The 247,622-nt window shown below is 35.6% G+C and overlaps 1 protein-coding gene and 1 non-coding gene across 2 annotated transcripts; both read right to left on the bottom strand.

The window, feature by feature from the left end:
• Window positions 1-4,686: 4,686 nt before the first annotated feature.
• On the bottom strand, window positions 4,687-135,173 carry LOC150099265 (proto-oncogene tyrosine-protein kinase receptor Ret-like). Its single transcript, XM_090403731.1, has 22 exons — window positions 135,005-135,173; window positions 82,144-82,386; window positions 68,402-68,662; window positions 43,323-43,579; window positions 37,741-37,897; window positions 37,512-37,609; window positions 37,307-37,411; window positions 35,680-35,905; window positions 34,050-34,070; window positions 33,406-33,633; window positions 29,062-29,355; window positions 28,718-28,974; window positions 26,957-27,104; window positions 25,033-25,140; window positions 24,583-24,824; window positions 24,346-24,468; window positions 23,335-23,405; window positions 22,512-22,552; window positions 17,371-17,467; window positions 17,178-17,277; window positions 15,574-15,661; window positions 4,687-7,891 (listed from the first exon to the last, which is right to left on the bottom strand). Exons 1-22 carry the CDS (start codon window positions 135,075-135,077, stop codon window positions 7,722-7,724), a joined length of 3,408 nt encoding a protein of 1,135 aa, XP_090259857.1. The 5' UTR covers window positions 135,078-135,173; the 3' UTR covers window positions 4,687-7,721.
• A 45,076-nt stretch (window positions 135,174-180,249) lies between these two features.
• On the bottom strand, window positions 180,250-180,366 carry TRNAL-CAA (transfer RNA leucine (anticodon CAA)). Its single transcript has 2 exons — window positions 180,329-180,366; window positions 180,250-180,295 (listed from the first exon to the last, which is right to left on the bottom strand). It is a non-coding gene; the product is annotated as a tRNA-Leu (tRNA).
• Between the last annotated feature and the right edge of the window lie 67,256 nt (window positions 180,367-247,622).

Genomic DNA, 247,622 nt, shown 5'->3' with positions numbered 1-247,622 from the left:
CAACTGGCGCACACTGTTTGATCACATCAAAGCTTTTGTGGCCAAGCTCAAACTTTAGGAGGTACAACTCCCAAATAAAAAGACTTAACTCATTTTCAGCTTCTCGCTGAGTCCAACTGTTCGTCTCTTGACGAATACGCTACAAAATTAGCCATGTTGCGAAGTGAGTTCGAAGAGAGATTTAGTGATTTTCGTAACCAACAATCTTCTTTAGATTTATTTTCAATGCCATTCAGTGTCAATGCTGCCGAAATGCCAGGCTCAGTACAAAAGGAGCTGCTTGAACTCCAAAACAATTCTTCTTTGAGATAAAAAGTATTCAATGTGCCCTTGCTTACATTTTACAAAGACTACATTCTGAGGACGCATTCCCTAATCTACGCCGGCATGCTTTGGAGATGTGCGCTTTGTTAGGAGGCACATACTTATGTGAGCAGCAGTGACGGCCGATGGAATTTAATGTGGGGGTACTGCCAATGCAAAATTAAAAAAGTAATAAAAAATTCTTTTTTTCCTAATTAGTAACCAAGTTATTGATAAATAAATCTATAGATTTATTTTGTTAATAAATTGGTTCTGATTAGGAAAAAAAATTTTTTTTTTTATTTTGTATAGGCAGCACCCCCACTTCAAATTTCACCGGCCACCACTGGACTGAGCAGTTCTTCTCCAGAATGAAGCATGTGAAGTCCAAGACAAGAACTCAGATTACGGGTCAATATCTCGAGAATACTCTGCGCATAGTGACTTCCAACATTGATGCCAACATCGACAAGGTGAAGGAAAAACATTTCCAAGTTGTCCATTGACATTGTAAAAAATGAATGTTTTCTTCATTAAATTATCTTTTTTCAAGTATTGATTGTATTTACTTATCATGAACCCGACTCTATCTACGCTCTTAAAGCTGAGTTTGTTTATTTTTATAGGATTTTATGTAAACTATCAAATTCACAGCGTTCCTTGTGAATCCGGAAAGCATCTTACAATTCTAAATACCGAAGTATAGCTTAGTGGCCCGCGGGCTTCATTGAAATTTTTAATGCGACCCACACTATCTGAAAGGTTGAAAACCCCTGTCTTAGAACAATGGCGGCCAAGATGTCTTTGTTCGGGTGAGGTGAAATTATTCGGTGCAATATATATGATATGCACTCTTCGCGAAAGTTTGAAAGATTTGTAAGGATTTGTAGAAGTAAAGCGAGATGGTGAGCGAACAGAAGTCTAGAAAATGTTAGTGAATACTAAATAGTTTTAATGGAACGTGTTCACCAGACATATTTAAATAACTTTCACAACTTACGCGTACCAAATATTATATAGACTTTTATTCAAAAACTCCAATATATTTCACCCAACGTTACATAGACATCGTCAAGGAGACAGACCGTTAACTACATTCAAAACACGAATCACAATAATATTAGAGTACATTAGCTCATGTCTCGGTTATAGCTGATGGATATGATTACACTATTAGAGTTCTAAGGAACAATTGTGAACGTTGCGTAGATAAAAAATAATTTTAAATAATTATTAATTAAAAAACCTTATGAAGAATTAATGGTGATCGCTTCCCAAAACTTGGAGATTGATACTAGGCACAGAGTTCTTTGGAATCAGACAAAACTTATTCATTCAAGCAAGTTCAAATATAATTCTCTTTTCCTTGAAACATGTGAAATGTTTACGAAATGGTCCGAACCTCAACCGATCCGACTGTTTTTTTTTTGTTTTTTTTTTGCAATTGTTCCTTTGAATTGTAATAGTGTAATATAATGTGCTTTAAGCTATAAACGAGACACGAGCTAATATACGCATGATCTCTGACTATTTATTGTGATTCGTGTTTTGAATGCAGTTAACGGTCTGCCTCCCTGATGATGTCCACGCAACGTTGGATTAAATATTGGACTTTTTGAATAAATTTCTATATCATTTTTGTTACATGTGTAAACCGTGGAGGTCATTTAAATATGCTAGTGAATAACATTGAAAGTTTAGTGATGGAAGGCCAGGAGAACAATGATAACCTAATGAAAGAAACAGCGCGCTTCGGACAAAGCACGGGATTGAAAGATTGCAGAAATGTGAAGAGATTAACTACTGGACTTGAGAATAAAACAAGCAAGAGGTGCGAGTGAAAAAAATAAAGATTTTACCTTTTTAGGTGGCCCTAATTATTTGAACTGTAAAAATATTGTATAAGAGAAGATATGAAAGAGTTATTGGAGGAAGCAAAACAGAAGAGCGAGAGGATGACGACTGTAAGACTTCTGTCACGGTATTGTAGAAAGGAGGCAATGATCACAAACGAATCAATGTGCAGGTTATACAGAATAAATAGTGTGGAGTTTGTAGACCTATGAATGGAATTTGAGAGATGGAAGGACTTATATACTGTTCATGAACAGCACTTAAAGGGATTCGGAGTTAGATGTGTAGAGAAAGCTTTGCGAAGTGAGAGTTGGAAGAGCAAGGTCGAGAAACTTAGCTCTGAGGGTGGATGCAGGTGTGTGCAGGCAGTAGGCAGTCAGGAATACAGGCGTGTGGCTGGTAGTTCATTTAAGCAATATGATGTGAGGTAGAGGCTAACAGGGCGAAATATACCAGTTGTTATATGTCGTCCAGTATTTCGTTGGTATATTTATGCAGAAATACAAGGAATGATATGGAAGATATGCATCAGCAAATTAGCAGAATGAGTACAGGTCGAATTAATTATTATGCGGATCTTCAACTATAGAGACATTGATTGGAAGGAGGAGAAAATCACATGGAAGGAAGAAAATGAAATTTATACTAAGACATAATTACTTGAAACAACATTTGATGGGGGGGGGGAATCGGGCATAAGCTTGTTGGATCTGGTCATAGAATCAGAAGAGCTGTATATACTCAAGGTGGCAACATTGCTTCCGACTGTGGACAGTGATCATGTCATCTTGACTTGGGAGGTTGTGAAACGTAGAATTTTCAGTTGTAAGAAAAGTGTATATGGGACTACACAATACGGGTGATTAGCTTAGGAGGCAGCTTGATGCAGCGTCGTGGCAGAACAATTTGCAAAGAAAGAATGTTAGCAGTGCATGGGAAATAGTCAAGGGATATCAGAAAGAAGCAATATCAGACTGTATACATAACGTCAGAAGTTATGAACGAATAGTATCATTAAGAAGGATCTGCAAAAAAGGCAAATGTTCTTGAGGGTATATAAGGAGAAAGGTGATCAGCAAGCTCACGAGTAGTACAAGGCTCAGGCAAGAAAGGGGACTAGCATGGTAAGGAAGGAAAATTCAGATTACGAGAAGAAATTAGTCCAGCAGGCTAGAAGAAATCCCAAAGTTACCGAGTGACCACTTTGTAAGGATCTGTCATCCAGATGAAGATACTGCTGTGACAGATGAGACAGGAAGTGATATCAGAATAGAGGTTATAAACTGAAAGCATTGTACTTAGAATACTGCAGAATTTTAATGCCAACATGACAGTGTGATTAGATAGAATATCAGCTTGCGTGTTACGAGAATATGCACAGGAATTGGTATTGCCTCTGATTATGCTGTTTAACTAAATCAGCTCAAATTATAATCCAAAGGAAAGTGGTGTAAGGTGTGCTTAAAATAAAAGAGCCAATATGCTTCACTTCGTCCATGTAACATTATTTAAATTAAGGGGATATTAAATCCCACATTAATTTTTTTGAGTTATGAAATTTTTGCAACTATCTTTGAGTTTCTTATTCGGCTGTGAAATAATGTGGGATTTAATATCCCCTTAATTTAAATAAAGTGGTTTAAGGAGTGTAAAATAGTTCAGTGGCTGAAAGGAGTCTCCAAGACTGTGGTAGCAAATTATAGACCAGTCACTGTCTCAGGAGTGATGGTAAAAGGTTTGAGTATTGGAAACGTTGGTCAAAGAGAGAATTCAAGAAAGATAAGAATATGATACTTTATAGTGAAAGCCTGGCTTTGTGAAGGGTCGATCGTGCTAATTTTTTAATAAAGTGTCAGCTGGGTTTGATGAAAGTAATGGTTACACGATGATATTGTTGGACTATGCAAAGGCGTTTGATTGAATATTGCATGGAATTCTGATACATAAATTGCAGCAAATGAGGATGGATATGAAGTTGGTAGTGTGGATAAGGTGGTTGTTAGAAAGATACCAAAAACGATAATGCAGTAGTTAATTAAGTCTATATAATGATTTCAATAGGCTGAAAGTATCAGCAAAAAATAATGAGTATCAGTTTAATGTGAAAACGTGTAAACTTATAATAATAATAATAATAATAATAATAATAATAATAATAATAATAATACGTTTTGCAAATTTCAGCTAAGTATTATCATCAGATTTTATTTATTCAAGCAAAATAACAGCCAGTTATTTTAGTTAATAAACTCTAAGAAGCATAAGAATGAAAAGGAAAGTCCAGATCTTATTATTATATTATACAGTATTATATTTTATTTTTCAGTTTTCAGTTGCAAAAGTACCTACACAAGATGTCGCTATGTCAGCTCTTCGCATATCAGATATACGAAATTAAAAGAGTAGAAATGCGTATTGAATAAGATCACTTTATGCAATGAAATTTTTTGTTTTAATTTAATAGGCCAACACATTTTCAGGTAACAAAATTTATTAATAATGTAATTTGTACATCTGTTTGTACGTAGACGTAAAATACCATTTTAAGACATCTCAGACACAACCACAAAATACGAAATCTCAAAATGAGTTACACCAATTTACAATAGAAATCTGTCACTTAATTGAACTAATTGTCAGACAGTATTAGCGAGGAGATAGCATATGAATACAATACAAAACATATTCTGAAAGGAAGACAGCAGCACACACACATATATACATTTGGACGGCTGCCCCATAAGCGGCACGGTTAATATCACTTGGCAAATTAAATAAATTTGCTTTCTTTCACTCCAGGAACTGTGACGTTATGAGTGATGCGAAAATGGTAAATATTTACAACTAGATAAATATTTATGCGATAGTATGCTAATGAGTTTTGAAATATAGAAAGAACGCTGATTGCAAAAACGACATTGATAAGTATATTTCCTCCATCTGATTTAAAACGTTTTTAAGGACTTAAAGGACTAAATAAATTTCTGAAAAGTCATTCAATACATACTTATCTCTACAATAAATATTCGTGTAAGTACGAGTACAAAAGATAAATTTAGATAAGATTAAGAATTTAGTTCTTTGTAAAATAATATTTTTTCAGAATACAAAAGGTCAAATAATAATATATTATACAATAAATAAATAAGAGGTTTCTATGCTTTTATTTACTTCTGTTAATTTGACTGGAATTACATCTGAAGTACGTACCTATTTTTTTAAATGATGCAAGAAAGAACAGGTGAAATGCTAATATACAGCTTATTTCGATGAACTGATATTGGTCCATGTAAATTGTCATTTAATTAAGCACTTTTAGTTATCGAAAATGCATATTTACAAATTGCCAACCTAACATTATTTAAAGGTTTCGAAATGTTAAATGCGAAACTAAAACACTGACACAATGACTAGTAAAATTGACATTTTTTTTTATGTGTAAACAAAATCTCTGAGTTTCATGACAGTTACTGCCACCTAATGAGTTTATTAAGAAATATCGCACTCACATAAAATATTACCGTATAAGTTAGGTCACTGTAATAAAATAGATTTATTTCTCAAATAAATGGCCGGATTGTGAAGAGATCGTATGAATATGATCGTTTTATGTCGTCATCAAGGCATGTCGGATAATTTTGTACGCCTAATAGACAGATATTGTTATTTTTAATAGTGCACTTGGTGTTTTTTTTTTTATTATTGGGATGGATTATGTAGTTTAATATATCGATATCATACTTCAATGAACTATGAATAATTATATTATATAGGTTAAGTAAAAATTAAGTACCATATTTTCCAGTAGATAACCTGCACATTATGTATACAAAAAATAATATTTGAAATCGAATATTTTTTAAATGACAGTATGCGTTGTACATAGAAAAAAAAGTGAATACTGTAAAAAATTAGAGGCAAATCAAGAAGAAAATGTAATTTATTTTAGATAATATCACTTCAGAGGTTTTTTTTTTTTAATAATGAAATATGGTGAAGAAAATAAGTCCATCTTATTTCAGATGAAAAAAAAAACTATTCCATTAATCGCAAATATTTTTAAACCCATGTATTCAATTTAAGTGTGATGGATGTCCTACAGATTGTACATGAAGTACATTTTACTTGCTTTCTCGCATTTATTTCTGTTTATTTATCTAAATAAACAGAAATAAATTTTTGGCTAAGTAGATACCGTCTCTACTCTCTCAATAGCAGACTGTGGGTTCGAATCGTAGTGTGTCCAATAGTTATTATTTATTTATTTTTAGTCACATTGCCCTCTCTTTGGACACCATATGATCACTCCAGTGGGATCGTAATTCCCTTTTCACACAGAATTAGTAAAACAGTTGTAATACTCACGGCGGAATCGAACTAGTAACATGTTGGTTTGAAAGCAGGTACGCTAATCGCTCAGCCAGATAGGCAGGCAGTCTATTTCCATATACTAATGTATTATGGGTTTTCAATCCTTCGTAAACGGAAATCATTGTGTGTGTGTGTTAAGTTTTAGAATTTTCTAACAATAACAACTTGTTCCAATAGAATGGATTTCTTTTTTTTTCACAGAATTAGAATGTAAATTAATTAAGGTTTGTTTTAAAAGAATTTTAGAAGAATATATAGTAGTACATCTTTTAAATGGTTCATTCATATAAGAGTAGGAAGTCATTCTTCTTATTCCCTTTAAAAAGTATGGAATAATATCTCCTTCATGTTATCTATATACGTTTTAACGGGCTTGTTGATGTGCGTCCTACTTACTCAAAATAATAATATGCGCTTTACTTACCAGGTGCATGTTATTAACTGGAAAATACGATACGCCTTGTGTAGCACAGAATGCATGTGCGAAACGTTCAGTTTGCTCTAATATTTGAATTTCTTAAAATAGTTTTCTATTTTTGAAAGATTCTTATATATTACAATCTTATATATATATTAGAAAGTTTTCTAAATATGTGATATATATATATATATATATATATATTGGTGACGAAATCAGACACGTGTTAAGTGATCGTTCAAAATAATCTTTGAGATAGTTTCCTTTGGGAAATGAAGAGATATGTCTGCGAAATTGAGAAAGATGAACATGTCTCCTGATTCATTACAAAATATTATAGTATTATCGGCGGATATTCTAAAATCTAGAACAGGCAACATGAATATGTTCAAGCACAAAAAATTTACTCGAAAAAGAACAAAGAAAAAAGGTGACCTATGCTTCGTTCAACGTTAGCGATAGGTCGGTTGATAATTGTAGCTGCCTACGGCTGTATGTAAAACTGATGGACGAAAATTGAGGTCGCTGATATGACTCGGGTGTGTCGCTGGACGACACAAGTGGCGCCATCTGTTTCTTCCCGTTTCGATCGGAATAAACGACTTCCCCCATCTTCGTAGTGCCAGCGACATTGAGGTACCTTTGTATACCTAATATAGGCACGTAATAGGCCTGGTGCAGAGATGCCCTCTGACTGCACCATTTTGGGATTTCTTGAAGGCTTTCCAAGGCAGAAAAATTACAGATTGCGTTCGACAAACCCTCAAAAAAATCTCTAAGCAACTGCCTCCCTCACATCCATGTGGATTCGGGAATTTTCTTGTCCATATCTTGTGATAGCAACCATTCTGATGCTTTCAGGTGGATTGAAAGAGCATTTCGGGAGGGTATTGTCTCCATCTTGGTGTCGCAAAATGCTTCCATATTCTGATTGGCTGTCAGAATCTGAAATAGAATAATCACATTACTTTTAAAATAAAAATAGCATTTTAACTATACGTAAAATATAATTTAGAATATAAAACTTAAGTGGATATTAAATCCAGCATTATTTCAAAGCCGAATACAGAAAGTATAAAAGTTTCGTATGACATTTGACCAGAGAACTTACGGGAATAGAGTCGCCGGTGTTTACGAGTTGCCCTAGTCGGACCTTATAGGAGACATGTCCGCTATGACAGCGTCCATATATTCATCTCCTATTGGTCCATTTTGATTTTCACTGGTCTGACAGCTGTTTCAAGCTCTCTGGTCAAACTTTATACGAAACTTTTATAGTTTCTGCATTCGGCTTTGAAATAATGCTCGATTTAATATCCACTTAATTTTTATCATTTGCATCGCCGAAGTAAAGCCTTTTGGCTCTTTATTTTAGTAAATAATTTAGAATATTTTTAAACTTTAATTTAAATTTTTGAATTTTAAAATAAACTTTTAATTGGACATAAATATTGTTTAAACCAAAGTACTTCGAAACAACTATTAGTAATTGGTTCCAATGGACAAGAAAGGATAAAAATAAAACACGCATGAACACTTACATGTAAAACACTACGTGTAGTTGTTACATGTACAAATAAAAACACGGAAATAACTGAGAAAAGATGCATATTTTAAAAAAAAAAAATTATACATCACATTCCACTTCGCCAGCTGCTATACTTAACCCATTTGGAATGAAGTAAGTAAACGATAATTCGATCTCTAGTGAGTCAAGTACAACATAGCATTTAAACACATTCACATCATTAGTCATGAAAAGCAGAATATATTTCCAGGGTCTCACATACTGCGCGTGCCAATCGTACGTTTCAAATTAACATGATTAACAGATTTTCATCTTCACACTAAGATTTATCGGCAGAACTCTTTGACACTACAGAAATGCGAAACCCTACAATATGCTATTTCGACAAGATATGAGAAGAATCAAAAAATTCAGATCTTTCATAAAGTTTTTGCATGTCTGGAATACACAAACCAACCCGCTGTCTAACAAAAGGCTAGACAGTCGATTTTTTTTTTTTTTTTTGTATTCTAAAAGATTTTTTTTTTTTTTAATTTTAATAAAACAATGGCATAGAAAAAGTTCCTGTAGTCTGCGACTACAATCTCATGCAACTTTGTCAAACCATTTCTGATCTTCCTCGATCATGTTGGTACGACCAATTTTGTTCTTACGAATCGTACCATTTTTATGACCATTTTCTCATGGATATTCGGAGTATACCATTTTTCAAGGAAAATGTAATCGTACTGTTTGTTTTTGCAGACATTTTTCATTCACTGTTGTTTGCTAAAAGTCTTATTTTACTAGCTGCATCGTTAGTCTTTGTGCCATAATTAAGTTGCACAGTAAATTTGCTAGCAAGTATTTTTTTTATTTAAAAAAAAGTTCGCTATCCATAAATACGACTAGCGAAGGAACTCTTTGCGCATGCTCTTGTACTGTTACGCAATGTTCTGCGCATTATCTACTATCTGCAGGATGTCATACATCGGCCGTTTGTGCAGTGTCGTTTGCTATCAGTAAGTCGGACATTACAGAAACGATAATTTCAAGTTATAAAATCTAGATATGTAAAACTGGCACAGAGAAAACTTAACCGTATATTGCGAAAAATATACTGTAACTTTCGTGACCGAACAAGCAATACAAAAAACACCCGACGCATATAACAACATATCCATCTGCAGCTTGATATTAAAACAATGTGTCAACGTATTTACAATTTTTTTTAATTTTTTGCATTTAAAAAAACTTGTAATAAAAATGTGTCTACTATATAAATTTTATTCTTTTAAATTTGCTTCTTAAAATATAGAAAAAAGCCTGCATAAGAAATTGTGTGTGTAACTGCTACTTAGTCTTGGGTTCAGATGGTCATATGTAAGGTAATTCAAACGTTAATCTCATATAATAAATGTGATTTCAATTTTGACTTTTTACTAAAATAACTTGTTACTCTTCTTTCTTATAAAAAAAGAAATGATTCTGAATATTTATTCATACACCTTTTACTTTTTAAGATAAATTCTTTTAAGAGTAAAATATAAAAGAATCATAAAAATAAAAAAATATTTTTTTATGAATTTTATGAATGTCGATGGGTGTGATTATTACACAAAAGTGCAAATTCCTCGAATGCAAAAAGTAATCCTAATGAAAGGAGAGGAAATTTGCAATAGTAAAAAATGAGGAATATTTGAACAAGCAATATTTAATTATTTCTTCCAGGCCCAGTTTTTCTCTAAAATTAAACCAAATGAAATAAGTTTTACTTCGATCACTTTTATGGTTTTGTCAAAAAAGGTCAGTTATTTATACAACCGGATTAATACATAAGACGAGTGGATGTGCTGAAGGTCGAGAAACCAAAATTTTAGATTTAGATTGAATTAGATTTTAATACTGTAAAACAATTTTCCAAAAATATGCGATGGACGGTTGTTCAAAACATAGAAGTAGAACACAAGAATGAAATAAGTACTTCGGTGAATTTCTATTTGGAGCTTGGAGTGATGAAGCAGCTCCATAACATAATTGGAAGAATGACAGGACATAGGGCCTTTCGACTGGATATAGCTTGAAAAGAAGTCAACAGACACCATAGTGTGAGGGACAAAAAGCATGGCGTCCACCTTAATAAGATGTAGGACCTCCTTTCGCTGCGATGACTGCAGCAATCCTACGGAGCATACTTTCCACAAGCGTACGAGAGCGATTAATGGGAATTTTGGAGGATTCTTCCCGTAGCCATGTAATGAGTTCCTGGACTGCTGAGAGGCGGATGATCTTTCACCTCACCCGACGCTCCAAGGTGTGATGACGTTCATGTCCACAAACCACGCGGATACAGCAGTAACCTTATGACACGGTGCGTTGTTTTGATGAAAGAGACAATGACAGTTCCGAAGAAACACCACAAAGTTGAAGCATTGCATTGTCCAGAATGTTCAGATACATCTCGGAGTTCAATGTTCCTGGTACCACAAAGATATACGTCTGATGCCAATCCAGGAAAAGGACCATGCCCATCACACCTTGACCTCCGAATTTCATAGTTGGGGTTACGCACTCTGGTAAGGGACGTTCACTGGACATCGGCCACACCCGTCCATCTGCTCAGTAGAGGGTGGAGCGTGATTCGTCGCTCCATAACACATGGCTTTTCAAGCTACCGTCCCACTGTAGACGCTCTTTGCACTACTGAACTAATGCTGCGTGTTGGTTTCGGCAATGTGAGGCTTACATATTGTGGTCCTACCATGGAAGCCCATGTTATGAGTTTTGTTCTGGACGTTTTCATTCAGATAAATGTTCCAGTCGATGATCTGAACTCCGCATTCAACATATTGGCCGACAAATGGCAGATTTTACATGTTATCCTTCGTAACACCCGACAGTCACATTCGGTGAATCGTCCACTGTGGGTAGCACTTGCTGTTGACTCCCTGTGCTTCTATCTCAGTATGGTATCACTGATTATTGACCTGGGATGGCCCAAGTTTTCAACTATTTGCCGAACTGATAGGCCTGCAACATGCCATCATATTGTAACGCCTCTTTCAAACTCCATCAGTTCCCTTCTCACAGCCATTTTCACCGGACACAGTTGCACTGACTTGGAAACGGCACATTTCTCCAATTTATACCAGCTATAAACATGTGACTCGTTACATGGCACGATGCATCTTGCCCATGGGGGTGTCCGGTAAATTCTTTCTAAGCAGTGTATATGTACACACAGCTAAATAGTTTAATATGAAAATGTCACTTGTGTATAAAAAATGGCTTTCTGAATTGAAGATGAGTTAGCCTATCCCATATGGGATCGGCTAACTCACTGATTTTTTTCTCCAGGAAACTCTGGTTTTTCATTCTGCATGCAAGCAATTCGGCCACAGAAAACTCACCCAAAAAATACTAGTGATGGTCGGTAGATGGCGTTATATGCTGACAGTGGTTAGATGGAAGATTATATAGTTGAGACCGTGGTTGTATGGAGTGGCATACCATCTCACAAAGAGTCATTGGACTCCTTAAAGGAGTGTCGTAATAATAACAACGGATGGATGAATGTACACAGATAAACAGAGTGACAAAAGATATCACAGATACTGCTAGAGAAAGCATAAAAAACTGAGCGACTGCAATAAAGTGTAAAATAAATCATACTTTCTTTCGCATATTGCTTTATCAGTAAAGTACTCTTTTGAAGAAAGCTTTAGGAAAACTACTCAAATGTTATAATAGGATTTTGTAAGAACAGATTTGGCATTTGTAGTAAGTAAGTAGCTCTTCGAAAACTGAATCATTTCGCGAGTAGGAGTTTTCAAATGATGGTTCACGGGCAATTTATGACTCTTCGGGGGGGGGGTTGTTTGAATTGGTCCACCAATTAGTATCTGAAGAGTATAGAAACTGCAAAAAAATCAGTACAAATGTAATATGAATTCGTTTTCATGGGTGTTATTTTCAGTTTGTCGCCAATCCAAGATCAGCTGATGTTATTACTAACAGAGAGCAGTCTCTCTCTCTCTCTCTCTCTCTCTCTCTCTGTCATAATGGAATTGAAGACCTGGTATTTACATGATTACTAATATAGGCATTTTATAATTGACTATAAATATATGAAATCCAACTATTTTTCAACACTAAAGCAACTTAAAGATAGAAAATTTGTTTTGTGATTCTTGAATTTATGGCATTTGCACGGTAGTTGAAAAAATAATTGTTCATATAAATAAACAATACCAACAGAAGTGTCTTTTTTATCAGATGGTAACACTGTGTTGTTGACCGAGTTCACTTGAACTATATTATAATGATTTTATTTCCGATTAGGTGCGCAATTTAATTACATACATCTATCTGGTTCGTTTCAAATTAATTTGTATCTGAAAGTATCAATTACTTGAGGCAAGAAAATCGACCGTAGAACCGACTATTTAAGATGAATACATTTCGTTAGGGTTAGTGACAACAAAGATGGCGACAATTGTCTGCCATACTCTTTTCCCGAGATGGCGTTTAATATTATTCATAGTTTATGCCAAACAGCTATCTCCGATTGGAAATTGGTAGAAATTTCCTGCTTCTCATTCTCCTAAAGTTAAAGGGCTAAAACGACATCGTCTATTCCCTTTGAGGAACAAAAGGCGCAAGCGGATTTATTTATTTGTATCAGTTCCGTACTTCTTTTAGTGTTTTTTTCGTTATTTTTTTATTAATTTTTAATTTTTATTCGAAAGTGTCACTTCTCCCACTGACTGGCGATTGACTCACCAGAGATTCAACAGGCAAGGTTATTTGGCTATTGGCTCGTTATTAAATTCAACTAGGAAGCCTCTGAGTTACAGGAATTTACTGGGTTAGAGAGAAATATAATTTGATCTAGTTTTATAAATTGTGAAGATAGCAAGATTATCTTTCAATTTGTAGAATTAACCTTAATATATGAGGATTAAGAGGGAAAATCTTAGGTCGAACAGGGGAAAATCTTAGTTTTCTGTATATTATGCAATTTGGGCGATATTTTGAATATAGCAAGATAAGAAATTTTCTAGATTTTAGTTCTTCAAGTAGCTGGAAGAAAAGCGAGATACTAATGACAGTTTATTTTATTAGTAACAATTTTATTAGAGTGACTATTTAAGGACCCAATAAGTACGATTAATGTAGACATCTCAAGCAATTTGATGAATTTTGCATTCCCTGCACTTTGTTTTTGTTTACACCTTTGGGGTAGTCATTACCCCCCCCCTCGAGCTATTTAAAAACTTTCGAAACTTCAAGTCATATATTCAACTGCTAATATTTTGCTGACTTTATACTCAATATCTTCAGAAAGCAAATAGCGTCCCAGTACGCAAATACTAGCAATTAATTAGTGGCATGATTGAAAATTATAAGAGACAAAATAAAGTTTTGTAAAAAAGAAAATAACTGTCTCCAAAATTTTTTAAAAATTAATAAAATTTTGGAAAAAAATTAATGACTCTAAAAATAGTCTCTTCAACTTTTGTTTCGATTGAGGACTGTGGTTTTCTTCCATCTTATCATGTGTGATGTGATATCTAAAGCATGGGCTGCAGGACCTGACTTGACGTGCCAATGAATATATTTCTTACGTTCTCCGAGGCATATATTAAACAGATCTTCATGTCTGTCCATAGTAAGCTACTTCAAGGTGCAAGCACTTCTTATAATTCGAGATGTGTTACAGGATGAAGTAAGGCCCTAGGGAGTATTGTTACTTTGATATGTGTTTTGAATGTGGTGTCATTTATTAAACATCCGGCTGTCTTTTCAGATTTGTGTCGGATATATAATATGACGATAGTTTTGTTTGCCTTTTTGCATATTAAGAGAGATAACATTGGAAGCATTTGCAATTTTATCCATTTTGCAGAAGGTATAACTGTTGGTTAAAAATGTATGGCTAAGTAGGGGAGTTCTCTGTGTATTTTTGCGTTTTATGGATATACCATATTTTTGGGCTGTGCAGCTCAAAAAAAATGCGTGTGTGTGTGTTTATGAGCAGAAATAATAATAAAAGATTCATTTATCCATTTCTATATTTTATATAGAAATTGATAAATGGTAAGTGAGGGCTCAATGAAGGCCTCCAATTATTATATTTTTTGTTTTTCCACATAAAATCATCTTTACATCTAATGGTGTGATGTCTGAATTTTAAAGATATCAAATTTAGTATAGTATTCAAATTAATAGATTTTTTAAGGTGGGGGTGTCCTGCAACTTGGGAATGTGACTTTTCGGAAGTGGCAAGTTTATACGTAAGCCTAACTACAATCACTTTTTGGACATACGGAGAGGGATTAAGTTTGTGAGAGAGAGATCCTAAACCCACTAGAAGATACATCAATAATCACACCATCATTCATCCTAACATTGTAAAATCCTCAAAACACTAACTCAGAGAGCCGGGGCTATTTGTTCAAGTGATGCTGCTCTTTGCCATGGAACTCGTTTTAGCTAACAGCTATAACCTCTATAAAATAGATAAACTATTACATTCTTCCAATCTCCCCTTCTAATACACAAAACCGAAGCGAACCTATCATCCCATCGTTCACCTAAGGACGAACTCTCCTTTGTTATCCAGGAGTGTAAGAGATACCTTGGAACTTTGAGTGTGGATATATATAGAAGTTATGTTGATATCAGCCTCGGAAAAAACATGAATTACATTCACTACCATCATTATAGCAAGGCTGGACTGTCAGAGCCTGCGTTGGACACTTTCTTCACACAGGATTAGATGGATTTGGTTTGGTCGATTGGTTGGTTTGGATTTAGGCCAAAGCAACTAACGCTACGTGTTCAGTGTATTATGTATGTATTACTGCTAATGTTTTTCTGCCATATATAAATGCTATTGAGTTACGACTCGATTCTCCAGCCTGTTTTGGTTGGGCAGCGTTTCCAGATGAAACATGAAAAGCTATATACAAGATGTATGTGGCGAATAGTGTAAATAACGTTCGAGAAACGGATTTTCAACCTTTGAAAGTAAAATGAGTTGCCATAAAAATATTCTTAACAGACATGAAATGCATCCAATATTCCTCTTTCTAAATTCTACTCAGTTGAGACTTACCATCTTTGTCATCTTCCGGTAAACATGAAAGGCCAAGGGAATGATTCATATCTTCAGGAGACAGTCCAGGACTTAAATCGAGATATCTCTAAAGAAACAAACAATAAATATCGTAGGTCAACTCACATGCATAGGTTCATTTATTTTTCCTTTGTATTTTATTATTTAATGAATATTTCTTATGTTGAAAACTCACTCTTGTTATGTTTAATAAAAAATTATCATATTTAATCTAAATTATAATTTACTACTTAATGTATCAATAATTATTGTCGTATTCGTATTTATTCCGTTATATATGCTGCTGAAATAATTTAATGTATCAATACGCGATTTAAATGCTTTAAATTTGAATTGTTAACATAAGGAAATTTCTACTGTGGTGCATTATATATTAGTAAATGCTGCGTGTTCTGTACTTAATTCATGTCGTTTTTGCGCACTAGGGGCTATGAATTTAAGTTAAAATATTACACGTATTTTAATGAGAATCTTTGAGGTAGAACCTTTTCATATTACAATGACAATTCTCGTTTGATTTACAGTCAAATAATCATTTATCTCGTAACCATTTGAGATTTTTCTTGGAAGTAGTTCCAACATTTAGTGAAATCGATACGATGGGAAATACAAAATTACTTCTTAACCCATCTTGGGTTAAGAACAGTTTCGTTCCATTCAAAACAGTAGCGAGCAGAGTCAGACGAAAAAGAAATTGGCAAAATATATCAAAACGACAGAACTACTTTTGCCATCTCTGTTACCATAGCAACAGACCGACAAGTAATACTTCACTAGCAAACAAAACGTCCATTTTTGAAAAAAAAGTATTTCTGCAGATACGCTTCCTTTTTTGTGTAATAGAAGGGACATCGTAGATGAACGATATATCATCAAGCCATTAGATTTCCAAGCGGTTCGTTTTATAAGGACGATTCCTTCACTTTATTTTTTATCCTGAAGTAAAAATTATAAATTCCTTAGTTGATTTTTCTATAAATAAAATGTTTAATGCATTACATTACTTATTTTTTATAAATATAAATCAACTTAATTGTTTCAATTAAACAAGACATTTATTCTGAATATAATTGTAAGTTAACGGGAAAATAAATTCATTGTACAATACGATAAATAACGCAAAGCAATAATTAAAGTTAAGAAAATGACGCAGACAAAAATACTGTATATTGGATTTCGAAATACTGTACACTAAAAGAAGAAATTGGTTTTGCTGTCACTCATTGTTACCATAGCGACAGTCTTGTCGATTGGTTGCTATGGTAACGTCCATATCCTGAAATAAAGTGTTAGGCTTTTCAAAACTAATAAATATAAATATAAATACATAATTACAACTATTATAATAATATTTTTTGTTTGTTTCGAGTGTGATGCGAGGAATTACCGGAATGCTTTTCCAGAGTGGGATCCCTGAATTAATAATAACAATAATAATATATTTATAAAAGAATAAATGAACGTTTAATGAATAACACTATTACTTAATAATAAATAAATATGATTCCATTCATTATTAAATAGTCAAGAATTATTGACCACTTATTATGATTCTATAATGGTAATTCATCCTTTCAGCTTACCACAGTGTCTTGTAGTAATCCATCAAACTTCTGAATCAATTCCTTGAACGAGGGGCGATCATGTGGACTCTCCCTCCAACAACTTTTCATAAGCTGATACCTAAAAATAGTAAAATAGTAAATCATGTAACTGAATATCATTTAAAACATTTTTAAAGATGTTTTGTTTTAAATGACAAAGTAAGGTATTTACATTTCGTCTGAACAGTTCTCTGGTTTCTCCATCCTATAGCCTGCCTTCAATAGATGAAATAACCTCTCAGGAGTGATCCCCGGATAAGGAGTTGCTCCTATAACAGAAAGCCGGTAGGTATGGAAAAAATTAAATAGCTTATAATAATAAAAACTGAACAATTTAATTGTAATAGAGATTAGTATAATTTATTATTATTTTTGTTTAATTTAATTATATAAATATGCCGGCCTGGTTGTCATGAAAATACTAGTGGAGGTGGTGGTCGGTAGATGGCGTTGGTGTGGTTGCATATGCCACGATTACTTATCTTATCTTGATCTTGTTCAAAGAGTCCCACCAATCACGACACGAATCCTTATCTGTAATCATTACCCATGATTCCATACGCGAACAAAACAAACAACCTGACGTCACACACAGATGGTCCCCAGAAAAATTCCTAACATTCCAAACTCATGACACACACAATGACGTCATCATCTCAACAACGAATCACGTCACGATTCCTTATCTTATCTTGATCTTGTCAGAAGTGGCACCCATACTACTATTGTCACATGACAAGCTGGTAATTAAATTGCAACTGATTGAGTTAAACAGTTTATTAGTTCGCTGGATTGGAGATTGGCTGTCTGATAGGTATCAGCGAGTTGTCTATGGAGGAGCGACAGCCCAGAAGAGGAAAGTTATTAGTGGTGAATCCCAAGGGTTTGTTTTGGGTCCATTGCTATTTACGTTGTATGTAAATGACACTAGAAGAGGTGTGAATGGTGATATGCAGTTGTTTGCAGATGATGCTGTGGTTATGCAATACGACTTGAATACACTGGCCTAATGGGTAAATGAGTAGGGATATCAATTCAATGTTGCAATGTGTAGGGTTGTGAAGTTTGGGAAGCAGCGATGGGATGTAGAGTGCAGGTAGAGTAGATAAGAAATCTGGGAGTGATTGTGAACAAGGACCTAAAATTTCGGGGTAATGTTTCTAGAATTGTGAGGACAGCACAGCGGAAAATGGGAATGATGAGGACTTGTAGAAGTAAGGATATTATTATTCCCTTCTATAAAGCTTTAATCAGGCCACATATGGACTATTGTCCAGATGTTTGGTTACCTGATTTTTAAAAATATGAAGATGTATTGGTAAATGTAGATTCAGAGACGATTGATTAAGGTGAGTATGAAAACAGATTGAGAAAATGCAATTTGCAGAAATTGGTGGGTAGAGAATATGATCGAGACATATAAGCCGTTAAGGGGTTATTATCAGATTGCGAGGGAGGTTTTTCGTAGAATGGGTGAAGATATGGAGAGTACAAGAGGACATCCCTGGAAGCTGTATAAGGAGAGCGTGAGCAAGCGGGTGAAGAGCAGATTGTTTGCATGGAGAGTGGTGAGTGATTGCAATGCATTGTCCGAGAGTGTGGTGTGCGCACAGACAGTGAACATATTTATGGCGTGGTATGATAAACTGTATGTGTGTGTAACAGTGGGACCTCCCGCGATGAGTCTTTGTGTCTATGGAGGTTTAATAATAGTAAGAAGAAGAAGAAGAAAGTACACAATTATCACTTTAAATTCACCCGCCGTATGGTTGAATGAGAACTAGCACATCATGCGCATTGCGAGGTTGCCGTAGCAACTTGGCCATAGGTCGCTGAAGGACAAAAAACAAAATAGTGGAAAATTCTCTAAATGCTGTCGTTCGTAAGGAATTTTCCGTTTTTGTTTCTCTATAATTTTTTTTCTTTTTAATATTTAAATATTTTCCCATTAAAACTCAACCAACATTATTCTAAAGCAGCCTAAATAGGCGCTGTAAACAGATTCTCCCTGTGTAGTAGGATATGCAGCTTATTCGCAAATTTCACTTTTTTTTTTTTTTTTTGCTTGCTCACGTGCAGTCATCACGAGTTCCTACGTCACTATTACAGGAGAGAACGAACCAATAGTCGTTCGGCTGACTGTAAACAATATTGTGTTTCTCAATCTTGCATAACATTATATACGGTTAAATAAATGTGCAAAATTTTAGTTAGAATTAACGAATAAAATGCGCTTGATTTCTAACACTCGGACACCAATTAAATTACATAACACCTTCAAAATAAGTAAGTTTGGTTTATCCACAGAAACAGTTATTCAAGAAAGTAAAGTATAAGTATTTACTTCATATTTAAATTATGTGTAAACCGTGTTTTTAGCCAAACACGTCGGTTTTGCTGGGATTTGCTGGGATAAAATGCCAGTTTCCAAAAGGAACCCTTCTACCTCTGTGTGAGACTGACTAACTCATCTTTAGTTTAACAGCCCTTATAACCGTTCCTCATATCCCAGAAAGAAAAAAAAGGAGAACAAAATCATTCTGTAATTACAGTGTTGTAGATAAACACTGAAGAAACCATTATTAAATTGATAAAATAAAATTTATAAAAAAAATAAATTTATAAAATTTAAAAAATAAATTTATAAAATTACTAAATTTTATTTAACTGATGACTCACAGTGTGAGGTGGAGAATTTTGTTTAACGTGTGTTATGCCAGCCTAGTTTAGCCAGGTGGTAGTGAGAGCATTTACGCTCTCCAACAACAGGGTTCAAATCCCGCCATGAACGTAAATGATTGGAATCATGTATAGGTGGAAGAGTAGGGTTTCGGGACTACGTATAAAATGCAAAACATATATAAAAATAATGGAAATAAAAAACAATCCTTAGCCCGCCCATAGTACTAATATACTGTAGGTTTACAACCTTTTGTAGGCGTGAGCAACATTAAAAAAAAAAAAAAAAAAAAAAAAAAAACATGGATATGAAGGAATCATGGTCACAATTATTGGATAACGTAGAATAACTTTCTTATACCATCTGTACATGATACTTCACGTGACTGAAAATTTGCCCCAATTTATTACATCGATACCTGTATGACTTAAGCTAAATATTGACAGTGTTAAATATAAACACTGCAGATGACTGGAGAGAAATTCAAATATTTTAGAGAAGTTTTTGATGCACCACCCTAAATGGAATAAAAATATTTCTAAGTCTGATCAGATTTGGGATTTATAGTTAAACAGGATAGAGAGAGAGATCAGCAGAAAAGCTTACCACGATTTTAGAGGTTGAAGATGCGATCATTGGCTTGTGCCTGCGAAGGTCAAAGGTGTCTAAGAAACGAAATTGCCGATCCACTTGCAAAGGATTCAAGTTATACCATAAGATGATTGATTGATAAGAAGATCTTCATGTGTCAAGTACGACCAAATGCTCTGGAAATATTCCGAGAGATCACGTGATTTTGTCTAACCCTTTCCATCGTTTAGACACAAAACTTGGCAAGCAAGGTTATCTCGGAGAAATGCCGAGGATTAAGAGAGAATGGCGAAATTCGTATGGATGGTCAGTAAGTGTAAATAGCAGGCCTCCAGGAAGAAGCCAAGTTGGCCATTGTATCTCCATATCGTTAGCAATATCAGACTTTCAAATAGCTAAGTTACTTGGCTGTTACTGATCATTATGTCTGGTACGAGAGGGAATATTTGTATATTAAATATGATTATTATTGCGTGACACTCCAAGGGAGTCCAAAGACTCATCGAGGGAGGGTACCTACTCTACAACTCTCTCTCCACATCACTCAATCCAACTACAACCACACACATGTAATGAAAATAAGAGAATTAAGTAGGATTGTTGATGATAAAATTAAATTTTTATATAATAAATTTTTATATAATACTTTCATGGCTGAATGCATGTTGTCGTGTACTTGGTTTAACCATTAAAGAATGCATGTCGTAGTGTCCAATCTAATCCCCCTATAAAATAGTTGGGAGTTTTATCATTCGTGTTTTCCCGTGATATTTAATGCCAACAGCGCAGTTTTCTCCACCTAGTGTACTGTTCTGAATGCATAATACAATCATTTGTTATTCGTAATCCAATACCATACACGGAATTCGTATCCTTTTGCATCACGTCCAGTAATCTTATCTGTGTTTATATATCTTGAGAATTTAGTAGCATTAAGATATAAAGACTTAATGCCCAACATTCTTCAATTTATGGTCGCATTCTTGGAACAATAAATAACGCCTATGGAAATATGCTTACAAATTAAATGTTTTATTTCACGCTACATTAAAATAACCCAGACGTGTTTTGCATTCAATATTCGACTTTATATTCTGTCTCTGACGCATAAAATTGATCATAAAACTGCTTTTAGCCGATAGGTTTAAATTCGCTACTCGTTTTAAACTAGAATGAATTTAAAAGTCTTTAAACTGGATCGTCTAGGCTTCGATTTGAGCGGAAGCTAAAAAAAAAGTGGGTATTGGGTGGTGTCGAATAAACCAAAGAAAAAAATATATCACTGTATGTATACTTGAATGTAATTCTACGAATTACAATGTGGCGTCATCTATCGGAGGAATTAAATCAAACTGTCGTTTTCATTCAGGATTTGCATTTTTTCCTCCCATCAAAGCAAATTATTAAATGGATGATGTTACGTATATTATTAATCCATTGTTGTTATAGCCAGAGAGAACAGAAACTAAAGAAGTTTCAAAATGACATCTACGTCTTGCGAATTAATATATTCCCGAGAAGTAGATGCCATACTATAATTACGTGAGATGTTTTGAAGTTAAACAGATGAGTTTAATCTCTCACCTAAAGATAAACGACAGACCTTAGATACTATCTTCACCTAAGTACTTCCACCGGTAGTGTGATTGGTAACCATGGAAACAAATTAAATTTGCCTAAAAGCATAGAATGAGAATGTCACCAGGCAAAGCAAATGTTCTCAGAAAGCAAGTAGAGTAAAAAGTTTTAAAAAATGGCTGATGTTTTCAACCATTAGCAACCTCTTTTTACTAAGATTTGCACTTTTTAGCCATAAACGTATTCCTCAATCAGGAATCAATTTTCTACAAAATACGCCAACTATTCTCAACTTGTCAGTACGAATGATCTACTCACTGGCCTGAACTAACTTCAAGATTTTATGAAAACATGACGGGAAAATTTAAGTACTGTACCATATAAAGCAACTCATCACCATATTTCTAAATATTTGTTCTTTGATATCGAATCATTTTATTATTAGTAGATCAGCGGATACTTACCTAATGTGAGGATTTCCCAAAGAACCACGCCAAAAGACCATCTGCAAAGAGAACAAATAGGAAATATATACAATTGCTACAATCAACACAACGCAAATGTAAAAAAATAATAGAATACAGTATGTTGCATGAAGTACTAAAAATTAGTTTCTACATTGTTGAAGATTCGAATGTTACAATTAAGAAATACAGTATATACAGTATACATGTATACTGGAACATCACAATATTTCAAATAAATCCGCTGAATATATGCAGTATACATGTATACATCATTTCCAATAAATCCGCTAGTGCCTTTTATTCCTCGAATCACAGATAGCCGGCCCAAGACTATCAATGATTTTAATCGGGATCTGGGGAAGGGAATACAGCACACAACTGACACGATCTTGTGGTCCCTGACCCAAACAAATTCCACGCGTAAATATCAGAACCTAAATATCACATGGCACTTGCCATATCGAATCTGGGGTGATACGATTGAGTGGTCATCATATCGGAATAATCGAGATAATCGTACCAGTCCGTGAGTGTTCCGCTACCATCCATCGTTCAAAATCATGAAGACCTTTTTCCATTATCACACTGTTGAGCGCAACGAAGATACGCGCAAATACACACTTAAAGAAGTTTTGTGTTTACGGCGAGTATGTAGCATTAGGACCAATAACAAAAAATGAAATAAATAAAGGATTACTTTACTAGTTAATACTGAAATGATGAACAATTTATCTCTATTGAGAATTCTAACAATTTATTTTATAAGTAGCTGAACTTATTAGTAATTTAGCTGAATATAAATATTTATTTGATAACTTACACATCTGTTCTTGTAGTATAAATGTGATCCTCCAAAGATTCAATCGCCATCCATTTAACAGGGACTCTCGACTATAAAAACAAAATATTAAGTCATAACAATGAACACTGTAATGACACGCGCGCGCGCGCGCGCACACACACACATAAATGAGTCGAAACCAATATTGAGATTCTACGAAAATTCGCCGCAAGCATTTTCGTCGTAAGACATTTTGCATTAATTTTTGTAAATAATTATTTACACATTTTTTTCATCCACTTTATCATCCATTGATTTTAATCAATGGATGATAAAGGGTATTATAAGTTAATTAAAAAAGGCAAATCTTTATTAAGGTGAATCAGTGATACATAACATAATGAAATCATTTAAAAATTGCGGAAATTAAAAGAGATGCTGCGTAAATAAGTAACTTTTTGCTGCCGATCGTCAATTCAACAAATCCATCAGTAACATCACTCATCGGAAAAAATGCTAATGCTGCGAAGCATTAGCATTTTTATTTTCGTGTTGAATTCAGCATCTGTTTGATAGCGTAACTTCAAACCAATGGCAACAATTTTGCGATAAAGATTTTGTGCCATAGGAAATAAACAACCTGTTATAGTTGTTGATGTAAAGTTAGAAAAAGCGTTGATGGTTGCTTTCTCCAAGCCAACCATTAATGTTTCGGGATCTATTGATGAACGTAAGCCCTTTAAAGCCCTGAATAATCTAAAAAAAGTTTTAGCGATAACAATATCTGTTATTGCTAAAACGTATTATACTTATCGTTGTGTTATGAGTATAGAGAATTCCACTTTCAAAAAAGTGGCGCTACAGTCGATGACGTCTGAATGACGTCATAACAATCAGCTATGGCAGATTAACGTAATGGTATTTTGAAAATGAGATAATAAAAATGGGTTCAAATTGGTTATCATCTATCCTAGTTTTTTAAACAACTTAATCAATAATCAAAATCGCTTTAATTAATTGTATCTTAGCCTGTTTTGGATGATTTCTTACTTTGCTTTTCTTCAAATAGGTATCTCCTTCGTACACATCTCGACTGAGTCCAAAATCGGAAATTTTTAGCACCTTCCCAGCGGCCACCAATACATTCCTGGCAGCAAGATCTCGGTGAACCAGCTGTAAAACAAGTAAACGAAAGAAGATCGTGTGTGATGAGGAGGAAAAACATTGGTGACTTAATTCCATATACAAGATTTTAATATATAGAAATGCTCCAGCCAGTAAACTTACTTTCATGTCGCTAAGATAGGCCATCCCTTTAGCAATCTGCCATGCGAAAGACAACATATCTTTCTTAGAAATAGATCCAGCCGCATTCTGCCAAAAGTCAACACTATGAGGCACGTAGGTGGGGTTATCTATACATCGTATATTGGGGACCTTCACACTTAATTCAGGATCCCGACTCTTCCTGAGGTAGTTTCGTAGCGAACCATGTTCGGCGTATTCCACGATGATATAAAACGGACCACCTGGAGAAAGAATGTCAAGTAGTATCATCCTTTTTTTGTCCCCCAAGAATTATCGGTATTTACATTAATTTAAAAGCGCCACCTAACGGAGAAATACTGAAACACGAGTAATATGATGCTGGCTCATACTGAATGTTTATTTTGTCGTGGTTATTTTTAAAATAATGGATATTACACGCGTGGGTAATAAGATTCCACTTATGCTCACCTTTCTGAGTGCACGCCCCTAATAGCCTCACAACATTTGGATGCCAAACTTCTTTCAGCATTTGAAACTCAGAAAATAAGTCTTGTTGTTCCTCTATTGTCCCATTACCTGAAAAAAATAGTTATATTTAGACTTAGTAGGGTTATAGAGAAATACAAAGAGCCTAATTCATCGTTAACTGCATTATACTGCGTTATTCTGTTTCAGATTATTGTTTTTTCTATGTGACTCCCACCCAGAAAAGTTGTCAAGTTGTACCGTAGGCGAGCTAAGATTTTCTTTTATTCTTGTATTTTTTTAAATATTTTATTTATTTATTTATATAATCTAGAAACACTCTAAAGACGAAATATGGATCAAACGGTGGGATTCAAACCCACAGCTTGTTGGTTGGAAGGTAAATACGATGGTTACTAAGTCAACCTGGACGGTATTGTGTTGTTTTGCTTGGCATTTCTTTATATGTATTTTGTTTCTTCTGGTAATATGCTATTTTGAATCTTGAACATATAGGTTAACCTAATTACAATCTTATATTGTCCTGATTTCTAATGTTTTCTGGTTTTAATTATACTCCTCATATTTGTTTGGCATCTAATGCCTATAAGTCTCTTTGGTTGGAAAGGCCTGGGTTGGAAAAATTTTTCCAATCATTTTAGGTCTCCAATAAAAGAACATTGATCTCGAATTGCATGATCAGGGGCAGCTCGTGCATAGGCACTAAGGAACTTCAGCAGCCCCAATTTTTCTCGATATATAAATATATTTATTAATTTATTTATATTTGCTTGTAATATTTAATTTTATCATCCACAATCGTATACAATTCTCTTATTTTGTATAAAAAATAATAAAAATCCATCTTGTAGCACTTAGGAGGGCGAAGGACGCTGGCAGCACTGTGTTTACCACAGTGTCATATTGCTACGCGCGCAAGCATATGCACGTCATAGTGAGATACGAGCTATTAGCATAATGCGGCACTGTCCGTCGCGCAGTTCCACTGTTGTTTATATGCAGTTTGTGCCAGTAGTAGAGTATTCGTAGTGCTTATCGTGTTTACTCCATGTCTTTAAATATTTGAACATTATAATTAAAGGATTTAAGTGTAATGTCCAAAAATTGTACATTTTGGACTTTAATTGTAATTAAAGGAATGGATTTTATTTTTAAGTAATTTTGAATTATACCAAACTGTATAATTTTATCGATAATAAACAATATTTTTTCACGTTTAATTTTTTTTTTAATTTTTACCATAATTTTGATATTTTATCCAAACACGTCGAAAGTTACAGCACCCCCACGATTTCAAGCCACGAGTCGCCACTGTACATGATGAAATTCTCTAGCTCCTAAGGACAATTACAAACATCACTGTTCCAGGCGAGATTCGAATCACCGGTCTGTTGGTTTGAGAGCGAACATGTTAACTAACCAGGCTGGCTTATAATAGCTTCCATGTGAAGGGAAGTTTAATACGGATTTTATACGGATATAGAAGGCATTTTTTCTCCCAGAAACTTGGGTGTTTTATTCCACAAAACAGGCAGACTGGCCAAAGGACACACCCAGTTGCTATAGATAATACACTTGCCTCTACTCTATCAATGCACCTAGATCTTGATCTTCGTCTGGCGATTTGGGATTTACCTGCCCAAATTCTGTACTGAAAAATGATGGTACATTGTGACCAATAAGATGGTGAGGCTCTAATCTCTTTCATCTCGCAGTTACTATCCTATATTTGTAGATATGTGTGTACGCGGCTGGTTTGTCTGTTCTGAGGGATGAAAAACCGTCCACCTCCGCATGAAACCGCCGATCTCACCTTTTTGACTGAGTAACCATGATCAAGGCCCGATTTTCGGTTTAGAACTTTTAGGAAATCTTTAAATATAGTGATAATTCATATTCCTCTCACCTTTCAGCATCTTCACAGCCACCGTGTGATATCCTTGTGTCCCGTTGATGCCCCAGGCTTGAGCTCTCATCACTTTTCCAAATTCTCCTTCTCCTAAAGCTTCGTGTAAGATGAGATGCTCACGAGGAAATTCCCATTTCGCATCACACTGAAATAAAAGTCAATACCAAGCATAAAGAAAACGTATAGTAGCCAATACTTAAAAGTAATTTTAAAATGAATATTATTTATATCGATTTTGTTCGCAAAAATATTCAGGCGACTTAGTGTAAGTGAGAAAGACGTACGCTTCTGTAAATAAGCTCATCGAATCATTTAAGTCCTTAAGTCCTTAAAAGGACTGGCTTAAAGGGGCGAAGCAAGAATGCTTTTCATCTTCCCCGTTATCTGTAGAGGACCGTGTAGGGATAAGGTGTTATTGAGCTATATAAAGCTCTGATCATGGCAAGAGGGTAACAGTAATAGCCGAGCCTCAGTTAGAACTTCATTGGCTACAGCATTGCCATCCATTACCCTCCCTGGATTTTTCCTCTTTCCTCAACTCTCGAATCATTTATAATGTAAATAATCATTTACAATAAATATATACTAAATTAAAAGCTGTAAGAACAAAGCAAAAAAATAGTTCTAAAGGACTGTATTATTCAAACTTTTGTTAGTTATTTAATTAATATTAATATTTTTAAATATATCATTTAGAATATAAATTTCTTTTGTGTCCTATATTGAAATATATAAATTTCTAATTTGATATAGGTGTTACATGTAATTTTGGATTTCTTTACAATCATGACAAGTTCTATCATGGCGCCATCTTACGTCCGATTATTATATAGTTTTTTTTTTTATTTATTTATGCTAGAAAAGTTCTATTAATAAACAAATTTTTATTATAAAATCTGTTTTTAGATGTTTATAATTATTTATGAGAGAGAGAGATTTCTGTAAGTAAAAAAAAAAAAAAAAAAAAAAAAAAAAAACGGGTGGGGGGATCTTTTCAAAATATAGAACAATGTTTCCAACACAAACTATACTGCTATACTGCACACCAGTAAAATATCTGACAGTTTGATAAAAGCATATTAACATAAAATGTACTTCTCAATATCTTTGTTTCTCAATACATTTATTTATCAATATTTTGTTTAGAAATAAGTTAATTTTTTTTATTTGAGATTCTCACCCATGTGGATGCTATGCCTTTTTTTTCCCCTTTGATAATCATTTCTTTAAATATTTTTATTAATTTTTATCCTTCCTTTTGTGGTGGAAGTATTATAAAATATTAAAAAAAAAATAAAACAATAATGCAAAAAAAAAAGGTTTAAATGAAATGAACATTACCATAGCAACATTTATACCATGAGATATAAACAAGTCAGTTGCTGAATTTAATTTTATTCAGAAACTGACTTGTTTTTAAAAAATCAAAGGAAAAATTTTAAATATTAAAATAAATTATTAATATAATAAAATTCAATAATTTTCTAATTAAATATATTGGTACATTTGAGTATGCAATACTTGTATATTAAGTATACTAAAGTGAAAGAGAAGTACTAAGCACTAAAAATAGTACATCGAAACGTTTCATAATTCATTGTAATTATTTAATATTAGCAATAAGAAAGTAATAATAGTAAAGTAATCTAACTGTGTCTTAATCAGATATATTTATGACTTTTAAATGAAAATTTGCAGTAGCCTATGAATATAAAATTAATATAGTAAATATTGAAACCGATAGATGGCGAGACCTACCATTCCTTTGGTAACTGACGCAGTCTCACTAAAAGCTTGAGAATCTGGCACGGACAATGACCTATCGTCAACGTAGTCTGAAGGCACGGCTGATAATGACATTCTGCTGCCGATATACTTGTGTTTATCGTGTCTTTTCTTGTGCGATTTGAGACGTCGAAAGAACAGAATGATGCCACAAATAATTAGACTGCACGAGACGGCCAAAAATATGAAGGCCACACATCCTCGTCCACATGCAGTGGTACTGGTTAGTCCTAAACGAAAAAAAATTTCTATTAGCGATCTACAACAAAACAGGAAAAGTGTACTTAGTACGAAACTAACTCGGTTAAACAACTCACCTGCTTTATAGAAAATCTCGTATCCCTCTAGTTTTGATTTGTTTTCGCTATCATTTTGAGGTTCGTGTGTGGAGGACACTGTTGGCGAAAGGCTAAACTTGCGAATGCTGTTGTTTACCTGCGGCCTATCAAAACTGGTGATCCGATCACGTGTTTCGATATTCCTGGTGTCGTTTTTGACGTGATCTCTTGGTCTCTCACAGGTACAACATTTTTCGTGACATACACAGGGTCCCTTGGCGGATTGTATACCTATTCCTGAAGATTGTTTAGATGCTTCGCCTATAATCTCCGCTATGAAAAAAAAAAAAAAATATATATATATATATATATAATTAAAAAATTATATATATGTAATAAAAAATAATTAAAAAGATATTTATCATTAAAAAGAAATGAATCATTAACTTCGACTTAAAAGAATGGAGCAGAAGGGTTATTTTCTGAATTACAGAAATGCTTCGCTAATATATTGATTTTATATTCATTCTATGCAATCATTTTATATTGAGACTTTCGAAGGCATGGGGAGATGAATTCCGCAAAAAAAAAAAAAAAAAAAAGTACCAAAAGTCGCCGACAGGGGAAGTTTTGGCCCTGGCGGAGCCTAAAGCAATCAAAGATTTGCAATAAACGCAGGTAAAAAGGATTATGCGAATTTTATTGTGCGTACGTGACAGTAGCGCCACCAATTAAAAAGGATTGGAAACATTCGAATAACTGACTATTTGTGCTCAATATGCGTCCTACCTTGTCTCAGTGTGCTTTACTTGTTAAGTTGTTTTACCTTAAACAGTGCAATGCAAAACATTATTTCCTGTGAGTTCAATCACTACATTAATTTCTGTGTCTCTCGCAAGTAGTTGTTTTAGTTAAATTATTATTATTCTTATTATCATTGTAACGCTCCACATATCCGGCTGGAATGAGTGATGCGGCTGTCGCTTACGCCGTCGAAATGTTATTATTCCATTTTATCTTCGTTTAATGTAATCATCAGCTTGTTTTCGGCTCCGCCAGCGCCAAAATTTCCCTTATCGGAGACTTTTGGTACTAAATCTTTTTTTTTTTTTTTTCGTGGAAATCATCTCAATTTTAAATTTGGTCTGATTCCGTTTATTGGTTTTAGCTACAGATGCCTCCAAAGAAGGAAAGTTATTTTATGGCCACTCTGAATATCAGATATTAATTCAAAATAATCAATGATTTTAAAAAAAAAAGATCGATTTTTTACCGAAATGAGTGTCCTAATTACTTAGAAATTATATAAAAATAATGCGATTAAATTTTAATATATACAAACGTATATATTAACGTATTAAAACGTATTTCTTCTGGTCGTTCATTATATCATGATGGATGGTTGCCTCTCATCAGATTTCTCTGCCAATTTCGGGCTACCCAAGGGTATTAGTAGCCTCATCGTTTATAAATCGGTGTCCTCTTTCATTCAAAACGTCATACTTGTACAACTCCTCTAAATCCAAATATCAAGTCGACCTTAGAATACTGTTCTCACATTTAGGGTGGTGCTGACGTCTCCTCTTCCATTCCATCTACCTCTGTTCTTTGGAACAGCTTCTCAATACCGTTTTGCCCAATGAATCTAATCTTCGTTTCTTCAAGAAATTTAACAGCATTCTTTCTTTCTCTGGTTGCGTGTTTTACACAGCACTACCTTATAGGTTTTGCAACCTTTGTTGCGTGGGACTGACATTAATATTTTTCTAATTACAATAATATAACTGCAAAATTTATTTAAGTTGATTAATGTTGAATGTACACAAAGCTTAATGAATAACACAATTGAGTTAACACAAAAGATACTTGAACGTACATAATATTTTTTTAAAATAATAATAACGATAATAATAATTGTTTACAACGTATATTATTATATTAACAATGATTATTATTACAGGGTGTTTTTGCATTTTTACACTCTATATATACAGTAGCAATAGATATAATTTCTCTATATAATTTTTTTAAATAATATTTTTTTCTATTATCATCGTACAGAATATTTACATATGTACAATTAAAATATATTACTTTCTCTGCTCTGTACAAAATTCTGTATACAATTTAAAGTACTTTATTTCTTTTTAATATTTTTTCTTTGAATATAAATACTGTACACATAATTTTTTTTCATATCAGTATCATCAGTTATTAATATGCACGGTATTGACATATATACATTACAATAATTTGCAGTCTATGATTATCAGGATTAGCTGAATGAGGAGAGGTAATCCCTCCTACTTCGAAGCTAGGATTAGCTTTTATGAAGAGAGTAGGATTAGCCTTCACTATTTATGTTGTGCGGTACTGTTTATGGATGGAATGTAGGCGTTGGATGCTGGTGATTTGTGAGGTGTACATAAGTGTTAATGCTATATTAACTGTGTTGGTATAGTTTTCAAAGTTCATGTTTGAATATTCTGTAGTTGTCTACGTGTTTTAAATTTCTTGATAGGTTTAATAATAATAAATATATAATAAGAATAAATAAGAATAATCCAAATGGAATTTGGTTTAGATAAATGTGCAATTTTATCTATTAAACGAGGAAACATTAAAGACACTAGCAATTTTAATTTTGATCAAGAGAAATACATACGAGCAATTTCAGCTGACGAACACTATAAATGCTTAGGAATATTAGAACTCAATGAGATTCTCCACTCGAAAGTTAAACAACAGGCAGCATCAGAATACATCAAAAAAGTTAGAAATATTCTGAAAACAAAACTAAATGGATTAAACACAATTAGAGCAATGAATTATTGGGCTATGCCAGTGATCCGATACACAGCTGGCATAATAGATTGGACAAAAGAAGACTTGGACAAACTGGACCTCAAAACGAGAAAATTAATGACTATGCATCATTCATTACATCCACGAAGTGATGTTGACCGGTTGTACCTACCGAGGAGAATAGGTGGACGGGGTCTGCTGCAAGTAGGACAGACTGTGAAAGAAGAAGAAATTGGTTTAAGAAGTTACATCGACAATAGCGCTCTGAATCAATACTTCAAGCAATTACTCAAGAGGGCTTTCGAAAAGCAACAGGTTTACAAAAAGATTACAAAAAGGAACAACAAAATATCCAATATGTGCGCTGGAAAAATAAACCTTTGCATGACGAATTTCTTCGAGATACTGAAGACAAAATTGACGTGAACAAGAAGTGGCAATGGCTGCAATATGGATATATTAAAAAGAAACAGACGGATTTATTCTATCAGCTCAAGAACAGGCATTACAAACTAATGCAATGAAAGCAAAAAATGTGAACATCAATAATAACAGAAAATGCAGATTATTCGATCAGAAAGATGAGCCTGAAGAACATCTAATCAATGCCTGCAGCAAAATAACTCAAACTGACTATAAATGACACCGCCATGATCAAGTTGCCAAAATAGTTCATTGGCATGTATGCAAAAAATATGGCTTTCCTACTTCTGATAACTGGTGGATGGCAGCATAAAATAGAGATAGTATTGGAAAACGAAACAGCAAAAATTCTCTGGGACATTAGAATACAAACTGATCGGTATTTGGAACACAATAGACCCGACATCACTAATTATCGAACGTCGACAGGTTTGGATTATTGATATCGGAGTAACTAGTGATAATAACATTAACAACAAAGAACTGGAAAAAATTGACTAAATATCGAGATCTGGCAATCGAAGTTGGCCGACTGTGGCTTAAACACACCAAATCATCCCAATAGTTATCGGTGCACTTGGTGCAACTTCAAAGAAGCTATCCAACTATTTTCAGCAATTAAACATCAACGATGTAACCCCATTATGCTCTACAAAAAAACAGCATTACTTGGAACAGTCCATATTTTACGACGCTACCTTTCAGACTATTCTCAGATTCTTGGGTAGAATTGAATTGTTCTGCACCACCAGTCAAACTGTTGTTTAAATGATATCTTGTTTTGACTGTGTATCAATTATGTGAATAAAATGATAATAATAATAATAATAATAATAATGGCAGAGGCCATTATTATTATTATTATTATTCAATGATTTCTTTGGTTGGAAAAACCTGAGTTCAAATCCCGTCTAATATGCGAAGAACCCATTAGCATGTTTATCAACTGGAGGTGAGTTAACCAATCTGGTGAGTAGACAGAGATAGGAACTCGGTATTATTAGCATTAAGTAATATTGAGCGGAACTAATCTGAGGTGAGATGGTCACTTGACAGAATGGTATACGGTTATTATTTTGCCAGGTGTAATAGACAAAATATTGAAGTGCACGATGCTAAACTTGGTAAAAACAGAGAACAGATATATCTCCTTACCTACGCAATCTTGAGGACATAGTTTCCTATCCAAACTCTCGAGCTCATCACAAATACCATCAGGACACGTGTTTATATCGGGTGTGCAGGTGGCAAAGATTGTATTGAGAACTTTTAGATGGTTGGTCTCCTTAGATTCTCCTCTCCACCAACACCTTCCATTACTAACTCCTCGTCCACAGTAAGATTTACAATCATCCTCGTTATCTGTTGAAGCACACAGACCATCTGTAAATGAAGAAGATCTTATGTAAAATTGATTCGGGATGAAATATTTCAGATTCATCCTACAAAATGAAAAAGATCATTATAATATAACTAAAATATGATAAATAAAAAATTATATTGTTGGTTTATTTTTTTTTTATCATTTCTAACTTTATGATCGAGAGTATTTTAATAACATGTTAATACACCATTTTGTTACTTGTATATGAAAAATATTTGAAATCTCCACGAAGGAATTTTGGTATTGGTATTTTCCAGTGTTCTAACCCAATTATGTATTAATATTAATATTACTCCTTCCATAAATAATGCATCTCAGCTATTTAGTGCAAATTTAAATGTCGCTCTGATTAACCACTAGTGTTAAATGCATTGAATACCGTACATAAATAGGAGAAATAAATCTTATTACTTACCACACTTCCTATTTTCCGTTTCTGAAAAATAAAAATGAAAGAATGGAGCGAATTCGTTCTTTTAATTACCATTACATAATTATTACTTTAGCTATAAATAATGAATGAACTGAAAGATTAATAATAAGTTATAGTCACGATGTAATAATTATATAGTATACGCATAGGTTGACTATACGGCTGGCTAGTCCACTGTGGATATATAGCATTGGCATTGAAGCTTATGTTATGAGTACTTCTTTAGATCAGGTTTGAATAGCTTTAAATCTTTTTTTCATTTTAGTCTACTGCTGTATCGATTAGTTGATTAGGGTTAACAGTAGCCTTTGTAAAGTACCCGGCAGCGATACCACCCAGAAACATGCAGATGTTTCTGGATAGTTATGGAAATGAATGCTACGTCAGCTGTTTTCCAGCATGTTGAATAGCAGAGAGTCTCAATTTACATCATCAATTGATGATGTACAAGACTAATTTGTGTGAGGCACACGATGATTTTATTGGAGATTCCACATGGATCCAGTGCATTCTTGTTGAGTTTTTCGATTATTTCATGATCTTCGGCAGGGAAAGTTGACCGGATATCGTGGGTAGAATGGTGAGATGAAAATCAGATCCACAAACATTGCCTCGCTTGGCGTGGCAATGTTTGTGGATCTTGGTGGGAGGAGATTTTGATCCATGCAGAGCGTCTTTGACAGTTTCCATAGCCATAAAGGCTGAAGCTTTTTCTCTTGAGCGTGTGGCGAAGAGTTCTGTGGTAACAACTTCCAAGTCCATTCTTTACACGGAGAAGATTTATTATTTCCTTCCAAAATCTACGATAACGATGGGAATTTTTGGAATATTCTTCCTGCACGCATGTAATGAGATTCTGGACTGTTGTGGGACGAACGTCCCTTGACCTCACCCAACAGTTCAGGTCATCCCACAGATGTTCAATAGAATTGAGATCAGGGCTCTGTGGAGGCTAGTCAAGTGTGTTAATGTTCATGTCCATAAACCACGCAGTTACAGCAGCAGCCTGGCTTGGTGAAAGAGGCAATGGTCAGTTCCGTAGAAAGCATTGAATTGTCCAGAATGTTGAAATAATTCTCAGAGTTCAATGTTCGTGGCACCACAAACACAGGTCCGAGGCCAAAGCAGGAAAAACAGGACCATGTCCTCACACCTTCACCTCCGAATTTTATAGTTGGGATTATACATATAAACCTATACATTTTTCTCTCTTTTTTTGCATATTTTACATATTTTTTTACATATGAGAAAACGACACAGATTTATATAATTTTGCTTGCTTTAACTGGGATGAAAACAAAATTTTTGATAATCAAAAATAAACTCAAAATAGTAATTTTTGCAGGCAAAACTATCGTCTGCTAACAAATCCCCTTTATTTTAAACACCTGCTCTACATATTCATTCATTTCTTTATTTTTCCTTGTTTTCTGCAAATTACTCTAGGTGGCGCGCTACTAGTGAGTAATACAAACAACTAATATTAACCGGAAATATGAAATAGACTTGCACTGTTAAAAACTGACAGATAAAACGTAAAAATTGCTTGGACTTAATTTTTCGATTATAAACTAAATATTAACTCATCTACCAGTATTTAAATTAAGATTACCTTCATCTGTAAGATTCACCACTATAACGATTACACCTTTGCTATCGTGGGCTGTCCAGCTCAAAAAAAGTCGATAGCTGTCCACTTTGCTCGCCCTTAACATTCTGTCGTTTGCCACGTATATAATGCCGCTTTTAGAAGTGCTGCGAAATATTTTATTTCCGTTAGACTTCAGCACACAAGTAACCCCCTCGGTATCTTCCGTTATAGAAAAGGTCTGGAAAACCTAAACGAGAAAAAAGACTTGGTGAGACAGTTGATCATGTAAGAATTTCTATAACGTTTCACTATTTTAATATTTCTGCCAATGTAGTTAAAGTGCACTCTCTGTCCAAAAAGAAACCGAATTTTTTGAAAATAGAAGAAACTAGTGGCGCCACCTGTTGTATCTCTTTGTTATCGAAAGCGGCAACCTTGATTAGTGTTGTTTCAACTGTTTTGTGACATTTGTTTCATTAGAAGCTGAGTTACAGTGCCAAGAGTGACAGTGTGTTTGGACGAACGGTCGGAAAATGAGTGTCAAACAGTGACTTTTGTGTTAAACTGGTTAAAATGTTTACCGAAACGCATTAAATGCATTTAAAAGTGAATGCTTATCCCGTAGTCAAGTTTACGATTGATTTAAGCGATTTCAAAGTGGTCGTGAGACGCTTGAGAACGACGAAAAGCAAGGCCGTCCAAAAACTGGATTGAACGAAGTTAACATCCAAAAAAAAAGGATGTGATTTCATCAAAGAAAACCCTAAATCGTCTGTGAGATTGATTGAAGATGAATTGGGGATTCCAAAATCAACTGTGCACAACATTTTGACCAAGAGTTTGGGCCTTCGTAAATTGAATTCGCGATTTGTTCCCCACAAGTTGACCGACGACCAAATAATGTATCCAATTGAACACTGCAAAGACCTCATTAAAACCGCTCGTAAGGACTCAGACTTCCTTGAAACGATCGTTACTGGTGACGACATTTGACTATGAGCCCGAAATAAAGCGCCAGAGTGCTGAGTGGAGACCACCAGAAGAGGGGCATCCGAAAAAAAGTCGCTTGGAGAAGTCAAAAGTAAAGATAATGCTGATTTGTTTCTATGATTCCAAGGGATCATAGAAACATTCCAAGGGCATTATCCACAATGAATATCGTGACGACCGACCGTTCGTCAAAACACACTGTCACTCTTGGCACCATAACTCGGCTTCTAATGAAACAAATGTCATAAACAGTTGAACACAACACTAACGAAGGTTGCTGCTTTCGAAAACAAAAAGATACAACAGGTGGCGCTACTAGTTTCTTATATTTTCGAAAAGTTCGGTTTCTTTTTTGGACAGAGGGTGTATAGTAAAGAAAAATAACTCCGAGAGAGAGAGAGAGGATTGCAATTGTCTCATACTGGGCTTAACAATCTATTTTAAGAAGTGTTCCCCAACACCTACAATCTCCTGTCCTTCAACACACACACACACACACACACACACACACACACACACACACACACACACACACACACACACACACACACACACACACACACACACACACACACACACACACACACACACACACACACACACACACACACACACACACACACACACACACACACACAATATTTCTTTACGTACTTACCCTTGCATGCAATTTGGCTTTGCGAGACAGAACAATTTCTTGGACCATGTATTCAGGAGGTAGAGTGGGCAAGGATTGGTTGAAAATACGAATCATAAACACCACCTATGCAGCGAATAAACACCAGAACTCAAATTATAAAAAGACAACGGATGAATAAATGTCCATCAGTGTACAGTAATCTAAAATCAGCAAATACCTTTACCTTGTTATCCTCTTCACCTTGATAGGATAGATCTTGAAACACAACAGAGACGTTATACTCAGGACCGGAAAATACAACTGGCCTCGTGGGTTTGATAGCTGTTAAATGGGGAATAAATTACGTATATATAGTGTTTTGTTTTTACATGTCAAGAAGCAATGTCTGTCTTTCTTTGTATTTATCTGATTGATTTATTGCTCATGCTCCAAAACTGCACTGTATCACTCACCTGTGTTCATAAACATAGCACCATGTACATCTGAAAAGACCACTTTTTTAGAAATGACAAAAAATCCAAGTGGGTCATCTTCAACGCTTACTTGAATGTTGTTTACTTTTTCGGAATCTTTATCGAATATGCTGAACTCATCCTTAAGGGGTTTACCCTACAATAAATCAAAACAATAAAACTAATTCAAGAACTGGTCAACATTGTAGCCTACAAAAAACATCAACTCACAATTTTAGTGGAATTACTAGGGTGGTCTGAAAAGGTTTCGGCCTCGACCATAGATGGCAACACTATCGCAAGATTTTTTTCCTAAGTTGGTACATCTATCACAAGCATCCATGTGAAATTGCTAGTCATTCTACCAAGTAGTTTGTTTTCTACAGCTGTCTGAAGTAAAAGTGTTGTCTGTATCCCTTGAAATGGATAAAATTGAGTATCGTGCGGTTATAAAATTCTTTGTAAAAGAAGGTTTAACGCCAAACGAACTTCATTCGAAGTTCATAAAAGTTTATGGGCACTCTTCTCCTTCGTTTTCGACAATTAAGAAGTAGGCTGCCAAGGTTAAACGTGGCCGTGCCAGCATTGAAGATAATTCAAGTGAAGAATCCAAAAAGTAACAACACCAGAAATCATTGATCAAGTGCACGATATGGTATTGGATGACTGGCGAGTCAAAATGTGTGAGATTGCTGAGACTATACACATTTCAAAAGAACGTGTAGGATATATTTTGCATGAAGTATTGCATATGAAAAAGCTTTGTGCGGGATGGGTGACCGGCTTGCTCACAGAAGATCAAAAACGCACTCACATGAAAATTTCTGAACAGTGCTTGGAGCGTTTTAACAAGAATAAAACTGATTTTGTGCATCAATATATTACTGTGGATGAGACTTGGATTCACCATTACATACCAGAATCCAAACAGCAGTCAAAACAGTGGACAGAAGCCGGTTGTTCAGCGCCAAAGAAGGCAAAGTCGGTTCCATCAGCAGGAAATATAATGGCATCGGTGTTTTGGAATGATAAAGGCATTTTGTTTATTAATTCTCTTGAAAACGGTAAAACAATAACCGGGGAATATTTTTCCGATTTTTAACCAGACTAAACGAAAACATTCGTGACAAAAGACCCGGTTTGCAGACGAAAAAAAAATCATCATTCATCAGGATAATGCACCTGACCACAAAAGTGTTTTGGCAATGGGGAAATTAAGGGATCTGCACTATGAATTGTTGGAACATCCACCATATTCCCCAGATTTGGCTGCCTCTGATTTCTATCTCTTCCCCAAACTAAAACTCTTCATCGCTGGTCAGCGTTTTTCTTCGAATCAAGAGGTGATTGCAGCTGTAGAGGGGTATTTTGCAGATCTTACTGAGAACCACTACAGGGACGGGATAATGGCTCTGGAGCATCGCTGGAATAAATGTATTAGTCTTAAGGGAGATTGTGTTAAAAAATTAAAAATGATTTTGAAATTATAAATTCGTTTTTTCATTGTTAGGCCGAGAACGTTTCAGACCACCCTCGTATATTGTTTTGAATCGTATTTTTTTCACCCGCTGATCTCATCATATGGCTACTGAATAAGACCATAGCACAGAATATTATAAGGGGTAGTTAGAAAAGGCTCTGAGGGAAGGAAATTGAAGGCCTTGAAAATAAGATTTAAGATGTCTTAAACAAAACCTTTTTTTTTTTTTCCTTCAGCGTTCTAATAAAAACGAAAACTAGGGACGTCTCTAATATGTGCTTTGATTCTTTTGGGGGAAATCCCGCTCTTAAATGATTAATTTACGAACGACTACGGAGAAATTCGAATGATCAAAAATCGATTGGACTAGGCGACTTATACGAGGGTCATTTGCACCTCATGCATGACATTCTTCCTGGAACTTGCGGTAACAAATGAGGGTGTGGTCATGTCGGAGATGCCTCTCGCTTGTCTGCATTGTGGTGATTCAGGTGTCCCGAAGCAACGACATTATCGACTCAGAGATGGGCGGATGTCTCTGATGTACGTGGAAGAATCTACTTCCCAAGTGAAATATTTTATGGAATATACTTAAGAATTTTACTACTAAGATATTAATTTATTATTTAAGATTTTAAATGTTTTATTTCGGAGTCCTTGCGAACATGATCAGTCCTATATTGCCTAATAAGTACAATAGAAACGTACACCATCCATATTTTGCTACAAGGACTGGCTTATTCTTTTCCACACTTTTAAAAAGGTATTTCTCTAATAATAAAGCTTGTTCTGCATTTTAACATTATCAATTACGTCAAGCAATTAGTAATTAGGTAATAATTGCACGTGGTATTCGCTAGACACAAAAGGATGGAGATATCAATCCAATTAAACCTTAAATAAGCAGTTATTTTGTTTATTTTTCCTAAATACTTTTGGTTGCTCAATTCTGCTAGATTCCTTTTGACTATCCGTCATATGCTATTATGCCGGTGAGGCTGGACGAATTTTGCTGAAATTTGGAATCGTTACTAAACTTTATCGAGTAATTTCGCTTTGGGTTTAACGTTTATTTTAGTTTATTTTTAATTTAGACACTAAAATTTTAGATATTATAAAGAGACAACAAAATGTCTGGAGAATCGAAAGACCTGAGTTCGATTCTTGTTGGTGACGTGTCTCTTTCGACTAAAGGTGAGTTAGTCAGTCTCATACGTAGGTAGAGGGTTTTTTTCACTCGGGTTTTTCGTCCCTTAAATCAAGCAAACCGGCACAGTGAACACACACAAGGATCTACAGTCATAAAATTGATACTTAATCCCTCGTTAGGAGGACTCATCCCATCCTAAGGGACAGGGGAGGAAAGGGAGGAACCAAATACGAAATAAATAAATTTAATTCGGTTGTTGTGATAAGGGATATCCATGTCGAAGTTTCTAGAATGAAAACTACTCCTAACTGGAATGAAAATAAATAATTTGCTAACTAAATTAAATATTTACACGCCGACGTTTCGCTAACTCACACCTGCATTATTAAAAGACACTCAGCGAAAACTGGAAACGAAATGACTAGACTAGACTAGAAAATAAAGACGGTGACGCGTATGAGTGGAGACAGTGGCGCCCTCTGTGGTCATCTTATGTGATTACTGCTGACTGGAGGATAGGGCGATGAATCAAACTTTGTGTAAAGTTATCCCTAGTTCTGTTGCTGTTCACTGAATGCTACAAAAGTCGAGCTGCTTTTCAGAAACTGTGTATCTGTGATGTAAAAACATGATTTTTGTGTAGTAGAAATAGATTAACTTTCAGCGATTTGGCTTGCTGTATAGATTTTGAATTATTAGCCTATTTCATCAAATTAATTTTAGTAATACAAGTAGATACGTACAGTATAGATTTCACAACACATTGTTTAACATTCAATTTGATGAGGTAAAGAATTTCTCAGTGCATATTAGCTTCGCTGTTCACTTAAAACTCAATTTTTTTTAAATTTTTAACTAAGCCATTCTAATTCCTTTGTTTATGCTGGAATATCAAACTTGAAATTGCCATTAACAGTTCAATTATTTTCTTTTTCTTTGCCGTGACAGGAGAGAGAGAGAGAGAGAGCGAGAGAGAGAGAGAGAGAGAGAGAGAGAGAGAGAGAGAGAGAGAGAGAGAGAGAGAGAGATTTCTTATTTAGATTAAGTATTTGCTTTTAACGTAATCCGATTTTACTGGATTTTCTGGCGTGTTCATTTGAGTTCTTTTAGATAAGATGGAATTAATCGAAGTACGCCAAACAATCAGATTAAAAATTTCAGGAAAAAGAACTCTAAAAAACTAACCAATTATAAAAGATTTTATATTTAAGGAAAAAAAAGCACGATTTAGACTCTCGTAAAGTAACTTGCACATATGCGTAATGCCTGTCCTTCTAGTTAATTATAGATCGCGTATTCGGAAAGTGGATGTTCAAGACTGAGGTTTTATGGTCAGAAAAACGATCATTTTGAGTTCACAATATAAATCTGCACTTGCACCTAAAGATAGTCGAAGACATCACTACTGCAGAAAAAAACTGGCATTACTGATTTTTATATCAGTTATTATGACAAATAATAAATTAATAAAATTATATCGGATCCAGGGACGGCTCATGGCTTGAAATCGTAGGAGTGTTGCAACTTTCGAAATATATATACGCACTCTAAGTACAGTGTATACGTGTTTGGATAAAATATCAAAATTATGGTAAAAAAAAAATTAAACATGAAAAAATATTGTTTATTATCGATAAAATTATACAGTTTGGTACAATTTAAAATTACTTCCAAATAAAATCCATTATCATAACCCCAATAATGTTCTAAAATAAAAACTATAACAAATGTTATGTCTTTAATTGTAATGTCCAAATATTTAAAGAGAAGGAGTAAATACGATAAGCACTACTAACACTCTACTGCTGGCACAAACTGCATATAAACAACAGTGGAACTGTGTGACGGACAGTGCCGCATTACGCTAATAGCTCGCATCTCACCATGACGTGCATATGCTTGCGCGCGTAGCAATATGACACTGTGGTAAACACAGTGCTGCTAGCGTCCATCGCCCTCCTAAGTGGTACAAGATGGATTTTTTATACAAAATAAGAGAATTGTATAGGATTGTTGATGATAAAATTAAATATTACAAGCAAATAGAAATAAATTAATAAATATATTTATATATCGAGAAAAATTGGGGATGCTGTAATTTCGTAGTGCCTGTGCACGAACTGCCCCTGATTAGACCTCACATCAAACTATTCATTTTAATATTTAACTTTTTTTATATTCATTAATTGTAAATAAATATTAAATACTCTAATGTCTTCCATTTCCTAAAGTTGTTCCTTTTGCTGTTAATTTTACTTAAATATATAAGAATGTAAGCAAGTCTTGAGATTAATGTCAATTGTTTCCGGTAAGTTATTTTCCAATTTATTTAATTTATGTTATCACAATGACAGCGTTTCGGAACTTCTTTATTGGTTCTGGAATCAAAGAGAGATGAGTGAAGAGCACCAGCTGGATAGAGTATTAATCATATCACATAATATTCCAAACATAAGAGCTATGACAAGTAAACAACCTCCTATGTCCTCTTTATGATAATATAGGAAGACTTGAATTAGTGGACATAATGAATATTTATTGATATTTCCCATGTTTTTACGCATTTGTCTGTAATTGTATTACTGGGACAAAAACACATTCATAAGCCATTATGTAGCGTATACGTTGGTGACAACATAAAGATCTAAAATGTGCTTTATTGTACATTTATTGTAAATGTGCTTATCTTCTCACTAAGAATGCACAAACCACAATAACAGATTCTATTATTAGCTTCCTTGCATATCTTCAGACGGTATTTATTTATTTATTTATTTTATTTTATTTTCAGCAGTTAACAGGAATGCGATAAAAATAAAATAATGTATTATTTTATTTTTATTATAACAACAAAGCCCTTTCTCAATAAATTATTCTAACTCCTGTATTTATAGACTAAAGTTACAAGCAAAAATTATTAAATGGACGGTGAATATTTGGGGATACACTTACGACTTTGATATCTGCAACACGGACGTTAGAATATTTTTTCTCTTCAGTTTGTGCAAAAGGGACATTGTCGTTAATATCTTCCACGTCTATTACACCTTGAAATGTATTATTTCTTTTCGGGCCTTTCATTCTTTGTACTGAACAAACAACTTGAAATTTTATTTGATATTTTTCTGATATTAACGACTCGGCATCAATTTCTTTTTCCACGTGTAATAATCCGGAATCAGAATTTACAGATATGAGGTCTGTGGAATCTGCAAAAATACGAGAAAAAACGTAAAATGTTTTATCAAAGAAAAGCAGTTAATGGTGATTTTAAAATTACTTCCTAGAACATATTAATTTATTTCAGATGTATGCTATTCTTATAATCAGGTATCCTAAAATATTTTAACAATGCAATTAAACTTTTAATCAACGTCAAGTTTGATTGCTTTCATTTTAGTTAAAAATAAATTATTATTATTATTATCAACCTCTGTTTAAGTATGTTACTATGTAAGTATAGAGTCGTTTTAGACCAGCGCTTCCCAAACTATGGGTCGTAGCCCTCTTGGGGACCGTAGGTTTTGTTGAGGGGGGCCTTGAAATAATGAAAACAAATTGAAAATGTTTTAAGACTAAGTAGATTTTTTTATCTTAATAGAAACGTATTTAATTTTGATTATTTCTTTTTTGTTCTTTTTTTATATTTTAATGGAAATAAATCACACATTGGTTTTGGTTCACAAATTTTGCTTCGTGCGTATTTCGGCGCGTAATGAATATTAGTAAATGTATGCTTATTCATATAAGTTTCATTTCAAAGCAGAAATCTAAGAATTGCAGTTTCCAATATTTCACCTGATATTGACTTTTTGTGTAACAGTATTCAAACACATCCATCACATTAAATTTATTTTATTTTTTTAATTCTTTCCTTATTACTAATCGTTTTACGTTTCATGTGCTTGTACTGCAAACATACAATAACAATCGATCTATCTATATAAAAATATGAGATAATGTGCCATGTCAAATATGTATGTAAGATGCTAAAAATGTAATATTTGCATTTGGTTTTTGCAATATTCGCTGTGTATGTTTTGTATTGAATATAAATACAATAAATATTATAATAATATAGTCTATATTACAATTTATTTTCCAGGGGGGGGGGGCGTGAAATATTTTAATTTTTCCAAAGGGGGCCCTGACATCCAGAAGTTTGGGAAGCATTTAGACTACTCCAAATCCTTATGTGTGCCCCTGTAAATGAGGCTTCCCCTTTAGCCATTACTGTGCTGCGGATAAATGGCTACTATAAAATACCAAATAAAAGGTATTCGACGATTTATTTATTTTTATTTGTGTATAAACATCATATTTTGTTTACCTAACTCTAATCAAACTCGATTTTGTAGAAAACGCACAGAATTTAAGATTTTATGCGAAATTTTAAAACTATACCGTACTTAGTTTTCTTATAATTTCATTCATTGTTATTTTATTTATTTAATACTGTAGGAAACACTAATGTTAAATAATACAATTTTTAAATAATATTTTACTCTACTTGGCAGTCTGATGTGGAAACGATTGTTCAGGAGTTCAGTCTACAGGATTGTGTTAAAGTTAAGGCAAAAGTATCTAAAGCTATAAGTATCTATTTAAAGGTAAATATTTTTAAAGCTTGCAATAAAAACACCATTACTGTTTTTATTATATCTTATCCACCCATTGAAATAACATTTATTTAAATATTTAAATTTATTTCATTTATATTTAATTTAATTTACATATATTTTTATTTATATTTTAATTTATTTTAAATATATATATATATATATATATATATATATATATATATATATATATATATATAGAGAGAGAGAGAGAGAGAGAGAGAGAGAGAGAGAGAGAGAGAGAGAGAGAGAAAGTTTTTTACCTTGAGTATAATATACGTTAAAGATACCAAGCTATTTTAAATATAAACCTGGTTTTAATCCATTTTCCCAAGTAAGCAAACAGACAATAAGTCAAGTAGTGCAAGTCTGGGTGACCTGCAAAGCAGTGCAAGTCTAGGCAACTTGTGGTAAAGGTGGAATAAGGTCTGATCACTATTCTTAATATTTACCCTTAATGCAAAGCACATCTCCTGGAGGAGATGTAAGATGCTATGTATTAAAGGCAAGGGGCCACTACCCTGACCGGTTTCGACCTTTATTGAAGTCTCGTCAGTCTTAGAAATACTAAGATTTAAGTAATACAGAGCTTATAAGTATTTTACCAAAACAAGTTACCATAAGGTGCTTTGACCCAAATTCTGAAATCTTTCGAAAGGCTGATGCAGCAACGCAGCTTCATTATCAAACGCAAGGTATTTAGTAAACTTGAGCTGGAAGCACTGAAACCTCAAGCTGTAAAAGGAGACCGTACTGATCCTGAAGTGACCAAGAATATGAATGGACCAGAACCAGATTCCAACGTGCAGAATGCTGAAAATTTTGAAAATATACAAATAATTGAAAGGAAGCTATCAAATAAGGAACACGAACTCGCAAGAAAAATTATCGAGCAAATGAACAGCAACCAGGAACGAGTTAGGCTTCCAGTATTGAGACAAGTACCTCGACAAAAACTGAAGGAACTCCTACAAGAAGCCAATAAAGCTGCAAGGGATATTCCTACTAGAACTATCGCGCAAACGAATCAACTTATGTACTCAATAGCCTACGTCGTAACATCTGAATTAGGATATAAGATTGGTGAACCCAAACGTAGTAAGGCTCAGGAACCAACATGAGAAACAAAATCTGTTTCTAGATTTTGTTTCTCATATTAAAGATATTTCCATCGATGAAAATGACATTTTAGCAAGTTTTGACATTATATCTCTGTTTACTAACGTTCCTACAGACGAGGTACTTACATTACTAAAGGACAAATTGTCCAAAAAAATGTTTGCTTTATTAAAGTATTGCATTCATTCTGGTTACTTCAAATATCAGGACTCCATTTACCAACAAAAACAAGGCCGGGCAATGGGCAATCCTTTGTCCCCAGTGCTAGCTAACATCTTCCTTGAAGACTTTGAAAAGAAAGCTATATCTTCCTTCTCATTTAAACCAAAAGTTTGGAAAAGATATGTTGATGATATATTCATTATTTGGAATCACGGGCACACAGCTCTCACAGATTTTCTTCGTCATCTAAACATCCAACATCCTAATATAAAATTTACTGCTGATATAGAAAATAATACCTCCTTACCTTTCTTGAATGTTATGCTTACACGATGCTCTGAAAGATTAAAAATCTCTATGTACAGAAAACCTACGCATACCAATAGATATCTGCATAATCTTTCTCATCATTTTCCACCACAAAAACTTGGAATTATATCTACCTTAGGACACAGAGCACGTTCTCTCTTAAATGAACAAGATGAACTACAAAAAGAAATAAATCAACTCTCTCTTATCTTTAAACAAAATGGTTATTCTGAAAAAACGATTAAGAAATTTCTTCTGGATCCTCCTAGGCAGTGCACAACAGAAACTATTAATTTTAAAGGCAGCATCACCATCCCATACATTAGCACAGTCTCTAAAAAATTAGCAAAAGTCCTTAAAAATATAACATCAAGACGTTCTTCACCACACTTCCTAAAATCCGTTCTCTAATTAACCATCCAAAGCCTCCTCATCACAACCTAAAATATCCAGGTGTATATAAATTATGGTGCGATTACAATATCCCTTATTTTGGACAAACGAATAAATCTGTTGAGCAACGTATAGAAGAGCATAAAAGAGACATCTCTTACAAAAGATCAATAAAACTTCGTTATCCAGTCATGTTATTTTTTCAAATAATCCTAATGATGATCAACAAAGCTACTACGTTTGCTGGGATAGATCAGAAAATATTTTTCGCTCTGATGATGAGTTTGAGAGAAAAATTATAGAATCAAGGGAAATCCTTCTGAATCCTGTCCACTTGAACAACAATTTGGGTTATAACATCCCAGATAGCCATGCTGCAGTTATTCAATATTGGCGTTCACGTGAGTCTGCACGCATACTTGCAATAAAGAATGGCACGCCTGTTAGAACTGCTTATAAAAATACAACGTTTTTTATGTATCAATTATGTGTGGCGATTTTTACCTGTATTTTCCAGCTTTTAGATACTTCAATGTTTATTACTATTCTCTTCTGATGAAGGCTATTATAAGCCGAAACTAGTTGTATTATTCTTATTAAATCTTTATAAGTAATCTCGGTTTTTAAGTCATTAAATCTATTTTTAAAAATGTATCACAACAACCGAGTTGAAGCATATAATCACACACACACACACACACACACACACATATATACATATACATATATATGTGTGTGTGTGTGTGTGTGTGTGTGTGTGTGTTAAAGATACCAAGCTATTTTGAACCTGGTTTTACTCCATTTCCCAAGTATGCAAACAGACAAACAAGTCAAATTTATTGGAAGTCTAGCTGACCCTCAAAGTAGCGCAAGTCAAGGCAACTCATGGTAAAAGTAGAATAAGCTCTGATCACTATTCTTAATATTTACCCTTAATGCACAGCCCATCCTTGAGGAAATGTATGATGCTATGTATTAAAGGCAAGGGGCCACTACCCAGACCGGTTTCGACCTTTATTGAGGTCTCATCAGTGGGACCCAGGCTAGATATATCAAGATTTTAGTAATACAGAGCTTATAAGTATTTTACCAGAACAAGTTACCATAAGGTGTTTTAACCTTATTAAATAAAAATCTCAGGACTGCGCAAAAAATAAATGCAGAAACTGCTTGGTAGCAGGGCATGCACTGGAACAGGGTCAGTCATCCTGTCGAAAATATGAAAACAAGGATCATAAAGTAGACACCTGCCCATACAGAACGCTTCGGAAAGGATTGAAGATGCTATAAAACCAGCTAGAGCCATACCTGTAGAGAAGTTCGAAACCACAGCAGAGCAGGAAGATTTCCCAGTCCTTCAAACCCCCCCCCACACACACACCTTTTGTTGTGACAACGACAACAGAAAATCAAGCCGCCGTCAAGAAAACTTCGCTAGGGAAAACAAAGAAGAAGAATCGCAATGCAAATAAAGAAGCTTCTATCAGTGAGACTGTAGAAACAACCAAAGAAGACAGAACAGAGGAAGAAATGGAAATCAGTAGTTCTACAACAAAACATCCAAGATACCTAGAAGGAGGAGATAACAAAAAACCAAACTCGGCAAACACAGTCCCATCAGAACTACCCGAGGACAACAGTAGCCCTACCAATCGCAGCTTAAAAGGTGGAGCTACAATAATAAGATCATTTACCGGATCCCCAGAGACCTCAGAGAAACTTCTAAGCAATAGACAAACTAGGGGAACCTGTGTTCCATTTTTCTCGTAGGGAGAATTCTGATAGCATAAGTTTCAAATGGGGGAAACCTCAACATCAAGGACATAAGTGCGGCCGCTGCAGAGCAGCTAAAGGGTTTTTTGGACCGCAACATGGAAGAGGATTTGGCGCTGTGGAGCACTTTGGCGCCGCTGGCAGATGACGGGATATTGGGGTTCTTTTCATGGCATTTGCGGGCCAAGAAATTAGGGGAAAATTAGAGCTTGTCTTTCCTTTTTTATAGTTCACACAGGAGGGGGCGGTCTAGTAGAACCCAAGCAGCGAAGGCTTACATCGAGGCGGTGCAGCTCCCTGTGAGCCGCATTGGGCCAAGTTCTTTCCTCGTTCTTCAGTCCACTGGTTTCTTTTTTCGATAGTTAGCACAGTCCTCCTTCAAGGCTATTCCAGTATTTTTTTCTAGGTTTATATTGTTGGCCAAATTAAGTGTATTTTGTTTCTGCGGGGCTTTTTTTATGACAGGTGGGAAGATATGACGTCTATGGACCTTTTAGCCACAACCTCTTGGTTACATTAGCTAAACAGGTGGACTAGGGCCTCTTTATTACCTATTACTATCATGCTCTACCTTTTTATTTGTTCCCCTACTTGCTGACCCTCTGCACTCTTTTTCACTCCAAAGGCCAATGATGAGAGACATGAACTCCCAAAATATCTTTAGCAACAATTTTTTTCTAAAAACGTCCATATGTAAAACTCAATGTAGCTTAAAAATACCAAAGCGCTTTACATCGATTTTTACAGAGGTCAAGTCTGATGAAACTGTTACAAAAATAACCTTGTTTATCTCTATGTATTTTATGCTAAATATTAATGTAAATAACCCTATGGGAATTGATTGTATTCACTGTTTTAACTGAAGTTTCTAGAATGTCAAAAACAAAGGCAATACTTTGCCATCGTAACTTTGTATAGTAGCTATGTATAAGAGCAAAGAAAGTTTTTTATGGTTAAGTGTGTTAGGAAGTTGTTTGCGAGCTCTGCACATGAACACCTTCAAAGTTAGTATCAAAGAGATCTGCTAGTTTCAGAGAAGTTTCCACTGCCCGATAAGACAAGGAAAAAAGAGCATACGGAGGAGAAAAAAGAACAGGGAACAGGTCAACCTTATCAAAAAGATCAAGGAGAACTGCCGATTTCTTCAGGGTTTGGTGCAAAGTCCCAAGAAGGCAAAAATAAAAAGGGACTGAGCTGAACATCAGAGTGGGCAGTTTCGGCAGAGAACCAGAAGCAGTCTGCCCCAGAGGAACAGACTTTACGGCGAACCCATACCAGAGGAAAATTTGGGAGAGCAGCCGATGCCAAGTGCCGGTAGGATGTCCTATTGGTGCGGTAAGTCAACCGAAGCCAAAAGCCGCAGAGTGATCTTAGAGCCTGTATGCTGAAACTTCTTGCCTGAGCTTTTGAGTACCGGGAAAATTGCAGTCCAAGACCGCTGATATTCCAACGAAATCCCCCCTGAAGCAAGACTCTCCAGATGGAAACCGAAGGCCAGAGAGATGAAAGAAAAACCATAAAGACTTTGATGCAGGACCTTTGGAAAGTATCTTGACAAACAGCCTCCGTAAGTGTGTGACATCCTTTAATGTACATTCATTTTGTAATCTGGGAGATATGTCATAGTTGGATTCATAAGAAATAATAATAAGAAGAAATATCTATAACAGAGTCCTCTGATTTGTTGTTAACTGGAATATTAATTGTAAGATAACTTGCCATAGCTAACTAATCTCTTTATGAGTAAATTAGTCTCGAAAAATTTGGTTTTCTTAAGCAGAGAAGTAAGAGAGTAATTATATCGTTTATTTCTTTATACCAAAAGGATAGGTAGAGAGAGAGAGTAACCTTCTTATCGCTTATTTAATGTACTTTGTTTTTAATGTAAATAAATGTGTTTTAATTATATGTCTATAAAGAGCCGCCTGATGTTTATTTTGCAATGCACTGTTCCTAAAAAATATCGCACTTGTGCGGGAAATAACTAAGGCATTAAAAGCGCAGTTTAAGTAATTGAGAACCACGACTGTATATGTAAACTTTGATAACGATATACTGGTGGGTGCAGTCTCAATTAAATAAATTTTCCACTATTCTTAGGCACACAACTAGTAAAAAACGAAAAGGTGGAGAACCATAGTACGCAACAGAATAAGCAAGAAAGGTTACAAGAGAAAAAGCGAGCACAGCTAATTAGAATAACGGGATTACAAAGGCACAGTAATCAAGCAGGCTTATAAATAGCACGAAATAGCACACACACAGTTTACACCTACACCTCAACGATTTAGTTCAGCAAGTTGTAGTCTACGAGGCAACGGATATATTTAAACATAAAAGACCAAAAGCCATTTTAACTTTCTGTAGCGATGCATAATCTCCTTGCCCATTCAGGGCGAACAAACTGCTCGTAAAATTTTATCCTCGCTGTAGCCGTAACAGATAGCTCGGAATATGAAAAGCATCTCGCTCCATCCCTAAACCCATTAATGTCAAGTCAAGTCACTTATGTTTTTGTAATTCTAAAAAGAGGTTGTAAAAGTTTGAAGCTGTTTAAATTTAATTTTGAAATAGACTTGAGTCGATCTAAATATGCAAAATGTCCGTAAATGAATGAGATCATTTTAAAGACATCTTTACATATTCAAATATTTAAATTTCTTTGGGAAAATAAATGAAAAAAAAAACGAAAGTAAGATGGTTATCTAAATAGTCGTATTTTTCAAGAAATACCCTATAATAAGAAACAAAAATAAATATAGTTAATTAGTATGAATTCAAGTTAGCTGAGATAAATTCTAAATATTCTTGTGGATATGCAGGAATAAAATTAGCATGCTCAAAGAGTGTATGACCTTGAACGATCTTTGAAGGTTGATCAATTTTGACGAAATATTAATTTTTCTATTTTTATTATTATTTTTTTATTTATTTTTTCCCTTCAGCATTGTGTTAGCCAGTCTCGGACTATTTTTTTGTAGCCGGTCGGCTTCGAACAAATTTTTACACCATTATATTGACGTCAAACTGTATAAAATAAATTGGGCAATTCGTGGAGTTTATGTTATTTTCAATTTCTGCTGGTAGAATGGTGCAAATATAATAATAATATATTTTTTTCCTGCATAATGTATTTTTTAATTAATAATAATCATTTATTACATAAGATACATACATTACATACATTTGTTTGCATATGATACATAGATGTATTCTGATAATTAATGATAATAATATTTTTTTCGCAATAATAATTATGATAATTTATAACATATGATACACACATTACATACATTTGATTACATATAATATATATATAATATATATATTTTATTTATTATTATTATTTTTTTCTTGGATGAGATGTTATTTCTCAGCTTTCATCCTCGAAGTTTATTTGTGAGCTTATCTCAGGATGACACCAGTTATTATTTATTCGTTTGTTTGCTGTGTTGGGAAGCTACGAAATCAAATCTATGTTTAACAGGCTTGAATTTCTCTGCAGGTCGATTGGGAAATTCGCACCATGCACGCACACGCACGCACGCACACACGCACGCGCGCGCGCACGCACACACACACACACACACACACACACACACACACACACACACACACACACACACACACACACACACACACACACACACACACACACACACACACACACACACACACACACACACACACACACACACACACACACACACACACACACACACACACACACACACAATAACTCGGAATGTATTGATGCATCGCTGAACTGGAAGCCTGAACGAATATATTGTGTTTCATTAAGTTTGTATGGTATTTTGGGTGCGTGTTTCTTGTTCGTAGTATGTCCTGAGAGCTCTTTTCAGGCTATTGTAGTTTGTAAGGTTTCTGCATTCATAAGGTAATTTGTTTATCATGTCTGGGATGTAGAAGTTTCGCGTGGCCTTTCCGTAGTGATTATTGTATTTATATGTGATATAATTAGTAGTCTGAGGTCTTGTTATACGTCATGTATTTCTGACAGTCCTGTAGTTGGCATCGAAATAATGTTTTAGCAAAGCTGACATAAGTGTTTTGCTATCAGTATTTTGTGTTCTAACATTACAGTGTATATAAAGTCGTTATTGTTTCTTTGTTCCCAAAAGATCAGTTTTAACATTTCATACTGTAACGATATTAATCTATTTAGTTTGTAGGGTGCACAGAAAGTATATATCGTTATAGCGTATCTTAGTATATTTTAGCATAGGGATTTCTATATTAGTGTTTTTAGGCGTATGGGAACTACGTCTTTTAATCTGTAGAGCTTGTTAGTTGTTGTTCGGAGTTTGTTGTGTAGAATGATTTATGTGGCTGTTCCAGTTCATATCTGCATCGAAGTAAATTCCAAGGTATCGTATTGTTTCAACCTGAGTGATTGTAGTGGTTTCGCTGTTCTGTGTGATTTTTGTGTTGGAAAGTGGATGTTGGATGGTGATATATTTGTTATGAACTAGTCGAGTCAGTGGATTTCTGGATATCATTAATATTGTCTTATCTGAGTTTAGGTGTATGGAGTTTTTCGTAAGCCAGTCTGTGATCAGATTTATGTCATGTTGCATATTTGTTTGGGCTATGCTTGCGTTATTATGGATGGATATTATTGCTGTATCGTCTGCGTATTGGAATATCTTACCTTTGAGAGGTAGCTGATTAATATCATGCGTGTAAATGTTGAATAGAGTTGGGGAGAGTACAGCTCCCTGTGGCACTCCACAGGTTACTGATAGCTCTTTAATGCGGTTTGACCCGATACGTGTGATATGCTTTCTATTTTGGAGGTAGTTTGCAAATCACCTGTGAATAGGCCCGTCTATTGCAACATGCCTAAGCTTTTCTATCAAGGTTTGATGTGTGAGTGTGTTAAATGCTTTAGTTCGATCAATAAAGACTACCATGGCAATTTTGTTTTTGTCTAAAGCGGTATTAATTACGTCTGTAAAGTCTTCCAAGAGAGATGTTGTTCCCTTATTTTTCTGAAAACCATGTTGTGTTTTGGGGATAATATGGAAGATCTCAGTGTATGCTGTGAGTTTCTTCAGTTCGATGCGCTCCATAATTTGATTGATAATTGGTAGTGTTGCTATGGGTCTGTAATTGCTGATTAAATTTCTTTTTCCATGTTTGTATATGGGCGTAATTATGGCTGTCTTTAGCATACTTGGTACCTGTCCTGTTTTAAATATTTTATTTATTCATTTTAGTAGGATAGACCTGGGCCTTTGTTTGGTTTGATTTGATGTATTGCAGAGAGAAGTTCTGCTTCTTTTATGGTTGGAAACCATAATGTCTGTTTTGATTGTGTTCCAAGTGGAGGGTCTCGTTTTGTGATTGGGGGAATATTTCTGTGCATTTCTTGGATGGAGTCCGTAAAGTATTGGTTAAAGTTATTTGCTAGTTGTTGGATAGGTTTTGCGTCTTTCATGAAGCTGTATTTTATTGTTTCGGAGGCAGTGGTGTTGGGAACAGAATCTAGCATCTCATTAATCAGATTCCAGGTTTGTTTCATGTTGTTTTGTGCAGAGGTTAGTTTATCTCTGTAGTTTTTTTTTTTGCATTTCTGATTTGTGTTGTAAGGCGATTCCTTGTTATCTTATATTCAGTTTTTAAAGTTGTGTTATTTGTATATCGCTTTAATTCTTTCCATAAATCATCCTTTCTGTATATTTCTAGGATTAAGTTTTGTGTTATCCAAGGATTTTGTGTTCTTTTTGATCGAATTCGGACTTTCTTTGTAGCTTTCTTATATATTTCCTCCAGTGTGAGTTTAATGCTGTTGTATAAGATATCTGCTGAATCTGCTGACAGGTGTTACCAGTCTGTGTTTCTTATTTCGTGGTTGACTATTTCTCCGTCTATTATTGTTTTCTGTCGTTTTTCTTCTGGGGGACATTGCATGGATATTGTCTTGGTGTGCAGGTTTAGAGCGGTGAAGAAATGGTCTGCTACTTTGTATTTGATGACTGATGCAGTGTAACTGTGTGGTGGTGCTTGGACCTTTATATGATCTAGACAGGAGGCAGTGATAGTATTTCTGAATATTTCTTCTCTAGTACATGATGTTATTATTGGTATTAGGTTATACATTGATAGCGTGTCTAGGTATTGTATACAGTTGTTCTGGTTGTGGTTTGCAATATTTATGTTTATGTCGCCAATTATCATTAGGTGTTCGGTTGAGCATATTTCTTGGCGTGAAAGCCAGCAATTGAGTTCGTGCAAGAATTTTATTATGTTTAAGTTTGGTGGCTTGTAAATAGCATTTAGTATAATGGTATGCTGTCTGTTGGTGGTGTTAGTAATTTATAGGCAAAGAGTTTCAGCATGCTCAAACTGATATGCAGTTTCTTTTGCTATTAATTTACAATGTATGTTTGATAAATATTAATATTCCACCTCATCTTTTTGTTTGGCGGCGTGATCTATGTTTTTGGAAGCCTGGAATTTGGAAAGCAGTCGCTTCGTCATTAGTTATGGATACTTCTGTTAGGATCAATATATCAATAATATCTGTGTAATTCCTCAGATATTTTACATATTCAAATATTTACATTTCTTGGAAAAATAAATGAAATAAACGAAAGTAAGGTGGTTATCTAAATAGTCATATTTTTCAAGAAATACCTCATAATAAGAAACAAAAATAAATATAGTTAATTAGTATGAATTCAAGTTAGCTGAAAAGCTAAGATAAATTCTAAATATTTTGTGGATATAATTGATAATAATAATAATAATAATAATAATAATAACTTAGCTTCTTTATTAATTATTATTTTATGCATGATTATAAATAGAATCTCAAAATATAGACTAGTCTGATAGAGAGTAAGATGAATCAATTTTCATCGCTGTTATCCAGTCTCTCTTTCGACTCATAAAGAACAGAAAGTGAATCCTCGAAGATCTGATAATCTCTCTGAGGTCTTCTTCCTTAAGCTCATCTGTAATTTTGTGCAGATCTCTGCGGGGTTGCGTGACAGGAAGGACATTCATCCCTAGGAGAAAGCACTCAAGGGGATGTGATTTACTTCGTGTTGAACTGCGCTGCCCGCAATCCGCTATAGCTCGCATCTCTTCGTACGTTTTACCAAATATATCACGTGGGAAAAAGAGTCATCTACTTCCCATAATAGACTAAGAAACAAAGTTAAACCTTCCGTCATGTTTATTCCTACATTATCCAAGTAATTATTTGTTTCAATTGTATTAAATAATAATAATTTATATTATTTATATTTATATTTATGAATATATCCAAAAGCCCAATTATAAGTAAATTTAAGTAATTTTTATTATGGTTTAAAGATAATTATTATAATTAATTATAATAAAAACATGTAATTATTGTTATTATTATGATTATTATTATTATTATTATTATTATTATTACATCTTTTTCTCATATAATTAATCTTCCTATATATATATATCAGTAGAAACTGACTGAAATATAAAGAACGTATGATATGGAATCATATATGCACGTAATACAGCTGTGTTCGCTGTATCACACAATACGTGCATTGAAAAGTTTATACTTTTGCACTGTTTCTATGCCCTTTAATGCTTTAATAGATTCTTGAAGTCTCTTCACAACAATAATCCATTATTCTCTCATTTCAAATTCTTTTCGCGAAGCTCATGCAATATTTATCTTTACGGAGACAGACAGGCAGACGTCTACCCATTCCAATGATAAATTCCCATTGGCTAAATCTGTTTATTTTCCTAAGTCGATTTAAAAAGATTCCCTTGATCGATTCTGGATAGATATATAGTAAGCTAAATTGAATTAGGAAAAGAAAAGGAAGGAAATAAGAGCGACTTATTTATTCACTTGTTTGAATTTTTGCCGTGGAGAGTGTTATTTATATAAATAAATATTTATTTATTTGCACTATTGCATTTTAACTACTAATGTTTTGTAAAAAATAAATAAAATATTTATTTTTTTAAATAGTACTTTTAACTACTAAAAGGAACAAATATTACTTTTTAAAATAGAAAATAAAAAAATAATAAAATAATAGCAAACAATAAAATAATAATAGCTTAATAAACAAGAACTTAAGCGATCAATAATTTTTACGTTTCTTTACAAAAACGAATACATAATAATATTATTAAATTTAGGATAAATCAACATTCTAATTGAAATGTGCAACTATTTTAATATTAAGGAGAAAACAAGACAGATGGCGCTAGTGACAAAAATACATAATTTGCACCCAAATTAGCTTTGCTATTATTGCCTAATTATAATTTGCTTTTTCGCAATTATTGCTTGGTCATTTTGTTACAGTGGAGATAAAGAAGTATTTAAATTAAATTAAAGAAAGGCTTGCATAGAAAGTAAAGTTTACGTAATCTAAAGATCTCGAGATGTATATATAGAAAGAAATTTTGTTTGGTTGGGACTTCAGGTTGGATACGTCATTCCATATCCACGATTTAGTAGTATAATTTAGCTTACTTTTCTAATAAATAATAATACATCTATTAATTACTTGTAATTTATAATTCAAAATTTCATTTTAATACTTTGAGAGTGTAGTTAAAAAAAAAATTCTAAATTTTTAAAAATACAGCACCCACCTTTAAATTTCAAATGTCATATTACTACAATTATTTTTATGATGAAAAATGAAATATAAGTAGATATGGACTTTCATCTATCTGTATGCTAATTCTTAACTAAGTGGGAATTCTAAGCGAACCTGGGCTGCGAAGGCAAACTCAAAGTGGAAAACTCCGAAAGGGGGGGGGGGCAAAGTGCCGAATTTTCCACTCTTTTTCTGTTTATATCTCAGCACATATATACGACCACACTGTTCTCTGACATAGATTAAATGAAGTTATAAACATAAACAACTGATGATTTAAAAAACAGTTACAGAGATCTAGAATAATAGATCACTGATGTATTTGTACATGCTGTCATGAAAAACGTCATGGTTAATGCTAAATATTGTTTACAACTCGTTTTATTTTTCAAAAGTAGTGTATAACTTTAAATGTCTCATGTCATTTCGTGGGAGTGGGGTATGCAATTAGAATAGTTGCAGTTTTGTATTACCTAGAGTTTGTGAATTAGTTTCGAAGTTTACATAACAGACATCTCAAACACATGAAGAGCACTGACAGTAATATTTATTTCCTCATAAAGCTTGGATAATTAAAAAAAAAAAAGAATTATCTTCTCTGAAATTCTTCTTAGGTGTGAACTTCTTTGGGTGAAGGACTGAGTCCTTGACTTTTCATCGCTTTATCTAAGTTCTTGATTGTGGGTGTGGGTTTAGTGCGGGTATTTTACCCACTCTTTGTGAGCATTTTGTGTAGTTTCAGCTTTCTTTTGCGAAGAAGGATTTAGGTCTTCTATGTTTGAAGCAGTCTGATTTGCTCACAGTTAGCATTTTGTCGAATCAGCTGACTCGGGTGATTGTCTGTGACTGTGAAGAATTTTCCTGCAATGCCTCTCATGTGGATCTTGATGTCTCGTAGGTTTCAGATGAACCAGGGAGCATTTAGCGTCATTCTTCGAAATTTGTTCTGGATCGTCTGTAGTCTTTAGATATTTCTTTTAGTGTTTGTCCCCAGGCTTGTGAGGTGTAGGTTAGTTGAGGTCTTATCACTGATTTGTAGAGCAGAATTTTGTTGTTTATGTTTAGGAAGTTGTTCCTATTCAGGAGTGGATATAGCTGTGCTATGATCTGGCTGGCTTTAGTGGCGACACCATTTATGCGTGTCTTGAAGATTAGGCTTTTATCAAGCTGAACTCCTAGATATTTGGCCGACTAGTGCCAACGGATGAGTTTTCCAAGGGAAGGGCCACTACCCAGACTAGTTTCGACCTTTATTGAGGTCTCTTCACTGGGAGCCAGGCTCAAGTGGAGATACCAGGAAGACGCATTAGCAAGGTCATCTCTTAGCATTAGCAAGGTCATTTCCCTTAATGCATAACATTAAACATATCCGCAAGAAGATGTGTTTTGCATTATGGGAGATACTGAGATAGGAGTGATGTTATCTTGCTCCACCTTTGTAACGCGTTACCCGGTGTTGTACCACCTTACCCCAGTCCTGAAGATACTTTCAGGCGCAAACTTTGTTTGCTCACACTTGGATAAAGGATTAAACTAAATTTATTATTGTCTAACCAAGTGAATAATAAACTTTCAAAATCCATGCAAGTAAAGCCCGTTCGGCTATCTTGCCTACGCATGATAATAGGCTGATGGGTCGATAGTTCTGTGGACGTTGTGGTTTTTTTTCCCTTGTTTTGGAATTAGGAAGTGTACAAGTTCCCATCGTTCTGGATAGTGATGGAGCCATAGGATGGCATTAGTAATGTCATTCTACTAGATGCATGATGTCTTTGCGAGGGAGCAGCATGAGGGCCTTGTTCGTGATTCCGTTCGATCCCAGGGCCTTTCTTACTATTGAGTTTTTTTATGATTTGGTATATTTCTGCTGGTGATATGAGTTTGTTGTTGGGTTGGAGTTTGAAGTTCTGGTTATTTTGCGCACTTGGGTGTGGATTTTTCTTATGAAGTTTAAGTCTACTTGGGCATAATTGGGGCTGCATTGTCTTTCCAAGCTATCTGTAAATGCTTCCACTTTTTCTTCATCTTATAGGCTATGGCTATTCCATATTCACCTTGGATTGGACGGAGTGTACTGTGCTTTGAGCGAAGCGACTTCAAAACTTTTCACATTGACTGGCCTTCTGTGCTTAGGTGATAAGTGTTGTTTTCCAAAAGTTGGTTTCGGTGGTCTTTTAGTGCATACCGAACCTGGTTCGTTACTCTATCAACTGCATGTTTATCTGTAGGATCCATTGATCTATGATATTGTCTTCTTAGCTTGTTCTTTTCTCTGATAACTTGTTCTATTTCGTCTTGAAGTCCGTTTGGCGGTGCACGTGTGTTTGTGTTTTTTACATAGGATGTTGCTGCCAAAATTTGTTTCTCAAGTGTTGCCACTGCCTTTTCTATTTCTTCAGTAGATGTTATGTGTTGTACTGAGGCTAGGTTTTCCAGGAATGCTAAGGAGAGGTGTTTCCTGAAAACAATCTCACCTTAATAAAGGTGAGGTTGTTTTCAGTTAGATCGTGTATGGTGCCTAGTTTGCAATATGATGGGGTTGTGGTCCAAGCTCATGTCGTTGATCGTCTGTATTTGATAGCCGTGTGCTCTGTTTTTTAGTAATGCTATATCAAATACGTCTGGACGGTCCGTACCTCATAACTGTTATGATTCCATTTCCGGCATCTGCTATAGAAATAGGAATAAAATAGCACAGAACGAATTTAATAGCAAATGTACGGATTTTGCGTAATGCATTTAATAAGGGAAGATGTTTTACAAAGTACAAGAATAATGCAGTGAGAAATCTTGGTTTAGAACAGTGTTTCTCAACCTGTGGTCCGCGCTGATAGGACAGGTGGTCTGCAGGTAGACTTAAATAAATAAATATATATATTTTAATTATCCAAACAAAAAGTAAAATTGAATAAGTAAAAATTATTGAAATAAAATGGATACTTAAAAAACAAATAGCGACAGAATGACGAGTAATAAAAGAGGGATGAAGTGAACAACAATATGGTTTTATTGCTTCCGCCTTCCCTTTCTGTTTTGTCAGATTTGAAGTAAATATTTGTTATCCACATCTCAGCTAATTGCTTGTTATTTATTGATTTTTATCACTGAAGGTTTTCCTCCTTCAACCAAGGCTCAGTATATCTTCAGAAGTGCTAACTTTGTCCAAGTGTGTTTTGAGTTAACCCCAGTATTTATATATATTTTCGGAAACGTTTTTTAATGATGGAAAAGTGGCTTAAGAACTATGACTTTGAAAAGAAGAGCAAATGAAACAGGTGATGCTAATCCCAATTGTGATACACGTGTTGTAACGGCGAGTAAATCTGATACTATTAAAGTAAAATAAACAAGCAGGTCAAGTATAATAAATGAAGTGATTGGTAAAATGCATAGTAACTGAAAACGATTAAAACTTTTCTATATTATTCAGAAATAATCAATACAAAATGCAGTAGGGATTATAACAGTTCATATTTGGAATTCGAGTTTACTTGGTGTGCAGATGAAAGTGAACAGAAATCTCAGTGTTGACATTTTATTTTTCACTTGGTTAGAGTATAATGAATTTAGTTTAATCCTTTATCCAAGTGTGAGCAAACAAAGTTTGCACCCGAAGGTATCTTCAGGACTGGGGTAATACCACCTTACCCCAGTGTTGTACCACCGGTGTTGTACCACCTTACCCCAGTCCTGAAGATACTTTCAGGTGCAAACTCTGTTTGCTCACACTTGGATAAAGGATTAAACTAAATTCATTATAGAAATCTCAGTGTGTTTTGTGTTATGAAGTGTTGTCGAACGAGTGCATGAAACCTTCGAAACTCCGACATTTAGAAACTAAACACTGTGATGTGAAAAATAAGCAAATTGAATTTTTTCGGCGACGCTTACAGACATTAAATCATGGGAAAGATATAGTTTCGGCCATGGGTTTCATTAATAGCAAGGCACTGGAAGCGTCGCATCTCTTAAGTTTGCGCATAGCGAAAATAGGGAAACCTCATTCTATCGGGGAAAATTCGTTGCTTCCAGCTATAAAAGATGTGGTAAAAACTATGTTTGGCAACAAGTTACTAAAAGATGTTGATTTGATTCCTCTTTCAAATGACACTATGGTCGCAGAATTAATGATATGGCAGGTGACGTAGAATCTCAGTTAATCGAAAGAGTTAAGAAGAGCCCTTATTATAAGCGTTATAAATAGACGAAACTACTGATGTTACAAATGATGCGCAGTTAATATGCTACGTAAGACATGCGCATGATAACAACATTCATGACATTTTGTTTTCAGAAGTTTGTCATCCCGAACAACTGGAGAAGAAATATTTCACACTCTCAATAATTACATAATACACGAAGGGATCCAGTGGGGAAAATGTATGGGTTTCTGTTCGGATGGAGCTCGCGCCCCTACAGACAGGCCTAATGGGATGGTTTCTAAGATCAAGGAAGAGCTCCGGATATGAATGGGGTACAATGGAAGCGTTAGCCTCCAAAGAAATGCCACCAGCATTCCTTTGGAGGATAACAATACAACGCTGTAAAGCTAATTAATTTTATTAAGGCTCGACCGTTAAATAACTAGTTATTTTCAGTACTCTGCGATGAAATGGGCAGTGAATATACACAACTTTTGCTTTCTTCTGAAATTCGCTGGTTTTCCAGGGACAAAGTACTAACAAACTCATTTCAATTAAGGCACGAAGTTTTATTGTTTGTAAATGAACGTAATTCTGATTTTGCATCACTCCTTATTGACGTTGACGAAGCAAGGTTATCAACACTATCCTATCTTTCAGAATTTTTTTTTTCGAAATTAAATGAACTAAATCTCTCCCTTGAGGGAAATTCTTCAACTACTCTTGATGCCTACGACAAAATAAAGGCATTCGAGAAAAAACAAAAACAAACACGGGTGTTGTGCATTAGTTATGTAAAAGACAGACAGTTTGCAGCTTTTCCAACATTGGAATTCTTTTTTAGTGGAAAATGATATTTTTTGTTGATTCTGAGTTTCTGGAAAGGGTTTGTGACCACCTCAAAACGCTGAAACAGAATTCTGAAACATATTTTCTGAATAACTTTTATGAGAAATTTCTGTGGATTCGCGATCCATTTCAGGCTCACAGTCACGAGAACGACCTTTCGAACAGTTAATTGAGCTTTCAAGTGACAGTGGGCTTAAAATGCAATTCCGTGATCTTGGTTTGGCTCGAGTCTGGATCTCGCCTTCAGTGAGAAGTGAATTTCCTGAATTATATGAAGCAGCAGCGAAAATCGTCATGCAGTTTTCTACAACCTGCGAGATTTTCATCGCTGCTTCAAATAAACACAAAATAAAGACATCGCCTTAGCGTGTGCGTGTGTGCCGATTTCGACTGAAGTTGACCCATATTGAGCCAGATATCCAGCAACTCTGCAAAGGCTGAGAAGCTCACCTACCTCATTAAAAGTAAGTAGTAACATAATTATATCATATTTTTATTTGTTTAATATAAATTTAAAACTTTGTTTAATGATGATACACTCTTAATCGTTTACTTCCAATTTTAATTCTGTTTCCATGTGTATTCAAAACATGCTTTTAGATTTATTATGTTATAAATGCCACAGTTTTACCGAAATGTTGGTAATCTCCACATAGGTGTTTAAACAAATTACATAAATTAGTGGTCCGTAGAATTGTTTTCGGCATTTTACTGGTCCTTGGGCTTAGAAAGTTTGAGAAACGTTGGTTTAGAACATTAAGGAAAAAGAAATAACGTTTCGATTTTTATCAGATCCAGAAATATCAGTTATATTTGTGTCGGGTCTAATTATATTTATTTATAATTAAGTTATATTTGCACGTCTAATTTGTTCTGATCTTCCCTGATGTGTAATTTTGATTAATTTATCGGTATCCTCTCCAAACTAAACAAAAGTATTTAATAATCAATTTATTAAATTATTTACAAATTTTCCTATAAATTTATGTAGGAATAGAAATTATTATATTTAATATGCAAAACTTATTTATATTTATAATCGAAAGCAAGAATTTAAGAAGATTTAACAAAACACCAAATATTATAATACATTTCTTTCTGATATAATATCTGTAGTATGTTTTAGCAGTTGATGAATCTATGATTTTATTGATTCGCTCATGACATTTTGTTGTGGATTATGATGAGCATAAGTGCAGCGAGTTAGCAATTAAATTTATATATATGTATGTATGAGTTAGCAGTTATATATGAGTTTGCAGTTATAAACATAGTTTTGACACGATTAAATTGTGAATCGCATTATAAGAGCAGCTACGATAAACGCAGGTAAGAAAAACTTTAATCTTAACAAATAACAACACTGGAATATGGACAAAACTATATGGTATATATAGTTTTGTCGGCTCGGTACATGCGGCTAACTTTAACAGGCCTGAAACCTCTGTTTTGGAGGTCTGATGTGATTTCATCTATTGTAATTGATTCTGTTAACCCCCCCCCCGAGCACAATTTTGGGGTTTTTCTCACTATTAAGTGCAAAATTGCGGTAGGGTTGGTTGTTGTTATCCAGTAATTTGGTTAGTTTTCTGTAATCGGTTGGAAGTTTTGGGTTGGGTGAGAATTCCTTCTTCTGTGTTGGTGGCTTTCATAAATGTGATTTCTAAAGTTCGGAGGGAAGTCTTAACTAGAAATCTTAAAACTTAACTAGAAACAAATATAAGGCTACTGCAATATGTAATAAATACACCATACTAAACATACTATCCCTTAGATATTTATACATCTATAGGCTACTGTTATTCATAAAAGTTGAAACTGTGGATAGAGAGTCCTTTTTAGGACTTCCAGGGTAACAAATGGCAATGCTGTAGCCAATGAAGTTTTAACTGAGGCTCGGTTATTGCCGTTCCCCAGCCATGACTAGAGCTTTTAGCTCAATAGCACTTCATCCACACAGATTTTCTTCATTCAGATGACGGGATAAAGAGTCAAGGACTCAGTCCATCTCCCAGTCCTTTTAAGGACTTAAGGATTATTCATAAAAAACGACACGAATACATAAATATCAAACAAGATGCTTTCCTTAGTAGACATAAGGGCCTAAAATATTTCGTTCCAAAAGCAAATAAGAAGCAATACACAAACATTATACTTATTTAACGCCAAAAGAATTCAACACACTTGCCTTTCCAATAAGAAATGAAACTAACCCAAACAAATACAAAACTCTACTCAAAGAGTATTTATTTTCCCACAGAAATGAGGAAGCTCTGTTCAAAATAATTGTATAAATTATTGGTTTTATTGTACTATCTGCGAAATGTCTGCTTTGTGGAGAGCGGTTAGAGTATGGTTAGATGATGATAAGGGAGTGAATGTGTGTAGAAAATGTAAGGAAATGAGGAATTAAAGTGTATTTCAGGTCGTGAGTGTGATATTTTTGTCAAATTTCAGAATGTAGAAAATAGCAATATGATAAGAAATTGCGAGGTTGTACCAGAGAGCTGTGAGGGCGTGAATGTAGAAAGTGTGAATGAAGGTATTAATACAGAGCAAATTAATGGTTTAACAGATAATAAAAAAGATGAGATAGATGCGATGAGTGAGATCGCGCTTTTGAGCAGAGCGATACGTAGGGCAAAGCGGCAGCTGGAGCATGTGCAGAAATGTCTACCGAGTGTACCAGCCAATAAAAAAAGTATGATAGGAAAATAAGAGTATGATGGTGAACGTAAAAAAAAATGAAGGAGCTAGTGCTGTATGGAGATTCGTTAGTACGAGGTGTGATAGTAGAGAATTTGACAAAATCGTACCAACCTGGTGCGACCATAAAGGATGTAACTGAGTCTATTAGAGAGCAAAAGGAAAGGGTGAAAGAAATGATTGTTGTGGCAGGTACGAATGATTTGAAAGGAGATAAAATGGAAATGACCTGAATGAATTGTTTGAGGTAGCAAACGAAAAGAGTGAGAGAGTTAGAATGATTAGTCTTTTACTGCGGTATGACAGTGAAGAGTTTAAAAAGAGGGTCATAATTGCAAATGACTTTATGCGTGGGTTATGTATGAACAATCCCACTAGCTATATCATCTTCAGTCAGCCATGTTTCACTAATGCCAATAACCTGTGGTCTGGAAGTGCCAACCAAGGCCAAAAATTCTTCCTTCTTGTTCCTAATACTACTAGCATTAGTATACATGAATTGCAGACCCCCGTTAGCCCCATCCGTACCTTGATGCCTTATACTATCCCATTCTGATTTGCTGTCTTATTCGCTCGGGCATATTATACTCATTCATACACTCAACTGCCTCCCTAAGGTCTGCATATCTACTCCCCCCCCCCTTAATAAATTTAGTTTCCCTGATTCTGCACATCCACTTCATTCAACAACACTTTTTCAAGTCTCCTTACACCGAATTCATTCAAATGCAAGCCATCCATCTTATATAGATCCTTTCGCCCATCGAACTCACTCCACACGTCCACAAATTCCACAGGTGATGGAAAAGATGGTGGAGATAGTATGCATAAACAATTCTGCTTCATTATTTATAAAATTTTTATTTATTTTGGCTTTTCAGATCCAAAATGAAATTTTTAGATGTAAAATTACTCGATACATGAAAACACATTAAAGTTATAAACTTTTTTTATGAATAAATATTTGTCTAAAAGGTGGTGAGAGTCACTTAAGTAAAAAAGTAACTATTCCATTAAACGCGTTTAGCGTCTACTATTATTGTAAGAAAGGAGTAACTCATGCATCGTCTACAAACTGAGTAAGTTAATTAATTTTACAATATAATTATAGCATTGTTATTCGACGCTTTTGCAATAAGGCGAAAGTATTCCAGTTTTCATTAATCCTGCGATTTTTTTTTCCCCGGCTGTAGCTATCGACCGATTATAGCACCTGGGAAAGTTACTCCATTGCAAAACTAATAACTTCCTTGTATAAGGTTTATGATATCACGCATTCAGTACCAGAGTGACCTTGACATTTGGTAGAACAATTTATTATAATTTATTTTGGTAGAATAATTTATTTTGCATATAATGATATTATATGCAAAAATACAAGCAATGCTTTACAGAATATAGTTAATAAAAACAATTTACACAATTACTTAATGAGATAGTTTCGAATAGTATATGTAATTTCCTTCTGCCGGAAATACACATTTTTTTGAGGGAATAAAAGATGTGTGGCTATATTTGACGCTAGATGGCATTTCGGTAGCTCTTCTGGTAAGCTTGAAATGTAACAATAGATTCGGCTGCAAAATTTCGTACATGAGAAATGCAGAGTTGTTTATTTTTTACTTCAGGTCATATAATAGAATTTTATACTACAGAGCAATTTATTTATCTGTTATATCAGGATAAGAAAATATTACTCTTTTATGAAGCCAAATTTTCTATCTATTTTGATATCTGTTATTTAATTATGTTGTAACATGCAATGTTTTTCTAGATACAGGTAATTGCTACACTTTTCTGAAATGAAATATTTCATATTTTAACATTACATTATAGCATATATCAGTAGCCAATCAACTTTGGGGCTAGAAACATAATACGAATAATTTCTTAATGAAAATTAAACATGCAAATTATTAAGGGTTTTTTACGGCGCATGTTTAAATAATCCTGTAATATTTTGAAGTAAAAACAATACGCCTTTAAATATTCTGTTTTTGGTTTTAGAAAATTTTAAAATAATTGATTAGTCTATTTGTATGAGGGTATAAATAACTCAGCAGATATATCTTTTTTCTTTGAGAAATCAAATAATTACCGTGGTTAAACTGCGGAAAATAATCTGAACAATGTAATGCCAACATATCAAAATATTTGTTAAAAAGGAGTTTACTATTTTTCTTTTTAGCCAAAATACCAACGTAATTTCATAAGCTTTTTCTCACTTTTATGCAGTTTCTTCATATTTCATTTAAAATAAGTGCACATTTAATATTATTTTTTTCCTTTAAAATTATTTAATCAATTTAGACATTTTTTCTCTTTTGTTAATATTTATAACTGAAACACCTTTTTGTACATATGATTACATACCATGATATAATTGTTTCCATATTAATTTTCGGTGGGGATTGGATGGTATGAGGACTCCCAGGGTAACAAATTATTGCTGTTACCCTCCTGCGCTGATCAGAGCTTTAATAACTCAATAACACCTTATCTCTAAACTGTCCTCTACAGATAACGGGGAAGATGAAAAGCATTTTTGCTTCGCCCCTTTAAGCCAGTCCTTATAAGGACTATATTAATTTCAGTGGAAGAGACGAGAATGAAAAGAATCGACCGTGAGATGCGGTGATTAATACCCTTGGAGGGTAATGGATGGCAATGCTGTAGCCAATGAAGTTTTAACTGAGGCTCGGCTATCGGCTATTGCTGTTACCCTCTTGCTATGATCAGAGCTTTAATAGCTCAATAACACCTTATCCCTACACTGTCCTCTACAGATAACGGGGAAGATGAAAAGCATTCTTGCTTCACCCCTTTAAGCCAGTCCTTATAAGGATTAATTTCAGTAAATCAAGTTTGGTCATTCTCTTTATAAAGTAGCCTTATTACTTGCACTACATGGAAGAAGAGTCCTTTTTAGGACTTCCAGGGTATGAATGGCAATGCTGTAGCCAATGAAGTTTTAACTGAGGCTCGGCTGTTGGTGTTACCCCCTGGAATGCTGAGTTTCGAGAGTTTGAGTTTCGCTCTCTTAAGGTTTTTGCCTTGAGGGAGCAAATTTGAGTCTCCGGTGAGGGGCTTTGTCGGTGGATACGTTTCCCTGAATATGAGCGGTTCTGCTCGGTGATGGGGGAGCCCGTCATTGAGTGGAACCAACGCTGAGATGGACAGTCTTTTGGCCACTATGGAATGGTCTAGGGATCGTCCTAACTTTTAGAGTTGGCTTCACTTATCGCCTATTACTTGCACTACATATGTATGAACATTACAGTTACGTACTTTTTATTATAATATGCAAATTACCTTACCTTTATATTTACTATATTCCACTGTAGTGCCTGGACAAGGGACTGTTGCTTGTTGTAGCTTTCCAAACGCGGTACCTGGCAGTAAGGTTTCCACAAGTTTAAATTTTGCTGACTTTGAGGGAAAACAAAGCAAGTTATCTTTCTTACAGACGTCACCCAACCATCCTTTGATTGTAATACTGATACTGGACGATGCAAATAAAGAGAGATTATCAGGATCAGCTGCCGTTACATGGATGGAAATATTCCTATTATGATAATCTGAAAAATAATCGAAAGAGTTTATAAAGAAGTTGGTGGTTTAAAATATTTCACATTTGAAAATGTTATCATATGGATTCTTCTGTTGATAACATACACATTTCAAAGTATTCTAAATGAGCCTTTAACCAATCATATTTAAAACATGAGTTTCTATGACAACCGCCGCGGCGCGCGCTGGCTTGAAAAAGACAAAGTTTGAAGGTCGTAGTTCCATACTGAAATAAATCAAAACAAAACACACGAAAGTAAGTTAGATATACAGAAAACCAAACCTATATATGTGAGGATTATTGAGCTAATTGAATTGCGACCATAATAAATATATATCACTAACAGTCGAAGGAGCACATACAACGAAATCTTTAATTTCGTTGTATTTTTTTCCTTAAAATCTTTTATTCGTTTTTATTTTCGTCTCCGATATAATATATATAATATTACACTTAGTTGCTCTTCGATCGTGAATCGGTAACAACACAGCACGACCCTGCGAATGTATAATTATAATTATTGGATGATTTACAGGAAAGCGCTTGGGAATTTTCCAATTACGTTAGCTTACTGTAATCGAAACGGAAATATGTTTTACGTATATTTAACGCTATGATTATTTTAATTAAAAACTATTCAATCAAAATATGTTATACAATAAACTAATTATCTAATTAATTTTTTAAGTAAATCTAAATTTATTGAATCTTTGATTTTTTAAAATGTTTTAGTAATTATTTACTAAAACACCTTTTTTTTTGTAAACATACATATTAAATATATTAAATTAAGAAGATTTTTATTTTAAATGAAATTGTATGGAAACAAAGTACTGAGTGCTTTGTGATGAATCATTGAGTTGTGACATTCCTTTTGTGAATTGTAAGGATTACGATTTTTTTTTTTTTTTGCTATATATACTATACTATACTATATACTATATATATATATATATATATATATATATATATATATATATATATATATATATATATATATATATATAATGTTATAACAAGTATGCTAAGAAAAGGATAAAAGAGAAACAGTTTGTGATTTGAGAAATAATTCCTTTATACAAAAGATCACACTGGTGAATACCTTCAAGACAGCGGATGGAGCACACAGAAGCAATAAAAGTACCTCCCATCGAGGCAGGTATAGGTAACAAATGTTTCTGATCTACACAAGTAACAATAATGTTAGACATGGAAAAACTACTAGAAGAAACTAAACTAGACGACGTATATCAAGAATTTATAAGACTAGGGAAAGTACTTAATAACAATTAGCCAGGTAGAATAAAACTCGATGAGATCCCCCCCCCACAGTCGCTACAAAAGACAATCTGGACCCAAACCAAAAGAACATGATATACAACAGAAAACAGAGATCACACCAGTCACTAAAGTTTGAGGATGCGGCAAAATTCCAAACCAATGCCCACCCCAAAACAGAAACAGCAGACACACACAGGAGGAATTCTAAACATACAAAAAGAAGAGGAAAATCTCCATCAGCAGAGATACACTGAAACCAATGGTAATGAAGACTGATAATGATACAAACTCAAACGAAAGAATACCCCAATCGTCCTAAGAGATAAAAATCATTGGACATCCGTTATCACTTCACTCCGAACTTTAGAAATCACATTTACGAAAGCCACCAACAGGGAAAAAGGAATTCGCATCCAACCAAAAACTTCCACCTATTACATGAAACTAACCAAATCACTGGATAATAACAACATATCCTACCACGCGTTTGCACTCATTAGTGAGAAAAACCTTAAAGGTGTGCTCAAAGGGGTAATAGAATCAATTACAATCGATGAAAATCGCATCAGACCTCCAAAGCAGAGGATTCAAACCTGTTAAGGTTATCCGCGTGCACAGAACCAACAAAACGCTTCACTCCCTAGTACTGGTAGAAATCAGTAAAGACCAGAAACACATCTACGGTCTCCATGTGACTTAGTCATAAAGACTAAGTTAACAAACGACGCAATGTCATCGCTGCCAAAAGTTTGGCCACGCACAACGCTGTTGTAAAGCGGACTACCGATACGTTTAAATGTGGTGGCAAACATGCAACGACCGAATGCCAAAAAACCACGCACACAACAAGCAAAGTGTGCACACTGCGTGGGCCCGCATCCCGCAAACTACAGGGACTGTATGGCATTCCCACAAAACCAAAAGATTCAAACCCAGATCACTAAACCTCCACATAGAACCATCATACAAGCCACGACGAGCAGCAAATCTTATGCAGAGGCCGTTACGCCAAGACCAATCTATCCTTAAGACTCCAAGCCACGATCAACCTACCCCTAAAATTCCAGTAAACCTGATCTGTCAAATTTGACAAGCTGCATCAGAAAAGTGCTATCAGAACTACAACAAACCAACCTCGCACAAGAAGGCAATGACATCATCCTTCGGCATACTCATTTACTGTTCTCAGCAATCAATGGATAAACACAACAGGAAAACCACTCCACTACAGATTATCAACTGGAACGCAAATGGACCGACAAACTAGATCCCAGAACTACAGGAATTCTCTGCAGAAACCCAAGCCTACATTATCGTCGTCAACAAAACAAAACACCGCCCAAGCGACAAACCGAAAATCAACAACTATATTACATACCGCACGGACAGATTCTACGCAAGAGGAGGAGGCACAGCCATCTTCGTCAAAAGAGGAAAACAAAAACAATTTATTCGATAAGCCCCAAACTGAACACATTGAAATAATAGGAATCGACGGCCAGATGGAAACCACATTCTCAAGAAATCCACCCCCTTCAAATACAGGCAATTAGCGACATAAGTTCGGACCACAACCCCATCACATTGCAACTAGGCACCGCACATGATCTAACTGAAAGCAACATCACCCTTATTAACTGGAAACAACTCCCCTCTCAGCCTTCCAGGCTGAGGGGGAGAGTTGTTTCCAGTTAATAAAATATCTACTGAAGAAATGGAAAAGGCAGTGGCAACCCTTGAGAAACAAAGTTTGGCAGTAATATCCTATGTAACAAACACAACCACACATGCACTACCAAACATACTCCCAGAGAAAGTAAAACAACTTATCCGAGAAAAGAACAGATTGCAAAGACCATATCATCGAATAATGGATCCCACAGATAAACAGGCAGTTAATAGAGCGACGAACCAGGTTCAGTACGCATTAAAAGACCACCGAAACCAACTTTGGAACAGCAAGATACATCACCTAAGCACAGATGATCAATCATTATGGAAAGCTATAAGGTCGTTTCGCTCAAAGAACAATACACTCCCTCCAATCAAAGGTGAATAAGGAATAGCCTATAAAGATTAAGAAAAAGCGGAAGCCTTTGCAGATAACGTGGAAAAATAATGCCGTCCCAACTATGCCCAAGTAGACTTAACATTCATAAGAAAAATTCACACCCAAGTGCGTCAAATAACTCAGAACGCCAAATCCCAACCCAACAACAAACCCATATCGCCAGCAGTAATATACGAAATTATAAGAAAACTCAATAGCACAAGAAAGTCCTGGTACCGGACGAAATCACGAACAAGGCTCTCAAGCTGCTCATACACAAAGGCATTACTCATCTAGTGGCTATGACCAATACCATCCTACTGCTAAATCACTATTCAGAACGATGGAAATTTGAAGTCTTCAGCCTACTATGATGCGTACGCAAGATAGCCTATGCTTGTTCGGATTCAAGAGGCAGTAGAAAACAACAACGTCATACCAGACGAACAATTCGTCCTTTAGAAAAGAGCACTCCACAACTCAACAAATGTACAGAGTTAATGAATACATTACCAAAGGGTATAAATGGCACCAGCACTCTGGTGCAATCTTTCTAGACAAAGTTCTGGCATTATGGATTAATTTTCAAGCTACACCAAGTAGGAATCCCATTACCACTAGTTCTACTCGTCAAGTCATTTCTGAACAATAGAAAATTTAGGATAAAAATAAATTGAATTAGATCCACTGAGAGAAAAATCACGGCTGGAATCCCCCAAGGCTCTATAGTGTCTTCCTTACTCTCCTCCATGTACGTGGTAGATCCTCCCAAGTTGTCCCCATCCCTCACTGCCCTCTATGCCGATGACACCATCATTATCCAGATCCCTAAGATCACAACTGGCCATGAACAAAACTGCAGTAGCAGTCATCGAACTAGAGAATTGGTACAGCAAATGGCGCATCTCAATCAATCCAGAAAAAAGCCCACAGTACTATTCACCAGTTGGAAAACACGACCGAATACAAGCATACAAATGTTTGGAAAAATCATCTCTTGGCACAAATCAGCCAAATATCTAGGAGTTCAGCTTGATAGAAGCCTAAACTTCAAGACGCACATCGATAGTGTTTCTATCAAAGCCAACCAGACCACAGCACAGCTATAACTTATTCCTGGCCTCTTAAGCATACACAATAAAAGTCTCCTGTACAAATCAGTGATAAGACCTCAACCAATGTATGCTTCACCAGCTTGGGGACACACGACTAAATGTACATGACAGTATTCGATACACAGTATGTTCGTTTGTAACCCACATTTTATTGTATAGCTCTTTGATTCTGGTTCTCTTCAGTAATTCTTAATTACTGAAGAGAACCTTTTGCTGGTCTTTCATCAAAAGTGCTTTTTGTTCATTAGACTACCACTGGCTGCATTTTTTTCTGGTTGTCAGGCCATTATTCCTGGTATGTTCTAGATATTGTTTGCGTGGACATCCCATTAGGTTGATAGATTCCATGATAACTGCATTGAAGACAGTGTTCACTCATTTTGATCGATTGTCCAGGGCGCCCACACACGTCTGGCTTGAAACGGATGCGTAACACAGTGTCTAGCGAAGCAATTAATTCTTCATGGATGAAGGGTGAGAGAAGTGCAACTGATAAGTTAGTAATCCAATGCATTTCAATATTTGTCATGTAGATCGGAGTAAAGTTGTCTATACAATGATCCGTCCGCATTTAAGCCATGATAATCAGGTTTTATCAGGAATTAAGATTTACTGGAAGACGTTTACAATTGCTATATTTATGAAGAAAGGGTGAAGACTAACATTAATCAAGAAAAGATCTGATTATTATCAATAGAACAAGTAAACTAACGCCTTCACTTACGATGGAAATAAATATTTATTACGAACAAACTTTTGTATCTGCTTTAGACCGTTCTCGATGAAAAGCAATAGAATAAAGTACGTTCGACTAACTATTGAAAATTATAGCGGGTGATGTATCTTTCTAAGAAAAATGGGTTCTTGTGTAAATCCTTACTGTTATTCCAAAGAATCCTGTGTCCAGTAGATATCACTTGACAACCAAGACCTGAATTAACCGAATTATGGAGTTGGGGGTAATGTCGATGTTCGTCTAGGCGTATCTCAGCAGAACCAACCAACCTGCTTTCTCATAAAAAGCGAGACCGCGCGTGTGTGTGTGTGCAAGGAATTCTGTAAACTCCTGCATTGAAAAGGGTGTTTATTCTTAGGCGAGAATAAGAATGGATTTAGTTTGCGAGTCGGAGTAAAGGAGAGTCGAAAGGTATTCTAACAATCTTCCCACAAACACCTTTTATGTAAGAAATGCAAACTTCCCAACATCCCTGTGAAGAATGAATAGGATACTAACTAAATCGATCACTTACTTTTGTGATAATGCTGGGGTAGAAGTAGTAGATCAATTGAAGATCAAAGCGGCACTAAGAAATGCACGATACACTAAGATTTTGATAAGGCCTGACTGCTGAGATAGATGATAACGAGAATTAGCATCCATGGATCTTCCTGGCGCTTTCATTCGGTGTACTGAAAACAAAAAGGTCCCATCACGTTCTTTTCTTCGGATGGGAATGTCCAGAAGAGCCAATTGTTGTTTTCCAATTCGAAAGCAAGTTTAATCCATGGATGGACTGAATTAATTTTACGAACAAATATGGAGGTCAGATCGAGAATAGTTTCAAACAGTGAAAATGCCTTGTGAGATTACATCCGACTCTATGATTATGATAAGACAGGTGTGGTTTTGTCCATCATGCAACGTCAACTAGACACAGGATTCATTAGAATAATTTCGATATCCTTCCCTTCAACCTTAAGAGATGCAGATCGAGTCCCTCATGAATTCATCACTTGTTATAATTTTCAGTTGTTGTTCTATCGTATTATGTCGCTTTAACTGTTGGCATTGAGAATGACCTTAAAACTAGACCGAAACTAGATCCGAGTGAATTCCGTAATTCATTTACTTGGAAAATGTATCCATTTGCTAACTCTGTGTATTTTGGGGTTGGTTTATCTATCATGCTGCAAGAAAAAATTCTGCCATCTCCTTACTGAACCCGGTCCCAGTCATTTTAGTTCTTTGCATCCTGAATGCGCTTCAAACCCAAGTTTTGTGTCAAGTTTATTGGAAGAGTAAAGTTGCTTCCCAGCGGTTCCGCAAAATAGATCTAAAGAACGGGCGGTAAATATGAAGAAGATGGAGATACCAGAATACTAAAAACAATTTAAAATAAATTCCCTGGCGTCTTTTAATGCGAGTTTTATTCCTAAAAGTTTTGGCAATCAGTAAGCAATCAACCGGATTGGGTCCGGTTGATTCTGCTGAGTTGTGAGATTAAACATAGGATTTTTTTTCGTGTAAAAAATCTTTTTATCTAAGCCTATGATGATAAACCCTGGAATCAGCTTTAAAAGGGCTAAAAGAATTTCCCTTTCTGAACACATAGAATAATAAAAGTTTCCAAGAGCTTATACAGCAACCAGTGTAGGGGATGCCTGTTTCTATTTTTCTCTTTATTCATTGCTAATAACATCCAAGAAGAGTGAACATTTTCTGGTTGAAATTCTTTGATTCACGTAGCATCCAATGGATGCGGAAAGAGACCAAAATATGAATGCGTGAAAGTCATGTGATGCACAAGAGTAATGCTAAAAAAAACACAAAAATTACTTTATTCTGGAAAACAGGTCCAAAGGTTTGAAAAAAAATTAAGAGGGAATAACAACGTTAAAATACACAAACGGAGGATTTAAAGGATCTTGAAAACTATATATCTGAAACCGACTGTGACGAAGGCCTAAGTAGCTCAGTGGAAGTGGCGCTTGCGTCCTCTGTGCTTGGTCGCTCGAAGTTTGACTTAAGTTCAAGTCTAGTCGCCGATTGGAGGAACTTTTTCTAAGCCTTTCTTCGACTGGTTCCCGAGTTAGTCGATCTCTAGCACGGGCACAGGTTTTTCCTGCCGGAAACTCAAGAAAATCGACCATAGTACCCACATTATTTCATACCGTTACCTATCCTGTTAGGGTTAGGTACCAAGAGATGGCAGCACTTGTTTGCCAGCCTCTTCATCGGTGGCTGCTATAATTAGTGATAGACATGGACCAACTATCTCTGAGTGGCTACCGGTGGAGACTGAACTGCCCACTAAAAAGCTAGACAGGGTATAAAGGCCTCGCCTACTCCCTATAAGGGAATAAAAGGCGTTAGCTGATTTATTTTATTTTATTTACCGACTGCGACTTTTGTATATTACATGTAAGCAGTGGAATTTTAAGATAAAATCCAGACTAGCTTCTGGTGCTTGAAGTTGATTCCAGGCCTGATATTATCATACTGTCTGAGATATGAGTCAAAAAGGAAGAGATAAGCATGTGTGCTATTCCCGGGCACCTCATAGTTTTAATTGGAGAGTATGCGACAAATCGCAGGGTGAATACAATAACACTTCATTTATTTCAAAATTTACTGCAAAAGACCCATCTATGACGTGATGAATCTTTTGCAGAGCAAACCATCAAGGACCTCTACAGGGGAGCTCATTGATGGTTTGCAAGCTGATTCCATCAGACTACCGGTGGATTACTCAGAACATAAACTACAACTAACCTTGAGCAGCTTGAACAGTACCAAAACTGTTAGATATGTACCAAGAAATAGGAACCACAACGCGCAAAATTAAAACATACATAACTAAAGACGTAAAGAGGAAAAAGTACTGTAAAAACGTTAAAAAACATGCACAGATTGAAACCGAATAGAGATCCTTTAACAGCCTTGTGAAGAACAAAATTAAAAAGGCAAAGGACATGTTCTTCCATACTGAAATACATCAACTACGGCAATAACCCAATAAGAAAATGGACATGCTTGAATTCACTTCTGATAAGTAAATTTAAGCGGGATTACGCTAATCTGAAAACTGTAGTAAGTGAAATGAACACCCAAGTATTTATAAGCACGGAAACACCTATGTGACAAATTATAAAATGGATGCTTCTCAAACATCTTAAGTTTGGTTGTAAAGGAAGATTAAAATCCATGTTCCTATAAACCAAACTCAGAACATAAACTACAACTAACCCTGAGCAGCCTGAACAGTAGCAAAACTGTAAGATATGATGGAATAAATCTATGGTTTCAACCTTATATAAGAAATAAACAAATTTAAAAATTAACCTAATCTTCAATGGCCCTAATTTAATCCTTCTGAATGTCAGGCTGATATATACTTTTATAGAATTGATCTCTGTCTGTAAAGCGCTAGGAAGATTTTTGGCTTTTTTTTTATTATTCGAGCATGAGTTAGCTAGTCTGAATTAAAATCAGGAACTATTATCTTCTAGAAATGATTTTACTACTGCAAAGTGACAACAAACCAGCTTTAGAACCCACGCGTGATTAACATGTAAATTGACGCCGGAATGCTCTTAGATGCTTCTGCGTCGATCAACTACGCTGAGATAAAAGCTGCTATACAGCTGGTCCAGCGAGAGAGAGAGAGAGAAGACTCAAGTGCTTAAATTGGAAAAGGAAACAAATGCCGTACAGCGACGACCTTGAACAAATGACGTGCGATGTTGAATGCGTAGTGGAGAGAAAGGTGTGCAGTCTGTTTCCTTGTTCAATCGGGTTATCAGTAAAAGACAAATCACTGATATCGGGACATGGGGGGGGGAGATGTAGTGGTATAGACGAAAGCACTTGCGTAATCTAATGTAGGACGTCACGGTTGCTCGACATTCAGGGAGGAGTTAAGGCCATTAAATATAGATGTCGCATGATTCAGTTGAGCAACACGTTCCACTGGAAGTGTGGAAAACAAACAGTGATAGATTAGCATGCAATTACGTTTATCTGCAGAAAAAAAAATATTCGCGAAAATTCACACTTGAACGAAACTGGCGACGTGAGGGGGATCATGTATAGTGTTCAGAGTATGAGTTATACTAAATTCCAGTTTATAGATATAGGTGTTCATATTAACTTACTTGAAAAAAATAATTTGCGCTTGTGCTTTCAAAAATGCCACTTGGGGAGCATTGTTGCCACGAAGTTCGCTTTGTGAAAACTAATTATTAATTATTTTATAATAATAATTGTGTAATAATGAATGCTAATTATTAATTAATACTTAGTATTAATTACTAAATATTAACTTCCTTTAAAAAAAATAATGCTCTCGTTGACATCGCGAATTTCGCATTGTGAAACTAATTAGTAATTTTTTATAATAATTATTATTTAATAATCTCTCGGGGGACCCTGTAACCCCTAGAGAGCGCGTCCCCTGGGTGGCGGATAGGGGAGCCCACCATGTGTGTGTGCGCGCGTGCGTGCGTGTGTATACGGTGGGATGGTCCGAATATACTGAATAAGGACTCGTGGACCAACAGGGCCATAAGGGGCAACCATCTTGATTGTAAGGGAAGCGGCACTCCCATGGACCCCTAGCTGAATCTATCTCCTCTCCTACTACTTTGAGGAAGATCCACTTACTTTAATCTTTCCTCTAAGGCCTTATTAGCCAACTCTTCTTATTTTATGACCTCCTATGCTATTAGAGTACTCGAGGGCCATGGAGTCTTTTCATTTCTGGCCTTACAACTATGCCCTCTCTATAAACCTTACTGTAATTCTTGTATAATCTACTCTTTCCTCCTTCAATATACCCTATTCCTCCTATGGGTTTAAATTCGGAAGAAGGCTAGTTCAGAAGCCTTAAGGTAGCAGCCCTACCACTGAACTATTCCATCGTCAGACTAGTCCCCTGACATGGAGAACATAATTCTACTAGTAAGCTGACAGAAAAAGATACTCGGATTGAATCTATAGGAAACGACCCTGGAATGGAAAAGGTAAAACAAAAATGGAAACGACAAAATATAATGTTACACATAGCAAACTGGAATGTAAGAGGAATAGCATATAAAGAGATAGAATTAGACCAATTATTAAATGAAAGAAATTTTAAAATAGCAGTAATAACTGAAACAAAAAAGAAATTAAAAGGAACCATGACAACTGAAAAGTTTAATGTGATATAGAGTGGAGTTGACAGAGACCAAAGAGCACAAGCAGGAGTCATGATTTAGATTCATAACTCCCTTTCAAAACAGTTAAAACATTATAAATTATGGAATGAAAGAATAATAGAAGGCTAGAATAAAAATAGACAGAAGCTATTTAACAATAATTGGTTTATATGCTCCAGAAGAGGGAAGAGGACAGGATAATATTGATTTTTATAATCAGCCACAAAACATATATAATAAAATAAATAAAAATGATTACATAATTTTAGCAGGAGACTTAAATGCAAGAATTGGAAACACGAAAACTAATAATAATATAGGAATACGTGGAGAACATACTCTAAACAGAAATGGTAAAAAATTGATTGACTTTGTAGTTTATAATTACCTAAAAATAATGAATTCCTTCTATAAACATAAAGACATATATAAATATACTTGGACAGCAAGAGGATGGAAATCAATATTAGATTACTTCATATTAAATGAAAAGACATCAAAATTTTCACTAGATGTTAGAGTTCACAGAGGATATGAAATAAGCAGTAACCACTTTCTCTTTAAAATAAAATTAAGATTACCACCTGAATGGCTACCAGTAACAAGAACAGAAAGAAAAATTGAAACATTTGTTTATAAAACTAGACTATTGAATGACACAAATGTACAACGGCTATATGAACAAAGAATTAACCAGTATTTAGACAAAATAAAACAAAATGAAGAAATAGAAATAGAATGGCTTAATATAAAAACGATACTAAATGCAGCAGCAAATGAAAGACCAAAAAATTCAATAAAAGGAAAAAACTGAAGATCTGGGATGATATAATGAAAGAAATAATCAAAAAGAAAAAATAAGCCTATCACAAATGGTTAAGCAGTAAACGATTAGAAGATGAAATAGAATATAAAAGAATAAGAGCCATAGCTAAAGGAGAAGTCAGAAAAATACATAGAGAATCATGGAACAAATTTGTATCAATTTAGAACATGATTTATATAAAATAAGACCCAATGTATATAAGATTTTCAAACACTTAAATGCAGATATCAAAGAAAACATAAAATTAAACATCGAATTGGAATTAGAAGAATTTCTAAATTATTACACAGAATTGTGAACAGACAAATATTTTAAAAAAGACAACTGGCAAACAATTAATGAAAATGAAAAGAAAATAACTAAAGAAGAATTTGAAATCAGCCTGAAAGAAACAAGAAACGGAAAATCACCTGGAGAAGATAATCTAGGTTCAGAGCTATCTAAATATGCAGGAACTAGATTCAAAGAAAGACTCTTATTATTTTTAAATAAAATTTATTCAACCGGTATCCCCCCCCCCAATAGAACTGAAAAAGGCAATTGTTATTCCTATCTTTAAAAAAGGTAAGAGAGATGACCCTAAAAACTATAGAGGTATCAGTATACTAAATTCCTGTTACAAAATATATAGCAGATTCTTAAATAGCAGACTAATAAAATATTCCGAAAACTTTATTTTAGAAGTACAGAATGGATTTAGAAAAGGACGATCATGTATACACCCGGCCTTTTGCCTAAAATTAATAATAGAGAAAAGAAGAGAATACAATTTAGAAACATATATTGCATTTATTGATTTTTAAAAAGCATTTGACAAAGTTGAAAGAAACATATTATTTAACATATTAATAGAAAACAAATACCAAATAATATCCTAAAAGCTATCACAAGTATATATGAAAATAATCAAATACAAATAAGATTAAATCACGAGCTATCATATACGAGAGAGATAAACCAAGGGGTACGACAGGGATGTCCCCTCTCAGCAACTCTTTTTAATATCTACTTAAATGAAATAATAATAAAATGGAATAAAAATTTTCATCAAGGAATTAAACTTTCTCCTACAGTGGACTTAAACACTCTCCGTTTTGTCGACGACCAAATAATAATTACAAATTCTGAAGATAACTTACAGAAAGCTATTTTAGATCTAAATGAGATATCCAAGGATTATGGTATGATAATATCAACAGAAAAATCAAAAACTATGGCCTTTAAAGGACAAGATCCAGCACGAACTAAAATAGTAATAGATAACAAGATCTTAGATCAGGTGAATTCATTTAACTACCAAGGATGTATGATCACATATGAAAAGGAAAAAGATATATAACCTAAAAATTGCAAAATATTTAAAAATAACGGGTGTAATTAACTCTATATTTAAACCAAGCCTAGTACAAAATCACACCAGACTAAAAGTATACAATGCATTAGCCTTACCGGTCTTAATGTATGGAAGCGAAATCTGGACAATAAAACAAAAAGACAAACAAAGATTAACAACAGCAGAAATGAAGTTTGTGAGAAAAACTGCAAAGTATACCCTATTTGATCACAAAAGAAACGAAGAAATTATGAAAGAATTAAACCAAGAACCAGTAATAGAAAAAATTAAAAAATATAAACATAAATGGATGGAACACGTTCAAAGAATGAAAAGAGAAAGATTACCAAAACAAGCCTTAAAGTACAAGCCATTAGGAAAACGAAAACCAGGACGTCCTCTTAAACCATTCGACGATGACTGCTAAGGCCGGAACAGGCCATACTAGGCCTAAATCCTTGATACGTATGATGATGATGATGATGATGATTATTTAATAATTAATACAAATTATTAATTAGTATTCATTCTTATATAATATAAATTTTCTGGAACAAAAAGAGCCTTCAATCTCTCTCTCTCTATCTTTGTCTTGTAGAACGACATGATCCACCTTCACTAAAGGATCATTTTTCGGACACAAGAAATATATTATTCCCGGAGGATATAGACATAATTCTTTTGCCGAATAGCTTGAATTTCTTCGGCAATAAATCCTTCCAAGCAATGTTCTTTTTTCTCTTACATTTGATATTAAAAAATATCTTTATTGTTGACATAGAGCACTTCTGATATGTTTGTTTTTTATTTTAATTAATATTAATTTTTTAAAATTTTTATCGAGAAATTATATGATTTTAAACAAACCTATCCTTGTAACCGGCGACTGCTGTCGTTAATATAATGTCAGCATACTAAATAAAAACCCCCGGGTGTTACGAGACATGAATTGCAAAAGTCTCACCTTTCCGAAGCTTGACACCGTCGAACACTACGGCAAAACTTATCTCTCCGGACGTCTCGTTAATTTTAAATTCTTTATTATTGCTTCGAGTGTCGGCGCCGTAAAACTCGGTGACACTCTCAATTCTGTAGAGAACACTGTTGGAGTCACTAATGGCGAAGACCTGGTAGAATGGCACGTGGACGGGGTAGTCATGCGGAAGTGTGAGTAGGACAGTGTCTTGAGGAAAATAAATTTTTGTACCTGGAAAGAAACATTAAAATTATTAAAAATAGCATTGGCATAATAGTCTAACAGTTATATCAAATCAGTCGACTTAACCACTGTGGGATAATCTGGGGAACAATTAAAGCGAAATACAGTCATTGTTTGTGACAATCCCTAAGTGTCGTAATGTGCTCGATGTCTCTAGAGTATGCGATAATAAACAGCAAAGTCCATTATGGCTACGGTGATAGCCAACATGGATCCATTAGCACACCATTCTTGGATATAAACCCTAGAAAAGTCATTTGGAATTGTTCAAATTCGTTGGATCTAATTTGTTTGTTACTTGGAAAGTCGATATGGACTCTCTAGAGGAAATGTACGCGACCTACATTTGCTCACTACATGACTGCACGAATACAATTAAAAGTTTCAGAAATAAAAAAAAGGATTCGCAGTCTTTAGCGCTTGGTTAGACTGCCTGTAAACCCTAATAATACGTGTTTGTTTTTAATTCATTAGCGTATTTAAATACTTGTAATTTACTGATTATTTCAAAAACAAATGTTCATTTCTTTGGTAAAAACGAATTCCACTCTCTGTAGACACGTGAATGTGAAACTATACCACGTGACAAAAATCGACACGCAATCAATCAACAGATCACGTGACGTCTATCGTCATTATTCCTGGTTTGGCTACTATTAGGAAGCAGAGAGCACATCAAACAAAAGTTAGTGCACTAAAGCATATTTCTTCCCGATGTTTGGCCTCATTGGCGTGTCGATCGCTAACAACAAAATGTATTCCATTGGAGGTCGATAACCTTTGGGTAGGTACTCTGAGATAATACCACATGCCGTTACTGACATGCGCGTAAGCTGATTTTGATTCTGCGTTCAAAAAATCTGCACTAGTTGAATGCTATAAGAATACAGATGAGATTTGGGTGAAAAGAGCCGACGCCAGATGGCAGTGTCAGTCTTAAGTTCTTAAAAGAACTGGGTAATGGACTGAGCCTTGACTCTTTATCCCGTCATCTTAATGAAGAAAATCTGTGTGGATGGAGTATTATGGGGCTAAAACGCTCTAGTCATGGCTGGGTAACGGCAATAGCCGAGCCTCAGTTAAAACTTCATTGCTACAGCATTGCCATTCGTTACCCTGGAAGTCCTAGAAAGGACTTTTTTTTCCCGCTAACCATTATTTTTCGGCAGTGTCAGTCCTTATAAGGACTGGCTTAAAGGGGCGAAGCAAGAATGCTTTCATCTTCCCCCGTTATCTGTAGAGGACAGTGTAGGGATGTAGGGATAAGGTGTTACTGAGCAATTAAAGCTCTGATCATGGCAGGAGGGTAACAGCAATAGCCAGCCTCAGTTAGAACTTCATTGGCTACAGCATTGCCATCCATTACCCTCCAAAGGTTTTAATTACCGCATCTCACAGTTGATCCGCAGTGTCAGTCCTTATAAGGACTGGCTTAAAGGGGCGAAGCAAGAATGCTTTTCATCTTCCCCGTTATCTGTAGAGGACAGTGTAGGGATAAGGTGTTATTGAGCTATTAAAGCTCTGATCATGGCAGGAGGGTAACAGCAATAGCCGAGCCTCAGTTAGAACTTCATTGGCTACAGAATTGCCATCCCTTACCCTCCAAGGGTATAGGATTGAATGAATCAATCACCGCATCTCACGGTCAGTCAACATTTGAATTTAGGTTTACTATTATACATATGTATCTGTAATTATGGTGTCTATGATTTAAGCCGGTATGTATGTTATAACAATTAGCTAGTATGTTTGTTTAGGTATAATTTGAATGTCATTATTGGCTACAAAGATTTGATTATTTCTTATTTTGTACAGGGTTATTTGTTTCTTTTATTTGTGAACTAGGGTTAAATAATGAATGGTATGAGGTCAGTATATTATGTCTGATAATTGCTTGTTCCTTGGCTAGTTTACTTGTTTTGAGCGATGAAAAATATGAGTTTGAGTGAGGAAAAAACCCCTCTACCTCTATACGAGACACTCCATCAACCGAAAAACCCTCTATAGACTAGATTTGAACCTCAGAGTAATCCACGCGATAAGTAAGTTTAAATTTTTTTTGTTGCAGAACTTTCTTCTGTGTTTTAATCCAAATTACAAAAAGGTGGTCCACGTAAAATACACATAATACGACAAGTGCACAGCGGTCTAATAGCCAGCTGGGAATTGATCGAACTATGAAACAATTTTGGTGCCACTTCAGTCCTCCATTAAGAAACGTGGTGTCACACCGGACGATGAAAGTCATATACTTCCTACATTTTGGATGAAAATAAGATAGTAGTTCATTTATTTCATAATCTGCATTCAATATTGATGGCATCCAGCATGACAGTTGTTGTATTAGCTTTAAATTTATTATGCTGCACACCTAGAACAACATGGCCGATAGACAAAAGACTAATTCTTTCATTAGCCTACAAGCATCCTTCTCAACTGACTTTTTATACGGATTATCATGCGAGTGTTTCCCTGTAAATATTACCGCCTCAAACGAAAACTATGAACATCTCCTAATTAGCTTTCAGAACGCCTCATTTGTCAACTTTCTTAAAATCAAGTTACTTCCTCCGAGCAAAATCACGAAACATCTGCTCCTTTGTCGGAGTAAAGTTAAAACGATGCTAGATTATGGTGACGCAGCTTCCTAGTTGCCATAGCAACACATCATTAATGACTGAGAGAGAGAGAGAGAGAGAGAGAGAGAGAGAGAGAGAGAGAGAATATAAAAAGAATATAAATCATGAAACAGAGACGCCTCCACCCAGAATATGTAGCTGGAAGATTTATGATAGAAAGAAGGTGAGTAGAATGAACTTTTATATTGCAATATCCATTTTGTAGGATTTGCACACTTCAATACTGCATGTAGGGGATATAGCAAGAGAGACAATACGTATATTTTTGTTACTCATAAATTCTTGTGGCATTAATAATACAGAACTATTTCATCCTTATTAGGTTAAACATTCGATGCGGAGTCTGTATCTTATGTGCTCTTTTTTATTATCTTTTCCACTATCACGACTCAAGAATAAAATCGAAACATCAAATCTAATAAACATTATGACAACATACGAAAGAAAATATTCTCAATAGTAGACTGCTTTTAATACAGATACTTAGGACATTTATCCCTAATTAGAATGGATGAGAGAGTTGAGTCGTGATAGTGAAAAATATAATATAATAAAAAAGAGCACATGAGATACAGTGGTGTTACACTAACCAACAAACAGAAGGGCCACTGCCCAGACTAGTTTCATTAGTGAGAAGTTAAGCAATATCTAGAAGACTATACCTATAACAGACATAACAGATACCAAGGTCCTTATAAGGACTGGCTTAAAGGGGCGAAGCAAGAATGCTTTTCATTTTCCCCGTTATCTGTAGAGGACAGTGTAGGGATAAGGTGTTATTGAGCTATTAAAGCTCTGATCATGTCAGGAGGGTAACAGCAATAGCCGAGCCTCAGTTAGAACTTCATTGGCTACAGCATTGCCATCCATTACCCTCCAAGGGTATTAATCACCGCATCTCCTTCCTCACGGTCCTCCAGATACTAAGGTCCTTATAAGGACTGGCTTAAAGGGGCGAAGCAAGAATGCTTTTCATTTTCCCCGTTATCTGTAGAGGACAGTGTAGGGATAAGGTGTTATTGCGCTATTAAAGCTCTGATCATGGCAGGAGGGTAACAGCAATAGCCGAGCCTCAGTGAGAACTTCATTGGCTACAGCATTGCCATCCATTACCCTCCAAGGGTATTGGATTGAATGAATCAATCACCGCATCTCACGGTCGATTGATTCACTAATAATAATCAAATCAAATTAATAATAATAATAATAATAATCAAATTATTATTAACCGATACTAAGGTACTAGTATGTAGAAACCATATATTTTCTATATACAAGTACATAAAATGAGTATCAGCTTATTATTAAATTACTCTGGATTAGAGAAAGATATCGAAACTTTTTTTCATTAATTTTACTGTACATTACAGATGCCAAGAAATTATATCTTTGATTTAATCCTATTTTTCTAAATGTAAGCAAACGGAAAGTTGTAACTGTAATTTAAACACTTACAGAACATGGACATTAATCCGAATATTCATTTAAATCTTCATAAACTGAGCTGTGTCTCCAATTATACCGAAATTTTAAAACATATCGCAAACTATTTCCATAGATATTTAATTAGAGTCAGTTTTATTTGTTCTAATATGATTTTCTACTTCTTCCCTCAGTGAATATCTGGAATTTATCTTTCTTTTTCTATTCCAGTTAATTATTGGAATATTAAAGACGTTTTGGTCCGGTTCTGTTTATTTTAAAAAGTAAAAACTTGAGCAAATGAGTAATTATTTTTTTTTAGAATCGATACAACAGTTGACATTCAAAGTAATTGTACCAATCAACGACTAAGGCGTCTGCATTTTTCTTTCCTTTATTTTTATTAGAATGGAAAAAGAAATTAATCCACACCTACTGCCTTCAGGTAATCCCGAGAAGCTTGTTTTACAATTTCAATCATGCAGCGTCACAATGATCGCCCTCTGGTGTCATTTTAATGCTCGTTTTACAGTATATAAAATAAATCCTTTTGAAATGTACAAATATTTGACTTCGAAAGTGATATAAATTATAAAAAAAAATCTATAAATTCTATTATATACACTGATTTCCAAAAATTAAGGAACAGTGAAAAAAATTCGCAACTCAAAAACTTTATGATTAATTTTTATGCAATTTGGTGAAACGCAGTATGATATGCGATGTCAAAGAAACACAGAAAAATTATAAATAAATAGTTTAATTCAATATCAAATAGGTACGTGAAGACAATGGTCAAAACTTAGAGGTCAAAATACGATTGTCAAAGTGCCTCAATAAGAAATGTGGGAACTCAGGCTTCCATCATGCCCATCGTTTGTATACACCTTCGTGAAGCCTTCTGCGTGCAGTGGAAGCAGATACCAATGTTCCTTCAGCGACGCGAAGTCAGATCATAGCGGATTCCAAATAGCACTGCTGTTTAGGTGAGAAAATAATCAGAGATATCGGTAATCCACTTTGTTTGTTGCCCGTGGCTTTCCTTCACTGTATCTCTGTTTGCGGCTGGTGGAAAATTGGTTCCACAGTCTGTGAACCACGGAGCTACTGACATGCAACCATCTCACTACCTTCACCTGAGGTAGTCAGATGTTACCTCTGGCGGAAGTAATCATTTGGCCGGCCTCTAGTCGTACAATGGTTCGCCACCTGAATTTTTTGCTTAGCTATCGCGAATATCTTGCTTTCACTCCAGATACGAAACGTAAAACCACTCCAAAATGTCCGCTTTTGTGTGCCGTGGCTCGTTTGCACATATCGCTGACAGCGCCACTCATTTAGATGTGATAATCTAACTCAGGGTCATGTTTTGCATAATGTACCTTATTTATGGAAACCAATGTAATTCTACTATAAAAATTCTTTTAGGAGGCTCAGTAAAGCAATTATTTCTACTCTGAGCATCGTAATCATACCGTTTAAATGTTTTCCCTTTCTTGGGAACTTATTTCAGACATTTCTTTAAAGATCTACACTTTCCTTAGGTTTTCGTTACTCAATACTCCAACTACCACTGGAATAGAGAACGCAGCTGCTTCTTCAGAACGAGATAGCAAGCGTTTTGTTTACTTCAAAGAGAATTTCCTGAGGCATATACTTAAAGAGGTTATCATGTTTAACTACAACCGAATGCACTGTTCATAGATAATGGTATAGGTCGACCTGAGTTCGTTCTTAATATGAGCTGGCTTTGAAATTGAACAAAGGACCAATTCAGCTTTTTTTAATCATAAAAATATTATATAATGAATGTCTTCACGTGACCATAAATATAAATATATATATATTAATATATATATATATATATATATATATATATATATATATATATATATATATATATATATATATATATATATATATATATATATATATATATATATATATATATATATATATATATATATATATATATATATATATATATATTAATTATTAATATATTAATATATTTATTAATTTATTTATATTTACTTGTAATTAATTTTATCATCAACAATCGTATACAATTCTCTTATTTTGAATAAAAAAAAAATAATAATCCATCTTGTAGCACTTAGGAGGGCGAAGGACGCTCGCAGCACTGTGTTTCCCACAGTATCATATTGCTACGCGTGGAAGCATATGCACGTCATAGTGAGATGCGAGCTATTAGCGTAATGTGGCACTGTCCGTCGCGCAGTTCCACTGTTGTTTATGTGCAGTTTGCGCCGGTAGTAGAGTGTTCGTAGTGCTTATCGTGTTTACTCCGTCTCTTTAAATATTTAGACATTACAATTAAAGACATAACATTTGTTATAGTTTTTATTTTAGAACATTATTGGGGTTATGATAATGGATTTTATTTTTAAGTGATTTTGGATTATACCAAACTGTATAATTTTATCGATAATAAACAATATTTTTTCATGTTTATTTTTTTTTTTTTAATTTTTACCATAATTTTGGTATTTTATCCAAACACGTATACACCGCACTTACAGTGTGTATGTATATTTCGAAAGTTGCAGCATCCCCACGATTTCAAGCCACGAGCCGCCACTGAGGACAATAACAGAGAAATTTAATGCACTTCCTATTATAACGAAATTAGAAAGGATATCATATTACATATCCCCATTTAAACTGTCTAAATGGATTGCTACTTAATGTGCTAAGTAAAGATGTTCACAACGAATCCGCATCGTAGAATATTAACAAACTTCTGCTTTACTATTTTATAACGTAAATCATTCACTTATTTTGTAAATTAATAAAAAAAAATTCCTAATACATTCGCAAAAGGGTGTAGAATGGCACTCTTTTAATTTTAAAGAACTTTTTGAAATCTGTAGACAGCCATCACCGATAGTGGGCTTGTAACAACCAATGATTTTTGAAGAAGTTGGGGAGAGAGTGTGGCAGACAACTGCTGCCGTCTAGTGATCTTAAACTGCAACTAGTATTGCTGTCTGAAATAGTATGGGTTCTACAGTTTATATTGAGTTACCAGTTAAAATTATACTTTCCTGAGCCAAAGATCAACTAAATCGGGAAGTGGATGAATAAAGGCATAAGAAAAGTTCTAATCGGCAACTACAATCGAACCTGTGACAGTCATTTTGCTGGCATCCTAATATCATAGTATAAGAAACGTCACTCGGCTACGCATTTGCGCACAATATTTTCAATGAACTTAACTGTTAATAAATTAATAATCATTTGTAAATCGAATAACAACCAAATTAAATCCACTTGAACTTTAATAAATCTAATATATTTATACATCAAAGCATTTTTAATTTATTAAATTATCTTCACACTTTAGCTATTCTTTAATTTATCCATTTTTTATTTGTGATGTATATTAACCCGACATATGAAAAGTTGTAAAGCCAATAGAACCCTAGATGCGGACGGACCAAATTAAGGTGTTGAGTTGTCTGGCAGTGAACTAGATCAAACTCGTTTTAACTAAAGTATTTCAATTAACTATTCGATATTAAATTCTATGTTATGTAACTATCTGAGCATTCAAAATCTTATGAATTTTGAAACTTGAAATCAGTGAGAAAAAAAAAAAATTACCACGCATGATAAATTATTCCAACAAATTACTTGGATCGAGCAACCGCTGATATGCCGAGTGTAAATGTTAGCTTTAATACACACAACAAAACGTTTTTGGTGTGAATTTGAAAATAATGAGATTTGAACGAAGAAAAATGTATGTCGAATGTAAATAAGCGTATAAAAATAAACACACTTTATTTGTGGTAATGTTTTAATATCATTTCAAATAATTTTATATCACTTCAAATAAATGCAGTAGTTCAATTTTGGATACTTTTTAATGACTATTTTGTATAATCAAAAACATTTTAGGGGTAATATTTTTAATATCCTTTTTCATAATCAGAAATGTTGGTCGTTCGTTTATATACTTGTTTATTTAAAATTATTTTCTTATCTGAATAAATAAATAAAAATTTTACGAATATTTAATTTTTTAAAAACTTGCAGAAACTTTCATATTATATTTAGAAAACAGAGAAGTAATATCAAGAAACAGTTATCGAGCATACTGAAGTTCGCCAGATAACTATCACTAATGCACAACTTGCTTTTGAATATATGTTCCCCTAATCAAAATACAAGCTATCTAAATTATTATTATTATTATTATTATTAAGAGAGATCTCCAGGGAGTCATAGATTCATCGAGAGAGGCCACATACTACACGCACCAGCTATCATATTTATGCTTGAATTCATTCACACTACTTGCACCACTCACAACGTCCAATGGCAATCCATTCCAATCACGCACCACCCGCTGAGAGAAAAATCTAGCCCTCACTCCCATCTTAGCGGCATTCATTCTCAGCTTCCAAGGATGCTCCTCTTGTCCTTTGCCCACCCTCCATAAATTGAAAAATTTCATCAACTGAAATCCTGTATGACTCTTTCAGAAGTTTGTCAGTCGCAATCATATCACCCCTCTTTCTCGTTTTGCTAGTGGCTGCAGTCTACAAATTCTCAACCTGTCTTCATAATCAGCTTTCCATAATAATGATATCGTTTTTAAAACTCGCCTTTGCACTCTCTCCAATATATATCAGAATTACAACAGAAACCAGACCTGCGCACAATAGTCCAAGTGAGGTCTTATCAAGGCCTTCTAAAGAGGCAAAAAAAATGACACGTGAACGTTCGTTTCAGCACTGCAATTATTCTTTAAGTTGTATTTGCAACCTTGGCTACATGGCCACTGAACTTCAACTTCCTGTCTTCTAAAACTCCAAGATCCCTAGCCTGATCAGTATCTTCTAGCATAACCCCACCATTATAATACGGCATTGGATATCTAATCACGCATCTATTGAAATCATTCTGCAAGTACTGCATATCAGTCGCATTCCTGATTACCCAGCCTATCTTTGCATCATCAGCAAATAGCTGTATGTCGCTTGTCAAATCCATCCCAATGTCATTCATGTACAGATTGAATAACAGTGGACCAAAGACTGATTCTAGTGGTACACCACTGTTCATCTTAAATCTTGCAGACTCACATTCCTCGTATGCCATTTTTTGATATCTGTCTACATATCACGTAGACCACCTACATAAGAAGGTGGTCTACGTGACATGGTTGGACAAGTTGCAGATCTCTTTTCTTGTCTAGTTTCTTTTATATATGTAGACATCTTTACACATGTTTGATGGATCCGAACCAAACGACCACAAAATCGAAATCGTTCAGCATATAACCTGAAGCATGAACTCTCCTCGTAATCATTCCCATGCTAATGTCCATTCTCGTCATTAACACAACATTATAAATTTTATTGATATTTAATTTTTTTATGAAAATTAAAAAACATTTAAGAAAATATAATTTAATAACAAAAATATAAAGATTTTCATTTTAAAAATGCTTTAATTTTTATTAACCAAATTAGGTTTTTATATAATCTATGTATATAATTATTTTACGTCAAGTTTATGTAAATATATAAATAAAAAGAGTTCATATTCATTCAAATTAAAATTGCTTGTCAGCTAAGGCTTAATTATTCTAATTTGTTAATTAGGTTGACCATCCATCTGTATATTGACCATTCACTTGACATCAACAGATACCGTATGGTCCCTCAGATGCTCAGTGATATGCCACACCAGTCTTCGCCATGTGGTTCTGCTGTATACCTTTCTAGAGACTTCGACTCTGAAGATCAGTCACTCCAGATGCACCATCCATCCATCTCATTGATGGTCTACCCCTTCCTCTTTTCCCCGGAACTTTACCTTCTATTACTGTTCTGAGAAGTCCTCCTTCCATCATTTCAATGTGTCCGAAATATTTTAACTTTCTTCTGTCAATATCCTTAAGGAGCCTTAAAGTTCTACTGATCTTTTCTAACACCCATTCATTTGTGCGCCTTTCAGTATATGATATCCTCAGCAGCCTTCTGTAACACCACATCTCAACTGAAGCTACCCTTTTCTCATCTGACTTCTTTAGGTTCCAAGTCTCACATCCATACGTCGCTGTTGGAAAAACAGCTGCATCCAAAATCTTACTTTCTTCCCATGGAGATAGATCCATCCTTCTAGCTTTTAGACAAGTCTCTGACTGTTGTTTTACCCATCCCTAAGCTTCTTCTGACATCTTCTCAACAGTAATTCTTCACATTAATAATGGATCTCAGGTACTCGAACTTGCTGACTTCCTCCATTCTTTCTCCATTACTGATACACTTGTTGCTCAGGAGCTTCCCTGTCTGTATTTCCTTTGACAACCATAATCTTTGTCTTGCTAGGATTGAGCTGAAGTCCTCTGTTCTTACTGATCTCGTTAACTTTATCAAGAATTTGTCTTAGTTCTTCTATGTCATTACAAAAGAATAGTGTATACCTCAGATTACTGATCAATCTACCTTGTATCCTAATTCCTGTCTGGAGCTTATTCAATGCTTCACGTATGATTTCCTCAGTATACATACTAAATACTAAACAAGTGAGGAGAAAGTAGACATCCTTGCCAAACTCCCTTTCCAACCTGAAGTCAGACCGAATCCCAGCAGAGATAATTTAGGCTACAGGAAGGATAAGAGTGTTTCATAGATTGATTACAAGGATGTGAGAGACTGGAATAAGTCGAACACTTGTTCTTACCGTGCTTTTTTCAATACACTATCAGGTTAGCTATCAACCTGATAGTGTGTTGACGAAAACCCATTCTTTTCATTACTTCCCACAGTTTCACATGCTCAACACAGTCAAAAGCTATAGAGAAATCTAAGAAACACAATACCATACAGAGTCTAAATTTCTTATATTATCCTATGATTTGTCTAAGGATCTGATGATATCTGGTACTCTTACCTTTCCTAAAACCTGTTTATTTCTCAGGCATATCTGCCTCAACTTTGGCCTCAATCCTATTTACTATGATTCTTTAACAAAACCTTGCTTGAATCAGATATTAAACTAATAGTTCTATAGTTCTTGCAATCCTTCATATCTCCCTTCTTATGTAGTGTATGAAAACCGATTTATTCCAGTCTCTCGACCATGATCGTGTCTCCCATATTCTTGAAATCAATCTATGAAACACTCTTATCCTTCCTGTGGCCTACATTAACTCTGCTGGGATTCCATCTGCACCTGGGGCCTTATTGCTGTTAAGCTGTTTAAATGCTCTTTCATTAGGCTGATAACATCGATAATTTAATCAGTGAAAGAGTGTGTTCTCTACCCGTGTGTTTACAATCTTTTTTTTTTTCAACGCAGATATGTGGAACTAAATTTTAGGCCTAGAAGCCACGAAGAGAAACCATTTAACGCATGCGCCCTCTCACTTTTAAGAAGAGAAGACACCGAATTGGATTAGATGGTATGCATGATTTAATTCAATATTAATTTGTATTCTAAAGGATGACATAACCTTACAAACAATAACTAAGAATTTTTGAACTATCCACGCAGAATGTTTACAACATGTTCTAGACTTTTTGTAGCTTTAAAGATTTATAAAAATTCTGTAAATATCTACTTCAGAAAAATAACTGTTCCAAAGATCTTATATTTCTTTGCAAAGTATTAAAATGTTATTATTATTATTATTATTATTATTAACCTGCACACCAAGACAATATCAATGCAATGTCCCACAGAAGAAAAGCGACAGAAAACAATAATAGACGGAGAAATAGTCAACCACGAAATAAGAAAAACAGACTAGAACACCTGGCATCAGATTCAGCAGATATCTTATACAACAACATTAAACTCACACTGGAGGAAATATATAAGAAAACTACAAAGAAAATCAGAATTCATTCAAAAACAACACAAAATCTTTGGATAACACAAAATTTAATCCTAGAAATACACAGAAAGGACGCTTTATGGAAGGAATTAAAGCGATATCCAAATAACACAGCTTTAACAACTTAATATAAGATAACAAGGAATCGCCTTACAACACAAAAAGAAGCTACTACACAGACAAACTAACCTCTGCACAAAACAACATGAAACAAACCTGGCATCTGATCAATGAGATGCTAGATTGTGTTCCCAACACCACCGCCTCCGAAACCATAAAACAGAGCTTCATGAAAGACGCAAAACCTATCCAACAACTAGCAAATGACTTTAACCAATACCTTGCAGACTCCATCCAAGAACTGCACAGAAATATTCCCCAATCACAAAACGAGACCCCTCCACTTGGACCACAATCAAAACAGACATTATGGTTCCCAACCATAAAAAAAGCAGACCTTTTCTCTGCAATACATCAAATCAAACCAAACAAAGGGCCAGGAATTGATGGTATAATACCTAAAGATATTAAACAACATGCAACTAGTTTAAGTCCTATCCTACTAAAATTAATAAATAAAATATTTAAAACAGGACAGATACCAAGTATGCTAAAGACCGCCGTAATCACACCCATATACAAACATGGAAAAAGAAATTTAATCAGCAATTACAGACCCATAGCAACATTACCAATTATCAATCAAATTATGGAGCGGATCATACTGAAGAAACTCACAGCAGAGCTACCAGTAACCTCTGGAGTTCCACAGGAAGCTGTACTCTCCCCAACTCTATTCAACATTTACACTCACGATATTAATCAGCTACCTCTCAAAGGTAAGATACTCCAATATGCTGACGATACAGCAATAATATCCACCCATAATAACGCAAGCATAGCCCAAACAAATATGCAACATGACATAAATCTGATCATAGACTGGCTCACGAAAAACTCCATACCTAAACTCAGATAAGACAAAATTAATGATATTTCGAAATCCACTGACTCAACCAGTTGATAACAAATATATAACCATCCAACATCCACTTTCCAGCATAAAAGAATATATAGAACAGCAAAACCACTACAATCACTCAGGTTGAAACAATACGATACCTTGGAATTTACTTCGATGCAGATATGAACTGGAATGGCTACATAAACATCTACACAAAAAACTCCGAACAATAAGTGGCAAACTCTACAGGTTAAAAGACATAGTTCAAATACGCCTAAAAACACTGATATACAAAGCACTATGCCAAAATATACTAAGATACGCTATAACAACGTATGCTTTCTGTGCACCCTACAGATTAATGTCGCTACAGTACAAAATGATAAAACTGATCTTTTGGGAACAAAGAAACAAAAACGACTTTATATACACTGGAATGTCAGAACACAAAATACTGACAGCAAAACATTTATGTCACTATGCAGCTTTGCTAAAACATTATTTCGATGCCAACTACAGGACAGTCAGAAATACATACCGTATAACATGACCTCACACAACTAATTATATCACATATAAATATAATAATCACTACGGAAAGGCCACGCGAAACTTCTACATCCCAGACATGATAAACAAATTATCTTTTGAATACAGAAACCTTACAAACTACAATAGCCTGAAAAGAGCTCTAAGGACATACTATGAACAAGAAACCCGCACCCAAAATACCATACAAACTTAATGAAACACAATATATTCGCTCTGGCTTCCAGTTCAGCGACGCATCAATAATACATTCCAAGTTATCGTGTGTGTGTGGGGGGGGGGTGCGCCCGAATTTCTCAATCATAGATTTCGTAGCTTCCCAACACAGCAAAAAAAAAAACAATAAATAATAACCAACTGGTGTCATCCTCAGATAAGCTTACATATAAGCTTCGAGGATGAAAGCAGAGAAATTAGTTCTCATCCAAGATGTATGATATGTAACCAAATGCATGTAATGTACGTATCACATGTAAACCAAAGTATTTAATGTAAGTATCATATGTAAATAAATGTATAAAGTAAGTATCATATGTATACAAATGTAATGTAAGTATCACATGTAAACAAATGTAAGTAATGTATCATATGTAATCAAATGTATGTAATGCATGTAATAACTGTAACAAAAGTATGCAATATAGAGTGATTGTATCCATTGATATTGTATATATAGAGTGTAAAATTGCAAAGAAACATCTGTAATAATCATCATTATGAATATTATAATAATATACGTTGTGAAAAAAAAAATTATACGGCACAACCAAATACACCGGAGGCAGAATCGGACGATGAACTGAACAGACAAAAAAATACAGGTAACTTCAGTTCCGTAAATTTATTACTAAAAACAGGTTTAGAGAAAATAAAAGCCAGCTTAGTAGATCTTGTGCAAGAACTCTTTGATAAACAGAATAAAAATTACAAAAAAATTAGCTAATGTGAAGAGTTTCTTAAATATAATAATTCAACAGTTGAAGGAGTCTCACAAACGGTAAAAGACATTAAAATCAGCATTGATGCACTAACCGATAGGCAACACAAATTGATGAAAGACACATCCGAATTCCGTCAAGAACGTAATTCCCTAAAATTACAATACGAACTTTTAAATAAACAACATAAAGAAGATCGTGTCACAAACGGTCTTCCAGAAACTGAATCCACAGAAAATCTCAGCGACGTACTTTAAAGTTAGGCCATGCAATTGACATCCCCCTACAACATAATGATATTCAGACCACAAATCGGATTTTCAGGAAGAACAGAAAATAAGGCTTGCCACTACCCGCACATGTCATAGTTCGTCTGACAAGCACGTCCACAAGAGACAATCTCATAAAAGCCAGCACACTGAAAAGAACAGTTGCCAAGGACTTAAACGCATCGCAAGAAAATACACCAATCGTTCTATCTGAGTATTTAACACTATTCAATCAAAATCTGTTGAACCAAGCAAGAAAATCAAAAACAGAAAAAAATTATCAATTTTGTGATTCAAAGAGGCAAGATATTCTTGAGAAAGTCACAAACTTCAAAGTCGATACAAATAAAAAGCTCGGAAGACATAGATAGGCTGCCAGAGTGAAAAAAATAGACTCCAAATTAGTTCATAAATAAGATCTCAACACAAAAAAAATGAATGTGAACCATCAGACAGATGCAATTACACCAGAATACATCAGCAATTGTACTTTTGACTCGCTTGATGCATGGAAACAACACCAAGTACAAGCAAGAAGACTTTCCATCCTGCATATTAACACCAGAAGCATCCGAAAACATTGGTTATTGTTACAGGCCTATCTGAGGAATTACACCGGTGTTATTGATATATTGATCCTAACAGAGGTATCCATAACTAATGACGAAGCAACTGCTTTCCAAATTCCAGGCTTCCAACAACATAGATCATGCCGCCAAACAAAAAGAGGGATGGAATATTAATATTTATCGAACATAAATTAATAGCAAAAGAAATGTCCTATCAGTTGAGCATGCTGAAATCCTTTGCATCAAAATCATTAATACCACCAACAGACAGCATCTCATAACACTAAATACTATTTACAGGCCATCAAACGTAAACATGATAAAATGCTTGTACGAACTCAATTGCTGACTTTCACGCCAAGAAATATGCTCAATCAAATACCTAATGATAATCGGCGACATAAACATAACTATTGCAAACCAAACGCAGAACAACGTGTACAATACCTAGACACGCTATCCATGTATAACCTAATACCAACAATAACATCATGTACTAGAGAAGAAATATTCGGAAATACTATCACTGCCTCCTGTCTAGATCATATAAACGTCCGAGCACCACCAAACAGTTACACTGCATCAGTCATAAAGTGCAAAGTAGCAGACCATTACTTCACGGCTCTAAACCTGCACACTAAGACAATATCCATGCAATGTCCCACAGAAGAAAAGCGACAGAAAATAATAATAGACGAAGAAATAGTCAACCACGAAATAACAAACACAGACTGGGAACACCTGGCATCAGATTCAGCAGATATCTTATACAACAGCATTAAACTCACACTTTAGGAAATATATACGAAAGCTGCGAAGAAAGTTGTAATTCGTTCAAGAACAATCCAAAATCCTTGGATAACACAAACTTCATTCTAGAAATACACAGAAAGGACGCTCTGTGGAAAGAATTAAAGCGATATGCAAATAACGCAGCTTTAAAAAACGAATATATGATAACAAGGAATCGCCTTACAATGCAAATAAAAAATGCAAACAGAAGCTACTACAGAGACAAACTAACCTCTGTACAAAACAACATGAAACAAACCTGGCATCTGATCAATGAGATGCTAGATTTTGTTCCCAACACCACCGCCTGCGAAACCATAAAACAGAGCTTCATGAAAGACGCAAAACCTATCCAACAACTAGCAAATGACTTTAACCAATATTTTGCAGACTCCATCCAAGAACTGTACAGAAATATTCCCCCAATCACAAAACGAGACCCTCCACTTGGACCACAATCAAAACAGACATTATGGTTCCCAACCATAAAAGAAGCAGAACTTCTCTCTGCAATACATCAAATCAAACCAAACAAAGGCCCAGGGATAGATGGTATAAGACCTAAGGATATCAAGCAGCACGCAACTAACTTAAGTCCTATCCTACTAATATTAATAAACAAAATATTTCAAACAGAACATATACCAAGTATGCTGAAGCCCACCATAATCACACCCATATACAAACATGGAAAAAGAAATTTAATCAGCAATTACAGACCCATAGCAACACTACCAATTATCAATCAAATTATGGAGCGGATCGAACTGAAGAAACTCACAGCATATACAGAAACCTTTCATATTATCCCCAAAACACAATATGGTTTTCAGAAAAATAAGGGAACAACATCTCTCTTGGAAGACTTTACAGACGTGATTAATACCGCCTTAGACAAAAACAAAATTGCCGTGGTAGTCTTTATTGATCGAACTAAATCATTCGATTCACTCACACATCAAACCTTATTAGAAAAGCTGAGGCATGTTGGAATAGACGGGCCTCTTCACATGTGGTTTACAAACTACCTCCAAAATAGAAAGCATATCACAGGTATCGGGTCAAACCGAAGTAGACAGCCACGAGTATCCTGTGGAGTGCCACAGGGAGCTGTACTCTCCCCAACTCTATTCAACATTTACACGCGATATTAATCAGCTACCCTCAAAGGTAAGATCTTCTAATACGCAGACGATGTAGCTATAAAATCCATTCATAATAACGCAGGCATATCCCAAAGAAATGTGCAACATGACATAAATCTGATCACAAACTGGCTCAAGTAAAAATCGATACACCTAAACTCAGATAAGACAAAATTAATGATATTCAGAAATCCACTGATTCGACCAGTTGATAACAAATATATAACCATCCAACATCCACTCTCCAACATAAAAAACACACAGAACAGTAAAACCACTACAATCACTCAGGTTGAAACAATACGATACCTTGGAATTTACTTCGATGCAGATGTGAACTGGAACAGCCACATAAATCATCTACACTACAAACTTCTAACAATAAGTAAGTGGCAAACTCTACAGGTTAAAAACACTAATATACAAAGCATTATGCCAAAATATACTAAGATACGCTATAACAACGTATGCTTTCTGTGCACCCTACAAATTAAATAGATTAATGTCGCTACAGTACAAAATGACAAAACAGATCTTTTGGGAACAATGAGAAAATAACGACCTTATAAACATTGCAATGTCAGAACACAAAATACTGACAGCAAAACAGTTATGTCACTATGCAGCTTTGCTGAAACATTACTTCGATGCCAACTACAGGACAGTCAGAAATACATACCGTATAACAAGACCTCAGACAACTAATTATATCACATATAAATACAATAAACACTACGGAAAGGCCATGCGAAACTTCTACATCCCAGACATGATAAACAAATTACCTTTTGAATACAGAAACCTTACAAACTACAATAGCCTGAAAAGACTCTCAGGACATACTATGAACAAGAAACACGCATCCAAAATACCATACAAACTTAATGAAACACAATATATTCGTTCAGGCTTCCAGTTCAGCGACGCATCAATACATTCCAAGTTATTGTGTGTGTGCGTGCGAATTTCTCAATCAACGGCTGTAGTGGAAATAAACCTATTAAACATCAGCCTACTTCCCAACACAGCAAACAAACCAATAAATAATAACTAACCGGAGTCATCCTTAGATAAGCTCAACAAATAAGCTTCGAGGATGAAAGCAGAGAAATTACATTTCATTCAATATCAATAAGAAAAGGGGGAAAATGCATATATCACATTTAAGTGCTGTAGTTACAGTGCTTAAATATATTAAAATCAAAATTGTAAATATATATATATATATATATACCTCTTTATTAAATTAATAAATAATCTAATGTAATGCATGAATCATATGGAATCAAATGTATTTATGTATCACATGTAATTTTAAATATGTAATCATAAATTTTAATTGAAAAAAAAATTATTATTTAAACAATATTATGTATGTGTAATGTCTGTTAGGCACAATTGTGTTCATGTAATGAATTGTATATATATATTATTATATAATTGTATATAATTGTGTATATATACAGGGTGTTCGGGATAAATTTGACAGTTTCGTAAGGAAAAAGAAAATCTTCTTTGTATCTATTAAATTTAATGAATTGACAAAAAAACATTACAGGCAGAGTTAATTACAATACTATCAACAAGATTTACTCAAAATAACCACCATTAGCATCAATCACAGCTTCAAGTCTGCTTCGGAACCTCGAACAAGCTGATGCTACAGTCTCCCTGGGAAGGGCCGCAAAAACTGTTTTAATTTTATCCATTAACTGGGCTTTTGTATTACTGGAAGTGCGATTGGTGTATTTTTCAACTGCGCCCCATACAAAATAATCCATGGGGTTAAGGTCTGGGGAGTTTGGAGGCCAAACATTTGGACTGGTGAAGTCGTAGAAATTTTCAGACAACCATTTTTGACTTTTCCCAGAGGTGTGGCAAGGGGCCGAATCCTGCTGCCATACATACGGCCTACCATTGGCTACCCTTGTTATCCAGGGCTTGACTACAGTTAGCAACTCCACGAACAAAGCCCGAATTCCAATGCCAGGGTTCTTCAACACCTGTTCCTGCAGATTTGCGAGGAATTCTGCTGTACGAACGCAATCAGATCGTCTGCTAGGGATCTTTCTTCTTGCTACATCCTCGTAGTCACCATTGCAAGTCTCTAGTTCATGCCTGATTGTTTTTACTGTATTCAGGGAGCATTGGGCAGCAGTCGTAATATCCTTATTTTGATGGCGGGCACGAATCATCATGATACAAGTTATTCTCTTCCATGATTCAGGTGGGTTCCAGCTATCCATCCTTTCTGACATCTTGTATATGAATGAAGAAGGGTACAAACTTTTAAATGAAGAGAAGTGTGTGTTAATACATGTAACTTACGGAAAAATATAATTAATTATAAATATGTCAAATTTATCCGGAACACCCTGTATATATATATATATAATTATTATTATTATTGTTGTTGTACGTATGTATGTAATTTATCTGAGAAATAATAAAATGTTTTATAAAAAAAAATTAAATAAAAAAATTACGTGATACCTCCAAAAAGTTCAAGAACTCATCGCGAGAGGGCGCTCTACTCCACTGTTACTACCATCATAACGACGCTCCTACCATCAACACACAACGCCATCTACCACCAAAACCAACAGTATTTTCGTCTGTAAATTACGTGTGTTCTCATGACCGATCTGCCTGTATCAGTGCTCTTAAGGCCCGAATTATTGAAATGTTTGTATAGAAATTTAAGTGCACTTAAACAATCGTCGTTGTATAAATCATTAATATACTGCAATAAACTGTCAGCTTGGAAACTAATGGTTCTTGGTAATGATGCTGCTATGATCATTACGTATAGCGTGCTAATAATTAAACTTCTACTATCAGACACCTCTAGATACAACAGATCGTGAAGTAGGTGAAACATGCTAAAATTGGGGATCTGGTAAAAGAAATATGCGGAAAACAATTGCACGAGGGGGGGGAGGGTTCATATTATCACTATTGAGAGAAAAATAGTGCTGTATTTATGATCGGGTTAACGAAACAACTGCTTTACTTTTCTGTCATCGATAATGACAATTTTCTGAAACCAAGTAATGTTTTCCTCATCGCATGTGATTCTGTGTTTTATTTAGATCTGCTAAGAATTAGGGCCGTGATATTGAAAGGTACCTCTGATCACTCTCTTGTTAGCGAAATGCTGTTATTAGCTGATAAAGAGATTGGTAATGTGGAGAAATGTAGCATCCTGTTGAATGCTGTAGTCTTAAGGCATTACTATTGTTGCAGTTGAAGAATAAGATTTCAGAATCTCTTGATATCTCTGCCAGTGACAGGAGAAGCTCGAAAAATCTGTAGATGATTGTCATCAAAAGAAACTTGACTAATTCTGAAACTGCAGTAAAACCACAACATACCGTGAACTGTGTTTAATATAGAACTTCCTCTATTAGTTTGCGATTCTTCTAGCAGACTCATAATTTTTTTTCATACAGTGCAGTTTGAAATTTTTCGAGTTGAATTTTCGATTGTCAATATTATTACCATTTTCATAAGAATTTTCATGATTTCTATTTCTCTGATAAATTTACGTTACTGAAAAAGATCTAGCTAATGGTGGTACCTTCGAAAAAATCCGAAGAATCTCATTAATGTTTGTACCAACAGCACAGATCTATGACTAATAGCACTGAACTAATAATAATAAGCATTGTATACTGAGTAAATTACATATGATACTTATAATCTTAATTAAAAGGTGTCGTATAGTTTCAATCGAATTGTTTGTAATATTAGAAGTAATTTTCAAATTTTTATGTTTAAAGTAATAAAATTAAAACATATCAATATCTATTATAACTTAATACATTTTTTGAGATTTTTACAAAATTATCACGCTTGATAGAGGTGTTTGAATAATGTACTGTAGCTTTATGGTAGCCTTCATGCTAATTCTCCGAAAACAATGATATAATCAAAATCGAAAATTTAGCTGTAGACAGTTTCAAACTGCATTGTTAGTAAAAAATATAAACTTAGTTTTTAATGTTTATATGAGTATGCTACATTGCAATAATTTTTGTTGTTGAACTAATCTTAGATTTAAGACTGGTTACTACGACTTTTTATTTTATATTTATTAGATTATTTTTTTATTTTATTAGGTTTTATAATTATTTATATTGTTTATATTTTATATTCTTTGTATTTATTTTGTAAAAAATATAAGGGCTCACTTTAGTGAGTACGGGCATGGCAAACCCGAGGTACCTGATGCTGGACCATGCCTTACTTCATGTAATATATATCTGTTATATTATTCTGTAGACTGGTCCCTCCTCTTCTTTCTTTGCTTCTTTCTCCTCTCCTTGCTCCTTCCCCCTGATGCTATTAGAGAATTCGAGGGCTAGGGGTGAGTCTTTCCTATCTTGCTAAGTCATTTCGTCTTATGCAGCCACCGAAGGAGGCAAGCTAGTCTCAATAGGTGCCGGTCCCAAGCCCGGATAAATGCGAGGGTTGATGTCAGGAAGGGCATCCGGTAGGAAAACTTCAGTGCCAACTCAAACTATGATTATGAGTCGAAGAGAAAATGATATAAGGGCTAGGGCGTATCCCTTAAGCGACGCGCAGCCACATCGCCCTACAGCTGTGAGAAGTGGACGAGGGCTACCGCATCAAGGGCGGGTGCAGTTAAAGAAGCGAGCCCAGCAGGTGGAGAGGATGTTGCGAGTGGGAACACTGAATGTTGGACGCATGACTGGAAGGGGAAGAGAGGTGGCAGACATGATGAGGAAGAGGAAGTTGGACATTTTATGTGTGCAGAAGACAAGGTGGAAAGGGGGAAAAGCAAAGGAACTGGGAGATGGATATAAATTGTTCTACTCTGGAGCGAATAACGAGGGAAGAAATGGTGTAGGAATTGTGGTGTGTGGTAGAATGAAGGGCGAAGTACTGGACGTGGGTAGAAGGAACGACAGGATCATGCGAATGAAATTGGGTCTTGGAGAAGTGCGGGTGGTCGTATTATGTGTATATGCCCCGCAAGTTGGTTGTACAGCAGAGGAGAAAGATGAGTTCTGGAACGTGTTAGATGAAGAAATGAGGGAATTGGAAGAAAATGAGATAGTGATTGTCGGAGGAGACTTGAACGGGCACATAGGAAGACAGAATAGAGACTGTGAAAGGGTGCATGGTGGCCACGGAGTGGGAATGATGAACCAGGAAGGAGAGAGGGTTTTGGACTTTGCAGTAGCGTTTGATCTGGCAATTGTGAACTCGTTTTTCTTCAAGAGGGAAGAACATTTGATAACATTTAGAAGTGGTAACAACAGCTCACAAATTGACTACATTTTGACTAGAAGAAAACATCTTAAGGTTGTGATAAATTGTAAGGTAATTCCAACAGATCAGGTAGCACAACAACACCGACTGCTGTGCGCACACTTTAAAATAAGATCGAAGATAAGAACTTCTGGTTGCCATGGGATGAAGACAATTAAGTGGTTTCGCTTAAAAGAGGAGAGTGTGAGGAATCGTTTTAGGGAGAGAGTGTTAGAGAGGATTTCGGATGGACTGTAAAGTGTACAAGATTGGTGGAACATAATTCAAAAGTAATCCTGAGCTGTGCAATCGAGGTGCTTGGTGAGACATCTGGAAAGATTAGAGAGCAGAAGGAGGGTTGGTGGTGGAATAATGATGTACAAGTGGCAGTGACAGCTAAGAGGAAGGCAAAGCAGAAGTGGGATGAGTCAAGAGTGGAAGAGGACAGAGAGGTGTACAAAGAGAGAAAGCCAGAAGCCAAGAGAGTTGTGGCACAGGCGAAGGCCATGGCATATCAAGATCTGTATGATCAATTAGAAACAAAGGAAGGACAGAGAAAAATTTACCAACTAGCGAAATGTAGAAATAAAGCAGCTAAGTACATCTTACATGTGAGGCAGATCAAAGATGCTGAAGGAAGAGTATTATGGAGGGATGTGGACATAAGAAACAGATGGAAAATATACTTTGAGGGACTTTTGAATGAGGAAAATGCAAGAACTCACAGAGGAGATGGGCAGCCTTCTGAGGGGATGGTGCAGAACATCAGTAGAATGGAAGTGACGGAGGCCATGAAGAGGATGAGGAATGGAAAAGCGGTGGGCCCCGACAGAATTCCAGTGGAGGCATGGAAGGCACTGGGGGAAGAGGGAATTGACATGCTGTGGGACCTGTTCATGAAAGTTTGCCAACAGGAAAATATACCCGAGGAATGGAGGGAGAGTACTCTTGTCCCCATCTACAAGGGTAAAGGGGATGCACAAGACTGTAAAAATTACAGAGGAATAAAGTTGATGTCCCACACAATGAAGATCCTAGAAAGGGATCTTGATGGTAGATTGAGGGAGGAGGTGGAGATTGCAAAGGAACAATTTGGCTTCATGCCTGGTAGATCAACAACAGATGCTATCTTTGGGTTACGACAGATGATGGAAAAATATCGAGAGAAACAAAGGGAGCTACATCTGGTATTTATTGATCTGGAGAAAGCATACGATAGAGTGCCAAGGCAAGAAGTCTGGAGGTGTCTGAGGGAGAAGAAGGTGCCGGAGAAATATGTCAGGTTGGTGCGGGAAATGTACAGAAATGTGAAGACAAGTGTTCGGAACTGTTTGGGACAGACAGAAAGTTTTCAAGTAACAGTTGGCTTGCATCAAGGGTCAGCATTAAGTCCGTTTCTGTTTAATATTGTGATGGAGGTGGTAACAGAGGAGGTGAGAGAAGATGCACCTTGGACAATGTTGTATGCAGATGACATCTTGCTGTGTGTAGATTCAAGAGAAGAAGCGGAAACTAAACTGGAAAGATGGAGAAAAGTACTGGAAGAGAGAGGTATGAGACTGAGCAGAAGTAAGACAGAGTATATGTGTTGCGCAGTGGGCGGTGGCCAGGAGACAGATCTGGAGCTGGAAGGAAATGTCATCAGGAAGGTGAGAGACTTTAGATACTTAGGTTCGACAGTGGAAGAAGATGGAGGAGGTGAGAAGGAAGTGGGATGCAGGATACAAGCAGGTTGGAGGAACTGGAGGGAGATGGCTGGAGTGTTATGCGATAAGAGGGTGCCGATCAAGCTGAAAGGCAAAATTTATAGGACAGTAGTGAGGCCAGCTATGACATATGCTATAGAAACTGTGGCCCTGAGGAAAAATAACATCAGCAGGATGGAAGTAGCAGAGATGAGAATGCTTAGGTGGATGTGCGGTGTGACCAGAAAGGATCATATGAGAAATGACTATGTCAGGGGAACAGTGAAAGTTACGAACTTAGGAGCGAAAATACAGGAGGCAAGGTTGAGATGGTTTGGTCATGTGATGAGGAGGGAGGACGAATATGTGGGAAGGAGTGTCATGCAGATGGATGTGCAAGGAAGGCGGAAGCGTGGGCGGCCAAAGAAGAGATAGAGGGAGCTGGTAGAAGAGGACTTGAAGATGAAGAACTTGGATGTGGTGACAGTCCAAGACAGGAAGGTGTGGAGGAGACTCATAACAAACAGTGACCCCACTTAAGTGGGAGAAGCTGTAGAAGAAGAAGATTGGTATTTATTTTGTAATAAACTCCACCTCTTTGTCAGACCTAGCTAAGTTACCTTGGGTTGAAAAGTCTACAGATTTTATATGAGACTCCTCTATCCGGTATATTAAGAGCACCTTTGAGTGTTTGCCTCGTGTCCTTTAAAACTTTCAGTTTGCTGTAACGCAAACCTATTGACCAAATCAGCCTACGTTTTACCCTCTCTTATCGATAATAGCTACCATTCTTACTACCAACATCTATCAATTCAATGTAACTGCATCTTATCCTATTTTGAAAAACTGGGCCGACCTGTTTCGCATTTTTAAACATCAATCGTATATCTAATTGATTAAACATTACAAGGAGTCCAGTCTTGCAAAACATGTAATTAACAAAACTGGGATCCTTTGAAATGGCGCAAAGTTGATACGTAAAAGCATCTACAACTTCGAATGCCTCTTCCAAGAGAATGCTGAGATCTTTCTGTCCTCCTTAACCTCAATGATGGAATATCCATGCCCAAAATTTAGGCAATTATTGTTGACAGTTGTACGTAATAATTTTTAATAGGAGCCTAATAATGCAATAGTTTACAACCTGACATCCTCGCGATTGCGCATGAGAAGTTAGCTACTGTTTACACACATAATTTCAATTTGTTGTATTTGCATTTTCGACTGCTTGTTCTGCACTGAGGATTATTGTCATACACAAACGGAAACTGGAAATATAAAATTAAAATAAAATCAGAGAATGTTGTCATGTGTGACAAGATTCTCTGATTGCAAAGAATCAAAATGGAAACACGTTACCAACAATTTGATTTCGCTTGTCCAATGAGAATTCTACACAGTTGAAGGGTTTTAGAGCCACTTATCAGATATTTTAAAGGCACGTAACTGTAGTGTACGCACATCAGACAATTGTTCGATAATATTCCATTTTAAGTCATGTGATAAAGCCTTTTAACAAACTCTGGTACCACTAAACGTGTATATATATATATATATATAGTTTAAAAGCTAAACGCATACGATACTTCATATATTTTTAATACAAATGACGATATAATGGCTAGGAAAAGACTCTTTATCAAAAGCGATCGAACTGGCTTCAATGCAACTGACATTTATTTTTATTTTTGCAAAAAATTACCTAGACGGTAACTTAAATGGCTACTGATGTATTTTTTTACAATCATTAAACATTTTAATTACCAGAATAGTAATAAAAATATTTTAATTAATTAAAACATTTTGTCTACTAGTGGTCGTTTCTTCTATGAAAGATGTTCACTCGTCTAGTATTTCCTAATATTTAATCTTATTCTTCTTCTACGCGTTATTCCCGCTTCCTAAGTAACACGCGGACCTAACAGGGTCCGCGTGTTACTTAGATGCGACTTCTTGTTAGTACTACTCCCAACCGACCCGTCGCCTGGTCTGCCGCTGGGGGAGGGGATATATTTTTGACTGTAGAGGCGTATGTTCACGGGGCCGGTTTGCCTGTTTGCGGGAAGAAAAACGCCAAACCGGCTAACTTGGCTATGCCTGAGGAAGATCCTCAAATTCCTCACGTCTAACGGGAATCGAGCCTGGGACACTCCTTCCCCAGACATATGGTTGCGAAGCGCAAAGCCACTAGGCTAACCGCGCGGTCATTTCCTAATATTTAATAATAACTATTATTATATATAATCAGTGGAGACCTCAGGGAGTCATAGAAGGAGGCCTTAAATCACCACACCAGCGCTATCATGCCTTTTCTTCAATTCATTCACTCTAGATGCACTCACCACTTTATCAGGCAAACTATTCCACTCAACTCACTGCTCTGTGGAAAAAAATTCTAGATCTTACTCCTTCGTTAATCGCACACAAACTTTATTTCCAAGGATGTGTGTAATGCAATTCCCGCTTCCATATAACGCAGCAAACAATTGATCATCTCCTCTCAGGTCCATCCCTATATCATTAATGTACACATTAAACAACAGTGATCAAAGGAACGTGCCTGGAACAAGCACTACTCACCTTAAATATGGCCGATTCTCTACTCCCCATATACTATTTTCTGATGCCTATCAGGCAATAAATATCCAAGTCAATAGTTTATATTTCAATTTCATGTGATATGCTATCACATGGCTTAACAAACGTTCAACAGTATCATAGTGTATCCATTTCCTTTATCCAACTCAGTCATTACATAAAACCTCCCTTTAGTAAACTCGTTGTTTCTTGCAAAATGTACTTTATCCCTCAACTCACTTTTGTATGCGAGTTGTTACCAATATCTCTAAAATATTAAAAATCTTTACAATTAATCCAGAGATAGTGATGGGTCGCTAGTCTTTGTACCTCTCAACTATCATGCATTCTTTCGATTCCTGAGCTGAGACTGAAGTTATACAAGCATGTTCAGAACCACGCCAATAATTCTTTGACCTCCCATTTGTGCATGTTGCCGAATTTCTAGAATTTCTAGATTATGCAACAGCTCTATAACCTTCTTCTCATGTACCACTATCTCTTCATCCAATGTGGTGGTAATGATAACTGTGAACTATGTTGCATACATCCGGTTGATAGAATTTAGCCATGTGAGCGCACATTATGTCAGAGGTGTTGCATATACTTCTGACACAAAGGTACTGATTTGGTAAGAACATAGAAACTAAATATCACGAATGTGCAAATATTCTGGAGGCTGTTGGAAAAGCTCAGAAAATGGAGCAAAGAGTGGTGTAAAGGAGTAATTACTTTGAACAATTTCTAAATGAAACGAGAAGTAATGACAGCGCAGTAGTAAAAAACACTAGAAGTAAACGCAGTAGTAAAAAAACACACATGAAGGCCTCACTTATGAAGCCTTCATAAGACCTCGCTTGGACTATTGTGCGCAGGTCCGGCCTCCTGGTATATCCATACTTGAAGTAGAAAAAGCCATCAAAAGCCTGAAATGTATGGTAATCCCATTACAGAAGGGTGATGCAAAGACCGATGTATCCAACTATCGACCAATTAGTATCTCAGAAGAGGTGGTAAAGATTTTGGAAAAATTGGTTAGGGTCCGCATTCAGAAATGGGTTGACAGTGAATCTCTGCTTTCCAATGAACAACATGAGTTTACTAAGGGAAGGTCATGTTTTAGCAACTTGCTCACATTCCATAACAATGTTACCATTGATCTAGACAAGGGAAATGGATACACCATGATACTTTTGGATTTTGCTAAGGCTTTTGACAGAATACAGCATAGCAGACTGCTGCATAAATTGGGGAAATGGGTTTGGATTATAGAATATTAGCATGGATAAGAAGATGGCTGACTGATAGATATCAAAAAGTGGTATACGGGGGATCTGAGTCTGCAAGGTTTAAGGTAACAAGTGGTGTACCACAAGGATCAGTTCTTGGTCCACTGTTATTCAATCTGTACATTAATGATATTGGGAAGGATTTCACAAGTGACATACAGTTATTTGCTGATGATGAAAAGATAGGTAGGGTAATCAGGAATGCTGCTGATATGCAGTACTTGCAGAATAATTTGAATAAGCCGGAATTGTGGGCATGGGAAAACGGGTGTCAGTTCAATGTCAGTAAATGTAACTTCATTCACTTCCGCATGATTAGATATCGAATGTAGTATTATATTGGTGGGATTAGGCTAGAAGACACTGATGAGGCTATGGATCATGGAGTGTTAGTAGATAGCAAGTTGACGTTTAGGGGGCCATGTTGCATAGATTGCAATGCTGAAACGGACGTTCGCATGTAAAGATAAGGATGTCATTTTGCCTCTTTACAAGGCCTTCATAAGACCTCACTTGGACTATTGTGCGCAGGTCTGGTCTCCTGGTTTCCGTTGCGATTCTGATATATTGGAGAGAGTACAAAGGAGAGTGTTATAAACGATATCAGGAGTGTGGAATACTGATTATCAAGACAGGTTGACAATTTGTAGACTGCACACACTAGAAAACAGGAGAAAGAGGGATGCTATGATTGAGACTTACAAACTTCTAAAATGGTCGTACAGGATTTCAAATGATTAAATTTTTTAATTTATGGAGGGTGGGGAAAGGACGAGAAGGCATCCTTGAAAGCTGAGAATGAAGGCCGCTAAGAAGGGAGTGAGGGCTACATTTTTCTCTCAGCGGGTGGTGCGTGATCGGGATGGATTGCCATTGGATGTTGTGAGTGCAAGCAGTGTGAATGAATTCAAGAATAAGTATGATTGCTGGTGCGTGTGGTATGTGGCCTCCCTCGGTGAGTCTCTGACTGCCTGGAGGTATTTCTTAATAATAATAATAATAATAGTCTTACAGTGGCTGCACTGCATAGTTCAGAAAGCCTGGAAAGAGGGATGAATTTCCGATGATTGGAGTAGAGCTCTCATAGAACCCATCTATAAAAAGGGAAACAAAACTGAATGTGAGAATTACAGAGGGATTTCCCTACTGAGTGTTCCTAGTAATATATGGCAGTATACTTGAGAAACGGTAGAGAAGGATTGTGGAAGAGAAGCTTGGTGAAAACCAAGCTGGATTCAGGCCACAAAAAAGGTTGCCAGGATCAGCTTTTCACTTTAATGGGAATATAACAAAGATCTGTATTTAAGTTTTATAGATCTGGAAAAGGGATATGACAAGGTGCCAAGAGAGAATCTGTTCAATACGCTACAGTTATATGGTGTCAATGGGGCATTATATCAAGCAATACTTGGTCTTTCTTTGAGTTGTAAGTCAGTAGTTAGAATTGAAGGATGTACAGGAAGATGGTTTAATGTGAAATCTGGTGTGAGACAAGGATGTACATTATCCCCTCTGTTATTCATTATCTATATGGATCACATTATGAAGGAAAGTGGTATTAAACATGATATCAGAATTGGAGATGTTAATCTCAGTTCTTTTCTTTATGCAGATGATGTTATACTTCTAAATAAATCCGCTACAAGTCTGCAAGATTCCCTGACTAAATTGAATACCTCTTATAATAGATTTGGTATGAAGGTGAGCAATAACAAGACAAAGATAATGAAAATAGGCAGAAGCACTGAAAATATCAGCGGCATTGTGATTGGGGAGCTTATAGAACAAGAAAAACATTTCAGCTACTTAGGCACGATTTTTAGTGAAAATTGTAAATTAAATATGGAAATTGACAACAGAATCAACAAAGCTGGTATGGTAGGAAGTCAACTGAATAAATTTATATGGAATAAGAGAGAAATTAACCAAAACATTAAATTAGCTGTAAAAAAGACAGTGTTCAAACCAATTTTAACTTATGGAGAGCTGGGTCAGAAGTGAAACACTTGACCAAAGACTAGAGACCACAGATATGAGGGTCCTGAGAAAGATTATAGGCATGAACAGATGGCATCAATGGCAATATCATATTAAAAATGAGGATATTAGGAAAGAACTTGACATGGTTGGCATTCAGGAGTGCATTAGCAGAGCTAATCTCGGGTGGTATGGTCACTTAAATAGAATGGGCGAGGAAAGATTAGCAAAACAAGTGTTCTGTGCCAGGTTGGCAGGAAAACGACTCAGAGGAAGACCAAGATATAGGTGGATTGATACAGTACAAAGTGCCTTAGAAGATAGAAATATAAGATCTGATAATGTTGGAGTCTTGACAATAACAGACTGATTTGGAGGAAAATTGTAGATAGGAAGTCAGTAACGATGTAAATTTTTCATGTAATACTATCATATCCTGTACACTCCTTGAGGGTACGTGGCAGGAATTTGATGATGATGATGATGACAATGGTACTATCTTCATTAGGTAAAGTGATTCTTTCACATTCATTCTTTCTTTTTCTTGCATCATAACGATAATATTCCTTTGGGTGGCCTTTAGTCTGCACAGTCATTTTCTTTCTACTCCGATTTAGCTTTGCAGTCATCGTGAACTTTTTTTGTCTGCAGTTTATAAATGTGTTAACTATTCTTATTGTAACTCTTATTCTCACGATAACTAAATATATTAAATTTTACGGGGTAGTTAATATTAATTTTTATAAATGATGTTTGTTTTTATGTGTGAATTAAGTTTTTTTTTGATTACTTCTATGTGGATTTTGAAATCTATTTCCGATTTTCAGTCGGTTTTGACAATACACACAACAGATCCAGAAGTTGCTTGCTTTAAAATATTTTTAAAAAAATATATTTCGGAAAATTTTGAAAACAAACAGTAATAGCCCTCATAACTAGACACACACGATCACTAATAAAAACAAAAAACAATTCATTTGTAGGAGCAATCTCTAAGAACATTGAAAACATGCCATTTACAACAACGAATATCGAAGAATAAGTACTGGATAAGTTATTGTTTCATTCTTTTTCAATTATAAGAGGTTTAAAACTTATAAAACCCTCCGTTGTCAGCAAACAGGAACATTAATGGTGTCTCTTTTACGTTATAACGAATGTTTTCCAACAAGGAAGCTTGTTATCCACACAATCAACAATCTGTGTAGGCATTCGTGTGGAGAAGATTTTGTTAGGCCCACAGGATTCCGAAAACAAAGCTAAGTCACCAATTTAACTAATGAATCTTCTATATACAAATAAAAAATGAGAATTTTCCATGACAAAAAGTACAAAAGAATTTTATTTTTTTGTCATTCCCACCCAAGTAAAGCTATAAAACTTTATTAATTTTTTTTTTAAATAACGAAACCTGTGGTGCGTTCATAATTAGAAGAAACACACGTAAAAACCACAGTGAAAATTATTTAATTGTAAATATTTCATCCTAAGTATCTTAGGACATAATCAGTACAGTATTTAAACAAAAATTAGGAATAACATACAGTTAGGGCGCATGATTACAATAGAATCTCATGAAAATGTGCATAACGTGCTAAAGTAGTACAACAACAACAACAAAAAAAAAAAAAACGTTAATTATTTAACACAGTTTTGTATGATAATTTCCCATACTTTAGGAATAGTAAGAACGTCGTTGCGGTTTAGGTTTGGTCTGTGTAGTAGGGCTTCAGAACTTTCTTTGTATAAACGTTCATGTTTAAATAAAGATCTATGTAAAAGTTTAGCCTTTTCCCAATGGATCCTATGGTTTGGATTTTCAATTCCGTGTTGAGAGAGGCCAGATTTCTGCGGTTTAAGAAGACGAATGTGGTCTTGATGTTCCGAGATGCGTTTCTGAACAGACCTACCTGTCTGTCCAAAGTAAGATAATTTGCATGAGCATGGAATCTCATAAACACCAGGTAACATCAAGGGTGAGAATTTGTCCTTAGGAGAAGGTAATAAGTTGTAAATTTGGTTGATAGGTTTGTAAGTAGTGGAAAAATTGTATTTCTTCATAATTTTAGAAAGACGTTCTGAGATGCCTTTTAACGTGAGGTATGGGAATCCTATGCACTTCTTCCTGTCTGGTTTGATGTATGCAGAAGTGACTGATGATTTTTTGAGTTGTTTTGGGATTATATCCATTTAGGGTGGCTGTATTTTTGATAACTTCTAATTTCTGGTTTAAACATTCTTCAGAGGAGCAGAATTTGTGTGCTCTGGAAACTAGTGATTTAATAATGCCAGATTTCTGAGATGGATGATGAGCAGAAGAATTGTGAATGTAGCGACCTGAGAATGTAGGCTTGAGAAAGACGAAAGTGGCGATGGAACCATCTTCTTTTCTTTTGATGTGTAAATCCAAAAAAGAGATACCCTGTGGAGATTCTTTTTCTAACGTAAAGTTGATGCGATGATGAAGAAGGTTAATTTTATCTAGAAACAGTTGTAATTCAGGTTCGGGATGATTCCATACTGCAAATACATCATCGACATATCTTAGCCAAATTTTTGGTTTGGGTTCAAAAGTGAATATTTTTTCCTCAAGGTGTTCTAGAAACAAATTTGCTAGGTTTGGTGATAAAGGAGATCCCATTGCTGTTCCTTCCTCTTGCTTGTAAATTTGACCTTTCCAGGTGAAGTAACCTGATGCAATAACAAACTTGAACAATTCAACTATATCAGACGGAAATTTTTGAGTAAGTAATTCTATTGTTTCTTTATGGGGAATGTTAGTGAAGAGGGAGACAATGTCGAAGCTGATTAACAAGTCAGTTTTTGATAGTTGAATGGCTTTAATTTTTGTGTGAAACTCAGTAGAATTTTTGATTGAAGAGACTGAGTGGCCTATGTGAGGGCGGAGAAGGTTAGATAAGAATCTTGATAACTTGTACGTTGGACAGCCGATACAGTCTACGACAGGTCTAAGTGGAACATTAGTTTTGTGTAGCTTAGGTAAGCCATAAATTCTAGGAGGTCTTGCATGGTATGTCTTAAGTTTTTTGATGTTTCATTAAGTAGCTTATTTAATTTTCTGAGTTGACGATTCGTAGGATCAAAATCCAATTTGGAGTAAGTATTACGATCTCGAAGAAGTAAATTAATTTTTCGGTCATATGAATTGGTATCAAGAACCACAGTGGTATTTCCTTTATCAGCTCTAGTGATGATTAAATTTTTGTTACGTTTTAAGGAAATAATAGCTTTCAATTCCGACGGTGGGATATTTAATTCTGAAGGTTTGGCATTGTAGATCACTTTAGCTACTTCGAAACGAAGTTTGTTGGCTTCAATACTGGAGAGATGTTTGACGTTTCTTTCTATATTATGTATGAAGTCTAAATATGGGAAACACTTTGGTGAAATCGCAAATTTATGGCCTCTTGCTAGAACATTTAATTCATCTTTTGTTAGTTGACGGTTAGATAAATTGACTACCCATTTTTCCGTTGGTAATTTGTTAGTGATCTTTTTTGATCGATTTAATAGATTAAGGTATTTAATATGTAGAGCACTATTGCTTTTATCAAAAGCTTTTTTTCCCGAATTCTTTGAGACAGTTATAATTAATTGTAGCAATTCTTGATTTAACGTATTTGACAAATCTGTTTCTAGTTCTGTAATATTTAAAATTTTTGTTGCTAGTTCATGCTTAGACACTCGTAACTGATTGATTGCAGACGTGATAATCTTATTCCAACCTTTGCTAAGCTGAAAGAAACCATCAAATCTCCAGGCGCCCATAAAATCTATCAAAAAGCAAGTCATTCCTTAATACTCAATCAGCTGATAAAGGAAATACCACTGTGGTTCTTGATACCAATTCATATGACCGAAAAATTAATTTACTTCTTCGAGATCGTAATACTTACTCCAAATTGGATTTTGATCCTACGAATCGTCAACTCAGAAAATTAAATAAGCTACTTAATGAAACATCAAAAAACTTAAGACATACCATGCAAGACCTCCTAGAATTTATGGCTTACCTAAGCTACACAAAACTAATGTTCCACTTAGACCTGTCGTAGACTGTATCGGCTGTCCAACGTACAAGTTATCAAGATTCTTATCTAACCTTCTCCGCCCTCACATAGGCCACTCAGTCTCTTCAATCAAAAATTCTACTGAGTTTCACACAAACATTAAAGCCATTCAACTATCAAAAACTGACTTGTTAATCAGCTTCGACATTGTCTCCCTCTTCACTAACATTCCCCATAAAGAAACAATAGAATTACTTACTCAAAAATTTCCGTCTGATATAGTTGAATTGTTCAAGTTTGTTATTGCATCAGGTTACTTCACCTGGAAAGGTCAAATTTACAAGCAAGAGGAAGGAACAGCAATGGGATCTCCTTTATCACCAAACCTAGCAAATTTGTTTCTAGAACACCTTGAGGAAAAAATATTCACTTTTGAACCCAAACCAAAAATTTGGCTAAGATATGTCGATGACTTATTTGCAGTATGGAATCATCCCGAACCTGAATTACAACTGTTTCTAGATAAAATTAACCTTCTTCATCATCGCATCAACTTTACGTTAGAAAAAGAATCTCCACAGGGTATCTCTTTTTTGGATTTACACATCAAAAGAAAAGAAGATGGTTCCATCGCCACTTCCGTCTTTCTCAAGCCTACATTCTCAGGTCGCTACATTCACAATTCTTCTGCTCATCATCCATCTCAGAAATCTGGCATTATTAAATCACTAGTTTCCAGAGCACGCAAATTCTGCTCCTCTGAAGAATGTTTAAACCAGAAATTAGAAGTTATCAAAAATACAGCCACCCTAAATGGATATAATCCCAATACAACTCAAAAAATCATCACACATCAAACCAGACAGGAAGAAGTCCATAGGATTCCCATACCTTACGTTAAAGGCATCTCAGAACGTCTTTCTAAAATTATGAAGAAATACAATTTTGCCACTACTTACAAACCTATCAACCAAATTTACAACTTATTACCTTTTCCTAAGGACAAATTCTCACCCTTGATGTTACCTGGTGTTTATGAGATTCCATGCTCATGCAAATTATCTTACTTTGGACAGACAGGTAGGTCTGTTCAGAAACGCATCTGGGAACATCAAGACCACATTCGTCTTCTTAAACCGCAGAAATCTGGCCTCTCTCAACACGGAATTGAAAATCCAAACCATAGGATCCATTGGGAAAAGGCTAAACTTTTACATAGATCTTTATTTAAACATGAACGTTTATACAAAGAAAGTTCTGAAGCCCTACTACACAGACCAAACCTAAACCGCAACGACGTTCTTACTATTCCTAAAGTATGAGAAATTATCATACAAAACTGTGTTAAATAATTAACGTTTTTTTTTTTTTTTTTTTTTGTACTACTTTAGCACGTTATGCACGTTTTCATGAGATTCTATTGTAATCATGCGCCCTAATATGTTATTCCTAATTTTTGTTTAAATACTGTACTGATGATGTCCTAAGATACTTAGGATGAAATATTTATAATTAGATAATTTTCACTGTGGTTTATACGTGTGTTTCTTCTAATTATAAAACTTTATAGTTCATTAGTAACATGAGTGAGTTGACAGCTAATCTCATCTATCGTCTCTAGAGCTCAAACACTGAACTTTATTTAATCTACTTGAGACCTCTAATAAGTTAGATGACGGTTTCATACACCAGATGATGAAATTCAGCTGCCATTTATATAAATAACAGTGATAATAATACATAAGATGGTTCGCTGTGTTGGATTTGTGGCCAATGCAACAAACGCAATCAGGCCATTGTATTATTTGTGTAAATTGAGCATTATTCTGGAAGATTTATTTTGTAGGATGGGTTTCTGGGGGGTAAAACCTCTTCACTTCCGTATGAGACTGATTAACTCACCTTCAGGTGAAAAGCCCCGACGTATTAAATAAGAAACTTCGTAGTTCAGTCGATAGGGAAGTTGTTTCTTACATGAATAGACTAACGAGTCTAATATAGAATGCTTGGATGCATTCTAGATTAAGTTTATATAAAAACTAAGCCATATATTTGTCTTTAAGGGGGCATAAAAGACAGACCAGAATAATAAAGAAATAAAATTCTTAGCAGGACTCGTCTGATTGACGAGAATCAATGAATAAACTATGAGCTCATCTCTGTAACAACTAAGAAACAAAATTGAGTTATGTCGATAAATGGCACACTGGAGATGCACGTGTGACCGAGTAGCAAACAATATTTGAGATACAATACGGATGATAAAAGTGCGTTATAGGGAACAATCTGTTAGCCGTGACTCACCCTAAATTAAGGTCACTGACCTTAATACGGAGATGCTGCTATCCTGGCAGGTGGAAATCGAACTTCCAAGACGTGGGGTGGTTAATAATTATGACAAACTGTACCTCGTGCAGTGAGCGTAGAGAGCACACACACACACACACACACACACACACGCGCGCGTGGCTATTTAAATATTTATTACTAAGTGTGATCGATCTGTTGCATTGCAAAGGAAGTTTACAGCAGCTTAGGGACGCCATCTTTATTTCAAACAGGATTGCCGACAACAAAGAGGAGCAGAATCCTCGGGGGTTTTTATCGAGAAAATAAACAAATCCTGGTGACGGTTTAGATCGCCGAGTCTTCAAGAAATCCTAAGACAAGAAGACGACGTTAGTCCCTGGAGGTTTTTTTAATAGAAGTTCGGGGTCCACTAGACAAGAAAAACCAGGTCACGAGACATCACGCATTCTCTGCCGAACGTAAATCAGAGAAAGGGCAATTTACTCTCGAAACACATTTCGTTCCAATCAACACCAGACGCGTTTGATGGGTGTTGGTGGGTGGTCCGAAAATAGAGGGGGGGAGAGACAGGGCCATTTTGGATTCGGACAGCTTCATAAGCAACTGTGCAATGGACTCAAAGTGAAATGTTAACAACTCCGACAAGGAAGCAAACTCTCTCAGCAGTTTTTCCCACTCCTTCTTTATATATCACTACTTTCTTCTTTTTATTTTTCATGCTGGTTCTCCTTTTCCACATAACGTAAGTTTCTATATTCTGTTTGTCTCTATTGATTTGTTAGGTTATCCTTTAGCCTTCATTCTGGGTGTACTGTCAGTATTATTTGACGAGAGGTACGTCCAAGTTATTGAAGGTTGTAATAAACGAAATGGCAAGAAAGTACTAATAAAAGAAGTCGCAAATAATGGAAAAGAAAAGGTTTGTGATCTTTCTTTCAAGATTCGATTATCTCTATACGACCTGACTAAGACAGGCGTGTCAATCTCCAAATATTGAATAAAACAGGGAGGTAAACAATTTAATAGTTTGGCAAATACAACATTATTAATAATAGATGTTTGTAGTTCGCATTTCAGAAATCTCGTTGTGTGTGTGTGTTCAAGATAATCTGTTTCTCAATACAACAGAGCATCGTTCAAGGAATAGTCCACTTCAACAACTCCAGTTCTATGTAATTAATTGCTTCTTCCTGTAATTAATTATCAGCAGGGTGTATCTGGTTATTTCTAGGCTTGCAATGATTACTCTCTGAGCAGAATTCTTAATTCTTATTAATTATAGTTGTTTCACTGGAGGTTTGCCTGTGTTCTTTTTATCGGTATTTAGAAGTGGTCGGTATGTATTAACACACATCATTATGACTAGTTGAATGCATGATATTGGAGATGAATGCGCCGCTAATATGTTTAATATGTTGTTTCGTTAACAAACCACATCGAAATTGAACTAAGCTTCATTCATAAAAGAAACCAGACATAATAATTTTTAGTTTCTATGATTTATTACACTGGACCGAACAATTTTTTTTTTTATATTGTTAGTAGGAACAATGAAGAGATTGATAGGTTTGAAATCTGTTGTTCTCTTTGGACATTGTAAATCGAATTCGATTGATTGGCAAGCAAACTGATTGATGTGATCATTGGCTTGCCTTAGCGCTTCGATTCTACGACAAAGAAGCCTCTGTGGTTGAGTGGTCAAAAGCTCCCGCTTAGCAACTGATAGACTGTGGTTGTAAAGGAACTGCAGTATGTTAGTACACCTTTCTTCTACGTTTGGAAGATCACTGTACTGAATTTAAAACATTAATTCAAGACACGGTTCCAAATCATCTAGTACTAAGACTCTTTTATGTAATGTATCACACAGTACAAGGGAATAAAATACTATGTAATGATTATTACTAATAACGAATGAAAAAAAAAAAACAGAAATCCATGTTGACGTTCTCTAAATCGGTGTTTAGTAGGAGAAGTATCGTTGGCAGACACAGTGAGGCATTTCAGATTTATTTTTTAGATAGTATCAACTACTTATGAAACATCTAATAAGTAAGGTGGTTTTTGCGGTTATTTTTAAGTTTATACATATGGAAAATGCCCGATAGTTCGACATCTGATTCATAGAAGGCGCTAATGTGTGACAATTCATGCAATGACTAATAGATCGCACCGAGATTTTTTCTAGCAAGAATTTCATTTTAATATCGTAAAAAGATATTTGGTAGTCTCCAAGACAATGTCCTGGACGAAAATAAAATTTAGCATGAAAAAATTTGGACATTCGTAATAAAAATCCAGTTACGCTCTGTGGAAAAAGGAAAGAAGTTGTAATGTATATCAACCAATATTTCATCGAGACTTGTAGATATTTCTGATTTTTTTTGAAGGTACAATGTTCTTTAAGACATCCTTGTATCTGTATAGCAAAGATCTTTTCACTGGGGACGAGGTTTTTTAAGAAAAAATTGATTAACTTTTTTTTTTTACTTTTATTTTGTCACCGTATTGTTACAAACTAGGCTATACTATAATTAATTTTAGGAAATGTATCAAATGTCAGTTTTTGTGCCCACTGTTTGTTTATCAGATTCGTATAATTAAAATTTATTGAATAATTAAAAAAATTGATCACATGTTTGTAATTTCTTATAACGAAAATTTAAAAACTAAATATCTTTATAATTATTCGCGAATGAAATATTACAACTCCTCCAAACTGCCTTTGCCTAAGATGAGATATTCCAGCGGTGTTACTATAATTAAAAAAAAAAAGTTACTGAAATGTGGGCAATACTGCTTTGGAGTAGGCCATATTCTATCAGCTCTGTAACTCAGAAAAGAGATACAAGAATGACAATTCATTATCATATTCTAATCCTAATAATAATATTAGAAAATCAGAATATTTGGCCTTTGAGACATTTGTTTAGTCTTTCTGTTAGACTGTAGGTTTGAGATAACCCACAGTCGACTCTCAACATAAAAAAAAAACTCCTCAGCCTATTCTGGAGTTTAAGCCTTGAAGATCTGCTATTTAAGAGGATAGCAAAAGAGAATGACGTCTATTGATTACGGTTTACTACACTATTTATCTTATAAAACCTATCAATAAACCATTACGCGAGATCCTCGGAGATCACGCTTATGTTGGGATCAATAAATCTCTGCATGAAAGGCCTGCAAGTAATTAAGATGATTCGATAGTAGAAAAGTCCTTAATTGCTGTCTCTTTAAAAGGAGATTTAAACACCAAGTCCCCTGTTATGTTACAAACACCACACTCCAATAGTTTACTTGTTAGAACAACGAAAGAGATGACAGATAATTAAGGAGAGATCTCTCATTGCAGTGCCTCAGCTGAAGGTTTGTCTCTGGCAACATTCACTTAAATGATTTGCGATATATTCCCAAGTTTGTTGTGTCTAAAGAAATACGAACATCTTGCTTGGTTCTCACGGATGTTTCCTACTACTTTTGTGTTCATCTACGATGATCCGCTAATACTGCATCCTGTCATTTTCACTGACACACATCATCTAAATTGGTATCTCAGGAAGAAAACTAACATTCAGTTGCATTTAATTCATTTCTTTTATTTTTATTTTTTAATTTTTTTTCACCCATTCTGTTCTTTTAAAGAAAGCTTCGGTAAATTTGGCCAACTTCCCATTCTTAACCAAGCACCTTTACGATCACCTGTCAAGAAGCTAGTACGAACATTTGTTGACTTGAACAGGATCCCCTGACTGTGACGTCATATGCTGGGAACAGACGTTATGTTTGACGTATACAGGGGAAGCCAGCCAAACCTATTTTATGAAAACTTTGTTGCTTAGGAGGAGGCCTGTTTAGTCTTCCACTCAATAAAAGATGCTGAGTTGTTGTTTTTTTTATTAAGTAGATATATCGCAGTAGATATGGAGGAAGCAATGCTTTTAAATGTAGAGTATGATAGCATATATGTGAAAACAAAATTAACTGAATCAACAGTTAAATGGCTTCAGCTATTTAACTGACAGATAATAAATATTACTTGCAAAGCTTCCTCTCAGTAGTTGGGTTGCGTTGTTGGAATTACAACCTACGCAACAGAGATTATGAAACCAGCGTATTATGTCTATTAACTGCATGTTTACTTTTGGTCGGTTTGGTTATTTTGTCATTTTGTCAGATGAAAACTCGAATTTCGGGGTGGGTTCCTTGATATTTACAATATTCACTCTCTGATAGGTTTTTTTAATACGTTTTACTCGCATACAGTTATCAGAATATTCAAACTAGATTAATTATCAAATAACGCCTTCATTCCATACAGTCTCTACTAAATATATTTTAATAAACAAAAAGTGTACTTCCAAAATTCTTTTTAAAAATCAGAACTTATTCTTATTACATATTTGTTTAGAATAATTAATATTATAATATAACTTACGTTTCTATTATATATGAAATAAATAGTTTAATGTATGGAATACTATTCTATTTTTATATTTAATGCTCTTTCGTTATCTTTCAAATATATTTCTGTGACTTACTAGAAAAATGGCGACACTGATTCTAAGTCCGATACATAAGTAATGATTATTATGGATAATATTAGAATAAATATTAAATTAGTATAATGTGAGGAGATTCTGACTTTATAATAAGAATTTTGAAGTATTTCTAATATAAAAAAAGGAAAGTAAACTCGATCCTGAAGTAATCTACAATATAGGTTTCCATAGCACCCGTTGACTATTCGCGTGATCATGAAATTGGCTTTGATAAATAAAAAAAATCAATAGCGAAGAAAGAAATGGGGTGAAGCACCTTAGCGTGTTCTACAAATAACTGATAGTACCCCCCCACACACTCTGCCCTGCGTCAACACCAAACTTTCCATTTCTCCGAATATCAACAAGTGCTGTCGATTGCCCTCCGCACATTCTTTCGATTCTGGATGTTCAGCACAGATGGCTAAGCAACTGACAGATAAACAGCCCCTGGGCTTAGATATTTCGAAACACCAGAGCGTATTGCAGTTAATACTAGACATGGAAGGAAGATATGCTACTGATTCAGTTCTGGCAGTTTAAGGTGAAGGTTTTGTATTGATATTGCATCAGTGTGTTGATCCATCGTGTACTGTGATTTGATTTTAAACGGGTACTTTGTTGAATTAATCTTCATATTAAAATATCATTTCGTTTAATTTAAATATTGGATTAATTTTGAATTATTTTCATTAATATGTATAAATTATTTATTTACAATAATACATAAACATAATTACGATCCAATAAAAAAAAGTCCAGCGCCATCTGTTGGTCAACAAAAGAACTAAGAGTGAATTGGTTAAGTTATAAGTCTTCATTTTTTTGTTTTCATCTTTCAAGATAGCGACAGCACGTTTTTTATTTTTTGTGAGGGATGGTAAAGAGATATGAATAGAGGTAATTTCTAGTATGAGTCAGTTTCGGTAAATATCTAATGTAAAACTATATTTACATTAGGCGTTTTCTTTCTTGACAGATATCCGAGAAAATTGGTCCAAAAGAATGCTTTTCTCCGATCTTAATCCTCAGCCAAATACGATAACATACATCGGAGCCTTTCAACTAAAATGGCTAATCTGCTCAAATCTCAGAATATAAGAGTAGCCTTCAAACCTTGTGTCACCGTGCGCAACCTCCTTCTCTCTCTCCAAAAACAATAACCACTTTCAAATCCCGAGGTTTACAGAATTCCTTGTTCTTGTAGTGTTTTCTGCATAGGACAGACTTACAGAGGTTTTGAGATGAGAGGAAAAAAAATCAGCGATGTAGCTCATAATAGAAAAAAGATCAGGTTTAACTTATCATTCTTCCCATACAGCATCATGACATCGATTGAAACAAGACCTTCCTGTTTTATCGAAAAGAAAACTTCCTGTATTGTCAAATAAAAGCATCCATCACAGTCATTTTTCCCCTCATTGCTCGCTCCACAAGAATCAAGGACAGATTCTAAGTGACAGTTGCAAATCTTTTATTAGATCTTTTTATACGCCAGGTTTCAAATGTTCAGGTAATCCTATCCAACACTGCTAGAAAGCCATCTTTGACGCTCTTCACGTGTTTTCGATTATTTACACTACAACAGTTCTTGTCAGCTTCGCTTATTAATTTATATGCTGTATTTGCCAACCATATATTTAGATATTATTCACGTATAAATTATTTATTTAATATAATACATAAACAGAATTAAGATCCAATAAAAAACTATAGTGCCATCTGTTGGCCAACAAAAGAACTAAGAATGAATTGGTTAGGTTGTAAGTCTTCATTTTTCTTGTTTTCATTTTTCAAGATAGCGACAGCACGTTTTTTATTTTTTGTGAGGGATGGTAAAGAGATAATGCATAGAGGTAATTTCCAGTAATCTGTTGACTTCTTCAGTCAACAGTAATCTGTGATGAATGCAGTTTATTCGGTATGTATTTTTTTTAATTCTTAGCGGCTAATAAAACCCAGTTTCATCATTAACCTTTTATTAGTCGAAAGTTCTCCTTGAATGGATAAAGAATAGAGGACGGCCTTCGAAAAGATGGGAGGAGACCGTAACAGGTCACTAGGCCTAATACTGGAAAGGAAAAAAAAAAGTTCTCCTTCAAATAATAAAAAAAAAAAAATTAATTTTTCTATTTACATGCAGAAAATCACATAAGCAATGAGAATGCCATGATATATTATACACTAATAATATTTTATGGTTAGTGTATATTTGATCAAATTTATCTGCAAGTGGATTTTGTTGTCAACGATTACAAAAATGCTCTTGGTATTTTCTTTCAAATAATAATTCATGAGTTTTCGTTGCCATGTAGTATACGTTAGAAAACTAACCTGCAGGAATGCCTTCCTGCACGCACGCACGCACACGCACACACAAAGGATTTGCTTCCTATGAAGGTGCTAATATGATACGTGATCTTGTCCCTTCAAGTATTAGTGGAGCCCTTGCCTGTTTGGTTGCATCCTATTTTCTTTATTTCGTTTTCTTTTGTGTGTATTTACGAATAGCTCATATCCTCAATAATAACTTTACAGTACTGATCCCATGGTCTTCTTTATAAACCTGTACAGGAACACGTATAGTACATGTCATGATCCCCTGCCCCAGTCTTAAAGACCCTCAAATATCAACATTCATTAGAATAGGTCCAACCAAAGCTATTTATTTGTATGCCTAATGAAGGACAGAGAAAGAACCTATAAAAATGATACAAATTATTCTTTGCTTCTGTTTATTTGACATCAGTTCAACGATTCTGTTTATTCTGAGTACACAGCTTAAATTCGCATACTGCATATTTATTCCATGATCACGCAGCATTTAATTATTATCGTGTGTACTAAGAATCGTTTAGATGTAAAGGATTTTCAAATAGAAAAAATTTAGGATTTTTTGCGAGTCTTTCTCAGTAGGAAAATCTATGTTAGGTACTCAATCAAAAAACTCGCAGGATATCTTGCTAGGTTTCGTGTTACTTCATCACACACACGACACACTAAAGGGTGGCTCCATCACTTGATACCCATGGGTCACCTTCATTCTGAAGGAGTTAGAGATAGATATAAAAAAGAGCGTGTCCTGGTATCGAGATTATGCAACACTTGAGGTTATTTCTAAGGGTATTCCAGACCACCTGGAGCTCTATTACACACTTGTAATACCGAAACGGAAATCTGTGGTTTTCTTACAAAGTTCTCGCAAGTTTGTAATCTTCTACCTCCGTGAGTAAAAATAAGTAGATAAGGTTAAAGTTCATGGTAAGCTGCTGTTCTCGTTTCTCTTTGCGAAAAACTTATATTCTCCTTAGTGGGGGTATTCCAGCTGGAAATGAGCCAGTGTTGGCTTCTGACGTCTAATTCTGTAGACAGAGTTCAAAGACATCCACCGCAAACTTGACTATGTCTTAGCCCTGTTTCCGCTGGATAAATAAAGGGGAAAATAATCTCAAGGTTAATGAGTACGTTACCTAGAAGCGAGCTAGAGGAACGCAACAAGTAAGACCAGGAAATACAAATATAAATGCTTCTAAATCTGTAATTGTTCACTTTTTTTTTCAGGGGATGGGACATTCAATAACATACTTTTGCTAACATTTAATATAATCAAATTATCGTTCTTTATCTTTAAAATATTTTCTTTAACACATGATTACATTATTGAATTTTAACATAATTAAAATAAATTGTATTTCTGATTTACATATTATTTAGTTAAATCTTAATTTCCACTTAATATAACTAAAATTTATTTAACTGATATTTGGCAAAATCTTTAATCTTAATTCACAAATAAATTGCGTTAACCTTATTTAGCAGCAAAAAGATTCTTAATTCAAATGTGTCACGTGTTAAAAACTTTCTGTTTCTTCAAGCAATGAAATAAAGAAATTTTTATTCAAAGTAATATTTTTAAAATTAATAATGGTGTATTAAATTTATTAACAAGAATCCTAAGAAAATCTGAAATATTTTAATATTTTTAATAAAATTATTAATAATTATTAATGTTTATTTGATATTTAATAACAAGATATAACCAAACATATTTCGATTATCATCTTTAATCATTATTAAATAGTAATTGTATATGTATTATTATTAAATCGCAGTCATCTTATTATTAAATGTAATTATAATCACAAGCAACTTTGAGAAATATAAGAAAACTTAATATTGGTATCACAATTATATTATTGTAATTAGTATCATTAAATCGCGATTTAATTAATTTAACACAATTAAATTAAATTACGATCAAATTACTATTTTACAATTTTAAAATAATTAAAAGATACTTATAAAAATGTCAAAAATATCTAATTAATAAACAAATTAACTTAATCCCACTTATTTCAACTTTTCAGAAAATTGATAAAGTAATTCTATTAACTAATTTGACATTGATGAACTTATAATCACATGATAACAACCAGTTATGGTTTCCTTATCACATGATTTGTGACGTAATGTGCTACTGTTGTTTTCAATATTTGTTTTGTTTTACGAGTGCAAAAACAAATGTGATTTTAAGAGGGCGCTACAAAACGACTAAAGTGCAAATAACAGTAAATCCAAAAACGTAACAAATATTCTTCCCAGAAACAAAAGCTGATTTAAATTTGTTTTCATTAGAGTAGTATATACAGACCTGTCTTATGTTTCATTAAAACGATTTATTAATTTAAAAATTTGTTAGCGCACACGTTGAATGTTTCCAGGAATCTTTCATGAGTATTATCGTAAAGCAGCTATATGAAATTACCTGGAAAAAAGGAAACGTGTATGTAATGGGTTGAAAAGATCGATATTTAGTGCAGCCGGGAGATAATTGAATAGATGACTTAGATTTATGCACTATGCATCGAAGAAAAATAATAATGATGAAGCCGAGAAACAGTTTTTTATTATTTATCAATATTTCAAATTAGTTTCAAATTCTGCTCATAGAACAGTTTATGGGGGCCGCGGCCCCCTTGGGAGCCGTAAGTTTTGTTGAGGGGGCCGTGAAATAATGAAAACAAATTTAAAATGTTTTAAGACTAAGTAGGTGTTTTTTAATCTTAAAAGAAACTTATTTAATTTTTATTATTTATTTATTTTTTGTTCTTTTTTATATTTTAATGTAAAAAATCGCACATTGGTTGGTTAACATATTTTGCTGGCTGCGTATTTCGGCGCTTAATGAATATTAGTATTTATATGTTAATATTCATTTTTAATTTATATGCTAAATTTCATTTTTTTGAAATGAAACTTATTCATATAAGTTTCATTTCAAAGGTATTGATAAGAAGCACAAAAAAAGATTACAAATGCAAAATCTTTAATATTAATTGCATTCATTATAAATATAATAAATATTATAATAATATATGTCTGTATTACGATTTTTTTTTTCGATGGGGGCCGTGAAATATTTTAATTTTTCCAAAGGGGGCCTTGCATTCATAAGAGCCAAGTATGTTAAATTAGAATAATATCAGAATAGAATTCGTATGTAGAAAATAATCAAGATAATGCACTTAAAATTGAGTAATACTGTTCTAAAGAACCACTAAAGAAAAAAAAAACACACCAGATGGAAACAGAAGTAAAATAATAAAGAACTTGATTTAAAAAACGAACAAAGCCAACTACGTTAAATTAGAATAATATCAGAATGGAATTCGTATATAAAAAAACAATCAAGATAATGCACTTAAAATTGAGTATCCCTATAATAACTAATCAATCAACCCAGTAAGGGATAAATTAAGACAATATTAAACTATATTTTCGAATAAATCATTTCTGTCTCAAATTACATGGAAATTTAGTTTGATGGTAAAGTTAAAGACATTTAGTCACAATATAATAATTTTGCAAAAGTACACTTCTCATAATAAGTTAGAGTGGACGTAAACAATAATATCAACAAAAACGTTGAGAAATAACACGCTGACAAGGTTAAAATGCGTCTATTGATGGAGACATAAGCGTGATTTATTGGTCATAAGTAGGATTTGTTTTTCATACAATTTCATACAAGTCCCTGAATACACCAACTGTTCATAGCAAAACGTGATATGAATCCCATATAGACTGGAGAATAATTTATATTAATTCGTTGAAGATGAGCTGACTAGTTACTAAAAGAGATGGCAGTTTCTCCTCCCAATCCGAATTTTAATCGTTTAACTCAATCAGATCGGCTGAAACACACCCACATTTGAGACAGACGACACACATCGACTGGAACCTTACTTGCTTCGCATAATATTAGACAACTATTCACCCTACAGCAACGTTCGACTTCCGGTAATAGCATGTTTCTATTTGAGTAATACTAGACTTTCAATGTGTAGGACTCAAACTTGTACACGTGTCTGCTCATAGGAGGAATCAAACGTGGGTTGCGATTACCAGGAAAATAATCAGTTCGTCTATTTTGAACCTAACCGAGACTGAACGCAAACATTGAGTCGATTTTAATATAAGTTTGGCAAAGAGCCGAACTCAAACCACTCAAGATACTTATAGGAATCTGATAGGGAAATAAAAATGGGTAAGTTGCGGATAAAAGCGAATGTCCACATTTCAAGGTGGGAGTCGTCTTAGTTGTTAATAAACTGGCGTCAACCCATAGCGATCATAGTTTTTTATGAAGAAGGAGACGTTCCTATACTCATATTTGTCTTTCTCTTAAAGTCCTACAGAAGACGAAGATGAAAATTGCTTCATATCCGCTCTGTTAGCAGATGGATCATGTTTACGTGCAGTAGAACGGAAGCTGAATATCAATTCTACCCCTTCCCCCATACCCACCTACGACACAGTTCCAGGCAGGAGAGATAGCAATAATCCTCACGGGTGTTTGGTTGAACAACATTTTCCCTAACCAAGCAACTCAAAGAAAAACATCCAACAATACGTTTGCTGAAGTAGCAGCTTCTTTTTTTTTTTCAAGCTTAAATGCATGACTAAAACGAACCATGTGTAAAGAACATATTTTCATTGTTTTTAAGACGATATCTTTCGCTTGTCTAACACACATGGCGTTCTGCTGATCGTTTCACATGTTTTTCTATGGTGTTTAAAACACGTAATATACGGCCTTGTTTAGACATGCATGAGTAAGTTGAAAATAATTCTTATTTAGTAGCCCTTATTTTGAATAACTTTGGCACTGTGGAGATAACAGCTTTGCACTGTGGTGATAAATACGGTTCACCTGTTACATTACCGAAAAGACGTCAGTAGGGCAACACTAGGAAGTTTAAATATAGGTCACTAGTGTTATCTGATGTACTTATGGTGTGTAAATGTAGGAACACGTGAAAAACAACGACATGTAGAATTCGATGTTTCACTAGGAAAATATTTTTTTTGCATAAACAATTACTTCAAATTTTTATTAAAATAAAATAGTTTACTTTGTAATAAACAAACATATTTGTAAACATTTTGTTTACATTATTACTGTATGTTCTTTTCTGTACCATGAACGTTTATATTATGATAACTGTGTTAGTGACGTCATATATGACGTAGTTTGTTTACGTTTCTCAAATTGAATAAGCACAATATTATTATAAAAAGATTTTTTTTGCTACCGAATACTGTTTTTTTTTGCGTTTGAAAACATCTTTTCATTCTAGTCAGATTAGTTTTATTTTTAATTCTGTTGGAGAGATTAGTTTTCGCATTCTATTAAGAATATTTTACTGATGCATCAGTGAAAGTGCTAGCAAATCTTTTTCAATCTCTTTAGCTGTCAAGAGGTGCATTGTGACTAGATTGTTGATCTGCTCTCTTTGAATACGAACAGCATTCAGATATGGATTTATTTTCTGTTCTTACAACCAGCAGCGGTCCTATTGAAACACAATGCGCCTTCGGATACTTTGTATTCTGTTGTTGGTCGATCACGAAATATTTTCCTTGCAACTGTACAGGAAGATAGTTCCAAGATAACTTGATTGATGAAGCGCAGACCTTGCAATGCTCAAAATTAATAACTAGCGGAGTAAATTTCCTTATAAGAACTAGCTTAAAGGGGAGAAGCAATAATGCTTTTAATCTTCTCCCGTTATCCGTAGAGGACAGTGTAGGGATAAGGTGTTATTGAGCTATAAAAGCTCTGATCATGGCAGGAGGGTAACAGCAATAGCCGAGCCTCAGTTAGAACTTCACTGGCTACAGCATTGCCATCCAATCTCACGGTCGATCTCCGAGTAAATAAATATAAATAAATTTCAGTTTTTAAGTGATTATTTATTTTACATTATATATAAAATAAAATGGTGTCTTGATAAAATCAACTAGATATTTATCAAAATTATAGAAACAATATATTTTAGTGAAGCAGTGTATTACAGTTTATAACTTTTATCTAAATAATAACTAATTTAAAATGTTTAAATGGTAAATAATACAGACTACGCCTGTATATGATATTTGATGAGTAAGTTATTACAAACTTTGCACTGAAGACATTTACGTACATTGTATTCATAAATAGACTAAAATCATTTCAATTTATTTAAAACATAATTACGAATTGCTTGAATTTCTATACCTGCTATTGGTGGGTTGATAGAATTACTGCTCCAATCGTAAATTGCCTCTCGAAAATTCCAGTTATAATTAAAAGTTTAAAATAACGGGATAAAGATAGCAAACACATATTGAGTGGGTACTGAATAGAAAAACAAGCAAAAACAAAGCATAAGAATAAAAAAAAATAATCAAATACGCGATGAACAAAATAACAATAAAAAAGAGGGAAATAATTACAACAAAAAATAATTATATGACAATGTAACAGATGCTGCTCTGGACTGCTCAAACACAGTACACATAAATCGCTTTTACAGGAACACTACTCATTTAGAACTGCAAGTCTTTTGCTTGTAACATTCCACTACATGGAATTGTTAAGTATTTAAATGCATTAGAGTTGCTATAGCAACTCTTGCTGGATTTGCCAGTTTCAATTGCAACAAATTAGCCACATGAGATAGGTGTCGCTAGCATAGTGTGACTACACATCCAGCTCATATTTATCCAAAAATAGTTCCTATTTGTGTTAACAAACGTAATTATATTTCCTCATAATACTACGCAGGGGAGACAGAGCGCATCTATCGAGTTGTAATTTAGGTCAGGGATAGAAGATAGGAAGTTCGCTGGAAAAGGCTTAGTTTATTTAGATTTATAATAATTTTCAATACTATACTTCTCCATTTATTATTTCTTTTATATTGATTGAGTAACCACTTTTGTCTTACAGAAACTACATATATTTGCTTTTTTTTTATTTTAATAATATAAAATTTATGCATTTATAATTACAAATATATATTTACTTAAAAATAAAAGTCATTATTTCTTAATCCTACATAATAATTCCAATAATTTTAGTTGGAAGATGTTACCTTTGTGTGTGTGTGTGGAAAATGTTTACGTGACTGGTGTTTTGTTTTTATTGATAAACTTCATTACTCTACGCATCACTGAGTAAACTAGTGCATGAATTTACATAAGAGGGAGTGTCGAAATGAAAGAGAATTTCCAGCTTGATGATGCATCAAAGACTGGCCGAAACGGAAGATGTCAAAACTCGTTTTTGTCATGAAAACTTAGTCAGAAAACTGAACAAATTGGTAGGCGGGTATTTTTGCATTTTTAATCACTTATGAGGATGTTGTTTGCTGTGTGAGATAATTCATTAAATGTCAAAAACTCGGGACGGCAATTAACTTAATTGTTTGTCGGAAGTCTGTAATGGTCAACGTGTGATACACATATTCGCGAGATTATTTTTAGATTTTTGTCCTAAATAGAAAGCTAAATTTATACTCAACCTCGGCACCTAGTCAGACAACTTTTGTCACTGATCTCTCTGTCTCTCTCTCTCTCTCTCTCTCTTCCATTCTGTACGAGCGTTTTTTTTTCTTTTCATTTATTCTCTTTTAGAGTTTCATCATGTCATTATCTTGTAGTTCCTTCAACTTTCAGATATCTATTAGGATAACGGGAAAATCGTTGTAACAGAATCGATAAGTTAGAGTTAGCATATGTTTTCCATAATAGCTTTCACTGTAATTAATATTACAAACGTTTCTGCGTTTAATTCACGGCATAACCAAGAATTTATTTACAGATGATATAGCAAGGATTATAAGACTTCCTTCCTTTTCAATTCTACTTCCTTAAAATGTTAACCAAATTCCGTAAATTATAGATTCAACAAAAAAAACCCAATCTTATTTAATAGTTTACTCTGCAAAATTAATTATTTTAGTTATTAGATAAATTAATAAAATTCTTATAGCAATATGTAACAATGATTTTAATAATGAGTTAATGAAGTTAATTTTGGAGTGATTGCAGATTAATTTTATAAAACCCATTTCTCTTTTCTTTGCATTGTAAATATATATGATTGTTTAATATATGTTTCAAGTTTATCTATTGTGAAAACATATCAACTTTGTAATATCCATTATTTAACTTGTAAATCAATAAAAATCTGAAAAACGTAGGAGTTTATTATTCATCTAATAATGTAATATCCACATTAAGAAAAGAAAAAAAAACGTTAAGTCTGTTAATTGAAATTAAACCATTTCAAGATATATTTTCCAAGTAATTAATTTATTTGGTCTTCTATTGTTTTTAATCGTATTTATTTTTCCTACACTTTTTTCTCATTTACATTCTTGATGGCTCCATTTTTATTCCTTTTATTTGCTATTTTATCTAAGTCATCTTAAGACTCCCCACACACAACACAAACACATCGCTGTAAATTATCCTCTCCCTCTATCTGTTATTGCAAATTATCATTGCATAAACCCATCTCCACATATACCACTTCATAAATAAATTATACTGAAATACTTAAGCGGCAAAATGAATTTTCAAAATTAAATAATAAACAGTGAATAAATATTTATCTAGAATACATAATTTACAGTCATTTTAATTTTATAGTTGACCCTCTTAGCCTGCTGGAATTAATAGATTTCTTATGAGAAAAATTATAAATAGGAATCCAAGCATATTAAGGATATTTCGAAGGCCTTTATTAATGCAATCCGTACTCAATAATATACAGCGCTTGGAAAGATCAACACATTCCTAACGTCAATTTCCATACGCTAGAACCAATGAACAGCGTATACAGTTGATTTCTACATCGAACCATTCAAGGACACGAGGTTAATGATATCCTACCCCATACCCCGCTCTGTTTCGATACGAGCGAGGATTACCTCTTTGCGTCAATTCCAGCCGCTTAGTCACCCCCCCCCCCCCCACACACACACAAATCTAGATCACGTGGATCAACGTTTCCTACAGAAAACCTCCTGCACATACTTTAATAAAACCAATAAACTAACTTCTGAGATTAAAAACAACTGTAAAAATATCCATAAATTGAGTCTCATTTGCATTTATAATAGATGTCACTACTGTTGGTCATGACAATAATGAAAATTACCTCGTTGGATAGTTTAGTCACGTGGTACATAAATCTGACGTGGTCAATTTCCATGAAAGAAATTACGTTCCACTCTCACGTGCGTTGCTATGGTTTCAAAAGGTTATTTGCAAAGTTAGCATCATTGCATATATGCAGATTATAATGGTTGTTTTTAAAATGTAAATATTATTAAAAATCTACCACAGAAATATCTAGAAACACAAAAGTAAAAACTATTGATTATTATTTTACTAGTTAATCAATAAAACCGGGGAAAAATACTTACCCCAAGTAGTTACTATTATCATCAAAATCCAAATACCCCTGAGATATCCGGTGGGTTGTAAGTAAAGAATCATGTTCAGAAACGATAGGACTATAAGTTAATACAGAGGACACCTATCGCTGTATACGAAGGCATCTTTCGCTCTGGTGTCGCTTGGGGTCAGCGAAGAACTGGCGCCCGCGTATGCAGCGACAAATGAGCAAGTGTGATCAACTGCTGTGTACGTTCTCGTCGCTCGCGAAGTTTGGCGTGATCAAACAGCCAACGAACAATCTCTGGCCTTGGCACCGATGTATTGTTTGCACGGGGTTACACCCCGATAGCACGCACGCATACACACACACACACACACCGTTTCACGCTACATATGATAGACATGGAGTGAAGAGTTGACAACTTACGTTTACTATAACTGCTAGTGACGTAATCAACTCCAGTTTGCAGCTGGCTTAGCTTTCGACTTTGCTTCTGTTTGTTTATTTATAAAATCGCTTCTCACCAGGCGCTGCCAATAACTCTTAATAGGACAATATCCGCCACTTCTTCTTGGAAGTCATCGATAATGTTTATTACTAAACTATTGGAAAAGGTTATACTTTGCTTCGAATATGCTAATAATGCTATATTAGCAAATTATCTTTGCAATATCCTAACCAATGCTTCAAGGAATGCTTAAGCCAGTGGGGGGGGTCTCTATCCCTCGTGCACGTAATGGATCGAATTCTGGCGTGCGTATGCTATCAACTCGTTCCACCCTGGACTACGTCTACCATTTATGAGTTTTAAGCGATACATACTGTCTGCATGCAACTTCCTTTTTTAAAAAAAATCAATAATATAAGCGATGCCGCTAGAAAAACAGGTAGTGTGGAAAGAATACAAGATAGAAATTGCAGCTTTGAAAGAAAAAAAATGTAGATCACCATCTAGGTTTTCAAAATTCCTTAACAGATAAAAAGACCACTGTATACAGTCAGTAAATATAACTGTAAAATAGAAGATATTCGATATCTTTTCCGCATTCTACAAAAAAAAGATAAAATTGTAAGGGATATACTGGGTTTTTCCCTCTCTGTATAGCGGACAAAAACTAAAACGGAAGAACTCGTACAGTTAGCACTCCAGGTGGCTTATGATTTTAGACTTCAAAAGTTCCTTGTTATAGGAGGATTTCTAGGATGATCTAATATTTAGCTCATTTATGAACTGAACTGAATAATATAAAAATAATCATTTGATATCAATGTTGGTGGCTGGATTTTTTAGCAATTGCATCCACTTCAGAATATAAACCTAGAGTGTATCACTATCGTGGGTTGGGTGATGGTTGTCAGTTGTACAACAATCCAAATATATGAACAGTTATAAATAATATTTATTATGATTAGTAGTAGAATTATCATTATTGTTATTAATAATAATTAATAATATTGATATTACTAATGATATGGTAGGAAGTCAACTGAATAAATTCATATGGAATAAGAGAGAAATTAGTCAGAACATTAAATTAGTTGTATACAAGACAGTGTTCAAACCAGTTTTAACTTATGGATCTGAGAGCTGGGTTAGAAGTAAAATACTTGCCCAAAGACTGGAGACCACAGATATGAGAGTCCTGAGAAAGATTAGAGGAGTGAACAGATGGCATCAATGGCAATATCATATTAAAAACGAGGATATTAGGAAAGAACTTGACATTCAGCATCCAGGAATGCGTTAGCAGAGCTAATCTCGGGTGGTATGGTCACTTAAACAGAATGGGCGAAGAAAGATTAGCAAAACAAGTGTTCTCTGCCAAGTTGGAAGGAAAACGACCAGAGGAAGACCAAGATATAGGTGGATTGATACGGTACAAAGTGCCTTAGACGATAGAAATATGAGATCTAATAATGTTGGAGTCTTGACAAATAACAGACTGATTTGGAGGAAAATTGTAGATAGGAAGTTAGTAATGATGTAAATTTTTCATGTAGTTCTATCATATCCTGCACATCCCTTGAGGGTGCATGGTAAGAATTTGATGATTATGATATTGCTAATATTAAATTATTAGTAAGTAATGGTACTGATAACAAAATTGCATCTATGGTAGAATGAGGGTGGAATTTGTTTTGTTTTTTTTTCCATTTTTTAACTTGAAGTTTCTCTTTCCAGATAATATGCAAACGAACTCACACACACACACACATACGTATAATGTGATATTTAGATATTTTATGAGGCGAAATTGTAAAAATCAGATGTGGTTTGACTATGTGCCATATGTCTGTGTTAAATATAAACTCAATATATTTGTTTATTATTTACGCTCATCAGCCAAAACATTATTACCAAACCGTCTGTTTCCCCAACCAAACTTCACGGTTGCCTGAAAACAGACTAATAGTGGAGGTATCCTGGTATGGAGATTATTCTCATGGACATCACTGGGTCCTTTGTTTAGCCGTCTAAACCAAACACGCTTTGCCAAACAACACGTGTTTTAGGGATATCCAAGTGTTCTGTGTGCTCTCCTGGTTGCCTAAATTCTTCTGATTTGGATCCCATCGAACATTGATGGGATCACGAAGAACGCCACATACGTCGGTGTGCCTCGCTAGGTCGCTGACCTTCGGGATGTTATCCTATCTAGATAGTCCATAACTCAGGACAACTTCCGTGGTTGCAAGACTGGTGCAAGCGATTATCTCGGTTAGCGGTCCAACACCCAGTTGGATAGGCGGCCATCATATTTTGGCTCGTGTGTGCATCCTTGTATATTTATTTCAACACATCTATACAATTTATTTTCTGTTTCTGTTTATTTATGATAGATGCTAGTGGCCAAATATTTTACAATTTCGAGAAATATCTTTGTTGCCTTTGAACCCCCCCCCCCCTCAAGTATCTAATACAGTGGAAATCGCAATCCATATCCTATAAAGGAAAAGTCGGCAAAGTTATCCGAGACAAATGTAAACAACAAAGTGCTAAGAGCTATAATAAATTGTCTATCGCAATATATTATAACGGATGTATACAGATCACAACCGAATAAATAAATCACATGGATTATCTAAACTCTGGTTGCGCTGTTCCTGATTTTTGCAACGCGTCTTCCCCAATGTTATATTATTATTAAATAATTTGTCAACAGTCGTATAAGGGACAAATATTTATCGATCCAAAATGGAAAAAGAAAACTTTCTAGAAGGGGGGGTTGCACGTTCCTGTCCCCTTGCGTGTACCATCACCTATCAACTAATTACTGTGCGATTCCGTGTTCGCAATCCTGTTCTCCCCCTGCCCTACCTCCGATTTCGTGTTTGATACGAACTTCCAGGTCTTGCAGTAAAACAGGCTTTACAGGCGTGGTCATCGGTTACGGCACGCTACCTCCCTCCCCCCTTATTCCATACCTCTCTTGGAATCGTCTAGTGCAATAGAGATTGCAAATAACGGATTTTTATTAATTACAGACGTTGATTTCAAATGTTTTTTACGTTCGTCCAAAGCGCTCTCATTAGTATTTATTCCATACAGACGTATTAGCATATGAATACTGATTTGTCGCTTTTATGTTTTGATAAAAGTGCTAAGAGACAGCTGGGAACATACCTGAAGAATTATATTCAGCAATATATTTTCGGTATGTCTATGGAGATAGTTTTCATGGAGGTTTAGCACCTTTAATTCCTTTTTAAAATATTGTTTCAAATAATGTTTGCTTACCTACAAGATTCAGACGGGCACATCCCTGTGACTTAATTATCTTTGTGTAAATGATCGATCGCTGTGTCTACTGTGTACAATACTACGATGGTAACAAAGTTTGAAGGTCAATGTTCGCCGAGTGTCGTTGACATCGCTTATTGTTATATTCTTTTGACATTATCACTTGTGATTGGTGTCTAGTAATTAGAATTCCGTTTTTTTATCCTTTTTTTTTGTTTCATTATTCTGATAAGTTCGATGTTGTTTGAATAGTATAGATGATGTCAAGAGCGTCAATTATTTAAATATAAATCTATCGTGAAGTTGTAAACAATATTTTTTACTATATTCGGAAGTTGGCGGGGGAGTCCACTGGAAGGTTCTGCGTCACGATAAACATTTTTTTTTTTAAAATGAGTCAACCTTTTTAAACAACTTCTACATCGTTTGCTAGGCACCTGACAGTATTGGTTGTAAACATTGTGTAATAGCAAGTCTGCCATTACACAATTTTTTCTGTAACAGCAGGCTGTTATTAATCTACGGACAAATATAATTAGCCAAACAGCTAATTGATACCAAAGGGACTTTTATTAATTAACTACATCGTTATTGTGTCAATTAAGATAATAAATGGATTCAATCTAATTTAAATACATGGCAGTAAAAATAACTAATGTAAGATGTATTACACAGTCATCATTTTAATGATAATAATAATTATAATGACAAATAATTTTTATTAAATAAAAACGGCTAGTCATTATTGAAGATATGTATAAAGCAAACGAAAATTTGCATCTATTTGAAATACCTCTACAATTTGTTCCGGATTATCACCCAGGCAAAAAACAGGAAAGGAGTACTGTGTCTATGACCTATGAAATAGACTCTACGTTGATGACCTGTTTGGAGTTTAATCTAGGATGGAGAAATATTTATGAAGGTTATCCGAATGGAGATCAGTTAGCCAGTCTCATGCGCAAATGGGGAAGATTTTTTCCCTTTGCAAAATAGACATATTATATATCCTACACGGTTGATGATAATGTAGTGTAATATGTAATACAATACGGCATAACGTACTATAATATTAGTATGAATTATCTGTTAAATAACTTTTGAGTTCTTGAAAATGCGAATGATTTTATTTCAGGTGTTAGCTTAATTTAGTCCTGCATCGTGGGTAGTTACCGCGGCTCAAAAAAAAAAAAAAACGGAAATCGTCTTCTCCATGAAACTTAAAAAAAAAAGAATCAAACAACAGATTACACAACTGAATGAAGAAAAGAAATTTTATATATATACAATACATTAGCCGATACAGGACAAAACCATAAGTGTCATTTATTATTATTAGAGCCATTATTATTATTTGTCACCTCCAAGGTGGTCGAAAGACTCATCGAGGCAGGGCATCTACTCTACACCTCTGCTTCCACCACTCACAATCCACCGCAACTACACCAACGCCATCTACCACCGACCGCCACCACTAGTATTTCCACAGACGGCGGGATTCGAACCCGCAGCCTCTTGACTGGAGAGCGGACACGCTAACCACTCGGCCATATAAAGGTTATAACGGTCATAAGAGCCTTTGAACTGAAGATGAGTTGCTTCATTTGTTTTCAGAGATAAAAACTCTACCAGCTCCATCTTCATTTGAAAATTTTAAAACATACACAATTAACAAACATGATACACTGATCTCTTCAATTATTTACTTCTGACGTGATCTGTGTTGGCAGCTGTGTATGTGACAGATTTTACGTTTGTATTGGAAAACGGGAAAGTGTAATTGGAACCAATTTTCTGAAACACTTGCAATTCAGAATAATCACGTTAATAATACCATAAAACTGGTATTTCTATGAGACCCATAAGTTGAGGGCCTAAGCTCACTTGCGTACCTGTTGTCCGAAAAACATCTTACAAGTTTATTGAAGAAGAAGAACTTCATACACTCGGATTCTCTCATGAAGAACTCATAACATTTTGGTCAGAAAATATATAATGTCGCTATCACGTCGTCGTCGGACACCCTTGCACCTCTGAATGTAGCTTCTCTCTGCACATATCTTCCAGTGGATGAAATGCTGAGTCTCATTATGGATCTCTTCTCACTAGATGTTAAATTACTTCAAGCACTGCCTTCATTTTCATTTCTTCAAATGGAACTGTTGCCTCTTTAATCGATTTTTCGACATCGCCATGGGAAGTTCATTATCTTCTTCCTCTATATGTGCTATCCGTAAGCATGATATTTTTGATTGAAAGTAGCTTTTAATTCTTTACCCTCATTCTACTCAAAATTTCATTTAAGCTTGATTGAAGAACGAAGGTAAGTTGTAAAATGGAACTCCAATTCCTACTCAACCAATTTGTCCTTAATGGAAAAACAAGACTACGTCCAACGCTATTTTCTAAACCTCCTTCATAACCAAATTCTGACATTCGTTATAGAGACTCCAATTCACATCTTTACATCGGCAATCCGTCCACTATGTAATTGCCAACATCCTTAAATAACATCGTAGTAGCTTTTAAAGCTATTCTTACCATGTGTTCCAAAGAACAGCCCCTTCTACAATTATCCAGGATTCTACTTGCGAATAATTGAATAATGATATTTATCTCAACTAAACCGAAGAACTTATCCTTGAGTTTAAGAGAATGGGAATACATATAATATAATCATTCATTTCTCTGTCATTAACATAAAAAGTCTAATATCCTCGTTTCCATCGCACATAACTAGACCATGATATGAGTTTTTTATTTATAATGAGTCATCCGGCTTCAGACAGAGGTCATAGTATTTTATTTTATGTTAAAAAATTTGCCTCTTGCATTTAAAGCTGTTTTTAATATTCTACTCTACCTCACAGTATCCATAGAAAAAACCGTTTGCTTTTTTATCTGTAGAGATTGATGACTTTTGTATTTCCACAGATATTCGTAGAACATACTAGTTTTTGATTTTTGATAAGTTAGTCCTTATAAGGACTGGCTTAAAGGGGCGAAGCAAGAATGCTTTTCATCTTCCCCGTTATCTGTAGAGGACCGTGTAGGGATAAGGTGTTATGTGCTATTAAAGCTCTGATCATGGCAGGAGAGTAACAGCAATAGCCGAGCTTCAGTTAGAACTTCATTGGCTACAGCATTGCCATGCATTATCCTCCAAGGATAATGGATTGAATGAATCAATCCTCCTTGATAAGTTAACGTTTTCCTCTTTTTAGAAAGTTATACCCTATAATATAAATTTTATGGTGTATTAACTCAAATATGAAGACTGTTGATAATTAAGAATTTTATAATATAGAATTTTAGAATTCTTTGTAATATAATTTATTTTCAATGTATTTGTTTATAATAATCGCTGCATTAATTTTTTTTTAAATATCGAGACATGAAAACTTTATACCACACATGTGTATTTCATTATAATTAGCGATTATTATAAGTCGCTTTCAGAAAACGTTTGAACCGATTTATCGGAGTTCAATTTTCACTGTGTTTCAAAAATAGCTTCTAAGAACTTTTTTGTCTTATTTCCCTTGTTAGAACTTCAATTTTTCAAAAGCTGGCTTCTTAAGTTCTTAAAAGAACTGGGCGATGGACTGAGTCCTTGACTCTTTATCCCGTCATCTGAATGAAGAAAATCTGTGTGGATGGAGTGTTATTGAGCTAAAAAGCTCTAGTCATGGCTGGGTAACGGCAATAGCCGAGCCTCAGTTAAAACTTCATTGGCTATCTCAGAATATCAGAGTCAGCTGGCTTCTTCTTAAAGTTCTTAAAAGAACTGGGCGATGGACTGAGTCCTTGACTCTTTATCCCGTCATCTGAATGAAGAAAATCTGTGTGGATGGGGTGTTATTGAGCTAAAAAGCTCTAGTCATGGCTGGGTAACGGCAATAGCCGAGCCTCAGTTATTGGCTAAACTTCATTGGCTAAAGCATTGCCATTGTTACCCTGGAAGTCCTAAAAAGGACTTTTTTTTCACATCTCTCAGCTGGCTTCTTTTTCATTTTATTAGATTTTAAAAGATTGCATTCTATAAAATTTATGGTGTAATTACTCAAATATGAAAATTGTTAATAATTTTCGGATTTTGATTAATATAAAAAATTATCTTCAATATATTTATTTATTTCATTGCCTATGTTAATTTGTGTTTTAGTCGAATTTGTTCTTATTATAAGACGTTTTTGGAAAACGTTTAAATTTACTTATCTCAGTTAAATTCTCATTTTCTTTCGCAACTAGCTTTTCAGAATAAATTTTTCTCATTTTGTTTTTGTTTGCATCAGGACGTAGTTAGTTTAGATGAATTATTTTTCCACTCCTCGAAATAAATTAACCGTATCGAATTCCAACCCCTACCATATATACTGATTAAGGCTCAGTATATACTAAGCCTTAATCAATAAACAAATATTAGAACACATTAAACCTGAAATATGTTACTGCTGAGAACGCCAATCAACTCTTCGTGAGTCGGGATCAGGGGACTCCGAAGCAACATCCCTTTAATGACACCCTTTCTATCACATAGGTGATTAATCATTTCTCTGACACTTTAGTTCCATTGGCGATAGATATTTTGTACGAAGTCTCATATTCCATGGAATTATCGGAACGAAAAAGTTTATTAACCATTGTAAAATGCAAATTTATGTGTGATATATTAAAAATACATTGTAAAATGCAAATGTGTGATAAATACATTGTAAAATGCAAATATTCCATGGAATTATGGGAACGAAAAAGTTTATTAACCATAAAATGCAAATCTATATGTGATATATTAAAAATATATTATATTAAAAGTTATATTAAAGTTTACTCAATGGAATTATGGGAATAAAAATAGTTATTTAATAATTCTAAAATGTAAATCTATATATGGTGTATTAAAGAAATGTTTAAATTTTTGAATTAAATTAAAGAAAAGCCAAAAGAAATATATATTTAATTATAATGAATATAAATAATTTAAAATTATATAATAAAAATAAAAAATATTTTAATACGAAATATAAATAAGTTGGCTTAATTATTTGAAAAAATATTGACTACATAATGTTAACAAATTGTAAATAATGTATTCTGAATTCATTTAAACACAAATATATGCCTGTTTCACTGTCTAATATTAAAAATTTCTGCTATCAGTGACTGAAAAATGCAGTTTTGTTTTTAAAAAACGAATGCCAACCTTCGGGTAAATATTGATAACATTACCCTAGTAAGGCTATCCATATTTTAGGAAAAGATAAGGTAAAAAAATAACTTCAAGCTTTTCCATAACCAATTCATCCTTAATGGTTATCCAATTATGTCTGCGCGGGTAACCTAGTGGCTTTGCGCTTCGCAACCATATGCCTGGGGAAGGAGTGTCCTAGGTTCGATTCCTGTCAGCGACGAGAGGAGCTGAAGGATCTTCTTCACGCATAGCAAGTTAGCCGGTCTTGGGCGTGGACAGCAGGGTCCCCCCCCCCGGTTTATCTGGGGTTTTTCATCCCACAAACAGGCAAATCTTCCCCGTGAACACACACGGATACAGTCAGGAATACCTAAGACGACCCCTCCAGCCATAATTGTCAGCTATGCTGGTCCCAATAATAGGGGGGGAGGGAGTGAGGTGGTGTCGTACCTCCCCGTAAAAGGGGCTCACGGCCGTTGATTCACCATACGAAATAAATAAAATAGATAAAATCCAATTATTATTTATTATTATCGAATGATAGATAATAATAATAATACGTAGCACTTAAAATCTTTTAAAACTCAGGACTTGTCCAAATTAGCTTTCGTAACCATACAGTAATTTTCGGATATGCTGGTTAATTTTGTGCCTAAATATATATTTTGGTGCGTAAGCGTAATGGATAGGCGTGTTTTTCAGGTCACTTTGAAAACCTTCGTATGAGCCTGCTAACTCCTCTTCAATTGAAAAGCTCAGATAACGGTTCTTTACATCCAGGATGGATTCAAAACCCAGGTCTTTCCCAAATACACCGTCCAAATCGAATGAGCTACGAAGCTCTTTGTCTGTTAATCGCCTTTTTCATTATTTATGAGAGAACCGAGTTAAGCGAAACTAAACAGTCTGATGGCTCGCTATTCTCTCCCTTTTTAATGATTATAGACATGCTTCCACTAAGTATGAAAGGACAAAGACGGCCTAGAATGGTGTAAATTACGAAGTATCATTGGTAAGATATCGTTCACACCATAGCACTCTTTGGTATCCATGCTGTTTAGCTTCGGATATCTGTCTGGCAGAAAGACAGCACAGACATGCAATGAGCTTCTTGCTATCTATGCAGGAATTGTAGTGTAGACGAACGATGCCAAGGGATCAACTATATCATTGGATGATGTTACAATCCGTACCATCCGGTTGTGATAACGCAGACCGTAACCTCTTGGGAGGTTATGGTCTGAGTTATCACATGTGTGTGTGTGTGTGTGTGTGTGTGTGTGTGTGTGTGTGTGTGTGTGTGTGTGTGTGTTTTCTGTTTATGTGATTCTTATTGAATCCATCCATGTTTTTGTTATTGTTGTTTGTGTGTGAGTTCCCCCCACCGGTCTATAGTGTTTTTACTTTACTGATGACCCCCTTTAATGGTTAGTGTTAGAAAATAATTAAATATAGAAGAGAAATATGCACTATGGGATGAGAAGCTCTAGAATATATCTGGCCTCTTCTTCTTCCTAAAGTCTTCTGATGCATAACCATCAAGTCTCATCACGCTTCGGTACTTATAAACAGGATCGACCTTTAACTTAACAAAACAAATGCATGTCATAGACAACAACAATTCAGATGTCATAATAAACGCGTGTGTGTAACGATTTCTTCAATGATATTAATAATATTCTACTTGATCTTTGAGAACAACTCATTCTCATGATAATTGAAACATCATTAGAAATTACACACAGTGTAATGAGTTGATCAGTAATAGTACCAAACAACGTGGATTGGAAACAAGGGATAAGTGAGGCGTTAAATGATGATAAAAGAAAACTCTCTTGAGACAGCTGTGTAGTCTTGCAAGAAATAAGCAGAGGGAATTATGGTGTTGCGTTCTGACTTCATTTCAACAACTGCATCGTATTCAACTGAGATGTTTAGGTAGGGCCTGTAAACTCGGAAAACAAATACAACCTACTTAGCTTTAGTTCAGTATGCTTAACTTAATTATGTTTAGTTATAAATATAGTATGTTATATGTTGTGAAATATGTTATATTTCAATTATAAATACTTATAAGTGGGACGTAATCAATAACTATAGATGCATTGATTCATGTCGAAGTTTCTGTAACCAAATTCTACGTAAAACTGGAATGAAAATGATTTACTAACTAAAATAATTCTTTCTATCTAGTTGTCCTCTAAGTCAAAACAGCATTATCAAAGGTGCTTTAAAAAGATGGTACACTCAACAAACATTTCAACAATTGCTGAATCTCAGAGAGACAAGTCAGTAAATCTACGAATGCAAATCCGAAGCACAGATCTTATCCTTATAAGGACTGACTTAAAGGGGCGAAGCAAGAATGCTTTTCATCTACCCCGTTATCTGTAGAGGACAGTGTAGGGATAAGGTGTTATTGAGCTATTAATGCTCTGATCATGGCAAGAGAGTAACAGCAATGTCCTAGCCTCAGTTAGAACTTCATTGGCTACAGCATTGCCATCCATTACCCTCCAAGAGTATTAATCATCGCATCTCTCCATCGGAAGCACAGATATTTCTAATACTCTGTTAACTGTTAACTTCTGTGGTTGGATGGACCTCAATCCCTTGGATTATAATCCCTTCATCGCTAAGAAATAGACTTGCTTTAGAGATTAGCGAGCACTTGGCTCATCCTATTAAGGGCAGTGCGAGAGCGCCTGAACCAAATAGCTGAACAGCTTTCGGGCTCCTATGCTTCCACCCGTCGTTTTCGTCATGAATAGAACACTCTTGGGTGAGTTGATCGGGATGAATAACTGCTTGGGCGAAATAAGTAGTGGTAATATTACGAAGCAACGCGGAAGTATCTGGGATATCAACATCGAGATGAAGGAGAGCATGCCATTTGTTGATTATGGAGAAAATGACTTGGGTATTATTGAAGAATTTGTTGGTATCGGCATGGCTGGGGTTTGTTTTGCTAAAGGCCATTTCCCCTAGTGTGGCAGGAAGGATCGCTGCAGGGTTTTGGTTGCAGGGTGCTGGGGCTCCGGGTATGTTACGCGAAGAGACCGTAGAAGCGCAATTTTTGTGGGCTGTAATTTCCCTCGCTTTGAAATCTGGCGCGGGTTTCATGGCTCGCTTCTGAGTCGGCGGGGCTAACGCCTCTCTAGTCTTCTGTAGGTTAGATGGGTGAAGTGAGCAACCCTTATAATTGGCTGGATGTGTGCCGCCACAATTCGCGCACTTAGCAGGTGTCGTCCTTGGTTTGATGCAAGTGTGTGAAGGATGATTGTCGCCGCACTTAACACATTTGTAGTCTGCTCTACATAACTTTTATGCGTGCCCATACTTTTGGCAGCGATGGCATTGACCGACAGATGCCTTTCGCCTGAGAGGTTCGGTCTTGATGATTAAGTTGCAGACGGTTTTAAGGTCGTAAATTTCTCTCTGGTCTTTATTGATCTCTACTAAGACCAGAGGCATGGAACGCTTGTCTGCTCGAAGCATGCACGAGATCTTAATTGGATCTAGACCCTGTGATCTGAGGTCAGTAGCTATTTTGTCGGGTGTAATGTTTTCTGCCAGTCCTCTGATGACAACTTTTAGGTTTTTATCACTCTTAAGTTGGAATGTGTGGTATGGAACTTTCAGTTCGTCCATAAGTCTGGTGAGCTGGCGATAGTCCATCGCTCCTTCTGGTTGGATCCGGATTCCTTCATCCATACTCTTAGGAAATAAATTTGATGTTTGTGTTCTTCATCGTCTCCGCGATTGAAGACCAGTTTTCTTTCGTTCTTAGAATTACTGGAGGAATCCTCTCTTTGGGCTGTGTCCCTGAGACCGTCGTTATATTTTCAACAGGTTGTGCTGTTGTGTCCATTAGAGCTGTTCTTTCCAAGACTTGGGGTATTATTACAGGTTCTGCAGCGGCGGACCTTTTCTTCCACTTCTTCCTGCTGACTACCTGATAGTCACTGGAGTTTGTATTGGAGATATCTTCCGCTGATGTTGCTGGCACTGTCTTGTGAAGGATATGGAGGAATTTCAGAGGGATGGGGAGCCCCTGTCTCCACTTCAAGGATCTGGTGTGTTCCGATTTTATCTGGCCATTTTTTATGTAGTAGGTTGCCTAAATTCCTGAATAGAGTCAAAAGTTCCTTAAAATTGAGATCGTCGAAAAACCGGTCCATGGCTAGGCTTACGAAAACGAAACTAATAAAAGTCTTACCTACTCTGCTGATCAAGCATGAAGTCTTATCTCATCTGTAACACCCACCTGAAACTCAGAATCAAAACTCCTACTCGTAATCTAGATCACTCATCTCACTCATCAGCCAACAACACAATCAATCTGACTCCTTTCAGAATTCATGACACTAACTATGAATCCATCCTTCTAATAATTCTAATAATAATAATACTTTATTTCTAATACTCGAGAAGAGAATTTCAAAAAGAAACACACGTGGCCTTTATTGATTATGATAAAGCCTTTGACAAAATTAGTAGACAAAAATTATTTAAAATATTAATCGATTTAAACATACCAAACCAACTTTTACAATCTATTCAAGAAATATATAGAGGAGATAAAATAGCAGTTAAATTAGAACACACCTCAGAATGGAAAGATATATCAAGAGGAGTACGAGAAGGATGTACCCTCTCACCTCTGCTTTTCAATATATATATAAATGAAATATTAACAATCTGGAAGCAGCATAACCCATTTGGTATACAAATGACCCCGCAAATGAAGATAGATACACTACTATTTGCAGATGATCAAATAGTATTAGCTACATCAGAAGATGACTTACAAAGATCATTAAAATCATTAAATGATATCTCAAAGCAATATAATATGACAATATCCAAAGAAAAAACAAAAATAATGGCATTCAAAGGAGAAAACCCAATAAGAAGTAAAATAGTGATAGATAATAAAATACTAGAACAAGTAAACACTTTCAGATACTTGGGATGTGATCTATCATACGAAGAAGAAAAAGACATAGACACTAAAATATCAAACTTTGTCAAAGTAAATGGCATAATAAATAATATATTTAAGCCATCCCTGGTACAAAAACACACCAGAATCAGACTATATAATGTCTTGTCAAAACCAACTCTACTATACGGAAGCGAAACATGGACCATGAAAAGGAAAGATGAAAAACGAATTCAAACAGCAGAAATGAAGTTCCTCAAAATAATAGCTGGATATACCAAGTGGGACCACAAAACAAATGAAGAAATCTTACAATCCGTGAAAATAAAACCAATTAATTACTACATAAGACAGTATAAACCAAAATGGCTATAACATTTAAATCGAATGGACAACAGCAGACTACCAAAAATATTATACAGATACAAAATAAGTGGAAAAAGAAGATTCGGAAGACCAAGAAAGAGATGGCATGAGACCGAAACAGGCCACATGGCCTAATTTGTAATATTTTCCTATCAGAATATATATTTATATTATTAACAAAATCCTAGCAGAAACACGATATAAATGTACTATTGGTTTACAAACAAATCTTTCGTGGGTCATATAAACATAAACATTAAATTTTGGGAGATTAAAAATATGATATGAGACGAGCGATCCATTTTTGCGCCAAAATAAATGCTCAAGAAGTTCTTAAGTTCTTAAAAGAACTGGGCGATGGACTGAGTCCTTGACTCTTTATCCCGTCATCTGAATGAAGAAAATCTGTGTGGATGGGGTGTTATTGAGCTAAAAAGCTCGAGTCATGGCTGGGTAACGGCAATAGCCGAGCCTCAGTTATAAAACTTCATTGCATTGCCATTTGTTACCCTGGAAGTCCTAAAAAGGACTTTTTTCATCATCAAATCAAAGCTTAGTGAATCATGCTCAAGAAGATTTCTAATACTCTTTATTTAATTTTATCTATAGAAACTTATTTTAGGTGTATTAATTTAACTTCGGATTTAAAATTAAATTTAAAAAATAAATAAAATTAAAATCTTTGTTTTATTTTTTAGATTATTTGTTCTAAAATTTTATAGAATAACTTTAATAGTTTTAAAAAACCAGCTTTATAACAAATTTCTTCTTATACGTTCAGATTTGAAGTTAGTCTATATAGAATATATAATACAGCAGTTCAAGATAAGCTTCCATATTATTCGTTGATGACTAATATATACAGAAGCGTATATAATAACAAGGGCTGGAAAATCATTTGGCTTCAAATCACATATCCTTCTACTTTTATACATAATTTCCGCCATTTTTGCATATATCCCCTTGTCTGTATTTTTATTATTTTATTTCTATTTTTTTTTTAATTATTTTTGTATCATGCGGCCTGTCAATCATATCAGTATTCGACAAGAATGGAGTTTAATTTTGTGAAACAGTGTATAATAGACATAGAGATTGAAAGAAAGACGGAATAGCTTTGAAAATTTTAGAATAAAGAGTGTATCGCCAAGTTTAAAAAATGTACGCATGACTCATCTGAAAGTTTAAAAGATAAGTCCAAAAAACCTAGTTCAAAAAAGCATTAGCAGTAAAAAGAATGCAAGTTTTGAAGATTAAAACACATTTGATTTCTGCCTACGATTTCACTTAGAAATACAAACAATTTTTTTTTGCTTATAAAACTAATATTTTAAATACATCTCGAAGAATGTGGGAATATATCATGTGAACAATGAATTAAACTTAACAAATGTTAAGATCAAAAAAATGAATTTGCTTTTGAAGAACTAAAAAAAGCAGGATAAATAACCTTTCTATGATGTTATCCTGCTTTTGTTTTTTTAGTTAATTTAGATAATTATGCATCGATGGACAATCTTGTTCATAGATGTTGAATTATCGAACAAATATTCAATACTTTCCCACAAACAGTTTTTATCAATAATAAGTTACTAATGAAATTATGTACATCTAGATTCTCTATGTGTGTTTATAGAAAAATTCTTTGAATAAATTTACGTACTCATAAATAAATAAAAAAAAAAAACCGGATTATTGAGCTATAAGTTCTGATCATGGAAGGAGAGTAACAGCAATAGCTGAGCCTCAGTTAAAACTTCATTTGCTACAACATTGCCATCCATTACCCTCCCTGGGTACCCATTTTAGTCGCCTCGTACGCCATGCATGGGCTAAAGTGGTACTATTCTTTTCCCGGCCACCACACGGGGAAACAAAGCCCAATTCGCAGAACGCAGAATTTGACTTGTTTGATGGGTGAAGCACTAATGCTTTTCATATTCCCCTTTGTCTGTGAGGGAGGTTCCTTTGAATGGAGTGTTATTGAGCTATAGGCTCGCACTGTGAGGGCGTTGAGATTAACTGCATTCAGGTGAGCATAAGATTGATTTGAGTCTTTTATATTTGTAGTGTTCCGCTTCAATGTAGTCCGGAGCTTGTTTCATCAGCGGGTTTGGATGGTTACTTGCCTTGATGATGAACGTTTCTGCTAGATCGTGGAGAAGGGAGGAAATATAAGGAATATTGACTTCTCTGTGAATCTGGGAGTTTCTTATGAACCATGGGGCATCCAGAATCATCCTCAGGCATTTGTTCTGTATCCTCTGCAGTTTTAGAATATTTGTATTCGAGGTATGACTCCAATTAGGAAATGCGTAAGCGATGACCGGGCATATTACCATCTTATATATATAAGTAGTTTGTTACGAACATCCAGTTTTCTACTTCTGCTGATCATGGGGTAGAGTTGCGCGATCGCTTTAGATGTCTTCGAGTCAATGTGTTTTATGTGATTCTTGAATTTAAGTTTTTTGTCAAGAATCACGCCTACGTATTTAACTTCGGTCTGCCATGTAATCTTGACTCCTAATAGGTGTTTGTCCTTCTTGCTCTGGACCTTCTTTTTGGAAAACATTACAGCTGTCCTTTGTTGGAAGTTTACTTGAATGCCCCAGTCCATCAGCCACTTTTCTAGTATATGAATATGCTTTGAAGCCTGCTGATTGCCAGTCGGGGCTGAGTGATCTTGCTAGTAGAGCGGTGTCATCTGCATATAATGCAGTGATGGTTGTACTAGGGTTTTGGGGAATATCAGGTAGCTAAATTGAAAATAACCTGGGGGGGGGGGGCAACAAAAAGCCCCGAGGCACACCAGCCAGGATTTTGAGTCTAGCTGATGCGATTTCATTTATTTTGAATTGCATAAATCTGTCTTTGAGGTATGCATCTATTATTTTTGTTAACTTAATTGATAGGTTGAATTCTATAAGTTTATAATCAGACCCTGATGCCACGCCTTGTCAAAAGCCTTTGTATGGAATTGCAGTCTTTTGTGATTTGCTCAACCAGTCTATGTGTCGGTTGTACAGTATTATGGTCTTTACGAAATGCAAATTGCTCGTTTGGAATGATTCCTAATTTGTCCGCTTCAGATGAAGCCTTGTGAGAATAACTTTTTCAGCGACTTTACCAAGACATGGTAGAAGGCTGATAAGTCTGTAGCTTTCTGGGAGTTGGGGTTCTTTCCAATCTTTTAATAGGGATGATGTCGGCAGTCTTCCGGGTTATGAGAAAGTGCTGAAAGCTGAGAGTAGCGTTAATTATGTTGACTAAATGAATTATAGCTTTTCTGGGTAATAATTTGATTATTCTGTTGGAGATGCCATCTGGACCTGGAGCCTTTTTGTTATTCAGATGGGCTGTAATATTTGATATTTCTGCTGGAGAAGTAGGTGTAATTGGTTCCGAATTATCCTTTTGTTGTCTTAAGACTTGCCTGACACGGCGGTGAATTTTGTAGATAAGGTTGATGTTTAAATTTTCATGAGAGGGGTTACATTGTGTTTCCAAGTTGTCTATTAGAGCTTCCGCTTTTTCTTTGTCAGTGTGGGCTGCTCCCCTTCTTGGTCTTTACTGGGGGTATAAGTTACCTTTTAGAGATATCAAGAGTTCTCTAAAGCGAAGAGATCTCAAGAATTTCCAGATGGAGTTCTCCTCTGGATTTAGATTAGTCAATTTGGTTTCGAGGTTTCGGTGCTTTTGAAGAGCTTCACGGACTTGCCGATTTAATCTGCTCAGTATTGTTTTATCTTCTGGGGCTCTTGTGTTGTGGTATCTTTTTTCTAGCTTTGTGTTTTTGCTCTTATTAGGTCCATGATTTCCTCGGGGATTCGACTAATTGGGTGAAAGACTGTAGTTTGGGTAACTGAATTTATTGCTTTTTTGATTTGACTGGTTAGGTTGTTTACAGCAAAGTCTATCTCCTCTTTATTGTGAATAACAGGGGCTAGGCCGATGTGCTTTGGGAGATTTCTAGAGAGTTTGTCCCAAGGTATAAATGAGCGCAGAGGAGTGAGTTGCTAGAGGGCACCGAGCTTAAGCAGGATGGGGGTTGTGATCTGAAGACAGTTCATTTTGTGTTTCCAGCTGATACTGATATCTAATGTTTCTGAGGATGACTATGTCAAGTACACCTAAGCTTCCAACTGGGTTGTGATGAGTGGGCTCTGTAGGTCCGGCTATGACTATTGAGTTTTGGATTGAGTACTTGTTTAGTGTACGACATTTATTGTTGATTGTGAAGCTGAAACAAGCTGTTTGTTTGGCATTGAAATCTCCAGCCATAATAATGGAGTCAGTAGAGCCGAGAATGGAATCCAAATCAGATGCTAACAGTGGGATGCTGGGTGGGTTGTATGCGGCGAAGATTTTGATGCTGCTGGAATTGTTAGTATGAACTTCAATACCTGTTATCTCAAGGTTCTTGGCTTGTGGGTTGGTCAGAACGTTGTAACTTAAATAATTTTTGATGTATACGGCTGTGCCTCCTCCACCGGCGGTAAGTCTCTCGGTTTTATGCATCACGAAGCCCCGTAATTTAGGACTATTAGCTGGCCTAAGATGTGTTTCGTTAACTAAGACTATAATCAGGATTGTATCTGTGAGTGAACTCTTGCAGTTCAAGGATTTTGTTTAACTGACCATTAGCATTCCATGCTGTTATCATGAGTGAGTTTGGTTTCAATTTTTTATACATTGTATAGAGCTGTCAGTATGGATTGGGTTCTAGATAGAATCTCTTTCTGGAAGATGGTGAGGAGTTTGCTTTGCTGAATTCCTGCAGCATGGTGGCAAGAGAAGCAGTTAGAACTGATGTTAAGTTGGAGCTTATTTGCTCTTAAGATGAAGGAATATGATTTCGTGCCGACTCTGCGTATGTTTTGGTCATGAATGAAGGTCGCGTGCCTTCATGTGCTACTGAAGGTGAGGTATTTCGAACAGGAAGGCAACCTGCTTGGTTGCTTATGGTGTCATTACGTGTGTGTGTGTGGAGGGGGAGGCATGGTTCACTCATGCTGACCTTTTCCACCACCGATTTTTTTGGGTGGAAAACGCACCCATCGTAATTTGCGGGGTGAGGTCCTCTACAATTAGCACAATAGGAAGGTGTAATTCTTGACTTGGTGCAGGTATGCCTTAGAGACTCGGTTGTAATTTTTAGCCTTCATATATCTCTCACTTCGTATATCGTATTCTGGGTGTTGCTGATTTCTACTAGTACTAAAGGCATTGGCCTTTTGTAAGATTTCAGCATTCTGCTAACTTTGATTGGGCTGAGTCCTTGACTGATGAGGTACGTAGTGACCTCATTTGTTGTAATGCCCTCGGCAACCCCTCTGAGGACCACTCTAAGATTTTTCTCGAGTGCTAGTTCGAAGGTGTGGAAGGGCAATTTGGAACTGTCCAACATTTTTTGTCATTTTGAGATAATCTGAGACAATAGCGGGATAAATCTTAACTCCCTCATTTATGTTTCTGGCGCCCTGGAGAAGTTGATGTTTTGTTCACCAAGGGTCATTGAAGCTGATGTCCACTTTTCTTTGTTTCGGAGGATCACTGGTGTGATCTTTTCCTTTCGGTCTTCTGAAACTTGTGGTGGTGTTAAATCTTCTTCCATAAGATCTTCAGATGTCCTCCGTCTTTTGGTTGCCTGTGCACCCTGGGAGTCAATCTGTCGAGGGTTCTTGGACGATGGGATCGTTGTGAATTCGCCCTCTGTATCCTCATCCTCTCCTTCTTGATCATTGATCTAGGTGTATATGTATAAATCACGGGAATTCTGTATCAAACCTTTTTAATATCTTCTTGAACAGGTCAAGCAACTGATCTTTGCTAAAGGCTTGAACAGTATCGTCTGAGATGTCCATACTGGGATAAAGAGCGCCTTGTAGATATACCTCTTGTTCATTTATGCTGTTTAGGCAATCCTGTAGGCCTAAAGCTTACTATCAGATCCTGTAGATTCACGCGAAAGTCTACTAGCTAAGCGGGTGGTACCTACACGGCCATCAGACCTCTTGCATGTTTCATTCAGAGGGTGGGTGAAAATGGATCTTCTTAATAAACACCAGTAAAGAAATAGAACATTATTTTATTTTATTCAAAACAAGTTTATTCGAAGCGAGTCTGTATTGATGAGGACGATAATAACATTTAAATTAAATTAAAATCAGTACGTTTGATCAAATTTAATTACAGTTATTTCGTGCAAGTAATTAAAATAAAACGTAGTTACAGTTATAGATACTTATTTGTTTTTATTTTTTCATTATTATAATTAATGCAACTGTACGTTTAATGTAAAATAAAATTAAAATACTGTATAATTGTTTAAATATGTGTTACCATTTTGGTTTAATCATTTTACAACACTGAATCAAAATAGCAAAACAGTAAGAGATTTATTGTAATAAGAAATTCTCCAAATATATAATAATTAAAAACTAAAAAAAACAAATAAGTATCTATAACTGTAACTACGTTTTATTTAAGTATTTGCAAAAAATATTGAAATTTCATCAGACACCAAATATTCGAATAAATATTAATTGTTAAATAAATATAAATAAAGAATTTAAATCAATTCAATTTTATTCAAACATTGAAGTTAAAGTGTTCTGTTCCTATTGGTTTACATTCTACTGATCATGCGCGTAATAATCATTAACTCTTGTACATTTCTGTGAAAAAAAAGGGCCAGTTTATCGCAGAGAAAAAAAAATTTATGATGTATATTTGGACTGATACGAAATGCAAATAATCTCACGGAATGTATCTGATCTTTAAAATTTTGATTATTTTTATCGTTTCAACTGTGCTTACTAAATTAAAGACAAAATCCTACCTGAAGATCTTGTAGTTTTTTTTTTTAATTATCACAAAATCAAGGCAAAGGTGACCTAAATGCTATCACTCTAAAAAACTTCATAAAAATAGCAATAAATATTTTTTGCATCCTGAGTCCAAAAAAAATTGTAGTTTTACGATGAACCCTATTACTAGACCTCCATTTAGATTGCTGGAAACGAGGATTGGCTAAACATTTGGGATTTATCCGATCAAACTGTATCCATAAATGCCACATATAAACTTCCTTACATATGGCATTTATTCTTCAGAAGTCAATAATCAACCATGCTCTAGAGTAAAAAAACAAACAAACTGCAGACGTTATGTAGCTCTTGAGGGACAAAGCTACAGTATGGTGGAAGTCTCCTGCACGAGATAATTGGGAAGAGATCTCCACACAGATTATAAGAAATACAGAGAACCTACTGGGGATCAAGACACAATGGCGAACCCTGCTGCTAGACATCCATGTGGATGATAAAAACGAAGAGGTGCTGGACATGTGGAGCTTAGTCGATTAACCTGTATCCCATATTGACTGAAAGCACATATAAATATGATAATCAGCTATAATCAGATATCATGCATGCTGGGCCTCGCCTGGTTGTACGTTCCTACTGTTTTCACAAAAAAAGTGACTAGTGAAGAATTAACCATTGAGAAAACCTAATCTTAATAGGAATTATAAACCTTTATGCAGATGTATGTAAACCAGTGGCGGTTCGTGCATAAGCATTACGACACTGCAGCATTCCCAAGGAAAAAATGAAAAAATTAAATTTTGTTTGTGTTTATAAATAATAACAACGCTTACAACATTATATAAATGCAATAGAACATGTTAAAGGTTACAGCTTATGTTTCGACAGTGATTGAATAGTTAATAATGGAATTGTTCGAGTAACGCTTTAGATTACGACACAAATGCACTGCGATCTAACGCAGTGTCGAAATTATCACGTTCGGTCAATTGCAGCTAGACTCGTCGATATTCATTTACGCTTGTCATTGCACGTTACAAGGTCACTCCGACACTGCTTGGTTGGGCAGTGTATCGTATGCTTGCGCGCGTTATTTCTGTGAGATACGAAACGTTTATTATTGGTGTTTGTTCGTGGTGAGGGTGAAATATTTTTAATAAAGCAATTTTTTAATGTAAATTTATTTATTAATAAATTGGTTACTAATTAGGAAAAAAAATTTTTTTTTTTATTTTGTATATGCAGCACCCCCACTTAAAATTTTCACCGGCCGCCACTGGTCAACAGTGACACGTCATGACGTTTTGGGTGACACGTCAGCGTTCACTAATTTGCATTCGTGTGAACAAGAAGTGCGTTGAACTATTTTGTACCAGTTCAACAATTTTTCATTGCTTGTGAAATTCGTAATTTGTAATACAAAGTGTTTATTTCTTTAATATTCTAGTCCTGTTATGGAGGAACCTCAAATTAAAAATTTTCGAAACAAATCGCTACACCGCAAAGAATCTCAATCAAATAACTTCCTGAAATTCTTAAGAGGCCCTGCGAATTTAACATCAGCAAGTTTCAACATTGCACACTCCATTGCCTAGCATATAAAAGTCTTCAGTGAAGAAGAATTTATTAAAAAAAAAAAAAAAAACTCTTCTGAAATGTACTTCTTTTTTTGTTTTCAAGATATGAAAAATAAAGATGCTATTATTAAACGTATTTCATAGTGAAGACAACCGTATTCTCGGAGTTAAACAACATTAAAATGGACTAATGAAGGAAACCGACAGATGAGGTTAGTGCTGCTTGCTTGGACTTGCACGAAGTACCTACTTTCAATTTCAAACTTATTTGACTCGGCAACAAAAGTTATTAAATGATATTAATCAAATCAAATGCAATGTTTAATTTTTTTTTCAGTGTAATTCAAAATTACTATTAAAACGTGGATAATTTTAGTGCACTATTTTAATAAATATGTCCACATGAGTAACGCAAAAATGATTCTGCGCATGCTCGCGAAACTCACAAGGTCCGTTGCTAAGAAACAAAAGGCAGAGTTGTTTGTGCAATTATAGACATCGCTTAGTACAGATACTTTATTACTTAATTAGATATATTATAATTGTAGGTTTAAATGTGATTAAAATCGTTTTAAGCCAGCAAAAAGAAACATTATTTTAATTAATTCTAATTAATTAATTTAATAAATTAGTTTTAAACTGGATGTCAAAATCATTTGTATATATACTTTTATTTGAATCGTGTATTTAGTTTTATAGAAATATCATTTGAAGCTCTATAAAATGTCAAAAAAAAGTAGCCAAACAAAGAAAGGAACTAGAATTAATAAGGGTAAAAATATGACATTTAACGAACAATGGGAGTTGCAGTAATATTATGTAGTTTATGTGAAGGACATGATGTTTACATTTTCGCGCTATCGAAGTAAAGAACTATAATTCAAACGAACATTATGAGACTCAGAGGTACTTTCAAATACGCACCATTGCAAAGAGGAGAACAGCAATCTGCAATTTTAAAAACTTAAATGCCAGAAGAGGCAATAGTATCTTTTTTTTAAAAAAATATGCTATTGTCTTTTTTTACAGTAGCATTTTTAAAATAATATTTTAAATAATTTAATAATTTAAATAATTAAATAATAATATTTAAAATACCGGAAAAAGTCATAAAATACATTTATGTTTATATTTTATTTACTTTTTATTTATTTTTTTTTTTTTTTTGTAATTACCGCCTCAAATTGTTAAATAATATTTGTTATAACGCCACACATCAATGCTGTTGATACCGACAACTTAAATTTGTTATCATCTGATGTGTTATTAGCAAAACAACTTTGTTTACTAAATTTGCTAAAAATGTCTCCATGTTATTCAACATTGGGTAAATAAGAGAAAGAAGAGATACATTATAAACTTTTCTCTTCCAATGCTTTGAGGCCATCGTAATGGCTTATGGCCAAGCACAAAGCCCAGAATATCGTGGACGTTGGGGTTATTTATAGATTATTTTTGAAACTGCTTTCTTAAATGATAACGTAAAGTGCACTCTTTCTTTCAAAGTTTCACGATGTACGGCTGACGCCATTCAGCCAAAAAAGTGCGAATATTGTTCGCTAACATAACAATGCATTATCTGTTCTTCGCTCGCGAAGGCCTCAAGTATTCATTGGATGGGAGAATTCTGCAATATCTCGTTCTATCTTTTTTCATAAAGTCTGTATCTGCGCTAGGCATAATAAACTATTCGAACATACAACGTTCCGGATTATACCAACAGCAGATTGCCTCTATATCAAAGCTCGAAGACAAATCTAATGAGGAAATATAAAGATTCACCAGTCGCTAGCTGATCCGCTTATATTTACTAAAAATATTTCATTCAATTTATATAAAATATTTATTCAAGATAAATAATACAGTTTATTATTTTTAGAAAAATTCCATAACTTTATTTTTTATTTTAATAATATTTATCATATGCAAACACCATATTTTATTATATATACTTTGGAATATTGTGTTCTGCACAGAAAGCGTGTTGAGGTATTGGAGAATCGATCGTGAGATGCGGTGATTAATACCCTTGGAGGGTATGGATGGCAAAGCTGGTAAAGAAATTTTAACTGAGGCTCGGCTATTGCTGTTACCCTCCTGCCATGATCAGAGCTTTAATTTAATAACACCTTATCCCTACACTGTCCTCTACAGATACAACTGGGAAAATAAAAAGCATTCTTGCTGCGCCCCTTTCAGCCAGTCCTTATCAGGTGTTGAAGTATTGATTATGTTTTCAGTGATGGTTGATCTGAAAAGATGAGGAAAGTGGGAAGGTTGTGATTAAGAGATAGTGAAATAACCACGTTCGATCAGTTTTTTTTATTTTATTTTCAGAGGCGTTTCGTGTTTCTCACATTGCACTTGCTCCGACCCAACTCGAATCCTACTTTCTCCCCCCTCTGAACAAAAAGTGCATGAGGTTAAATGGCTGCAAGAAAGTTAGAGAGTCCATCATTATCGCAGGAGATCTCAACTCCCATCCATCTTAGAATAGGATGGGAGTTGATCTACCAACAAAAATGGCAGCATCCTTTTCAGTTATACAGGATCTAGCTACGCTGTGACAGGTTCCACTGAACCAACTCATTACAGTCTAACTGGCACTGCTGAAATCCTTGATATTGCCTTTCTACAGAATATTAAATACAGTTCAGCCTCAGAACATTAAATGAACTATCGTCAGATTCTAGCTCCATTGAACTCCAGCTAGGAAAACAAGAACAACTGTTCTCCCCCACTCTTTCATAGCTTGGGAGAAATTATGTAAGGTACTTCCAGAACACATTGGCCCTGTTCCGTGTATAAGATCTAAGGAAGAAGTTGAAGTAAGTTGATAAATTCAATAAATAGTAAATTCATGATATCTTCCAGAAGACATCATGAATTTAATAAGAGAGAAAAACAAAGTAAGGAAGAGATATCATAACACACGTGCTCCTCAGGATAAAAAAATCCTCAATAAACTGAATATCTTTGTCACAGATGCTCTCAAAAATCATAGAAACCAAATATGGGATAATAAGTTATCATCTCTCACCCCTGATGATCATTCCATCTGGAAACTCTTGAAGAATCTAAGTACTAAGAGTAAATCTCTTCCCCCTCTCCAACCAGATGTGTGCTTTGCACATACGGATGCAGATGCCATAGTAAGGAATTTAGAAGAACAATGTAGGCTGGCATATGAAAACTTAAACATCAGCCACATTTACAGAATTCATCGTCATGTCACACACACTGAAACTGTCTGACAGCAATTCCAGCTTGATTACGCCTACTTCACCAGCGGAAATAAGTGTCATCTTAAAAAATCTTAAGAATAAAAAAGCTCCTAGTCCTGATGGCATTACAAACAAAGTTATTAAACTATTGCCCCTTAGAGGCATTGTGCATCTCACCAACATAATTACTGCAATTCTCAATATTTTTCTTCCTTTTGGAAAATCTCAGAAATAGTCCCAATGCAGAAACCCGGCAAAGATCCACATCTACCTGAAAATCATCGGCCCATTAGCTTGTTATCAAATCTGCGAAAAATTGCTGAAAAAATCATCCTCTCCAGACTCCGAGATTCAGTAGACAAACTGAAAATAATCCCACAAGAACAATTTGGATCAAGTGAAGATAAGTAACCTCCATGCCCTCACAGGGCTCCCTAAACAGCTCGTAAAATTTTTTCCCTTTATTGTTTCTTAGATATCAGACAAAGTGGTGTTATTAAAAGCATTTTTGCTTCATCCTTTTTTAACGTTCTGCGTTTGTTAAGATATCGTTAAACTATTAATTATTAATTAGTAGTTTAACAATTGACTCATTAATTATTAATTGGTAATTAATGAGTCAATTAGTATTTTATTAATAATTATTTGTTATATTAATAACATTTGTTCACATTAATCATGATCATTTGCACTATTAATAATCATGACTGATAATTTATTAATAATATAATATAATTATTTTGAGTATTACGTTCTGCACAAAAATACTGATAGAGAAAATAATAAAATATTAAATAATAAATTAATATACTTATGTTTATTCTGTGTAGCTCAGCGGATGTGGCGTTTGCACACCACCGCGCTTGGCCGCACGAAGGAAGTCTTGGTTTCGAGTCTAGTCGGCGACTATAGGAAATTTTTCTAAGCCTTTTTTCGACCGGTTCCCGAGTTAGTCGATCTCTGGCACGGGCAAGCAGGTTTTTCCTCCCGGAAACTCGGGTTTTTCGTCCTGTAAACTCAAGAAAATCGACCGTAGAACCCACATTATTTCAGACATTAAATATATTATGATAGGGTTAGGGACCACGAGATGGCGGCACATTTGAGCCGTCTCTCTTCACTGCGTACCGCTTAATTAGTGATAGCCTTGGGCCATCTGTCTCTGATTGGGTACCAGTGGAGATTGAACTGCCCACTCAGTCTCCAAAAGTTAGATAGGGCTAAATGGCCTCGCCTACTCCCGTATACGGGAATAAAATGGCGTTAGCTGATTTTGATTTTTTTGATGTTTATTTTGTAAAAAATGTTACCAGTGTATATACAGTACTTGGTATATAAATTTGTATAAAACAATACCGTACATGTTTACATTTGTATGTGTGTGTGTAATTGCTACTGTTGTAACAATACGCTAGAACAGCAATTATTTTGCTTTAGTAAATAAAGTAACTCTTTTATTTTAGTTAACTGAGAACATAAGAATTTTTGCTGAATATATGAATTCATAAATAACGCATAACCATCGACTTAAGACGTATTGATATTAAACTGTCGAAAGTGGGAAAGAAAAATAAATAAACATGCTATCGATAACTCAACTTCTGCAGTTATCAATTCTTGTGTTAAGTAAAGTAAGAGATATTTTTAATTTTTAAACATAATAAAGTCGGCCATAGACCCCCCCCTCATGAATACATGCAAATCAATAACAATAGTTAAGAATATTGCTCTTAACTAGAACACAGGAGTGAAAAGAGTAGGTGTATTACTAATCTACTTCCTTTGGAGAATAAAAAGGCGTTAGTGGATTTATTGCATTTTTATTTTTTTTGGTATTTCAATTTAATTATTGTTTTAAATTAATTAATGAAATATTTTGGCTTAAGATTTCTCATTCGTAACCATTTATTAATTTCTAAAATTAGATACATTTCCTGGTAATTAATAAATTAGTGAGCCTTTTAATGAATTTCAAATGTTCATTTATTAAATTTAATAAATTTAAATAATAAATTTAATTTAATAATACATTTAAATAATAAATTTAATTTAATAATAAACGTAAATAATAATAATTAAATAATAATAAATAAAAATGAATGCATTAAATAAATTTATTATTTAAAAATAAACAAACAAAAAAAACATTCAGAATGCATGTAGTGAAGAAATTTCAATTTTTGTGAACGCCACAGATAGAAGAGGTCAATATGCAATTAATTCAGTCCTCGATGTGACTCCAGTCCTAAAAAGAAGCAATATTGCCTTGGACGGAAGAAAAGAAAACTCACTCACTTTAAAGATATACGCGAAACCCATTTCTCACGTTTATCCTTAATAACAATTGCGAATAGCGACATCTAGTGGTTTCTTCCTGTATATTTGTCATTCCTCATGATAAAGGTCTATTAATGTTGTTTCCTAACTTTTCTAAGTTTTCAATAGTCCTCTCGGTAAGAAATTTGAATGGCTTTAAAAAAACAGATAACCCTCGTATAACACGGATGTTAGGTTCCACAAAAATGCCGCGTTATGCGAGACTCAGATCACATAGAAAAAGTAGGGTTAGGTTACGAAATCGTTTTTTTTTTTTAAGATTATATAAACAATGACATATCCAACAAAAAAAAATTATTTAATTCAGGTAATTCATATAAGTTAAGAAACATAAACTATGTAACAAATACATAGTATAAAATTATAAAAAAATATAAATTGTACGTAAACTTCATTGCACATAATGCATAAATGTTTTAGGCAAAATAAAATAAAGTGTATATTTTAATCGTCATCACTCTCTTCAAAACGAACATTCCGTAGATGTTCTTTATTTACGAGTGGCCGGACGTCGTCATCACTTGAAATTTCTTGGACATCATTCGTATAATTCTCATTGCGTACTTCGGCTGGTTTAGTTATCAAGAAGTCAGTAATAAGACCTTGCTTACCACTATGCTGCAATTTTTTATTAAGTTCATAATACGGAGCTAAACAAATATCCAATTGTCTCGTGAATTTTCCGGAGCGCTCCATTGAGAGATCATTATCCGTAAAATAACTTTCTTCCCAAGTCCATTCCTTTTGCCAATTTCTTTAAACTGGATTCTTTAACGGATTCATCGCAATCAGAATCTTCGGCACAACTTTCTCCGCCATTTGGTTCGACTTCATCTATTAATTGTACCAGTTCTTCCTCATTTAAATCTGTTAGTCTGTCCAAAATAAGGAATATTAAAGTCGCATCATAACTTGTAAACACCCTGGATATTTCAGGTTGTGATGAAAAGGCTTTGGATGGCTTATAAGAGAACGGACTTTAGGGAGTGTAGTGAAAAACGTCCTGATGTTGTATTTTTAAGGACTTTAGCCAATTTATTGGAGACTGCACTAATGTAAGGTATTGAGATGCTACCTTTAAAATCAATAGTTTCCGTAGTACGCTGCCTAGGAGGATCCAGAAGAAATTTCTTAATTGTTTTTTCAGAATATCCATTTTGTTTAAAGATAAGAGAAAGTTGTTCAATTTCTTTTTTGGGTTCATCTGATTCAATTAAAAGAGATCGTGCTCTGTGTCCTAAGGTAGAAATAGTTCCGAGCTTTTGTGGTTTTTGACAGTGCAGATATCTGTTGGTATGAGTTGGTTTTCGGTATATAGAGATTTTAAATCTATCAGAGCATCGTGTAAGAATTACATCCAGGAAAGGAAGGCAGTTATTTCGTTCTAGTTCGGCAGTGAAGTTTATATTAGGATGCTGGTTGTTAAGATGTTGAAGAAAATCCATGAGAGATGTGTGTCCGTGACTCCGTATAATGAAAATGTCGTCAACATAACGTCTCCAAAGTTTCGGCTTAAATGAGAAGGACGATATGGCTTTTGTTTCAAAATCTTCCAGGAAAATGTTTGTTAGAACTGGGGATAAAGGGTTGCTCATTGTTAGGCCTTGGTTTTGTTTGTAAACGGAGTCTCCCTATATCTGAGGTAGCCAGATTGAATACAATGCTTTAGTAAAGCAAATATCTTTTTAGACAATTTGTCCTTAAGTAATGTTAATGCCTCCTCAGTAGGGACGTTAGTAAATAATGAGATAATGTCAAAACTTGCTATGATAGCATTTTCACTGATTGAAATATTTTTGATATGAGAAACGAAATCTGTGGTGTTTTTGATGAGCGATGAAGATTTATTGGATAAACACTTGATGTATTCTGTAAGATGTTTCGAAAGCTTATAAGTAGGACCATCAACTCCTTCCACAATTGGGCGAAAAGGAGTGTTTTCTTTGTGTATCTTCGGAACTCCATAAATGTGTGGAATAAGGCGGTGAAGAGAACGTAAAGAAAGGCGCATATTGTGAGGAAGTTCAAATGTAGTCTTTAACAGAGTGTTTGTGCGGTTTTGTAGTTCCCTTGTTGGATCATCCTGAAGAATTGAATATGTAATGTTGTCTTCAAACAATTGAAGCATTTCATCGTGGTAATCTTCGGAATTGAGGAGGACTGTGGCATTGCCTTTATCTGCAGGTAAAATAATGATGTTTTTGTTCTTTTGTTCTTTTTAAAATTCTTTAAGGCCTGTCTTTCTGCAGGAGAAAGATTATCTCTTGGAGGTTTAGCATTATTGATAACGAAGATGGATTCAATACGGAGAAGTTTCGCCAAATGATTAGGAAGGAGTGAACTGGCTTTTTCTATTTTAGTAAGTAGAGATTCTTTTGGAATAAACTTAGGTGAGGGAATGAAATTTAGACCTTTGCTTAGAATATCTTTTTCAGCAACTGTTAAAACATGTGACGAACTGTTTACTACAACTTTGTCAGGATTAATATAGGTTTCAGTAGGTAAAGATGGGTTTTGTACTCTCTTAAGAGTATCAAACTTCTTGATAAGATTAAGCTTATTCTTATTTTGTAACAGTGTAGCTTGCGCTTCACTGTTAAAGATAAAATCATGAAAATTATCATTATTCATAACCTCTAAACGTTTTTGAGTTAAAGACCTTTTTACGTTGAACAAAAAATGAACCAGCATCCTAATATAAACTTCACTGCCGAACTAGAACGAAATAACTGCTTTCCTTTCCTCGATGTAATTCTTACACGATGCTCTGATAGATTTAAAATCTCTATATACCGAAATCTCTATAAACTCATACTAACAGATATCTGCACAGTCAATCTCATCACTTTCCACCACAAAAGCTCGGAACTATTTCTACCTTAGGACACAGAGCACGATCTCTTTTAAATGAACCAGATGAACCCCAAAAAGAAATTGAACAACTTTCTCTTATCTTTAGACAAAATGGATATTCTGAAAAAACAATTAAGAAATTTCTTCTGGATCCTCCTAGGCAGCGTACTACGGAAACTATTGATTTTAAAGGTAGTATCTCAATACCTTACATTAGTTCAGTCTCCAATAAATTGGCTAAAGTCCTTAAAAAATACAATATCAGGACGTTTTTCACTACACTCCCTAAAGTCCGTTCTCTTATAAGCCATCCGAAGCCTATTCATCATAACCTGAAACATCCAGGGTGTTTACAAGTTACGGTGCGACTGTAATATTCGTTATTTTGGACAGACTAACAAATCTGTTGAACTGCGTATTGAGGAGCATAAGAGAGACATCTCCTATAAAAGATCACATGCATCTGCGCTATCCAGTCATGTTCTTTTCTCTAATAACCCTCATGACGATCTATAGAGTTACTCAGTTTGCTGGGATAAATCCGAAAACATTTTTCGCTGCAGTGATGAGTTTGAAAGAAAAATTGTGGAGTCCAGAGAAAGCCTCCTTAATCCTGAACATTTGAACAACAATTTGAGTTATAACATCTCTGATAGCCATACTGCAGTTGTTCAATACTGGCGCTCACGAGAACCTGCAAGCACGCATGCAACAAACAATAGCACGTTAGATAGAACGACTTGGAAAATACAATGTTTTTGTGTGAATTACGCATTGCACTTTTGCCTGTAATTCTCAGTCTTTTGTAACTTCAATTTTTTATTACTGCGTTCTACCTTTAGTGGATACCTGAAGAAGGCTGTAAAAGGCTGAAATTAGTTGTATCATCATCATTAAAATTTAACATTTTATCTCGGTTTAAAGTCATTTAAAATTTATTCTCTAAAATGTATCATTTCAACCGACTATAAGATCAAGAATACATGTGTGTATATATATATATATATATATATACACATGCATTCTTGTGTATATATACACATGTATATATATGTGTGTGTGTGTGTGTGTGTGTACTTGCATAATATAATTATAGTAATTTAATTTCTGTATTTTATTTTTTCCCGACACTTGACAACGTTTATTATTAACCAGCCTGCCAAAACTTGGACGCAAAGATTGTGAGCATACGACCTTCATTATGGTAGAAAGGTTGACGTCGGTTAATCTTGATCTGTGGGCTGTTTTGTTACCTTTCATACAAGAGAATAATTGTTCACATAAATAGGTGCTTCCAAAATAACATAGAATATTTGCTGCGATCTTTTTTATTTCCGGATATTTGTGACCTAAATAACTGTATATTTTTGGTATACCAACTTTTTGGTATTTCGCTTTTAGAATGGAATCATTTGGAAAATCAATAAGTTCCATTTGAATACAAATAGGAGCTTTTTCGAAATTAAAGGGAAAAGGATCTGTAAAAAGCGAAAAAACTTCTTCTTGCTTCTTAAAATCTTTAAATCGCCTATCAAATTCTTCTTTTTTTTTTCTAGTTTGTGACAATATCGAGAAAAGGTAAAACTTTAATTCTTATTGTTTAACTGTTCAAACATGGGAAAGTAATTTAGAATAACCTCTTTCAAATGATTTTGAACAAAACTAACATCTAAAACTTGTCAGTGCATCATACATGTGTGTTATTAACTGATCTATCTCCTGAAGTTTGACATTTAAATCATTCAAATGTCCTGTAATATCAACTAAGAATGCTGGATCTTGTACCCATGTCTGATCATTAAGAAATGCAGTATCATGATTTTTCGTTTCTAGGAACAATTTGATCTCCTCTAAAAGTAAAAAAGCTGTTTAGAACCTTATGACAAGATAACCAGCGAATCTCTGTGTAATAAGGTAGCCTTTCAAATTCACTCTCCAAGTCTTTCAGAAATGGTGCAAACTGGCGGTGATTGAGGCCTCTGGATCGGATGAAGTTCGCAGTATTTGTCACAGGCTTAAGTACGCTGCTCATTTCCAACATTTTGAAGCACAGGACCTGCTGATGAATGACGCAGTGGAAAGATTGTAGTTTTGGAAAGTCTGGATACATTTCCTTTAACTTTGCTGCAAGTCTTGACACAAAACCTTTATTTTTGCCTGTCATTGCTGGAGCACCATCGGTTGTCACTGCTACGAGCCTGTTCTGAGGAAGTTGGTATTTTTCAAAAATGCTCCACACGGCGTCAAAAATGTCTTCCCCTGTAGTGGTCCCATGGATGGGAATCATTTCCAGGAACTCTTCAGTAATATTGATATTGTCGTCGCAAGCCCGAAGAAATAAAGCAACTTGAGCCACGTCGTGAATATCAAAACTTTCGTCAAGTGCAATTGAAAATTGAAAATTGCTGATGAGAGAAGAAATTTTCTCCTCTCATCAGCAATTTTTCTTTTTCTTGTTGGCTTGGAAAGCGACATTGCCTCGGTGAATAAATATAGTATTAATATTATTAACAATTTTTATAAAAATGTTTGAATAAAAACGCACAAAACTGTAGACCAGTGCATGATACTATTGCAAATAAAAAAAAATAATAATAAAAGGGATTTTCTCACTGCTAAGTTGTCTTTGAATCGTGCGCACTGAAATTCAAATATCACTGATTGACTCTAGCAGACAATTACAAACTCATAGCTGGATTCCCATGAGCGCGTATGCTGCGCTGAACGTGAACAGCTGGTAGCCAATAGAATTCAACTCTTTCATTACGCTACCAGCAGCGTGCTATAAATTAACAATGAAAGCATAAATATGGTTTACGATTGATTAGGATGGATCTAACATTGAAATTGCGATATAAATTTTTATTACTGCAATTACATTATAGCAGGTCGTTGCATCCATATTGTAACTATAAATGTCGTATGAAAACGAATAAATCGATACCGTATTTATTCGAATATGACTCGCACTTTTCCCCTCAATATTAAAGCTAAAAAATCATGGTGCTAGTTATATGTGGAGATTTTTAGAAACTAAAGTTTTTAGGAAAAAAAAACTGAAAATGTGGATGACTTTCCAAGAATCTCCTCTTCGTTATAGCTACTTCCGGCCTTGAGTGCGGTTTCCTCATGTATATTGTCATCTTCTTTCCCCTTATTCCAAGTAAAAATTAATTTACAAGATTTTAGATACGTAATGAACCCTTCACGAATGTCTGAGAAGTGAAAGTGTAACGTAAAATAGACAGCAATGGTAGGCCAATAGAGATAGACCAGCTATGAAGATGTGGATATGATTGGTGCGGTATTAACAAAAGATCGCGTTACCAAAACACAAAGTCAAGCCGACATTTTTGAGCTGAAACGCTAATTCTCTTCAACCAAATTCCATATTATCTGAAACTGTCTTAACAACATTCACTCTATATGTCTTAGTTTTAACACGTTTGCGAATTTTATTGCAGCTTTGTGTTTGAGTTAGTGGGGCGCTCACAATAAAACTACTCGTTTTTCTTGCATCTGCAGTATAATGGCAGTTGGGGAAGGCATTGTTTATTACTGCGAGGAACGAGTTATCGTCCGAAGTGAAAGTGGTTAAACTTTATTTTCGTGTGAGACGTATAGTACATGCAAAACTTTTTAATTTCTTTTTTCATAAAGTAAAATCAGGCTACAAGGTGTATGAGTCATATGCGAGGGCGAGTTATATTCGAGTAAATACGGTATTTCTGTTTTATTATAAAATGCAACCATCCTTTTTTTTAAAATCTTTCTTGGAGGCGTCGGGGGCTGCACAAAATTGCTTTGGGGGAGGCCTGTTTGACACCCCTGTTCTAATATAAGGCAATCATCATTACAAGAACATTTTATCTTTCGTTGTAACACGAGATCAGAAAGCTTTCCCGGTTGTTCTGTTTGTTCGATGTTTCTCGGATAATTCTTACGGCAGAGCGTAGCATAATCAAAATATGAAAAAAAAAGGTAATGATCTGATGACGTATTTTAAAAGCATTTCGAATCCATTAAATATTTTTTGTGTATGTAGTGCAGTGATCTTCTCAAACAAATCAATTATAGCACTTAATTATTTGATAAAATTCTTTTAAAATATCAAAATAATGAAAAAGAGAGGAAAGAAAATTTAAATTATATCTTAAAATTTTAGAAAATAAAGAATTATTTTGTATTAAATTAACACACCATTTTTATTCATAGATGAACTATCTATATAATTTGTTTGCGTTTCAATCCAATACCCCTTGGAGGGTAATGAATGGCAATGCTATAGCCAATGAAGTTCTAACTGAGGCTCGGCTATTGCTGTTACCCTCCTGTCATGATCAGAGCTTTAATTGCTCAATAACACCTTATTATTCCTACACTGTCCTCTACAGATAACGGGGAAGATGAAAAGCATTTTTGCTCGCCCCTTTAAGCCAGTCCTTATAAGGATTATAAGGATTAGTGTCACTTTCTTTGGTCATTCTACTGACCTTAATGGGTGGTAGGTCTTTTGAGAGAAGATGATTCGCAGCCATTTCTTCTATGGATCTATGGATATGAATATCCATCACTACCTTGAGGTTTCTTTCTGATCCTAGTGAAAAATGACCAAAAAAAAAGACAAGACTCCAATGCCACTAGTTCTAATTGACATCAGTCAAGCTTATAAGTACATATGATCTGACATCCATCTGTGGAGTCAAAATTACTATAGAACCATTAAGAAAAAGAGCTTCAACAGGGCAGTGCCACAGATGTCAAAGGTTTGGTCACGCCCAGAAAATGTACAAGGCTGAATTCAAATATTTAAAATGTGGGGTCGCCCACCTAACAAATACATGCACTAAACCAAACTCTACCCCGGCTAAATGTGCCAATTGTGGCAGTCCTCACACTGCCAATTACAAAGGATGCGCTCACAATCCAAGAAATAGAAAAGCAGAAACATTTTCTTCCTCACTCAGCACACCTACTTCAGAGATTACTTCACAGTCTCCTGAAGTTCAACATAAAAGGTCAGACGCCCTTCAGACGAATCCAGAGGTTCCCAAAAGAGTAACTCCGCAACAATAGTCTAGGACATATGCGGATGTAACTCGTCCTAAACAGTCATCCCGTGAACAGACAACACCACACACAAATCTGACAGCTATCATTACCGCTTCTCTCTCAAATATGCTGTTGGATTTCAGCAGATCCAACCCTTCACAAAGTTCTACTAATAGATTTTTAAAGGACACACAAGCCATTATTTCAGCGCTCACCAATGAATAGAAATAAATTAAAACCAGATTCTTTGCAGATCATAACACGGAATGCTAACGACCTAAGGGGTAAGGTCTTGGAGCTCCAGGAGTTTGCCCAAAGACATCAGCCGGATCTACTCTTACTAAGTAAAACCCATCTGCGACCATCAGACAAACCCAAAATTCGTGGATATCAACTGTACAGAGCTGATAGACTGTCCCACAGAGGAGGAGGCACGGCCATTTTCATTAAAAATTTCGTCTCTCATCACTCTATAAACATCCCTTCTACCACTAACCTCGCATTGAGATTCTCACGAGTTCTGCTGGCAAATTAAAAATCTTCGCAGCGTATAATCCTCCACAAATAATATTACTGTCCTCTGATTTGAACGCCTTATTTGATACTGGAGAGCCCATCATTGTGGCCGGTGACCTCAATGCCAAGCATTCCGTCTGGAATAGCCGTTCCACCAACAAAAATGGACGCATACTACAAAACTATGCTGAATTTAACAATCTGCTTGTGATTGGTCCTGCCGACCGCTCTCATCACAACCCTTATGGTAGGGCTGATGTTCTGGACATACCTATACTGCAGCACATCAGACTCCAATACAATTTAATGACAATCAATGATCTATCATCAGATCACAATCGAATTCGATTAAAATTGGGAAACCTTGAAAAACGGTCTCCACGCTCTCACTCATTCATTCTTTGGAAAAGGCTCTCCAAGGTACTCCCAAAATATATTGGTCCTGTTCCCATCATAAAATCAAAAGAGGAAATTGAAACAGCCGTTAAAGATCTAACAGAACAGATTAAACGAGCCTGTTCAGCAGTTACTACCTCCGCAAATCCAACCACCTGCCAGAAGATATTATGAAGCTCATCAGAGAAAAAAAAACAAGGCAGGAAAAAGATACCACAACATTAGGGCCCCGCAAGACAAACGGATCTTGAATAGATTCAACTCTGCAGTGAGAGATTCCCTCTCAGTCCACAGAAGTCAACTCTGGAAAGACAAATTGACCTCCATCTCTAATGATTACCACTCCATATGGAATCTCATCCGAAAGATTAAAAACAGAAATAAACCTCTTCCTCTCCTCCAAACAGATTTAGATCTCATCCACGCTGATGCTGATAAAGCTGAAGCAATAGCAAATCATCTAGAAAAACAATATAAACCTGCATATGACCACCTCGATATTAGTCATATATACAAGATCCATCGTAACGTCAGATGTGCACTCAAATCTTCTGTCACATATTCCACTCAAATTGCACCCTCATCACCTGCTGAAATATATGATATTATTAAGAAGTTTAAGAATAAAAAGGCTCCTGGACCCGATGGTATCTCTAACAAGGTGATAAAGCTTCTACCACGTAGAGCTATTGTGTATCTGACAAATATAATTAACTCCATCCTTCACTACAAACATTTCCCTTCCTACTGGAAACTGGCGTACATAATGCCAATCCATAAACCTGGAAAAGACCCTAGATTACATCAAAGTTACAGACCAATCAATCTCATCTCAAACCTCAGTAAAATTGCCGAGAAGGTAATCCTTACCATATTCCCAGATTCAGTATATCGATTAAATATCCTGCCTGAGGAGCAGTTTGGCTTCCGCCAATTTCATAGCACCACGCAACAAATACACAGATTAGTCGAATATATCATCACAGGTTTTAACTGACGTGAATGCACTGGGGCTGTTTTCCTTGACATAGCCAGTGCATTTGACAAGGTTTGACATTATGGTTTGCTATATAAACTAATATCATCTGGTATACCAATTGGAATCATTCAACTAATAAAGGCATACCTCTACGATAGGCGCATGCAAGTCAGGATGTGAGGTAGTCTCGACACAAAAACGCATCTTGGCTGAAGTTCCACAAGGAGCCTTACTAGCACCGATTCTATTTTCCTTATACTTGTGTGATATACCGCACAACCCATTGTCTTCAATCAAATATATGCAGATGATACAGCGATATTGGCCAGATCTTTAAAGCCGCACCTGCCATCAAGAAACTTCAAGAAAACTTATCACAAATCGAACAATACTCCGCAAAATGGCTACTCCAAGTGAATCCCCCAGAAAAGCGTTGCAGTCCTATTTTCAAGAAGATTACTGCTTCCTAAAGAAGATATCCTCCTATTCAACACAAAAATCCCATGGCTAACTGAGATCAAATATCTTGGAGTAATATTAGATAGAAAACTGACTTTCAGCTGCCATATCAAGACTCTCTGTGCAAACACATCAAAAACCATAGCCCAGCTCTACCCGCTGATTAACAGAAACAGTAAGCTGAGCACCAGAATCAAACTTTTCATATACAAATTGATGGTTCGTCCAATACTCATCTACGCTTCACCGGCCTGGAGTCATACTTCAAATACTAATATTCTCAAATTACAACGTATGCAGAATAAATGTCTCAGAATGATCCTGGGCGCCCCGTGGTTCGTTCGAACTGTCCAGCTACATCGGGACACAAATGTCCCCTATATTTACACTTGCATGCAGACTATAGCAATCAAATTCTTCTCAAAAGCATCTGTGTACCCTAACAAACTGATCCAACTGGCTGCAGATTATGACGAAATGGATTATTTCAAACACAAAAGTCATCCTAAACTCTGAGGACTAATCTCCAAGCACACTCAGGGCGTGCAACTAGCTCATAAACTTTCTCCACTCACAGTTTCTCTTAAGATAGCGGGGAATATGAAAAGCTTTTGCTTCATCCCTTATGTCAGTAAAGTTGAAAGTCGAAATTAGAGTCGCATATGTTACGTTTATCAAATTAATTTGAATAAACCTATACTAGATGTCATACATACAGTTATCAAGTTAATATTCATTAGCTAAAAAAAAACTGAATATAAGTAATTACTTGAAGTTGCTATATTAAATGTGTAAAATACGTTCTTTAAATCTAAGACACAAGATTTATAAAGAAGGTCATTACTCGATTAGCACTGACATTGGCTGTGCTGAAAACTGAATTAGTCATTTCAGTTTTTTCTTTGTGTGGAGAATAACCAACTATATAATTTCTTTCCTTTATTTGTTATCAAAAGTATTTAAAAATATTTACATTTCAAATTTAATTGTTATCATTTAAACTTATACTGTTATCAACTAAAATTTAAAAAAAAATTAATTTTAGAAGAATACAGCTTAAAAAAGGAAATCTTTATTTTTTAATTGCGCAAGCATAGGCAATATTGCGGACAGTTCGGAACACACGTGCAGGGGGGGCGCGCTCATGCTCATAAAATGAAATTATTCTGAGAAAAGTGCAAAAGTTTAATTCAATTAAATATAAACAAGAATAAAGGTAGAGATGGAATAGGTCGCTCAGTCTATAGGAAATAGTAGCAATCACGACATTCGCCTCGGGCACACAAATATAGAGTGTGCTCTATGGAGGATAACTAATTGACAAAAAAAAGTTTATGAACCTTTATTTACGTCAGTTATGTGAATCTTTATTTGAAGTCACGTGTTATAGTTATTGCTTCTGTCATATACTGACCTCAATTAAAAATAAAATATATCCAAAATTAACGATGCGATGCCTTCTATGCACTAACGGATATCCTGTGATGACATTGAGGTTGAAAAAATGGTGGAGAGTATTTCTATTGTTTCCAACTCCTTTTGATAATGGGTCCTTTTAGTGGTGAAAGTTGGACAGTCTGTGTTCCGATTTTGTTTTACATTTGGGCTGTTTATTGTAAACACAGTATTTTCGAAATGTTGAAGTATTCAAAGAAACAAGCTAGCTCTCCTGGCCGAGACTACGTGTAATGACGGATAATTAGAATGACAGCTGCAATAGAAAGGACAAGTAGTTAGGAGAATTACGTGTTATCAGATTGGGAGGTTGTTGTTCGTTGTCTTGTAGACTTGTGTTCTGGGAAGAAGGCAAATGACCGAATCTGTCGTGCTTTAACCTTCCCAACTTAACATGAAAACAAGAAAGCTAATGGATAAGATTCGGTTCATTAGATGTTAAGGGGTTGATTATTTTCGTAAGTTACAGTTAAGTAATTGGCGGAAAATTTTTCCAAGGTCAAAACATTCTGTGATACGCATCTGTTTACGTCAGATAAAATAAAGGAAAAAAAAAAATGATAATAATAATCCGCTTGTGTAGTGTCTGATTTCTCAATAGGCTTAAAAATTTTGTAAAAGAATAGTGGGATACCTTAACCATATCTCCTTAAACAATAAACAAATCTTAGAAACTGAACAGCGACATTCGAATGTAATTCATGATAATTATAATGATACGACAATATCTGATTTTTCTCTCATAATTCGCTCCATTCTTCAACTGAATACATGACACATCGACTGATCTACCGATTCCACAGTAATACGCATAGTTTATCCTTATTTACATGCCGTATTGTGATCAAAAGGATTGTCATCTGTTTGTCTTGAAGAGCACCAAAAGTATATATATCAGCACAAGTCAAAGCAGTCGGGTTTCGCTGAACATGAGATCCATTCCGTTATAGTGTCCAATGAAAAAATACCAAAATCTTTCAAAAGATCCTATTCTTATTCAAAATATAGTCTTTCATTAACTTAATTTTGACGTTAATCAGGACCGAACTACTCTGTGTTATTTTATACATATCATCGCGCGATGATGTTGCTAATTATTAATTGCTATTGTTAATTTTAATTTGTCCATTGTGAATGCTTCTGTTAATGTATCCTGATCGTTGTAAGTGCATAACTAATAACCGTCAGAGTAAATTGAAATTTTTGTTTATATTTTCCTTCATTTAAAACGGTGTTTAAATGTTTTTTGTTTCCAAAACTGTTCTATTATTTTAATATATCTTGTAATGGTTTATTAAATATAACTATAAATGGAAAAAAATATTTTTCTTCTAAACTTAACCCTAAGTTTCTGCTTTAATATTAAAACGCTTCTTCGGGCTTGAGGTAATCAGTATAAAAATTGTGATAAAATTGTTGCAATAGTTTTACACTCCCTGGACTTGAGTAGAGAAAGTAGTCGATTTTAAGACCAAAATCCCTCAGATATACAAACATAAACGTGTCATAAGCTGGAGCTCATCTCGGATGTTTTCAGCCTAGATGTGCTCCAGCTTATGACATATGAAACCTACCCCAGATGGGGTAGGCTTCATATGAAGGTTAATAGGGTTAATAGGATTTATACATCTCGAAAATTCAAGGGTCTTACTCTTGAACCAAAGACAAACAAACAGGAGAACTAAACCAGCTGAGAGACTTTGCACGCTCGGATCATAGCTATACAGTAGTTGGATTGGTGCATTTTTAACTCTTCAATCAATCTACCAGTCAACGTTTCATATTGGTAACATAAGTTCTTCGCGCTTTGGTGTACAATGTCTGTTATTACTATAAGCTTTCCATCCGAAGACAAAAGCACGAACAAAAGCTTCACAAACCCAATTCCTAATTTCTGTGTAACTTACATTTTTTTTTATGTTGAGCCCATAGAAGAGAGGTTGGTTGATCAATCTATAGTACGTTAGTACCTTGTATGAGTATTGGATTGGGAAAAGAGAAACCTGTTTACATTTGATTTAATTGTGATTCGTATAAAGTTAACATCTGTTCAGGAGTGGAGTAACGTCTTGAGCGAAAGCGAAATCTTAGTTTCTTGGAAGTTGAGGATGCAATGGTTGGGATGTGTTTATACCAAGAGAGGTTTGATGTCAGGTTAATTCCAAGAAAAGAAATCTCAAATTGTCTGGAAATTTGAGTGTTGTCAAAATAATACTGGGAGAAAATGGTTCTTTTTTGTTTCTGTGTATGGTGTAGGAGGTCACCTGAAGTAGGTCATTGATATATAGTAGAAAGAGGGTTGGTGAGAGGACAGAACCTGGTGGAACTCCGGCATTAGTTGAATGGTGAGAGGATAGGGAGCCATCCACCATCACACACAGTGCCCATCCAGACAGAAAGCTCGCAATCCAGCTACAGAAGTTCTGAGACACTCCAAATGATAGACGATTGCTTAGTAAGCCTTTGTGCCAGACCAAGTCAAACGCCTTGGAGATATCAAGTACAACCACTTGAGATTCACCAAATTTCTCCATGGCATTTGTCCAGAGATGGGTGACATATTTGAGCAGATCTCCTGTTGAGCGTCAGCGACGGAATCCATACTGGAGGTCGTTTATTAGACCGGTAGCTTCAAGGTAGTGTAGGGAATTGATGATTTTTTCCATTACTTTAGACAGGACTTAGGTAAGCGAGATAGGGCGGTAGTTGGAACGCAGTGACTTATTGCCCTTCTTGGGAATGGGTTTAATATAGGCCAATTTCCAGACTGTGGGATAGATATCAATGGAATAAGACAGTATATATAAGCGACATAGTACGGGAGACATTTCTCGTGTTCAAACCTTCAGGGCAATTGGAGGAATACCACCAGGGATAGGAGACTTTTTTGAGTCTAATATGGACAGTATTGTTCTGATCTATTTCTGGCAAAAGGATATAGGAGGCATTGTATGTTGGGCATCTGGAATGATTGGAGTATTTACCATTGTCAGTTATATGTGCATTGGAAACAAAGTGTGAAGCCAGGAGATTAGTTTTTTGTGGGAATAACATGCAATTGTTATCAAAGCTGTTGGGTATAAATCCAGCGCATCCTGATTTTTAAAAAAAAAACGAATCCACATCCCGAGATTAACTCAATACTAAAGTAAAAACAGGCGAACCATTATAGGGAAAAAATTATCGATAAAATTATAGAAAAGTCCTTTTATTCAATGTTTTCTAGTCCACAGCTAGCGGTCTCTAAAACAGGTGTGGAATTCATTTGGTAGTTTCTTTTGCACATATGTACCCTTTAAATAAAAATTGCACCCTTCTAAATTATTTTATTTAAATCATAATGTCTAATACTTAGTGTTTGCCTGTAAAATGATCAAATTTTTCGATATAATTACAATATTCCAAGCAATTCTACACTTATACCGAATGATCCAAATGTATTATAAAGAAATAACATCCCAAACACTTGATTACATTCAAATAGTCGCTTCCTCCAAGAGTGAATCCTGGGAACATTCTACTCCTAATGGAACGTACTCTCAAACAGAACAACAACAACCACAAAAAAATAAAATACACACTTGTTTCTTCCATTCTGTGGTAATCTAAACAACCCTAAAAACATCCGACTACTAAAATAGAAGTTCATACTTCACAGATTGCAGCCAAAGATAATCCGACAGAAGACAAACTCCCATATAAATAACCACCCTAAAAATAAACCAGCAACAATCAAGAGAGAGCGAAAAAGGAAGAAAACAAGCCAGACCTCTATTGGTGTCACTTGTAAAGATAAACGATAGAATGAGATATAAATGACGTCATGATAAGAGAAATATCGCAAGATCAAACTATATATCGACAGATCAACAAAATATATTGTTTAATAGGAGAATAAAAGTAGAATATTCTCATCACTATTTACAACACTTTGTTTGTGTCATCATTAATTTGCTTGCTCAAACAATATTTATATATATATATATATATATATATATATATATATATATATATATATATATATATATATATATATAAGGGGCGCATTTCATGTGTTTCATGATACATTCTAATGCATTTCATGTGTTATATTTTCTCATTACAAATACATTCCTACATTTAGAAAGCCAGCCATAAAAAAAAAAACCACTGATTTTCCCCGAAAATAAATAATCATTATAATTAAAAATTGAAAACTTTATATATACTTAAATGTAAATATTAAAAATTTTGAAGGATTAAATTAATTGTTTTATTTTAATTGAAATTAATTTAATAAAAGTTATTTTTTATAAACTACCATTTGAATTCTATTTTATTATTGGTATATTAATGATACAAGAACATTTTGATGATTAGTAATTCGGTTGGAGATTAAGATTAATATTAATATTAATAATATTTAATATAATACCAAGGGTATTAATATTAATATTAATACCCTTGGAGGGTAATAGACGGCAATGCTGTGGCCAATGAAGTTCTAACTGAGGCTCGGCTATTGCTGTTACCCTCCTGCCATGATCAGAGCTTTAATAGCTCAGTAACACCTTATCCCTACACAGTCCTCTACAGATAACGGGGAAGATGAAAAGCATTCTTGCTTTGCCCCTTTAAGCCAGTCCTTATAAGGATTGATGTTTAGTGTCCTTTTTAGGAACTTCCAGGGTAACAAATGGCAATGCCGTAGCCAATGAAGTTTTAACTGAGGCTCGGCTATTGCCGTTACACAGCCATGCCTAGAGCTTTTAGCTCAATAACACCCCCATCCACACAGATTTTCTTCATTCAGATGACGGGATACAGAGTCAAGGATTCAGTCCATTGCCCAGTTCTTTTAAGAACTTGATGTTTAATTTAGTGCTATGGCTGTTACCCTCCTGCCATGATCAGAGCTTTAATAGCTCAATAACACCTTATCCCTACACAGTCCTCTACAGATAACGGGGAAGATGAAAAGCATTCTTGCTTCGCCCCTTTAAGCCAATCGTTATAGGGACTTGATGTTTAGTAATTGTATAAGTCAGTACAATTTCATAATGTTAAGTCAGTCGGTAAAATCAAGATGTCATCACAAAATGAAATAAAAAAATTAATCTTAACTTATAATGGTGTAGATTATCCAACATTGAAAGTGGTATCTCATGTAATGTAGAATATTCTAATATACATTGTTATACGGATATATAAACGCATTTGTTATTACAAATGACATTTTTGTTTTGTTTTTTCTGAATTTTCTTTCTCATAAATGAGGACTATAAATGTACGGTCGTTTGTTCCTATTTATGAAAGTATGTTCAAAAACAATACAAGAAATAAAACGTGAGAATTTAATAAAATAGAAATGTCAGGAGTGGGATTTGAACCCACGCCCACATTTGTGGACCAGAATTCACAATCGCGTTACACGAAAGGTATGTTTACCTTGAGTCTGGCGCCTTAGACCGCTCGGCCATCCTGACAACAAGCAAGTTACTTTTAAAACCATTCATATGGAATGAATAGACATGCGTCATCTGTCTACAAATCTCTTCCAAGTGTGCCTATATCTTACCTATTTTATCACGAATAGCTACGACTTATGTTGGCCATTAATAAAACAACGTTAAATTATTATATTAAATCTCTCTCTGTCTCTTGGCAAACAATTTTTTTTTTTCGTAAAAACAAAATTGTTTTTGTTGTAGTGTTACTAATTAAGTATACAGTTTTCCGAGTGTTTTTTTTGTTGGAAAAAAATACACGGAAAAGAACGAGTTGTTTTAGCATTTAGTAATGAAAGTGTAATAATCCCAAAACATGTAGGAGATTATTATCTCGAACTGCACGAATTAGCAAGTGTTGTTGGGCAAGTGCATCTGTCAGACTATTTAAAATGTTTCCAATAGTATGATAACACATCTACTCCAGCGTGCAAACAACATCTAGAACTTGGCCAAGTGTTGCACGAGATATTCCATGTATAATGCAAATCAGTTAGAATTAACATTGAACATTAAAATATCAAAATATACTTTCTCCTACACATCAGCAATCGTTATTAAATAATTGCAACTTCCCTTTAAAGCTTTAGCGATATATATTCTTGACTACACAATCATTACGATGTATAAATGAACACGCAGGATGTTTACAATTCCTTGAATGATAATCTGATGCTATTCTTCAGTGAGAAAAGATAACCTAGTCAATTTATAGGTTTTTAAAATAATAAGTCATTTTTCATTCTTGTAATAATTGATATTGACATTCTACCTTCCTCTGGCATAAAAATGTCACATTTTGAGATGCGGCAGTATCCAAAAAACTAAGATGTCTGTTTCACTGAGGTGTTACTTTTCACCTCCACAACTGAATATTTACTTTTTGCAATTGAAAAGCTCATTTTGTTTTACCTTTAATGCTCAAAATAATGCGGTAACTTCGAGTTGCCTCGTATAATGCTCATTTTTACCTTTCCTAACTATTCCTTCCATAACTTTTCATATGACAAATGTTAACAACTGTGGTGTCAACATCAACGCCAGTGTGAACTGAGATTTCAAAAAAAAAAAAAAAAAAGAAAAGAAAAGTTGGGAAGTACTCTCATTGAGCCAAAACGTCATGCTTACCTACCAAGTAGCATATTTGGCTTCTTCTGGAAGATATAATCGCTTGCTTCCATCTTTTCATTGACGCCCCCTCTACCATGGAATGTGTCCTGGTGTATTCTGGACCAACTAGACAAAATAACGTCCGCAGATAAGCGATAGAGCGAGGCACTGGCACTTACGGCAGATGCTGGGCTCCATATGATCCCACTAATGTTTGATGAGATTCTAGAATTCAAATCAGGAGGATTATATAGCCAGAGAAGCATATGGAATACTTGTATATGCTCTTCGAAGCGTGCTTGCACAACACGAGCCTTGTAATGTGTGTGGAGTTGTCTTGTTGGACGAATCCAGATCCATCAGGACACATTGTCACTGTGTAGGACAATACCTGATCTGAAGTATACCCCAAGGTAAGATTAATGGTCACGATGTGTTCGGTGGGGAGGAGCGAACCCGATGATTTTCCATGGACACTATTCACCATAAGATACCGCTACTACCGTGCAGTCTTTTTGGCCAGAAACATACAGGCCAACATGCTTGCCATCAGAAACATTTGTGGTTATTGTTTGTAATTTCTTTCGAGATTCTACATTGCATTAATAAAAAATTGAGATTGGCACTATTAATAATATTATAAGCATTGTAAGGAATTTGATGATTTTATTTTCAACAGTTGATCGGAGAGGATGTCAACTATTTTTAATTCTTCCAATATGGTTTTATACACCGGTAGAGGGCACTGTTGATCAGCAAGTCTTCGATTGATGTTTATGTAAGTACAACAACGACTTTTTTCTTCTTTGTTGGGAGTCGGAGTGTTTGTTTTGGCATACGTCAGTCCTACCCACTCTCTGACCTGCCTGACAATGGCAGATACAGTAAATCATGTTTGTAGATGTGAGTGCGTGCGAGGGAATATTTCCACTTTTGTCTTTCCACTAAAATGGCAAAAGTCAATACAGAATTATGAGACTAACAAGAATGTTTAATATAACTAAGATAAACATTGCTTTTTACATTAATAGTAATGCCTAGTTTTCACCCTTATCGTATTTTCTTGGATTACAACACTTTTCTTGTAGGTGCTAAGAATAACAAAAGCTGTCTCAACATTCTGTTTCGAGAAACGTAAAGTAACTTTTAGAGCTTGGAGTGTCTAGCCAAGTTAGAATACTTTTTAAGCAACTCCATTTGGTTCATAGCAAAAAGAGAAACGAGTCCTAGATGACATGATCATAAGAAAATAAACATCTCTTGTCACTGACAGCTGTCTTGGTTACCAACTCCAGATTCGTTAGTCGCACGTGCCAAACTCTATTTACAAATCCGTGTCCATGTGACAAAGATGACGTCGTTGTATGGTTCGCAGAAACCGATGACGTCATACGGCCACAAAGTACACTCAGTAATTAATGTGACTCGCTTCTTTTGCACTCTGCCAAAGGTTAGTAGGAGTTGAACGTTTCCTCCGGGGATCTCAGATTTCTTTTAATGATTATTTTCATTTTATTCTTTTGAACTCAGCATATTCGTAGACTAAATATGGTTAGTGTCATGTTAATCAGTTTGTAGGTGTACGTTCTGTATCGTATCACACATAAATCTTGTCATTATTTAATAATTAATTATTATTGTTACAAAAAATCAATCCATATTTGAGATTATTTTATAGAATTTATTAATTAATATATGGAAAATTTAATTATATATATTATTTATTTTGAGTTCTAGTCTCTCGTTATTGACCTTTTTAGAAGGTAACGATGACTCGGAGAGGAAGAAATACAGAGTAATTAAAAGAGGCCTCAATGGACCAGTTTTAGCTTACTCGGGTACTGCTTAAACAGTCGTTTGACTTTACACACTTTAAAGGCAAAAATATATTAATATTAAAAATAGCTTAAGTCAGCATAAATTATTATGAATTAATTAATACGTATTATCAATGTCCAAACTAATAGGACAGACAGGGTTGAAAGTAACAAATCCATGAAGCTTAGGCTCAATTCAGCTGAAGAACCAAAAGAAGATTTTTCGATTATGACACACAATTAACATCGCTGAAGATACAGATACTTTAATTGTAACGGTTTTATATTAAAAATTTACAGGTTTTTTCTATTATTTTTAAATATTAGAAAATATTTTTTATAATTTTAAAATTATTCAGTTAATTTTAAAGTAAAATATAAGTTACAATATTATTTCAGAGAAAATGAGGGATAGAATAAATAATTCAACAGTTAAATACTTGAAAACTTATTAAAATGTTAATTCTTAATTATATAACATACTGATTTTAATCTCTGTTGTTTAAGATCTTCGATTTTTAAAAATTAACAATATGAAATTTTTAAAAATAAATGACTTAAACAATGCAAATTCGTTAAAAAAAACTTATTTTTTATTGCTTTGCATTGCTTTTTGTATAGATGCACAGTGTATAGCTGAAAAGCTAACTCACACTTTTAGACCTATGTATAAAAAGTGTCATAAATGATATCTGAACGGTACTATTAGTCAGGTATCGTTGAAACCCCTTCGTTAATAACACAACATAATGCATTAAGATGAATGTCAATATTGACAGTGCTGCCTCGCTCAAACTCACGATCTGTTTAGCCTCCCTCTTCCCTCCTGACATTGGAGTGTACTTCATGAGCTCAGCTAGTTTATAGCGATACTTTATGTATATGTTTCACTTAGTTTTCTTACTTCGTAAGATTTTCTAAACTTTGAGGAAAGTCTCATAATTGCTAAGTTTTGTAAAAGTTTGCAGAATAAAATGCTAAGTTATTACTTTAGATTAAAAATGATTCTGCTGGGAACATATGCATAGTAAGTTGATTTCTGAAAACTTTTAAAACATACAGAAATTATCAAAATGTATTTAGTGTTCCATCGTCTGTTGTGATTTTTAGAAGTGTTGATTATGTAATAACTTAATTAAATCTTTACGTGATATATGAATTTCTTCTGGCTATCGGCCTAAATCAATATTTTTTTATTTGCGGTACAGATGGCGCTATAGAGTACGTGTGTATATATGAATATTAGTCAATCAAAACGTTAGTGAAAATTAAACTAATAACACAGATTTTTTTGTTTATTCGTAGCTGATAGCATAATTTTGTTGACATATTGCCTCATGACAGCAGTCTTGTACTTTGCTTCAACTGATGAGTGCCAAGGAAACTATTTTAAAACTAACTACTTCGTGTTGGTAAACAAAACATATATTATAATAAATATTACTTTAAAAATAATATAAAATAGTATGCATTAAAATAAATAAGAAATTTAAAAAAAAGTTGTGAATTTATTTGAAATGTTTTTCTACACCATCAAATTCTTTTCATACATAAATTATAATTAAACTATGGAAAGATCTCTCCTTTCGGGGAGCTGGTTCAATCGACCGTGAGATGCGGTGATTGATGATTCATCAATCCAATACCCTTGGAGGGTAATGGATAGCAATGCTGTAGCTAATGAAGCTCTAACTGAGGCTCGGCTCGGCTATTGCTGTTACCCTCCTGCCATGATCAGAGCTTTAATAATAGCTCAATAACTTTATCCCTACACTGTCCGCTACAGATAACGGGGAATATGAAAAGCATTCTTGCTTCGCCCCTTTAAGCCAGTCCTTATAAGGACTATATAAGGACTATATATAAGGACTCTCCTTTCGGTCACCTCAGGATAAGGGGATTCTCAACCAACTGAACAACGAAGTTAGAGAAGCACTTAAAGCTTATTAAAGCTTATAGGAACAAAACTTGGGAAGCCAAACTAGCCTCTGTATCACCCGGCGATCACTCCATCTGGAACATATTAAGAAGTCTCAGAAACAAAAACAAATCTCTTCCCCCACTCAAGTCAGACACGGGACTAGTACACACGGACGCAGAAAAAGCTGAAGAGATAGCAAAGCACCTAGAAAAACAATGTAGCCCTACATATGACAACTTGGACTTCAAACATGTCTATAAAATCCACCTCCATGTCAGACATGCACTGAAAGTCACCGATACCTGCAACAACATACCTCCAAACACCTCACCAGCAGAAATCTATGAAATTCTAAAGAAGCTAAAGAATAAAAAAGCCCCCGGCCCAGATGGCATAACAAATAGAGTAATAAAACTGCTTCCCCAAAGAGCTGTTGTACATCTCACCACCATAATCAACGCCATGTTCCGATTTAACTATTTCCCCAGCTATTGGAAAGTCGCAGATGTAGTCCCAGTGCATAAACCAGGTAAAGATCCACACCTGCCTGAAAGCTATCGACCCATCAGCCTAATCTCAAACTTAGGCAAAATTGCTGAAAAAATCATTCTCTCTAAACTCCACGTCCTCAGTAAATGAGTTAAATATCATTCCTAAGGAACAATTTGGATTCAGACAACATCACAGCACTACTCAACAAATTTATAGGATAATTGAGTATATCACCACCGGATACAATTGGCACCAGCACACCGGAGCAGTCTTCCTTGACATAGCGAAAGCTTTTGACAAAATATGGCACTTGGGATTACTACACAAACTCATTTCAGCAGGTATACCATCAAGTATCGTCCACCTAATTAAATCTTACCTCCAGGACAGACACATACAAGTCAAAATAAATGGTACAGTTTCAAGTCAGCGACGGATCTCTGCGGGAGTTCCTCAAGGTTCCCTATTGGCTCCGATCTTATTCTCAATATATATGACAGACATCCCACACAACCGAATGTCATCCATCTTAGCACTTTATGCGGACGACACAGCAGTTCTTGCCAGATCTCTACGACCTCATCTTGTCACTAAAAAGTTGCAAGAAAACCTGCTACAACTAGAACATTAGTTCTCCAAATGGAGATTACAAGTGAACGCCCAGAAGAGTGTAGCAATACTTTTCACCAGAAGAATGGCAACTCCCATGGGGGACCTTTATCTTTTCAACACCAAAATCCCCTGGCAAACAGAAACAAAATATCTTGGAGTAATTCTGGACAAAAGATTAACGTTCAACCCACACACCAAAGCCTTATGTACGAAAGCATCTAAAACTATTGCACAACTTTACCCTCTAATAAATAGAAAAAGTAGACTGAATACCAGAATCAAAGTGCTCCTCTACCTGTTGACGATCCGCCCAATGTTGACATATGCTTCTCTCCAGCCTGGAGCCACACATCCAACTCCAACATCCTCAGGCTGCAGAGAGTGCAAAATAGGTGTTTACGCATGATATTGGACGCACCGTGGTTTGTAAGGAACGTGCAACTGCATAGAGATACAAACATCCCTTACATCTACTCCTTCCTATTAACTACAGCAGAAATTTTTTTCTCAAAGATCTCTACACACCCCAACGATCTAGTTAAACAAGCAGCAAACTATGAAGAGACTGATCTCTTCAAATACAAGAGGCCAAAAGCCATCCTAAATACTTGCAACAATGACTAATCTCCGTTCCCCCCAGGGCGAGCTCTCAGATCATAAATCTTTCCTTCAATTCATCCTCCTTATCAGACAACGGGGAATTAAAGCATCTTGCTTCACCCTTCTGGCCAATGATGTTATGTTATGTTATGTCTCCTTCCGGTGGGCGGGATAAGAATATCCACAATGTATAGCTCATGCTTGACGTATGAGGCATGAGATTCTGTTTCCATCAAATTCTTTTCATACATACATAAATTATAGCTCATGCCTGTCGTACGAGGCATGAGATTCTTTTTCCATCAAATTATTTTCATACATAAATTATTTTTTTATACATAAATTATTCTTCATACATACATAAATTATAATTAAACTATGGAAAGATTTCTCCTTGTGGTGGACGGAATAAGAATATCCCCAATGTATAGCTCATGCCTGTCGTACGAGGCGACTAAAATGGGTACTCTGGGAGGGTAATGGATGGCAATAAAGTTCTAACTGTGGCTCAGCTATTGCTGTCACCCTCCTGCCATGATCAGAGCTTTATATAGCTCAATAACATCTTATCCTTACACTGCCCTCTACAGATAACGGGGAAGATGAAAGGCATTCTTGCTTCGCCCGTTTAAGCCAGACCTTATAAGGATAACACGTGTGTTTTCAATATTGAACATATTCATAGGTTACATAAGTTGGTGGAGATTCATTGCATCGGTGATCATTCTAAACAAACAATCATTCACCTATAAATAAACAAATCCTTTGTATATCCAATTATTTCTTACTAAGCTCTGTAACTGTTTGGACTTCGAAGGAAAAAATAATTTGATACTTGCAAAATCTTTCTATTGAACGTCGACTTGAGCAAATTGTTTCTCGTTTACAGATTGCTAAATGCAGTTTTATATTCTGAATAAAAGATGTACCAGATATAGTGATGCCTTTCTATACAGACTTCAAATTTTTCGTAGTTTTATCACGCACATCTCGATAGTTCGTTTTCCTTCGTGTGTACAATATTACGTTTCAATAGTCCATTACACCAAATTAGGTTCTTTGAGATTCGATGAGCCTTAAGTTTCTTGGCAATGTGCCAATATCTTTCCTAATAAAAAGTTGCCATAGATGTGTTTGTGTGTGTGTGCGCGCGCTCGTGTGTGCTATACGAACAAGCAATCAGCCAGATTACGTTGTTATTATTAAGGCTATAAAACTGTGCAAATACGTTTATTTGAGACCTAATAGTCAGGAAATAGTATTAAATGACCAATAATAGTCTTCATTTGTTACGAATAAACGATAGGGAAAAAAAATCAGAGGTAAATAGACAACTTTATAATGCTGACAATAATTGTCAGCATTATAAAGCTTTAAATAAATAAAACTGGAATCTCGGAGGATGTTTGCGTTTAGTAAAGGAGACCCTTTGTGGAAATTTAGTTTGTTATTCATACTATCCTTTGAAAATTATTAAACTTATCTACTATTGTAATTTAATTAACAATTATTTAAGGCATGTTGAAAATATTGTCTAATTTGTTCCAAAACTCTCTTACGTTTACGAATTTTAAATTACCTTTCTAAGAAACTATTAAAGCCATGTTAGTCATGCTTGGATGATTACATTGTAGTCACAAGTGAATCATTGTTCCCAGATTAGGATATTGGATCCACCTATGATGAAAGATCACCAAAAGATGAACTACGTGTATTGAAGACTCTTGGGATTATGCGCAGTTGGGTTTCTGAATATCGATTCAGTCGTCAATGTGCGATTGTTTACACGAAGCATCAAATAACGTGAAGCTGACAGCACGTGGCATCAGATCTAAGAAATAAAAAATATCTAAGTTCCTTTAGTAGGTGTTCTCATGATATTAAGTTACTGAGTAAATATAGCAACAATCGATGATTAGTGATGTCCATAGCCTTAGGCAAGTCATATAAGACCTTTAAATATTGTTATGATCTGGAACTTTTATTAGCTTTTATTTTGTGTGAAATAATCCAGATAAGTGTCTATCGTTGTTGTGCTTCTATCTTTCTTTTGGCATTGTGCCAAGAGTCAAATAGACAATACCTAGAACATGCGCCAAATTCTTGCGCTTTTATGTTTATTTTGGCATTATGCCAAGAGTCAAATAGACAAAACCTGGAGCATGCGCCAAACTCTTTTTGCTTTAATAACTATAGGTGAAATTATGCCAAGAACGAATTATACTTAAAGCATGTGCCAAAAGTTTTTATTATTATTTTTTTTATTACCAACTACTCGGGGATATCTTCTATCTGCTTAAAAGTGTATGCATTGTGTAGAGTAAATGCCTTTTTTTTAAAGAAAAATTTTAATGGAAAATATTAGTATTGCAGATATTTAAAAAATCAGTCTCTATGAATATTGTAAGTACTAAAGAACAGAGCCGAAAGATTCCAATTTGGTATAAGTAAGATATTAAAATACAGGATATTATGGATCCATCCATATTTTATAATCAAATATAGGGAAAATGAACTATAATCGTCAATAATAAAATCTCATGAGTGACTTAAGAGGTGTCACTTCTCAGGTAGCGCGAAGCTCTGGATCTCTTATGAATCTCGGCGCTGTGCCCAATCACTAGCCGAACTTCAGGCACTAATTTGATGATTTAATATAGATGATTGATGTAAGATAGATGATTAATGTAAGATATTAAAATGGAGTATATTATTTAAGCACTTTTAAAAACTTTTTAAGCACTAATAAAAAGAATATACGGTCTCCTGGACAGAATTCGTGTCTTTTAAATAGTGCAAACTAAGTCATTTCCGCTGTCAATGACTGTATTTTCGTAAGCTTGCTGATAAACTTCCCGACTTTAACTTTCTTTTTATATCTGTCTATAAAATATGAATGAGTTCACGATATCCTCCATTGTAATATCGATATTCTTAGACTTTGTACTTTATTCATCTTTTTATTGTGGTCAATTCAAAATTATGATAAAAATTAAAAAAAAAATTAAACATGAACAATATTGTTTATTATCGATAAAATGATACAGTCTAGTACATTGATGGCGAACCTATGACACGCATGTCAGCACTGACACACTTGAGGGTTTCAGGTGACACACCTTTGATGTTGAAAAATATTGGTATTCTGATGAAAAAACTAATTTCAGTAATTTCAGTTTATTAAGTTAATTGCATAAATTCATATTATATGAATTCATAGATTGTATATCAATATCCTATTAAATAAATAGCCTAATATGATATGTATAAGTCACCATCTATGATTCAGTAGTTAAATTTATAATGCATGTATGCAAGTGGCACATCAACAACGTCAATATTTAAAAAAAAAAGCTGTTTGACACACCTGGGTAAAAAAGTTCGCCATCACTGTACTAGATAGCGGACATATTACAGATATGACAGTAAATGTCGTAAGCAGGTTGGATTTGCTAGGAAATAAAAAAGGTGTTTTTTTATGTTCTCTTTGAATAATCCCATAAAAATAGCACTGTTTTGACCTGCTTCAGCTGAATTAGATGAAAAGCTGTGGTTTGAGCTACGTTACAAACACGTATTTCTGATTTATCCTTTTCGGGTTTTTAAACAAATTTCACCTTTTAAAGCAGTATTTGAGAAATAACAATTTAAAACATTTTATTTTTAAGTAATTCAAAATTACTTAAAAATAAAATCCATTATCATAACCCCAATAATGTTCTAAAATAAAAACTATAACAAATGTTATGTCTTTAATTGTAATGTCCAAATATTTAAAGAGACGGAGTAAACACTAAAGCACTACGAACACTCTACTACTGGCACAAACTGCATATAAATAACAGTGGAACTTCGCGACGGACAGTGCTCGCATCTCACTATGACGTGCATATGCTTGCACGCGTAGCAATGTGGCACTGTGAAAAATACAGTGCCGCTAGCTAAATAAAATTTAATTTTTATTATTTTTTGTACAGAATAAGAGAATGGTATAGTATTGTTGATGATAAAAGAAAATATTACAAGCAAATAGAAATAAATGAATAAATATATTTATATATCGAGAAAAATTGGGAGTGCTGCAGTGCCTATGCACGAGCCGCTCCTCGAGAGGAGCCGCTCCTCGTGCATAGGCACTATAAGACAGAAATAAGGCGGATATGATTTATAAGCAGACGAAGACAAAATTCATCATGAAGGAAAGACCAGAGAGAAAGAAAGAAAGATGAAATGAAAGGAGAACAGACAGCCAGACAGCAGAAAGAGAAACTCTCTCTCTCTCTCTCAGCTAAATAAACCGTTATGCTGCATTCTCTCTTTCCTTTCTAATCTCTTCATCACTGCCCGTAAAATAAATCTGATGAAAATCAAACACGGAAGTAAATTCTTTCCGTTGTTTTCCCAAATCACTACAACTGAAAGATCAATAAAGTCAACAAACGAATTGAATGCATCTTAAAATGTAAGCCATCCGTGAGATTTTCTTCACCTCGAGGATCCAGCTAAAGAATTTCCTGCCAGTCGTCCTAGATTTCGAGTTACTTGCGTATCTGAGCTCCTGAACGAGTGCTTTGTACTTTCTCTGGTATTAATGAAAAGCTTTGACCAACTACTGTGGAATTCGCACATGCGCAATACAAGTCATTCGAGTGTTTCATTATTGGCCCGTTAAGCCTAAGTTGAGTACATAATAGAATATATGTATAGGTCATTGCTGTGTCACATCGACATTGGAATTATTTGCTATCTTTAACCCTATAACGGCAGATCATTATACTCCGTAATTACTTCATTCCTACCCCCCCCCCCACCTTTCCAGAAAAATGTGAATAGACTAAAGAATCTATTTTTTTCTTATCTTATAGGCGAAATTCCCGGAAATGACGCATGTCTCATGGCGTAATGTCAGCAATCATTCGAGTAGTTTCAGCTTCGCGTCGAGGTAGAGGCAAGATAATCATGGTATTTGTCATGCTGTCATCTTTTATCTCCTCTTATAACTGTATGGAAAGAGTTGGTCTAATGATCTCCAGTACGGTTTTGCTATTGGTTACACAGAGACCGCGAGCGAACAATGCCATGATACAGTTCATTTTTTTCTGTAGTACTTTATTATGTAATATTTATAAATGATTATTTATAATTTGAACAGTCACAGACGATATCAAGAGGTGAAGAATCCTCGCCATGGTTCCCTCATAAAAATGAAAAGGTAGAAGTACGAAAACAGTAACAAACATTAGAAATAGCTGCATCATCTGTACAATGAGTAGCGTGATAAATAATTCCTAAAATTTCTCTCTCTTTCTCTCCTCCCCCACCTCCCTCTAAGATCTTGTAAACAATGCAAGTAAATAAACACATCAGGTGGGACTTTCTTTGTTGCATAAATAACTATAAAGATGATTTGTCACGCTCAAGGTGGCCAAACGGAAAATAATTAATCATGGTGACTTCTGAATTACAGATATGACAGTAGATGTCGTAAGCAGGTTGGATTTGCTAGGAAATAAAAAAGGTGTTTTTTATGTTCTCTTTGAATAATCCCATAAAAATAGCACTTTTGACCTGCTTCAGTTGAATTAGATGAAAAGCTGTGGTTTGAGCTACATTATAAACACGTATTTCTGATTTATTCTTTTCAGGTTTTTAAACAAATTTCACCTTTTTAAGCAGTATTTGAGAAATAACAATTTAAAACAATTAAAAATTCGTTGCTGTGTGCTCTCAGTAATTTGTAACAATAGAGCGCGTCAGGTGAATCTGCCAATGAGAAAAGCAATATTAGTATACTGCAAAGCCATCTATATATAATAATGGTACGGTTTATGTATAATCATACTTCGATGCTCATTTTTTTTCTAACTTGTTTCAAATGCCCGAATAAAGAAAGACAATTAAATAAACTACTTAGTTATAATACTAATAAATATTAATTAACTAATAAGTATTAGGTATTTGTCTTGCCTAGTAGGCTGAAGTCCCAACCCACCTGATCAACGTGGTACGAATTAGGACCAAAATCCGCCATATTTGTAATCACATGGTTCTGATAAAACATAAAGACCGAAGAGCCCATAACAGGCATTGTAATGACCTAAATTAAGTTACCTAAATTATCCATCTTTTCAGAATGGTGATCTAAACTTTAACCTGCCCATAAGGTCTCTATAGAAAGGTGATGAGATTCTAAAGAAAAATGGAAAAACGATACTGCAATAGAAGAATGTTCATTGCCACTTACAATTGTAGACCTCTTCAAGGTGACACCTACCTGGAATAGCTATTGAGAGAGACTATATATATATATATATATATATATATATATAGCCAAGACATCAAAATACTTTCCCTCTGAGCCCTTCAAGGAACATTGGTTGCATGAAGCGAATGATGAACTTCGAAGCCTAACCATTAGGGTTCGAAATTCATTTATAAAGCATGCATCAACGTATGCACACTGTGTGTGTGTGTGTGTGTGTGTGTGCGCGCGCGCTAGTTATTGCCCTAGCGTTAGGGTAGGTATTGTAAAGCGAAGAATTAAAAATAAAAATGAGCTGTTTTATAAGTAGTGCATTTTAAAGAGTAATATCCGAAGTTTTTTTTTTTTTTTGTATATTGTTAATATCTGTGTTCTATTGCATATTGTAATAGACGTTGATTGTAATTGTAATAGCCTTTAATTAAAACTTTAATAGACGTCGATTGTAATAGCCTGAACGTCGATTGTAATCAATGTTCAGGCCTAATTCGAGGTTTGTAGCTTCCTGAATTTTTGGGCAAGAACCGATTTGGGGGCAATGTGAAGTATGACATTTCAGTGATATGTATAAGATATCTGCAGCTATCCGAGGTTTTCTAAATATTATGAGTTGAGATTTATTGCTATTTGTTACGAGAAAATTACTCATGAGCAATCAGTGATCATGTTGAAGTCTGCTTGTAAATGTTGTGCCTCTTAATGGGTGTTTGTGTATGGATATGAGTAGTGTGTCATCTGCTCACTGATAGATGTAACTGTATAGCTAAAGGTTGGATAGATCGTTTACAAAAATATTGAAAAGACATGGTAATAAAATTACCCTTTGCTGAATGCCACAATTAATCTCAGTTAATATTGTAATAATAATAATAATAATAATAATAATAATAATAATAATTCCCTGTATTTTTTTTTAATTTAAGGGAAAAAATATCTTTTTCTTATAAGGCAGTGCCAAATAAAATGAAAAAGAGTAAGAAAGTAGAAATACATCGGAGTATATAAGCGATAAATTTAAGAAACAAAACCATGTCCATGAGACATCGAAAAAAAATGAAACAAACAAGCGTTATGAGTTGAATGCTACCAACTTAATTGTTTCCCCTCTACAAATCGAGAATAAAAAAACTCTTAAAAGCGGCTAATTTCAAAACTTGTATGGATTTTGTTTTTTCACATAAAAAGAAGATCAAATTTAAAAAAAAAAAAGCTTTAGTACTCTTTTTATGCATTATTGACATAGTCCAAAGGAACTAAAAAAAATCCTCATGTCATTTGCATTTGGCTTGATGAAATGTTTGTGTCACTAAAATCATCCATTCTGCAAACAATTCTATTTTTTTTCTGAATAAATCTTTTCAACTTGCAAGATTCCAAAATATAAACTTTTTAAATATATTAAAATGTAGCTATTAAAACTACTTTGTAGTTACAATAAAAATTATTAAATCAATTAAATAATAGTTGAGAAAGCAACTTTTTTTATTGAAACACCCAATATTTTTTAAAATATAGATTATTAAATATCAATTGCACTATATCGGTCTACCTTTTGAGGATTGAAAGTCGGATGGATTTTCAATCCAATACCCTTGGAGGGTAATGGATAGCAATGCTGTAGCCAATGAAGTTCTAATTGAGGCTCGGCTATTGCTGTTACCCTCCTGCCATGATCAGAGCTTTAATTGCTCAATAACACCTTATCCCTACACTGTCCTCTACAGATAACGGGGAATATGAAAACCATTCTTGCTTCGCCCCTTTAAGCCAGTCCTTATAAGGACTAAGGTCTACCCTTGGAGGGTAATAGATGGCAATGCTTGTTGCCAATGAAGTTCTAATTGAGGCTCGGGCTATTGCTGTTACCCTCCTGCCATGATGAGAGCTTTATTATATTATATTATATTATATAACTCAATAACACCTTATCCCTACACTGTCCTCTACAGATAACGGCGAAGATGAAAAGCATTCTTGCTTCGCCCCTTTAAGCCAGTCCTTATAAGGACTTTTCAATTTATGGATAACAAAATCCAGAAGACTGAATTCACCATTTTTGACAATTTAGTATTGTTGGAAATAAAAAAAAGAAATTCTAATTAAAAGTTTGTAGAGTAACATTTTATTGCAGTAAACATTAAAGTAATGTTTCGATTTTTTAAGTAGCATCTGTTATTTATTTTTTTAAATAGCCGAGCATTCCATACAGTTTAATAAAACACGTAATGAGCCGAACCAAAGCATTTCTGTGCTTTGATTTCACCTGTCAGAATAGCATGTTTCATAATATTTAACCGTAATATTTCATCATATTTTAATTAACATGATTAATTAATGAATGAATAGAAAAAATGTACGTCATCATCATCAAATTCCTGCCCTCGTGGGGTGTACGGGATATGATAGTACTACATGAAACATTTACATCATTACTAACTTCCTATCTACAATTTTCGTACAAAAAATGTACGGTCTTCACAAAATGAAAAATTCCCATTTGTCATGAGACTTTGTCAAAAATAACAAAGATAATCGAACACGAAGCTAAATCTATTGTTTTCCGAAAAATCTTTAAATCATTTACCAGATAAAAGAATTGAATATTTTCTTTATAATGAAATTTATATTAGTTAATACTTAACAAGTAATTATGGCAGGGTTTCTCCTCCCAAAAAGTAGGTTTTTTTTATTCAGCAATCAGAAAAAAATACATGCCTTCTCTAGAAAAAAATACATTGGAATCACTAACAATATTTTGGTTTAATAATAATGTGTTATTCTTTACAATGTTATATAAAATGATATGTTAATAATAAAAATAATACTTATAAATTTAAAGAAATTTAATTATTCCTATAAAATAGATAAAAATTTAGTTTAAATTCATATACGATCGACCGTAAATTCGGTGATTGAGACGAGCCAAAAGTACTTTTTAGGACTTCCAGGGTAACAAATGGCAATGCTGTAGCCAATGAAGTTTTAACTGAGGCTCGGCTATTGCCGTTACCCAGCCATGACTAGAGCTTTTTAGCTCAATAACACCCCATCCACACAGATTATCTTCATTCAGATGACGGGATAAAGAGTCAAGGACTCAGTCCATCGCCCAGTTCTTTTAAGAACGATCGACCGCGAGATGCGGTGATTAATACCGTTGGAGGGTAATGAATGGCAGTGCAGTAGCCAATGAAATTCTAACTGAGGGTCGGCCATTGCTTTTATACCCCATCCACACAGATTTTCTTCATTCAGATGACAGGATAAAGAGTCAAGGACTCAGTCCATCGCCCAGTTCTTTTAAGAACGATCGACCGCGAGATGCGGTGATTAATACCGTTGGAGGGTAATGAATGGCAGTGCAGTAGCCAATGAAATTCTAACTGAGGGTCGGCCATTGCTTTTACCCTTCTGCCATGATCAGAGCTTTAATAGCTCGATAACACCTTATCCCTACACTGTCCTCTACAGATAACGGGGAAGATGAAAAGCATTCTTGCTTCGCCCCTTTAAGCCAGTACTTTCCATTCTGAGCAATCCTCAACGGATTGCTGAGAATAAACATAATAGAAAACCTACCTTCACTAAACATTATCAGCTGAAACGTAAATGAAAAAATAACAAACAAGATTACAGAGCTACAGGAATTTGCAGCAGAGACTCAGAGCTAATATTATCCTCAACGAAAAACATCTGCGACAAACGAAAATCAACAACTATATCATTTCCGCATGAACAGATCCTACACAAGAGGAGGAGACACAGCCATCTTCATCAAAAAAGGAATAAAACACAATCAATTCGATAAGCCTCAAACTGAAAACATTGAAACAAGGAATCGAAGTCCATATGGAAAACACAGTCCCAAGATATTAGCAGCCTATAATCCCCTAAAAAAAACTCCTAGAAACAGACCTGGAAAAACTACTGAACGCAGGTAGAGTATTGAACATAGCTGGAGATTTTAATGGCAAACACCCAACTTGGAACAGTAGAAATTCAAACATCAACGGCAAAACACACTCATCTCATACGCTACCACAAGAAACATGATAGCAATAGAACTCACAGAGCCCACATATTATGAAGCCACCAGCCGTCCAGAAGTACTTGATATAGCAATACAACAATACACATAGCACACGGCTATCAAATTCAGCCGATCAACCACGTGAGTGAGTACCACAACCCCATCATATTGCAACTAGGCACCATACACGATCTAACTGAAAACAAAAAATCACCTTTATTAACTGGAAATAACTTCCCCTCAGCCTTCCAAGAAAACCTAGGCCCAGACGTTATGTGTACTACACATAACATCTACTAAAGAAACAGAAAAGGCAGTGGCAACCCTTAAGAAACAAATATTGGCAGCAATATCCTATGTTACAAACCCGTGCACCGCCAAACAGACTCCTAGAGGAAATAAAACATCTTATCCGAGAAAAGAACAGGCTACGAAGACAATATCATAAAACAACGGATCCCACAGATAAACAGGCAGTTACTAGAGCAACGAATCAGGTTCGGCATCTACACGACCACCGAAACCAACTTTTGAACAACAAGGTACGTCACCGAGGCGCAGAAGACCGATCAATATGGACAGTTATGAGGTCGCTTCGCTCAAAGAACAATACACTCCCTCCAATCCAAGGTGAATATGGAAAAGCCTATAAAGGCGACGAAAACGTGGAAGCATGTGCAGATAGCTTGGAAAGAGAATGCAGCGCCAACGTCATAAGAAAAATCCCCACTCTAGTGCGCAAAATGACTCAGAACGCCACACCCCAATCTAACATACAACTACATTTCACCAGCTGAAATATATCAAGTCATAAGAAACTCGATAACAAGAAAGTCCCAAAATCACGAACAAAGCGCCTCAAACTATGCCACGCAAAGGCATCATGCATATAGTGGCCATCACCAATGCCATCGTAAGGGTATATCACTATCTAGATCAATAGAAACTTACAGACGTCTTCCTAATTCCAAAACAAGAAAAAAATACACAACTTTCACAGAACTATCAACTCATCAGTCTACTATCATGCGTAGGCAAGATAGCTGAACGCGCTATGCTTGTACCGATTCAATTGGCAGAAGGAAGCAATCACGTCCTACCAGAGGAGCAATTCGTCCTTTAGAAAAGAGCACTCCACAACTCAACAAATGTACAGAGTTAATGAATACATTTTACCCAAGGGTATAAATGGCACCAGCACTCTAGTGCAATCTTTCTAGATATAGTTCTGGTATTATGGATTAATTTTCAAGCTACACCAAGTAGGAATTCCATTACCACTAGTTCTACTCGTCAAGTCATATCTGAAGAATAGAACATTCAGGAAAAATTTAAATGGAATTAGATCCAGGGAAAGAAAAATCACAGCTGGAGTCCCCCAAGGCTCTATAGTGTCTCCCTTACTCTTCTCAAGTCGGCCAAATATCTTGAAGTTAGGTTGATAAAAGCCTAAACCTCAAGAAACATATAAATAATGTCTCCACTAAAGCCAGACCATAGCACAGCTGTATCCGCTCATGAATAGGAACAGCTTCCTTAATATAAAGAACAAAATTCTTCTCTACAAATCAGTGATAAGACCTCAACTAACCTACGCCTGACCAGCCGGGGGAAACAGGACTAAAATAAACATCCAAAGATTACGAACGTTTTTGTTTGTGAGTATTAATGAGAATTATGAGATACTTTTTATTCTCGAATTTTTGATTGTGTGAAAAGTGCACGATCATTGCAAATAATGAGTGAGAAATACATAATGAAATACGCATGATAAAAGACACATTAATAATAAAACCATGAAATCACTGAAAACAAATAACACCGCAGAAAAAAAAAACTAGAAAAGTAATAAAAAAAAGTTTTTTTCTTATCAAAGCTATCGCCGATGATTGTTGTTGATCCTTGTCTTATAATGAATGAACAACTTTGTTCATTCATTATTCAATAGAACTAGGGTATTTTTTATGATCCATGGTTTCATATATATATGACATTACTTCAAAATAAAAAAAGAGTATGGTGTATATAAAATAAATATATTTAAGAAATATATTTGTAAAAATTTCATAATTAATTTTTTTATTTCTGCCTAGTATATCTGTTTATATAAGATTTTTAATTAATTATTTATTAAAATTAAGTACTTTATTTATAAAAAAACTTTTTATAACATTGAAAGTTTGCTATAATCAAAATTTGAAAGTTTCTAATACTTTTTTTGCGATGGCAAATGTCTGGTATCAAGATTGACCGACAGAGACATCTAAGCCTGACTAGTGTTACAAGTGTTATAATAGAGCCAAAATTCGGCCTGTTCTCAGAAGAGTGTTAAATTATATAGTATTCATATTTATTCGACAGTGGTTTCAACAGAAGTCTTCACATTTGAAATAAAATAATGGAGACGCTGCTAGATAATACATATTAGTGTTGGCATATATTCTTCGCAAAAAATTCGCATAAAATAAACTATCTAAATCATTGCTCCATATAGATAGTTATTTTGTTATAATAAAACATTAATATTGTTTGTAATATTTTAGTGCATCGATACAATGCGATTCCACAGGTTTCAACTTGATGAGAGAATACAGTCAAATGTCCCAGCTTTTATTTAATCGAATAATCAGAGAGTCATTCAAAATGAACGTGTTGTATTAATAATTTCGTAATATAAATCTAGTAATGTCACATATCATCATGATTTTATCAGCAAAAGTTCATTTACCAACGTCCGTGCACAATTGGGAGTTTGTATTTCCTTTTTCCTACCTAATTTAAATGATAAACAGATAACATGAGATGAAAGCCTAACTTTAATAATGCAATATAATAACTCAAATCGCAACGAAACGCAGGACGCAGGACATATATGGCGCAGAGGGTGAAGCTTGACGCCTTTCATATTCCCTGTTGTCTATTTCGGGAGCAGTGATGGGAGAGATTTGTGAGCTATTTTAGCTCGCCCTAAGTGGGCAGAAGTGGTTACACGTCGTTGAGTGTTAGGATGGCTTTCGGTCTTTTATGTTTTCCAGTGGTCATTACCGTCATAGTTTCCGGCTTGCTGTATTAGTTGGTTTGGATGCGTAGATGTCTTCATAAAGAATTTCTCTGATAGGGAGCGTAGTAGTGGAGAGATGTAGGGGATATTTATGTCCCGGTGGATCTGGGCGTTCCTGATGAACCACGGGGCGTCCAGGATCATTCGCAGGCATTTGTTCTGTAGTTTTTGTAGCTTGATGATGTTTGACTTGGAGGTATGGCTCCAGGCTGGGGTGGCCTATATAACTGTGGGACTGATCGCTGTCTTGTACAGTAGTATTTTATTTGTTGAGCTTAGTTTGCTGTGTCTGTTGATCAAGGGGTATAGCTGGGCGATAACTTTTGAAGCTTTGGTGCAAGTGCTCTTGATGGGGCTGTTGAAGCATAATCGTTTATCGTGAAGTATTCCGAGGTATTTTGCTTCAGTTTTCCAGGGAATTTTAGAGTTGAACAGGGTGATGTCTCCTTTGGGGGATGCTCGTCTTCTTGTGAAGAGTATCGTTTTGCTTTTCTGGGGGATTTAATTGTAGTCGCCAGTCTGTAAACCATTTTTATAGATTCAGGATGGTGTCTTGTAGTTTTTTGGTTACGAGATGTGGTTGGCGGGATCTGGATAGTATAGCCGTGTCATCTGCATAAAGGGCGATGGTGGATGTGAGAGGATTTTGAGGGATATCTGCCATATAGATGTTGAACAGGATCAGGGCTAGCAGTGATCCTTGAGGAACTCCAGCGAGGATTTTCCGTTGGGTTGAGTCTGTTTCATTGATTTTGACTTGCATCCTCCTGTTGGAGAGGTATCATTTGATCAGGTGTATCATGTTTAGTGGAAGGTTTGCGATGATAAGTTTGTAGAGGAGGCCTTGGTGCCAGATCTTATCAAAGGCCTTTGAGATATCTAGGAAAACGGCTCCGCTGTGCCGATTCCAATTAAATCCTGTGGTGATGTATTCTACCAGACTATGGATCTGTTGGGTGGTGCTGTGATTTTGACGGAAGCCAAATTATTCTTGTTGAATGATATTTAGTTGGTTGACATGATCTTGGAGTCTGATGAGGATGATTTTCTCTGCCATCTTCCCTAAGTTGAATAGCAGGCTGATGGGACGGTAATTATCAGGTAGGTGTGGGTCTTTGCCTGGTTTGTGAATTGGGATGATGTCAGCTATTTTCCATGACTGGGGGATGTGCTGCCGTTTGAGGATGGAGTTTATGGTGTTTGCCAGATGTGCTATTGCTTTGCGTGGTAGAGCCTGATGACTTGGTTAGTGATGCCATCCGGACCTGGGGCTTTTTTGATCTTGAGGTGGTTGATGATGCCGATTATTTCGGTAGGTGAGGCAGGCATTATAGGGCTTGGATTGTCATCGGGACGATTTACTGTGAACCTGACTTTACGATGGATCTTATATACGTGGCTGATGTTTAGGTTCTCATATGCAGGACTGCATTGTTTCTCTAGGTTTCTTGCTATGGCTTCGGCTTTATCAGCATCTGTGTATGCAAGGTGCTGTTCTGCTTGCAGAGGGGGGAGGGATTTGCGCTTGATCCTGAGGTTGTTCAGGAATTTCCATATAGAATGATCTGCTGTGGAGATGGAGGTGAGCTTGTTGTCCCATTGTTGGTTCCTGTGGTTCTGGAGAGCTTCTCGGACAGATGTTTAGTCTGTTAAGGACTATTTTGTCCTGGGGAGCAGGTGTGTTGTGGTATCTTTTTCTTTGTCTGTTTTTTTCCCTTATTAAATCCATGATTTCTTCCGGGAGACGGTTTTGTTTGTGGGTAATCGTGGATAGTGTGGCTGCTGTTATGGCTTTATTGATTTCATTGGTGAGGTTCTTTATTGCCGTGTCTATTTCTTCCTTGGCTTTTATATGGGGAACCGGACCAATGTGTTCTGGTAGTAGTACTTTCCTAAGTTTCTCCCAGACAATAGAGGTTTGGGGGGAGGTGATTGGTCTTTGTTCCCTAAGTGAAGTAGGATTTGGTTGTGATCTGATGATAATTCGTTCAAATGCTTGAATGCTGTACTGATATTTGATGTTGTGTAGAATGACGATGTCTAGGATGTCGGCTGTGCTAGTTGAGCTGTGGTGGGTTGGTTCGGTGGGTCCCGTTACGACAGCATTGTATAATACTGTGTAGCAGAAGAGGATACGGCCATTTTTATTTGTGGTTCTGCTCTTCCAGGAAGGATGTTTGGAGTTTAAGTACCCAGCGACAATGATGGATTCATTTATGCCCAGAACAGCATCCAAGTCAGAAAATAGCAGGGTCTTAGCGGGGGATTTGTAGGCGGTGTAGATTTTAAATCTTCCAGTTGAGTTTGTGTGGACTTGGACACCGGTGTCGAAGTCCACACAAACTCAACTGGAAGTTGAGTGAGTTCTAGGTTGGAGGTTGGGGGATTAAGTATGTGCCTGATGCAGTTCCTGATAAATATGGTTGTACCTCCACCTCTATAGTCCAGCTGGTCATTTCTATACAGTGTGTAGCCTCTCAGTTTTGGATTGTCTGCAGGTCTTAGATGAGTTTAATTAATTAGGATGATGTCGGGGTTATATCTGTGAGAGAATTCTTGAAGCTCCAGTGTCTTGATTTTTAGGCCATTGGCCTTCCAAGCGGCGATCAGTAGTGACTCTAGGAGTAATCTAGTTTTGTTCATTAACAAGCATTGATAAGATGGTTTGAGTTTCTTTTAGAAATCTTTTTGTATAGTTTGGTGAAGGGTTTGACTTACTGAAGTCCTGCTTCGACGGTGGCTTTCCACACTGTTGGTATTTTCCATTTGTGAAAGCTGGTGTTTTGTTGTCTTTTGTTGGGTATCAGGCAACTGGGGAACATGTGGGCAGGACTGAGAGATATGTTTCATTTTGTTGTCTGTTTTGTTCTTAGGATAGTGACTGCAGCCTCTGTAGTTTTCCGGGTGGGGGCCCCTGCAAGTTCGCCCGTTTGGCTGGCGAGGTCCTGGGTTTTGAGCAGGTTGCTGTGGGGTGGTTTTGTCCACATTTGAGGCATTTTTAGTCTGCTCTGCAGAGTTTCTGTGCGTGTCCGTATTTCTGACATCTGTGGCACTGGCCCGACGATGCTCTTTTCCTTAGTGGTTCAGTTGTGATTTTCAGACCACAGATCGTTGTTATGTTGTATATGTTCTTTTGTGTGTTAGATATCTCTACGAGTACTAGGGGCATTGGACTCTTGTCGGCTCGTAACATTCTGCTGACTTTGACAGGCGGGAGATCGTGGAGGCGGAGATCTTCTGTAATTTCATCTGTGCAGATGTTTTCTGTTCCTCCCCTGAGTACAACTTTTAGGTTTTTCTCCGACTTCAGTGAATAAGTATAATATTTAATATCTAACTCATCCATGGTTTTTGTGAGGTGTCTGTAATCGCCTACTGTGGCAGGCTGCATTTTAACTCCGTCGTCTACGTTTTTTGCCATGAATAGGCAATTTGGTGGTTTTGCATAATAAGCCTGAGGGCCATCCATCAGTTCTTTTTCCCGTAGTACAATTGGAGGGACTTTTTCATTGTTGGGATTGGGATGGCTGGGGGGCATCTTCTTCCATCCCCTCGTTTACCTGCGTCTCCGCTGTTTTACGCTTTTTTCGAGCATGGGTTTCTGTATGGTCTTTTCGAGTGGGCGCAGAGATTATCAGGTGCATCTTCCCTTCTTCCCCTGGTGTTGAGTTGTCCCCTTCTGTGTAGTCCTCAGTCGCTGAATATAAGTTTAGAAACCCTGGCCACTCTACCTCCAATTACTTCAACAGTTTTTTGAGGAGATCGAGCGCCAACTTCTTTTCCAGAAATTGAACAAAGTCGTCGGGACTCAAACTGTTCATGTTTAAAAGTATTCAAATATGATTACCTGAGAAATATTTATAATGGCGAAGAGAACGGGCAAGGGCCGGAAAATTGCATCAAAAGTCAAAGTCTTACCTTGATTCTGCTATCAAAGAAGATTCACAGAATATAAAACTCAGTCACCACTGAAATCAAAAACATTCTTCGCTGCAACAACCATCATGCCGTTCTCTCAATATTCTCGTAATCTCAACATAAAGCAACTGACAATTGACATTTATGTCTTTAGGGGTGAAGCAAGATGCTTTTTCATATTCCCCGCTATCTGTTGTGGTTACAGTGAGGGTAAAATTTAAGCAGTTTGCTCGCCCTGAATGGGCATGGAGATTATTCATCACTAAAGGAGGCTAATATAGCTTTTGGTCTTCTATATTTGAATATGTCCGTTGGATCGTATGCTGCAGCTTGCTGAACCAAATCGTTGGGGTGTGTGGACGTCTTTGGGAAAAACTTCGATGCTAAGGATTGTAGAAAAGAGAAAATATAGGGAATATTTGCATCTCTATGAAGTTGATTGTTTCTAACATACCACGAAGCGTTCAGAATCATTCTCACGCACTTGTTCTGCACTCGCTGTATCTTGATAATGTTAGTGTTAGAGGTGTGGCTCCAGGCCCGAGAGGCATAGGTGATTATAGGACGAATCGTCATCTGGTATAGTTGCAATTTGGTTATTTTGCTTAGCTTGCTATTTCTATTAATTAGCGGATAGATCTGAATTATGGCCTTAGATGCCTTTTGCACGCAGACTTAGTGTGCTGATTGAAAGATAGCTTTTTGTCGATAATTACACCCAGGTAATTTGTTTCTGTCTTCCAGCAAATTTTAGTATTGAATAGTAACACATTTCCGACAGCAGACATTGGCCTTTTGAAAAAAGAACGACTGAGCTTTTCTGGGGGTTGACTTCCAATCACCACTTAGAGAACTAACCATCCAGCTTTAGAATGTTTTCTTGAAGCTTTCTGTTAATGAAATGGGGTTTGAGAGATCTGGTTAGTATTGCCGTATCGTCCGCATACTGGGCCAAAATGGAAGACATCGGATTGTGCGGGTTGTCTGACATGTATACAGAAAACAGCAGTGGAGCCAGTAGAGATCCCTGCAGCATCCAACAAAGATGTGGTGCTGGGAGGATGTAGAACCGTTGATATTTACTTGCATTGATCTATTCTAAAGATATGAATGGATTAAATGAACCATTTCTAGTGAGGTACCGACTGAGATAAGTTTGTGCACGAATCCAAAATGCCAGATTTTGTCAAATGCTTTGGATAAGTCTAGGAAAACAGCTCCTGTGCACTGGCGCCAGTTGTAGCTGGTAGTGATGTATTCGACAATTCTGTGGATTTTCTGGGTAGTACTATGGTGTTGCCTAAAACCCAATGTTCTTTAGGGAGGATGTTTAGGTCATTTACTGAGGTTTGGAGTCGTGAGGGGATGACTTTCTCTGCAACCTTACCCAGATTGGAGATGAGACTGATTGCACGATAATTTTGGTAGGTGTGGGTCTTTGCCTGGCTTATGTATAGGAATTACGTCAGCCAGTTTCCAGGTGGAAGGAAAATAGCGAAATCTTAAAATTGCATTTATTATACTGGTCAGGTGCACTACTGCTTTTCGGGGCAGACGTTTCATCACCCGATTAGTAATATTGTCTGCTCCAGGAGCTTTTTTGTTCTTTAATTTTTTAATAATGTCATATATCTCAGCAGGTGATGTTGGTGCAATATGGTCAGTGCTGGAGAGAGGAAGTTTGAGTGAGTGTCTGACCTTGCTGTGAATCTTATATATGTGGTCAAAGTCAAGGTTTCCATACGAAGGCCTGCATTGCTCCTCTAAGTTGTGTGCTATAACTTCTGCTTTGTCTACATCTGTGTGAGCAAGGCCCTGGTCAGAGAATATTGGGGGAAGGGATCTGTCTTTGTTTTTGATATTTTTCAGTAGTCCCCAGATGGACTGATCAGTAGGTGAAATGGAGGATAACTTTTCATCCCATACTTAGTCTCTATGAGCTTTGAGTGCATCTCTTACTGCCCCATTTAATGTGTTTAGATTTGTTTTGTCTTTTGGTGCACAGGTGTTTCGGAATCTTTTCCTAGCTCTGTTTTTGTCTCTGATCAAGTTCATGATGTCTTCAGGCAAACGATCTGGCTTGCGGGCAGATTTGTAGGAGGAAGCTACCTTTATAGCAGAATTAATTTGTTGTGTGAGATTTGTAACTGCAGTTTCTACTTCTTCTTTTATGCGTATGTGAGGAGCAGGTCCAATATAATCCTTGAGTGCTGTTGACAGTCTTTCCCATGCTATGTAGGAGTGAGAAGGAGGACATATGTATTCTTGATTTCCCAGCTGTAGTAGAATTGGATTGTGATCGGATGATAGTTCATCCATGGATATAGTGCTGTATTGAAGTTTGATATCCTGCAGGATAGCTACATCCAGGATGTCAGTAGTGCCAAACGTACTGAGATGAGTTGGTTCTGTGGGGCCTGCTACAACAGCATTGCTTCATCCTAAGTAATTGGAAAGGATGCAACCATTCTTGTTGGTGGTTGAGCAATTCCATGCAAGGTGCTTGGAGTTCAGATCCTCGGCTATCATGGTCGGCTCTCTGACGTATAAGATGGCATTTAGGTCAGAGTGTAGTAGAGATTTTTGGGAAGGGTTGTAAGCTGAGTAGATTTTCAGTTTGCCAGTGGAGCTGGTGACCACCTCCACGCCAATGATCTCAAGGTTAGTTGTTGAAGGGTTGCTCACAGAGTGGTGCTTAATGTAGTTTTTAATGAAGATGGTAGTGCCGCCGTCTCTGTAGAGTAGTCTGTCATTTCTGTATAGGTGATAGCCCCTTATTTTAGGATTGTCTGAGGGTATTAAATGAGTTTCACTGATTAATATAACATCTGGTTGCTATCTATATGGGAAATCTTGGAGTTCCAGAATTTTGTTTCTGAGGCCATTTGCATTCCAAGCAACTATCTGAAGAGATGCTGGAGTAAGTTTGTTACTATTCATTTATGAGAGCTGTGAGGATGACCTGCGTTTCACGAAGAAATCTTTTAGTGGAGGTTTCAGTAGGGTTTGATAGGCTGAAATGTTGTAGCATGTTTGCTAGTGAGGCCGTAATAACAGCTGTTAGGTTTTTAGGCGCTGTTGGTTGATTTTGTTCTGGAATTGGTCTAATTGTACCGGTCACATCAGCATAGCTTCTTGTTTGCTTTCGGGTGTCTCTATTATTGGAGGTCTCCGACTGTGGCCGCTGAGTCTCCGGTTTTGATGTCTGGGCCTCTGGTGTTCTTGTGCTGAAGGAGGAGGGCTGATTGATTGCCTCCATCCGTCTGTTCTTTGGGTGCTGAGTACATCCTTTGTAGTTCCAGGATCAGGGCCACTGCAGTTGGCACATTTGCAGAGGTGGTCCTCGGCTTTGTGCAGGTATTGGTTGGGTGGCTGTCTCCACATTTTAAACATCTATATTCTGCTCTGCATAGATTCTGGTATGGCCAAACGTCTGGCACCTGTGGCACTGCCCAGAAGATGATCTTTTACGGAGTGGTTCCGGTGTGACGATGAGACCACAGACTGTTTTTAAGTTGTAGATATCCTTCTATATTTTGTGAATCTCAACAAGGACTGGCATAGGAGTCTTGTCTGTTTTGTACATTTTGCTGACCTTGACTGGAGGCAGATCCTGAGAAAGTAGGTCAGCAGCTATTTCTGCTGTGTCAATGTCTTCACAGACACGACGAAGGGCCACTTTTAAGTTTTTTTCGGAGCTGACCACAAAGGTATGATACTGGATGCCTCTGTCGTCCAGTTCTTTGGACAACCTTCTATAGTCTGTCACTGTTGCTGTCTGCATCTTTAGGCCTTCATCCATGTTTTTGGCCTTAATGAAGCCAATATGCAGATTGGACATTATGGATCATAAAGCAGCCCACTTATGCTTTTCTCTAAGGATGATCGGAGGCACCTTTTCTTTGGAAGAAATAGCGGCGTCCGAACCCTGAGAATCCTGTTCCATTTCACTAATGTCATTGGGCAGTTCATCTGTTGTCGCTGAAGGCAACGAATCTAAATGATCTTCAGCGAGAACATCTGAGACACATTCGGGGGGAAACGTGTCATACAGTTTAACTTTTCCCGGCCAATTATCACTCAGTAGCTTTCCCAGTCTGAGGAATTCCCTGTAAACTTCTTCGAATTTGGTCTCATTCAGAAGTTTTGCCATTTCAATAATTTAAAATGTGTTAAGATACAGATGGAGAAAGAGTAGAGATTTCTCAGGTGACCCCAGCAGGTAAAGATAATCCTGTGGACTTTTGAGGATGCACTAGCAAATCCCGTAGACACTCTTAGGTGTCTACCAGCAGTAAAATGTTACTATAAGAAACAAAGGCGATACCAGCGGCAGGAGGCCTAGCGTATCGCCCTTGTCATCACAAATGACTTACCTGGATTAAGCACTATGGAATATAACATGACTGTTTATGGTAGCAAGCAATTAACTACTATTACTAAGGAATAAGCATAAATAAATCGCTAAAAACATAGCAATCAAATTCTCAATTCATCATCAATAATACACGACACGAAACACTAACACACGAGCCGCCATCTTTTCAATTCCATCATCGAGCCAACGTAAAGCACATACATAACATAACATCATTGGCCAGAAGGGTGAAGCAAGATTGTTTTATTCCCCGTAGTCTGATAGGGAGGATGAATTGAAGGAAAAATTTATGAGCTGAGAGCTCGCCCTGGGGGAGGGCGCACGGAGATTAGTCATTGATGCAAGTGTTTAGGATGGCTTTTGGCCTCTTGTATTTGAAGAGGTCAGTTTCATCATAGTTTGCTGCTTGTTTAACTAGATCGTTGGGGTGTGTAGAGATCTTTGAGAAGAAGTTTTCTGCTGTAGTTAGTAGGAACGAGTAGATGTAAGGGATGTTTGTATCTCTATGCAGTTGTACGTTCCTTACAAACCACGGTGCATCCAATATCATGCGCAAACACCTATTTTGCACTCTGTGGCCTGAGATGTTGGATGTGTGGCTCCAGGCTGGAGATGCATATATCACCTTGGGGCGGATCGTCAGCAGGTCCGTAAGGCAATTGACAATTGACATTTATGTCTTTAGGGGTGAAGCAAGATGCTTTTCATATTCCCCGCTATCTGTTGTGGCTACAGTGAAGGTAAAATTTATTAGCAGATTGCTCGCCCTGAATGGGCATGGAGATTATGCATCGCTAAAGGAGGCTAATATAGCTTTTGGTCTTCTATATTTGAATATGTCCGTTGGATGTTATGCTGAAGCTTGCTGAACCAAATCGTTGGGATGTGTGGACGTCTTTAGGAAAAACTTGGATGCTAAGGATTGCAGAAAAGAGAAAATATAGGGAATATTTGTATCTCCATGAAGTTGATTGTTTCTAACATACCACGGCGCGTTCAGAATCATTCTCAAGCACTTATTCTGCACTCGCTGTATTTTGATAATGTTAGTGTTAGAGGTGTGGCTCCAGGCGGGAGAGGCATAGGTGATTATAGGACGAATCGTCATCTGGTATAGTTGCAATTTGATTCTGTTGCTGAGCTTGCTATTTCTATTAATTAGTGGATAGATCTGAGCTATGGCTTTAGATGCCTTTGTGCACGCAGATTTGTTGTGTTGGTTGAAAGATAGCTTTTTGTCGAGAATTACACCCAGGTAATGTGTTTCTGTCTGCCAGGGAATTTTAGTATTGAATAGTAACACATCTCCTGCAGGAGACATTGTCCTTTTTGAGAAAAGAACGGCTGAGCTTTTCTGGTGGTTGACTTCCAATCTCCCCTTGGAGAATAAACCCTCCAGCTTTAGAAGGTTTTTTTGAAGCTTTCTGGTAATGAAATGGGGTCTAAGAGATCTGGTTAGGATTGCTGTATCGTCCGCATACAGGCCCAAAATGGAAGTCATCGGATTGTGCGGGATGTCTGACATGTATATAGAAAACAGCAATGGAGCCAGTAGAGATCCATGTGGCACTCCAGCAAAGATGTGGTGCTGGGAGGATGTAGAACCGTTGATTTTTACTTGCATTGATCTATTCTGAAGATATGAATGGATTAAGTCAACCATTTTTAGTGAGGTACCGGCTGAGATAAGTTTGTGCAGGAGTCCAAAATGCCAGATTTTGTCAAATGCTTTGGATAAGTCTAGGAAAACAGCGCCTGTGCACTGGTGCCAGTTGTAGCTGGTGGTGATGTATTCCACAATTCTGTGGATTTGCTGGGTAGTACTATGGTGTTGCCTGAAACCAAATTGTTCTTTAGGGAGGATGTTTAGGTCATTTATTGAGATCTGAAGTCGTGAGAGGATGACCTTCTCTGCAACCTTACCAAGATTTGAGATAAGACTGATTGGACGATAATTTTCAGTAGGTGTGGGTCTTTGCCTAGCTTATGTATTAGGAATTACGTCAGCCAGTTTCCAGGTGGAAGGAAAATAGCGAAATCTTAAAATTGCATTTATTATACTGGTCAGGTGCACTACTGCTTTTCGGGGCAGACGTTTAATCACCAGATTAGTAATGCCGTATGGCCCAGGAGCTTTTTTGTTTTTTAATTTTTTAATAATGTCGTATAACTCAGCAGGTGAAGTTGGCGCAATATGGTCAGTGCTGGTGATAGGAAGTTTGAGTGAGTGTCTGACCTTGCTGTGAATCTTATATATGTGGTCAAAATCAAGGTTTCCATACGAAGGCCTGCATTGCTCCTCTACGTTGTGTGCTATAACTTCTGCTTTGTCTACATCTGTGTGAGCAAGGCCCTGGTCAGAGAATATTGGGGGAAGGGATCTGTCTTTGTTTTTGATATTTTTCAGTAGTCTCCAGATGGAGTGATCAGTAGGTGAGATGGAGGATAACTTTTCATCCCATACTTGGTCTCTATGGGCTCTGACTGCATCTCTTACTGCCCCATTTAATCGGTTTAGATTTATTTTATCTTGTGGTGCACACGTGTTACGGTATCTTTTCCTAGTTCTGTTTTTGTCTCTGATCAAGTTCATGATGTCTCAGGCAAACGATCTGGCTTGCGGGCAGATTTGTAGAAGGAAGCTACCTTTATAGCAGAATTAATTTGTTGTGTGAGATTTGTAACTGCAGTTTCTACTTCTTCTTTTGTGCGTATGTGAGGAACAGGTCTAATATAATCCTTCAGTGCTGCTGACAGTCTTTCCTATGCAATGTAGGAGTGAGAAGGAGGACACAGATATTCTTGATTTCCCAGCTGTAGTAGAATTGGATTGTGATCGGTTGATAGTTCATCCATAGATATGATGCTGAATTGAAGTTTAATATCCTGAAGGATAGCTATATCCAGGATGTCAGCAGTGCCAAACGTACTGAGATGAGTTGGTTCGGTGGGGCCTGCCACAACAGCGTTGCTTGATCCTACGTAATTGGAAAGGATGCAACCATTCTTGTTTGTGGCTGTACAATTCCACGCAGGTTGCTTGGAATTCAGATCCCTGGCTATAATGGTGGGCTCTCTGGTGCATAAGATGGCATTTAGATCAGAGTGAAGTAGAGATTTTTGGTGAGGGTTGTAAGCTGAGTAGAATTTCAGTTTGCCAGTGGACTTGGTGATTACTTCCACTCTTGTGATCTCAAGGTTAGTGGTTGAAGGAATGCTCACAGAGTGGTGCTTAATGTAGTTTTTTATAAATATATCAGTGCCGCCGCCTCTGTAGAGTAGTCTGTCATTTCTGTATAGGTGATAGCCCTTATTGTAGGATTGTCTGAGGGTTTTAAATGAGTTTCACTGGTTAAAATAACATCTGGTTGATACCTAGATGTGAAGTGTCGGAGTTCCAGAATTTTGTTTTTAAGGCCATTTGCGTTCTACGCACTATCTGAAGAGATGCTGGAGTAAGTTTGTTACTATTCTTTTATGAGAGCTGTGAGGATGACATGTGTTTCACGAAGAAATCTTTTAGTGGAGGTTTCAGTAGGGTTTGATAGGCTGAAATTGTGTAGCTTGTTTGCTAGTGAGGCCGTAATATCAGCTGTTAGGTTTTTAGGGGCTGTTGGTTGATTTTGTTCTGGAATTGGTCTAATTGTACCGGTCACATCAGCATAGCTTCTTGTTTGCTTTCGGGTGTCTCTATTATTGGAGGTCTCCGACTGTGGCCGCTGAGTCTCCGGTTTTGATGTCTGGGCCTCTGGTGTTCTTGTGCTGAAGGAGGAGGGCTGATTGATTGCCTCCATCCGTCTGTTCTTTGGGTGCTGAGTACATCCTTTGTAGTTCGCAGGATGAGGGCCACTGCAGTTGGCATATTTGCCGAGGTGATCCTCGGCTTTGTGCAGGTATTGGTTGGGTGGCTGTCTCCACATTTTAAACATCTATATTCCGCTCTGCATAGATTCTGGTATGGCCAAACTTCTGGCACCTGTGGCACTGCCCAGAAGATGATCTTTTACGGAGTGGTTCCGGTGTGACGATGAGACCACAGATTGTTTTTAAGTTGTAAATATCTTTGTATATTTTATGAATCTCAAGAAGGACCAATGGCATGGGAGTCTTGTCAGCCTTGTACATTCTGCTCACTTTGACTGGGGGCAGATCTTGAGAATTTAGGTCAGCAGCTATTTCTGCTATGTCAATGTCTTCACAGACACCTCGAAGGACTACTTTTAAGTTTTTTTCGGAGCTAAGCGCAAAAGGTATGATACTGGATGCCTCTGTCGTCCAGTTCTTTGGACAACCTTCTATAGTCTGTCACTGTTGCTGGCTGGATCTTTATGCCTTCGTCCATGTTTTTGGCCTTAATGAAGCCAATATGCAGATTGGACATTGTCGATCTTAAAGCTGCCCAGTTATGCTTTTCTCTAAGGATGAGCGGAGGCACCTTTTCTTTGGGAGAAATAGCGGCGTCCGAACCCTGAGAATCCTGTTCCATTTCACTATTGTCATTGTGCGGTTCATCTGTTGTTCTTCGCTTTTTGCGTGCACGCCCTTCTACAAAGTCTGAAGGAGTAGAAGGCACCGATTCTAAATGATCTTCAGCGACAATGTCTGAGACACATTCGTGCGGAAACGTGTCATACAGTTTCACTTTCCCTGCCAATTATCACTCTGCAGCTTTCCCAGTCTGAGGAATTCCTTATATACATCCTCGAATTTGGTTTCATTCACAAGTTTTGTAATTTCAAGACACAGATGGAGAAAGAGTAGAGAGTTCTCAGGTGTCCCGAGCAGGTAAAGATAATCCTGTGGACTTTTGAGGGTCCACTAGCAAATCCCGTAGACACTCTTAGGTGTCTACCAGCAATAAAATGTCACTCTAAGAAACAAACAAAGGCGATACTAGCGGCTGGATAACTTACCTGGATAAACACTATGGAAAATAAAGTGACTGTTTATGGTAGCAAGCAATTAACTACTATTACTAATGAATAAGCATAAATATAAATCGCTAAAAACATATCAAACCAATTCATAATTCATCATCAATAATACGCAACACTAAATACTAACACACGAGCCGCTATCTTTTTTCCAGTTCTCCTCCTCTGTAAGGCAAACAATTCCAAATAAAGTATCTATTTTAAACATGGAGATAGTAGAAAGGTGTACTTGAGAAATTGCGATTCTTTAACATTTTACAAATTTTAAGTTCAAAACTGAATTTAGAAAAAAATAACCTCACGCCAGAATATTTCGGACATGGGGTTATTATGGTATTGAACATAAAGTTTTTGATTGGTCTCTAAACAGAATCAGTTGAAAACACATATCGGCCATTGAAAACCACAACCAAAAGCATCAATAAAAAAGCGAATTAAACTGGATCCTGGACAAACCATGTTCTCAGTAGTGAATGGCAAGGCAACTCCAGTGCCGAAGGTTATGTTCTCATTAACTTGCTGGTAAGCTTCGAAAATATTAAACTTCACTTTATTAGACTATAGAAAAATAGCGCATCTATAATATCTTCATTAATATTTTCTTAAATTTTGATGATTTCGAAAGAAATATTCAAATATTATTACACTACATTTTTATTAATAAATATTTAATACTTATTTTTTGTTACTAAATATGTTTACAATGGATTTGAATCTGATATGGGGAATCAATCGACCGTGAGATGCGGTGATTAATACCCTTGGAGGGTAATGGATGGCAATGATGTAGCCAATGAAGTTCTAACTGAGACTCGGCTATTGTTGTTACCCCCTTGCCATGATCAGAGCTTTAATAGCTCAATAACACCTTATTCCTACACTGTCCTCTACAGATAACGGGTAAGATGAAAAGCATTCTTGCTCGCCCCTTTAAGTCAGTCGTTATATGGATGTTTATAATCAACAAACTTCAGAAATAGTAACAAGCCTTCTGAGGATGTTTTACTAAATTATTCACTTTGGAAAGTTCTAGGTGTTCAGGGGGATGAATTGACAGTCGAATCGGGTTTCTATAAAAATGTGTATGCATATTAATATTGATAAATCAAGCACGTATGCATAGTTTGGATTTTTATATTCTACATAAATTTTTCTGTAAAAAACAACTACCTCTTGCATCATTCAATCTTTCCATGTTGTAATGAATGGGGGGGGGATACTCGCTTTTCTTGTCTACAGATTAATAATGTTTTCATTGTTCTAACAACATTATTCGATGTCAAGCATAAATAATTTGAAAAAAAAATTAGCTAACGCCTTTTTATTCTGTATATAGGGAGTAAGCGAGGTCGTTTTAACCCTATGTAACTTTTGGAGAATGAGCGGGCAGTTCAATCTCCACTGGTACCCAATAGCTGACCCAAGACTATCGCTAATTAAGCGGCACGCAGTGAAGAGAGACGGCTCAACAAGTGCTGCCATCTCGTGATCCCTAACCCTTACACTCGTATTTAATGTCTGAAATGGGGGTTCTACGGTCAATTTTCTTGAGTTTACGGGACGAAAAACCCGAGTTTCCGGGAGAAAAAAACCGCCTGCCCGTGCCACAGATCGACTGACTCGGGAACCGGTCGAAAAAAGGCTAAGAAAAATTTCTTCTAGTCCTGACTAGATTCGAAACCAAGTAGTTTCGAACCAAGTTTAAAGACCAATTCTTCGTGCGGTCAAGCGCCGTGGTGTACAAATGCCACATCCACTGAGTTACATTTTAAAATTTCCTGTGGAAATTAACCAATTTTGTATGTTAAGACATTTGTCTACTAGAGGGCTCTGTGTTTTTCCTTTCGGACTGCCATGTGTGTTATCAAATTACACCAAATGGAAATAAGAAAGGTATTGATTATTTTCATAACCACTTTGGGAAACTGATGATTTGTGATTTTTGATTCAAATTTCGCAGTCTGGATTAACTCAGAGATTTCGGCTACTGAAAATTTCTTATGCTTTCAATTTAACTCATTGAAAATAAATCTAAATAAATTAATAGTAGCAGTTATGAAGGTAACTTATATTCTTGTATCCTCGTATGTTCTTTCTTGTGGTTATAACCGTTCCATTAATATCATTTTTTTTTTGTGTGTGTGTTTATCAGAACTTTCCCCACCGACCCCTTCGTATAACAAATGAAATATCCAATATCAGCTTGCAAAATTACAAAAAACCTGCAGAAATTATAATATGAATATAAATCCAAGTAAAACTAAGATAATGAAAATTGGAAGATACCCCCAAGATATACAGCTAACGCACAGGATATCATAGAAGTAGTTAATCGTTTTAATTACTTAGGAGCACACTTGATTTCGAATTTAAATGACACAGACTCTCATTTGCACGGTCAATGATAAATCAACGTAATAAAATTTTGGAAAAAAAAATTACAACTCTAAAAATCAAATAATACGAAAGTATAATACTACCAACAGCCCTGTATGGGGCAGAAACTGGGACCTTTAAAAAAAAAGGAAGAAGCATAGAGGAAACTGTTGCCTTTGGAAATCGTGGGGGTGCTGCAAATTTCGAAATATACATACACACTGTAAGTACAGTGTATACGTGTTTGGATAAAACATCAAAATTATGGTAAAAATTAAAAAAAAAAGCAAACATGAAAAAATATTATTTATTATCGATAAAATTATACAGTTTAGTATAATTCAAAATTACTATAACAAATGTTATGCCTTTAATTGTAATGTCCATATATTTAAAGAGACAGAGTAAACACGATAAGCACTACGAACACTACTACTGGCGCAAACTGCTTATAAACAACAGTGGAACTGAGCGACGAACAGTGCCGCATGACGCTAATTGCTCGCATCTCACTATGACGTGCATATGCTTGTGCGCGTAGCAATATGACACTGTTGTAAACACAGTGCTGCTAGCGTCCTCCACCCTCCTAAGTGCTACAAGATGGATTTTTATTATTTTTTATACAAAATAAATGAATTGTATAGGATTGTTGATGGTAAAATGAAATATTACAAGCAAATATAAATCAATCAATAAATATATTTATATATCAAGAAAAAATTGGGGATGCTGCAGTTCCGCAATGCCCATGCACGAGCCGCATCTGGGTTTGAGTTCTGTTTATTTGGTTTGATCACATTCTGCGAATGAAACCGGACAGACTTCCTCGCCTGGTATTTGAGGGCACTATGGAAGGTACAAGAACCAGAGAAAGCCCATGATTAATATGACATACAGTCCTTAGAACTTCATTTGACTTTGAAAGCTCTTGGCAGATGAACTAACTTGCTTTGGACAGAGAACGGTGGAAGACTCTTATCCACATGGGACTCAACTCGAATTGAGGATGGAAAAAAAAGTTAGAACATTTATTTATTTTATTTATGTTTGTATGTAGAGGATATATTTATGATTTCTTGATAACCAACTGTGTTGATTGAGATGAGATTTTCTAAATGCGTGTTTTTCTGCTGGTATGTGCTTTGTGGGGGAACCCTACCACCTCCGTGTAAGACTTAACTGAAGCAGTTGTAAATACCTTTGCATCGACAAAAAAAAAAATTATATTTCAAACCGTGTTATGGTGTAATGGGTAGAAGGGGGGGGGAGAATTTACTCCCAAAAAGGAAATCTGATCTGCTCTATAGAGAAACAAAACTATATATGATTATTCCCTCCATCGCCTACTGGTCTGACATACTCTGCCAACCGAAATGTTCTTTTCAAAAGTTCTTTTCAAAAGTTAAACAACTTTTCCTTACAAGATTCCAGTGTCAAATAAAATGAAAAAGAGTAAAAAAGTTGAAATACATCAAAATATATAAGCGATAAATTTAAGAAACAAAATCATGTCCATGAGACATCGAAAAAAATGAAACAAGTTAACAAACGTTATGAGTTGAATGCTATCAAATTAACAATTGTTTCCCTCTACAAATGGAGAATAAAAAAACACTCTTAAAAGCAGCTAATTTCAAAACGTGTATGGATTTTGTTTTTTCACATAAAAAGAAGAATTTTCTGTTAAATATAAAAAGAAGATCAAATAAAAAAAAAAGCTTTAGTATTCTTTTTATGCATTATTGACATAGTCTAAAGAAACTAAAAAAATCCTCGTGTCAGTTTCATTTGGCTTGATAAAATGTTTGCGTCACTAAAATCATCCATTCTGCAAACAATTCTATTTTTTTCTGAATAAACCTTTCCAACTTATAAGATTTGAAAATATAAATGTTTTAAATATATTAAGATATAACTTTTAAAGCTGCTTGATACTTATAATATATAGAGTAATAATAAAGTATTAAATCATTTAAGTAATAGCTGAAAAATAACTATTCATTGAAACACCTAATATTTTCTAAAATATAGATAACTAAATAACAATTGCACTATGATATGTTTGTGGCAGGAGATGCGGTGATTGATTGATTCAATCCAATACCCTTGGAGGGTAATGGATGGCAATGCTGTAGCAAATGAAGTTCTAACTGAGGCTCGGCTATTGCTGTTACCCTCCTGCCATGATCAGAGCTTTAATAGCTCAATAACACCTTATCCATACACTGTCCTCTACAGATAACGGGGAAGATGAAAAGCATTTTGCTTCGCCCCTTTAAGCCAGTCCTTATAAGGACTATAAGGATGTTTGTGGCAGGTCGAAAGACTGTTATTTATTTGTGTAGATTTTTTTCTTGACTATTATTTATAATATTATAACATATAAAAAAGTATAATAGTCTTATCTTATCTTATCTTATATAATAAAAAATAATAAAAAAAGTGTAATAGTCTTATCTTATATAAAATAAAAAAAAGTGTAATAGTCTTATCTTATATAAAAAAAGTGTAATAGTCTTATAACTGTTATTTAAGTTTAGAAATGTGTTTTAGTGTTATAAACTATCGCACTGATGTACCACGAGATTCAACTAACAATACTGAATTTTAAATTTCATTTCAAATCAATCTGTATAAATGAGAAAAACAATGGACAGTCATTTTTATTACACTTTACTTGGTTCCTTGGATAGAAAAATAAGAGCTTTAAACACAGTGAATCTTGCTAAAGAAAGATCTAATAATAAATTTAGTCCTTCTGGATAACGAAATACAGAGGACTGAATTCACCATTTTTGACAATGTTTAGTATTATTGAAAAAAAAAACGAAATTCTAACTAAAAGCTTGTAGAATAATATTTTATTGCAGTAAACATTAAAATAATGTTTTGATTTGTTTAACTCGAAGTAGCATCTGTTATTTATTTTTTAAATAGCAGAGCATTCGATACAGTTTAATAAAACACGTAATTAGCCGAACCAAAGCATTTCTGTGCTTTTATTATACACCTGTCAGAATAGCACGTTTCTTAATATTTAACTGTATATATTTCATTATATTTTAATTAACGAATGAATAGAAAAAATGTACGGTCTTCACAAAATGAAAAATTCCCATTTGTCATGAGACTTTGTGAAAAATAACAAAGATAATCTAACACAAAGCTAAATCTATTTTCCGAAAAATCTTTGCAAGAAAAAAATTTAAATCATTTACCAGATAAATGAATTGAATGTTTTCTTTAAAATGAAATTCATATTAGTTAATACTTAACGAATAATTATGGCAGAGTTTCTCTCTCTCTCCTCCCAAAAAAATAGTTTTTTTTATCCGGCAGAAAAAATACGTGCTGTCTCCAGAAAAAGTAGATTAGAATCACTAACAATATATCAGTTTAATAATAATGTGTTATTCGTTATAATATTCTATAATATCATATGTTAGTAATAAAATTAATCCTATTGAATTTAAAGAAATTTAATTATTCCTAAAAAAATAGATACAAATTTAGTTTAAATTCATACACCAGCAAACTTCTACAATATGTAGTTTTAATTAAGTTTTTATTACATTCATGGAGTTAAGTGCGCTCGATGCTGCCTTTATATGATTTGATTTGGTATGATGTTAAGTGAGTCATTTTATCAGTATGATGGCGGTCATTATGAATTGAGATATGTAAAATTGTGATAGTGATAGGTTTGGCACGATTAAATTGTGAATCGCATTGTAAGTGAGACAAATGCAGATAAGGAAAACTTTTCTAATCTTAACAGAAAACAACACTGATAGACATACATACATGGAAAAACTAACAGATGAAACGAAATTCGAAGACGTATATCGGGAGTTCATCAGATTAGGGGAAGTACTTAATAATAACTGGCCAGAAAAAAAAATAAAAAATAAAACCGAAACAATAAGAACGTGACAGCATTAAACATCAGTCAACAGGGCTCAAAGCAGTCACGAAATCCTGAGGGGGCGGAAAAATTCAAAACCAACGTTCATCTTATATCGGACACAGCTGACACACAGGAGGAATTTCATATAGATAAAAATAATAATAATAAAATCTCCTTTACCAGAGACACACCGAAACCAGTGGAAATGGAGACTAATATTTATACAATCTCAAAAAAAAGAATACCCCCAGTGATCCTAAGAGATAAAAATCACTGGACATCCGTTGTCACTTTACCCCGAACATTAGAATTAACGTTTACGAAAGCCACCGAAAAGTTGTGCTTGAGGGGGGGGGTTAACAGAATCAGTTACAATAGATGAATCAGTTACAATAGACCTCCAAAACAGAGGTTTCAGACCTGATAAAGTCAGCTGTATTTACGAGCCGACAAAACACCTTCACCCTAGTACTGGAAGAAATCAGCAAAGACCAGAAACACATCTACGATCTCCAAACTCTCTGTGATTTAGTCAGAAAGACTGAATCATTAAAATACAAGTCAATAACGACGCAATGTTGTCGTTAGGAAACGTCCAGCCATGCACAACGCTGTTGCACAGCAGACTGCCAATGCGTTAAAGGTGGTGGCAAACAAGCAACGATTGAATGCCAAAATCCACACAACCAACCAGCAAAGTGTACAAACTAAGGTGGTCCACACCACGCAAATTAAACGGTCTGTACAGCATTCTCACAGAACCAAAAGTCTACTGAGCAATCCTCAATGGATTGCTGAGAATAAACACAATAGAAAACCTACCTTCTCTACAAATTGTCAGCTGGAAGCTAATGGAATACTAAACAGGATTCCAGAACTAAAGGAATTCGCAGCAGAGACCCAGATCTAATATTATCCTCAACGAAACACATCTGCGCCCATGCAACAAATCAAAAATCAACAACTGTATCACTGCCGCACGAACAGATCCTACGCAAGAGGAGGAAGCACAGCCATCTTCATCAAAAGAGGAATAAAACACAATCAATTCAATAAGCGTCAAACTGAAAACATTGAAACAAGGAATCGATGTCAATATGAAAAACACAGTCTCAAGATATTAGCAGCCTACAATACCCCAAATAGCACACGGCTATCAAATACAGCCGATTAACCACGTGAGTTAGTACCACAACCCCATCATATTGCAACTAGGCACCATACACGATCTAACTGAAAACAAAAAATCACCTTTGTTAACTGGAAATAACTCCCCCTCAGCCTTCCAGGAAGACCTAGGCCCAGATGTTATGTCTACTACACATAACATCTACTAAAGAAACAGAAAAGGCAGTTGCAACCCTTGAGAAACACCCGTGCACTGCCAAACAGACTCCTAGAGGAAATAAAACATCTTATCCGAGAAGGGAACAGGCTACGAAGACAATATCATAAAACAACGGATCCCACAGATAAACAGGCAGTTACTAGAGCAACGAATCAGGTTCGGCATCTACACGACCACCGAAACCAACTTTTGAACAACAAGGTATGTCACTTAGGCGCAGAAGACTGATCAATATGGACAGTTATGAGGTCGCTTCGCTCAAAGAACAATACACTCCCTCCAATCCAAGATGAATATGGAACAGCCTATAAAGGTGAAGAAAAATTGGAAGCATTTGCAGATAGCTTGGAAAGACAATGCAGCGCCAACGTCATAAGAAAAATCCCCACTCAAGTGCGCAAAATAACTCAGAACGTTACATCCTAATCCAACATACAACATACATTTCACCAGCTGAAATATATCAAGTAATAAGAAAGTCGATAACAGGAAAGTCCTGGGACCAGGAGGAATGAAGAACAAGGAGCTCAAACTACTGCCACGCAAACGCATCATGCATATAGCGGCCATCACCAAAGCCATCCTAAGGTGAAATCACCATCTAGATCAGTGGACATTTACAGACGTCTTCCTAATTCCAAAACCAGGAAAAAAAAAAAAACGTCCACAGAACTATCAGCCATCAGCCTGTTATCATGAGTAGGCAAAATAGCCTCACGTGCTTTACTTGCACGGATTCAAGAAGCAACAGACAACAATCACGTCATGCAAAACGAGAAATTAGGCTTTAGAAAACAGCACTGCACAACTCAACAAATCTACAGCGTCGTTGAATACATTACCAATGAATGGCACAAGCACTCTGGTGCAATCTTCCTGGACATAGGCTCAGGCATTCGACAGAATTTGGCATTATGGGTTAATTTTCAAGCTACACCAAGCAGGAATCCCATTACCACTAGTTTTACTCATCAAGTCTTATCTAAAGAACACAAAAAAATTAGGATAAAACTAAATGGAATTGGATCCAGGGAAAGAGAAATCACGGCTGGAGTCCCCCAAGGCTCTATTGCCGCCCTTACTTTTTTCTATATACATGGCAGATCTCCCTAAGTTGTCCCCATCCATCACCACCCTCTATGCCGATGATACGATCATCATAGCCAGGTCCCTCCGTCCGCAACTGGTCATAAACAAGCTGAAGACAGTAATCGACGAATTAGAGAATTGGTACAGCAAATGGCACATCTCGATCAACCTAGAAAAAAGCTCCGTAGTACTTTTCACCAGACGGAAAGCAGATCCGAACATAACCACACAAATGTTGGGAAAAATCATTCGTCGGCACAACTCAGGCTAGGAGTTCAGCTTAATAAAAGCTTAAAATTCAAGACACGCATGAACATTGTCTTCACTAAAGCCATCTTTAGTGGAGACAGATCGCTTCAAACATAGAAAACCAAAATCCCTCATCGCAAGAGAAAGCTTACAACACGAATTGCTCACAAATAGCGGGTAAAATACCCACACCAAACCTCTTACCCACAATCAAGAACTGAGATAAAGGGATGAAGAATCAAAGATTCAGTCCACCGAGTTGGTTTTATCGTTAAACAGTCTCATCTCTCGGAAGGCGCAGATCATCCGGGTGTCACTCGCTCTCGAGTTCAGCCCAACAGCCATGAGTCTTATTTAACGAGCAAACGATGAAAGTGTGACAGATAGTTTTTAGCTAATAAGATGAGAATTATCAGCTCAGGATTTTTCCTACTTCTACTCTTGTCGCCCCTTTTTTTTCCCATTTTCTTCCTCTCCTATCAACCCACTTTCGTTCCTTGAGTTCATAGGCCGATGATCTGACTCCCCGCACTCAACTGTGCAGGGAAGTGGAAGCAACTTTCACCATACGACATTCCGAAAATCTGCGTGTGTTGTCAAGACCATGTTTCGTTTTTGTTTGTGAGTATTAATGAGAATTATGAGATGCTTTTTATTCTCGAGTTTTTGATTGTATGAAAAGTGCACGATCATTGCAAATAATGAGTGAGAAAAACATAATGAAATACGCATGATAAAAGAAACATTTATAATAAAACATGAAATCACTAAAAACAAATAACACCATAGAAATAAACACTGAAAAAGTAGTAAAAAGTTTGATTTTTCTTATCAAAGCTATCGGTGATGATTGTTGTTGATCTTTGTCTTTTTAGCACTTTATTCATTCATTATTCAACTGAATTAACGTATTTTTACAACTTTGAACTTTGAACTTAATTGGTTAATGGACTGAGTCCTTGACTCTTTATCCCTTCATCTGGATTTTAGATTGTGGGTGATGAGATTATTGTGGGTAATTTACCCGCTCATTTTGAGCATTGAGGCTGTATCAGCTTTCTCTTACGATGGAGGATTTCGGTTTTTTATATTTGAAACGATCTGAGGGCTTGTAGTCCGCTGCCTGTCGAACTAACTGATTTGGGTGATTATCCGTGATTGTGAAGAATTTCTCTGCAATGCTTGTCATGTAGGTCTTAATATCTGGAAGATTGGCTTCTTGATGTAATTGGATGTTTCTGATGAACCATGGGGCATTAAATGCCATTCTTAGGCATTTATTCTGTATTATCTGAAGTCTGTTGATGTTGCTTTTAGTCGTGTGACCCCAGTTTGGAGAGGCGTAAGTTAGTTGCGGTCTGATTACCGATTTGAAAAGGAGGATTTTGTTGCTTATGCTTAGGAAGCTGTTCCTATTCAAAAGTGGATATAGCTGTGTTATGGTCTGACTTGCCTTAGTGGCAACACTATCCATAGGTGACTTGAAGTTTAGACGTCTATCAAGATGAATTCCCAGACATTTGGTAGAATTGCGCCAAGGGATGATTTTACCAAACATTTGTATGCTTGTATTCGGTTCTGCTTTAGTCTGGTGAAAAGTACTGCAGAGCTTTTGTTTGGATTAATTGCGATACGCCACTTGGTGTACCAATCCTCCAATTCATTGACTGCTCTCTGCAGCTTGATTGTGTCCAGGTGTGGACGGAGGGATCTGGCTATAATGATTGTGTCGTCGGCATACAGAGCGGTGATAGCTGGAGACAGTTTGGGGAGATCTGCCATGTATATGGAGAAGAGTAGGGGAGATAGCAGAGAGCCTTGAGGGACTCCAGCCGTGATTCTCCTCTCTGTGGATCTGATACCGTTGAGATTTATTTTAAATTTTCTGTTATTTAGATATGATTTGATAAGTATCACTAGTGGCATTGGAATACCAACTTCGTGTAGTTTAAAAATTAGTCCATGATGCCACACTCCGTCAAATGCCTGAGTGATGTCTAAGAAAACTGCGCCAGAGTGTTGGTGCCATTCATACCCATGGGTTATATGTTCGAAAACTCTGTAAATTTGTAGCGTTGTGGAGTGATATTTCCTAAAGCCGAATTGTTTATCTTGAATGGCATGTTTGAAATCTGTTGCCTCTTGAATCCGTGTGAGAATAGCACGCTCGGCTATCTTACCTATGCATGAAAGAAGGCTGATTGGTCTGTAATTTTCAGAAAACTGTGTATTTTTTCCAGGTTTGGGAATTAGGAAAACGTCGGCAATTTTCCATCTCTCTGGGAAATAATTTAGCCGGAGGATGGCATTAATGATGGCTACTAGATGCATAACCCCTTTGCTGGGAAGTAACTTGAGTACCTTGTTTGTTCTTCCATCTGGACCCGGAGCCTTTTTGTTATTTAGTTTTCTTAAAATCTCATATACTTCTGTTGGTGACACGGATTTGTTATTGGATTGGATTGAGGCATTTTGAGTTATTTTACGCACTTGAGTGTGAATTTTACTTATGAAATTTATATCTGTATTGATATAATTGGGGCTGCATTGTTTTTCTAAACTGTCAGCAAATGCTACAGCTTTTTCCTCGTCGTTGTAGACAACTTTAGATCCACCTTGGATTGGAGGAAATGTAAAACGCTTTGAACGGAGTGATTTCATCATTTTCCATATTGATTGATCCTCTGTGTTTAATTGGAGAATTTTGTTATTCCAGAGTTGGTTACGGTGGTCCTTTAGGGCATATCGAACCTGGTTTGTTGCTCTATTGACTGCTTGTTTATCCGCTGGGTCCATTGTTCTCTGATATTATCTTCTGAATCTGTTTTTCTCTTGGATAAGACGTTTTATGTCCTCTGGAAGTTTATTTGATAGTGTACATTTGGTTATATTTGTTGCCTGTGTTATAGCTGTCAGCAGTTGTTTTTCAAGAGTCTTCACTGCTTTTTCTACATCTTCGGCAGATGTTATATGCGGTATTGGACCAAGGTTTTCCTGGAACGCTGAGGGAAGTTGTTTCCAATTTATAAATGTGGTGGTGTTTTCTGTTAAATCTTGTATGGTGCCTAGTTGTAATATGATGGGCTAAGATCAGAACTTAAGTCGTTGATTGCTTGTATCTGATAGCTGTGCGCTATGTTTTTTAATATAGCTATATCTAGTAAATCAGGACGTCCGGTAGCTCCGTAATGTGTAGGTTCAGTGGGTCCTATTACTGTTATATTTCTTGAAGTGGTGTAATAATTGACTATTCTTCCGTTAATATTTGAGTTTCTGATGTTCCAGACTGAATGTTTGGCATTAAAATCTCCGGCTATAATCACTGCTCTGCCTGTATTTAGTATCACATCTAAGTCAGATTCAAGGAGTTTTTTATTTGGGGAGTTGTAGGCTGCATATATCGTAATGCTGCTTGTGTTTTCCATATGTATTTCTATTCCTGTAGTTTCCATGTGTTCTGTTTGGGGTTCTGCTATTGAATTATGTTTTATGTTTCTTTTCACAAAGATGGCAGTGCCTCCACCTCTAGCAAAGCATCTGTCTGTACGGTAAGTGCTATAGCCGTTGATTCTGATTTTGTCACTTGGACGAAGATGTGTTTCATTTATGAGGATGATGTCTGCTTGGGTTTCTGCTGCAAACTCCTGCAGCTCCTGTAATTTGATAGATAAACCATTTGCGTTCCATGAAACAATTTGTAACGATTTCGGTTTTCTTTTAGTCTTATCCATTAAGAATTTCCATAAAGAGTGATTGTGTATGCCTTAAAATGATATCCTTGGCTTCTTGAGTTGGGTTGGTTTGTTGGAGTTCAGCAAGCATTTCACCTAAGTGGCTTGTTATGTTCAGTAGAATAGGTTTGTTGGTTTGCTGTGACTGCTTTGGTTTTGGGTCTTTTTGGAAGGTTGATCTTGTAACTTCAGCATACGATCTTCCATCCGTTGTGGAGACTATGGTTTGATGGGTGGACGCTTGTTCTTGAAGAGGTTTACTGGTTTTGAGTTGTATCATTTGGTTTTGGGGAAATGCTATACAGCCCCTATAGTTTGCAGGGTGTGGTCCTACGCAGTTTGCACACTTTGCTGGAAATGTACGAGGTTTATGGCATTCATTTGATGCATGTTTGCCACCACATTTCACGCAACGAAATTCAGCCTTGCAGCATCGTTGGGCATGCCCAATCTTCTGGCATCTATGGCACTGGGTTGTAGCTGATTTATGTTTCAATGCCTCAACGTTTATGACTAGATCACAGATGGTTTGGAGATTGTATATATGTTATTGGTCTTTACTTATTTCCAATAGAATTAGGGGATAGGGTGTTTTATCAGCTCTCCGCATTCGGCTGACTTTAATTGGGCTAAATCCCTTAAGTTGGAGGTCTGCAGTGAGGTCTTCTATTTGTAATGTTTCAGTTACTCCCCTTAACACTACTTTTAAATTTTTCTCACTGTTGAGTGCAAAAGTGGTATGGCAAATTGTTGTTGTCTAGAAGTTTTGTCATTTTTCTGTAGTCTGATGATGTTTTAGGTTGTATGCGAATCCCTTCTCCTGTGTTTGTGGCTTTAATGAAGTGATATCTGAAGATTTCAGTGTGGATGCAACGGACGTCCAGTGCTCCTTGGCCCTCAGGATGACTGGGATACCCTTTCTTTAATTACATTATCTGGTTCTCTCTCCGCTGTTTTGGGTGTATCTGCAGTAGAGGAGATTTTCCTTTTCTTTTTGACCGTTTGGAATTCTGTGTTGGTTTCCAAAAACTGCGGAGTATTATCCAAAGATGCAGCATCTTCTATATTCGTGGAGTGACTTAATTCTGCTTCAGTCAACATACTTCCTTCATTAAAATCATCCATCCTATCTTCTGTGACTGTTGTAGGGGGGAATGTATCTAACAGCTTTACTTTCCCTGGCCAGTTGTCGCTCAATAGTTTTCCTAATCTTAGGAATTCTCTGTAAATTTCTTCGAATATGCTTTCATTGAGAGGTTTTGTCATGTCTGATAGAAGGCAACAACTCTACTAGAATAAAGTTTGAGAAATGGGTCCTAGAGCCCAAAGTAAATATCCCGTAGATCAAATCGATCTACCAGCATCGGTAGCAAATATTTCACCTTAAAATGGCGAGTTCTAAACTGTATTTTTACAATCCACCATTTCATATATATAACATTATTTCTAAATAAAAAAAGATTATGGTGTGCTTAAAATAAACATATTTAAGAAATATTACATTGCTGAAAATTTCATAATTATATTTATTTCCCCCTATTGTATGTCTTTATATTAGATTTTTATTTATTTATTCATTAAACTTTAGCACTTTATTTATAAAAAAACTTTAAAACATTGGAAGTTTGCTTTAATCAAATTTGGAGGGTTTCTAATACTTTTTTTGCGATGGTAATGTCTGCTATCAAGATTGACCGACAGCGACATCTAAGCCTGATTACTGTTAACTACAGTTGTTATAATAAAGCCATAATTCGGCTCGCTGTGACTACAGCAGTAGTTCTTAACCGGTGTTCCCCGGAAGGTGAATAAGTGTTCCGCGAGAAGTTCTGGAATTTGTCATTTTTAAATTAATTTGTCAGCACAAATTAATTAAATTAATTTCAATTAATTTCTCAGTAAAAATTAATTAAATTAATTTCAATTAATTTGTCAGTACAAATTAATTTAATGATGGTTTAATTGATGTTTAATTAATTATTAATTATTAATTAGTTATCAATTATTGATTAATAACAATTGCTTGTGTAGCCTGTGTAGCTCAGTGGCTGTGGCGTTTGCATACCACGGCGCTTGGCCGCACGAAAGAAGACTTGGTTTCGGGTCTAGTCGGCGACTAGAGGAAATTTTTCAAAGCCTTTTTTCGACCGGTTCCCGAGTTAGTCGATCTCTGGCACGGGCAAGCAGGTTTTTCCTCCCGGAAACTCGGGTTTTTCGTCCCGTAAACTCAAGAAAATCGACCGTAGAACCCACATTATTTCAGACATTAAATATATTGTGTTAGGGTTAGGGACCACGAGATGGCGGCACATTTGAGCCGTCTCTCTTTACTGTGTACCGCTTAATTAGTGATAGCCTTGGGCCATCTATCTCTGATTGGGTACCAGTGGAGATTGAACTGCCCACTCAGTCTCCAAAAGTTAGATAGGGCTAAATGGCCTCGCCTACTCCTGTATACGGGAATAAAATGGCGTTAGCTGATTTTTTGATTAATAACAAAAATCAGCTAAATTACCAATTAATTATTCATTTATACATTACAAAATAACGACGGTGTTCCGTGAAAATTTCAGGATTTGTGGAGTGTTCCGTAGTCGAAAAAAATTTGAGAAACACTGGACTAGAGTGTTAAATTAAATAGCATCGATATTTATTTGACAGCGGTTTCAACAGAAGTCTTCACATTTGAAATAAAATCCTGGAGACACTGCTAGACAATATATACTAGTGTTGGGCGGTAGATGGCGCTGTGTGCTGATGGTAATAGTGTCATGTCGGAGGTTAAATAAAAGATACGATACGTATTGTAGTTGAGTAGTGTGCTCCTCCATGATGAGTCCTTGCACTCCTTGGAGGTGTCACGTAATAATAATAATAATAATAGAAATCGCATTTGTCAACCAGTACCCTAGTTATTCGTTGACTTGTTAAATGTTTTAGCTATCTCATCTAATTAAACGAGTTATATCTCATTAAAAATTATCAGATAGGTAAAAATGTAAGTTTTAAGTACTGAGAACAGGTTAGGAGGCAGGCTGGCAGAAGCGGCTACTTGGCTAACATTTTTCTTTTAATTGTTAAAAATGTAAATTTCATTCTGAAATTTGAGCACCATCACGATTGCTGTTATAAGAATACGACTAATTATTCAAAATTTTGTCAGAAAATTTTGAATAATCCTGATCCTCTGGAACTGTGTACATTCATACCCACAGTTATTATATTTGAACCCGCCACCTGTTGTTTGGAAATTTAATACATATCCATTCGGTAATTCATTTCTATTCTTACTGCTGGCAATTATTCTTATTAAATAAACATTTCCTCAAATGTATACATACTTTTTAAAGACAAAAACTTCGCATAAAATAAACTATCTAAATCATTGCTCCATATAGACAGTTATTTTGTTATAATAAAACATTAATATTGTTTGTAATATTTTAGTGCATCGATACAATGCGATTCCACAGGTTTCAACTTGATGAGAGAATACAGTCAAATGTCACAACTTTGATTTAATCGAATAATCAGAGAGTCATTCAAAATGAACGTGTTGTATTAATAATTTCGTAATATAAATCTAGTAATGTCACACATCATCATGATTTTATCAGCAAAATTTCATTTACCAACGTCCGTGCACAATTGGGAATTTGTATTTCCTTTTTCCTACCTAATTTAAATGATGAACAGATAACATGAGATGAAAACTACCATCCTGTAACTTTAATAATACGATGTAACTGAATTCACAACGTATGTTTGTAAAGCGACTTACAACTTACAACATTACTGACCTAAGGGGAGAAGCAAAATGCTTTTCATGTTCCCCGCTATCTTCAGGGAAACTGTGCGTGGAGATAGTTTTATGAGCTAATTGCTCGCCTTGAGTGGGCTTGGAGATTAGTCCTCAGTGTTGTAGTTCAGGATGGCTCTTTGGGTCTTTTAAGTTTGAAATAATCCATTGCGTCATAATCTGTAGCCAGTTGGATCAGTTTCTTAGGGTGCACAGATGCTTTTGAGAAGAATTTGATTGCCATAGTCTGCATGGAGGTGTAAATATAGGGGACATTTGTGTCCCGATGAAGTTGCACAGTACGTACGAACAATGGGGCGTTCAGGATCATTCTGAGACATTTGTTTTGCACACGCTGCAACTTAAGAATATTAGTATTAGCGGTATGATTCCAGGCCGGAGAACAGTAGGTGAGTATTGGACGAACCATCAGTTTATATATGAGAAGTTTGATTCTGGTGCTCAGCTTACTTTCTGTTAATTAGCGAGTAGAGGTGGGCTATGGTTTTTGATGTATTTGCACAGAGAGTCTTGATATGGGAGTTGAAAGTCAGTTTTCTGTCTAATACTACTCCAAGATATTTGATCTCAGTTAGCCATGGGATTTTGGTGTTGAATAGGAGGCTATCTTCTTTAGGAAGCATTGATCTTCTAGAGAATAGAAGATCAATGCTTGAAAAAAAATTTTCAAGTGAATCCTCTGAAGGCTACGCTATTCAGGGGATTCATTTGAAAATCAATTTGGTGAAATATTGTTCGATTAGCATTAGGTTTTCTTGCAGTTTCTTGATGGCGTAGGTGCAGCTTTAAAGATCTGGGCAATATCGCTGTATCTTCAGCGTATATGGCTTTGATGATGGGTTATCAAAGGGTGCGGGATATCATACAAGTATATGCAAAATAGAATCGGTGCTAGTAAGGATCCTTGTGGAACTCCAGCCAAGATGCGTTTTTGTGTCGAAACTACCCCACATCATAACTTGTTGGAGAGGTATGCCTTGATTAGATGAATGATTCCTATTGGTATACCAGTTGATATCAGTTTGTATAACAGACCATAATGCCAAACCTTATCAAATGCACTGGCTATGTCAACGAAAACAGTCCCAGTGCATTGAGGCCAGTTAAAGACTGTGGTGATAATTCTACTAATCTGTATATTTTGCGTGGCGCTATGAAATTGGCGGAAGCCAAGCTGCTCCTCAGGAAGGATATTTAGTTGGTCTACTGATTTTTGGAGTCTGGTAAGAATTACCTTCTCGGCAATTTTAACGAGGTTTGAGATGGGGCTGATTGGTCTGTAACTTTGAGGCAATCTAGGGTCTTTTCCAGGTTTATGGATCGGCATTATGTACGCCAGTTTCCAGTAGGAAGGGAAATGTTTGTAGTGAAGGATGGAATTAATTATATTTGTCAGATGGACAATAGCTCTACGTGGTAGAAGCTTTATCACCTTGTTAGAGATACCATCGGGTCCAGGAGCCTTTTTGTTCTTAAACTTCTTAATAATATCATATATTTCAGCAGGTGAGGTGGGTGCAATTTGAGTGGAATATGTGACAGAAGATTTGAGTGCACATCTGACGTTACGGGGATCTTGTATATATGATTAAAATCGAATTGATCATATGCAGGTTTACATTGTTTTTCTAGATGATTTGCTATTGCTTCAGTTTTATCTGCATCGGTGTGGATAAGACCTGAATCTGTTTGGAGGAGGAGAAGAGGTTTATTTCTGTTTTTAATCTTTCTGATAAGATTCCATATGGTGTGGTTATCAGGAGAGAAGGAGGTCACTTTTTCTTCCCAAAGTTGACTTCTATGGGCTGTGAGGGCATCTCTTACTGCGGAGTTGAATCTATTTAAAATCCGTTTGTGTTGAGGCGCCCTGGTGTTGTGGTATCTTTTCCTTGCTTTGTTCTTTTCCCTGATCAGATTCATAATATCTTCTGGTAAGTGATTGGATCTGCGGGTAGTTGCGGAGATAGTAACTGCTGCACAGGCTACATTAATCTGTTTAGTTAGATCTTTAACGGCTGTTTCAATTTCTTCTTTGGATTTTATGATGTACATAACCAATATATTTCGCAAGTACCTTGGAGAGCCTTTCCCAAGGAATGAACGAGTGAGGGGGGAGGGTACAGTTTTTCTAAGTTTCCTATTTTTAACAGTATTGGATTGTGATTGGAGTTCGATATGCTGTAGTATGGCTATGTCCAAGACATCAGCCCGACCATAAGTGTTGTGATGGGAGGGCTCGGCGGAACTACCAGAAGCAGGTTGTTGAATCCAGAATAGTTTTCTAGTATGTGTCCCTTTTTGTTGGTGGAACGGCTATTCCAGACTGGATTCTTGGCGTTTAAGTCTCCGGCCAGTATGGTAGGCTCTCTGGTATCTAATATGGCGTTCAAATCAGAGGACAGTAATATTTTTTGTGGGGGACTATATGCTGCGAAGATTTTTAGTTTGCCAGCAGAACTCGTGAGAATCTCAATGCCGGTGACCTCGGTTAGTGGTAGGAGGGATGTTTATAGAATGATGAGTGATGTAATTCTTAATCAAAATGGCTGTGCCGCCTCCTCTGTCTGTTCTCTACAGTTCATATCCCCTAATTTTGGGGTTGTCTGAAGGTCATAAGTGCGTTTCGTTTAGTAAAAGGACATCCGGCGTTAGGCGAAGTTCTGGAGTTGTAAGATCTTACTCCTCAGTCCGTTCGCATTCCACTCGATGATCTCTAGGAGTCTGGTTTTAATTTTTTACCGTTCATTAGTGAGTGCTGAGATGATAGTTTGTGTATCCTTTAGGAAGCTTTTGGTAGAGGAAATTGAGGGGTTGGATCTACTAAAGTCCAGCAGCATATTTACTAGAGAGGCGGTGATGATAGCAGTCGAATTAGATAAGTGGCGCTGGTTGAGTCTTTTCCTTGGTTGACTTTTTTTTGGTACGAACTGCGTCTGCATATATCTTTGACTTATTCTGTTGAGATGATCGTTTAGAGATCTCTGGTTGCAGAGGATGGATTTCTGAGCGTTTTTGGTTGTCCGTGGAGGACTGTGAAGTTGTAGTCTCTTGAATAGGTCTGCTGGGGAAGGAAGAGAGTCTACCTGCTTCCGACTGTTTGTTTTTCGGGGTTTGGATACAACCTCTATTGTAATTTTATGTGTGTGGTGTGTGGATCTATATCTATCTCTTTAATCCTGTCTTTACTGAGCCTTTGTAAAATTATGCTTTTTCTTATATATCCTTATCCTTTGATTTTTCTGTGCCTTTCGTGATCGGGTTTTTTTTTATATAATATTGTCACTTCATCTTACACGTTCCTCCTTTTATATTCTAGATTCCTATCTTCTGTATTCTATACTTCTACCTGAGAGCAATGTTCTTAAGTTCTTAAAAGAACTGGGCGATGGACTGAGTCCTTGTCTCTTTATCCCGTCATCTGAGTGAAGAGCATCTGTGTGGATGGAGTGTTATTGAGCTAAAAGCTCTAGTCATGACTGGGTAGCGGCAATAGCTGAGCCTCAGTTAAAACTTCATTTGCTACAGCATTGCCATCCGCTACCCTGGAAGTCCTAAAAAGGACTCTCAAGATAACGCAATGGAAAAATTTATTTATCTTTTATGACTGCGCCATCCATGCCTCAGTATGGTGCAAGAAGTATAGTACTTCCAATAGGTTATCAAATCTTCCACAACAAAAATATCTTAATCTTCCCCAAGTTAATCATTTGCTTTGCAGTCCTGGCCCCTTTTCTCGCTTACTATTTATATCAATGTTTCCCGCTTAGGTTCGTTTCTTTATTTAAGATCAATGCATTGCAACTAAAATAAGATCAGGCAAAACTTTGTTAAAATACAACATGGGATTTAATGGTCATCAAACAGGCATATAATATACACTATAAAACAGAGGGTGATCCTCTGTAATTCAAAAAAAAAAAGAGAAACTCTAAGACAAATTTGGATATATCTCTACTTCAAGTTAATACAAAGCACACAACATGTATCTATCTCGCTTAAAGACTCATCACTTAACCAACTTCTTAATATCTGCACATCTCTCTTTAATCTATACAAGGCACACATTGTGTTATTTATCTAGCTTATTATCATTTAACAAACTTCTTAACACCTGCATATATCTCTCTTCAATTAATACAAAACACGCATCATGTTATCTATCTGGCTTAAGGAATTATCACTTAACAAACTTCTTAATATCTACATATGTCTCTCTTCATTTTATACAAAGCATACATCATGTTTATCTATCTCACTTAAAGAAGTATCATTAACAATCATCCTATTACTTGAATAAACAGCGTCAAGGACTTATGACGATTAATATAACATACCATAAACTTAAAATTTCATACAGGATTACATACAGGCGTTAATTAAAAATGCATAACCCAATAATTAGTTCCTAGGAAATTAGCTATGCTCTTTCTTAGATGCAACCATCAAAGCTATATTCATTCTTACATGCAATCTTCAAAATTCTACAACCGAGACCCTGGGTTCAGTTTTCTAAACCCCGTGCACTCCTTGCGTACACTTACGCGAACCCCTTACATTGCCCTATGATTCCTGGTTTCTGGAACCTTCGACAAGTCGTTTCTTCTCCGTCTTCGTGTTCTAATCCCATTAAGTCAGTCAGTGGAACATCAGTTTGAATTTTCCCGCCCCCTTTTTGAATTGACCTTGAGATCACTTAGGGTTGAACTCGTAAACAAACTTTCAAACGGCGTTTCGACTGTAGAGGGTTTCCCTTAGCCTTGAAAGTTTTCATCTTTGGTTCAAAGAGATAGCTAATTCCCGTTAGGCTGTACATATGTTACACACTACAAAATCTTAAAAGAAAGGACTATTTACAGGTGTACTGGGTTCTGCCTAAATGTAAAAACTCGATGCGTTCGTTATACAAAATTTATTCTTGTTGCATCGAATGTTTATACTATAAATGGCAGTGTGAGGACCGCCGCAGTTGGCGCATTTTGCAGGAGTAGTTTTTGGTTTTGTGCATGTGTTGGTAGGGTGGTTTTTTACACATTTAAGGCATTTGAACTCTGACTTGTGGAGTCTCTGAGCATGACTGAATCTTTGGCATCTATGGCATTGCCCAGTTGAAGCCTTCTTTCTCAAAGGCTCTGGGGTGATTCGGAGACCACATACTGATTTGAGGTCACATAGATGTTTTTATAGACTTGATGTATCTCTACTAAAACTAGAGGCATGGGTGTTTTGTTCGCTCTAGTCATCCTGCTAACCTTGATGGGAGGTAGGTCCTGGAAGCGGAGGTCAGCCTCTATTTCGTCAGAGGTTATATTCTCTGAGAGACCCCTTAGGAGACCACCTTCTAATTTCGTTCCGAGCCCGAGAGAGAACATATAGTACTGGATATTATTTGAATCCAGTTCTTTTGTAAGTTTTCTAAAGTCTGTTACAATAGCAGGTTGAATCCTAACGCCATCATCCGTATTTTTAGCCGAGACATACTGTATCTGTAGGTGGACCTCAATTGTGTCCATTTCCTTTTTTCCCGGAGGACAATCGGAGGTACCCTCTCTTTGGGGGTGACTGTGAGATCAAGATTGGGAGTGTCCTCATCGATACCTAAATCCATGAGAGGTTCAATCTCAGAGGTTTTACGTTTCTTGTGCGCATGAGTTTCAACATAGTCTGTAGAAGGGAAAATCACCAAATCGAGTTTCTCCTCAGTCTGGGGAGTGTCTTCACACTCTTCGATTTCAGTGGGCAAGGAGTAGAAATTAAGACTGCCGGGCAAATCATTTTCAACTTTTTTCAGTATCTTTTTGAGAATGCTAATCAGACGCCCTTTGGTGTTGAGCGATTTAATATAAGCATCATCTTCTTCTTCACACACATTGCGAAGAATTTAGTACAGTAAGCCAGCAATGGCAGTTAGGCCTAGCGAAACGTACTCTTATAAATACAGTTCAATTACCTGTGTTTGTTTAGTTTTAATAACCAGAAGCACTTATATACTATTAAGTCTTGCTGATACTGGTTACTGAACTCACTGACTAAAGATACGCGTGATCTACGTTTAACTACATTAAAAAAAAAACAATTCTGAAATTCATAATCAAAACATCACTCACTCTTCACCCAAAATTCCATGAATCTGAATACGTTCTGATCACACTACCGTACGTATATAAAGTTTAAGAACTAATCCAAATAAAATATCTATTTAAAACATGGAGATAGTAGAAAGGTATACTTAAGAAATCGCGATTCTATAACATTTTACAAATTTTAACATCAAATCTGAATTTATTAAAAAAATAAATTCTGATTTATATATTTGCATATTATTAAGTTTTATAGAAAAATCAATATATCTTTCTATATATCTTATAATAAATTATAAGTTTAAATTTAGATTCTGATATCAGACCGAATTTGATAGGAATAATAATAATAATAAGATGATATGGATATTTTAATTATACAAAATATCAGAAATGAAAACATGATATGAATATAAAAAATATTAGCTTTTTGTCATCAAAATACATGTGTTATCACATTAATAAAATAAAATACCTATTTCCCAGAATATACCTCACGCCAGAATATTTCGGGCATGGGGTTATTATGGTATTGAACAGAAAGTTTTTGATTAGTCCCTAAACAGAATCAGTTCAAAACACATATCGGCCATTGATAACCACAACCAAAAGCATCAATAAAAAAGCGAATTAAACTGGATCGTGGACAAACTATGTTCTCAGTAGTGCATGGCAAGGCAACTCCAGTGCCGAAGGTTATGTTCTCATTAACTTGCTGGTAAGCTTCGAAAATATTAAACTTCACTTTATTACACTATAACAAAATAGTGCATCTATAATATCTTCATTAATACTTTCTTAAATTTTGATGATTTCGAAAGAAATATTCAAATATTAGTAAATAATAAATACACTACATTTTATTAATAAATATTGAATGCTTATTTTTGTTACTAAATATATATATATATATATATATATATATATATATAATGGGTGGAGAGGAGGGGAATCAATCGACCGTGAGATGCAGTGATTGATTCATTCAATCCAATAGCCTTGGAGAGTAATAGATGGCAACTGTAGCCAATGAAGTTCTAACTGAGGCTCGGCTATTGCTGTTACCGTGCTGCCATGATCTGAGCTTTAATAGCTCAATAACACCTTATCCCTACACTGTCTTCTACAGATTACGGGGAAGATGAAAAGCATTCTTGCTTCGTCCCTTTAAGCCAGTCCTTATAAGGACTATAATGTGTATATAATCTAATCGGGTGGAGGGAAGGATTCCCTTGGAGTGTAATGGATGGCAATGCTGTACCAATGAAGTTTAACTGAGGTTCGGCTATTGCTGTTACCTCCTGGTGCGCAGAGATTCGAGAGTTTGAGTTCGCTCTCTTAAGGTTTTTGCCTTAAGGGAGCAATTTGAGTCTCTGGGGAAAGTGTTCTTCGGCACGGCCCGCTGAGGGGCTTTGTCGGTGAATGTTTTTCTTCGGAATATGAGCGGTTCTGCTCGGTGGTGGCGTGTGGGTGGAAGGCCATCACCGAGTGGAGCCAACGCTGAGATGGATGGTCTTTCGTCCACGATTGAGTGGCCTATGGATCGTCCGAATTTTTAGAGACGGCTTTACCTTTAAATATGGCAATGCTGTAGCCAATGAAGTTCTAACTGAGGCTCGGATATTGCTCTTACCCTCCCATGATCAGAGCTTTAATTGCTCAATAACAACTTATCCCTAACTGTCCTCTACAGATAACGGAGAAGATGAAAAGCATTCTTGCTTCGCCCCTTTAAGCCAGTCCTTATAAGGGCTATACGATGTTTATAATCAACCGGATGGTAATACGCCCAGTCATTACTTACGCCTCACCAGCATGGAGTCCCACTTCAAGATCAAATATTTCGAAATTGCAGAGAATCCGAAACAAATGCTTAGGATGATCTTGGATGCACCGTGGTTCATCAGAAATTCACAGATTCACCGAGAAACCGGCATTTCATACATCTCCTCCCTTCTTCGTGATCTTGCAGAAAAATTCTTCATGAAGTCAAGTTCACATTCAAACCCACTGATCGTACAAGCTGTCAATTACAATGAGACTGATTACTACAAACACAAAAGACCGAAGGCTATTCTTCTCTCAACCGATCATAGCTAACACAACTGCCCCCAGAGGGCGAGCTTAATTGCACACAAACCTCCCTTTCCCAAACAACTCTCATTACAGATAAAGGGGAATATGAAAAGCACTAGTGCTTCACCCATCCTGTCAGTAACGTTAATGGTAAAATGTTTATAATCAACAAACTTCAGAAATTGTGACAAGCGTTCTGAGGATTGTTCACAAAATTATTCACTTTGGAAAGTTCTAGGTGTTCAGGGGGATGAAGTGAACAGTCGAATATTGGGTTTCTGTAAAAATTTGTATGCATTTTAATATTAATAAATCAAGCACGTGTGCATAGTTTGGATTTTTATTTTCTACATAAATTTCTCTGTAGTAAACTACCTCTTGCATCATTCAGCCTTAATCAATCTCTCCATGTTGGAATGAGGGTGTGTGTGTGGGGGGGGGGGGGGTAATCGCTTCTCTTGTCTACAGATTAATAATGTTTTCATTGCTCTAACAACATTATTCGATGTCAAGCATAAATATATATTTTTTTATTACTATTTTAAACTTTTCTGTGGAAATGAACAGATTTTGTATGTTAATATATTTGTCTACTAGAGGGCTCTGTCTTATTCCCTTCGACTGACATGTGTGCTATCAAAATACTTGAGGAAACTGATGATTTGTGATTTTTGATTCAAATTTCGCAGTGTGGATTAACTCAGAGATTTCGGCTACTGAAAATTTCTTATGCTTTCAATTTAGCTCATTGAAAATAAATCTAAATAAATTAATAGTAGCAGTTATGAAGGTAACTTATATTTTTGTATTCTCGTATGTTCTTTCTTGTATTTATATACGGGCCATTAATATCATTTTTTGTTTTTGGTGTGTTTATTAGAACTTTCCACACCTACCACACCTTCGTATAACAAATGAAATCTCCAATACCAGCTTGCAAAATTACAAGAAACCTGCAGAAATTATAATATGAATATAAATCCAAGTAAAACTAAGATAATGAAAACTGGAAGATACCCACAAGATATACAGCTAACGCACAGATATCATAGAAGTAGTTAATCGTTTTAATTACTTAGGAGCATACTTGATTTCGAATTTAAATGACATGGGATCTCCTTTGCACGGTCAATGATGAATCAACATAATAAAATTTGTTAAAAAATTACTACAACTCTAAAAATCAAATAATACGAAAGTATAATACTACCAACAGCCCTGTATGGGGCAGAAACTGGGACCTTTAAAAAAAGGAAGAAGCATAGACGAAACGTTTAAAATGAAATGCTTAAGGAAAATAAACAAAACTCATTGGTTTGAGCAGTGGCATCTCGTGGCTTGAAATCGTGGGGGTGCTGCAACTTTCGAAATATACATACACACTGTACGTACAGTGTATACGTGTTAGAATAAAATATCAAAATTATGGTAAAAATTTAAAAAAGAAATTAAACATGAAAAAATATTGTTTATTATCGATAAAATTATACTGTTGTGTATAATTCAAAATTACTTAAAAATAAAATCCATTATCATGACCCCAATAATGTTCTGAAATAAAAACTATAACAAATGTTATGTCTTTAATTGTAATGGCCAAATATTTAAAGAGACGGAGTAAACACGATAAGCACTACGAACACTCTACTACTGGCGCAAACTGCATATAAACAACAGTGGAACTGCGCGACGGACAGTGCCGCATTACGCTAATAGTTCGCATCACACACAATGACGTGTATATGTTTGCGCGCGTAGCAATATGCCATAGTGCTGCTAGCGTCCTTCGCCCTCCTAAGTGTTACAAGATGGATTTTTATTATTTTTTATACAAAATAAGAGAATTGTATAGGATTGTTGCCGATAAAAATTAAATGTTACACACAAATATAAATCAATCAATAAATATATTCATATATCGAGAAAAAATTGGGGATGCTGCAGTTCTGCAATGCCCATGCACGAGCCGCCCCTGGGTTTGAGTTCTGTTTTTTTGGTTTGATCACATTCTGCGAATGCAACCGGACAGACTTCCTCGCCTGGTATTTGAGGGCACTCTGGAAGGTACAAGACCCAGAGAAAGCCCATGATTAATATGACATACAGTCCTTAGAACTTCATTTGACTTTGAAAGCTCTTGGCAGATGAACGAACTTGCTTTGGACAGAGAACGGTGGAAGACTTTTATCCACATGGGACTCAACTCGAATTGAGGATGGAAAAAGAAGTTAGAACATTTATTTATTTTATTCATGTTTGTACGTAGAGGATATATTTATGATTTTTTGATAACCGACTGTGTTGGTTGAGGTGAGATTTTCTAAATGCGTGTTTTTCTGCTGGTATGTGCTTTGTGGGGGAACCCTGCCACCTCCGTGTAAGACTTAACTGAAGCAGTTGTAAATACCTTTGCATCGACAAAAAGAAAAATTATTTTTCAAACCGTGTTATGGTGTAATGGGCTAGAAGGGGGGGGGATTTACTCCCAAAAAGAAAATCTGATCTGGTCTATAGAGAAGCGAAACTATATATGATTATTCCCTCCATCGCTCACTGGTCTTATATACTCTGCCAACCGAATTGTTTCTTTTCAGAAGCTCAATTTAAAACTTCGAGTTAAAGACGATATTTTATGGCATAACGACGTATGCAAAGTCCAAAAATGAGATCTTTATATTTTATGAAATATTTTTTTATTTAAAACCGGTCCGGAAAACTCGCTTAAGGATTACCTCTAAATAAATAAAAAGGAGAACATGGGACTCTTATTTATTTTCTCTCTATTTTATTGTGAGCAGTGTTTTTTTAACATACGATGTTTACTACTAGTGGTACGCGGATGGTTTTAGGTTTTACAAGGCGAAAAAACTGATCATTAATATTCAAAAGCTTTCAAACCAATTAAATGGACAATATTTCTAGCTGCACAAATTAACTTATAAGTAAGCTTTTTAAGATTAAGCTAGTTGCTTTTTCTATAATGTTCTAAACACTACGATATAAATATTTAAAATAAACACGAAAGTGAACACATGCAAACATTGGAAGCGCCCTCTATTGTGGGTCCTACTTAACAGCCAAGTCTGTAGTTTGGCAACTGGTTGGTAACACAATAAAATCTGCAGACAAAGTAATGATGAAACTCATGATCGGAGACAAAGCGAAGGTTATTAAAGAAATCTCTCTCTCTCTCTCTCTCTCAAATAACAACGTTTGACAAATCTATATTGCGAATTCTGATCATCTTATGGTATTTGTCAGACATGAATTAAATAAAAAAATTGGTTGATCTGTTGTTCTGTCAACGTGTGCCGACACATATAACCGAGGAAGCCATTTTTCGAGTTATTCATGATTTCAACAAAGACAACAGCATTGATTGGAGTCAATGTGTTGGAATAAGTGGGGATGGCGCCACAGCCAAGGTCGTTTATAAGAAAAAAGTTGTTGCACGTATCCAAGATGTTGCATCGGAAGCCATATCAAAACATTGTTGCCTACAAAGAGAAGCAAGCCTTACTCAGTACGTGAATATAGATTTAAAGATAATTCTAGATAAAGTTGTTAAAATAATACGTTTTTGTAATTTTAATACTAATAAATGCAAGTTGTTACACTTTGGGATACAGAGATATAAGGCTACGTACTGTATTGATGGAGCGGAATTTCAGGAAGTGGATGAGATTCTGGATCTTGGAGTGATGGACAGTGGATTGAATTCCGAGAGCACGTCGCAAGTGGCGCAAAGACTGCACCATTTGACATGTATGGATAAGGAGGTAGTGGTGGTTCCGCTATATAAGGCATTGATCAGACCACATATTGTGCTCAGAATTTGTCACCTAGTTTTCAATGTGATGTGGAAACATTATAGAGGGTCCGAAGACAAGTAGCCAAAGTGAAATCAGGAATCTGAAGTGTTGGTTATGAAGAATGTTGAGAGAATGTGGATTACAGAGGTTGGTGGATAGGAGAGAAAGAGGAAATATGAGAGACCTTCAAGTTAGTTAAAGGATTCTATCAGATTAATACAGAAAACTATACAAAGAGTGGATATTAAGATGGGAAGAACGAGAGGCCATTCTTGGAAGTTGTATAAAGATGTGGCGAAGAAAGGTGTGAAGAGTTGTTGGTAAGTGAAATGCATCGCCAGAGTTCAGGGAGCGTAAATAACTTCAAAGCTCATTATGATAGACGTTGCTGGTTGAGTGGACTTCCCACGATGAGTCTGTTCGCTCCATGGAGGTTACCAAAATAATAATAATAATAATAATAATAATAATAATAATAATAATAATAATAATAATAATAATAATAATAATAATAATAATTCTAAAAGAAACAAGAAACAAATCTGATTACAAAAAAGAACAGTAAACTAACCGATATGTGCGCTAGAAAAATAAACCCTTGCATGGCCAATTTCTTCGAGATACTGAGGATAAAATTAACGTGAACAAGACGTGGCAATGGCTACAGTATGGATATATTAAAAAGAAACAGAAGGATTTATTCTAGCAGCTCAAGAACAGGCATTACAAACTAATGCAATCAAAGCAAAAATTTTCAACATCGATAATAACAGCAAATGCAGATTATGCGATCAGAAAGATGAGACTGAAGAACATCTAATCAGTGCCTGCAGCAAAATAACTCAAACTGACTATAAATACCGCCAGGATCAAGTGGCCAAAATAGTTCATTGGCATGTATGCAAAAAATATGGCTTCCCCACTTCTGATAACTGGTGGGAGCATAAAATAGAGACTGTATTGGAAAATGAAACAGCAAAAATTCTCTGGAACTTTCGAATAAAAACTGATCAGCATTTGGAACACAATAGATCTGACACTACAATTATTGAACATCGACAGGTTTGGATTATCGATATCGCAGTACCCAGTGATAACAACATTAACAACAAAGAACTGGAAAAAATCATTAAATATCGAGATCTGGCAATCGAAGTTGGCCGGCTGTGGCTTCAACACACCAAAGTCATCCCAATAGTTATCGGTGCACTTGGTGCAACTTCAAAGAAGCTGTCCAACTATTTACAGCAATCAAACATTAACGAAGTGACCCCATATGACCTACGAAAAACAGCATTACTTGGAACAGTCTATATTTTACGATGCTACCTGCCGGACTATTCCTAGATTCTTGGTAGAATTGAATTGTTCTGTATCACCAGTCAAATTGTTAGTTAAATGATATCTTCTTTTGACTGTGTATCAATAATGTGAATAAATAAATAAATAAATACTATTGCTCACTGATCTCTGTTGGATTTCATATGGATAACTCATGACTCTCCGATTTGAATTGAAGGAATAATTTTAATTTCAGACGAAGACAATAAACAGGAATCAAATGCATGACTATAAATCTTTGATTTATGAAATCTTTGATAATGACTATCAATCCTTGCAAGATAAATTTACATTTCCCGGACAAAATAGACCTGATAAAAAAAAAAAAAAACTCGAGTTATAGCATATAAACCTTATTATTGATAAATCTGATGCATCATGAATTCATATTATATTCTACTTAAGACATAGATTTTTTTTATATTTGGTCTCGCGACTTTTCCTTTATGGGATCAAATATAAAAAAAATCTATGTCTTAAGTAGAATATAATATGAATTCATGATGCTAATTCAGCGACGAGTCTAAGAGAAGAGGATAAGAAAGAAGGAATTTGTTGACGTACTTTTATGAATAGTTGAAGATCGTAGATTTTTGGGAAGAAAAATTGTGGAAGAGTACTTCAGAGGACAGAGGTGGATGGAATGAAAGAAGGGTAGAGGAGTAGATTCTATATGTTTGGAGGTGGATGGTAAATGAATGTTCACCAGCAGCTGCTTTTGTTCTTACTGTTTTTCAAGTGGAGTAATGCTAATGCTAAGAGTTGTACAAGAGACAGAAATGTGCGTGAGAGAGGGATTGGAGTAATTATGTCAGAGATGGATCAGGATTGTCCTCTTCTGAATAGCATCAATCAATGATAAGTAAAGCTCCGAGTTCATCATCCGAAATGTGCGAACAATATTTTATGTTGGGGCGGATTTGGGATTAACACAGTTGCACAGGGTAAAACTTAGCGTCTTTTGCAGAAAAATACACCAAGATTACTGACGGACGCAGAATGTGTTGGGCCCAGGAAAGGGTGGAGATGCGAGACAGTCCAAGAAAAGTCCAAGAAGTTCGCAAGGTTATTATTATTATTATTGCGTAACACCTCCAGGGAGTCCAATGACTCATCGAGGGAGGACACTCTAGAACTCTGCCTCCACTGCTCAATCCACCAACTACCATCGTCTACACCAGCGCCATCTACCGCCCATCATCATTACTAGTATTTTCACAGACAATCACAAACATCCATGTCCACGGCGGGGTTCGAACCCGCAGCCTTTTTTTTGGGAGGGGGGGATGGAGAGCGGGTACGCTGACCACTTGGCCAACCGCTTCCGCTTCTCATTATCCTCAATCCATTAAACTATAGTGAGGATATTAAAACTTAAGGCATTTTGTGGAGGATTTCGAGGCTTCCAATGACTACAAAGTTTGTGAAACGAGAGCCAAAATTGGAGTGCACTTTCCTCACTATGAATAGGACTTGAAGTCAGTAAGAGCAGGGTGCGAGGTGGAGAATGGATGAGAGTACAAAGTAATGGAGTTATTCCTGGATGGGTGGGAAAATCTGAAGAGAGAAAATCATGCATCATGAGCAACCAGAGAGGAAGCTGGCTATCCAGTTGTAAAAGATTGAAAGCAGACCATTGGATGGTTGTTTTCGAAGAAAACCTCTGTGCTAGACCCAATTAAATGCCTTAGGAATGTTTGAAGAGACCGACACAGTTTCTCCGAACCTTTGCATAGCTTGAATCCAGAGATGGGTAATAAATGCTAAATTAGTTGTGGACTGAAGGTTGCAAAATCCATATTGTTGGCTACTAATTAACTGAAAAGCTTCCAGCTGGTGCAGAAGCTGACTTTTGTTAACCTTCTCCATAGTTTTTAAAAGAACATAAGTGAGGTCAACTGAATGGTGTTTAGTGGCTGACTTTTGTCACCTTTCTTTGGAATGAGTGGAATGTAGGCTTGTCCCATGGTGTAGGATGGGAGATGCCAGTCGAATAGGAAAAGCTGAAAAGGCGATATAGGATAGGTTTAATTCCGAAACACAATTTTGAGCACAAAGGGGTAGTATTGTCAGCGGGATGCTATTAGGATCAGCTGCCTTGTTCAAGTTATTCAAGTGGATGTGCTACAAATACCAAACAGCATCGAAGTCTTTGCTGTTAAAAACAGTCCATTTGTATGTCTGTATTCACATCTGTTATATTTAGATGTGGAACCAATCTTCGGTTAAACTTGCAAATATTGAACTCACTATCTCTGTCTTAACGTCTGGTCACAATTAGTTCTGTTCCCAATAAATTTTAATTTGTTTTTGTATTCAAATTAAAGTTTTTATAAGAACATTATGTATTTAATAAACTATATTATTATTCCCATAGTTTTTGTATATTACTGCCGTTGAGACAGAACTATATTGACAGAACTATATGGGAGTCAAGGACTCATCCCTCGATGAGTCCTTGACTCCCTGGAGATCTTATAATAATAATAATAATAATAATAATAATAATAATAATAATAATAATAATTTTTATTGATTTCTAAAATATTTACACAATTACAATAATCATCTTTAGTGACATTCCAACTTGTAATTTTTACAAAATTCAGCACTAAGTGCTGCATATGTGGTTAACTTTCTACATTGCATTTCAATTAAAATTTTGATAATAATACTTTTTGCATACATATTTACAACACGTGTTCTTCTAATATTAACAACGAAGATTACATGGAATTTTTGAATAATGGATAGTAATAATAATAATAATAATATAATGTCTCTACATATATATATATATATATATATATATATATATATATATATATATATATATATATATATATATATATAATGTAAGAAATTATGTAAGAAATAATGTAAGAAATTATAAGAATAATTTCTTACATTATTTTTTCGTGTTACATAAGAGTATTATGTTAATAATATTATCACATAATAATCAGTATCTTCAATATCTTCTTTATTGTTGTATACTTTACTAAATATTTTATTACATAATCTATCTGCTTCTTTGGTTACAAGTGGTTACGTGTGATTGAGTGAGGCGAGTTAATCCCACCTACTTCGAAGCTTGGGTTAGCTTTTGTGAAGAGAGTGGGATTTAGGCTTCACTATTTATGTTGTTACTACTGTTTATGTATGGGATGTTGGCATTGGATGCTGGTGATTTGTGATGTGTATATTAGTGTTAATGGTTTCTTAACTTTATTGGTATATTTTCCAGGGTTCGTGTTTTAATGTTTTGTAGTTATCTACGTGTTTTAAGTTTTTTGGTAGGTTGTTGAGTTGCGCGGGTATCTGATGTGATCTCACAAAAGAACCGTATGAGTTGTTGAAGGGTGTGGGGATGTAGAGAGTTGTTGTAGGTCGTGTTATACGATATGTGTCTCTGTTGTTTCGATAGGTGATGTTGAAGTAATTCCTTAGTAATATTATGTAGTATTTCAGGTTTTTAATGCTCAGAATTCTGTGTATCGCCATGTGCTTGTAGGATACTGGTTGTTGCGTGTAAGGCGTCCAGATCACTGTTGACACGATTTTCCTGTGTAGTGTTTCTAATTTTGTTAGGTGGCTGTTTGATGTATTTGTATAGACTGTTATTCCGTATCTGAGTAGGGATTCGCAGATACCGTGATATAGGAGGTTTTTTTTTTATGTTGGGTGGAATAATGTCTTTAACTTGGAAGAGTTTTGCTGCGATGATCCGGAGTTTGGTGTATAGGTATTCTATATGTTTTGTCCATTTAAGGTGGGAATCTATATAGAGACCGAGGTATTTTGCATGTGTTACAGGTTTGATTTCGGAACATTGGCAGGTATTTTTTCTGTTAATGCAGCGGTATGTGTGACAATGTATCGATAGTGATGCAGGGCGTATGATTCTTGGGTTGTGTGTTATCAACATCTGTGTTTTGGTGCCGTTGATTAGAATTGCGTTTTGGTGGAAGTATGTTGTGATTCCATTTAGGTCTTGTTGTGCTTGGCAGAGAGCCGTGTTGATGTCTGTGTGGATTGCTAGGAGTGCAGTGTCATGTTATGAACATCGTTAATGTATATGTTGAATAGAGTGGGTGATAATATGGCACCTTGAGGTACACCGTGTTTTACTTGTATATCCCGACTGTGTGACATGTACCTATTTTTGTTACTTGTGTTCTGTTTGAGAGGTAGTTCTTGAACCATGTATGCAGTGTTCCTCTTATACCTATTGAGTATAGTTTGGTGAGTAGCATGTCATGTTCAAGTGT

The sequence above is a fragment of the Typopeltis vanoorti genome, chromosome 14 (assembly GCF_054136105.1).
Source record: "Typopeltis vanoorti isolate ZY-2024b chromosome 14, IOZ_Tvanoo_1.0, whole genome shotgun sequence".
Classification (NCBI taxonomy): domain Eukaryota; kingdom Metazoa; phylum Arthropoda; class Arachnida; order Uropygi; family Thelyphonidae; genus Typopeltis; species Typopeltis vanoorti.
The sequence above is the reverse complement of the archived record's forward strand: the minus strand, read 5'-3'. Positions and strand labels throughout refer to the sequence as shown.

What these genes read in the sequence shown, in the direction of transcription:
- LOC150099265 (XM_090403731.1), bottom strand. Translation starts at nt 135,077, where the DNA reads ATGATTCTTTACTTACAACCCACCGGATATCTCAGGGGTATTTGGATT. An exon ending in GATAATAGTAACTACTTGGG is followed by an intron (nt 82,387 to 135,004) that starts GTAAGTATTTTT and finishes GTTTCTTTCCAG; the next exon opens with GTACAAAAATTTATTTTCCT. An exon ending in GGTGAATCTTACAGATGAAG is followed by an intron (nt 34,071 to 35,679) that starts GTAATCTTAATT and finishes TTTATTTTTCAG; the next exon opens with AAACGGAAAATAGGAAGTGT.